The following is a 269,173-nucleotide window of genomic DNA, read 5'->3' as shown; positions in this document are numbered from 1 at the left end:
ACTGCACACCAAGACAACGAGACACAAGAACAGTTTTTCCCAGAATGCCATCACTCTGCTAAACAAATAATTCCCTCAACACTGCCAGACTTTCTACTACTAGTTTTTTCTCATCATTCCTATCACCCATCTCCTCCCACTTAGGACTGTATGACTGTAACTGGGTGCTTGTATCCCTAAGATTTTTATTAATATTGTTTCCTCAATGCTTATTTGATCCCTATGACAATCATTCAGTGTTTTACCTCATGATTCTTCACAAATGTATCTTTTTATGTACACCGAGAGCATCTACACCAAAGACAAATTCCTTGTGTGTCCAATCACACTTGGCCAATAAAAAATTGTATTCTATTTTCTATTCTATTCATTCTATAGTCTATTCTATCCTATTTTCTATTATTCTATCCGATTCTATTCTAATTTCTCTTCCCTCCCGCCTGTGGAGAGGGACGCGCAAGCGCGGCCTGTCGCCCCGCCCTCCGAGCCAAGCCCCTCCCCCTTAAACAATTCACAGCTGGCGGAGGGAACCGGCGGTGCGTCGGGGCCGGAGAGCGGCTGCAGGCGAGCGAGGTGAGGCTGGGGGAGAAGGCGGGGGGCAAGCGAGGCTCGCCGGAGCAGCGTCGGCTGTGGATGGAGGGATGGATGGGGGGCCGCGGAGACTGCGGGCGCCGCCTTGCCAAGCCAGAGCCGTTCCCTGGTTTAAACCTCGCTTAAAAACGAGGACGCTGCTGTGTGTGGTGGGGGGAACCGACTGTATTTGCAGACAGATCAGGGGTGCTGTGCAGGGATCCCTCGGAGATCTCCTCGATCTCCCCCCCCACTCCGCTTTCCTCCTCCTCTTGTTTTTCTCGGGTTTCAATCTCTTGCAACCATTGGGTTTCGTGGCTTCTTCTTTGGAAGTGTCTATGCTGGGCTGGTTTGCAACCGTGGCTTGCAAAAGCAAGGACAGTCGTGGCTTGCAAAAGCACGGGCAATCGTGGCTTGCAAAAGCAAGGACAATCGTGGCTTGCAAAAGCACGGGCAATCGTGGCTTGCAAAAGCAAGGACAATCGTGGCTTGCAAAAGCACGGGCAATCGCGGCTTGCAAAAGCAGGGACAATCGTGGCTTGCAAAAGCACGGGCAATCGTGGCTTGCAAAAGCAGGGAAAATCGTGGCTTGCAAAAAGCACGGGCAATCCTAGCTTGCAGAGCAGCCGCCTTGGCTTTCCCTCGGGCAAAACAGCATGGAGATTGCAAGTTTTTTGCAGGTGTAAACGAACCGAGGTTAAAAGAAAGCAACCGGGATTTGTGGGAGACCACGACTTCTGTCTTTAAAGGAAGATGTAGCCCCCTTTTTTTTTAATCTTGCAGCCTATTGCTCTTTTCTTTGCCCCTTACTGTTTTCATTCGAGTTTCTAGTCCCTTGGGCGAAAGAGGCAGGGCTGATGGGGGTGCTATTTGGCCAGGAGGAAACTAGGTAGGAACCTGTTGGAACTACCCTCCAAGCAGCTTAATTCCAAGGAGTTCCTAGTTGTTGCTTCCCCCCACTCCTCTCCCCCCTTTGATCCAGGGACTAGAAACTTGAATGATTTAAAAGTAAGGAAAAGCCAAGAAATCTTTAAAGCCAGTCTCTGGATTGGAGAAGAATTTTTTTTTTAAAGACCACTTCCTATGCTTGGACTGGAGCGATCCTTTGCACGGATGATAAACTATGGTTTGCAAACTATGGGTGACCAGCTTTTAGCCCTCGCACTAAGCCATAGATGGAAAATCAGAACAGAGCATTTTTGTGAGATCAAATGTGGAGTTCTGCTTCAATTTTAAACTAGGGAGTGGAATCCCCAACTTCCCATTCAATTGTTTATTGTTAACTTGGTTCCTCTTCAAAGTTCATTGCTTTGTAGTTTCATTTCTCTGCCCCTTCCCTAAAATCTCGCCAAGTTCCTAGAACTCATGAGATAAAATATCAAGGATGTAGATAAATGTCTGAGCAGTGTGGGTTGGACTAGATAACCTCTCAAGGTCCCTTCCAACTTGATTGTTTTGTGGTTTTTTCCAGCCGCGGCAACGTGGAAGATGGGTGGACTTCAATTCCCAGAATTCCCCAGCCAGGTGGCTGGGGAATTCTGGGAGTTGAAGTCCATTCCTCTTAAAAATGGCCAAGATTGAGAAATACTGATGCAGATAGATAATTGAGGAAGACCTTCTAAAACAGGGGTCTCCAACCTTGGCAACTTTAAGCCTGACGGACTTCAACCCCCAGAATTCCCCAGCCAGCAAAAGCTGTTCTAAAAGAGCTGTCAATCAAAGGAATAGGGTTTCTCTCGGAGAGACTGTTAGGGAATTCTGTAATGCAAGAGGCTGGACTTGATGACCTTTGAGATCCTCCCAACTCTTGGTTTCTAGGAGAAATTGGAAAGAGTTTTGCCAAAAGAGTGGTGATAGGAAAAAAAAAAAGAATAAACCAGGTATCTGAAGCAGTTGAGAGAGAAAGGAAGGTTCGAAGCTACGAATATAAATATGAATATAATATTCATATTTATGAATATAATATAAATATTTATGAATATAATATAAATATTCATAAATATGAATATAATATAAATATGAAATATAAATACATTTTATTTTCTTTCAAGCTATTCTGCTTTTAAGATGCTTTTAAGACAGATTCCAACAATGGGAAAAAAACACACACCTTCACTGGCTAAAGGGTGTGGCGAGCTGTCCAATCTCTTATAGACATCTCTGTGCAGAAGCTGGACGGTGTTTTGATGGACAGCCAGTCAATTTGATTCCTGTTGACAAGGAGGGTGGATTAAATGGCCTTTTGGAACCCATTCATAGAAACATAGAAGATTGACGGCAGAAAAAGACCTCCTGGTCCATCTAGTCTGCCCTCCTGTATTTTATCTTAGGATGGATCTATGTTTCTCCCAGGCATGTTTAAATTCAGTCACCGTGGATTTACCAACCACGTCTGCTGGAAGTTTGTTCCAAGCATCTACTACTCTTTCAGTAAAATAATATTTTATCATGTTGCTTCTGATCTTTCCCCCAACTAACCTCAGATTGTGTCCCCTTGTTCTTGTGTTCACTTTCCTATTAAAAACACTTCCCTCCTGAACATTATTTAACCCTTTGACATATTTAAATGTTTTGATCATGTCCCCCCTTTTCCTTCTGTCCCCCAAACTATACAGGTTGAGTTCATGAAGTCTTTCCTGATACGTTTGATGCTTAAGACCTTCCACCATTTTTGTAGCCCGTCTTTGGACCCGTTCAGTTTTATCCATATCTTTTTGTAGGTGAGGTCTCCAGAATTTGGCCTGAAGGATTCTGTGTTTTGCAGGCGTGCAACCACTTCTGCATATAGAAAATCGGTTTTTGCATTGTTGAATGGGTCTCGGAGGCAGGCAGCCAGCCGGTGGCGTGAATAAACAGGCCCACAATCTTGAATAAATTGGGGTTGAAATAGGAAATGCTTTCCTCAGCCTGCAGAAAATCCTTGAATTGGGACCAGAATTTCTGTCGCGAAGCAGGGCGATTGTTAAGTGAGATGTGCCTGATTTGACAAGCGTTGGCCATGTTGGTTCATAGAATCACGTCAGCTTTTAAAGTGATTTTGTGCGGTTGTTAAGCGAGCCCGCTTCCCCTATTGACTTCGCTTGGATAAATGAATCATGCAGTCGTTAAGTGAATCCAACATCCACTATTGATTTTGCTTGTCTGGGAAGGTTGCTAATAGAGACCCCAGGTTGCTATAACCATTGTGAATACATGTTACTATAACCATTGTGTATACATCTGACAGTCTCAAAATGGGTGAGCAGTGTGGTCGGGCAGTAGGAAAAGCAAGTAGGATGCTTGGCTGCATAGCTAGAGGTATAACAAGCAGGAAGAGGGAGATTGTGATCCCCTTATATAGAGCGCTGGTGAGACCCCATTTGGAATACTGTGTTCAGTTGTGGAGACCTCACCTACAAAAAGATATTGACAAAATTGAACGGGTCCAAAGACGGGCGACAAGAATGGTGGAAGGTCTTAAGCATAAAACGTATCAGGAAAGACTTCATGAACTCCATCTGTAGAGTCTGGAGGACAGAAGGGAAAGGGGGACATGATCGAAACATTTCAATATGTTACAGGGTTAAATAAGGTCCAGGAGGGAAGTGTTTTTAATAGGAAAGTGAACACAAGGACAAGAAAGATCAAAAGCAACATGAGAAAATATTATTTTACTGAAAGAGTAGTAGATCCTTGGAACAAACTTCCAGCAGACGTGGTTGGTAAATCCACAGGAACTGAATTTAAACATGCCTGGGATAAACATATATCCATTGTAAGATAAAATACAGGAAATAGTATAAGGGCAGACTAGATGGACCACGATGTCTTTTTCTGCTGTCAATCTTCTATGTTTCTATGTTGGTTTCCAAACGCCCAAACTTTGATCACGTGGCTGGGAGGTTGTGGAAGGACTTGTAATAAGTCTCTTTTTTCAGTGCTGCGTAACTTTGAATGGTCGCTAAAGACATGATTGTAAGTTAATATGGGAGCTAAAACTTAATTTTTCTTTAAAAAAAATAATAGAATTCAGCTAAACATATACTGCTCAAAAAAATAAAGGGAACACTCAAAGAACACAATATAACTCCCAAGTAAATCAAACTTCTGTGGAATCAAACTGTCCACTTAGGAAGCAACAGTGATTGACAATTAATTTCACCTGCTGTTGTGCACATTCAATTTTGTACAGAACAAAGTATTCAATGAGAATATTTCATTCATTCAGATCTAGGATGGGTTCTTTGAGTGTTCCCTTTATTTTTTTAAGCAGTGTATTTCTCTTGGTACATCAAACCCGGTGATACTTGGTTGATGGTCCATGTAGGATGTGATGTGAAAAACTGTCATCAGTCCCCTTTTTCAGTCCTGTTGTAACTTTGAATGGTCACTAAATGAATTGTAAGTCGAGGACTATCTCTACTCCTTGGTTTCGCATTAGGTCAGTGAGCTTTTTGCTTCCCTCTGGGGAGAATCACATCCAATTGTCATACAAATGACTTCACAGGTCAGTCTTGCATTTATGGCTATGGTGTTTGATAAATATTTATAGCTTTAGTAATGGAACAGCAGGGAAATTTATTGTTCCAGTGTACGACACAATGTTCAACCTCGTAGTTCCTATTCCTTGCTTATAATCTCACTCAGGACTTTGGCTTGGGAGGAACTGAGCCACAATCTTGAATTACAATTACGCCGCAGCTTGAAATTTTGGAGGGTTGCTCCATTTTGTGACCTTTTTTGCCGCAGTCGTGAAGCGATGAAGTCAGCTGGGGGGATTCTGGGAGTTGAAGTCAGCTGGGGGAATTCTGGGAGTTGAAGTCGACTGGGGGAATTCTGGGAGTTGAAGTCGGCCGGGAGGATTCTGGGCGTTGAAGTCGGATGGGGGAATTCTGGGAGTTGAAGTTGACCGGGAGAATTCTGGGAGTTGAAGTTGACCAGGGGGAATTCTGGGAGTTGAAGTCGGTTGGGGGAATTCTAGAAGTTGAAATTGGCTGGGGGAATTCTGGGAGTTGAAGTCGACCGGGGGAATTCTGGGAGTTGAAGTCGACTGGGGGAATTCTGGGAGTTGAAGTCGACTGGGGGAATTCTGGAAGTTGAAGTCGACCGGGGGAATTCTGGGAGTTGAAGTTGACCAGGGGAATTCTGGGAATTGAAGTCGACCGGGGGAATTCTGGGAGTTGAAGTTGACCAGGGGAATTCTGGGAATTGAAGTCGACTGGGGGAATTCTGGGAGTTGAAGTCGACTGGGGGAATTCTGGAAGTTGAAATTGGCTGGGGGAATTCTGGGAGTTGAAGTCGACCGGGGGAATTCTGGAAGTTGAAGTCGACCGGGGGAATTCTGGGAATTGAAGTCGACCGGGGGAATTCTGGGAATTGAAGTCGACCGGGGGAATTCTGGGAGTTGAAGTCGACCGGGGGAATTCTGGGAGTTGAAGTCAGCTGGGGGAATTCTGGAAGTTGAAGTCGACCAGGGGGGATTTTGGGAGTTGAAGTCAGCTGGGGGGATTCTGGGAGTTATATACCCGAAACATGAGCTGGATATCGGGCAACATTTACAAGGTCACATGGTCTATACTTGGACTGGATTCAAATATGCCAGGTTTCTATCACAATGCTTTGTTGAATAAGCCACAGTTGACTGGATTCCTGCATTGCATAAGCCATAATTCATGCTTCAGAAGCCATAACTGTGAAGGGGGGCTTAGGTTTTGGAACTAAAACAAAGTCAACCCCAGGAGAGTTGAATGTAATGTGTGAACAAACTGCCCTATTCATGCTATAATTCCTCTTGGTTTTAAAAAGTCTCATTTGCAAAAAGCTATGAGGCTGGGGCAGGTGACATCAGTTACAGGTAATCTTCAACCAGCGGTGGGCTACGAGCCAGAACGCTAAATTGCGCTCGCCGCTGCGGCTCATAAGTTCTTGCGGGGCCACCTTCTTGCACCTGTGGAGGCAGCAAAATCACGCACGGAGCCACAGGTGCGCCCATGTTTCAGCATGCGCGGAAGCAAAAATACCTCACCAAAACATGGGCGCGCCTACGGCTCCATGCATGATTTTGCTGCTTCCACAGGTGCAAGAAGGTGGCCCCGCAAGAACTTATGAGCCGCAGCAGCGAGCGGCAATTTAGCATTCTGGCTCATACCCGACCGCTGTCCTCAACTTACAACAGTTCATTTAGTCACCGTCCAAAGTTACAACGGCGCTGAAAAAAGTGACTTATGACCATTTCCCACACTTAAATGAATTGCAGCATCCCCATAGTCATGTGATCAAAATTCAGTAACTTGTATTTATGGCGGTCGCACTGTTCCCAGGTCACGTGATCCTCTTTTGCGAACATTTGACAAGGAAAATCGATAGGGAAGCCAGATTTGCTTAACGAGCATGTGAATTTCTTAACAACTGCATTCAATAAAGGTTGTAAAATGGGACAGGAATTTTAGAATAATAATATTAATAATAATAATAATAATAATAATAGTAGTAGTAGTAGTAGTAATAGTAATAGTAATAATTTATTAGATTTGTATGCCGCCCCTCTCTGAAGACTGAGGGCGGCTCACAGCAACAATAAAACAATAGAGAAACAAATCTAATAATTAAAACTATTTAAATCATAGAAACATAGAAGATTGACAGCAGAAAAAGACCTCCTGGTCCATCTAATCTGCCCTTGTACTATTTCCTGTATTTTATCTTAGAATGGATATATGTTTCTTCCAGGCATGTTTAAATTCAGTTCCTGTGGATTTACCAACCACCTCTGCTGGAAGTTTGTTCCAAGCATCTACTACTCTTTCAGTAAAATAATATTTTCTCCCGTTGCTTCTGATCTTTCTGTCAACTAACTTCAGATTGTGCCCCCTTGTTCTTGTGTTCATTTTCCTATTAAAAACACTTCCCTCCTGAACCTTATTTAACCCTTTCACATATTTAAATGTTTCGACCATGTCCCCCATTTCCCTTCTGTCCTCCAGAGTCCAGACTATACAGATTGAGTTCATTCAGTCTTTATTTTTCATTATTTAGATTTGTATGCCGCCCCTCTCCGCGGACTGATACGTTTTATGCTTAAGACCTTCCACCATTTTTGTAGCCGTCTTTTGGGCTGAATTGTGGTCTTTAGTCAAGGACTAATTTAATTGCCCAGTGATGTTATGACCTGTGACATAACAGGTCTGGCCAAATATTTTGAGAGCCTGCTTTTAATAATTACAATAACAACAACAATAACATAGTTGGAAGGGACCTTGGAGGTCTTCTAGTCCAACCCCCTGCTTAAGCAGGAAACCCTACACTACTTCAGATAAATAATTAGCCAACATCTTCTTTAAAACCTCTTGTGTTTATAAATAAATGAAATCAGCCTGAAAGTACCATCCTTTTTTTCAACCAGGATAATTTTATTTTTGAGCCTGCCTGCAGTGTTTCCTCCTTAAAATTTCTTTTGGCTCAGTTGATTGGTAATAAGGTTCACACATTAGGTTAAAATATGTTGGCTTGATTTGGAGTTGAACCCAGCCATTTCTGGTTTAGGGACTGAGGCTTATACCTTGGTCGGATTCACACCACATTCGTAATCCAGTTGTGCCTAAATAGTTTAACCAACTTCATTGGTTTTAAACGTCATTCATTGAGAGAGGGGGTTAGAATATTTGCAGACTTGAGTCTTTTGACCTGGCTGTTTGGAAATCCAGAAGATGGCTTAATTCAGTAACCAGGTTAAGTGGGTTGTGTGAATGCAGCAGTTATGGGACCAGACTGATGAGTTTTGATATATGGTGGAAATTTCCTGACAATGAGAACAAATTAATCAATGGAACAGCTTCCTCCAGAAGTTGTGGGTGTTTCATTGCTGGAGCTTTTCAAGAAGAATTTGGATGGCTGTCTGTCTGAAATAATACACAGGATCTCCTGTTTCAGGAGAGGGTTGGACTAGATGACCACCAGGATCCCTTCCAAACCTGATATATTCTGTATTTTTTATACAGAGCCGATCTGTGGTTACTGTCAGGGAATTGTACAGCCAATGGAGTCAGATATGCTGACACAAACTTGTAGTTTTATTATAAATAAGTGTATTTTATATTTATATTGGCATCAAACAAGATAATTGGGCACATCACTACATCGTGAGGTAAATCACAGAACAGCACAGAGAGTACATGGAAGAAAAAAGCGGGAAAAAGGGGAACCTCCCCTTTAGACCCCTCAACCAATCATAACATAGATTGCCTCGTACAGTCACCGACCCTTACTCGTCAATCAACTACAACTTGTGTGTTCTGGCCCATTATACATTTTACGGTTTGTTTGTTTATTTTATTTATTTATTTATTGATTGATTGATTATTTGATTTGATTTGATTTGATTTGATTTCTATGCCGCCCCTCTCTGTAGACTCGGGGTAGCTCACAACAGCAATAGAACAATTCGTAACAAATCTAATAATTTAAAAACATTTTTAAAAACCCATTAATCAGACATACATACAAACATACCATACATAAACTGTATAGGCCCGGGGGAGATATCTCAATTCCCCCATGCCTGGTGGCAAAGGTGGGTTTTAAGGAGTTTGCGGAAGGCAAGGAGGGTGGGGGCAGTTCTAATCTCCGGGGGTAGCTGGTTCCATAGAGTCGGGGCCGCCACAGAGAAGGCTCTTCCCCTGGGACCCGCCAAACGACATTGTTTAGTCGATGGGACCCGGGACCCAGAGAAGGCCAACTCTGTGGGACCTAATCGGCCGCTGGTTTCAACTATTAAATATCTTTAAGACTATCTCAGGGACCGCCTTCTGCTGCACGAATCCCAGCGACCAGTTAGGTCCCACAGAGTGGGTCTTCTCCAGGTCCCGTCAACTAAACAATGTTGCTTGGCGGGACCCAGGGGAAGAGCCTTCTCTGTGGCGGCCCCGACCCTCTGGAACCAACTCCCCCCAGAGATTAGAATTGCTCCCACCCTCCTTGCCTTTTGTAACCTGCTTAAAACCCACCTCTGCCACCAGGCATGGGGGAATTGAGATACCCTTTCCCCCTAGGCCTCTACAATTTTATCCATGGTATGTCTGTATGTATGTTTGGTTTTACAATAGGGGTTTTTAACTGTTTATATTGGATTGTCATCTGCTGTTTACTACTGTTGTTAGCCGCCCCGAGTCTATGGAGAGGGGCGGCATACAAATCCAATAAAATAAAATAAAATAAAATTAACAGTTAAATTCAAACCATAGTTAGCCTGATGCACCTATTTTATTATTGGCCTTTTTTCCCCTCAGAAGCATTTTAAAGAATCAGGGAGATCATAAGGACTAGAAGCATTTTTAGCCCGTCTGTTTCCTTGTGCTTGAAAACCGATGACAGAAAAGCTAACAGTGGAGGCTTTGCATTTACCCGGATCTTGCCTGAACCACCTTTGTGTATCAAAGGTATCCACCAAAAGAATTTCTCTAGAACTGGTTTTGATTCATTGTTTTATTATTTGCAAAGCTTTGCGAAGTATCGGGGAGGAACCTCGCTCCTTTTTGGGAGAAGGAGAAGGACATCCGTGTGCCTCACCTTTATCAACGTATTTACAAGCACAGGGAGCCCTTAAAGACCTCCAGAGAGATTCCAGAGAGCCGGGGCCGCCACAGAGAAGGCTCTTCCCCTGGGGCCCACCAAACGGCATTGTTTGGTCGACGGGACCCGGAGAAGGCCAACTCTGTGGGACCTTATCAGCCGCTGGGATTCGTGCGGTATAAGGCGGTTCCGGATATATTCTGGCCCAATGCCATGTAGGGCTTTAAAGGTCATTACCAACACTTTGAATTGTGACCGGAAACCGATCGGCAGCCAGTGCAGGCCACGGAGCCCCACGATGGCTCTCGCGGCCGCATTCTGCACGTTGCAGGTGGAAGACTACCTGTATTACATAATCTGAATTTTATTCTAGCTTCAGTTTTTTCCCCGGCCAAAGTCAATGTTTTATTACATTATAAGATGTAAAATCAATACATTGCAAAATTCAGATTTCTCTCTTATCATCGTGACTCGAGAGATTTTTTTTCCCCTCTGCGGGAACAACATTATTTTCAGTAAAGTGTTTTGATAAGACAGTTGGATTAGAAAGAAGCAAAACGGCCCCATTGCTTGAAAAACCGGTAAAGCGAGAGGGATTTGCAGACAAAACTATTTTATGTTTTTTTTAGCACTTATTTTATTTCTTTTTACAGTGTTGAGTGTCCACCCTAGTCCAAAAGAGACTCTGGGCGTGGTGCATTGAAAAGATGCTAACAAGCGTAGCAAAGATCAACAGGGCCTATTGTAGGTATTGTAGTAGGAGAGTGGTGGCACAGATAGTCCTCACTTTACAATCAGAGTTGGGAACAGAATTTCTATTGCTAAACAGCGCGGTTGTGGTGAATAAAATGCCAGATTTTGCAACCCAGGGGAAGAGCCTTCTCTGTGGCGGCCCCGGCCCTCTGGAATCAACTTTCCCGGGAGATTAGAACTGCCCCCACCCTCCTTGTCTTTCGTAAATTACTCAAGACTCACTTATACCGCCAGGCATGGGGGAGTTGAGACACCTTTCCCCCAGGCTTCTTTATATTTTGTTTCATGTTTGGTATGAATGTGCTGTTTGGTTTTTAAATATATGATAGGGTTTTATATGCTTCTTTTAATATTAGATTTGTTTTGCTATAATATTGTTTTTATTGTTGTGAGCTGCCCCGAGTCTTCAGAGAGGGGCGGCATACAAATCTAATAAATAATAATAATAATCTCTTTTTGCCACAGTTAAGCTGTAAGTGCTGGGAGAATTGGCGCTAGACTTATGGTTGGGGGTCACCACAACATGAGGAACCGTATTAAGGGGTCGCGGCATTAGAAAGGCTGAGAATCACTGAAATAGAGTGAAGAAGCAGCTGCTTGTGGCTTAGAGGTGGAGCTCTTGCCTCACAGTCAGGAGGTTGTGGGTTCGATCCTAGGTAGAGGCAGATGTAAGAGTTTTCGGAGAGGGGCGGCATATAAATCCAATAAAACTTCAAACTTCAAACTCTTGCTTGGGCAAGGGGTTGGACTAGATGACCCTGGGAGGTCCCTTCCAACTCTGTTAATTTGTTAAATGGTCCACGTCTATGTTTTTTGTTAAATTAATATTTTTATTGATTTTTATAATATAAAACACACACACAACATATTACATATAACATTTATTTATTTATTATTTATTTATTTATTAGATTTGTATGCCGCCCCTCTCCGTAGACTCGGGGCAGCTAACAACAGAAAAAAGACATTATGAACAAATCTAATATTAAAAGTAATGTAAAAAACCCCAATTTAAGAAACCAATCATATATACAGACATCCCATGCATACATTTTATAAGCCTAGGGGGAAGGGAATATCTCAATTCCCCCATGTCTGACGACAGAGGTGGGTTTTAAGGAGCTTACAAAAGGCAAGGAGGGTGGGGCAACTCTGATATCTGGGGGGAGTTGGTTCCAGAGGGTCGGGGCCGCCACAGAGAAGGCTCTTCCCCTGGGTACCGCCAAATGACATTGTTTAGTCGACGGGACCCGGAGAAGGCCAACTCTGTGGGACCTAACTGGTCACTGTGATTCGTGCGGCACATGTGCTCAGTGATCCCACCACCAGACAATCAATCATACTCCACCACCAGTTGGGGGTATTTCTTGTATAAATCATATTGTTCATTGTTGCAGGGTGCACATTTTTGGGGTGTGTGTGTGTGTTAGAGAGACATTAAGAAACCCACCGAGAATTAGAAAGGTGGGCCATTGACCACTGACCCAAAAGGAAGTGGAAATATGACAAAGAATTGGATGGTTCCAGAGCAAACATGACTCACCCCTGCAACATCGCCCCGAGTCTTCGGAGAGGGGCGGCATACAAATCTAAGTAATAAATAAATTTTAATTAATGGTACTTTTAAAACTGAACACAGGCATTTAACGATGAATAATGCCTCGATTATAATTACCTATCAGCTTTTGCCAGGGCCTGGAGCCACCTTATTTTTTTTTAAAAAACTCTCTGCATTACTGCAAAGTAGATAATGAGAATCCCCCCCAAAAAAAATTCCATTTAGCTGAGAGGGTCTGCCCAGTTGCTGGCAAGGAGATTAACATACATTTTTCATGTATTATTTAGGCTGTCAATTTAACAAAGCTATGGGGAGTCTGCTTTTATTTTGCCCCTAAGATGTAAATTAACCTGGCAGCGAAGATCATTTCTAGGTGTGAACCATCTTCTAGATATTATTGCAAATACTTTTTATTCAATTCAATTCAATTTATTAGATTTGTATGCCAACCCTCTCCGTAGACTCGGGGCGGCTCACAAACATAATAACACAATATATAACAAATCTAATAATTAAAAGTCATTAAAAACCCCTTATTAAAAAGAAAACATACACACAAACATACCATACATAAACTGTATAGGCCTGGGAGAGATATCTCAGTTCCCCCATGCCTGGCAGCAGAGGTGGGTTTTAAGGAGCTTACGAAAGGCGAGGAGGGTGGGGGAAATTCTAATCTCCAGGGGGAGCTGGTTCCAGAGGGTCGGGGCCGCCACAGAGAAGGCTCTTCCCCTGGATCCCGCCAGAAGACATTGTTTAGTCGACAGGACACGGAGAAAGCCGACTCTGTGGGATCTAACCGGTCACTGGGATTTATTGCTTGTGCAGGGGACAAAATTCTACGTTGCCGCATTGCAAATAAAGCCCAGGAATAATTGCTTCTGTTAACGTTCATCTCTTTGCGTTTAATGCATGCTAGCTACCTTGTTTTAGGTGATGTTTTAGATTTTACAGTGAATTAACATTGCCTTCCAATTCCATTTTTTTCTCTGTTAATAACATTATAGTTACGCATATTACTTTTCGTTGCTTTATCTGTGTTATGTCTTGTTTTATTTCCTCTGTTCCATTGCTTTTTGGGTTGCAATTACAGTGTTCCCTCGATTTTCACGGGTTCGAACTTCGCGGATAGCCTATACCACGTTTTTTCAAAAAATATTAATTAAAAAATACTTCGCGGGGTTTTTTCTATACCATGGTTTTTCTCGCCTGATGACATCATAAATCATCGCCAAACTAATAATTTTTGCAAATAAATAACAAAAACAAAAAAATGTTAATAAATAATTATGTTTATAAATATCAGGATCACTAAGTGTCTTATTCAATGGTGAGTACCAGTAATAATGGTGAGCAAATTGTTGTTGGAAATGGTAATTTAGGGGTTTATAGCGTTAAGGGATGACTTGTGATACTGTCCATAGCCAAAAATGGTGTATTTACTTCTGCATCTCTACTTGGCAGAAATTCGACTTTCGCGGGCGGTCTCGGAACGCATCCCCTGCGAAAATCGAGGGAACACTGTATTGTCATTTTTTTTTGCTGCTCATTAACTGAGATAGTTCTCAACTTACGACCGGCCGCTTAGCAATTCAGCCTAAAGTTTCTGTTGCTAAGCAGGACAATAGTTAAGTGAAGTTGTGCCCAACTTTACAACCCGTATTGCCACAGATGTTAACTCAGTCACTGCAGTTGTTAAATGAAATATGCAATGTTGGCTTGTCAGAAGCCAGCTGGGAAAATTGTAATTGCATGCAGGAAGTCCTTGAGTTATGGCCATAGTGTGGATCAGAATTCCCATTGTGAAGCAAGGTGCTGGGATTTGGTAATTAGGTTAGATTAGCCCTATTACCAGTAAACCTTGATTTATGATCAGAGTTGCGCCCAAATTTCATATTGGTTGACAAGGCAGTAGTTTAGTGAGATTATTTTTTCTTCTTCTTCATATTTTGCAACTTTTTATGCCACAGTGGATAATTCAATCAACCACAGTTCTTTTTAAAAAAAATAATCTTTATTAGATTTTCTAGTAAAATAACAGCAACGTGTAGAATAGAATAACAGAGTTGAAAAGGACCTTGGAGGTCTTCTAGTCCAGTGTTTCCCAACCTTGGCAACTTGAAGATATCTGGACTTCAACTCCCAGAATTCCCCAGCCAGCAAATTTGGACAGGGAGTCATTGCTCACAGTCACTTGTGCCCTCAACACCTCGAGGTTCGATTACTGCAACGCTCTCTACATGGGGCGACCTTTGAAAAGTGTTCGGAAACTTCACATCGTGCAGAACGCGGCCCTGAGAGCCGTCGTGGGGCTTCCAAGATTTACCCATGTTTCTTCAACACTCCGTGGCTTGCATTGGCTGCCGATCAGTTTCCGGTCACAATTCAAAGTGTTGGTCATGACCTTTAAAGCCCTGGCATTGGACCAGATTGCCTCCGGAACCGCCTGCTGCCGCACAAACCCCAGCGACCGATAAGGTCCTACAGAGTTCTCCGGGTCCCGTCGACTAAACAATGTCGTTTGGCAGGCCCCAGGGGAAGAGCCTTCTCTGTGGCGGCCCCGGCCCTCTGGAACCAACTCCCCCCGGAGATTAGAACTGCCCCTACTCTCCCTGTCTTTCGTAAACTACTCAAGACTCACTTATGCCGCCATGCATGGGGGAGTTAAGATATTCCTTCCCCCTAGGCCATTACAAGTTATGCATGGTATGTTTGTATGTATGTTTGGTTTTATAATAAGGGTTTTTAGTTGTTTTATTAATTGGATTGTTACATGCTGTTTCTCCGTACTGAAGGAGTGGGTCCAGCAGTCACATGGGTTGCTCCTGTCCAATCCGGTGGAACTGAGCCTAGTATTAAAAAAGACTGCTGGATCCGCCCCTTCCCCAGAATTCGCTCAGTTCGCATCCTCGGATGTTGTGTGAATGCTCGTTCCTCTCTATAAAACACCTTCCCTTCGATCTCTCTTCAATAGCAAGTAAGATTTTTCCATTACTTAGCTTGCCGGCAGTTTCTTTCTCAGCCCTACAGGGCTTTGAGTTGGGGGAGAAGTTAGCGGCTCAGCCATTCGCGGTTTTTCCCTCCGTGCTGCAGCCGCGGCCGTTTTGTTAATTCCGGCCTTGGAGGTCCTGCCGAGAGCAAGCTTTATTCTTTCGACTAAAAATAATTAAGGGCTATTTACCTCCCGCGGTGTGGGACTTGATTTGTCTCCCGGGCTTAGTCGCTCCTATTGCAAATAACGGAGCAGTTATTTTGGCGCCAAGGCTCTGACGCCCAGTAAGTTGCACTTTCGGTTCTGCCCTAAGGGGTCGGCCATTAGTGCCTACAGCCCGCCGCCTGACCCTGGAGTCGTCGCTGTGAGTTCCCTCGGGCCTATTCTCCACGGAAGTGGCCTCCAACCAGTGTGCCTTGGTTTTTCTTAAAGTTAAGTTAGCGAGGCCTGCCACGCTGCACTTAAGGACATGAACTCTTGGTACCGTCCAGGATTGCCTCTTAAGGCGCAGCAGCTCCTGAGCCTAGGAGCAGGGTCACCTATCCTCTTGGGAATTCCACAAAATAATTCTTCTCCCCCCTATTTTTATTGGCTCAAGCCTTGTCTTCTGTAATTGCTCAGACTATGGCTTCCCTTCCCAAGAGAGGCACTACCAAAGGTTCCTAAGAGGTGAGGCCTACTGGTAATCCTTCTGAGCTTCCCCAGGCCTCTTCCTCCTCTTTCTCAGGCTCTCAACCTTTAGCCAAGCCCACTAGGGCTGAGAAGAGAAGGGACCTAGCCCTACAAAAAACAATGATAAATCAGCCTAACGTTTTAAGGTGCAGGCCCAAGTGCATATCAACCCTACCCCCCCGGAGGCCTCTAACCTGCCTCCCTCTGGGGTACCTGTGCTATCCCTGGATGAGCCAAACCTAAATCCACCCCAATCTAACCTATGGGGTTTTAGGTCCAGAGGAGCCAGTTATTACCGAGGATTTCCCCCAGCAGAACCTGTTCAGGGCCTCAGGGATCCTCAGGCTTTTCCGGCTGATATTTCTTCCTTGCCTCCGGAGTTTCAGTCTATCTTGACTATTCTGACTAACACTATTGATGCTAGACTCTCATCTTTAAATGTACCTCCTCTGTCTCATCCTTCCTCTCGCTCCTCCCGTCCCGTGAGTTTTTCTCCTTCCTACAGAGCCCCAGTCATGGAGGCCTCTGACTCCTCTCAGGAAGAGGATGAGGACGTGGATGCAGAAGAGGATGATGACCCTTTCAACGTCTGTCGGAGGATGAGGAATCTCAGATTAAGATTCCAGCCCCAGCTGCTATTTTCCCTTCGCAGCTTTCAAATCCCTCCTGCTAAAAGCTAGAGTATCTACGGGGCTAGCCGGGCAAGAGAAGCAAGCTACTCCTTCCTCAGACCCTCCAGAGGATAATCCTCCTTACTTCATGGAGGAACAGGAAGACAATGAGGTAATTCCTAGGCCCAAGTTGTTTAAGGATGCCTTGCTTCATCAGTGGGACCCCCCAACCATAGGCTTCACTCCCACTTCCAAGGACAAGAAGCTCCACAAGCTCTCTCCCTCCTATGAGGAACTCCTAACATGTCCCAGGCCAGATGAATCAGTGAAGACGCTCCACTCAACTGCTGCCATGCCTGGCGAGGCAGAGGAGGTCCTCCGGCCAGAGGACAAACGACTTGATCAAATGCTCAAAAGAAGTCTTCTTGCAGACTCATGGGCCATTAAGAGTGCTGCTGCGGCATCCTCCTTTTCCAGAGCTATGCTCTTAGGGCTTCGTCAGCCCCAACTACACCTGCCCCCAGATGACTTACGGGGCCAACAGGATTTCAACAAAATCTTCGCAGCTACCCAATATATAGCAGAGGCTACTCTCCAATCTTCCAGATTTGCAGCCAGGTCAATAGCAGCCTCCACAACGGCCAGAAGGCTTCTATGGCTCCGCCCTTGGCAGGCGGGGGCAAGACAGAAATGGCAGTTAGCTATGAGTCCACGGAAACGTAACCTCCTCTTCGGAGATCTTCTGGAACCTCTCCTTACGGAAAACGCAGACAAGAAATAGGTCTTGGGACCTACCACCAAGAAGGCCCCGAAACCGCAGTCTTTTCGGCGCACCGGGCGTCAGCAGGCTCAAGGCTTCGCTTTTCGCAAGAGCCCAGGTCAGTATTCCCCTCGCTTTCGATCCCAAACTAGAACCTCCAGGGGTAGAGGGTCCCGCTATCACAGAGGATCCTCTTCTACCAGAATTTCCAAAAGAACCAGATGGTAAGTTTCTCACCCGCCTTCGGGCGGTCGCCTTGCCTGGTCCTCTTCCGCCTGACACCGCTCTTGTAGGACCCCTGGGTCATTGACTCAGTGGAAAGGGGCCTAAGGTTAGAGTTTATTTCTTCTCCTCCTAACCGTTTTATTTCTTGTTCCTCTCCCAGTTCCTCTCCATCTCGTATTCGAATGGAGGAGGCTATTTCTCATTGTTGACCATTAGAGCTATTCAATCGGTCCCCTCTCTCCAGAGAGGTTTAGGCTTCTATTCCACCCTCCTTATGGTCCCCAAGACTTCTGGAGGCTGGAGAGCCATCTTGGACCTAAAGAAATTAAACCGCTTCATTAAATTTAGTAAATTCAAAATACACTCCCTATCTTCCTTTTTACCAGCTCTTCATCGAGGAGTCTTTATGGTGTCTCTAGATCTCACTGAGGTCTACCTCCATATTCCCATTGCCAAGGTCCATAGGAGATTTATGCGCTTTGCCTTCAAAGCAGGCATTTTCAGTATAGGGCTATGCCTTTTGGGCTCTCCTCAGCTCCCAGAGTTTTCACTAAACCTTTGGGATCCTTGGCGGCTCATATCCGAGCTTTTCCCTTTCATTTTTTATGTTATTTAAATGACATTTTAATTCATAGTAATTCCAGAGCTGGTGTAGCTGCAGACCTCTCCTCTACCATGTCGGTTCTACAGAACCATGGTTTTTTTCCATAAACCTTAACAAGAGTCATCTTGATCCATCCTGCATCTGGGGCCTATCATTAATTCTGAGATATCCCAGGTTTTCTTCTCCTCTGAGAGAAAACGCAGCTTTTGGATCTCATTGCTCGCATCCTGCCCCAGCAATCTACCTCCATTGCCACCCTATCTTCCCTTTTGGGTTAATGGTGTCATGTATTGGTATTGTCCCCTGGTCCTGTCTTCACGCCAGGGTCCTACAGGGGCTTCTATTACCATTCCAGAGTTCGGGCCACAGTATCTCGAATCGTCGCCTCACCATTCCACCGACGGTTCGCAGATCCCTCAAGTGGTGGACTTCTCCAGCCCTAGTCAAGGGATCTTCCTTCCGGTGCCCCGACCAGTTTGTAGTCACCACAGATGCCAGCCTCTCGGGCTGGGGAGCCCACGCCCAGGGTCTTTTAGCTCAGGGCACTTGGTCACCGGAGGAGGCTTCCAGGCCCACCAATTGGCTAGAATTAAGAGCCGTGTCTCTAGCTCCAAAACAATCCCAGTCTCACACTCCAACCAGCATGTGCTGATTTTCACCGACAATCTAGTCACCAAAAGCTATATTGGCAGACACGGAGACTCTAGATCCAAGGCCCTCATGAGGGAGGCCCTGAAGTTAGGCCTTTGGGCAGAGAAGAATCTCCAGTCGCTTCTAGTCGACCTCATCTCGGGGAGCCTCAACGTCCAAGCGGACTGGCTCTCGCGAGCGACCTTAGATCCAGGCGAGTGGAATCTCCATCAGTCACTATTCCACCAAATCTGCCTCAGGTTCGGCCATCCAGGGTTGGATCTATAGGCGGCCAAAGCCAATGCCCAGATCCCTCGCTTCATCCCCAGGTTCCCGTCTCCGGGAGCAGAGGCAATCAATGCTCTCAGGAGCCCTTGGCCTCCAGATCTATTGTATGCCTTCCCTCCATTTCCAATTCTGCCAGACGTGATCAACAAAATCCTCCTGGAGTCGGCCCGAGTAATTCTGATTGCCCCTCACGGGTCTCGCAGACCATGATTCGCGGACCTCCAACAACGGTCCGTCCAGGACCCCTGGCGACTCCCAGTTCGGAGGATAGGTTGTGACAAGGGGCCTCCTTCCATCCGGACCCAGAGTGGTCCCAACTCATCGCCTGGCTATTATCCGGAGGGACTTAGACCTGCGAGGGTTTGACCCGGACTCAGTGGAAATCATCCTGAAGTCTAGAAGAGGGTCTACCAAGGATCTACGACCATTCTTGGTCCAAATTCCATCAGGGTGTTCGCAGGAGGGTCTTTCTCCCCTGTGTCTTCCCATCCACAGGATAATCACCTTCCTCGGGAAAGGTTTTCCACCAGGGCCTCTCTACCAGCTCCATCCGCCGACTCCTGGCTGTCATTTCTTCCGTCTTGGCGGGGCCTCGCAGGCAGCCCCTCTGCTCCCTCCCAGAAATCCAAGAATTTCTAAGAGGAGTGGCCACCTCAGGCCTTCTAAAATCCACAGATATCCTACCTGGGTCTTGCCACGGGTTCTCTACTCTCTTTCTCAGACACCTTACGAACCCCTGAACTCTGCGTCCCTCAGGTACCTATCCTTTAAGATAGCATTCCTGGTGGCGATTACATCCGCCCGACGCATATCTGAGTTGGCAGCCCTTCTCTCAGACAGGATCTTTGCCAGTTTCACCTGGTCAAGGTGGTTCTGTGCCTGGACCCCACCTTTCTACCAAAGGTTAGTTCCATGTCTCACAGATCTCAGGATATCATATTACCTTCCTTCTGTCTCCAACGAGAGCATCTCCTGGCTACTAGATGGCACACTCTGAATCTCCCTAGAGCGCCAAAGGTTTATATCCAACGCACAAGATCCATCCGGAGGTCTGAAGCACTCTTCATGGTCGACCATTCCAGATCCTTGGGATCCAGAGTGTCTTCTACAGTAATAGGTCGTTGGATCAGAGGGACCATCTCTAAGGCCTACGAGACAGCTTCCCTCTCTATTCCAAGGAATATTACAGCGCATTCCACCAGAAGCGCTGCCACATCTGCCGCCTGGGCGACTCAGGCTCCGTTGGAAGAAGTCTGCAAAGCAGCCACTTAGGCCTCATCAAATTCCTTCATACAGCACTACAAAATCGATTCGTACGCTTCAGCGGACGCTGCCTTCGGCAGTAGAGTACTCCAATCCGTTATCTTTCACGATAGCAATGTACTCCCACCCTAGGGACCTATCTCTTGGGTATGTCCCATGTGACTGCTGGACCCACTCCTTCAGTACGGAGAATAGGCGTTGATTGCTTACCTGAACGCCTCTTCTCGTACGGTGAGTGGGTACAGCAGTCACTTCCCTCCCTATGTGTGGTCTTCTGTACCTTCTATTCTATTTTCTTATAACACATGAGAGTTGAACATTAAAGAGCTTCACTACTGAGCCTAGTCTACGGATTCGCGAATTCTGGGGAAGGGGCGGATCCAGCAGTCTTTTTTAATACTAGGCTCAGTTCCACCGGATTGGACAGGAGCAACCCATGTGACTGCTGTACCCACTCACCGTACGAGAAGAGGCGTTCAGGTAAGCAATCAACGCCTATTTTATTGTTGTTAGCCGCCTCAAGTCTGCAGAGAGGGGCGGCATACAAATCCAATCAATCAATAAATAAGTAAGTAAGTAAGAAGTAAGTAAGTAAGTAAGTAAGTAAGTAAGTAAGTAAGTAAGTAAGTAAGTAAGTAAGTTGCCAAGGTTGGGAAACACTGTTCTAGTCCAACCCCCTGTTTGGGCAGGAAACCCTAGACTACTTCAGAGAAATGGCTACCCCACATCTTCTTAAAAATACAGTACCAGTGTTGGAGCATTCGCAACTTCTGGTGGCAGGCTGTTCCATGGATTAATAGTTCTATCTGTCAGGAAATTTCTCCTTAGTTCCAAGTTGCTTCTCTCCTTGATTAGTTTCCACCCATTGCTTCTTCTCCTGCTTTGGAATATAGGTTGACACTCCCCCCCCACCCTTCCTCTTCTTTGGAGCAGCCCCTCAAATATTGGAAGACGGCTGTCACGTCACCCTTAGTCCTCATTAGATTAGCGACATAGCAGTTTATCTGTTAAAACCTATCTCTTCCGTCTTCTTTTTTCCTCTGTGGTTTTGTCTTGATGCAAGTTGCGATTCCGGTAGGCAGGAGGTCGAGCGAGCGAGAAACGGAGAATTGTTGTTGTTTTTCTTGAAAGGAAAAACATCGGCCAACAATTGAGATTGCTGGACTTGATCCAGGATGGCGAAGAGCCGATTTGAACTCAGTAATTGCTCTTTGTTTAAGCAGGAAACGTTTGCTGATTCCAACTTCCAGAAAAATTGCTCTTAACATCTTCTGATATTGTTTTGTTCCTTTGTACATCAATTAGGATACTGGAAGTAAGCCCCATGGCTGCACGCATACAACAAAATTAATCATGCAGAGGGAGTCCTCGACTTGCGACCGACCGGTGGCTTAGCGAATCAGAATTCAGCCCCAGTTTTTCTGAGGACTCCGGGTGGCTCACAAAATACAATAATAATATGCGTACAAATCTAACAGTTAATAGAATAGAATAGAATTTTTATTGGCCAAGTGTGAATGGACACACAAGGAATTTGTCTTTGGTGCAGATGCTCTTAGTGTACATTAAATAAAATATACATTTGTCAAGAATCATGTGGTATAACACTTAATGATTGTTATAGAGGTCAAATAAGCAATGAAGAAGCAATATTAATAAAAATCTTAGGATACAAGCAACAAATTACAGTCATACAGTCAACATGGGAGGAAATGGGTGAAAGGAATGATGAGAAAAACTAGTAGACTAGAAGTGCAGATTTAGGAGAAAGTCTGACAGTGTTGAGGGAATTATTTGTTTAGCAGAGTGATGACATTTGGGAAAAAACTCTTCTTGTGTCTAGTTGTCTTGGTGTGCAGTGCTCTGTAGCGACGTTTTGAGGGTAGGAGTTGAAACAATTTGTGTCCAGGATGTGAGGGGTCAGTAAATATTTCCCCCACCCTTTTTTTGACTCGTGCAGTCTACAGGTCCTCCATGGAAGGCAGGTTGGCAGCAATTGCTTTTTCTGCAGTTCTGGTTGTCCTCTGAAGTCTGTGTCGGTCCTGTTGGGTTGCAGAACCGAACCAGACAGTGATAGAGGTGCAGATGACAGAGTCAGTGATTCCTCTGTAGAACTGGATCAGCAGCTCCTTGGGCAGTTTGAGCTTGCTGAGCTGGTGCAGAAAGAACATTCTAAACTAAAAACCCCGTATGATTTTATGAAGGTGAAGTTCACTTCTGCCTCATTTTATGACCTCCCTCGCCACTGTTATTAAGTGAATCCCTGCTGCGATTGAGCTAAGCGCACGGTCGTGAAACGCATCTGGCTTCACTGACTTCATTTGTCGGAAGGTCGAAAAAAGGGGAATTGCATGAGCCTGGTGCACTAAAACCGTCATAAATTACATGCCAGTTGCCAAGTGTGTGAATTTTGATCATGTGACCCAGGTGCCACTACCACTGTTATCGGTGTGCTGATTTTTGCCGCAACTCCTAGGAACACTCTTCAGGCTTCCCAAAACCTCTGCGCATCCCATTTTTCACAAAAATGGGTAAAAATCTGAGGTGTTTTTGCTTTCTCCCTGCAATGGGCCCATTTTTGCAAAAAAATGGGGCATGCAAAGGATTTGGGGATCCCTACAGAGTACCCCTGGGAGCTGGGGAGGACAAAAACTTTCTTTTCTTACTTGTATCTTTGAAATCTTGGTGATTATTATTATTATTATTATTATTATTATTATTATTATTATTATTTAGATTTGTATGCCGCCCTTTTCTGATGACTTGGGGTGGCTCACAAAATACAGTACAATAATAATATGCGTACAAATCTAACAGTTAAAATTCTAAACTAAAATCCCCTTATATTTTAAAAAACAATCAATTAACTCAATCACATCCACACATAACATTTCATGGTGTTAATCTCTGCTATTCTGGGTGTTGATTGCTGGTGATCTTTTTGTTTCCTTTTGGGCTTGTCGATCATCTCTTTTGAGTGGTGTGTAAACATTGTATATCTCTATGTGCTTGTTGATGGTTGATTTGTCCAAGTAGTGCCATTCTGAGTTCTTCGGGATTGGGAGGCATAGACATCAAATACATACATACATACATCCTTCCTTCCTTCCTTCCTTCCTTCCTTCCTTCCTTCCTTCCTTCCTTCCTTCCTCCCTCCCTCCCTCCCTCCCTCCCTCCCTCCCTCCCTCCCTTCCTTCCTTCCTGGAATTCTCTAGCGTTAGGATGCTCACAGTTTGAAACCGTGGCAAGGCCTATCCATGTGTTGTGAAATTGAGAAGTTTTTAATCCTGTCTTTTAACTCCTAACCATAGTTTGTGTTCAAGGACAAGTTCTGCTGGTTTTTGCCTGTTTGCCCCACATTGTGGCTGTTGCAATCTTTACACTGTGTGTTGTAGGTGACTCCTGTTTATTTCTTCAGAGGCTACTGGAACATTTGGTTTACTTACAATGTCTGGGAAGGCTTTAATCGTTTTGTGTGCTACGGGTGTTGGCTGTAGCTTTGTTTGCTTTGTGGCTGTGAGAATATCAAATCATCCATGAATGAAAGAACGAAGAAACTATTTGAGGTTTAACAGGAGTGAGGACTTGGCAGTTTAAAAGCTGGCATTGGTCTTTGGAGTTAAAAAAATATTTTATTTTGCCATCTGCCCTCCCAGATGTTTGCTCATTGAAGACTTATCATTTGGAGTCATTGCTGACCGGAGACCAACTTTGGCAGCCAAAATCTTTCTATCTTAAGCCAGTGGTCTCCAAGCTGGGTCCTCCAGCCCTTGTGGACATCTTGAACTTCTGACTTGCTTAGCAAATTTTAAACGAATAACAGAAAAACAGAATTGGAAGGAACCTTGGAGGTCTTCTAATACAGGGATCTCCAACCTTGGCCACTTTAAGATTTGTGGACTTCAACTCCCAGAATTCCTCAGCCAGCCATGAATGATAGAGTTGGAAGAGGCCAGAAGGGTCATCTAAGTCAGGGGTCTCCAACCTTGGCAACTTCAAGACTTGTGGACTTCAACTCCCAGAATTCCCAAGCCAGCTATGAATGATAGAGTTGGAAGAGGCCAGAAGTATCATCTAAGTCAGGTGTTTCCAACCTTGGCCCCTTTATGACTTGTGGACTTCATCTTCCAGAATCCCTCATTCAGCCATGCATGATAGAGTTGGAAGAGGCCAGAAGGATCATCTAAGTCAGGAGTCTCCAACCTTGGTCACTTTAAGACTTGTGGACATCAACTCCCAGAATTCCTCATTCAGCCATGAATGATAAAGTTGGAAGAGGCCAGAAGGGTCATCTAAGTCAGGGGTCTCCAACCTTGGCAACTTTAAGGCTTGTGGACTTCAACTCCCAGAATTCTCCAGCCAGCGCAGTTGACCCGATTTAGATTATCTTTCTGGCCTCTTCCACCTCTATCATTCATGACTGGTTGAAGAATTCTGGGAGTTGAAGTCCACAAGTCTTAAAGAGGCCAAGGTTGGAGACCCCTGTTCTAGTCCAACCCCCTAGTTAAGCAAGAGGCTCTAGACCAGGGTGTTAAACTGGCCGCCTATAGGCCATCTGCATCATGCACAGGCCACGCCCACCCTAACTCCACAAATGGGGCAAAAGTTGCAAAACATGTGACGGAAATGTGATACTGCGGGTTTGATCCCCGTGCCCTAGATCATTTTCAGACTGTTAGATTTGCAAATAAAAGCTTTCTTTGTAGCTGTGGCCATTTTAAAAAATTATGTTGCACTCTTCTTTCTGTTACTTTATCTTGCACTTATTTGTTGTAGTTGGCAATGACTGGGCCCCTAACCTGTTAGAAATTCTGCGTAAAGCCCTCCAGAACAAACTGTACAATCCACGTGTGCTTTCCTTCTGGCAGATAAGCAGAAAACCACATGTGGATAGTGCACTGTTCATTCTGTAGGGCTAAATGCAGAATTTAGGGATAGAGGGAGATTGTGATCCCGCTATATAGAGCGCTGGTGAGACCACATTTGGAATACTGTGTCCAGTTCTGGAGACCTCACCTACAAAAATATATTGATGGAATTGAACGGGTCCAAAGATGGGCTACAAGAATGGTGGAAGGTCTTAAGCATAAAACGTATCAGGAAAGACTTAATGAACTCAATCTGTATAGTCTGGAGGACAGAAGGAAAAGGGGGGACATGATCGAAACATTTAAATATGTTAAAGGGTTAAATAAGGTCCAGGAGGGAAGTGTTTTTAATAGAACAGCGAACACAAGAACAAGGGGACACAATCTGAAGTTAGTTGGGGGAAAGATCAAAAGCAACATGAAAAAATATTATTTTACTGAAAGAGTAGTAGATCCTTGGAACAAACTTCCAGCAGACGTGGTAGATAAATCCACAGGAACTGAATTTAAACATGCCTGGGATAAACATATATCCATTCTAAGATAAAATACAGAAAATAGTATAAGGGCAGACTAGATGGACCATGAGGTCTTTTTCTGCCGTCAATCTTCTATGTTTCTATGTTTCCAACACAGACAAAATTACTATCCAATCTCTTCTTAAAACCTCCAGTGTTAGATTACCCACAACTTCTGGAGGCAAGTCGTTCCACTGATTCATTGTTCTCACTGTCAATAAATTATAATTCTTGTTTGGTGTCCAAATATCATCTTCATTGGATCCATCAGGGTTTGGGTAGGATCTCTTCTTTCTGTTACTGTATCTTGCACTTATTTGCTGTAGTCGGCTATGACTGGGCCCATAACCTGTTAGAAATTCTGCCTAGAGCCCTCCAGAACAAACAGTGCTTTCCTTCTGGCAGTTAAGCAGAAAAGCACATGGGGACAGTGCACTGTTCATGCTGCAGGGCTAAATACAGAACTTTTAACATAGACGAAATGACTGTCCGATCTCTTCTTAAAAGTATTGGAGCACCCACAACTTCTGGAGGCAAGTCGTTCCACTGATTAACTGTTCTCATTGCCATTGGTTATGACCTATAAAGCCCTTCATGGCATCGTACCAGAATATCTCTGGGACCGCCTTCTGCCGCACGAATCCCAGTGACCGATTAGGTCCCACAGAGTTGGCCTTCTCCGGGTCCCGTTGACTAAACAATGTCTTTTGGCGGGACCCAGGGGAAGAGCCTTCTCTGTGGCGGCCCCAATTCTCTGGAACCAGCTCCCCCCCCCACAGAGATTAGAACTGCCCCCACCCTCCTTGCCTTCCATAAACTCCTTAAAACCCACCTTTGCTGCCAGGCATGGGGGAATTGAGATATCTCCCCTGGGCCTATACAATTTATGTATGGTATGTTTGTATGTATGCTTGATTAATAATGGGGTTTTTTAAATGTTTTTTAAATTATTAGATTTGTTATGAATTGTTCTATTGAGCTGCCCCGAGTCTACGGAAAGGGGCGGCATACAAATCTAGTAAGTAAGTAAGTAAGTAAGTAAGTAAGTAAGTAAGTAAGTAAGTAAGAAAGAAAGAAAGAAAGAAAGAAAGAAAGAAAGAAAGAAAGAAAGAAAGAAAGAAAAAAGTAAGTAAGTAAGAAAGAAAGAAAGAAAAAAAAAGAAAGAAAGTAAGTAAGTAAGTAAGAAAGAAAGAAAAAAAGAAAGTAAGTAAGAAAGAAAGAAAGAAAGAAAGAAAAAAGTAAGTAAAAGGAAGAAAGAAAAAAAGAAAGTAAGTAAGTAAGTAAGAAAGAAAGAAAGAAAAAAAGAAAGTAAGTAAGTAAGAAAGAAAGAAAGAAAAAAGAAAAAAAGAAAGTAAGAAAGAAGGAAGGAAGGAAAGAAAGAAAGAAAGAAGAGAATGTAAGTAAGTAAGTAGGTAGGTAGGTAGGTAAGTAATTATAACTCTTGTTTGGTGTCCAAAATCATCTTCACTGGATCCGTCATGGGTTGGGTAGGATCTTCCCCAACCTATTAATCTTCTGGACGTGCTCGGAGTACAACATCCAAGGTTGGATACAGGGTTTTTTGGTCTGTTGCCTTTGTGTCCCCTTGTTGAGTTTTTTGTCTTCTGTCCTTCTAGGGGTGACCGGGAAGAATGTTCTCATCCGTGAAGCCATATGAAAACCAGCGGTACTCAACTTTGAAGAAGGAATGTCAGAGGAGGAAAACTTTGTTTGAAGATCCGCTCTTTCCAGCCAACGATGACTCGCTCTTCTACAAGTCTCGGATTCAGGGGATCCAGTGGAAGCGACCCAAAGTAAGGCCCAAGTGGGAAGACAGGTCCTGGGATTTGTTGGGGTTCTCAAGTGTCGGAGATGGACTTGAAAGTTCTACCCTGCTTGACGGAATTTGAACTGAAACATTTGAACTTGCCATACTTTTTGGAGTATAAGACGCACTTCCACCCCCCCAAAAGAGGGTGGAAACGTTGGTGCGTCTTATACAACAAATACAGCCATTTGGGGCCTGCAAAACTCCACCCTGCATGTTGTGTTTCTGCAAAAATGGGGAGGGCAGAGGATTTGGGGTGCCTGCAAAATGCTCCTGGGGGCAAAAACATGCGAAAAAACAGGCCTGTTTTTCACAAAAGCAGGTACATTTAATATTATTATTATTATTATTATTATTATTATTATTATTATTATTATTATTATTATTAATAATAATAATAATAATAATAATTTATTGGATTTGTATGCCGCCCCTCTCTGTGGACTCGTGGCGGCTAACAATGATAAAAACAGCATGTAATAATCCAATAATAAAACAACTAAAAACCCTTATTATAAAACCAAACATACACACAGACATACCATGCATAACCTGTAATGGCCGAGGGGGAAGGAATATCTCAACTCCTCCATGCCTGGCGGTACAAGTGAGTCTTGAGTAGTTTACAAAAGACAGGGAGGGTGGGGGCAGTTCTAATCTCCGGGGGGAGTTGGTTCCAGAGGGCCGGGGCCGCCACAGAGAAGGCTCTTCCCCTGGGGCCCGCCAAACGACATTATTTAGTCGACGGGACCCGGAGAAGGCCAACTCTGTGGGACCTTATCGGTCGCTGGGATTCGTGCGGTAGCAGGCAGTTCCGGAGGTAATCTGGTCCAATGCCATGTAGGGCTTTAAAGGTCATGACCAACACTTTGAATTGTGACCGGAAACTGATTGGCAGCCAATTATTATTATTATTACTATTACTATTATTAATTAGATTCGTATGCCGCCACCTCTCTGAAGACTCGGAGCGGCTCACAGCAATCACAATAATATACAAATCCAATATTTAAAAAGAAACAAAACATTTTAAAAACCCATCATTAAAAACCATACAACACAGTCATACCATACATAAACTATATGTGCTGAGGGTTGTCTCAGTTACTCCATGCCTGACAACAAAGGTGGGTCTTGAGTAACTTATGAAAGGCAAGGAGGGTGGGGGCTGTTCTAATCTCCGGGGGGGGGGGGGGGTGTTGATTTCTTGCGGAAAACCTGATGCAGCTCAGCCTCACCTAGACTCTAACTCCAGCACCCCCCCAGGTAAATTGAGTTTGAGACCCCTGCTCTAAATCCTTCCCTAAGTGGATAGTTCTATTAAAATTAAAATGTTTCTCTAGCTCTTACTCATCCCTCTTTTTTCAAAATCTCCTTTCCAATAGAATAGAATAGAATAGAATTTTTATTGGCCAAGTGTGATTGGACACACAAGGAATTTGTCTTGGTGCAGATGCTCTCAGCGTACATAAAATAAAATATACATTTGTCAAGAATCATGTGGTACGACGCTTAATGATTGTCATAGGGGTCAAATAAGCAATGAAGAAGCAATATTAATAAAAATCTTAGGATATAAGCAACAAGTTACAGTCATACAGTCAACATGGGAGGAAATGGGTGAAAGGAATGATGAGAAAAACTAGTAGAATAGAAGTGCAGATTTAGTAGAAAGTCTGACAGTGTTGAGGGAATTATTTGTTTAGCAGAGTGATGGCGTTCGGGGAAAAACTGTTCTTGTGTCCAGTTGTCTTTGTGTGCAGTGCTCTGTAGCGATGTTTTGAGGGTGGGAGTTGAAACAATAGGTTTAAATCTTAACTTTCGGTACATGTATTTTAATTCGTGCTACTTCTTTGTTGTAGTTACTAGGACAAGGGGGAATCTCCCAAGGCTTTTAATGCACAGTTTGAACGAGTGCATTTCGGTTTCCAAAATGATGCAATTGTCCATCTGACAAGATAAATGTCATTTCTCCCAGCTGCAACCTCCAGACAAAAATCCATTTGAATTTCAGAGAGAATAACACAGCTCTTGTCTGGTTTTTGTTGGAAGAGATGGTCCTCTGCCAACAGACCGTGGTTTGATGTCAGTTTTAATTTAAAGAGTTAGTTTATTTATTTATTTATTTATTTATTTATTTATTTATTAGATTTGTATGCCGCCCCTCTCCGTAGACTCGGGGCGGCTCACAGCAATAATAAACAATATATAAAAAATCTAATAATTTAAAAGAAACACTAAAAGCCCCATTATTAAAAGCAGACATACGTACAAACATACCATACATAACTGTATAGGCCCGGGGGAGATGTTTCAATTCCCCCATGCCTGACGGCAAAGGTGGGTTTTAAGGAGTTTACGAAAGGCGAGGAGGGTGGGGGAAGTTCTAATCTCTGGGGGGAGCTGGTTCCAGAGGGTCGGGGCCGCCACAGAGAAGGCTCTTCCCCTGGGTCCCGCCAAACGGCATTGTTTAGTCGACGGGACCCGGAGAAGGCCAACTCTGTGGGACTTAATTGGTCGCTGGGATTCGTGCGGCAGAAGGCGGTCCCGGAGATATTCTGGCCCGATGCCATGAAGGGCTTTATAGGTCATAACCAACACTTTGAATTGTGACCGGAAACTGATCGGCAACCAATGCAGACTGCGGAGTGTTGGTGTAACATGGGCATATTTGGGACAGCCCATGATTGCTCTCGCAGCTGCATTCTGCACGATCTGACGTTTCTGGACACTTTTCAAAGGTAGCCCCATGTAGAGAGCATTACAGTAGTCGAACCTCGAGGTGATGAGGGCGTGAGTGACTGTGAGCAGTGAGTCCCGGTCCAGATAGGGCCGCAACTGGTGCACCAGGCGAACCTGGGCAAACGCCCCCCTCGCCACAGCTGAAAGATGGTTCTCTAATGTGAGCTGTGGATCGAGTTGTTGATACATCATTGGTATTTTTCCTATTTGTTTATTGTTCTTGCTATTACCTTGTTTTTAATGTTTTTATATTCTTGTTCTTAACATAGGAAGAAGGGTTGCAGGAACTGGGTTTATGTCTAGTTTGTTGAATAGAAGGACCAGGGGAGACATGATAGCAGCCTTCCAATATCTCAGGGGTTGCCACAAAGAAGAAGGAGTCAAGCTATTCTCCAAAGCACCTGAGGGTAGAACAAGAAGCAATGGGTGGAAACTAATCAAGGAGAGAAGCAACCTAGAACTAAGGAGGAATTTCCCAGGAAATTTGAGAGCAGCAGGAAGGTCTGGCCAATTTCCTGCCATTCCCCCTTTAATCCCGGCCATGTGGGCTGCCAGAGGAGCCTTTCGGTGGTGCTTAAGGAGGCTTTGGTAGTCCAAAGTGAACGAAGCATTTTCCTTTCTCTGGGCGCTTGGAGATGGAATAAACCTCTGCCAGCGCCCAGAGAAAAGAAAAGTTCCCTTCGCTCTGGGCAGCCGAGGAGTCACCACAGAGAGGGAAAGGCGCTGGCTACAAAGCGAGCGAGCAAGAGGAGAGGGAGCCCTTCAGCATGGGAAGGAAGAGGAAGCAGGTAGCCGCAGCAGCAGCAGCTAGAAACATAGAAACATAGAAGTCTGACGGCGGAAAAAGACCTCATGGTCCATCTAGTCTGCCCTTATACTATTTCCTGTGTTTTATCTTAGGATGGATCTATGTTTATCCCAGGCATGTTTACATTCAGTTCCTGTGGATTTATGTACCACGTCTGCTGGAAGTTTGTTTCAAGCATCTACTACTCTTTCAGTGAAATAATATTTTCTCACGTTGCTTTTGATCTTTCCCCCAACTAACTTCAGATTGTGCCCCCTTGTTCTTGTGTTCACTTTCCTATTAAAAACACTAGTGTATGGGAAACAGTTTATGGGAGGCAGCTTCACGCCAGGTGTATGGGAGGCGCATGCTCCTCACCACCTGGGTCCCTCTTTTTTTTTTTTTAGCCTTAAATTTTTGGATTTTTTTGTTTCCCCTCCCCCCACCTTCTTCCTTTGGCAGCAACTCTCCTCCTCCTTTTCTTCTTCCTCCTCCTCCTCTTCCTCCTCCTCCCACCCAAATTCCGAGCTTTTCTTTCTTTCCTAATGGGTTTGCAGGCATTATTTGCTTTTACATGGATTCCTATGGGAAAAATGGCTTCTACTTAAGAACATTTCTACTTAAGAACCTATTCACGGAACGAACTAAGCTCGTAAGTAGAGGTAGCACCGTATTTACTTCTCAACTGCAGTGATTCGTTTAACAAGCGTGGCGAGAAAGGTCGTAAAATGGGACGGAACTTAACCAGCGTCGCCCTTAACAACCGAAATGTTGAGCTAGCTTGTGGTCGCAAGTCGAGGACTACCCGCAGAGGGGGTGGGAACGGGAAGGAGTTCAGAAGGAAGGCTGGAGAGAGATCTGGGGCTTTTGTGCTGCTTCTCCGCGTCCTCATATTCAAATTCCACAAATTCCGCATTAGAGCCCCGTCGCTGGCCGCGATGGTGAGGCACCGCGCGGTTAATGAATGGTGATGGATGCCAGCTGAGAAACTGACTTGGCAGATAAATAGATCCGGAGCGACTTGCCACTGTGGCTCCAGAGGCCTCGCTCCAGATGCTGAACAGATGCTACTGTGTACCAAAACTTTTTTAATATTTTAGATATTGAATGTCTGAGGCCTGAAGCAAGGGTTTCGTTTCCCAGGATGGCTTGGCTTGAAACTCTAGAGAAGGGAAACATTTGTAGGCAGACAGAGAGAGAAAAAGGGAGGGGAGGGAAAGGAAGGGAAGGAGGAAGGAAAGGAATGGAGGAAAGGAGAAGAAAGGAAGCAAGGAAAGGCTCGATGGAGAAAAGTATAGGAAGGAAGGAGTGGATGGGAAGAAGGAAGGGAAGGAAGGAAGAGTGGAGAAAAGGAAGGAAGTAATGGATGGGAAGAAGGAGGGGAAGAGGAAGGAAGGAATGGAGAAAAGGAAGGAAGGAATGGATGGAGAGAAGGACGGGGAAGAAGGAATGGATGGGAAGGGGAGAGGGAGCAAAGGAAGGAAGGGAGGGAAGAAAGGAAAGGAAGGAAGGAGGAAATAAGGAGTGGAAGGAGAGAAGGATAAGAAGGAAAAAAGAAGGGAGGGAGGAAGGGAAGAAAGGAGAAAATAAGAAGTGGATGTAGAGAAGGATAAGAAGAAAAGGGAAGGAGGGAGGGGGGAAGGAAGGAATAAGGAGTGGATGGACAGAAGGATAAGAAAAAAGGGAGGGGAGGGAGGGAGGAAGAAAGGAAGGAGGAAATAAAGAGTGGATGGACAGAAGGATAAGAAAGAAAAGTGGAGGGAAGGCGGGAAGGAAGGAAGGAATCTACTCTTACTGTATTTGTCAAACTGAAAAGTTGAATAGACTTCCAGAATGGGGTGGGACGGACGATGCATCAAAGAGAGAAGGGGAGCAAAGAGGAGCAGGAAATTAAGATCCAATCAGCAAACTGAAAACCATCTCCAACTTTGAGATGCTCCAGCCTTGCTCCAAACAATCTTGACAGCTGCCTTTTCTCCTCCTCTGTGAGTCTCCTTGGCAGATGCTAGGGAGATTTTTTGACCCATGGAAAGCGGCCAGTTGCAGGGGAACCGTTCGAAGCTTGGAAGAGCCCAAAGAAGGAAATTCAAGGCTGAGTGAAAAATAGCCCAGGCGCTTTTGACAATCTGCAAAAGATTGACAAAAATGTTTGACCTTAGAAACATAGAAACATAGAAGTCTGACGGCAGAAAAAGACCTCATGGTCCATCTAGTCTGCCCTTATACTATTTTCTGTATTTTATCTTAGGATGGATCTATGTTTATCCCAGGCAGGTTTAAATTCAGTTACTGTGGATTTACCAACCACGTCTGCTGGAAGTTTGTTCCAAGGATCTACTACTCTTTCAGTAAAATAATATTTTCTCATGTTGCTTTTGATCTTTCTCCCAACTAACTTCAGATTGTGTCCCCTTGTTCTTGTGTTCACTTTCCTATTAAAAACACTTCCCTCCTGGACCTTATTTAACCCTTTGACATATTTCAATGTTTCGATCATGTTCCCCCTTTTCCTTCTGTCCTCCAGACTCGACAGATTGAGTTCATGAAGTCTTTCCTGATACATTTTATGCTTAAGACCTTCCACCATTCTTGTACCCGTCTTTGGACCCGTTCAATTTTGTCAATATCTTTTTGTAGGTGAGGTCTCCAGAACTGAACACAGTATTATTCCAAATGTGGTCTCACCAGCGCTCTATATAAGGGGATCACAATCCCCCTCTTCCTGCTTGTTATACCTCTATTCCTTGTTCCTTTTTTTTCTTAAGACCTTGTTCCTTTTTTTTTCCTTAAGAAGGGAAGCAACGATGCGCAGTAAATAAAATTGCCTTTAAACCACCTTGGATCCTGATTACTTCTCTCATGCACCCATCTGGGCAGCTTTCTTCTCAAAATTAGACCAATGGCTTCCATTTTCCAGCTTAAATAAGGAGTTGTTAGAAGGTCAACTCACTTCCAAGAAGCTCATTCTTCATTTGGTAAACCAGCAGAAATTAAAGGGACTTCCAGGAATTGCACTCTGCCCTTGGAAGCCACCTTATCATCACATTTAATCCGAGAACCACCCCTGTTGTCTAATGGAACAACTTTACTCTTTATTGAATATAATGCAGAACTGCGATCTCCAGGTGCACTTTAGGTCTAGTTGGAACTCAGAAAAAAGGGCTTGGCAACTGCTGGGAAAGGGGGTTGGATTTCTCCAGGGGTTCATTTCTTGCAATCGATTGTCTCTTTGCCGCCTTTGGCTCCAGGTCCAACTGGATTTTCTGCATTCCTGAGTCCGTGAAGCTAAAGCAGTTATCGGAACTGCTGGAGAAGAAGCATTAATATCCAACTCTGCTTTTGTCGTAGTAAGAAATGATTAAAGAATAATAAATATTTTGCTGGGGGCCTTTTTCTAAAATTGCTGGGGAAGCTCCTTATTCTATCTATCTATCTATCTATCTATCTATCTATCTATCTATCTATCTATCTATCTATCTATCTATCATCTATCTATCATCTATCTATCTATCATCTATCAATCTATCTATCTATCTTTCTATCTATCTATCTATCTATCTATCATCTATCTATCTATCTATCTATCTATTATCTATCTATCTATCATCTATCTATCTATCTATCTATCATCTATCAATCTATCTATCTATCTATTATCTATCTATCTTTCTATCTATCTATTTATTATCTATCTATCATCTATCTATCTATCATCTATCAATCTATCTATCTATCATCTATCATCTATCAATCTATCTATCTATCTATTATCTATCTATCTATCTATCTATCTATCTATCTATCTATCATCTATCTATCATCTATCTATCATCTATCAATCTATCTATCTATCATCTATCAATCTATCTATCTATCTATCTATCTATCTATCTATCTATCATCTATCTATCTATCTATCTATCTATCTATCTATTATCTATCTATCTATCTATCTATCTATCATCTATCATCTATCAATCTATCTATCTATCTATTATCTATCTATCTTTCTATCTATCTATTTATTATCTATCAATCTATCATCTATCAATCTATCATCTATCTATCTATCATCTATCTATCTATCTATCATCTATCAATCTATCTATCTATCATCTATCTATCATCTATCAATCTATCATCTATCAATCTATCTATCATCTATCTATCATCTATCTATCTATCTATCTATCTATCTATCTATCTATCTATCTATCTATCTATCTATCTATCTATCTAATCTATCTATCAGATTTATATGCCGTCCCTCTCCGGAGACTCGGAGCGGCTCACAACAACAAAAACAGTAGAAATCCATTAATTAAAACAGTTTAAAACCCTCAATATAAAAACAATCATACATCTCATACAAACCATACATAAACAAAAACAGTCCTGGGGAATCAATTTCCCCATGCCTGACGACAGAGGTGGGTTTTAAGAAGTTTGCGAAAGGCAAGGAGGGTGGGGGCAATCCTAATCTCTGGGGGGGGAGTTGATTCCAGAAGGTCAGGGCTGCCACAGAGAAGGCTCTTCCCCTGGGGCCCGCCAAACGACATTGTTTAGTCGATGGGACCCGGAGAAGGCCAACTCTGTGGGACCTTATCGGTCGCTGGGATTCGTGCGGCAGAAGGCAGTCCCGGAGATATTCTGGTTCGATGCCATGAAGGGCTTCTTGGGAGCTCCTTCCTTGTTTAGCTGGTTTACCTAATCCAGAATGTTCTTCTTGGAAGTGAATGAGATGCTTGGAAGACCATTATTTTACCTGGTCTAACAAATCAAGAGTGAGCTGAATAGAATAGAACAGGACAGAATAGAATAGAATAGAATAGAATAGAATTATGAAATGGAATGGAATAGAAAATAATAGAAAAGAAAAGAGAATAGAATAGGAATAGAATAGAATAGAATAGAACAGAACGAAAAGAGACTTCTTTATTGGCCAAGTGTGGTTGGACACACAAGGAATGTGTATTTGGTGCAGGTGCTCTCAGTGTACATAAAAGAAAAGTGACATTTGTCAAACAACGTAAAAACACTTAATGATTGTCTTGGGATACAAATTAGGAATCAGGAAACAATCAATATTAATAAAACTGTTAAGGGTACAAGCAACAAGTTATAAGTCATACAGTCATAAGTGGGAGGAGATGAGTGATAGGAAAGATGAGAAAAAATTAGTAGTAATAGTAGTTCAGACTTAGTAAATAGTTTGACAGTGCATCCCAGAGTCCTCGGAGAGGGGTGGCATGTAAATCCAATTAATAAATAAAATTATTTGTTTAGCAGAGTGATGGCGTTCGGGGGAAAAACTGTCCTTGTGTCCAGTTGTCTTGGTGTGCAGTACTCTATAGCGACGTTTTGAGGGTCGGAGTTGAAACAGTTTGTGTCCAGGATGCGAGCTGTCAGTAAATATATTACCCGCCCTCTTTTTGACTCGTGCAGTCTACAGGTCCTCAATGGAAGTCAGGTTGGCAGCCATTGTTTTTTTCTGAAGTTCTGATTCTCCTCTGAAGTCTGTGTCGGTCTTGTTGGGTTGCAGAATCGAACCAGACAGTTCTAGAGGTGCAGATGACAGACTCAATGACTCCTCTGTAGAACTGGATCCTTGGGCAGTTTGAGCTTCCTGAGTTGCCGCAGAAAGAACATTCTTTGTGGTGCTTTTTTGAGGACGTTTTTGAGGTGACTGTTCTGTCGGCCTCTCTGGTAGACTCCTCCCAAAAAATCACAGGTACAAATTTCAGACACACAGACGTTTGAAAATTCAAAACAATGTTCTTGATAATGAAAAGTCACTTAAACCAAGCCCTCCTTTGGTATAGCAAAGAGCACTGGTCTCCAAACAAACTGGTAATTTGTACAAGTCCCTTATCAGTTCTGTGATACTTAGCTTGCAGCTGTGAGGCAATTCACAGTCCTTCTTCTTTCACAAAGTGAAACACACTTTGTTCTGGTTAAGTTTCAAAGCGGGGGAAAATCAGCACACAAAAAGTCCAAGTCAGTAAAGCAGGCACGAAACACAACGATCAGATAATCCTCCACAATGGCCAAACCCACAGGCTGCTCTTTATAGCAGCCTCACCAATGACCACAGCCCCACCCAACCACAGGTGGCCTCATTTTCTTTGATAATAATCTCTCAGTTGTTGCTGCCTATGCATCGCTCTCCGCATGCGTGGCTGTATCATTAACTCTTGTTCCGAATCCAAGGAGGAGCCAGATAATTGATCTCCTTCTGAGCTGTCTGCCCCACTCTCCTCCTCCCTGTCACTCATGTCTTCTTGGTCAGAGGAGCCTTCATCATCAGATTCCACGGGGGGGGGGGAAGGCAAAACAGGCCTGCAACATGTGGATGTCTCCCACACATCCACAGTCCTTGGGGCAGGAGCTGGGCCAGAGCTAACCACAACAGGTGACCATTTTAGGTCTTGAGATATGATAGAACATAGAAATTTGAAGGTCTCTACTGTTGATACTTTGTTGTCCAGTATTGTAGGAAAACCCTTTGCTTTAGCTGATCTACCAAATCCAGGATGAGATGCTAGGAAGCCCCTTATTTTACCTGGTCTAACAAATCCAGAATGAGTTTCTTGGAAATCCTTTGTTTCAACCAGTCCACCACATCTAAAACGAGCTGCTTGCAAACTGACAGATTTTAGCAGAGTTACAAAAGCCAGAATTTACAGCTTTAATTCAGTGCTCGAAAAGAAAAGTAATATAAAGTAAAAAAATAAAATATAATACGAAAGAGGAATAGAAGCAGAGAAAATACGAGCTGTCTGGCTTCGTCAAATTAGTTTTCTTCTCTCATTCCAATTTGGGCTGAATTCCAGACAAATCCTCTTATGGAATTGGAAGCTGTTTATGGATTCAGTTCATCACTTTAGGGACCGACAAAGATTTTCCTAATAGAAAACTATTGATAAGGGTGGGGCTTTCAGAAGGAAACACTGCATTTAGTCCTCGCTTTACAGCCATTCATTCAGCGACCGTTCCAAGTTACAACGGCACTGAAGAAAAAAAGCGACTGGCGCTTGGTCCTCACACCTATGACCGTAACAGCATCCCCCCAAGGTCACCTGTTCAAAATTTGGGTTGCTTGGCAACGAGCACGTATTCATTACAGTGTCCTACGATCAGGTGATCACCATTTGTGACTTTCCCAGTCAGTTTCTGTTCTGTCGGGCTCTCTGGTAGACTCCTCCCAAAAATTCACAGGTACAAATTTCAGACACACACACGTTTGAAAATTCAAAACAATGTTCTTTATAATGAAAATTCACTTAAACCAAGCCCTCTTTTGGTATAGCAAAGAGCCCTCGTCTCCAAACAAACTGGTAATTTGCACAAGTCCCTTATCAGTTCTGTGATACTTAGCTTGCAGCTGTGAGTCAATTCACAGTCCTTCTTCTTTCACAAAGTGAAACACACTTTGCTCTGGTTTAGTTTCAAAGCGGGGAAAAATCAGCACACAAAAGGTCAAAGTCAGTAAAGCAGTCACAAAACACAACGATCAGATAATCCTCCACAATGACCAAACCCACAGGCTGCTCTTTATAGCAGCCTCACTAGTGACCACAGCCCCACCCAACCACAGGTGGCCTCATTTTCTTTGATAATAATCTCTCAGTTGTTGCTGCCTATGCATCGCTCTCCGCATGCGTGGCTGTATCATTAACTCTTGTTCTGAATCCAAGGAGGAGCTAGATAATTGATCTCCTTCTGAGCTGTCTGCCCCACTCTCCTCCTCCTCTTCACTCATGTCTCCTTGATCAGAGGAGCCTTCATCAGCAGATTCCACTGGGGGCAAAACAGGCCTGCAGCATGTGGATGTCTCCCCCACATCCACAGTCCTTGGGGCAGGAGCTGGGCCAGAGCTAACCACAACAGTTTCCGACAAGCAAACGGATTGGGTTAATGACGGCATGATTCTCTTAACAAACGTATTGTGAAAAGGTTATAAAATAAGGCACGTTTCACTTAACTAACTTAGTGCCCAATATGTATTTATTTAAAAATTTATATACACCTATGTTGGCTGGTGGGTCCGCGAGGAAGGGCCTTTTCAGTGACTGCTCCGACTCTCTGGAACCGGCTACCTCCTGAGATCCGGACTGCCGTCACCCTCCTTGCCTTTCATAAGCTCCTGAAAACCCACCTATGTCGCCAGGCATGGGGAAATGGATATGCCCCTCAGCTATTATGGTTTATGTATGGTTTGTTTGGGTTGTATGATTGCTTTTTATTATAAGGGTTTTTAAAACTGTTTTTAAACATTGGATTTGTACACTGTATATTGTTTGTTGTGAGCCTCTCCGAGTCTTCGGAGAGGGGTGGCATACAAATCTAATCATCATCATCATTATTATTATTATTATTATTATCATCATCATCATCATCATTATTATCATCATCATCGTTGTTGTTGCTGTTATTATTATTATTATTATTATTATTATTATTATTATTATTATTATTACATTGACAAAATTGAACAGGTCCAAAGACGGGCTACAAGAATGGTGGAAGGTCTTAAGCATAAAATGTATCAGGAAAGACTTCATGAACTCAATCTGTAGAGTCTGGGGGACAGAAGGGAAAAGGGGGACAGGATCGAAACATTTAAATATGTTAAAGGGTCCAGGAGGGAAGTTTTTTTAATAGGAAAGTGAACACAAGAACAAGGGGACACAATCTGAAGTTAGTTGGGGGAAAGATCAAAAGCAACATGAGAAAATATTATTTTACTGAAAGAGTAGTAGATCCTTGGCACAAACTTCCAGCAGACGTGGTTGGTAAATCCACAGGAACTGAATTTAAACATGCCTGGGATAAACTTATATCCATCCTAAGATAAAATACAAAAAATAGTATAAGGGCAGACTAGATGGATCATGAGGTCTTTTTCTGCCGTCAGTCTTCTATGTTTCTATGTTGTTGTTGTTGTTGTTGTTGTTGTTGTTGTTGTTGTTGTTATTATTATTATTATTATTATTATTATTATTATGTCAATACAACTCAGCAAACAAGATCACTATGCTGGATTTCGTATTTCATCACCAGTCGGGCGCTTCCCAAGCACCTAGGACTGCGTGATGTAGCGGCGAATTATGTTTGCCGATCGCAGTAAAGCGGCCTTTTGCAATTGACAGATGGAGATTTTGTCAATTCCAATGGTTTTCAAATGTCCACTGAGATCCTTTGGCACAGAAACAGAGAGGGTGACTCAGAGAAATGAGCTATAAACTCTAGCTCCCTCTTGTGGCAGCCTGCAACACCTGCAGCCAATATATTGCCAATCCAACAGTTATAGACTTAACACCCGTGATAGGGGGACAACTCAACCGTCCCAAGTACATGCCAGTTGGCAAGCATCCAAATCTTGGTCAAATGACCATGAAGATGTTGCAATAGTCATTAAGTGAGAAAAGCAGTCACAAGTCACTTTTTAAAAGAGATGTCATAGCTTCAAACGGCCGCTGAGTGAACTGTCGTAAGTCAAGGACTGCTGGTAGTTTGTGAGCCTGCTTGAGCCAGCCATGTTGTGTTGTTTTCAAACCTCCGGGCTTATCCTGAGGCCCCTGGATGGAAAACATCCAGCCGGTTTTGTAGACTTAACTTGGGCGTAATAAACTTTCCCTTGGTGGTTCTTCCTAGCAAACGCTGCTTATGATTTATGATAAGCTCCACCAGGGAGTGACAGTCACTCCTGTAAGCAAACACGATTGATTGCTTCCAACCGAGTGGAGAGGACCCTGAACAACTCTTTGCATCCTTGCAACTCCCTCTTGAAAAATAACTTGAGGAAAGTACAGGCAGTTATTCATTCATTGTTTGCTGCCCAGGGCACCTAGAACTGTGTTGTTGTTGTTGTTGTTGTTGTTGTTGTTGTTGTTGTTGTTGTTATTATTATTATTATTATTATTATTATTATTATTATGTCAATACAACATAGCAAACGAGATCACTATGCTGGATTTCGTATTTCATCACCAGTCGGGCGCTTCCCAAGCACCTAGGACTGTGTGATTATTATTATTATTATTATTATTATTATTATTATTATTATTATTATTATGTCAATACAACATAGCAAACGAGATCACTATGCTGGATTTCGTATTTCATCACCAGTCGGGCGCTTCCCAAGCACCTAGGACTGTGTGATTATTATTATTATTATTATTATTATTATTATTATTATTATTATTATTATGTCAATACAACATAGCAAACGAGATCACTATGCTGGATTTCGTATTTCATCACCAGTCGGGCGCTTCCCAAGCACCTAGGACTGTGTGATTATTATTATTATTATTATTATTATTATTATTATTATTATTATTATTATTATTATGATGTCAATACAACATAGCAAACGAGATCACTATGCTGGATTTCGTATTTCATCACCAGTCAGGCGCTTCCCAAGCACCTAGGACTGCGTGATGATGATGATGATGATGATGATTAATTAGATTTGTATGCCGCTCCTCTTCGAGGACTCGGAGTATAGTTGACAAAGTAATATATATAGTCAACAAAGTATAATTTACATAGTTACATATTTTTGCTGATAAGTGAAAAGGAAGGGAACCTAGTATAGATCTACACTGTTCAAAAAAAGGGGAACACTTAAACAACAGAATATAACTCCAAGTAAATCAAACTTCTGTGAAATCAAACTGTCCACTTAACGAAGCAACGCTGATTAACAGTCAATTTCACAGGCTGTTGTGCAAATGGAATAGTTGTACAAATGATATGTTCAATGAGAATGTTTCATTCATTCAGATCTAGGATGGGCATGTGGGCAGGCTGGATGGATAGGTATGGATGGATGGATGGTAGGTAGGTAGGTAGGTAGGTAGACAGACAGACAGCTGATAGATAGATAGATAGATAGATAGATAGATAGATAGATAGATAGATAGATAGATAGATAGATAGATAGATAGATGGATGATAGGTAGGTAAGTAGGTAGGTAGGTAGGTAGAGTGATAGATAGATAATAGATAGATGGATGGATAGATAGATAGATAGATAGATAGATAGATAGATAGATAGATAGATAGATAGATAGATAGATGGATGATAGGTAGGTAAGTAGGTAGGTAGGTAGGTAGAGCGATAGATAGATAATAGATAGATAGATAGATAGATAGATAGATAGATAGATAGATAGATAGATCAGGGGGTTGAACCCAACAAGGTTCTAATGTTGTTATTCTGTTGTTCTGGAAGCCATTCAGGAATAAAAGTTACCTGTAGATTAAGCATCAGTCGAGGAAGGCAACTTTGGCTGATCTCAGGAAAAAAAATAGAGAAAAAACACATTTTGTGCCCGTGTGGTTGCCAAGAAAACAATATGGCTATGGAGGACAGAAGAATCAAACAAACTTAATCTTATCTTTATGACCTAAGAACGACTCCTGCAGAATAAACAAATACAGCAAAAGAAAAATCATTTCCTGGACGGGCTTCCCTCTCTCCTGCCCAGCTCCCCTCCAGCCTCAATTTAGGCTTCTGGCAGCACCCGTTCGCCTAGCTGCCCAGCCTGAGCCCTCCACTCTTCCACTCGCAACAGAATACCCTACACCAGTGGTCCCCAACGTTTTTTCCACCAGGGACCAGTTTCAGCAAGACAATTTTTCTATGGCCCAGTGGGGGTGGAAAGGGGCGTGGTTGGGGGCGGGATTAAGCATGGGGGTGCTGGTCCTCCCCGCCCCTCTTTCCCGCCATCGTCCTGTGGCCGGCAGAACCTGCCTCCCAAGCCCTCTTGCCCAGCGGGAGCTAAGCGCTGGAGAGAGGGGGTCAGGCTGGCCCTCCTGCCTCCCCCCAGCCAAAAACGCAAAAGCGCCCCGCGGCAGAAGCCAAAAGAGGCTTGAGCCTCTCGGTCCTTCCCACCCCTCTGTCCCATCCATCGTCCTGTGGCCGGCAGAACCTGCCTCCCGAGGCCTCTTGCCCGGCGGGAGGTGAAGCGCTGGAGGGAGGGGGTGGCGGCATGAGGGCCGGCAGCTGCTGACTCCACGGACCGGTGCAACATGCCCCGCGGCTCGGTACTGGTCCGCGGCCCGGTGGTTGGGGACCCCTGCCCTACACAACTAGACTCACAATCCTAGGTTTAGAAAGCTTAGAACTACGTCGCCTTAAACACGACCTCAGCATAGCCCATAAAATCATCTGCTACAATGTCCTTCCTGTCAACGACCACTTCAGCTTCAACCACAACAGCACAGGAGCACACAACAGATACAAACTTAAAGTGAACCGCTCCAAACTCGACTGCAGGAAATACGAGTTTAGTAGCCGAGTAGTTGATGCATGGAACTGACTACCAGACTCTGTAGTATCATTACCAACTGCCCAAAACTTTACCCTTAAGACTGTCCACTGTTGACCTCTCCTGATTCCTAGGAGGTCAGTAAGGGGCGTGCGTAAGCGCACCAGCGTGCCTTCCGTCCCCTGCCCTTAAGTTTCTTACTAGGATCATCTATATAAACATTGTTATATAGAAACATAGAAGACGGCAGAAAAAGACCTCATGGTCCATCTAATCTGCCCTTATACTATATTCTGTATTATATCTTAGGATGGATCTATGTTTATCCCAGGCATGTTTAAATCCAGTTACTGTGGATTTATCTACCACATCTGCTGGAAATTTGTGCCAAGGATCTACTACTCTTTCAGTAAAATAATATTTTCTCATGTTGCTTTTGATCTTTCCCCCAACTAACTTCAGATTGTGTCCCCTTGTTCTTGTGTTCACTTTCCTATTAAAAACACTTCCCTCCTGGACCTTATTTAACCCTTTAACATATTTAAATGTTTCGATCATGTCCCCCCCCTTTTCCTTCTGTCCTCCAGACTATACAGATTGAGTTCATGAAGTCTTTCCTGATAAGTTTTATGCTTAAGACCTTCCACCATTCTTGTAGCCCGGCTTTGGACCCGTTCAATTTTGTCAATATCTTTTTGTAGGTGAGGTCTCCAGAACTGAACACAGTTATTCCAAATGGGGTCTCACCAACTGTCTATATAGCGGGATCATAATCTCCCTCTTCCTGCTTGTTATACCTCTAGCTATGCAGCCAAGCATCCTACTTGCTTTCCCTACCGCCTGACTGCACTGCTCACCCATTTTGAGACTGTCAGAAATCACTCCCCCTAAATCCTTTTCTTCTGAAGTTTTTGCTAACACAGAACTGCCAATACAATACTCAGATTGAGGATTCCTTTTTCCCAAGTGCATTATTTTACATTTGGAAACATTAAACTGCAGTTTCCATTGCTTTGACCATTTATCTTGGAAAGCTAAATCATTTACCATATTACAGACGCCTCCAGGAATATCAAATACAAATCCAATAAATAAATATCAACCCTATTGCACACTTTAGAGTCATCGGCAAATAGGCAAACCTTCCCTACCAAACCTTCCCCTATGTCACTCACAAACATATTAAAAAGAATAGGACCCAGAACAGACCCTTGTGGCACACTGCTTGTAACCTGTCTCTGCTCAGAATCTTTGTATACTACCTGTTGTGGTTAGCTCTGGCCCAGCTCCTGCCCCAAGGACTGTGGATGTGGGAGAGACATCCACATGCTGCAGGCCTGTTTTGCCCCCGGTGGAATCTGATGATGAAGGCTCCTCTGACCAAGAGGACATGAGTGACAGGGAGGAGGAGAGTGTGGCAGACAGCTCAGAAGGAGATCAATTATCTAGCTCCTCCTTGGATTCGGAACAATAGTTAATGATACAGCCACGCATGCGGAGAGCGATGCATAGGCAACAACAACTGAGAGATTATTATCAAAGAAAATGAGGCCACCTGTGGTTGGGTGGGGCTGTGATCATTAGTGAGGCTGCTATAAAGAGCAGCCTGTGGGTTTGGCCACTGTGGAGGATTATCTGATTGTTGTGTTTCGTGCCTGCTTTGCTGCGTTTGACCTTTTGTGTGCTGATTTTTCCCCGCTTTGAAACTAAACCAGAGCCAAGTGTGTTTCACTTTGTGAAAGAAGAAGGACTGTGAATTGCCTCACAGCTGCAAGCTAAGTATCACAGAACTGATAAGGGACTTGTATAAATTACCAGTTTGTTTGGAGACGAGTGCTCTTTGCTATACCAAAAGAGGGCTTAGGTTAAGTGAATTTTCATTATAAAGAACATTGTTTTGAATTTTCAAACGTGTGTGTGTCTGAAATTTGTACCTGTGAATTTTTGGGAGGAGTCTACCAGAGAGCCCGACAGAACAACTACCAATATGTACTTGTCAAGACAAACAAACTTAAATAAATAATTTCTGGGAGTTGAAGCCCACCGCTCTTAACGTTTGTCGAGGCTGAGAAACAAAAACTGCCCTGGCTTAGTAGGGCTGTCTTTCCTGATTTATGATCCTGGAGGAGATTTGAGCTTGGCAGCCTCACTCGAAAGATTGTACTCTGGTAATGTCTCCTTAATGAAAAACAGATTTTCCTGGCTGAGCCTTCCAAATTGAATTTCTTCGGTCTGTTTTACTCCGACACTCGTTTTACTGGGGGGGCTTTTGGCTCGATGGGAAAACTCTTTTGACAATTTGAATCCCTTCCTTTCCACGAGACTGCTTTATAACTATCTATCTATCTAGTCTGTCTGTCTGTCTTTCTTAAGCATCAAACTTATCAGGAAAGACTTCATGAACTCCATCTCTATAGTCTGGAGCAGTGTTTCCCAACCTTGACAACTTGAAGATATCTGGACTTCAACTCCCAGAATTCCCCAGCCAGGAATTCTGGGAGTTGAAGTCCAGATATCTTCAAGTTGCCAAGGTTGGGAAACACTGGTCTGGAGGACCGAAGGGAAAGGGAGGACGTGATCGAAACATTTAAATATGTTAAAGGGTTAAATAAGGTTCAGGAGGGAAGTGTTTTTCATAGGAAAGTGAACACAAGAAAAAGGTTAGTTGGGGGAAAGATCAGAAGCAACGTGAGAAAATATTATTTGACTGAAAGAGTCGTAGATGCTTGGAACAAATTTCCAGCAGACGTGGTTGGTAAATCCACAGTAACTGAATTTAAACATGCCTGGGATAAACATAGATCCATCCCTGGATAAAATACAGGAAATAGTATAAGGGCTGACTAGATGGACCATGAGGTCTTTTTCTGCCGTCAATCTTCTATGTTTCTATGTTTCTATCCAGGGAAAAAAAAGACTACACATTAACATCTGGCATGGCCTTTAGTATGATTGTGGTGTGAATGAGTAGGGGGTGTGTGTTTCTTGATTAAAATTTGGGGTTATATTGGATTTTTTGCATTGGTTTTTGTAATTTTTATATGTTGTAAACCGTTCTGATAAACAAACAAACAAACAAATACATTTTAAAAATTAATGTCCTTCCTGCCAACGGCCACTTCAGCTTCAACCATAACAACACATGAGCACACAACAACAAACTTAAAGTAAACCTCTCTAACCTCAACTGCAGGAAATACAACTTTAGTAACTGAGTTGTTAATGCATGGAACTCACTACCAGACTGTAGGATCATCACCTAACCTCCAAAACTTTACCCTTAGACTGTCCACTGTTGACCTCTCCTGATTCCTAAGAGGTCAGTAAGGGGCGTGCATAAGTGCACCAGCGTGCCTTCCGTCCCCTGTCCTAATGTTTCTCCCCTACTAGTATCATGTATATAAACATTGTTATATCTTTGTATACTAATATGTACCTGACAAAACAAATAAATAAAATTTTCTCAACATCCTCAAAAATATGTCAAAGGGTTAAATAAGGTTCAGGAGGGAAGTGTTTTTAATAGGAAAGTGAACACAAGAACAAGGGGACACAATCTGAAGTGAGTTGGGGGAAAGATCAAAGGCAACATGAGAAAATATTATTTTACTGAAAGAGTAGTAGATCCTTGGAACAAACTTCCAGCAGACGTGGTTGGTAAATCCACAGTAACTGAATTTAAACATGCCTGGGATAAACATAGATCCATCCTAAGATAAAATAACAAAAAATAGTATAAGGGCAGACTAGATGGACCATGAGGTCTTTTTCCGCTGTCAGTCTTCTATGTTTCTTTTTTTTTAAAAAATATTTTTATTGTTTTTCAAAAAGACAAACAAAGACAAACATTAAACATTTAAGGAGCTACCATTACTCCGCTTGTCGCAGAAGTCTAACTAATACAAAAATATAAAAACCCTAACTGTTATCAGATCAATACAGAAATACCACACCTGTACATTACATTTTTATTAGATTTACCTCTATGTTTTTAATATTAAGCCTATTAATTAAATTTCTTTATCTATAAAATATTGTGTACTTATTCAAAAAAGACAAAATATTAATAACGCAGAAAAAAATAACACTTCTAACTTTATTATGCTATAAACTATTTCACTCTATCTTATAATTCTTCAAGTAGTTATATATTCTTATTTATTTAATTTTTAATACTATTTTAAAAATTCCAGCTGAATAGCAATAATTTGAGATATTCTGCGTTGTCCATTCCCCCCAAAGCAGATGTTCTACTTTCTTGTCATTGCAGTTCATGATTTTCAAAGTGAAGGAACAAAATTGGGTCCTTGTTGTTGTTTTTTCTGCTCTGCAACTTTTCTGGAAAATGATTTATGACCGGACAGAGGTCACTTGATGTGAGACACAGAAGACATTGTTCTCCAGTGCGTCACCAGTCATAGCTAAATTGCAAAAGGGCACTCATTTCTGTTCTGTCCACCCCTTTCATTTCTCTGTATACGGCAGTTGAATTGATGGTTGGAATAAGTCAATGTCTCTTGGCTCAGTTGGTTGTTGGAACAGGACCCGCCATTGACCCAGTTGAGTTGGTTTTTGGACTAGGGACAATGTCTCATTGCCCAGTTGAGTTGGTTGCTGAAATAAGTCAATGTCATTGATCCAGTTGAGTGGGTTGTAGGAACAGGATCCAGCAATGACCCAGTTGGGTTGGTTTTTCGACTAGGGACAATGTCTCTTTGCCCAGTTGAGTTGGAATAAGTCAATGTCATTGATCTAGTTGGGTTGGTTCTTGGAATAGGACCATGACTCTGCCTAGTTGAGTTGGAATAAGTCAATGTCATTGATCTAATTGGGTTGGTTCTTGGAATAGGACCATGACTCTGCCTAGTTGAGTTGGAATAAGTCAATGTCACTGATCTAGTTGGTTTGGTTTTTAGAATAGGACCATGACTCTTTGCCTAGTTGAGTTGGAATAAGTCAATGTCATTGATTTAGTGGGGTTGGTTCTTGGAATAGGACCATGACTCTTTGCCCAGTTGAGTTGGAATAAGTCAATGTAATTGATCCAGTTGAGTTAGTTTTTGGGACAGGACCCACCATTGACTCAGTTGGTTTGTGTCATTGTCTTATTCAAAATTGGTATTTTGAATAAGACAATGTCTCTTGGCCCAGTTGAGTTGGTTCTTGGAACAGGACCCAACATTGATCCAGTTGAGTTGGTTCTTGGAATAAGGACCATGTTTCTTGGTCCAGGTGAGTTCTTGGAATAGGACCCAGCTTTGATCCAGTTGAGTTGTTTGTTGGAACTGAACCACATTCTTGACTCAGTTAAATTGTTTGTGCTAATAAGGCCACAGGCCAAATCTACTTTCCGTGGTTGCCAAAAAGTGATGGTTGCCGTGGTGATAAAATTTGAGGTGAGAGGGCTTTAAGGTTTTCACAAACCAGAACAAAATCTTGTCACAAACTTCTAACTACCCTTATATATATTACCACATGTCTGTTTTCTTCCTATGTATTTGTGTATTGGACAAATGAATAAATAAAATAAAATAAATTGTCTCTCCTGGTTTCCACAATCTTGTTTTGTCTAGACTTTATGGGGGTGGTGGGGGTTTAATATAGCTATCATTGAAGTAGATATGAAATTATTTTGTTAATGGAAAAAAACATGTACTAATTTATATACTTGAGACAAATTATAGTCTAGTGCAGGGGTAGACAAAGTTGGCTCTTCTATGACATGTGGACTTCAACTCCCAGAATGCCTAAGCTAGCAGGATTGGCTCAGGAATTCTGGGAGTTGAAGTCCACAAGTCAAAGAAGAGCCAACTTTGCCTATCTCTGGTCTAGTGTATAATTAATATAATATAATATAATATAATATAATATAATATAATATAATATAATATAATATAATATAATATAATATAATATAATATAATATAATATAATATAATATAATATAATATAATATAATATTATAATACAATACAATATATATTACAATTAATATTTTATTTATCTATCTATCTATCTATCTATCTATCTATCTACCTATTTATTTATTTATTTATTAGATTTGTATGCCGCCCCTCTCTGTAGACTCGGGGCGGCTCGATAATTATACATTATATAATTAATACTGTATAATATAAATACAGTGACTTTAATGCTAATATAATGCTAATATCCGTATATACTGTTATTAATATAATTTTATTTGATTTTCTTCTGGACTTGCTTTTGTGTTTTATTTTTAAAAGTGGAAAATTAATAAAAAAAATATTTGAAAAGAAGAATCTTGTTTTCTCTCTCTCGCTCCCTTGTAGGACATCTGTGAGGACCCCCACCTCTTTGTGGATGGCATCAGCTCCCACGACCTACATCAGGGTCAGGTGGGCAACTGCTGGTTCGTGGCTGCCTGCTCAGCGTTGGCATCCAGAGAGGCCCTGTGGCAGAAGGTGAACACTTTGGAAATTGCAGGGGGTGGGTGGGGGGAGTGATCGTGTTTGCTCCCATGACTGTGTTGATGCAATGTATCAGGGTTATCCAAAAAGTAAGGTTACACGGCACGTAACTCTCGTGGGGAACGTTCACGGGGGATGTTAGTAGTACTATCGTGTAGGGAGAAGCCAGCGGAAGAGAAGGACCAGAGGCAGTGGTCAGCAGATCATCAATTGGCATTGAGGTTTATTTATTTATTTATTAAAAGGTTAGAGATGAACGTCCTCATTCCGTTTCCCTCCAAGTGTGAAGTGTGCGATGTAATAGGGAAATTATTGGGAAGCGCCCGACTGGTGATGAAATACGAAATCCAGCATAGTGATCTCGTTTGCTGTGTTGTACTGACATAATAATAATAATCTATAGATTTGCAAGCAATTTCTCCCCATGGGATGCAATTTTGTATTCCTTTTCCGATTGGGAAACTCATTGGAAAGAAAGATGGATAATTAGTTGTGTTGCATTTTGCAAGTCAGTTGAGGATAATACACAGGAGAGACAAATGTGCTTTTATATTTTACTGAGTTCCCTTTACCTGGAGGAGGAGGGGTTGCCCCCTAGTGGACACCTGGTGAAATTCTACCTCTTCAAAATAGGGTAGCATTTGTAGTTCTAACCCTACTGATAAACAGATAGTCCTTGACTTAGGACCACAATTTATGTTGCTGCGAAAGATGGAGGTTAAGTGAGCTTTGGTCTGTTTTCATGACCTTCCTCGCCACAGTTATTAAGTGAATTATTGCGGTTGTTAAGTGAGTCACACGGTCATGAAGTGAATCCCCATTGATTTTGCTTGTCAGAAGATCACAAAATGAGGCTGTGACTGCCTTAACCTCCATCTTTCGCAGCCGCCCCGAGTCTTCGGAGAGGGGCGGCATACAAATCTAATAAATTATTATTATTATTATTATTATTATTATTATTATTATTATTATTATTATTATTATGTCTGTACAGCACAGCAAACGAGATCACTATGCTGGATTTCGTATTTCATCCCCAGTCGGGCGCTTCCCAAGCACCTAGGACTGCGTGATGTAGTGGCGAATTATGTTTGCCGATCCCAATAAAGCAGCCTTTTGCAATTGACAGATGGAGATTTTGTCAATTCCGATGGTTTTCAAATGTCCGCTGAGATCCTTTGGCCTGCGCCCAGCGTGCCAAGTACCACTGGGGCCACTTTCACGGGCTTATGCCAGAGTCGTTGCAGCTCGATTTTTAGATCTTCGTATTTCACTAATTTCTCTAGCTGCTTCTCCTCAATTCTGCTGTCTCCTGGGATTGCGATGTCGATGATCCATACTTTCTTTTTCTCCACGATCACAATGTCTGGTGTGTTATGCTTCAGAATTCGGTCAGTCTGAAGTCGGAAGTCCCACAGTAGTTTTGCTTGCTCATTTCTACCACTTTTTCGGGCTTATGATCCCACCAGTTCTTTGCCACTGGTAAATGGTAGTTCCGGCACAAGTTCCAGTGGATCATCTGTGCCACAGCATCATCATCATCATCATCATCATCATCATCATCATCATCATTATTATTATTATTATAAATATGAGTCAATTGCCAAGCATCCGAATTTTGATCACGTTAAGGGATGCTGCAGAGGTCATAAGTGTGAAAAATTGTAAGTTTGAACGGTCGGTAAAAGAATGGGTATAAATCAAGGACCCAGATTGTTGGGGGCAGGACTCTGTCAAACCACTTAAAGAGGGCTGGGAAGCACCACAAAGCAGTATATGCAATTAATCCCTGATTTACGACCACAATTGAGTCCGAAATGTTTGTCGTTGAGTGAGACATTCGTTAAGTGAGTTTTGCCCCTGCTTCGCGACTTTCTTGCCACCTTCGTTAAGTGAATACCTGCTTTGACGCTGCCGGTCAGAAGGTTGCAAAAAAAGGGGATCACATGATCTCTGGGAAGTTGCGATCATCATAAATGTGAGTCGGTTGCCGAGCATTTGAATTGTGGTCCTGTGAGAATGGAGATACTGCCACAGTCGTTAAGTGTGAAAAGACGAGTCCCTTTTTTTCAGTGCCATTGTAAGTTTGAACAGTCTCTAGTTTAGATTACGGTAATTATTATTAGAATTGGAAGGGACCTTGCAGGTCATCTAGTTCAACCCCCCACTCAAGTGAAGCGCCCGCTCCAAACTAACTGTTGTAAATTAAGCATTACCTCAGGGGATTACCTCAGGATTACCTCAGGGGCGAAATGCTCCCAGTTTGCTCGTGCTTATTGGTCGTCAAAGAGCCAGTTGTGAAGGGAGCGTGACGTTCCGCCCACCAGCCCGGACACCACCGTTTGGTCCTTTTAACCTCTGCGCATGCACAAATACGAACTGAATAATCAAATTATCACAGATAATCCCCACTCGGTTAAAGACCTTGGTATACTAATAACAAAAGATTTAAGTGCCAAAGCCCCCTGCAACAACATAGCCAAGAAGGCTTCAAGAGTTGTAAACCTAATCCTACGTAGCTTCTGCTCTGACAATCTCACACTACTTATCAGAGCTTACAAAACTTTTGCCAGACCCATCCTCGAATACAGCTCATCTGTTTGGAACCCATATCGTATCTCAGACATTAACACCCTTGAAAATGTCCAGAGATACTTCACCAGAAGAGCCCTTCACTCCTCCACTCGAAACAGAATACCCTACGAGACTAGACTTTCAAACCTGGGCCTAGAAAGTTTAGAACTAAGATGCCTTAAACAAGATCTAAGTATTGCCCACAAGATCATATGCTGCAACATCCTGCCTGTCGGCGACTACTTCAGCTTCAACCACAACAACACAAGAGCACACAACAGATTTAAACTTAATTTTAACCGCTCCAAACCTGACTGTAAAAAATACGACTTCAGTAACCTTCATCATGTATTTTACTATGTGTATATAGATATACAGTATACCCACTAAAACCATCATTGTGTATTGGACTAAATAAATGAATGAATGAATGAATGAATGAATGAATGAATAAATAAATAAATAAATAAATAAATAAAGGAGTAAGAATTAAAGAAACCAAAGAGATATGGAAAAAATGGCATGAATGGATCTGCAATAAAAATTAAATATATCAATATAGAGTATAAGTGTACATTTAGAAATTTAAATATACTAATATTATAGGTTTTACTAATTTACTAATTCCTGAGGTAGCAAGAGAGGGACTTTGCTTTCCTTATTTACAAAACTTTCTACAAGTTTTTCTTCACGGGATCCCGGCTCAAAACGGCCTCAAACCACCGACCGTACGGACAGAATACGGGGATAAGATTTTGGCCACCCACGCGGGGCAGTCGGCCAAGGTCAGCAAGTACTTCCTGGGCGCCAAATCCTGGGCAAAGATGGAGAGGAAGACGTCTGAAACCACCAGGCTGATGATGGTGGCCACCAGCACCCATGTCCCTAGGGAGAGGAGGCAGATTACGGTCTTTTGAAGTCCTGGGTCAGCTTGGCCTGGACCATCTCTTGGAGCAAGGATGGGCCTTCCAGGCTGGAGTCTCCTGCAGCTCCTGCTCTTCTTTCTTTTTTTATTATTATTAACATTACTGATATATCACTGACACCCATTAACATATTATTATACCATGTCGTATCTCCTGATAACATCAGTCACCTAGGCAGATTCTCCCTTTCTCCCTTCCTTATTATTTTACTAATAGTATATAAAATCGTAAACCTATCTTCCTAACTACCTTTCTATAAATATCTTTCTTACTATCCTTATTGCTAATTATTGCTACCTTTTAAATAATAAGATAAGATAGAAAAATGAAGTAAGATATAAATGTATACATTGAATTTTTGTTACAAAGATATATACGTCCAAATACAATACCATGTAATTACTCTTATCCCTTTTTAAATTTATCTACCCCATTCTCCCTTCCCCCATTTACCCTTTTTTAACTAATAAAGTTTTTTTAAAAAAAACAACAACAGTCAACGGCTTACAAAACGGTAAGGGTGAACACATTCATGCGTGTAAATCGCATGAATGTGACCAGAGTTAAATGTTTTTCTTTTGAATCGAAATTAAAGCAATACCCGCTGCTTCCTGAGGTAGCAAGAGAGGGACTTTGCTTTCCTTATTTACAAAACTTTCTACAAGTTTTTCTTCACGGGATCCCGGCTCAAAACGGCCTCAAACCACTCACCCTACGGACAGAATACGGGGATAAGATTTTGGCCACCCACGCGGGACAGTTGGCCAAGGTCAGCAAGTACTTCCTGGGCGCCAAATCCTGGGCAAAGAGGGAGAGCAAGACGTCCCAAACCACCAGGCTGATGATGGTGGCCACCAGCACCCACGTCCCTAGGGAGAGGAGGCAGGTGACTGTCTTTTGAAGGCCTCGGGAGTCCTGGGACAGCTTGGCCTGGACCATCTCTTGGAGCAAGGATGGGCCTTCCAGGCTGGAGTCCGTTTCCAACCGGCTGAACGGAGACTGTTCCAGCTGCCCTTCCAAACCATGGACCTGGTTTTCCAGGGCTTTGCAGATCTCCTCCAGCTCCACCACTGTGTGGGCCTACTTCTCGTCCTCGTAAAGACACTGGAGGGTTTCAATCCTGGCCTCCAGTTTTTTGAAGTATCCCACAATGTGCTCCATGACCTGCTTAATGCACAGCATCTCTCAGTCACGGCTGGCTTTGGACTCCTGGAATTTGACCAGCTGGTTGGAGACCTTCTGAATTTTGGAGCAGAGGACTCGGTTGGTCTCCACCAAGTTTTGGTTCTGGACCTGGACGGCCATCCGGGTCTCTTCCCACTCACGGAGAGTCTCCTGCAGCTCTTGCTCTTCTTTCTTTTTTTATTATTATCAACATTACTGATATATCACTGACACCCATTAACATATTATTATACCATGTCGTATCTCCTGATAACGTCCATCACCTAGGCAGATGCTCCCTTTCTCCCTTCCTTATTATTTTACAAATACTATATAAAATCGTAAACCTATCTTCCTAACTACCTTTCTATAAATATCTTTCCTACTATCCTTATTACTAATTATTACTACCTTTTAAATAATAAGATAAGATAGAAAAATGAAGTAAGATATAAATGTATGCATTTAATTTTTGTAACATAGTAAGTTATATACGTCCAAATACAATACCATGTAATTACTTATACTTTTTTAAATTTATCTACCCCGTTCTCCCTTCCCCCATTTACCCTTTTTTAACTAATAAACCTTATTTATAAAACAACAACAACAACAGTGAACGGCTTACAAAACGGTAAGGGTGAACACATTCATGCATGTAAATCACATGAATGTGACCAGAGTTAAATGTTTTTCTTTTGAATCGAAATTAAAGCAATACCCGCTGCTTCCTGAGGTAGCAAGAGAGGGACTTTGCTTTCCTTATTTACAAAACTTTCTACAAGTTTTACTTCACGGGATCCCGGCTCAAAACGGCCTCAAACCACCCACCCTACGGACAGAATACGGGGATAAGATTTTGGCCACCCACGCGGGACAGTTGGCCAAGGTCAGCAAGTACTTCCTGGGCGCAAAATCCTGGGCAAAGATGGAGAGCAAGACGTCTGAAACCACCAGGCTGATGATGGTGGCCAACAGCACCCACATCCCTAGGGAGAGGACGCAGGTGACGGTCTTTTTAAGGCCTCGGGAGTCCTGGGACAGCTTGGCCTGGACCATCTCTTGGAGCAAGGATGGGCCTTCCAGGCTGTAGTCCGTTTCCAACCGGCTGAACAGAGACTGTTCCAGCTGCTCTTCCAAACCATGGACCTGGTTTTCCAGGGCCTTGCAGATCTCCTCCATCTCCACCACCGTGTGGGTCAGCTCGGCGCACTGCTTCTTCTCATCCTCGTAAAGATGCTGGGTGGTTTCAATCCTGGCCTCCAGCTGTTTGAAGTATCCCACGATTTGCTCCATGACCTGCTTAATGCGCAGCATCCCTTGGTCACGGATGGCTTTGGACTCCTGGAATGTGACCAGCTGGCTGGAGACCTTCTGAATTTTGGAGCATAGGACTCGGTTGGTCTCCGCCAAGTTTTGGTTCTGGAACTGGAGGGCCACCCGGGTCTCTTCCCGCTCGCGGAGTGTCTCCTGCAGCTCCGCCTCTTCTTTCTCCAGGTCCTTCACCATTGTCGTAAAGCACTTGACTTTCTCCTCCAGGCTCTTGTTCTCCTCGTTGATGTGCTTCATCTCCCTGGCGATCTCCTGGTTTTCCAGGTCGAGGCTGGCTGCTTTGTCTCGCAGCTCCCAAACCTCCCTCTTTAACGCCTCCTGGGTCTCCATCAGGTGGGACACTTCGGACTTCTCCATTGCGGGAAGGGGACGACTGGTGCGAAAGGCCGCAAATTTCTCTTGAGTTCAGTCTGCAGGACAAGCGGAGGGAGAGTAAGCTGGGATCAAACCTCACATTAACAGAGGGATAGAATCAAGATCACATGAGGTGCTAATTGAAGTGTTGTACGCCGCCCTGAGTCGCCTCGAGAAGGGCGGCATAAAAATCTAATAAATAAATATAAATGGCCTAACAGGCAAACTGGAAGTTCAAAGAAATAGACTTCCGGTTTGCCCTTTGTGCTGTTTTTCGCACTCCGGAGCCTTCAGGAAGGCTTCATGAATCCCCAGAGCTTGAAAATCAGAACAATGGGCAAACCGGAAGTCAATTTTTCTGAACTTCTTGTTTGTCTGTTGGACTGTTTTTTTACACTCCAAGGCTCCCCTGAAGCCTATGGAGGGTGAAATGGCCTTCCCCAAGGCTGAAAATCAGCATGCGCGTTGGAGCTGAAATAGGGCAACTCATATTTCTTTTTGTTGGATCTTGATCAAGACTAAAAGAAGTTGAACCTCATCACCTTGAAGTTCGACTACTGTGATGCTCTCTACATGGGGCTACCTTTGAAAAGTGTTCGGAAACTTCAGATCATGCAGAATGCGCCGCGAGAGCAATCATGGGCTTTCCCAAATATGCCCATGTCTCATCAACATTCTGCGGCCTGCACTGGCTGCCAATCAGTTTCCAGTCACAATTCAAAGTGTTGGTTATGACCTATAAAGCCCTATATGGCATCAGACCAGAATATCTTCGGGACCGCCTTCTTCCGCACGAATCCCAGCGACTGATTAGGTCCCACAGAGTTAGCCTTCTCCGGGTCCCATTGATAAAACAATGTTGTATGGTGGGACTCAGGGGAGGAGCCTTTTCTGTGGTGGCCCCGGCCATCTGGAATCAACTCCCCCCGGAGATCAGGACTGCCCCCACCCTCCTTGCCTTTCACAAACTACTGAAAACCCAACTATGCCGCCAGGCTTGGGGGACCTAATTGACCCTTAGCTATTTCATTTTATGTATGGTTTGTTTGGATGGTATGAGGCACTTCTATTATTATTATTATTATTATTATTATTATTATTATTATCCGCTGTTAAATAATAATAATAATAATAATTATTATTATTATTATTATTATTATTATCTGCTGTTAAATTATAATAATTATAATAATTATAATTATAATAATAATAATTATTACTGTTATTGTTATTATTATTATTATTATTTAACAGCAGATAATAATAATTATTATAATAATAATAATAATAATAATAATAATAATTATTATTATTATTATTATTATTATTATTATTATTATTATTATTATTATCCATAGATTCGGGGCGGCTAAGTTAAATCAACACATTATTCTGAATTGGGTGAATGGTGTGGTGGATCTAGAGGTGGCGCTCTCGCCTCACATTCAGGAGGCTGTGAGTTCGATCCTAGGTAGAGGTAGATATTTCTCTCCTTGGGCACTCTGAGAATATATCTGCTGTTAAAAAACTCCGCATTGGCAACAGGGAAAAGTGCCCGGCCACTCAGCTTCATTCAGTGGCCCAGACTCCATCCCGCATGGGATTATTGGGGCGCTAAATGCGTCTGAATTGGGTCAAAGCATCATCCAAAGTTCTAGATGAGATGCTTGTTCCTATCACCCATTTCCTCCCACTACAGTATGACTGTAACTTGTTGCTTGTATGCTTAAGATTTTCATTAATATGGATTGTATCCTCATTGTGTATTTGACCCCTATATTGTTTGGTGGGGCCCAGGGGAAGAGCCTTCTCTGTGGTGGCCCCGACCCTCTGGAACCAACTCCCCCCAGAGATTAGAATTGCCCCCACCCTCCTCGCCTTTCGCAAGCTCCTAAAAACCCACCTCTGCCATCAGGCATGGGGGAACTGAGATATTCTTTCCCCCTAAGCCTTTACAATTTATGCATGGTATGTTTGTTTGTATGTATGTATGGTTTTAGAATTAGGGTTTTTTTTAGCTGTTTTAATATTGGATTTATATGATGTTTTTATTCTGTTGTTAGCCGCCCCGAGTCTGCGGAGAGGGGCGGCATACAAATCCAATTAATAATAATAATAATAATAATAATAATAATAATAATAATAATTAGGCAGGACAGGGTGGAACGCAGTTCCACTGGCGGAAATGAAGCTGTGTGCCCAGCTCCAGCTGACCATCCCTCCCTACCATCCTTCTCCTCTTCCTCGGAAAGTGGCAGGGAGACCAGCACCAGCAGGAGTTGCGGAGGGGGGGTCCTTTTCTTCCCCCCTCTTTTCTCAACAGCTGATCAGCACCCATTCCCCTAGCTACCCAGCCTGGGGACAAGCCAGGAAGGAGAGTGCGGGAAATGCGAAGCAAATTGTCACCCCAGAGAGCAATACTGGTGATGTAAGTCGAGGACTTAACAGTTCACTTAAACGATGATGATCGTTCAAGCCACTCCCAACCTTGTTACCTGGCTGGCTAGCCACTCCTATCCAGTTACATGACCATCAAGCCACACCCACAAATATAAGCCACACCCACAGTGAGGCAGTCAAACTTTTGGCTGCCCGTTACTACCTATGACCATCACTAAGTGTTGTACCAAAGACAAATTCCTTGTGTGTCCAATCACTCTTGGCCAATAAAGAATAATATTCTATTCTTGGGAGAGTAGAGGAACCATCCTTTGGTCTACTCACCAAAGGATCCTCAATTGCCAAGAGAAAAACGGTCTCTCACACTAGTCCACCATCAACCACAGCTGAGTCCGAGCCCAACTGTCATCAACGACCTTGCCGCTGATGTCACAATTCACAGAGTCTCCAGCCAATCAGGGCCTTTTATGGGCGTCATCCTTCCTGGAGGCAAGTCATTGGTTCTCCCATGACTTGTGGACTTCAACTGCCAGAATTCCTCAGCCAATCAGGCTAGCTCAGGAATTCTGGCAATTATTATTATTATTATTATTATTATTATTATTATTATTATTATTATTATTATTATTATTTATTGGATTTGTATGCCGCCCCTCTCCGCAGACTCGGGGCAGTTAACAACAATGATAAAAAACAACATGTAACAATCCAATTTAATAAAACAACTAAAAACCCTTATTATTATTTTTTTTTAAAGGAATTCTGGGAGTTGAAGTCCACATGTCATAGAAGAGCCAATTTTTCCTACCCCTGATCTAGGACAAGGGTAGGGAATATGGCCCCTTCGTGATTTGTGGACTTAAACTCCCAGAATTCCTCAGCCAATCATGTTAGTTCAGGAATTCTGGGAGTTGAAGACCACACGTCATAGAAGAGCCAACTTTGCCTACCCCTGCGACTAAGGAAACACACTCTCACACTCCTGGCAATGGAAGGGAGATCTCAGTGCAAGGCGTATTCCCAATCCTGCTGCTACTGGTGCGCATGCGCACGTAGCTTCCCTTCTCCTGCGCGCATGCACATCCCAGCAATTTTTGCTCCTGCGTATGCGCAGAACGTAAAATCTTGCAAGGGGACGTACACACGAGATTTCAGCGATATTTTTTTTTGCTTCTGTGGATGCACAGAAGCAAAAAAAAATCACCAAAATCTCACATGCGCGCCCCCTCGTGAGATTTTGCTTCCCGCGCATGCACCAGAAGCTTAGTTTCCGGCACTGCACATATGTCGCCATCTTGTTTTGGATTTTTCATGAGATTCAGCCACAAGGTGTGGTTATGAGTCCCAGCCACGACATGCAGGAGGAAACAAACCGGCAGTGAACTAAGTTACAACCCACCCCTGGTGTGTGTGTGTGTGTGGGGGGGTGTTCCCCTTAAACTGCAACCCCAAAGAGGGACCCCAACCCATTTATGAGGAGAATATAGCCAATATAGCCAAGAAGGCTTCAAGAGTTGTAAACCTAATCCTACGTAGCTTCTGCTCTGGCAATCTCACACTACTTACCAGAGCTTACAAAACTTTTGCCAGACCCATCCTCGAATACAGCTCATCTGTTTGGAACCCATATCGCATCTCAGACATCAACACCCTTGAAAATGTCCAAAGATACTTCACCAGAAGAGCCCTTCACTCCTCCACTCGAAACAGAATACCCTACGAAAATAGACTAACAATCCTGGGCCTAGAAAGCCTAGAACTAAGACGCCTTAAACAAGATCTAAGTATTGCCCACAAGATCATATGCTGCAACCTCCTGCCTGTCGGCGACTACTTCAGCTTCGACGACAACAACACAAGAGCACAGAACAGATTTAAACTTAATATTAACCGCTCCAAACCTGACTGTAAAAAATACGACTTCAGTAACCGAGTTGTTGAAGCGTGGAACTCATTATTGGACTCCGTAGTGTCATCCCCAAACCCCCAACACTTTACCCTTAGATTATCTACAGTTGACCTATCCAGATTGCTAAGAGGTCAGTAAGGGGTGAATACAAGTGCACTAGAGTGCCTTCCGTCCCCTGTCCTATTGCTCTCCTATATCTCCTGTTCCTTTCTTCTATTCCTATATCTCTTCTTCTATTCTTTCATTGATATGTTTTATTCCTATATCTTATTTTCTATTCTCTCTTAGATATATTTCACTATGAGTATCTCCTCTATAACCTTCATCATGTATTTTACTATGTGTATATAGATATATACCCACTAAAACCCTCATTGTGTATTGGACAAAATAAATAAATAAACTAAACAATGTCGGTTGGCGGGCCCCAGGGGAAGAGCCTTCTCTGTGGCGGCACCGGCTCTCTGGAACCAACTCCCCCCAGAGATTAGAACTGCCCCTACTCTTCCTGCCTTCCGTAAACTCCTTAAAACCCACCTTTGCCGTCAGACATGGGGGAATTGAAACACCTCCCCCGGGCATGTTCAATTTATACATGGTATGCTTGTGTGTGTGTCTGTTAGTATATGGGGCTCTTTTAAATCTTTAAATATTTTAAAGTTATTTGGATTATTTATGATTTGTTCTATCTTGTTGTGAGCCGCCCCGAGTCTTCGGAGAGGAGCAGCATACAAATCTAAATAATAGATAGATAGATAGATAGATAGATAGATAGATAGATAGATAGATAGATAGATAGATAGATAGATAGATAGATAGAGTGCCTTCCGTCCCCTGTCCTATTGATCTCCTATATCTCCTATACCTTCCTTCTATTCCTCTATCTCTTCTTCTATTCTTTCATTGATATGTTCTATTCCTATATCTTCTCTTCTTTCTTAGATATATTTCACTATGAGTATCTCCTCTATAACCATCATGTATTTTACTATGTGTATGTTGATATATACCCACTAAAACCCTCATTGTGTATTGGACAAAATAAATAAATAAATAAAAATAAATAAATAGAGTGCCTTCTGTCCCCTGTCCTATTGCTCTCCTATATCTCCTATACCTTCCTTCTATTCCTCTATCTCTTCTTCTATTCTTTCATTGATATGTTCTATTCCTATATCTTCTCTTCTTTCTTAGATATATTTCACTATGAGTATCTCCTCTATAACCATCATGTATTTTACTATGTGTATGTTGATATATACCCACTAAAACCCTCATTGTGTATTGGACAAAATAAATAAATAAATAATAAATAAATAAATAGATAAATAAATAAATAAATAAATAAAAAAAAAACAAAAAAAAAAAACAAAGCATTAATGGCATGTGCAGAGGGTAAAAGAAACCAAATGGCAGCGGGTAGATGGAACCTCACTCCTCTTTTGTGACTGGCTTTCCGAAGACTGACAGGCCCGAGCAAACTGGGAGCATGCCACCCCTTCTGTACCTGTATTTTATGTCACACACAAACACACATACACACAACATCCTCAAACTTCCCTCATGGCTCCTGGGGGATGTTAATCAAGCCGAGGAGGAAGGCTCACTAGAGTCTTATTATTTGAAATCTTCCTCTTCCTCTCCGGACTCCCAAATGGCTCCAAGCGTTGTTTGCTCAACACTGGGTTTTTTTCCATCGTGGCCTTTTGAGCCGAAAGGAGTTTGAATTTCTCCTCATCGCCCTCAGAGGAAAAGCTTTGCAGAATATTTATGAATGTGGATGCTTGAGGAATGGCAGTCCTCGGCTTACGACCGCTCCTTTTAGTGACTGTTCAAAGGTAGAACGGCGCTGTAAATAAAGGGTTTGATGATCATTTGTCACACTTAGTGACCTTTGTAGCCTCGCCCACAATTACCATCTGGCTTAGGAACAGAAATCTTGGGATCGATGGTGGTCGTAAACTGAGGACTGGCGTATTTGGAGATGCTAGTATTATTCGCCTAAATGGAGAGAGAGTCCGCTGACTTGTTATTATCACTGGACTGGAGGCCATCTTGGTTGTAAATTAGATGTACCTTTTGGTCACTTTAAATTTGTTTCTCTCTTTTATATTAGTTTGAATTTTAATGCTTGCTTTTGAAATTGAATTGAACGCCGTCACTCTGCTAAAGCAATAATTCCCTCACCACTGTCAAACTAAGGCTGCATTACTGTTAGCTTTTCCTTCGTTCCTATCCCCCATCTATCCCCCATCTGTATGTGCATCGTGGGTGAAGGTCAACGCATCGATGGGAAACCGTAAGCAACCCACCCCTGCTTCCAACTCTAGTAATTTAAATCAGTTTTCTTCACTACACTTTAAAAAGAATGTGGAGACTTTAGAAAGAGTGCAGAGAAGAGCGACAAAGATGATTTAGAGGACTGGAGGCTAAAACATACGAAGAACAATTGCAGGAACTGGGCATGGCGAGTTGAATGAAAAGAAGGACCAGGGGAGACAGGATAGCAGTCTTCCAATATCTCAGGGGTTGCCACAAAGAAGAAGGAGTCCAGCTATTCTCCAAAGCACCTGAGGGTAGAACAAGAAGCAACGGGTGGAAACTAAACAAGGAGAGAAGTAACTTAGCGCTAAGGAGAAATTTCCTGACAGTTAGAACAATTAACCCGTGGAACAACTTGCCTCCAGAAGTTGTGAAAGCTCCAACACTGAAAGTTTTTAAGAAGATGTTGGATAACCATCTGTCTGAAGTGGTGCAGGGTTTCCTGCCTAAGCAGAGGGTTGGACTAGAAGACCTCCAAGGTCCCTTCCAACTCTGTTATTCTATTCTATTCTGCTCTGTTCTATAAATAATCAAATTCCAGAGCTTCTAGGCTTCCTAAATATCATGGAAGGTTGACATAATGCCCAACAATTTGGCCACCAACTTGCAGGACCGGCAACATCCAAGGCGTCCAATACAACTTAGAATGCGTTGTTGTGCTGCTACGGCTGCGTTGTAATCCTCCATTCAACGCCATTGCCTGGATCTCCAGAGAACCTCCTAATGAATTAAATTTGGAAGGTGGCACACAAGAGGGATCGTCATCTTTCCATGATCGCATTCTCCATAGGCTGCGTCCATTCATGCCCTCCTTTCATGAGAATATCCAGAATAACAGAGTTGGAAGGGACCTTGTAGGTCATCTAGTCCAGCCCTCTCCCTCTGCCCAAGCACCGTTTCTGATAGATGGCAGTTCAGTCTCGAAAGCCTCCAGCGATGAAGCTCCAACATCTCCTAAACCCAAAAACTTTAATCTCAGACTGTCTACAGTTATTTATTTATTTATTTATTTATTTATTTATTTATTTATTTATTTATTTATTTATTCATTTATTCATTTATTCATTTATTCATTTATTCATTTATTCATTTATTCATTTATTTATTTATTTTGTCCAATGCATAATACACATTGAAGAGAATAGATATGTAATAATAGAAGTAAAGAAAATAATAGAAGAAAAGATATAAAAGTATAGGTGAACATATTTGAAAGGAAGAAAAGATAAAGGAGATAAGGAGAGACAATTGGACAGGGGACGGAAGGCACACTGGTGCACTTATGCACGCCCCTTACTGACCTCTAAGGAACCTGGAGAGGTCAATTGCTGACCTCTCCCCATTTCTAAGAGGTCTCTAAGGGGTGTGCATAAGCACACCATTGTGCCTACCATCTCTGTCCTACTGTCTTATTATCTTTTATCATTACTTTTCATCATTACTTTTTCTAATATGGTTATACAAACTACCATCCTATAATTGTTTGACAAAATATAGAAGTAAATAAAAAGGAATAAAACTGTTTCATGGGTTGATTGTTCTCACTGTCAGAACATTTATTCATTTTTATTTTTCTTTGTTTCGTCAAGTACGTATTGGTGGTATACAAAGATATAGTAATATTTATATTATCATCGGTGAAGCAGTGGAAGTGATGTGCCGGTGCCTGGAGGCTGTTAGGGTCTGGATGGGTTTCAACAGGCTCAAACTCAACCCTGACAAGACAGAGTGGCTGTGGGTTTTGCCTCCCAAGGACAATTCCATCTGTCCGTCCATTACCCTGGGGGGGAGAATTATTGACCCCCTCAAAGAGGGTCCGCAATTTGGGCATCCTCCTCGATCCACAGCTCACATTAGAGAAACATCTTTCATTTGTGGCGAGGGGGGCGTTTGCCCAGGTTCGCCTGGTGCACCAGTTGCGGCCCTATTTGGACAGGGAGTCGTCATTGCTCACAGTCACTCATGCCCTCATCACCTCGAGGTTCAACTACTGCAATGCGTTTTACATGGGGCTACCTTTGAAGAGTGTTCGGAAACTCCAGATCGTGCAGAATGCAGTTGCGAGAGCAATCATGGGCTTCCCTAAGTATGCCCATGTTACACCAACAATCAGCAGTCTGCACTGGCTGCCGATCAGTTTCCAGTCACAATTCAAAGTGTTGGTCATGACCTATAAAGCCCTACATAGCATTGGACCAGAATACCACCGCACTTCTGCCGCACGAATCCCAGCGGCCGATTAGGTCCCACAGAGTTGGCCTTCTCTGGGTCCCGTCGACTAAACAATGTTGGTTGGGGGGAGCCCAGCGGAAGAGCCTTCTCTGTGGCGGCCCCGGCCCTCTAGAATCAACTCCCTCCAGAGATTCGAACAGCCCCCACCCTCCTCGCCTTCCGGAGGAAGAGGTCAGACTAGGTGACTTCCAAAGTCCCTTCCAACTCTGTTATTCTCTGAAACATGTTCTTGCTTGGGAACGGTTGTTAAGCCTGGTTGTTAACGCAGCCTGATTATCAAGAGACTTAGCTCGGGGGATGATCGTTCCATCAATGAAGAACGTGTCCCTCCCTGGGAAATGGAGACGCTTGGAGGAAACCCCCTCGGGCTGCCTGCTTCCCCAGGCCAGGTTGCTTAGCATCGCTGGGGGGACCAGCCAGCGAGCGAAGACGCAGTTTCCTTTCAACAGAAAGACAGGCAGACGTCTCGATCGTTCGTCGAACTGTACAGAAGCTTCCCCGTTAAAAAAAAGAAGGAGAGTTATGGGTTCCGAGGCAGCCGAACTGGAGCTTCATTTGGTCCAAGATGTCCCGCTGACCGAGATGATGAGGATTCGAGTCAAGACCCTCGAGCAGAAGAAAGAGCATCCTCAAGACGGCGAGAAGCTCCTTCAAGCCAACGAGTTTGTCTTCCGGCTGGACTTCTCCCGTCAGCACGGTCTGCGTTTCGCGAGCTGGAATGTCGTCCTGGACCGGCCGGGCAAAGCCACCGTGATCGGCACCTCTCAACACTGGACGCCGGATTTGACCCCTCTCATGAGAAGGCAGCTCTTGGATCCGGTGGGGGTGTTTTGGAAGAAGCCGGAGGCGCCCGATGTGGTCGAGTGCAATGAAGCGGACGCCTTGGAGTTTGGAGAAAGGTTGGTGGAGCTGGCCAAAATCCGGAAAGCCATGTATTTCCTGGTGGCCTTCACCGACGGTCTCGAGCCGGCTGACCTCAAATGCTCCGTGATGTTTAAAATCTGAATCCTTGCTCTCCGCTCTCCTCGGTGGCTTTTTCTTCCTCTCTTCTGAAATATTCTTCTTTTTCCTTTTTGGGCTCTGCAGCTCCATCCGTGACTTTGCGTTTTTGGTGGACCCGATGGGATGTCCTTTTAAAAATGCAGAATTGGACGTTGACCTCCAGCCTGACCTTAAATCGACTCTAAGGGAGGACTTAAACAACAGCACATAAGAACCTAAGAAGAGTCCTGCTGAATCAGGCCAAAGCCCATCGAGTCCAGCATTCTGTGTCCCACAATGGCCCACCAATTGTCCATGGGGATCTTGAGCAGAAAGAGAAGGCAAGACCCTCCCTTTCCCTTGACCCCCAACAAATGGGACCCAAGGGAATCCTGCCTGCCTCAACCAACATAGAGTCAGCACTTGGACATCCGTTTCAATAACCATCTATATGCTTGGCATCCATGAATCTGTCTAATCCTGCCTTGAAGCTATGAAGGCTGACAGCTGTCACAACCTCTTCTGGAAGTGAATTCCATCAACCAAGGACCCTCTGGGTGAAGAAATATTTCCCTTTATTTGTCCTCCCTTTCTTACCTCACTTTCGCACCTCTCCTCTTCTCTCGCTAGGATGGGAAATTGCGGTTAGAAACTTTGAAGACTTTCTCTGGAAGTTTTTAAAAAAAATTAAATAATAATAATTCAACGTACGATAGGCCATCCGTCTCATTTATCGTGTCTCCAAACGAAAACCAAGCTTGCCGGTGCAGAAGGCATCTTTGAAAATTTGGAGTTTTTTCCCACCGCACTCAAGATCTCCAGAAAACGGGGATTTGGCCCATGGATTGTCTCAGAAGTCTACCTAGCAGGGCTCTCTGTGTGTGGAAAAAACAGGCATCATTTGATATTCCTTTAATATGATTTTTTGCAATAATTATTGTATACTTCCCAAAGGGGCAACATTGCCTGAATGCAGATTCCTTATAATTTTAAACCTGTTTTTTCCCCCATTTCTAAGTAAGCCCTAATTTTCATGGAGGCTGAACAAAATATTGATTTTTCTCAATCAAAGGTTCCCCCTGACTTATTTTATGTTTTTTAACACGACCAACCCACAATCAATCAGAGCCTGGTAAGCGTGGAAGTATTAAACAGGTGACCCCTTTCCCCCACTTTTGCAAAATCGGCACAACTTTTTAAAACTGGGAACAAACCGACCAGAGGTAACAGCTTGACTTTCCGACAGATCCGTAGCTAGATTTGGATCTGAACTTCGGGATCTTGGGATCGCTTCTATCTCCTTGCTGTGTTTTCCAAGAAAATAACAAGATTTGCTGCCTCCCAAAAAACCCGAGTGCTTTGCTATTTGGTGAATGAAATTCCTTTACATGAAAAGCAGAGATGTTCTTTTCCATTTTTGTCTGCGCAAATCTGAAGTTTGAAAGAAAGCTTTTAAAACTTTTTCCGCTCGATTGACAGAGGCGGGATGAAAAGCTCAACACAACGTTTTCATTTTTTTGCTCGATTGGAGAAATCTTTTTCGCTCGGAGGCAGCCAAAATTGGCCGGTTTCCTTGAATACAGCATAGAGAATCGGAGTTGGAAGGAAGTTGGAATTCTGGGAGTTGAAGTCCGCCAGGCTTAAAGTTACCAAGGTTGGAGACCCCTGCTCTAGAGAAAAGAAGGGTTAGGGGTGACATGTAATATTTCCGGTATTTGACGGGTTGCCCCATAGAGAAGGGGGTTGAATTTATTTCCCAAAGCCCCTGAAGGTAGGACAAGAAGCTACGGGTGGAAACTAATGAAGGAGAGAAGCAACTTGGAACTAAGGAGGAATTTCTTGGCGGCGAGAACAATTTAACCAGTGGAACAGCTTGCCTCCAGAAGTTATGGGTGGTCTTCATCACTGGAGGTTTATGAGAAGAAATTGGACATTGGTCTGAAATGGTCTCTTGTCTCCTGCTTTTAGCTGGCGGTTGGACTAGAGGACCTCCAAGGTCCTTTCCATCTCTATTCTGATTGATTGATTGATTGATTCATACCTTAGTTCAACCCCCCTATGAGTTCATGTTCCTGTGTTCTTTCGCTCCCTCCCTCCCTCCATCTCTCTCTGTTTTTCTTCATTTCTCTCTGTTTTCCTTCCTTCCTCTCTCCTCCCTCCATCCATCTCTCTCTCTCTCTCTCTTTGGGTTGGATCCCTAGCAGCTTCTCTTCTTCCTTCCTTTCCTCCCTCCTTCTCTGCCTCCACTTCTTCTTTCCTTCTTTTCCTCCCTCTCTCTCTGCTCTTCCTTTCTTTACTTCCTCCCTCCTTCCTCTCTCCCACCCTCCCTCCTGTCCTGTCCTTTCTTTTCTTTCCTTCCTCCTCCCCCCTTCTCTGCCATCTCCTTCCTTTCTTCTTTCCTTACTTCCCTCCTGTCTCTCCTTTCCTTCCTTTCCTTTCCTTCCTCTTTCCCCCTTCTCTGCCATCTCCTTCCTTTCTTTTTTCGTTCCTTCCCTCCTTCCTTCCCTCCTTCCTGTCTCTCCTTTCTTTTCTTCCCTTTCTTTCCCTTCCTTCCTCCTCCCCCCTTCTCTGCCATCTCCTTCCTTTCTTCTTTCCTTCCTTCCCTCCTGTCTCCTTTCCTTTCTTTCCTTTCCTTTCCTTCCTCTTTCCCCCTTCTCTGCCATCTCCTTCCTTTCTTTTTTCGTTCCTTCCCTCCTTCCTGTCTCTCCTTTCTTTTCTTTCATTTCGTTCCTTTCCTTCCTCCTCCCACCTTCTCTGCCATCTCCTTCCTTTCTTATTTCCTTCCTTCCCTCCTTCCTTCCCTCCTGTCTCTCCTTTCCTTTCTTTCCTTTCCTTCCTCTTTCCCCCTTCTCTGCCATCTTGTTCCTTTCTTTTTTCGTTCCTTCCCTCCTTCCTGTCTCTCCTTTCTTTTCTTTCATTTCTTTCCTTTCCTTCCTCCTCCCACCTTCTCTGCCATCTCCTTCCTTTCTTCCCTCCTTCCTTCCCTCCTTCCTTCCCTCCTCTACTTCCTCATGTCTCTTCTTCCTTCCTCTCTCTCCTTCCCTTCTGCCCTCCCTTTCTCTCCTTTCCTCCTCCCTCCTTCCTCCCCCCTTCCCTCCCTCCCTCCCTCTGGTGCATGGGGCTAGACCTAAGATGCTCCTATGCATTCTATTCCCAAAATGAACATTATGAAGATACGAAGCAACGTCTCTCTTAGGAGGAAAACCAAACTTGCAAATGTGGAACGTTTTCAGTGTTGGAGCGGCTGGGAAAGTTTCCCTCTATACACAGGCTGCTGTGGCTTTTTTAGAATACGTTTAGGAATCCAGTATTAAATTGCTGCTTGCAGTGTTTCTCACCTGGGGCAACTTGAAGACGTTTGGGGGGAATTCTGGGAGTTGAAGTCCACACACCTCTTTAAAAGTGGCCCTGGGTTGAGAAACACGGGTTTAGATGCTTTTGAAGAAGCCGTAATAATCAAAATTTTGGTTTCGATTCAAAGACTCGTAGAACTGGGCAGAACCACCTCAAGTAGAGATTATTAAAGCTAAAATAAAAACAAAAGTTTATAAAAACTAAAACTAAAGTTTTCCCAACAGGCGATTTTATTATATTTATTTATTTAGATTTCTATGCCTCCCTTCTCAACCGACTCAGCGCAGCTTACAACATAATAAATTATTATTATTATTATTATTATTATTATTATTATTATTATTATTATTATTTATTAGATTTGTATGCCACCCCTCTCCCTAGACTCGGGGCGGCTCACAGCAATGATAAAAACAATAATATAATGACAAATCTAATAGTTAAACTCTAAAATAACAATATTACATTTAAAAAAGTCTAAAAAACAAGGAACCCCAATATGTAAAAAACATACATACAGTCATATCATACACAGAAAACTACCTAGGCAGGGGGAGGTGTTTCAGTTCCCCCACGCTTGACGACAGAGGTGGGTTTTAAGGAGCTTACGAAAGGCGAGGAGGGTGGGGGCAGTTCTAATCTCTGGAGGGAGCTGATTCCAGAGGGTCGGAGCCGCCACAGAGAAGGCTCTTCCTCTGGGTCCCGCCAAACGACATGGTTTAGTTGACGGGACCCAGAGAAGGCCAACTCTGTGGGACCTAATCGGTCGCTGGGATTCGTGCGGCAGAAGGCGGTCTCGTAGATACCCTGGTCCGGTGCCATGAAGGGCTTTATAGGTGATGACCAACACTTTGAATTGTGACTGGAAACTGATCGGCAACCAATGCAGACTGCGGAGTGTTGGTGTGACATGGGCATTTTTGGGAAAGCCCATGACTGCTCTTGCAGCTGCATTCTGCATGATCTGAAGTTTCCGAACACTCTTCAAAGGTAGCCCCATGTAGAGAGCATTACAGTAGTCGAACCTTAAGGTGATGAGGGCATGAGTGACTGTGAGCAGTGACTCCCGGTCCAAATAAATGCAATACAACCCTATAGAAATCTAATGTTACAAAATCTGAAAATTCCTAAAATCTCATTTTGTAAAGATTTCCTCTTTACAAAATGGATAACTGAAAGGATCCCAAAATTCTTAGTCCTTTTTATTGATTTTTTAAAAAAATGCTTAGATAAATTATAGGGCAGTTTCAGAGTCTTCGGAGAGGGGTGGCATACAAATCTAATAAATTGAATTGAATTCTCCCTAAAATTTTTTACACCGGTTGTGGCAAGCTTTGTTAGTGTGTTCTATCCAATATTCTTTGCATTTCCACGAAAAAAACAGTGCCGTCCCTGACAAGATTAACGATCCTCGATTTACAACCAGAAATTGAGCCCAGCGTGTCGGTCATTAACTGAAACATTTGTTAAGCGAGCTTTGCCCCATTTTACAACTGTTCTTGCGACAGTTGTTAAGCTAATCACCAACGTTCTTAACTTTGTCACATGGTTGTTAAGTGAATCTAACTTCCCGCATGGTCGCAAAAGGGGATCGTGTGACCCTGAGATGCTGTAAACCCATCATAAATAAGAACCAGTTGCCAAACTGGTTGAGTTTTAATCGCATGATTGTGAGGATGCTACAATGGTCATTCGTGCGAAAAACGATCATAAGGTCACGTTTTTCCATCCTGTTGTAACTTCAAACGGTCACTGAATCAACCGTTGTAAGTCGAGGACTGCCTGTAAGTGTGTGGGGCTATGAACGAGGGGGGCTTGACTTCAATTCGCGATGTTGGGTTTTCTGTGTTCACTTTCCTTTGAAAATGTTTTATTGCAACGTTAAAAAAAAGAATCAGATAAAAGAGAAGGAAGGAAAAACTTTTTTAAAAACCCATGGAGACATTTTTGAAAGATAAACTGCAGATGCCTTTCAGATAATATAATTTAGCATACATATTAAAATTATTAGATTTATTACTAAAATAAAACAGAAAACAATTTTCCCAAGAATGAATATATTAATCACCTGCATGTCTCTCTCATATATATGATTGATTGAATGAATGTATGTATGTATGTACGTATGTATATAGAGTGGTACCTCTACTTACGAACTTAACTCGTTCCGTGACCAGGTTCTTAAGTAGAGAAGTTTGTAAGAAGAAGCAATTTTCCCCTTAGGGATCAATGTAAAAGCAAATAATGCGTACGATTGGGGAAACCACAGGGAGGGTGGAGGCCCTGTTTTCTCCCAGGAGATGCCTAGAGAGGCCCCACAGAGGTTTCTCCCTGCCTTTTCCAGCCCTGTTTCCTCCCAGGAGATTCCCAGAGAGGCCCCACAGAGGCTTCTCCCCGCCTTTTCCGGCCCTGTTTCCTCCCAGAGAGGCCCCACAGAGGCTTCTCCCTGTGTATATGTATGCATGTATAAGAAAATATCAAATTAGCCATAAAATTCTGAATTCTTATGCTATATTACAGAATGAATCTAATACCAAAGAGAAACTTTGTGTCATATTTTGATTGATAGAAAAAAATATATAGACTTTTTGATAATTGATAAATTGCAGCTAGCCCTCGACTTATGACCACAATTGAACCCAACTTTCATGTTGCTGAGCAAAACAGTTGTTAAGTGAATTTTGACCCCTTTGACCACCTTTCTTGCCAAAGTCGTAAAGTGAGTCACACGTTTGTTAAGTGAATCTGGCCTCCTTATTCGACTTTGCTTGTCAAAAGGTTGGAAAAGGGGATCACATGACCTCGGGACACTACTACGGTCATAAATACGAGTCGGTTGCCAAGTGTATGAATTTTAAGCACATCATATGAGGATGTTGCAACCGTCGACGATGTGAAAAAGTCACTTTTCCCCCTGCCATGGTAACTTTGAACTGTCCCTAAATCAGTGTTTCCCAAACTTGGCCACTTGAAGATATCTGGACTTCAACTCCCAGAATTCCCCAGCCAGCATTCGCTGGCTGGGGAATTCTGGGAGTTGAAGTCCAAATATCTTCAAGTGGCCAAGGTTGGGAAACACTGCCCTAAATGAACCCTCGCAAGTCAAGGACTACCTTTAAAGTTGTCTTCCGTCCTCACCTTAACGTCCGAACTGAGATTTTTCCCGGTTACAGTCTTAAAACTCTCTCCCTGGGTCATAACAAAGTCACATTCTTCTCTAACGTAAGAGGTTCTTTTCTTCGGGACTGGAATATAAAAATCGGTAATGACTACTTGTACTCTTCAAATGTAGTTTTCGCTTGTACAAAAAGCACTCGGTTAATAAAAACAGGGTGGAAAGACAAATGTTTTCTGATTTCATTGCCGTGTTCGAATGATGGTGTGTTGTGGCCTGTTGACCGCTAGCCAACAGCTGAATCCAGTAAAGGGCAGCCACTCGCGACCCTACTGGAATGCTTGTGAGGGGGGCGGGAGCACCAGTGCCCCCCCTTTTAATTTCCTGCGCATGTGCAGAGTCATGGGCCGAAACCGTCCCACCCTGGAGTCACCAGAAGGAAGAAATCCTGTAGGAAGGAGAACAGTTTTTTGGGGAGACAAAGTGTGTCCCCCCCTTCTCCCGCTATTGTTGTTGTGAGCCGCTCCGAGTCCTCGGAGAGGGGCGGCATACAAATCAAATAATAATAATAGTAATAATAATAATAATAATAATAATAATAATAATAATAATTTATTAGACTTGTATGCCGCCCCTCTCCGAAGACTCGGAGCGGCTCGCAACACATTGCAAAGCACAAATCTAATATTAAAAACAGTTATAAACCCCATTATAAAAACAGTCATACCATCCAATTAAACCATACATAAAATGAAACAGCTAAGAGTCAGTTTTGTCCCCTAAGCCTGGCGGCATAGGTGGGTTTTCAGTAATTTCCTAAAGGCAAGGAGGGTGGGGGCAATCCTAATCTCTGAGGGGAGCTGATTCCAGAGGGTCGGGGCCGCCACAGAGAAGGCTCTTCTCCTGGGTCCTGCCAGACGACATTGTTTTGTCGACGGGACCCGGAGAAGGCCCATTCTGTGGGACATGATCGGTCGCTGGGATTCGTGCGGCAGAAGGCAGTCCCGAATTCCCTACGAAACTAGACTTACAATCCTGGGTCTTGAAAGCTTAGAACTAAGACGCCTTAAACATGATCCAAGTATTGTCCACAAGTTCATATGCTGCAAGGTCCTGCCTATCAAAGACTACTTCAGCTTCAACCACAACAACACAAGAGCACACAACAGATTCAAGCTTAATATTAACCGCTCCAAACTTGACTGTAAAAAATACGACTTTAGTAATAGAGTTGTTGAAGCGTGGAACTCATTACCGGACTCTGTAGTGTCATCTCCTAACCCCCAACATTTTACCCTTAGACTCTCCACAGTTGACCTCTCCAGATTCCTAAGAGGTCAGTAAGGGGCATACATGAGCGCACTAGAGTGCCTTCCGTCCCCTGTCCTATAGTCTCTCCTATATCTCCTCTACTATATCCTCCATAACCTTCATTATCTATTATTGTGTATTGGACAAAATAAATAAATAAACTAAATACCTTATTTCACCAGACGTGAAATACTGAGATTATACAATTTACAACTATGCTGCCTCCAATCTGATCTAAATGTAGTTCATAAAATCATATACCAAAATGTCCTTCCTGTTAGTGACTACTTCACCTTCAACCGCAGCAATATATGAGCACGTAATCTATTCGAACTCAATATAAACCATTCTAAACTGGATTGCAGAAAATACAACTTCAGCAACAGAGGGATCAATGCCTGGGATGCACTACCCAAGTCTGTGCTTTCTTCCCCAAACCCCAAGAACTTCAACCTTAGATTGTCTACAGTTGACCTCTAGCCATTCCAAAGAGGTCTGTAAGGGGTGTGCATAAGCACACCATTGTGCCTACCGTCCCTGTCCTACTCTCCTCTTTTACCATTACTTTTTATTTATTTATTTATTATTATTTAGATTTGTATGCCGCCCCTCTCTGCAGACTCAGGGCGGCTCACAGCAAAACAAAACAATTCGTGACAAATCTAAATTATAATTTAAAATATTTAAAAAAACCCATTTACTAAACAAACATACCTACAAACATACCATGCATAAATTGTATATGCCCGGGGGAGATGTCTCAGTTCCCCCATGCCTGACGACAAAGGTGGGTTTTAAGAAGCTTACGAAAGGCAAGGAGAGTAGGGGCAGTTCTAATCTCTGGGGGGAGCTGGTTCCAGAGAGTCGGGGCCACCACAGAGAAGGCTCTTCCCCTGGGGCCCGCCAACCGACATTGTTTAGTTGACGGGACCCAGAGAAGACCAACTCTGTGGGACCTAATCGGTCGCTGGGATTCGTGCGGCAGAAGGCGGTCTCGGATGGATGGATGGAAGGAAGGAAGGAAGGAAGGATGAATAGAAGGATGGAAGGAAGGAAAGATGGAAGGAAGGATGGGTGGATGGGTGGATGGAAGGAAGGAAGCATAGATGGAAGGAAGGAAGGATGGATGGATGGAAGGATGGATGGATGGATTTATTTATTTATTTATTTATTTATTCATTCATTTATTTATTTATTTATTTAGATTTGTATGCCGCCCCTCTCCGCGAAATAATAATAAAGCATAATAATAATAATAATAATAATAATAATAATAATAATAATAATAATAATAATTTTGGACTACCTGTGTTGTTAAAAGTTCTTTCTCTTATCTGTTCCCTTCCCATCCCACCAGGTAATTCCGGATTGGAAGGAGCAAGAATGGTCCTCGGAGAAGCCACAAAACTATGCCGGGATTTTCCATTTCCAGTTCTGGCGTTTTGGCCGGTGGGTCGACGTGGTGATCGATGACCGCCTGCCGACCCTCCACAACCAACTCATCTACTGCCATTCCAACTCCAAGAACGAGCTCTGGTGCGCCTTGGTGGAAAAAGCCTACGCCAAGTAAGGAGACCCCCCCAAAGATTGCGTACCCTACCAGATTTTCCTGACTTAGGGGGCCCTGCAGATCCTATGTGGGATCTATATGAGAGGGGATCTCTGGGATCGTATCAGGCGGGGGTTGTAACTTACCTCCACTATTGGTGCTGATAAGATAGAAACATAGAAGACTGACGGCAGAAAAAGACCTCATGGTCCATCTAGTCTACCCTTATACTACTTTCTGTATTTTATCTTACAATGGATCTATGTTTATCCCAGGCATGTTTAAATTCAGTTACTGTGGATTTACCAACCACGTCTGCTGGAAGTTTGTTCCAAGGATCTACTACTCTTTCAGTAAAATAATATTTTCTCATGTTGCTTTTGATCTTTCCCCCAACTAACTTCAGATTGTGTCCCCTTGTTCTTGTGTTCACTTTCCTATTAAAAACACTTCCCTCCTGGACCTTATTTAATTCTTTAACATATTTAAATGCTTCGATCATGTCCCCCCTTTTCCTTCTGTCCTCCTTCTGTCATTTTTAAACCAATCAAATTCAAACATTCAATAAACTATTTACATCAGGTTAATGAATATTCAACACATACCATTCCATCTGAAAGCCAAATCATTGAAAAGGTTTACAGATGCATTGAGATGGACGAAATGACGAGAGACTTTAAGGGTATAAAAGTGAATGAATCAGAACGTGAGAAAATATTATTTGACTGAAAGAGTAGTAGATCCTTGGAACAAACTTCCAGCAGACGTGGTTGGTAAATCCCCAGTAACTGAATTTAAACATGCCTGGGATAAACATAGATCCATCCTAGGATAAAATACAGGAAATAGTATAAGGGCAGACTAGATGGACCAGGGGGTCTTTTTCTGCTGTCACTCTTCTATGTATGTTTTTTTTGCTTGGGGGAGGGACACACAATGTCACGGTCATAAGTGTGAGGAGTGGTTGTAAGTACGCGGAACAGTTCTGAATGGAAAATCTCTTTTCTTATTCCACCCATAGACTGTCGGGATGCTACGAAGCTTTAGACGGAGGCAACACGGGCGATGCCTTGGTGGATTTTACCGGGGGGGTCTCGGAACCGATCGACCTGGTCGAAGGAGGCTACGCCAGGGACGAAGCCAAACGGAACCTCCTTTTTGAGAGGGTGTTGAAGGTCCATAACCGCGGAGGCCTCATCAGCTGCTCCATCAAAGTAAGCAGCCTTCTGCCCCAGCTGCAAACCACAAAGAACGCAGCACCCATAAATTCCACCCAAACATTCGTTTGCTAAATAATAATAATAATAATAATAATAATAATTATTATTATTATTTTTAAAAACTAAGATTGAAACCCATTATCTTAAAACCAGTCAATATTACACAATCAAATAATCAATAGTAACAATCATAACCATACATAACTTTTAATGGTCAGAAGGGGGGGTGGCATGTGCTAATTGCCCCATGCCTGGTGACATAGATAGTCTTAAGGGTCTTGCGGAAGGCGAGGAGGGGGGCAGTTCAAATCTCCGGGGGGAGCTGATTCCAGAGGCCTGGGGCCGCCACAGAGAAGGCTCTTCCCCTAGGTCCCGCCAGATGACATTGTCTGGTCGACGGGATCTGGAGAAGGCCAACTCTGTGGGACCTAGTCGGCCGCTGGGATTTGTGCAGCAGAAGGCAGTCCCGTAAGTAATCTGGTCCGATGCCATGTAGGGCTTTATAGGTCTGGCCTAGGCAGGGGTTCCTACTTACGGCCGTTACCGGTATGAGAGTGATTTTCAACCTTTTTTGAGCTGCGGCACATTTTTTACATTTACAAAATCCTGGGGCATACCACCAACCAAAATGACACTCTAAGACAGTACATATTATACATATTGCCCCCCCTCCCTTGTGTCTGTGTGTATACACACTCTTGAACCATTTCCAAAACCAGGTGAGGGCTGGGGGGGGTTTCTCTCTTATTCTTTGGGTGCTTTTTTAAAATCAAGAGTCACTTCTCTCTTTTGTTTCTCTCTCTTTCCTCTCATTCTCTGCCTCAGTCATTTTCTCATTTCTCTTTCTCCCTCTCCTCTCTCTCTTCCTTTCTCTCCCTCTCTCTCTTGCTTTCTTTCTCTCTCACACACAAACTCTCTCTCTTGCTTTCTTTCTCTCTCTTTCTCTCTCCCCCCGCTCTCTCTTGCTTTCTCTCTCTCTCACTTGCTTTCTTTTTCTTTCTCTCTTGCTTTCTTTATCTTTCTTTCTTTCTTTCTCTTTTTTTGTTTCTTTCTCTCTCTCACTCACTCTTTCTCTCTCTCTCTCTCTTTCTCTCTCTCTCCCCTCTTGCGGCACATCTGACCATGTTCCATGGCACACTAGTGTGCCGCGGCACACTGGTTGAAAAACACTGCGGTGTGATACATGCTACAGCTCTACATCGCCAGTAAAGAATTTTGCATGCACAAAATTTTCATTTTATTTGGGTACGAAAGGAAAGGGTGTCTAGTTTTGCTTTTCCTTTAGGTTTATTATGTATTTTTTTCTGTTTAAGCCATTTGTATTAATCCATGCGTTCTCTTTTCAAGGCCGCGTCAGCTGCCGATATGGAAACCCGCCTGGATTGTGGCCTGGTCAAAGGCCACGCCTACGCTGTGACCGACGTCAGGAAAGTCCGCCTTGGCCACGGCTTGCTGGCCTTCTTTAAGTCCGAAAAGCTGGACATGATCCGGTTGAGGAACCCTTGGGGGGAGCGAGAGTGGAACGGCCCCTGGAGCGACACGTAAGTCCGGCTGGGGCGTCATCCGTCCACATGCGCACCAGAGAGGCCTTGTAACCATCTCCGTCTTTTCATGCAGGCCCAAACGCGGGTTGGGGGACATCTGGTTCTTGCTTAATTACAAATTATTATTATTATTATTATTATTATTATTATTATTATTATTATTATTATTATTATTATTATTATGTCAGTACAACACAGCAAGCGAGATCACTATGCTGGATTTCGTATTTCATCACCAGTCGGGAGCTTCCCAAGCACCTAGGACTGTGTGATGTAGTGGCGAATTATGTTTGCCGATCCCAGTAAAGCGGCCTTTTGCAATTGACAGATGGAGATTTTGTCAATTCAGATGGTTTTCAAATGTCCGCTGAGATCCTTTGGCCCTGCGCCCAGCGTGCCAAGTACCACTGGGACCACTTTCACGGGCTTATGCCAGAGTCGTTGCGGCTGGATTTTTAGATCTTTGTATTTCACTAATTTCTCTAGCTGCTTCTCCTCAATTCTTCTGTCCCCTGGGATTGCGATGTCAATGATCCATACTTTCTTTTTCTCCACGATCACAATGTCTGGTGTGTTATGCTTCAGAATTCGGTCAGTCTGAAGTCGGAAGTCCCACAGTAGTTTTGCTTGCTCATTTTCGACCACTTTTTCGGGCTTATGATCCCACAAGTTCTTTGGTAGATGGTAAATGGTAGTTCCGGCACAAGTTCCAGTGGATCATCTGTGCCACAGCATCATGTCTATGCTTGTAGTCAGTCTGTGCGATCTTTTTGCAGTGGGATGGCAAGAAGATCTCACCCAAAAATTACTATTATTATTATTATTATTATTATTATTATTATTATTATTATTATTATTATTATTTATTAGATTTGTATGCCGCCCCTCTCCGTAGACCCGGGGGCGGCTCACAACAATAACAACACAATATATAACAAATCTAATAATTAAAAGACACTAAAAACCCCTTATTAACCCTGCTGTTCTGTTCGGGTCTGTGAGACCCGAAATCAAGGTTTGAGACCCTTTAAAAAATTTTCCCTGCATATCTGAAACTTGAAATTTCATGACTTTTCATCATTTCAGGGGTTCTCTCTATGAGAATTTTTTTTGGGGGGTGGGAGGTTTCTTTCTTGCTGAAAAAAAAACAACTCCCTAATGTTATGTTCCCGGGTCACCCTGACCCGGACCGAAAACTCTTCATTTGCAGTGCTTATGTTTGGTCTTTTTGAAAGCTTTTTTCACTTGGAAAGTAGTCTGAACATTTCTTCACACAATGGAATGAAAATTGAACTGAAAAAATTAATCCTTATTGGTTTATTTTGCCCATAAATGTGCCTCCCCCCCCGTTTTTGTGAAAGTTTTTTCAATTTATGGATAGTTTTGCTTGCAAAATGCAGTCTATTTTACTGGAGTTGGTGTGGGAATGGTACCTTGAACATTTCTGAATATAAGAAAAATATAAAGGAACTGAAAAAAATGATTCTTACTGTTTTTTAACATCAGAAATAAGGCCTCCCCCCCCCCCTGGCTGCTTGCAACAATTTTCACTTTTTATTTTTTTATGCTCCAAATCCGAAATATTCTTTAAAATCTTACGCATTCATTTACTCAATTTAACAATGCTGATCATCAAAAAAATATTTGTGGGGGTGGGGGAAAATTTTTTTTCTTGGCAAAAAAAAAGTCACATTTACTCTGTTCGGGTCATATAGACCCGGATCAAAATGATTTTTTTTAGGTACTTGAATTTGGTCTTTTTGAAAACTTTTTCCACTGGAAAACTAGTTTGAACATTTATGAACATAATGATATGAAAATTGAACTGGAAAAATTGAGACTTATATTTTTATTTTGATCAAAAAGCCCCTCCCCCCATCCTTTTTGAATTTCGTGTCAATTTATATTTTTTAAGGCTACAAATCCCTAAGGAATTTTCCCCCAAAAAGTTTGATATACTAAATTGAACAATCCTGAACATAAGAAAAATATAAATGAACTGAAAAAAATGACTCTTATTGGTTTATTGTTTTATACTCGAGTATAAGCCTACTCGAGTATAAGCCTATTTGAGTATAAGCATGGGGACCCATTTATGAGCAAAATAAACCAATAAGGATCATTTTTTCAGTTTAATTTTCATATCATTATGTTCAGAAAGGTTCAAGCTACCAATCCCCCACCAAAATAGAATAGTAAAATAGAATGCATTTTGCAGGCAAAATTATCAATAAACTCAAAAGTTTTGATATACTAAATTGAACAATCCTAAACATAAGAAAAATAGAAATGAACTGAAAAAAAATGATTCTTATTGGTTTATTTTTGAATATAAGACCATATCATTTTATACTCGAGTATAAGCCTACTCGAGTATAAGCCTATTTGAGTATAAGCATGGGGGCCCATTTATGAGCAAAATAAACCAATAAGGATTAATTTTCTCAGTTCAATTTTCATATCATTGTGTGCAGAAATGTTCAAGCTACCAATCCCACACCAACTTTAGTAAAATAGAATGGATTTTGCAAGCAAAACTATCCATAAATTGAAAAAACTTTCACAAAAACGGGGGGGGAGGCACATTTATGTGCAAAATAAACCAATAAGGATTAATTTTTTCAGTTCAATTTTCATTCCATTGTGTGCAGAAATGTTCAAACATGTTTCCAGGTGAAAAAAGCTTTCAAAAAGACCAAACATAAGCACTGCAAATGAAGAGTTTTCGGTCCGGGTCAGGGTGACCCGGGAACATAACATTAGGAACTTTTTTCGAACAGAACAGCAGGGTTAAAAAGAAAACATACACATGTATAGGCCCGGGGGAGATGTCTCAGTTCGCCCATGCCTGGCCGTAGAGGTGGGTTTTAAGAAGTTTATGAAAGACAAGCAGGGTGGGGGCAATTCTAATCTCCGGGGGGAGCTGGTTCCAGAGAGTCGGGGCTGCCACAGAGAAGGCTCTTCCCCTGAAGCCCGACCAGACAACATTGTTTAGTTGACGGGACCCGGAGAAGGCCAACTCTGTGGGACCTAACCGGTCGCTGGGATTCATGCGGCAGAAGATGGTCTCTGAGATATTCTGGCCTGATGCCATTTATTTTAAAAAAATTATTATCATTTTGTTTATTCATCATTATCTTTTAATCCTTTGCGAAGTGGAGTCTGGGCAGCTGAATGGAGTGGAGTTTGTAGTGGCTGGATGCCTTTCCTGTCTCCATAGAAACATAGAAACATAGAAGTCTGACGGCAGAAAAAGACCTCAAGGTCCATCTAGTCTGCCCTTATACTATTTCCTGTATTTTATCTTACAATGGATATATGTTTATCCCAGGCATGTTTAAATTCAGTTACTGTGGATTTACCAACCATGTCTGCTGGAAGTTTGTTCCAAGGATCTACTACTCTTTCAGTAAAATAATATTTTCTCATGTTGCTTTTGATGTTTCCCCCAACTAACTTCAGATTGTGTCCCCTTGTTCTTGTGTTCACTTTCCTATGAAAAACACTTCCCTCCTGAACCTTATTTAAACCTTTAACATATTTAAATGTTTCGACCATGTCCCCCCTTTTCCTTCTGTCCTCCAGACTCTACAGATGGAGTCCATGAAGTCTTTCCTGATACGTTTTATGCTTAAGACCTTCCACCATTCTTGTAGCCTGTCTTTGGACCCGTTCAATTTTGTCAATATCTTTTTGTAGGTGAGGTCTCCAGAACTGGACACAGTATTATTCCAAATGGGGTCTCACCAGCGCTCTGTACAGCAGGATCACAACCTCCCTCTTCCTGCGTGTTATACCTCTAGCTATGCAGCCAAGTCTCCTACTTGCTTTTCCTACTGCCCGACCACACTGCTCACCCATTTTGAGACTGTCAGAAATCAGAAAACTCCAGTGCGGAGTTTTGTTCAGCAGACACATTCTCTTTTTTTGGCTGTTCCCAAAATGCAGAATTAACTGACACGGCCCCGAAGGTCTTCTGTCTTCTTGCCATCCCACCCAAAAAACTATTTTTCTTTTTTTTTCCCCCAGTTCGGAGGAATGGCAGAAAGTAAGCACCGGTGAACGAGAGAAGCTCGGAATGACCGTGGAGGACGATGGAGAGTTTTGGTGAGCATTTTCTTGGCAAAGGAAATTAAAGGGTGCGGTTTGGTGAATCGATCTTAGCCAGTATAGAAACATAGAAGGTTGACGGCAGAAAAAGACCTCATGGTCCATCTAGTCTGCCCTTATTCTATTTCCTGTATTTTATTTTAGGATTATATCCATCCTAAGATAAAATACAGGAAATAGCATAAGGGCAGACTAGATGGACCATGAGGTCTTTTTCTGCCATTAGACTTCTATGTTTCTATGTTTCTATGATGGATATATGTGTATCCCAGGCATGTTTAAATTTAGCTTAGTTAAATTTAGTATTGCCCACAAGATGATATGCTACAACGTCCTGCCTGTCAAAGACTACTTCAGCTTCAGTCACAACAACACAAGAGCCCACAACAGATACAAGCTTAATATTAACTGCTCCAAACTTGACTGTAAAAAATAGGACTTTAGCAATCGAATTGTCGAAGCATGGAATTCACTACCAGACTCTGTAGTATCATCCCCTAACCCCCAACACTTTACCCTTAGACTATCCACGGTTGACCTCACCAAGTTCCTAAGAGGTCAGTAATGGGCGTACATAAGTGCACCAGAGTGCCTACCATCCCCTGTCCTATTGTCTCTCCTATATCTCCTATATCTTCTCTTCTATATCTTTTCCTGTTATTCTCTCATAGTTATATTTCACTCCTTTATTTTCTCCCCTATTCCCCCTTTAATACATTCTACCTGATTATATCCTCTATTACCCTCATTGTGTATTACTGTGTATTGGACAAAACAAACAAACAAACAAATAAATAAATAAAAATAAACTATTACTGCCTGAGCGCTTTCTATCACTGCCTTTTTTATTTCTATAAATTCTCGTTCCTTTTGACTAATACCTCAATTTCTTTTGTAATTGTCCATTATATATTTAACATCCTAATAATATCCTCTTGCACTTTTTCCCAAAAGTTCTGCACTACCGGGCATTCCCAAAACATATGCATAAACACTCCCTTATCCTCCCTTAGCCTCTGTACAAATAGATGGTGAGACCACACTTGGAGTCCTGCGTACAGTTCTGGTCACCGCACTTCATGAAGGATAGAATGGAACTGGCAAAGGTGCAAAAAAGGGAGAACAAGAATGATCAAGGAAATGGAGCATCTCCCTTATGATACCAGGTTACAATGCCTTGGTCTCTTCAGACTTGAAAGACTGTGTTTAAGGGGTGACTTGATCGAAGGGAATAAAATCATGCATGGGATAGAAAAGGTGGATAGAGAAAATTTTCTCTATCCACCTTTTCTACCCCACGCATGAAAAAATATTTTCTCTATCACACAATATACTAGGACAAGGGGGCCCTCCCTAAAGCTCATAGGTAAGAAAGTGAGGACAAATCAAGGAAAATATTTCTTCATCCAGAGGGTCGTTGGTTTCTAGAATTCAACTCCAGAAGAGGTTGTGACTGCTGTCAGCCTTGATAGCTTCAAGGCAGGATGAGACAGATTCATGGATGCCAAGTGTATTGGTGGTTATTGAAATGGATGTCCATGTGCCACATAACCATGTGCTATGTTGGTTGAGGCAGGCAGGATTCCCTTGAGTACCATTTGTTGGGGGTCAAGGGAAAGGGAGGGTCTTGCCTTCTCTTTCTGCTCAAGATCTCCATGGACAATTGGTGGGCCACTGTGTGACACAGAATGCTGGACTTGATGGGCTTTGGCCTGATTCAGCAGGGCTCTTCTTAGGTTCTTAGGTTCTTATCCCTTTTCTCCTTCCTCTAGGATGGCCTTTGATGACTTCTGCACGTACTTCACCGACATCATCAAATGCCGCCTGATCAACACGTCCTACCTGAGCATCCATAAGACATGGGAAGAAGCCGTCTTGAGGGGCAGCTGGACGCGGCATGAAGACCCGATGAAGAACCGCAGCGGAGGTTGCGTCAACAACCGTGATACTTTCTTCCAAAATCCCCAGGTAGGAAGGTCAAGCGGGAGATCAAGAAAGGCATTGGAGCAATGGTTTCCAACCTTGGCCACTTTTAAGATATGTGGACTTCAACTCCCAGAATTCCTAATTCCTGATTGGGAATTCCGGGAGTTGGAAGCCCATCCATCTTAGTTTGCCAAGGTTGGAAACAGTGTTTTTGTTGATCCACTCAAGAGGTTCACCCAATGAGTCTTCTCCAACCAAGATTCCACAAACTCCTCGTTTCATTCTTCCCCTAGAATGTGATGACATTGTGTACTTTACAAACACACACACACACACATACATGGGAAGGCTACATAGACAGTCCTTGCCTTAAAACTTTTAGTGGTTGTTCAAAGTTAAAATGGCATTGAGAAAAGGTGACTTGAAGATGGGTGGATCTCAACTCAACCTTTTCAACCTATCTTTCAAGTTGTCAAGGTTGAGAATTCTGAAAGTTGAAGTCCTCCCGCCTTCAAGACACCAAAGTTGAAAAGGTTGAGAATTCTGGTAGTTGAAGTCCTCCCATCTTCAAGACACCAAGGTTGAGGTTGAGAATTCTGAGAGTTGAAGTCCTCCCATCTTTAAGACACCAAGATTGAGAAGGTTGAGAATTCTGGGAGTTGAAGTCCACATATCTTAAATTTGCTGAGGTTGGGAAACACTGCATTATTGTGTATTTCTGCGTTCATACACAGAGGTCTCCATTGTAGGTACAACTTTGATTTTGATTATTTCTTATCTATCTTTTGTGGCTTTGTTATCTTGAGTTGCCTTTTTGTGGTGTCGAAATGGTTTGACAGCATACAAAGAAAATATCATAAAATGTTCTACAGGTGGCATATATCACCATCAAGACTAGCCCAAATTTATCCTAAATTAAAACCAAACTGTTGGAGATGCTCAAACACAAACGGAACGTTCTTCCACATGTGGTGGACTTGTCCAAAAATTAAAATAATATGGAATAAAATCAGAAAGTGGATACATGAAATCACTAAAGTTAAGCTGCAACTCAAACCAGAGATCTTCCTACTAGGTATCATAGATATGAGAGTCAAAAAAGAAGAGTACCATTTAATACAACACTTAATTACAGCAACCAGGATCACTATAGCACAAAATTGGAAGAAAGAGGATTTACCAACGGAAAGATATGATTAAAAAAATACTTGATTGTGCAGAATATGACACACTAACCCAAAAACTTAAAAACGATAAACAAATACAAGATAAAGACACATGGAAAAACTTTTATAACTGGGTCAACAATCGAAAAAAGAATAGCTGTACATAATGTTAAAATAAAAAGTAAAAGAAAATATAAAAATAATCCAAATATAGATGAACAATACTGTACTTTATTTATTTGCCGATAAATTATTTTTACCTGTATTATTATTATTATTATTTCTATATATGTATAATTATGCTGATACGAGTGACCGTGAATCTATAACGAGATAAGCTGTAAAAGAAACAGCAGGGGAGGGGGGAGGGAGGGGGATATATGTTGTACTGTCATACAACAGACATCTTACAATTGTACCAGTTCTGGAGACGTCACCTACAAAAAGATATTGACAAAATTGAAGGGGTCCAAAGACGGGCTACAAGAATGGTGGAAGGTCTTAAGCATAAAACTTATCAGGAAAGACTTCATGAACTCCAACTGTAGAGTCTGGAGGACAGAAGGAAAAGGGGGGACATGATCGAAACATTTAAATATGTTAAAGGGTTAAATAAGGTTCAGGAGGGAAGTGTTTTTAATAGGAAAGTGAACACAAGAACAAGGGGACACAATCTGAAGTTAGTTGGGGGAAAGATCAAAAGCAACATGAGAAAATATTATTTTACTGAAAGACTGGTAGATCCTTGGAACAAACTTCCAGCAGACATGGTAGATAAATCCACAGTAACGGAATTTAAACATGCCTGGGATAAACATATATCCATCCTAAGATTAAATACAGGAAATAGTATAAGGGCAGACTAGGTGGACCATGAGGACTTTTTCTGCCGTCAGACTTCTATGTTTCTATGTTTCTACCTACAAATCGACAATACAATGATCTGTTTCTGTGTTTTTAAAATGTATATAATTCAATAAAAAATTATTTTAAAAAAAAACAAACAAAATGGCTTGATTGCAGGTTTTTATTATTGACAATTATAACTGAGGCACACACACACCTTGTAGCGTGAGATTTCGAGCTTTTCTCTCCTTGGTTTGTTGACCTAGCTGACTGGGAAGATCTGATCGTTGTGTGCTTCTCTTTTTTACCTAGTACGTTTTTGATGTGAAGAAAGCAGAGGATGAAGTGTTGATCTGCATCCAGCAAAAGCCCAAACGGACCAGTCAGAAGGAAGGGAAGGGAGAAAACCTCGCCATAGGATTTGACATCTTCAAGGTAAGCTCTGATGACCAACTTCTTACTAGATGTTTGGAGGTGGCCAGAATGGATTGTTCGGGTTCTAACTGGAGACCAGTGTTTCTCAACCACGACCTCTTGCAGATGGATAGACTTCAACTCCCAGAAATCGCCAAGATTGAGAAAGGTTGAGAATTCTGGGAGTAGAAGTCCACTCATCTTCAACTCGCCAGGGTCAAGAAAGGTTGAGGAAGTTGAGAATTCTGGGAGTTAAAACTGTCACATCTTCAGTTCGTCAAAGTTGAAAAAAGTTGAGCATTCCAGGAGTTGAGATCCTCCCATCTTCAAGTCATCAAGATCAAGAAATGTTGAGAAGATGAGAATTCTGGGAGTTGAAATCCTCCCATCTTCAAGGTCAAGAAAGGTTGAGAAGATGAGAATTCTGGGAGTTGAACTCGTCCCATCTTCAAGTTGTTAAGGTTGAGAAAAGTTGAGAATTCTGGGAGTTGAAATTGTCACATCTTCAAATCATCAAAGTTGAAGAAAGTTGAGCATTCTAGGAGTTGAAATCCTTCCATCTTCAGCTCACCAAGGTCAAGAAAGATTGAGAAGGTGAGCATTCTGGGAGTTGAAGTCCTCCCATCTCCAACTTGTCAAAGTTGAAAAATGTTGAGAATTCGGGGAGTTGAAATCGTCCCATCTTCAAGTCATTAAGGTTGAGAATTCTGGGAGTTGAAGTCCTCCCATCTTCAACTTGTTAAAGTTAAAAAAAGTTGAGAATTCTAGCAGTTGAAATCCTCCCATCTTCAACTCACCAAGGTCAAGGAAGGTTGAGAAGGTGAGAATTCTGGGAGTTGAGGTCCTCCCATCTTCAAGTCCTCATAGTTGAGAAACCCAGACATAATCCTTCTCCGATTTTTTTTTTAAATTACACCCAGGTGGAACTCAACCGGACGTACAGAATGCACACCCTACAGACCAAGGCCGCCAGCTCCATCTACATCAACTCTCGTAGTGTCTTCCTGAGGACGGACCTGAAGGAGGGCCGCTATGTCGTCATACCCACCACTTTCGAGGCTGGCCACGTGGCCGAGTTCCTGCTCAGGCAGTTCACAGACGTGCCTTCGGACTTCCAGTAAGGACCAGGGGGCTCCCCTCGGTCTTCCCTTCGAAAGGGGTTGGGTGAGAGCAGATCAGGGGGATGAGGAAAAGGGGCTACTATGCACAGTGTGGAAATCACCTTTGAGATTCACTGCCTCATGATGTTTGCATGATGTTTGCCTACTATCAGGGAGGCTTTGATTTTCAGTTCGTCTTCCCTTCATAGTCTCTTCTTTCCTTCCTTCCTTCCTTCCTTCCTTCCTTTCTCTCGTTCCTTCTTTCCTTCCTTCCCGTTCCCCCTTCTATTTCTTTCCTTCTTCCCTTGCCTTCTTCCCTTTCTATTTCTTTATTTTTCCTTTTCCCTTTCTTTCTTTCCTTCTTTCCCTCCCTCCCTTCTTCTCCCTTTTCCTTCCTTCCTTCCTTCCTTCCTTCCTTCCTTCCTTCCTTCCCCTTTTCCCCTTTCTATTTCTAGGCCTGAACCAGGCCGAACCAGTAGTGTTTGACCCCTGAGCTGGGTCCTTTATTCTAAAGGAGGTTCTTTTCCTGGTCTTTGAAATATCTGATCTCCCTGGTTTTTCATCTTTTTTCTCCAGAGAGCTGACCTTGGATGAACCCCCTCACACCTGCTGGAGTGGAATATGTGGCTATCCCCAATTGGTGACCCAGGTCCACGTCATCTCGGCTTCCGGGCTGAAGAACCAAGGCTCTGAAGAAGGTGCCAGTATTGGCTTCGATCCAACCACAATCAAAGAGAAGGGAAATCAGCAAATAGGGGTCTTCTTCTAAGTCAGTGTTTTTCCATCTTGGTGACGTGAAGAGGGGCGCCCTTCAACTCCCAGAATTCTCAACCTTCTTGACTTGGAGATGAGAGGACTTCAACTCCCAGAATTGGGAGCTGAAGTCCTCTCATATTCAACTCAAGAATGTTGAGAATTCTGGGAATTGAAGTCCTCCCGCCTTCGACTCAAGAAGTTTGAGAATTCCAGAAGTTGAAATCCTCCCATCTTCTACTCAAGAAGGTTGAGAATCCTGGGAGTTGCAGTCCTCCCAATCTTCAAGTCACCAAGGTTGAGAAACACTGTTTTAAGTAGTTGAAACATCTGGTGGAGAAGGAGGACGAGGAGGAGAATTGTTGAGTCCTTGATGCTCTCTGAGATTGGCTGTTTTCTTGCAGACGTTTGATTACCAAACTAGGTTATATCCTCAATGCTAGAAGGGGGTAGGGTTTGCTCTTTGCAAACAAGCTTCTTGTATATAAACAGAGAGAGAGCAGACCCCACTCCCTTATAGCATTGAGGATGTTATCTGCATTTTCTTGCAATATTTCTCATGAAACAACTTACCACTTACTCAGAAAACCACTTAGTCAGAGAGCACCAAGGCCCCCCCAGTTCAATCCCGAGCTACAAATATTCATTCCTATTGATGGAATCTCTCCTTCACCTCTTACGCTCTCATAGTAGTAGTATAAGCCTGGTATAAGCCTGGTCAAAAGGCATCATCTTTCGGCTGTGGCGAGGGGGGCGTTTGCCCAGGTTCGCCTGGTGCACCAGTTGAGGTCCTATTTGGACAAGGAGTCATTGCTCACAGTCACTCATGCCCTCATCACCTCGAGGTTCGATTACTGCAACGCTCTCTACATGGGGCTACCTTTGAAAAGTGTTCAGAAACTCCAGATCGTGCAGAATGCGGCCGTGAGAGCCGTCGTGGGGCTTCCAAGATTCGCCCACGTTTCTCCAACACTCCGTGGCCTGCACTGGCTGCCGATCAGTTTCCGGTCACAATTCAAAGTGTTGGTCATGACCTTTAAAGCCCTACATGGCATTGGACCAGAGTACCTCCGGAACCGCCTGCTACCGCACGAATCCCAGTGACCGATAAGGTCCCACAGAGTTGGCCTTCTCTGGGTCCTGTCGACTAAACAATGTCATTTGGCGGGCCCCAGGAGAAAAGCCTTCTCTGTGGCGGCCCCAGCCCTCTGGAACCAACTCCCCCCGGAGATTAGAACTGCCCCCACCCTTCCTGTCCTTTGTAAACTACTTAAGACTCACTTATACCACCAGGCATGGGGGAGTTGAGACACTTTTCCCCCAGGCTATTTTTTATACTTTGTTTTATGTTTGGTATGAATGTTGCTGTTTGGTTTTTAAGTAATGATAGGGTTTTATATGTTTTTAATATTAGATTTGTTCCACTGTTATATTGTTTTTATTGCTGTTGTGAGCCGCCCCGAGTCTTCGGAGAGGGGCGGCATACAAATCTAATAAATAAACAAACAGACAAACAAAGAAATAAATAATCCAAAGATATTTGGGGGGGGTTGGAAACAGGTCATGCCATGATTGTGTGGCAAATGATCGATTTTTTAAAGAAGGAATTTAAGAATCAAGAAGACTTACTTAAGGGGAACAGGAAACACGGGGTGACAATTTCTTTTGTTTCCTTTGTGGCTCAGGAGTGGATCCCTATGTGATCATAAAGTGTGAAGGGGAGAAAATCCGATCGCCGGTGCTAAAGAACACCCTGACGCCGGAATTTGATGTAAAAGGACTTTTCTACCGGAAGAAACCAAGCCAGCCAGTCATAATTCAGGTAAAGCTGAAAGCGTTGCTTTGGGAAGCGAGATGGATAACAAAATAAAATGGGAATGGAGTAGAGTAGATTAGAATAGTGTAGAGTAGAGTTGAGTATAGTAGAGTAGAGAAAATAGAATAGAATAGAATAGAATAGAATAGAATTCTTTATTGGCCAAGTGTGATTGGACACCCAAGTAATGGTGTACAGTGGTACCTTGTCTTACGAACTTAATTTGTTCCGTGACGAGGTTCGTAAAGTGAAAAGTTCGTAAGATGAAGGAATGTTTCCCATAGAAATCAATGTAAAAGTGAATAATGCATGCAATCCCAAAACTCACCCATTTTTCCTTGCGTCGCTGGGAATCCCCACCTCCGGACTTCCGTTGCCAGCCGAAGCGCCTGTTCTTGCGTTGCTGGGATTCCCCTGAGGCTCCCCTCGCTGGGATTCAAAGCAGCACCGGCAAAAATGAAGGGAATCCCAGCGAGGGGAGCTCCAGGGAAATCCCAGCACCGCAAGAACGGGCGCTTCGGCTGGCAACGGAAGTCCGGAGGCGGGGCATCCCAGCAGCAGCGGCGGCGGCTTGGGTTCGTAAGGTGAAAATAGTTTGGAAGAAGAGGCAAAAAAATCTTAAACACCGGGTTCGTATCTTGAAAGGTTCGTTAGAAGAGGCGTTCGTAAGAGGTAGCACTGTATATGCTCTCAGTGTACATAAAAAGAATAAAATGCATTGTCAAGAATAAAAAAAGATAGAACACAGTGATAGTCAAGGAAACAAATGAAAAGAATATAAATTGAAAGATCCAAGCACCATGGTTATAGTAAGAAGTGGGAAGAGATAGATACTAGTAACGAAAAGAATAACAATAGTAATACAGTGTTCCCTCGATTTTCGCGGGTTCGAACTTCGAGAATAGCCCATACCCCGGTTTTTAAAAAAATATTAATTAAAAAATACTTCGCGGGTTTTTTTCTATACCACGGTTTTTCCCGCCCGATGACGTCATCGCCAAACTAATAATTTTGGCAAATAAATAGCAAAAAAAAAAAAATTGTTAATAAATAATTATGTTTATAAATATCAGGATCACTAAGTGTCTTATTCAATGGTGAGCACCAGTAATAATGGCGAGTAAATGGTTGTTAAGGGAATGGGAAATGGTAATTTAGGGGGTTAAAGCAGAGGTCTCCAACCGCCGGTCCGCAGACCAGGACCGGGCCGTTGGGGTTTTTCAGCCGGTCCGCGGCGCTGCTGACAGCTAGCTCCGCGGCCCTGCGCCTGGTCAGAGCTCGCGTGGAGGCTGCCTCTCTGCTCCTCCCATATTTCGCCCCCCTCCCAGCCTCCTGGCCGCATTCACCTTCCTCCGCCACCTCCAGCATCCAGCTCTTCCTCCGCTTCTCGCTTCTCTACAAAATGACAGCCGAGCGGCGGCCCGGAGGCTGGGAGGGGGGCGGAGCACTTTGAATCCTGGCAGAAGCTGCTGCCCGAGTGCTCTTGGCCGGCGGGATTCAAAGTGCTGGGGTGGGGGGTGTCCCGACAGCCCCCCCACCCCAGTGCTTCGCCTCCCGCTGGGCAAGAGCACTCGGGCAGCAGCTTCTGCTGGATACGGGCGATGGGTGGGAAGCCGGTGGCTGTGGCAGCTGCTGCAAGAGGCTTCCGCGCCGCTCAGTCCCACTCATCGCCCGTATCCAGCAGATAGGCTTTGAGTTTTTGGCTGGGGGGGGAGAAGTAGGACCTTCCTAACTCCCCCCCCAGCCAAAATCACAAAGCCAGGCAGCCCCCAGCCGCCAAAGGAGCCTCCTGATTCTCCCCGCCCTTCTGTCCTGCTCATTGCCCGTGTCTGGCAGAAGCTGCTGCCCGAGTGCTCTTGGCCGGTGGGATTCAAAGTGCTGGGGTGGGGGGGTGTCCCAGTGGGAGGCGAAGCACTGGGGTGGGGGGGCTGTCGGGACACCCCACACCCCAGCACTTTGAATCCCGCCGGCCAAGAGCACTCGGGCAGCAGCTTCTGCCAGATACGGGCAATGAGCGGGACAGAAGGGCGGGGAGAATCAGGAGGCTCCTTTGGCAGCTGGGGGCTGCCTGGCTTTGTGATCTTGGCTGGGGGAGGAGTTAGGAAGGTCCTACTCCCCACCCCCACCCCCACCGGGCCATGGAAAACTGGTCTAGCTTAAAGCCGGTCCCTGGTGCAAAAAAGGTTGGGGACCTCTGGGTTAAAGTGTTAAGGGAGGGCTGTTGTGATAGTGTCCATAGGCAAAAATTGTGTTTTTACTTCCGCATCTCTACTTTGCGGAAATTTGACTTTCGCGGGCGGTCTCGGAACGCATCCCCCGCAAAAATCGAGGGAACACTCTATAGTCTTAGTGAATGGTTTGACAGAATCATTTGTTTAGCAGAGTGATGATGTTCGGGGGAAAAACTGCCCTTGTGTCTAGTTGTCTTGGTGTGCAGTGCTCTGTAGCGACGTTTTGAAGGTCAGAGTTGAAACAGTTTGTGTCCAGGATGCAAGTGGGCTGTAGATTTTCCTGGCCCTCTTTTTGACTCATGCAGTAGGCAGATTAATCGATTAATGGTGTAGTTTACAGATTAATTAATGAGAAATTTCCTGTATAGCGAGAACAATTAACCAGTGGGACTGCCTGCCACCAGAAGTTGTGGGTGCTCTAACACTGGGGGGAAGGGAGGGTTTTAAGAAGAGATTGGACAGCCACCTGTCTGGAATCCGGGTAGGGTTTCTTATTTGGGCTGGACTAGAAGACCTCGAAGGTCCCTTCTTCCCACTCTGTTTATTCTGTTGTTTTCTGGCCTCTCTCTCTCCCCCTCCAGATCTGGGACCACAACCTGATCACAGATGAGTTTCTGGGTCAGGTGGCCTTGGTGGGAGACCCCACCGACCTTCACCCTCTGCACATCCTCCACCTCCAAGACAAAGGCAGCAAACGGGTATCGGATCTTCCCGGCGTTCTCAAGGTGCAGCTGTTGAGTAGCAGCGCTCTCACCAGCATCTGAGAGATGGAGGCGAGGGGGGCGCAGCGGCCTTCGCTCCTCTACACCGTCTCCTTCCCTCGTTCCTCCATGTAGAGTCTCTGCGTGTGCTTGTCGGTGGTCTCCATATACTCTGCATGTCTTCTTCACTTCTGAAATGGGACCAGCCCTTCCTTCAACGTTCGGTCTGGGTGGTTTCCCACCATTTGACACAAAAAAAGGTGCCTTTTTCCCAAGAAATCAAAATGCGATGTTTTGCTGCTCCTCTTCTTCGTCTTTTCTTCTTCTTCTTCTTCTTCTTCTTCTTCCTCTTCTTCTTCTTCTTCTTCTTCTTCTTCTTCTTCTTCTTCTTCTTCTTCTTCTTCCTCTTCCTCTCCTCCTCCTCTTCTTCTTCCTTCCTTTCCTCCTCTTCTTCAATTCTTCTTCCTCCTTCTTCTTCTTCTTCCTCTCCGCCTCCTCTTCTTCCTTCCTTTCCTCCTCTTTTTCAATTCTTCTTCAATTCTTCTTCTCCTCCTCCTCCTCCTCTTCTTCTTCCTCCTCTTCTTCAATTTTTCTTCTTCTTTTTCTTCTCCTCCTCCTCTTCTCCTCTTCTTCTTTCCTTTCCTCCTCTTCTTCAATTCTTCTTCTTTTTTCTTCTTCTTTCTTCTTCCTCTTCTTCCTTCCTTTCCTCCTCTTCTTCACCACCTCCTCCTTTTTCCTCTTCCTCTTTTCCTATTCTTCCTCCTTCTCATCCTCCTTCCCTCCCCCTTTCTTTCTTTCCTTCTTTCTTTCTTTCTTTCTTTTTTCTTTCTTTCTTTCCCTTCCTCCTCCTTCTCCTTTTACTCTTCCCTCTTTTCTTCTTCCTCCTTATTCTCCCTTCCCCCTTTTCCTCTTTCTCTTCCTCCTCCTCTTCCTTCTCAAAACTGGGAGATTATCAGTCATCAGAGTTGGAAATTCGTTCTCCCACCAGAGAAATTTCCAAGCCAAAGCTCTGGGCGAAAACTGGACGTTTACACGGAGGGAGACACACCCCTCCACTGGTCAAAAGTGTGTGGCCAGTTCTGTAAGTCGCATTGCCGCGTTCGCCAAACGGCACATTCTCCACCGATGCCCCGCGGGTGCGGCCGACACCCTTAGAGGACAAAGACAGGGGTCGGACATGGTGCATGATGTCTATGTTGCGTTTTTGTGGCGCTTCTACGGGAATTGCATAATATCTCAGCTTAGCCACGGAAGCCTCTGCAGCTTGGCTTGCATTTCATTAACCATCCCGGTCCTTAAAGTGTCTTCCGCTGTCGTCCTTTGGATTTCACAAACAAGATTTCAACAGGAATCGCTTCCTGGGTTTTTAGAAGAAATTTTTAAAAACAAACAACGAAGTTTGAGTGTTTTCGGAAGCTGAATCCCATCTCCAGTATCCGATAGAACAGTGATGGTGAACCACATTTTTCCTCGGGTGCCGAAAGAGTGTGGGAGGGCGAAAACTGCTTCCCCTGCACCCCGGAGGCCCTCTGGAGGCCGGAAAAGGCCCGTTTTCCAACTTCTGGTGGGCCCAGTAGGCTCGTGTTTCAGCTTCCCCAGGCTCCAAAGGCTTCCCTGGAGACAGAGGAGGGTAAAAACGCCCTCCTACATCGCCCAGGGGCTCCTTGGAAGCCAAAAACGCCCTCCCAGTGCCTCTGTGCGACCCAAAAATCAGCTGTCCGGCACACACATGCACATTGGAGCTGAGCTAGGGCAACGGCAGATACAGGGTGCGTTCCAAAAGTAATGCAATTATTTTTTTGAAAGTAATTTATTGAACAGATTTGCACAAACACTTAAAATTCTTCAAGTCCTCGAAAAACGAAAAACGCGCCTCGCCACAACACACTATGAGTCTGCAGGTTCCTGGCTAAACACCAGGTGCCAATGCTGCCCCCCCCCCCTATAGTCCTGACGTCGCCCCAGCAGACTTCTTGTTGTTCCCACCCCTGAAAGGAACCCGTTTTTTCTCCATAGAAGAGATCCAATCAGCCGTGACGAAGACCTTGCGAGAGGTCCCCGAAGACGCCTTCCAGGACACGTACCGGTCATGGCAGAGTCGCTGGAAAAAATGTGTAGAGGCCCAAGGACAGTACTTTGAAGAATTGTGTTTGTGCAAATCTGTTCAATAAATGATTTTTTTAAAAAATAATTGCATTATATGAGCCGGGGTGGCGCAGCAGGTAGAGTGCTGTACTGCAGGCCACTGAAGCTGACTGTAGATCTGAAGGTCAGTGGTTCAAATCTCATCACCGGCTCAAGGTTGACTCAGCCTTCCATCCTTCCAAGGTGGGTAAAATGAGGACCCGGATTGCGGGGGCAATAGCCTAGCTCTGTTAAAAAAGTGCTATTGCTAACATGTTGTAAGCCGCCCTGAGTCTAAGGGGAAGGGCGGCATAAAAATCGAATAAATATAAAAATAAATAAATAAATAATACTTTGGGAACGCACCCTACATGGCTCCGCGTGCGACCAGTTCACCATCACTGCGATAAAACATTGTTTCTCAAAACTCAGGAACTTGAAGACTTGTGGACTTCAACTCCCAGAATTCCCCAGCCAGCTTGGCTGGCTGGGGAATTCTGGGATTTGAAGTGCATGTGCTTAAAACTACTGAGATTAAGAAACACTGCCCTAGCTTTACAATTCACTCAACAACCAGTGGATCTTTCCAACTTGCCATAAGTTCTTGAAACAGCAGGGAAATACATATACCTAAACAACAGTATTGCAATAAGGAACATTTTCTTGATCGGAAGTCTTCCCCAAACATTGTGGATACTGTTAAATTCGCACACTCCCATTTGTAAATCTTGTGGGTTCATAGTAGGAATAATGAAACAATTTGACTTTTGGCCATATTTTTTTTAAAAAGAGTGTTTTCCATATAAATGTCCAGGTGCCACGGAATATTGAAGTGCCATTAGCTTGTTTTACTTTTTCTCTTGTTTTTTTACTCATATAAAATATGTTTTTTAAAAAAAGACAGAGTTGAATTTTTATCATGGAACAGGCTCAGTCGGTAGCAATCGTCCGAGAGCATTTTTCCCCCTTTCTTTTCCTACAGACGACCCCAAATTCTTTTTATTATTATTATTTTAATTATTAAAAATAAATTTTATTTAAATACACATATTCACACAACACATAAAACAAAACAAAACATTTATTTAATTGGATTTAAAAAGAGAATTGGACGAATGTGTAGCAAATCTCTATAACGGTTGTAACTGTACTTATATTCTATTACATATCACTTTTTAAATACTTGTTATAAACCAGTTTTTTTTTTAAAAGAAACAATAATAATAATTTACATAAGTAATCCAAAGACCCCAAATTCATGCTGTTTCTTCAGAATGTAAATTGAAATGTTTTTTCAATTAACGTTCTGAAGAAACAGCTTCCTTTAAGTCACAAAATGAACTGTCAAGGACTGATTGTATCTTTGGGGCTTCTGCTAATCCGAATTGGGGTAGGGAGCCTTTATTTGTGTTTGACGCAAGCTCCAATTTTGGAGGTTTTGAGGATCAACCGCTAGAAAAATAAGCCTTCACAAGATGGGTCAGCAGTGTAGTCGGGCGGTAGGAAAAGCAAGTAGGAGGCTTGGCTGCATAGCTAGAGGTATAACAAGCAGGAAGAGGGAGATTGTGATCCCCTTATATAGAGCGCTGGTGAGACCACATTTGGAGTACTGTGTTCAGTTCTGGAGACCTCACCTACAAAAAGATATTGACAAAATTGAACGGGTCCAAAGACAGGCGACAAAAATGGTGGAAGGTCTTAAGCATAAAACGTATCAGGAAAGACTTCATGAACTCAATCTGTAGAGTCTGGAGGACAGAAGGAAAAGGGGGGACATGATCGAAACATTTAAATATGTTAAATGGTTAAATAAGGTCCAGGAGGGAAGTGTTTTTAATAGGAAAGTGAACACAAGAACAAGGGGACACAATCTGAAGTTAGTTGGGGGAAAGATCAAAGGCAACATGAGAAAATATTATTTTACTGAAAGTAGTAGATCCTTGGAACAAACTTCCAGCAGACGTGGTTGGTAAATCCACAGTAACTGAATTTAAACATGCCTGGGATAAACATAGATCCATTGTAAGATGGCATGTTTTGAAAGGACTGTGTTTTGCCAGGGACCAAAAGTGTTTTCCTTTGTTCTGTTTTTATAACCATTGAATTATTCTTTATAATAATAATATTTCTCAACGTTAACAACTTTTGGATAGGTGGACTTCAACTCCCAGCATTCCAAGTTAGCATCCTGGCTTGGGAAAGCTGGGAATTGAAGTCCATAGATGTCATCTACTGCAGCATTATGGGAGTTGAAGTCCATACGACATAAATTAAGAATCTCGTCTTTTTTAACGCGTCTCTTTTTGTATCTTTTTTTGTGGGTTTGTCACTCGGTGTGTCTTTTTTGAATGCGTTTTCCTTCCTTGCATTTCTACTCCCTTGAAGGAAAGATAAATTTGGGAACATTTTTACTTTGTGACTCTCCTTGCGATGATCATGTCAAGTAAAACCGAAGATATTTGATTTCTGATTTTGCTGGTTCTATCAGCCCTTTTTATATAAGTTATAAAGTCTTGTGTCACTTGCACTTTATTCAGTGGGTGCTTCGTGAAATATATGAATGCCTATATTTGGGGGAGAATGTCTTGATTATGTGGGATTTAAAAAATATTGGAATAAGCCGGCTATAGGAGATTTGTAATTAAAAGCCAAAACTGAACCAACCTTTGGGCCATTAATTCTTAAATGTTGACTGCTGTTTGTGTATAACCTCCCTTTCAGGAACCTGTGCCCTATTTGTTTTCTCACCTATATTGAAAGTTGTGGTCAAGAATGGGAATGAGATAACGTGTTTGCATGAAAGTTTGGATAGAAATTGTAAAACTTTATTTAAAAATGATAAGAGCGAGACTGGGTCAAACAAAATCAGAGACATACCCAGAGAGTGTGTCTTTCTTTCTTTCTCTTTCTTTCTTTCTTTCTTTCTTTCTTTCCTTCCTTCTTTCTCTCTCTCTCGCTCTCTCTCTCCCTTCCTTCCTTCCTTCCTTTCTTTCTTTCTTATTTGATTGAAATGGGGGAGGAAAGGCATATGACAAAAAACCCAGAAACCTGGTTTTCAAACATCTGCATTTGCACAATAGTGAGTTCAATATGAGCACAGGAGGCTTGGGATTATCTTAAAAATGAAGTAGTGGATTTATATTCAGCACTATTTCATTAAGAATTAAAGATTGTGGTGTCAGTTTAAGAAACCTACCTCCTTTCCTTCCTTCCTTCCTTCCTTCCTTCCTTCCTTCCTTCCTTCCTTCCTCCCTCCCTCCCTCCCTCCCTCCCTCCCCTTCTCCCTCTCCTTCCTTCCTATCTTCCTTCCTTCCTATCTTCCTTCCTTCCTCCCTTCCCTTCTCCCTCTCCTTCCTTCCTTCCTACCTATCTTCCTCCCTTCCTTCCCTTCTCCCTCTCCTTCCTTCCATCCTTCCTTCCTTCCTCTCTTTCCTTCCCTCCCTCCCTCCCATGGTTTAATATTAATTGCAATTAATAATAATTTCCTGCTCGCAACCACTAGGTGGCGGTGACACCACTCCTGGCTTTCAATTTGAAAAAAAAGAAATTTCCTCCTAATCTATTGTTCACTGTACAATGGTCCTTAGCTTACAATCATAATTAAGGCTGCAACAGAGGTGGGATGCTAAGGTGGAACGGTGACATGTGCTAGCAGAATGCAGCGCAATTATGCTACTGCACCTAGGCAGGTATTGAAATTGGCGCGGACATGCATGGGTGCCACGGGCAGGACTAGAACGCACTACTTCCTAGTGATTGGCTCAAAGTCACCCCAAAAACCTTTATGTCTAAAGCAGAACTAGAACTCACCGTCTCCTGGTGATTGGCCCAAACTTGCCCCAACAACTTTTAGGTCTAAAGCAGAACTAGAACTCACCGTCTCCTGGTGATTGGCCCAAACTTGCCCCAACAACTTTTAGGTCTAAAGCAGAACTAGAACTCACCGTCTCCTGGTGATTGGCTCAAAGTCACCCAGCCAGCTTTCACGGCTGCGGTGCGACTTGGACTCAACAGGGTCCCATTTTCTAGTTTGGGTGCCTTCGCCCCTCGTCCCCAAGTGGGGCTCCTTCCTTCCCAAGTTGTCATGTCTTTTCTGGGTTGTCCTCCAAAGTTGCCCTTAAACTCCTCCCCTCCCCCTGAGCAGGATCTGCCTGCTATGAATGGGCGGCTATTGAAGCGAAACAGGTGCTAAATGCCAACGGGGAGCGGAAGGGATCTGGGCAGGATGGAGGAATGGAGAGCAGAGCGATGAGGATGACGAGGGAAGCCTTCTGCCTCCATCTCGGCTCCTGACTTTGGCTTGGCCTTCTTGAACCTCCTTTGAAAAGATCCAAAGGACCCCAGACTCTGAGTACGAGGGGGGGAAAGGACAACTGCAGCTTTTCTTTAAGGTAAGGAGAGGCAAAGGGGGCCGATTCCAGGTGCTTTGAGATCCCTTTGGATCCAGTGGCATTTGCTCAAAAGCCTTTGGGGTTTTCTCACTTCCTAACAGGGTTTTCTTCAGCCCCGATGGATATTTAAAGTTTTTTTTTTGACTGACAGCTGAAGGTGGAAGGGCACTTTTCTTCTTCCTTTCTTCCTTTTTGCCTTCCTGCCTTCTCTTTCTTTTCTCTTTCTTTCTTTCTTTTCTTCCCTCCCTCCCTCTCTCCTTCCCTCCCTTTCCCCCTTCTATTTCTTTTCTTTCCCTTTTCCTTCTTTCTTCCTTTGTTACTTCCCTCCCTTCTTTCCTTTCTATTCCTTTCCTTCCCCCTTTTCCTTCTTTCTTTCCTTCTTTTCTCCCTTCCCTTTACTCCTATTTCTTTCCTTCCCCCTTTTCTTTCTTTCCTTCTTTTCTCCCTTCCCTTTACCCCTTCTATTTCTTTCCTTCCCCCTTTTCCTTCTTTATTTCTTTCCTTCCTCCCTTCCCTTTACTCCTTCTATTTCTTTCCTTCCCCCTTTTCCTTCTTTCTTTCCTTCTTTCCTTTCTATTCCTTTCCTTCATTTCCTCTTCCTTCTTTCTTTCCTTCCTTCCTTCCCTTTACCCCTTCTATTTCTTTCCTTTCCCTTTCCCCTTTTCCTTCTTTCCTTCCTTCTTTCCTTCCTTCCCTTTACCCTTTCTATTTCCTTCCTCCCTTCCCTCCTTCCCTTCCCCTTTCTATTTCTTTCCTTCCTCTTTTCCACTTCTTTCTTTCTTTCTTTCTTTCTTCCTTTCCTTCCTTCCTTCCTTTTTTCCTTCCTTCCTTCTTTCTTTCTTTCCTGGAGGGTGGAAGTGAACAAATATGATTTTCAAAAAGGAAAAAAAAATTTTAATTGAAAGACCGGCAACCTAATTTCAGAGGATCTTGTGGTCATCCTTCCAAGAAAAAAACGCTGCTTCTCTGGATCCCCTGTTACGCTTCATCTGAATTCAAGACCTCCAAATAACACGAATCTCTCGGACGAGAGGGGTTTTTTTTTTATCCTTACCCAATTGCGGGGCCTTTGAATTTGCAGATTTCTTCTTCTTCTTCTTGCATTTGCAAAGTTTTTCGGAATGTGCAGAGAGTGAAGGTGTGGGCTTTGTTTTCAAAGGATACCAGCAACATTTGTGACAAGGATCGACCAGGTCTGGCCTCTTGAGATGGAATAAAGGCGAAACAGGTTCTTTTTGAGTGAGGATCTGTGAGGGGCAGGAATGTTTTGGTGTTTGGGCAAACAATCGGCTGAAAAATATAACGGCATTTATTTTTTCTTTCTTTCTTTCTTTCTTTCTTTCTTTCTTTCTTTCTTTATCTGTCTGTGTTTCTCTCTTCCTCCTTTCCCATCTGCCTTTCTTGGCTTTCTCTCTCTCTCTCTCTTTCTTCCCTGTTTCCTTCCTGCATTCCTTTCTTTTCTCTCATGCTTTCTCTCTCTTCTTTCCTTCTTTCTTTCTCTCTTTCTCTGTCTCTCTCTGTCTCTCTTCCTTCTTTCCCATCTGCCTTTCTTGTCTTTCTCTCTTCTTCTTCCTTTCTTCCCTGTTTCCTTCCTGCCTTCCTTCCCTTTCTTTCCCTTCTTCTCTTTCTTTCTCTGTCTCTCTCTTCTTTTATTCCCATTTGCCTTGTCTTTCTCCTTTCTTTCTTTCTTTCTCTCTCTGTTCCTTCTTTCCTATCTGCCTTTCTTGTCTCTCTCTTTCTTCTTACTTTCTTCCCTCTTTCCTTCCTTCCTGCCTTCCTTCTCTTTTCTTTCTCTTCTTACTTCTCTTTCTTTCTTTCTCTTTCTTTCTCTGTCTCTCTTCTTTCGTTCCCATTTGCCTTGTCTTTCTCTTTTCTTTTTTTCTCTCTCTCTTCCTTCTTTCCTATCTGCATTTCTTGTCTTTTTCTCTCTCTTCTTCCTTTCTTCCCTCTTTCCTTCCTGCCTTCCTTCTCTTTCTTTTCTCTCTCTCTCATTCTTCTCTTTTTCTTTCTTCTCTTTCTTCCTTTTTCTTTCTCTCCTTTCTTCTTTCCTTCCTTTTCTTTTTCTCATTCTTTCTCCTTTCATTTTTTTCATTCTTTCTTTCCTTCTTTCTCTTCCTTCTTTTTCTCTTCTTTCTTTCCTTTCCTTTATTTTTCCTTTGTTCTCCTTTGCTCCCTCCTTCCCTTCCTTTCTCTCTCTTTCTCTCTCTCTCTCATGCCGCCTCTCTCAGCAAGTAACATTTTAGCCCAATATTTATTAGATAAAAAACCAATATATCTTTGGACCAAATGATCTTTCCAGCTGCTGAAAACACGGTTTCCACCTGCAATGATTTGACTGCTGTCATATCAAGCCATAGTTTGCTGTATAATAAGCCACAATTGGCTGCTTACATATACAGTAATAGGCTAAGCCCTGAGACCTAGCCTCTAAATCATGATGTCTATCTTTTATTTAAAATGTTAAGCCCCAAACAAGTAGATTAAGATTTTGTAGAATTCTAGCCGGTGAAATTAGACACAGTTTGTGTCAATGTTGTGGGTCTGCATTGAGCTATAGAGAAAAACATTCTGGTATATTTCCACAAGAAGCTCAAAGCGTCTCGATTTACAACCACATTTGAGCCCAGCGTTTCTGTTGTTAAAACAAGGCAGTTGTTAAGTGAGTTTTACCCCATTTTAGGTGTAGACCTCACCTACAAAAAGAGATGGATAAAATTGAAGGGGTCCAAAGACGGGCTACAAAAGTGGTGGAAGGTCTTAAGCATAAAACGTATCAGGAAAGACTTCATGAACTCAACCTGTATAGTCTGGAGGACAGAAGGGAAAGGGGGGACACGATCGAAACATTTAAATATGTTAAAGGGTTAAATAAGGCTCAGGAGAGAAGTGTTTTAACAGCAGAGTAAACACAAGAACAAGGGGACACAATCTGAAGTTAGTTGGGAGAAAGACCAGAAGCAACGTGAGAAAATATTATTTTACTGAAAGTAGTAGATGCTTGGAACAAACTTCCAGCAGACGTGGTTGGTCAATCCACAGGAACTGAATTGAAACATGCCTGGGATAAACATAGATCCATCCTAAGATAAAATACAGGAAATAGGATAAGGGCAGACTAGATGGACCAGGAGGTCTTTTTCTGCCGTCAGTCTTCTATGTTTCTATGCAAAACTATTAGTAACAGTCGTTCGGTGAATCTGGATTCCCCCTTGATTTTGCATGTCCGACGTTTCACAAAAGGTGGTCACAAAATGACCCTAGGCTACACTGCAACCGTAATAATATGACCCAGTCACCAAGCATCCCAGGTATGTAGAATCCCGTAATCGTGGGAAGTCTACAATGGTCGTAAGTGTGGAAAACAGCCTCAGGTCACTTTTTTTCAGTGCCGAATGGTCACTGAACAAACGGTTGCAAGTTGAGGACTACTTGGAATAAGCCGAGATTCAAGTTGTCGTGCGATCACAACTACTTTTTTACCCCAGGATAGGAATGCACATCGAGTCCATGGGGTCCAGCCCCAACTGAGTATGTTAATCCAAATTACAGCATCTTGGATGGTCGGCAAGTGTTGTATTTCCTCTGTACAAATCGATGGTGAAACCACACTTGGCGTCCTGTGTACAATTCTGGTCACCGTACCTCAAGGAGGATAGAATGGAACTGGGAAAGGTGCAAAAACGGGGCAACAAGTATGATCAAGGAAATGGAGCCCCTCCCTTATGACACCAGATTGCAAGGCCTTGGTCTCTTCAGCCTTGAAAGACGGCGTTGAAGGGGTGACTTGATTGAAGTGTATAAAATCATGCATGGGATAGAAAAGGTGGATAGAGAAAAATTATTTTCTCTATCACACAATACTAGGACGAGGGGGCCCTCCCTAAAGCTCATAGGTAAGAAAGTGAGGACAAATCAAGGGAAATATTTCTTCACCCAGAGGGTCCTTGGTTGATGGAATTCCCTTCCAGAAGAGGTTGTGACAGCTGTCAGCCTGGAGAGCTTCAAGGCAGGATTAGACAGATTCATGGATGCCAAGTGTATCATAGGTGCTTATTGAAACGGATGTCCATGTGCCGCCTCTATGTTGGTTGAGGCAGGCAGGGTTCCCTTGAGTACCATTTGTTGGGGGTCAAGGGAAAGGGAGGGTCTTGCCTTCTCTTTCGGCTCAAGATCCCCATGGACAATTGGGGGCCACTGTGTGCTGGACTCTATGGGATTTTTGGCCTGATTCAGCATGGCTCTTCTTACGTTCTTATGGTCTGGATCGACATGGGATATTAGACGAAGTACTAATACGTACTAATGTTTTGATGTGTTTGGGGAAAACTCAGCTATTGTTTCCCCTGTTGTGGAATAAGCCTTCCTGACAATATAATAGGGTGTGACAGCTAAACACAGTTTTTAAGTCAATATTTTGTCTGACCATTCCAACGAGATTGGGGGTTTGATCTGGCTACAGAAGTGTAAGTTAAAAGAGACGAATTGTCCCCATGAATATCATGCCCTCTGGATGCATTGGGCTTCATTTACCATAAAGCAATGTTTCCCAACCTTGGCAACTTGAAGATATTTGGACTTCAATTCCCAGAATTCCCCAGCCAGAATTCTGGGAGTTGAAGTCCAAATATCTTCAAGTTGCCAAGGTTGGGAAACACTGCCATAAAGGAAATAAGCTGGGGCATTTTTGTAAACTCAACTCAACTGTGTTTTGAGAAAATCTGAGTTGTAGTGCAAAGTTGCATTCTAGAGACCAAGGTTTCTCAATCTTGACAACTTTATTATTATTATTTTTGATTTTTCATTAAACAAACAACACAAACATCATTTAACATTTAAAGGAGTTACAATTGCTCCGCTAGTCATAGAAGTCTAATACACACAAAAAAAGTCTAACTATAGTCAGATCCATACAGAAAAACAATTAATAATATTCTACATCTATATTTCCATTTTAATATTATGATTCATTTAATTAAAATCAGTTCTAATATCAATATAATACTAAACTATAACATTTAATTTTATATTTTCATTTTAATAAAATAATTAAACTAATTCAAGCCAATTAATTAAACACAAAAAACTTATATTTTAAAATTTCTTTGAATACTACAATGCTACATAGTTATATTCTTTAAAATCTATTTCTTTATATCTAATTTAACAATATAATATTATATAGTAAAATATTCAAAATCAGTTACTCATTATATTAAAAAAAATTATCCTTTGAATTTCTTAATATAAAACTATCCTTAAAATTTCCATACATCATTTACAACTTTAAAATAATTCCCAGAATTCCCCAGCCAGCAATGGATCTTAAAGTCGTGAAGACTGAAAAAAATTGCTAGAGAAACTACCTAAAATCACAGAATATAAGGATCTAGAAAGGATCTCAGAGATCATATAGTCCAACCTAGGAATCAGTACAGAAATCTACTGCAAAAAATCCTCCTCCCTTCATGTAAGAAGCCTCAGTTGAGAATATATTGTGTCCGCAGAACAAAATAAGAATAAACCTCACCTAAAAGTGATTTGTGATCGTTTTTCCACACTTAACGACCATCACAATATCCCCATGCTCATGTGATCCCAATTCATACACTTGGTGGCTGATTCCAATTTATGACGGTCACAGCATCCTGGGGTCGCCTGATCCCCTTTTGCGACCGTCCGACAATCAAAAGTCGATGGGGGAAGACAGATTCATTTAACGACCGTGTCACTAACTTAACTGCAGTGATTCGCTTAACAATAGTGGCAAGAAGCCGTAAAATGGGGGCAAAACTCAATTAAACGACGACCTCACTCAGCAAGGCTCAATTGTGGTCGTACGTTGAGGACTATCTCCATTCTTTTTGTGAGAAACACTTTCAAAATAACTTTTTTCCCCTTCTTTACCTCATGACAATAATTTTTACCTCATTTTTCCCCTTCTTTACCTCATGACAATAATTTTTACCACATTTTTTCCCCTTCTTTACCTCATGACAATAATTTTTACCTCATTTTTTTCCCCTTCTTTACCTCATGACAATAATTTTTACCTCATTTTCCCCCCTTCTTTACCTCATGACAATAATTTTTACCTCATTTTTTCCCCTTCTTTACCTCATGACAATAATTTTTACCTCATTTCCCCCCCTTTTTTACCTCACGGCAATTAGGTAAGAGGCATCCTTCGGTTTCATGTCAATTTTTTAATTTCCTCCTCCCCCCTCCACCAATAAGCTTGTGACGGTGAGTTCCAAAGTCCATTGGCAGTGTCTCTTTTCTGCCGCCCTCAAAGAGAATTCACAGGTTCGGAGACCGCTCAGAACACAGAATAACAGAGTTGGATGGGACCCTGCAGGTCTTCTAGTCTACCCCACTGCTCAGACAGGAAAATTCTATAAAATGTCGACCATTTCGACTTTGTCCTGCATTGGCAAAGGCCCCGTCTGGCCTTTTATATTTTATAGCTTGCGATCTGGCCGCAGCCAGGTTGCCATGGAAAGGATTAGTCTAGCATGAATGAACGTGCCATTTATAAAGGCCTTTCAGGAGCCTGACGTGGTTTTGGAGGACTCGGACAAGAAAGAAAAGCAGACTTTGGAGCAGATGAAACAATGCAAACACTTAGCGACATAGCAGCTGCCCACTTCTGCCACCCACAAAAAGGAATTCACAGCCTCGGAAAGAACACTCCGAATGCAGAATAACAGAGTTAGAAGGGACCTTAGAGGTCTTCTAGTCCAACCCGCTGCTCAAACAGGAAATTTTATATTCTGGGGTGGCAAACCTATGGCATGGGTGCTTCAGGTGGCACCAGCGGTGGGCTACGAGCTGGAACGCTAAATTGCACTCACCGCCACGGCTCATAAATTCTTGCAGGACCAGCGCGATTTTGCGGCTGCACCTGTGGAGGTAGCAAAATCGCGCACGGAACCTCAGGTAAAACCTTGCCGAAACACGGGCGCACGTCCTACAAGAACCTATGAGTCGCGGTGGCGAGCGCAATTTAGTGTCCCATCTTATAGCCCACCGCTGGGTGGCACCATAGTGCTTTTTGGTTGACACGCAATTCCAGTTGGAGTCACGGTCTGTCCGGATCTGAGCGATTTTATCTGGTATGCGGTAGGAGACAGTCCTGTAGATAATGTGGTCCTAAGCCATGTAGGACTTTATAGGTAATAACCAACACCTTGAATTGTGACCAGAGACTAATTGGCAGCCGGTATTGTACGCGGAGTGTTGGTGTTATATGGGTGTACGCCCATGACAGCTCCTCCAACTGTATTCTGGACTATCTGCAGTCTCTGAACACTCTTCGAGGGTAGTCCCATGTAGAGTGCGTTTTAATAATCGCAGACGGGAGGTGATGGATTAATGTCACCCTGCCTCCCCTGTGTTGCTCCCAGCACCCTGCCAAATCTGTGCTGTAATATTCCCCATAACCACTAGGGGGCAGCAAGACGCTAGTAAAACACTTGGCTGCCCCCTAGTGTTTTTTTCCCAATTTGTACAGCCCGAATCCAAGAGGCTTTGTGTGCCTTGCTATCCGTTTTTGGTGGCCGAGATATTCTGATACAGAGTTCTCCTACCTTTAAGGCTTGTGGACTTCAACTCCCAGAATTCCTCAGACAGCCATGGGAATTCTGGGAGTTGAAGTCCACAAAGTCTTAAAGTGACCGTGTTTGGAGATCCCCTGCTCTAATGCAGTGCTTTTATACTCATTTAAGGACTCTTGGTAGTTTAACTCTTGAAATGGAGGTCAGGCTTGCCAATCATAAAGCCTGATGTGACCCACAGAGCTTGATATTACAAGCTGCTATTCCCATCAATGCCCTGTGGGGGCAGCAGAGAGCCAGGTGTTGATATATCAATATTTTGCCTCTATGCTGGGGGAAATTGCAAATGCCTTCATTGCATCAGGATCAGAGAACAAATTGCTCATCGGAAGGTCCATAAAAGGGTGGGTGGGTGTCAACTGACCCTGGGACATTGCGGCCGTCATAAACCATGAGCCAGTGGCCAAGCCTCCAAATTTTGATCGTATCATCATAGGGATGCTGCAGCCGTCGTAAGTGTGAAACATGGTCGTCAGTCACTCTCTTCATGACCAAGTCTGAGCACTCACTCATTGAACTGTTGTTAAGTCGACCTAAAGGGGCTTTCTCAGGAGGCAACTGGATTTCCTGGTTACTGAAAAAGTATCTTGGGGACAACCTGAATTGATTGATTTAATTATTTACTTGTTTGATTATTTGATTGTTTAATGATTTGATTGTTTGATTATTTAATTCATTATTTGATTTTAACTATTTATATTTATATGCTACCCATTCCAATACGACTCTGGGCGGTTAACAGTAATTATAAACAGACGACAAAACAATGTCGTCTGACGGGACCCAGGGGAAGAGCCTTCTCTGTGGCGGCCCCGGCCCTCTGGAATCAACTCCCCCCCCAAAAAATTAGGACTGCCCCCACCATCCTTACCTTTTGCAAACCCCTGAAAACACATCTATGTTGCCAGGCATGGGAAAATTGACATATCCCTAGCCGTGATGATTTATGAATGGTTTGTCTGGATTGTATGGTCATTTTATATGGGGTTTTTAAAGTTGTTTTTAAAGTTGGATGTGTAGATGTATTGTTTGTTGTGAGCCGCTCCATGTCCACGGAGAGGGGCGGCATACAAATCTAATAAATTATTATTATTATTATTATTATTATTATTATTATTATTATTATTATTATTATTTCAATACAACACAGCAAACGAGATCACTATGCTGGATTTTGTATTTCATCACCAGTCGGGCGCTTCCCAAGCACCTTGGACTGCATGATGTAGCGGCGAATTATGTTTGCCGATCCCAGTAAAGCGTCCTTTTGCAATTGACCGATGGAGATTTTGTCAATTCCAATGGTTTTCAAATGTCCGCTGAGATCCTTTGGCCCTGCGCCCAGCGTGCCAAGCACCACTGGGACCACTTTCACGGGCTTATGCCAGAGTCGTTGCAGCTGGATTTTCAGATCTTCGTATTTCACTAATTTCTCTAGCTGCTTCTCAATTCTGCTGTCTCCTGGGATTGCGATGTCGATGATCCATACTTTCTTTTTCTCCACAATCAGGATGTCTGGTGTGTTATGCTTCAGAATTCGGTCAGTCTGAAGTCGGAAGTCCCACAGTAGTTTTGCTTGCTCATTTTCGACCACTTTTTCGGGCTTATGATCCCACCAGTTCTTTGCCACTGATAGATGGTAGTTCCGGCACAAGTTCCAGTGGATCATCTGTGCCACAGCATCATGTCTATGCTTGTAGCCAGTCTGTGCGATCTTTTTGCAGCAGCTGAGTATGTGATCAATTGTTTCATCTGTTTCTTTATAATATTATTATTATTATTATTATTATTATTATTAGTAGTAGTAGTAGTAGTAGTAGTAGTACTAAAAGCAATAAAAATATAACAGTGATAAAACAGGAATATTATAAAATGCTTAAAAGCCTAAAAAAAGGAAAAATTCTGGATGACTCAGAATCTCCAGAAACTATTGTAACACCTGTGTTTCGCATGGATGTCCCCCAAACGTGGAAAGGGTGGCCCAGGCCGGTGCTTCCCCTCGTGAAATTATACCTGTGCAAGGTGCAGTATTATCCCCTGTGAGATTCGGATGCAGACAGTCCTAGTAACCAGGGAGACCTTTTGCAAAACCTGTATCGGATTTCCCAGGACTGCAAACAGCTGGATAGATAACCGAGAAGGCCGGGCAATTATCTCGGGGCCTATTGTTTGGAGACATAAATTCAGGGGGTAATGGGGGGGGGGGAGGTTTCTGGTGCCTTGCTTTGACAGAGTAGCCCTATCCACAAGCCTATTAAACATTAAACAAGATGATTGAGGGGACTGGAGGATGAAACGTACAATGAACAGTTGCAGGAGCTGGCCACGGCTAGTTTAATGAAAAGAAGGACCGGAGGAGACATGATAGCGGTCTTCCCATATTTGAGGGGCTGCCACAGAGAGGAAAAGCTATTTTTCAAAGCACCTTAAGGCCAGACAAGGAATAATGGATGGAAAGTGATCAAGGAGAGATTCAACCTAGAAATAATGACTCCAGATCCCCTAGCAGTATTTTCCCCTGAGAAACTTGATGCCTGGTGGACTTCGACTCCCAGAATTCCCCAACCGCCATGACTCCAGATAGTAATATTTTTCCCCTCAGAAATTTGATGCGGGGTGGACTTCTGTCAGTGAGAAGTAGCGACCCATGGAACAGAAGTTCTCTTTAGAACTTGTGGGAGCTTCATCTCTGGAGGTTTTCAAGAAGAGAAAGGACTGCCATTTGTCAGACGTGGTGTACGGTCTCCTGCTTGGGCAGAAGGGGTTGGACTAGATGACCCCTAAGGTGATTTCCAACTCTTTCAATCTGTTTAAGTATTAATTCTGGAGTTTTGTGCACGCAGAGGCTGTAGTTTGCATGAAAATGAAAGAGGCCGCAACTCCCCCATCAATCTATCTATCTATCTATCTATCTATCTATCTATCTATCTATCTATCTATCTATCTATCTATCTATCTATCTACCTACCTTTCTTTCTTTCTTTCAACCTTCCTTCCTTCCTTCCTTCCTTCCTTCCTTCCTATCTACCTACTTATCTCTCTACCTACCTACCTACCTATCTATCTATCTACCTTTCTTTCGACCTTCCTTCCTTCCTACCTACCTACCTACCTCTCTCTCTATCTACCTACCTACCTACCTATATATCTATCTATCTACCTTTCTTTCTTTCTTTCAACCTTCCTTCCTTCCTATCTACCTATCTACCTACCTCTCTACCTACCTATCTATCTATCTATCTATCTATCTATCTATCTACCTTTCTTTCTTTCTTTCGACCTTCCTTCCTTCCTTCCTTCTTTCCTACCTACCTACCTCTCTCTCTATCTACCTACCTAACCTATCTACCTACCTATCTATCTACCTTTCTTTCTTTCTTTCTTTCTATCAACCTTCCTTCCTTCCTTCCTATCTACCTACCTACCTACCTACCTACCTATCTATCTATCTATCTATCTATCTACCTTCCTTTCTTTCGACCTTCCTTCCTTCCTACCTACCTATCTCTCTCTCTATGTACCTACCTACCTACCTACCTATCTATCCTCCAAAGAGAAGAAACAATGGATGGAAACTAATCAAGGAAAGAAACCATCTAAAAAAAAGAAATGTCATAACTCTTAGAACAATTAACCAGTGGAACAACTTGCCTCCAGAAGTTGTGGGCGCTCCATCAATGGAGGCTTCCAAAAATAGACTGGACAACTATTTGACCATGATGGTTTAAGGTCCCCACCAGGAAGCTGGAGTAGAAGACTTATTTTATTTTATTTATTATTTTATTATTCTATTCTATTCCATTCTACTTCTATGCCGCCCAATCCTGAAGGACTTCTGGAGTTCCTTCCAAACCCTATGATTCCACGTTCTATGGCAGCTCCCTTTGTTCCTCCTCCTAAGCTCTTAGTAATAAATGAGTATCTTAAGAGGCCACTCGGTTTGCCTTTGTGAACTAATTGGCAACCGGGCCAGTCACGAGGTTGGAGACCATCCAACCGAGCCCGTGTTTTGCCCACCTGCCAGGGATTTCCAACTGCAGAGAAAGAGGGTGGATTTTCTAAGCAAAACCTTCAGATAATAAAACCTCCCTTGGACGTCAGCGGTTTGAGAAAGGCCGGGCTGGAAAATCAGTACTACCACAAGAGACTGCTGGAATTCTGATTGTATTAAAATTGAACGGGTCCAAAGACAGGCTACAAAAATGGTGGAAGGTCTTAAGCATAAAACTTATCAGGAAAGACTTCATGAACTCCATCTGGAGGACAGAAGGGAAAGGGGGGACACGACCGAGACATTTAAATATGCCTTAAACAAGATCTAAGTATTGCCCACAAGATTATATGTTGCAACGTCCTGCCTGTCAACGACTACTTCAGCTTCAACCACAACAACACAAGAGCACATAACAGATTAAAGCTCAATATTAAGCGCTCCAAACTTGACTGTAAAAAATATGACTTTAGTAATAGAGTTGTTGAAGTGTGGAACTCATTACCGGACTCTGTAGGATCATCCCCTAATCCCCCAACATTTTACCCTTAGACTATCCACGGTTGACCTCTCCATGTTCCTAAGAGGTCAGTAAGGGGCATGCATAAGTGCACTAGACTAGAGTACCTTCCAACTCCTGTCCTATTGTATATATGCCATATATCTTCTCTTATCCCTATATCTTTCTTCTATTCTCTCATCAATTTATTTTATCCTGTATTCTCTCTTCTATTCTTTCTTTAATTCTATTTCCTCGAAGGTGTCTTCTATTACCTTCATTGTGTATTATTGTGTATTGGACTAACTAACTATCTATCTATCTATCTATCTATCTATCTATCTATCATCTATCTATCTATCTATCTATCTATCTATCTATCTATCTATATAAAAGGGTTAAATAAGTTTCAGGAGGGAAGTGTTTTTAATAGGAAAGTGAACACAAGAACAAGGGCACAATCTGAGGTTAGTTGGGAAAAAGACCAGAAGCAACGTGAGAAAATATTATTTGACAGAAAGAGTAGTAGATGCTTGGAACAAACTTCCAGCAGACGTGGTTGGTCAATCCACAGTAACTGAATTTAAACATGCCTGGGCTAAACATATATCCATCCTAAGACAAAATACAGGAAATAGTATCAGGGCAGACTAGATGGACCAGGAGGTCTTTTTCTGCCGTCAATCTTCTACGTTTCTATTACTGTAGGGTGCAGAAATTTTGAAAGGATCCCATCCTTTTTCTCTGAGAGCACAGAGAAGATAAAATTTGAGGAGTGATTCAATCTAGAAATGAGGAGAATCCAACTTTCTTTCAATGACAATCACGATCTCCGGAACATTTTAAATTGATTTAAAACTACTAAAAATTACTAAGCTTTCGTCATTCCCTATTGACTTTGTCAGAGTACAGTGGTACCTCTACTTATGAACTTAATTCGTTCTATGACCAAGTTCTTAAGTAGAAAAGTTTGTAAGAAGAAGCAATTTTTCCCATAGGAATCAATTCTAAATCAATGTGAGTGATTGGGGAAACCACAGGGAGGGTGGAGGCCCTGTTTCCTCCCAGGAGATTCCTAGAGAGGTCCCACGGAGGCTTCTTCCTGCCTTTTCCGGCTCTTTTTCCTCCCGGGAGATTCCTAAAGAGGTCCCACGGAGGCTTCTCCCTGCCTTTTCTGGCCCTGTTTCCTCCCAGGAGATTCCTAGAGAGGCCCCATGGAGGCTTCTCTCTGCCTTTCCGATTACAGTTTCAGAGGCTCGGGTTTGTAAATGGAAAATGGTTCTTGAGAAGAGGCAAAAAAATCTTGAACACCCGATTCTTATCTAGAAAGGTTCGTAAGTAGAGGCGTTCTTAGGTGGAGATTTCCCTATTGAAGATTGTGATGGACATTGCCTCTTCATTTATAGCTATATTTGGAACTTGCGTTTTTAGAATAATTCTTCATATTTATATAAAGAACATTTATATGTTCATTTATAAGTGAACTTTAAATTTATAAAACATATATGTTTTTCTGTTGAGCCTTCCTTTTCATTATCAGCCAAAATATGTTACACACACACACAATTCCTAATGCCTTCCCAGCCTATCCTCTGAATCATGAGGACTAGAAGCATGAGCATTTTAAAAAATATATCAAAAAGCCGAGGTGCCCAGAATATCAATTTCCCAGTCTGGTTTTTCTTTTCTTTCTCTTTTTCCTTTCTTTGTTAAAAAAATAAAAATAAATTGGCCTCCTTCCTAATTCAACTCCTTCCGTACAATGAACAATTCCTCCTGTGCTTCATAATTTCCCCGTTTGAACGTGTTACCACGTAGGAATCATTAGGAGGTACGCGCAGCCCTGGAAAACTCCCAGATCAAGGTTGTTTCATCTATATAATCACCCCTCCCGAGATTATTTTTCATTTAGCATTCCTAACATGAGGACTAGAAGCATGCTCAGTTTTGTTTTTAAATTTAAAATAATAATAATAATAATAATAATAATAATAATAATAATAATAATAACCTGGAGTACTGTGTTCAGTTCTGGTCACCACACTTCAAAAAAGACATTGAAACTCTGGAGAAAGTGCAGAAAAGAGCAAACAGAATGATCAGGGGCCTAGAAACCAAAACTTACGAAGAGAGACTGCGGGAACTGGGCATGGATAGCCTAGAGAAAAGGAGGGCCAGAGCGGACATGATAGCAATCTACAGGTATACGAGGGGTTGCCACAGAGAGGAGGGGATCACTTTATTCTCCAGGGCACCGGAGGGCTGGACGAGGAACAACGGCTGGAAGCTGACCAAGGAGAGATTCAACCTGGAAGTAAGGAAGAACTTCCTGACGGTCAGAACGATCAACCAGTGGAACAACCTACCAGCGGACGTTGTGAACTCCAATACTCTGGACATTTTAAAGAGGAAATTGGACTGCCATTTGGCTGGGATGCTATAGGGTTCCTGCTTAGGCAGGGGGTTGGACTTGATGACCCGCATGGTCCCTTCCAACTCTAACAATAAATGAATGAATGAATGAATAAATAAAAAAATAAAAAAAATAAAAAAAAGGCAACGTGAGAAAATATTATTTTACTGAAAGAGTAGTAGATCCTTGGAACAAACTTCCAGCAGACGTGGTTGGTAAATCCACAGTCACTGAATGTAAACATGCCTGGGATAAACATATATCCATTGTAAGATAAAATACAGGAAATAGTATAAGGGCAGACTAGATAGACCATGTGGTCTTTTTCTGCCGTCAGTCTTCTATTGTTTCTATGTTTCAATAGATAGATAGATAGATAGATAGATAGATAGATGGATGGATGGATGGATGGATGGATGGATGGATGGATGGATGGATGGATGGATAGATAGATAGATAGATAGATAGATAGATAGATAGATAGATAGATAGATAGATAGATAGATAGATAGATAGATAGATAGATAGATTTGTATGCCGCCCCTCTCCGAAAACTCGGGGCAGCTCACAACAATAATAAAAACAATGTTACAGTGGAACAAATCTAATATTAAAAGGGGGAAAACATATAAACCCCCATCATTTAAAAAGAAGTTGTGAGCTTCCAAGGATTTCCCCCTGGTCTGTTTTTTCTTATTCTTTTTTTCCCCCTTTCCTTTGTTCCCAGAAAACAAGACATCCTTATGGGCTTATCCCCTGAAGGATTCTGTCAACTAAAGTCTTACCGTGGAAGCATTAACCTGAATTGCGTGGATTATCTATCTCCGTCTCTAACTAACGGTCCGGTGCCTGTGCCATTTATAGCCATTTACCACCGGAATAGAAGCGTGCGCGTTCCCCAAATAATATCTATATATCTATATATATATATATATCCTGCAACTGCTGCTGTTTGACACCTACAAATTGATTTATCCTGCTGCCTTCTTTCGTCACCCAGGTTTCCTTCTACCGACGGCCGATGCGTTTCTGGAACAATGGTCATCCTACAGCAGGTGAGTGGTTTTACCTGCCGTTTGTTATCCAGGTTAATAATGTTAGAAGTTGAGTGGGTGTTGTGCGTGTGTGAATAGTCTACACCGCTTAGGGAAAGAGGGTTGGCTGAGGTCAAGCCATTTGGACACGGCTCCCATTTCTGGGGGGGGGAGGGGGAAGGAGTGGGGGGGAAGGATGAAAATGTTTACATTTTGTACCCTGACCGGCTTAAGACGTACAATCGGAACACACTGCCCAGATTAAAACAGATTAGTGGAGGCAAAGAGGCCGTTGTGAATCTCTTTGCCGGTCATTTGTGAGCTGGAGAGAAAAGCTGCCAAGGGGCCGATGTGAAATTGTGGGAATTGAATGCACTGCTTTTTAAAAAAAAAATTAAAGAGAAGTTTGATGTGAGCCAAACCCAATATATTTTATTTTATTAGTTTAGTTTTAATTTACTTTACTTTAATTATATCTATTTATCCATCCTATCCTCTCCTATCCTATATCCTATCCTATCCTAGTCCGGCATACAAATCTAAATAATAAATAAATAAATAAATGTATATGCAAATATTTGTGAGAGAAAGCACTGTTGCATCCCGCTGGTTTTTCTCGTGGTATCTTTTCAAAGAGGCTGCACGGTGGTTGGCTTCGTTTCCTAAGAAGGATAAAACTCTAAAGAATTCAGAAAATCAAAAGTGGCTTTTGGGTTTTCTGCTTCCAAAGAAAAGCAGAAAGTTGTCTAGACTTTATTTGACAAGTTGGTTTGAGCATTCTTTTGACTCTGGGGTGATAGAAAGGAAGGAGGGAAGGGAAGGGAAGGAGGGTGGGAGGGAAGGAAGGAAGGAGGGAGGAAGGAAAAGAAAAAAAAGAAAGAAGTAAAGAAGAGAGGAAGGAAGGAAAAGGAAGGAAGGAAAGAAGGAAAGAAAGGGAAGGAATGAGAGGAAGGGAGGGAAGAAGGAAAGGAAGGGAAGGAAGGAAGACAGAGAGGGAGAGAAAGAAAAAAGGAAGGAAAGAAAGAAGGGAGGGAGGGAGGAGGGAAGGAATGAAAAAAAAGGAAGAACAGAAGAGAAAGAAAAAAGAAAGATAAGAAAGAAGGAAGGAAGGAAGGAAAAAGAAAGAAAGAGAAAGAAAGACAGAAAGAAAGAAAGAAGGAAAGAAAGAAAGAAAGAAAGAAAGAAAGAAAGAAAGAAAGAAAGAAAGTAAGTTAGGCCTCCACACACAGGGAATTTGAAAAGTCTGATTAGATGCAGACAAATTTAATTAAATTTAATTCCAAACCAGATCAAGGATTAGTTTGGAATCAGTAGGTGTGTTTGTGTATGTGTGTGTGTGTGTGTGTATGTGTTTGTCATGTATTTTGAGAGCCAGGAAAGCCCACAGAATTGTCTGACTGCCAGCAATTGCTAGTTTGTTTAGGTGGTGGGTGGGTCTATCTTAATGAGTTCAACAAACTGATATACAGTATTGCATTCACACAACTCCCTTAACCTGTGGCATGTCCACCTTGTCCACCAGAGGGGAGCAGAGTCATCTAGCTGTTTGCACGCCCAGATGTGATGGCTCTACTAAACTTGTTCAGTGCCATTTGTGGGTTTTGCTTCTTTGTGGACACGTGTGTGTTGCAGGATTCCGCCACCGGATTAATTTTGGAGCAATTCAGTAGTCGGGTTAACACAGATCCCGGTTGTCAAAGATGCCAACTTTGGATTAGATCAGTGGTTCTCCGCCTGGGGGTTGGGACCAGGGGTGGGCAGCAGGCAGGACGGGGTGGAACGCAGTTCCACCGGTGGAAATGAAGATGCGTGTACAGCTCCATCTGATTGGTGGCTGTCACTTCCTGGATTACTGGTCTCCGCTCGGCTCTCCTTTTTTCCCCCTGCTGCTGCGTCAGCGCTCCTTGCTTTTTTCCTCTTTCCTCCTTCCTGGCCTCGGACGAGCTTCCCTCTCTCCTGCCAGCAGTGACTCCCGGTCCAGGTAGGGCCGCAACTGGTGCACCAGGCGAACCTGGGCAAACGCCCCCCTTGCCACAGCTGAAAGATGGTTCTCTAATGTTAGCTGTGGATCGAGGAGGACGCCCAAGTTGCGGACTCTCTCTTTTCTTACCTAGAAAAGTTCGTAAGTAGAGGCGTTCTTAGGTAGAGGTACCACTGTATATAATTATATAGACGTAGTGTAAGAAATGGAAGAATATGGGCATAGATCTCTATTAAATTATAGTCTGTTGTGGTTAGCTCTGGCCCAGCTCCTGCCCCAAGGACTGTGGATGTGGGGGAGACATCCACATGCCGCAGGCCTGTTTTGCCCCCGGTGGAATCTGATGATGAAGGCTCCTCTGACCAAGAAGACATGAGTGACAGGGAGGAGGAGAGTGGGGCAGACAGCTCAGAAGGAGATCAATTATCTAGCTCCTCCTTGGATTCAGAACAAGAGTTAAGGATACAGCCACGCATGCAGAGAGTGATGCATAGGCAGCAACAACTGAGAGATTATTATCAAAGAAAATGAGGCCACCTGTGGTTGGGTGGGGCTGTGGTCATTAGTGAGGCTGCTATAAAGAGCAGCCTGTGGGTTTGGCCATTGTGGAGGATTATCTGATCCTTGTGTTTCGTGACTGCTTTACTGACTTTGACTTTTTGTGTGCTGATTTTCCCCCGCTTTGAAACTAAACCAGAGCAAAGTGTGTTTCACTTTGTGAAAGAAGAAGGACTGTGAATTGCCTCACAGCTGCAAGCTAAGTATATCAGAACTGATAAGGGACTTGTACAAATTACCAGTTTGTTTGGAGACGAGGGCTCTTTGCTATACAAAAAGAGGGCTTGGTTTAATTGAATTGTCATTATAAAGAACATTGGTTTGAATTTTCAAACGTGTGTGTGTCTGAAATTGTATCTGTGCATTTTTGGGAGGATTCTACCAGAGAGCCCGACAGAACATAGTCCTGTTTTTAAAGTTGAAAAAACTAATAAATAAAACTTTTTTTTAAAAAAAGAAAGAAAACCATCTGGTTGGCACACCGTAACCCAGAAGAACAAGGAGCAACAGTTCTGCATGCCCAGAGAAATAGCTCAGTGTGCCACTTTGGGCACGCGTGCCATAGGTTCACCATCATGGGTATAGGTCTCCTGCTTGATCAAGGGGGTCAGACTAGAAAACCTCCAAGATCCCTTCCAACTTTTGTTATCCTTTGTTGGATTTCTCATTCTGGCCCTTCGGTCACGAGCCTCATAAACCAATTTTTTCAGCAAGCTGTCGACACTTAAACTGTCTCATGTGGCATTTATGGGCTGGCCCCCAAACTCCTGGTAACCGTCATAATAAGAGCGATGCAAAACTCCTCTTCCACCGTCAGCTGAAAACCGATTTGCATATAGATTAAAACACGGTCCGTGGGTCTGCTCTGGATGGGCCCATTTCGCATCTGAATGGTTCCCGCTGTCAAAACCCCTGCCCTCAAATTAAGGAAGGAAGTCGTGCGTGGTCTTCTAGAGGTTGAGATTGGATAAAGAGGAGGCAAACAAGGCTGCACATGGAGATGCAGCTTAGGAACATCTGGAAATGTGTAAATCCATCAGCGGCGCTTTCACACGAGGCCTTTGGGCCAGCACCGTCCAATGGAGCTCAACATTTGGGTCAATTTGGAGATTAAGGACATTGGAGTTTTTAAAAAAGAGATTGCACAACTGTTTGTCTGAAACGTTGTAGGGCAGTTGTCGGTGTGTGCACATTGTCTATCGCATGTATCAACCCAAGAGCAAATACAGCCAAGGATGGTTTCTTTCAAATAGTGGCTTTTATCTACAACAGGAATATAGGAATAGTATACATACACATGCTACAAGCAGTATGTAAACAAACAGCAATTACAGCAGCAGGGAAGAAACTAACAAAAACTCTAGCAGGGCCTCCTCATATTACACAAGTTCTTAAAGGGATAACCACCAAAAACCCTGCTGACTTGTTCCCATTGTTGCATCATTGCATCAGCTGACCAGCTCTTTACCACCTTGACATCAGTGCTTCTCAACTTTGTCAATTTTAAGACGTGGGGATTTTAACCCCCCAGAATACCCCAGCCAGCCATCTAATTGAAGAATAGAATAGAATATAATTCTTTATTGGCCAAGTGTGATTGGACACACAAGGACTTTGTCTTTGGTGCAGATGCTCTCAGTGTACATAAAAGAAAAGATGTACATTTGTCAAGAATCATGTGGTACAACACCTAATGATTCTCATAGGGGTCAAATAAGCCAGTGTTTCCCAACCTGGGCAACTTGAAGATATCTGGACTTCAACTCCCAGAATTCCCCAGCCAGCAGGCTGGGGAATTCTGGGAGTTGAAGTCCAAATATCTTCAAGCTGCCAAGGTTGAGAAACACTAAAATAAGTAATGAAGAAACAATCAATATTAATAAAAATCTTAAGGATACAAGCAACAAGTTACAGTCATACAGCCCTAAATGGGAGGAAATGGGTGATAGGAATGATGAGAAAAAATTAGTAGAAATAGAAGTGAAGACTTAGTAAAAAGTTGACAGTGTTGAGGGAATTATTTGTTTAGTAGAGTGATGGCATTTGGGGGAAAAACTCACCTAGAAAACGATATGGATCAAATCGAATGGGTCCAAAGACGGGCTACAAAAATGGTGGAAGGTCTCAAGCATAAAACGTATCAGGAAAGACTTCATGAACTCAATCTGTAGAGTCTGGAGGACAGAAGGGAAAAGGGGGACATGATCGAAACATTTAAGTATGTTCAAGGGTTAAATAAGATTCAGGAGGGAAGTGTTTTTAATAGGAAAGTGGACACAAGGACAAGGGGACACAATCTGAGGTTAGTTGGGGGGGGGAGATTAGAAGTAATGTGAGGAAACATTATTTTACTGAAAGAGTAGTAGATGCTTGGAACAAATTTCCAGCAGACGTGGTTGGTAAATCCACAGTCACTGAATTTAAACATGCCTGGGATAAACCTAGATCCATCCTAAGATAAAATACAGGAAATAATATAAGGGCAGACTAGATGGACCAGGAGGTCTTTTTCTGCCGTCAAAGTTTTCTATTCAATTTAAGAGTTTTAAAGACTGCACAGCTTCTGAAATTTTATATGGTCTCTTGTTTGAGCAGGGAATTGGATTAGAAAGACCTCCAACTCGTATTCTGATGGCTTGCCTGAATTCCTGGAGACCAGGCCAGCTAGCCAACTAACTTCATTTTCTATCCTTTGGGAATTTAAGATGCTGTTTGCTGGGCACCTTAGCACCGACTTAATTATTTAAAAGTCGGTTGCTATGGCTTCCCAGCCCTGAGATCGGTTGGAGGCTAAAGCAGATGGCTATTGGTGTTCCATTCCCTCTTGTGCATTGGTTAACTTGGCCGCTGAAAGGTATTCAGTTAATTAAAAGCCAAGTGTTGAAAGAAAGATTTGCTGATCTGGCTTAATAATTGGCCCCCAAAAAAACGTCCAGGGGAAGGGAGTCACAGTTGAAAGATGTGAATTTGAAGGAACCCTGCTAAGAAAGAAAGAAAGAAAGAAAGAAAAAAAGAAGGAAGGAAAAGAAACCAAGAAAGGAAAACCCCAGGAAGGTATGAAAGATCTTGCAGACCTGAAAATTGGAATCACACCTGGTTTTTGGCAGTGACCAATCCCAGGAGGAGCTCACGAATGGGTGGTGGGCCACCATAAATTGTTATCCCACCCCTCAAAAGATGCAAACTTTTGTATGAAGCAAAGGGGTCAGGAGTGGAGACACCTAATGGATTAAGGCAGGAGATATCTAGGAGAAGAAGAAGGAGAAGGGGAGGAGGAAGAGGAAGAAGAGGAAGAAAAAGAAGAAGAGGAGGAGGAGGAGGAGGAGGAAGAAGAAGAAGAAGAAGAAGAAGAAGAAGAAGGGAGGAAGGAGGAGGAGGAGGAAGAGGAGGAGGAAGAAGAAGAAGCTGGGAAGGGATTTATGTACACATACACCAGAAAATAGACCGACAACAAACTTCATCGTGCAGACGAAAAAGACCAGGGGTCAGTTGGCCGTCGGGGTGTCACGATAAGCGAAGTTGAAATGCCACCATGTTCCAGTACCACAGTGAGATGGGGGTTCGCGAGAGAGATCAGAAAAAATGGGCACTGATCCGAAACGTCAACCAAGCCTTGAAAGGCCATGCGCTTTTGTCGGTAAGAAAAAGTTTGAGTCTTTGTTCTTCGGGGGGGAAATAAAAATTTGCCCGTCTGTTGCACACTTTATCTGGAAGGGGGTGCTACTTAATTCTCAGTAAGCCTGCAGAAGATTTAGGGGGAAACAAAGGGTGAATTTGTGGGAGCTGGTACTTTTTTTTTTTTCCAACGGAGGATTTTTTTTTTAAGCTAGGCACGATGGCATCTCCTTAGTTTTTGAGCTGGTTGGAAGGATGCCAGAAGTAATTGGAAGTTTTTCATAACATTTAAAAGCATTAGTTGACGTATGAAGAATGAGCTCTGTGTCTTGAAACAGAATGTCTCAAATCTTGAGAGGGGGTGGAGGGAGAGAGAACGACAGACAGAGACAGAAAGGGAGAAAGAGAAAAGGAGAGAGAAAGAAAGAAAGAGAGAGCAAAGTGGAGAGAGAAACAGGAGAGAAAAAGAGAAAGAAATAGAAAGTAAAATGAGAAAGAAAATAGGAGAGACAAACAGAAACAGGGAAAGAGAGAGAAAATAGAAGAGAGAAACAAACGGAAAGAGAGAGGAAGGGAAAGAAAGAAAAAAGAATGGGGAGAAAGAGAGAAAAAGAGAAAAGAAGAGAGAAAGAAAAGGAGAGAGACAGAGAAACAAGGAAAGAGAAAGAAAATAGAAGGGCGAAAGAGAAAATAGGGAAAAAGAAACAGAAGGAAAGAGAAAGGGAAAGAAAGACAAAAGGAGGGAAAGAGAAAAGAGAAGCGAGAACAAAAATGAGAGAAAGAAAATTGAAGGAGAGAAAACAGAAGGAAAGAGAAAGAAAGAGAAAAGAGGGAGAAAGAGAGAGAAAAGGAGAGAGGAAGAGAGAAAAGATAAAGAGAGAAACAGAAGAAGAAAGAGAGAGCGATAGAGAGTGCAATATTTTCATTTTCTCTGGATTGAGACCATCAATTCAACCCTTTTGCAGAATGTTGATTAAAGACTGCCCAGAATCTTCAGGGAGTTGGGTGGTTCTAATTAACATAATAATTAAATTAAAACAAACCAACAAATAAATAAATAAATAGAGACGTGTCAAAAAATGGCTGACCAATTTCACTTGAACATACCTGGCTAACACACACAGGTGAGTGAATGGCATCGGACCGGAATACCTCCGGGACCGTCTTCTGCCGCACGAATCCCAGCGGCCGATTAGGTCCCACAGAGTTGGCCTTCTCCGGGTCCTGTCAACTAAACAATGTTGTCTGGTGGGCCCCAGGGGAAGAGCCTTCTCTGTGGCGGCCCCGGCCCTTTGGAATCAACTCCCCCCAGAGATCAGAACTGCCCCCACTCTCCTTGTCTTTCGCAAACTACTTAAGACCCACCTATATCGCCAGGCATGGGGAAGTTGAGACATCTCCCCCCGGCTTTTTATAGTTTTATGTATGGAATGCGTATGTTGCATGGTTTTTTAAATGAGTGGCTTTTGGATGGTTTTTAATATTAGATTTGTTTACATTGTCACACTGTTTTATTATTGTTGTGAGCCGCCCCGAGTCTTCGGAGAGGGGCGGCATACAAATCTAATATATTATTATTATTATTATTATTATTATTATTATTATTATTATTGATTGATTGATTGATTGGATTTGTATGCCGCCCCTCTCTGTAGACTCGGGGCGGCTAACAACAGTAATAAAAAACATCATATAAATCCAATATTAAAACAACTAAAAAACCCTTATTGTAAAACCAAACATCCCTACAAACAAACATACCATGCATAAATTGTAAAGGCCTAGGGGGAAAGAATATCTCAATTCCCCCATGCCTGACGGCAGAGGTGGGTTTTAAGGAGCTATTATTATTATTATTATTATTATTATTATTATTATTATTATTATTATTATTATTATTCTGTCAAACTACTTTTAACATTTAACATAGTTTTTCCCCCCCTAGCTATGAGCCCACGTCTGTCTTTCTGTACCTGAATTCTTATTATTATTTGTTTTTCCATCTTGCAAATTGGAAGGGTTGACAACAGGCCCGAATTTAGAATCTAGAATAACAGAATTGGAAGGGACCTTGGAGGTTGTCTAGTCCAGCCCCCTGCCTAGGCAGGAAACCCAACACCACCTTACACCAGACAAAACCCTACACCAGACAAAATTGTTTCCTCTGTGACTCCCCTTGAAAAGGATCGTAGTTTCCTCTCCTCTATCTTCTCAAGACTGTAGAAACATGATTCCTTCTTGAAGTATTCAAAGTTACAACGGCAATGAAAAGGCCAAAGCTTTGGAATCGAATATTTTTTCAGAAACGTTGGGGCTCTCCAGCCTGGTGGGGGAGAGAAGCATTACCTCTAGAGCCTATGGCACCCGTGTCACATCAGAGCCTATGGCACCCGTGCCAGCAGCTGATTTTGGGTATCTGCCGGGTGCACACACAGAGGGCAGGGCACATGTAGAAGGCCGCAGGGAGGCCTGCTAGGCCCAAAACTGAGCATGGGAGGCGTGGTGCCCACATGGCCCATTTTTGGCCCCAGGAGGTTGCTAGGCCCAAAACTGGATGTGGTGAGTGTGGTGCCCCCCCAATGGCCCCTTTTTAGTCCCAGAAGTCTGCAATGAGGCCTGCTAGGCCCAAAACTGGATGTGGTGAATGTGGGGCCCCCCAATGGCCCATTTTTGGTCCCAGGAGGCTGCAATGAGGCCTGGCCCCTTTTTAGTCCCAGAAGTCTGCAATGAGGCCTGCTAGGCCCAAAACTGGATGTGGTGAGTGTGGTGCCCCCCCAATGGCCCATTTTTGGTCCCAGGAGGCTGCAATGAGGCCTGGCCCCTTTTTAGTCCCAGAAGTCTGCAATGAGGCCTGCTAGGCCCAAAACTGGATGTGGTGAGTGTGGTGCCCCCCCAATGGCCCATTTTTGGTCCCAGGAGGCTGCAATGAGGCCTGCTAGGCCCAAAACTGGATGTGGTGAGTATGGTGCCCTACAATGCCCCCTTTTTTGTCCCAGAAGGCTGCAATAAGACCTGCTAGGCCCAAAACTGGGTGTGGTGGGTGTGGTGCCCTACAATGCCCCCTTTTTGTCCCAGAAGGCTGCAATAAGACCTGCTAGGCCCAAAACTGGGTGTGGTGGGTGTGGCGCCCTGCAATGGCCCATTTTTTGGTCCCAGGAGGCTGCAGGGAGGCCTGCTAGGCCCAAAACTGGATGTGGTGAATGTGTTAACCCCCAATGCCCCCTTTTTGGTCCCAGAAGGTTGCAGGGAGGCCTGCTAGGCCCAAAACTGGGTGTGGTGGGTGTGGCACCTCCCAATGGCACATTTTTGGTCCCAGAAGGCTGCAATGAAGCCTACTAGGCCCAAAATGGAGCAGGGGGATACCCGCAGTGCATGCACAAGGTTGGGTGTGTGGGAGTCGTGTATGCATGTGAGAGGGGCAGGAGAGCGCGAGAGGATCACACGCCCATGTGTGGAGGAGTTCGGGCAAATCATGTGCACATGCGGGTGGCGGGGCGCACGGGAGAGAGGTCCCGCATGAATTGCATCATTGGTGCCAACACACACATACAAACATGTTTTTGGCATGTGACGAGAAAAACGCTAGCCATCTCTGCTCTACAGGCAGACAGTGTGTTCGTATCATATAAGAAGTCTTCAACTTACGACCTGTTTATATTTCTTCCCAGGGGGATTATGTATGGATGGACTTCCGAACCAGGCGGGAATTCGATGTTCCCATCGGAGCAGTGGTCAAGCTGTGCGATTCGGGACAGATCCAGGTGATCGACGACGAAGGAAATGTAGGTTAAACAAATGTAGCTCTATTCAGTCTGTCTGTCTGTCTATCTATTTATATATGCCGCCCCTCTCTGAAAACTCGGGGCAGCTTTGCAACATATAAAAGAACAATAAAAACTTCCAAAATCCAAATATAATAATAATAATGATGATTATGATGATGATGATGATAATAATGATAATGATAATGATAATTTATTACACTTGTATGCCACCCCTCTCCGAAGACTCGGAGCGGCTTGATTAAACTAACAATCTAAATTAAACTAACAATTTAAACCCCCAATTCCTTAAAAACCAATCACTCTCATTCAAACAGTCAAACATACATTCCATTCATCAGCTGGGGGCTAATATCTAATGGCCCCAGGCCTGTCGGCACAGATGAGTTTTCAGACAAAGAATCTCTGTGGGGAGCTGATTCCAGAGGGCCAGGGCCCCCACAGAGAAGGCTCCTCCCCAAGGCCCTGCCAGATGACATTGTCTGGTTGACGGGACCTGGAGAAGGCCGACTCTGTGGGACCTGACCAGTTGCTGGGACTCATGCAGCACCCATGTTGCCCAGACTCCACCCCGTAAAGGGTTATGGAGTAGTTGACCCAAACTTCATCATTTAAAAAATGATGAAGTTGATGGAAGGCTTGAGTCAAAAAACTAAGGATTTGTAAGTTTTGAAAAAACCCGGATAGCCTATGCGCAACAGTGGAAATCCGATAGAACACCGGAGGAAGCTACGATAATTAAAAAGGTGCTGGAATGTGCAGAGATGGATAGGATGTCCAAAAAATTGGAAGGGAAAGAAGATTCTGAATATTATAAGATATGGGGAAACCTTTATGATTAGCTAGAGAAAAGAACAATGATAAAATAAACAAATTATAAATTTTCAAAAAACAGATTAAATTATAAGTAAAGCAAAGTAATACATCAATAAAAGAATGCTAAGTTATAAGGAAAATTTTCTCTGATTGAACATTTTAAAAGAATGGAGAAACATTTCCCCCCAAAATGTTTGTATGTATATGTTTTGGTTTTGGTTATTGTTTTGTTCTAGTTATTGTTTTGTTTATCTGTTTACTTGTTTGTTTGTTTGTTTTACCATTTATATATTTTTAAAAAATAAAAAATAATTTTTTAAAAATGTTGACGTTGGGTCAGCTATGATCTGGATGACTGAGAAACTCCAGACGTCTGATGAAATGTTCAGCAACTTGTTAGATATTGCCCAGTGTTCATGTCTGCCAAGATCCTTCTGTATCGTGAGCCTATTTTCTGGAATGTTGGCTGTTCCTGTCAGCTGGGGGTCGTCTACAAATTTGATGAGTTCCTCATCTATCTTTTTGTCCAAGTCATTGATGAAGATATTGAAGAGTACTGGGCCTAATCAGAGCCTTGGGCTACTCCACTGCATCCCTCCCTCTGTGTAGATGCAATTCCATTGATAACTGTTTGTCGGAAATGGTAGAGGGTTTCCGGCCTAAGCAGGGAGTTGGACTAGAAGACCTCCCAGGTCCCCTCCAACTTTGTTATTCGATTTGATTCAATTCGATTCTTCATTACTCTATTTTTCATTGTTCCATTCAGTTCTGTTCCATTCTATTCCGTTCCGTTCCATTCCATTCCATTCTATTCTATTCTATTCTATTCTATTCTATTCTTCATTACTCTAATTTTCATTATTCTATTCCATTCCATTCTGTTCTGTATTCAATCCCATCCTATTCTATTCTTGTATTGTATTGTATTGTATTTATTAGATTTGTATGCTGCCCCTCTCCGAAGACTTCTTCATTCCAGTATTCTATTCAATTCGATTTGATTCTTCATTGCTCTATTCTTCATGGTTCTGTTCTATTCTACTCTACTCTATTCTTTATTACTCTATTTTTCATTATTCTATTCCATTCTGTTCTGTTCTGTATTCTATCCCGTCCCATCCTATTCTATTCTCCATTCCAATATTCTATTCTATTCTATACTATACCATACCATACCATACCATACTATACTATACTATACTATTCTATTCATTACTCTATTATTCATGGTTCCGTTCTATTCTACTCTATTCTTTATTACTCTATTTTTCATTATTCTATTCCATTCTGTTCTGTATTCTATCACGTCCCATCCTATTCTATTCTTCATTCCAATATTCTATTCTATTCTATTCTATACTATACTATACTATACTATACTATACTATACTATACTATTCATTACTCTATTATTCATGGTTCCGTTCTATTCTACTCTATTCTTTATTACTGTACTCTATTTTTCATTATTCTATTCCATTCTGTTCTGTATTCTATCACGTCCCATCCTATTCTATTCTTCATTCCAATATTCTATTCTATTCTATTCTATTCTATACTATACTATACTATACTATACTATACTATTCATTACTCTATTATTCATGGTTCCGTTCTATTCTACTCTATTCTTTATTACTGTACTCTATTTTTCATTATTCTATTCCATTCTGTTCTGTTCTGTATTCTATCACGTCCCATCCTATTCTATTCTTCATTCCAATATTCTATTCTATTCTATTCTATACTATACTATACTATTCATTACTCTATTATTCATGGTTCCGTTCTATTCTACTCTATTCTTTATTACTGTACTGTACTCTATTTTTCATTATTCTATTCCATTCTGTTCTGTTCTGTATTCTATCACGTCCCATCCTATTCTATTCTTCATTCCAATATTCTATTCTATTCTATTCTATTCTATACTATACTATACTATATTATTCATTACTCTATTATTCATGGTTCTGTTCTATTCTACTCTATTCTTTATTACAGTGATCTCTCGATTAGCGCGGGGGTTACGTTCCAAGACCTCCCGCGCTAATCGATTTCCGCGTTATAGTGGTGTGGAAGTAAAAAACACCATTTACGCATGCGCGCCATTTTTTTCATGGCCGCACATGCGCAGATGGTGGAGTTTGCGTGTGGGCGGCGGGGAAGACCAAGGGAAGGTTCCTTCAGCCGCCCAACAGCTGATCTGCTCCGCAGCGCGGAAGCAGCGAGGAGCCGAAGATGGGGTAAAGGCGGATCAGGTGTTGGGCGGCTGAAGGAACCTTCCCTTGGTCTTCCCGCCGCCCAGGCAAAGGGGAAACCCCACGATCGCTTGCCGCTTGCCGCTTGCCGTATTGCAGCTTGGAGCCTTGCTTCGCCTCCTTCGCTGCAATACGGCAAGCGGCAAGCGGCAAGCGATCTTGGGGTTTCCCCTTTGCCTGGGCGGTGCTGGGGCCATGCGGAGCCGCTCATCTAGGGGGGCGTGGACCGGCAAGGTGCCCTCCACTCTCTCTCTTTCTCTCCCTGTTACCGGTGTGGTATAAGAGAGAGAAAGAAAGAGAAAGGAGGGCGACTTGCCAGTCCACGCCCCCCTGGATGAGCGGCCCCGCATGGCCCCAGCGCCGGACTCCGCCGTTGCCTCCGCCCTTGTTCGGCTCTGCAGCTGAGAGGCCACGTCCACCCCCTCCTCGGTGTCCCCGGCACCCAGCGTCCCCACGCCGCCTCCACCTCCTGGTAATGCGCCCGACCTCTGCCTCTCTCTTTCTCTCTCATATACCACGCCGGCAACAGGGAGAGAAAGAGAGAGAGAACTAGCGCGGACTTATTTTTTAATTAATATTTTTTGAAAAACCACGTTGCAGCGTTTCGCGCTAATCGAGACCGTGCTAATCGAGGGATCACTGTACTCTATTTTTCATTATTCTATTCCATTCTGTTCTGTTCTGTATTCTATCACGTCCCATCCTATTCTATTCTTCATTCCAATATTCTATTCTATTCTATTCTATTCTATACTATACTATACTATACTATACTATTCATTACTCTATTATTCATGGTTCCGTTCTATTCTACTCTATTCTTTATTACTGTACTCTATTTTTCATTATTCTATTCCATTCTGTTCTGTTCTGTATTCTATCACGTCCCATCCTATTCTATTCTTCATTCCAATATTCTATTCTATTCTATTCTATTCTATACTATACTATACTATACTATTCATTACTCTATTATTCATGGTTCCGTTCTATTCTACTCTATTCTTTATTACTCTATTTTTCATTATTCTATTCCATTCTGTTCTGTTCTGTATTCTATCACGTCCCATCCTATTCTATTCTTCATTCCAATATTCTATTCTATTCTATTCTATACTATACTATACTATACTATTAATTACTCTATTATTCATGGTTCCGTTCTATTCTACTTTATTCTTTATTGCTCTATTTTTCATTATTCTATTCCATTCTGTTCTGTTCTGTATTCTATCACGTCCCATCCTATTCTATTCTTCATTCCAATATTCTATTCTATACTATACTATACTATACTATACTATACTATACTATACTATACTATACTATACTACACTACACTATACTATACTATACTATTCTATTCATTACTCTATTATTCATGGTTCTATTCTACTCTACTCTATTCTTTATTACTCTATTTTTCATTATTCTAGTCCATTTTGTTCTGTTCTGAACTGGACATGGCTAGTTCTGATGAAGAGAAGGTCCAGGGGAGACATGAGAGCAGTCTTCCAATATTTGAGGGGCTGCCACAGAGAGCAGGGGGCCAAGCTATTTTCCAAAGCATCCGAGAAGGTCAGACAAGAAATAATGGATAGAAACTGAACGAGGAGAAATAAGAACTTTTCTGACCGTGAGAACAATCAACCAATGGAACAGAAGTTGCCTTCAGAAGTTGTGGGAGCTTCATCACTGAGGTTTTCAAGAAGAGACTAGACTGTCAATGGTGTAGGGTTTCCTGCTTTGGTGGTGGGCTGGACTACATGATCATCTCTGTTAATCTGTAATTTAGACTTGAACTGCTGGCACTGTGTTTTTTTTCCCTTTCTGTCTTGGAGATGCTTGATTTTTAATTTCTCCCCTCCCCAGGAGCACTGGGTCTCTCCTCAAAATGCCAGTCACATCAAACCGATGCACCCAACTTCCATTCATGGGGTGGAAGACATGATCCGTTTGGGGGATCTGAACGAGGCAGGCATCCTGAGAAATCTTCTCATCCGTTACCGGGAGCGGCTGATTTACGTGAGTGTTTTCTCTTCTCTTCTCTTCTCTTCTCTTCTCTTCTCTTCTCTCCTTTCTTCCATTCCATTCCATTCTTCTTTCTTATTCTATTGCATTCCATTCCATTCTCTCTTCTCTTCTCTTTTCATCTCCTCTCCTCTTCCCTTATCTTCCCTTTCATTTTCTCTCTCCTCTCCTCTTCTCTTCCCTTCCTTTCTTTTCCCTTCCATCTTCCATCTTCTCTTCTCCTCTCCTCTTCCCTTATCTTCCCTTCCATTTTTTCTCCTCTCCTCTCCTCTTATCTTCCTTTCTTTTCCCTTCCATCTTCTCTTCTCTTCTATCTTCTATCTTCTATTCTATCTTCTATCTCCTCTCCTCTCCTTCCTTTCTTTTCCCTTCCATCTTCTCTTCTATCTTCTCTTCTCTTCTCTCTTCTATCTTCTATCTTCTCTTCTATCTTCTATCTTCTATCTCCTCTCCTCTCCTTCTCTTCCTTTCTTTTCCCTTCCATCTTCTCTTCTATCTTCTCTTATCTTCTATCTTCTATCTTCTCTCCTCTCCTTCCCTTCCTTTCTTTTCCCTTCCATCTTCTCTTCTATCTTCTCTTATCTTCTATCTTCTATCTTCTCTCCTCTCCTTCCCTTCCTTTCTTTTCCCTTCCATCTTCTCTTCCCTTCGCTCCCCTCCCCTTCCCTTCCCCTCCTAACCTCTCCTTTCCTCTTCTTTGGAAAAAAAGGTTATTTTAAAACAAAATAACATTTTCCTGCTCCCTCTGCTTTGAAACCTAGACTAACTGTGGCGGAAGGGTAAGTACATCCAGTGCCTTGTTGTCACACTGTCTTTTGCTCGGCTCTTTATTTGATCTTAACATTTTTCCCGATCGCTTCCCTCTGCTTGCTTGGCTTGGAAGGTGGGGTGTCACATTTATGTCAGCCCCCAACCTGGTTGCTCGCTGCATGGTTTTGCAGCTTTGCTAAAAGAAAGAAAGGAAGGAAAAAAGCAAGGACCCCCACCCACCCACCCACCCACCCACCCACCCAAGGAGAATAATTTAGTTTGCTTGGGAAGGTCCAATCCCTCACCATTGCTTTGGGTTTTGGTTAAATGCTTTTATTTGGATGGCGTCCGTATTGTCTCTGCTGCTGAAATGGCTTTGGGCTGACAAAAGCAACGTGCAAATTCTGTCTGGTATCCGTGGGAATTGTGAGGTTGGCTGGGGAATTCTGGGAGTTGAAGTCCAGATAGGACTGTAGGAATAGATAAAGAAGTTAGATCCCTTTTTTGTTATGATTCCAGGCTAAGACATTTTATTACAGAATAATAATTGTTTCATTTAGGAAAGTAAATAAATGAGATTAAATGTTATGACAGCTGTTGCTGATCCCTTGTTAAAATATTTGTTATTAAACTGTCAACAATATAAGTAACTATTTATTTATTATTTAAATTTATTGTTTATTATTTAAATTTATTATTTATTATTTAAATTTATTATTTATTAAAATTTATTATTTATTATTTACATTTATTGTTTATTATTTAAATTTATTATTTATTATTTAAATTTATTGTTTATTATTAAAATTTATTATTTATTATTTAAATTTATCATTAATTATTTAAATTTATTATTCATTATTTAAATTTAGTATTTATTATTTAAATTTAGTATTTATTATTTAAATTTATTATTTATTATTTGAATTTATTATTTATTATTTAAATTTATTATTTATTATTTAAATTTATTATTTATTATTTAAATTTATAAGCCGCCCAACTCCTTCCGGAGTCTGGGTGGTTTACAATAATTTAAAAATAATATAAAACAATTAAAACCCATAAAAATAAAAAACATTCATAGCTTGAGTGGATCCAGATGGTAATTCCTCGCTCAATGGCCACTGTAACAGACGCCAACCATCAAGAATACCAAACCCAGTGGAACTTTGTACTACTATATTAGTCCATTATATTGAAAGGATAAGGGGCGTGCATAAGTGCACCAGCGTGCTGCGTGCCTTCTGTCCCCTCTGTTAATGTCTCTCTTATGTTTCTACTACTAGCTCCATGTATATGAACTCTATTATTCCCAATGATTATTCCTTCCATATTATTCTTTTTTTTAAAAAAAGATTTTTCTGTTTTAAATATTTTTATTGATTTTCAAAAAGACAGACAAGGACATACAACATTAAACATTTAGGAGCTACCATTGCTCCGCTTGCCGTAGAAGTCTAACTAATACAGAAATATAAAAAAACCTAACTGTAGTCAGATCAAAACAGAAATGCCACACATGTAAGTTACATTCTTGTTAAATTCAACTCTATATTTATAATATTAAACTTATTGATTAAATTTCTTTATATTTTAAGATATTCTATACTTATACAAAAGGAAAAGGGAAAAATTATTAGCAATACAATGTTTAATGTTTCCAAATGTAAAATAATGCACTTGGGGAAAAGGAATCTTCAATCTGAGTATTGTATTGGCAGTTCTGTGTTAGCAAAAACTTCAGAAGAAAAGGATTTAGGCGTAGTGATTTCTGACAGTCTCAAAATGGGTGAGCAGTGCAGTCAGACGGTAGGGAAAGCAAGTAGGATGCTTGGCTGCATAGCTAGAGGTATCACAAGCAGGAAGAGGGAGATTATGATCCCGCTATATAGAATGCTGGTGAGACCACATTTGGAATACTGTGTTCAGTTCTGGAGACCTCACCTACAAAAAGATATTGACAAAATTGAAGGGGTCCAAAGACGGGATACAAGAATGGTGGAAGGTCTTAAGCATAAAACGTATCAGGAAAGACTTAATGAACTCAATCTGTATAGTCTGGAGGACAGAAGGAAAAGGGGGGACATGATCGAAACATTTAAATATATTAAAGGGTTAAATAAGGTCCAGGAGGGAAGTGTTTTTAATAGGAAAGTGAACACAAGAACAAGGGGACACAATCTGAAGTTAGTTGGGGGAAAGATCAAAAGCAACATGAGAAAATATTATTTTACTGAAAGAGTAGTAGATCCTTGGAACAAACTTCCAGCAGACGTGGTTGGTAAATCCACAGTAACTGAATTTAAACATGCCTGGGATAAACATATATCCATCCTAAGATAAAATACAGAAAATAGTATAAGGGCAGACTAGATGGACCAGGAGGTCTTTTTCTGCCGTCAGTCTTCTATGTTTCTATGTTTCCACAAAAGAAAAAGAAATGAAAGAATATACACTTCTAAGTTAACCTTCCATATTATTCTTAATGTCTTATCTTCTATTCTTCTAGTGATTTATTTTACTATGATTATATCTGTTGTGTCCATAATGGCTACCTTGTTTCAACTGTAAATAGTTTCTTCCTGTTTAAAGCGCTGTCTGAGCCTGAGTCAGGAAGTCGCTCCTGATTGGCTCAGACGCGGCTGCTCCTTGCTTTGGCGGGAACCGCAAAAGTATAAAAGAAGCGGTTTCTCCCAGGCAAAGCAGATCGGTACTCGCAAAAAAGTCACTTGCCTTGCTGAGCTGTCACTTCTCTCTCTCTGAGCTGAATAAAAGTACCGTTCTGAAATACCTGTGTCTGGAATCACTTCAATATCCTCTAAAACCTACATTATGTATTAGACTAAGTAAGTAAGTAAGTAAGTAAGTAAGTAAGTAAGTAAGTAAGTAAGTAAGTAAGTAAATGTCAAAAATTCCAAATGTAGCCAGAAACCTCTGGTATAACAGCAGCAATAACAATAGCAAAAGCAATAAAGATAATTATTTACGCTGATGTGGTCACCAGATCCACACTCCGAGACCTTGTACAGTTATTCTTTACCCTCTGCCCTTGTGTCTGTGTGTTTGTGTCTGTTTGTTTATTTCTCTTGGTTCTCCAGACCTACACAGGTTCGATCCTGGTGGCCGTCAATCCCTACCAGCTGCTTCCCATTTACTCCCCGGAGCAGATCCGTCTCTACACCAACAAAAAGATCGGGGAGATGCCACCCCACATTTTTGCCATTGCCGACAATTGCTACTTCAACATGCAAAGGAACAACAAGGACCAGTGTTGTATTATAAGGCAAGTGGGGAGATACGGGGGCTGATCAAAGTCTCCAGTTCTTGGCACTGGGGTTCTCAAACAGACTCAAACTCAACCCGGATAAGACGGAGTGGCTGTGGGTTTTGCCTCCCAGGGACAATTCCATCTATCCATCCATCACCCTGGGGGGGGAATTATTGACCCCCTCAAAGAGGGTCTGCAACTTGGGCGTCCTCCTCGATCCACAGCTCACATTAGAGAAACATCTTTCAGCTGTGGCGAGGGGGGCGTTTGCCCACGTTCGCCTGGTGCACCAGTTGTGGCCCTATTTGGACCGGGACTCACTGCTCACAGTCACTCACGCCCTCATCACCTCGAGGCTCGACTACTGTAACGCTCTCTACATGGGGCTACCTTTGAAAAGTGTTCGGAAACTTCAGATCGCGCAGAATGCAGCTGCGAGAGCTATTATGGGCTTTCCTAAATACGCCCATGTCACACCAACACTCCGCAGTCTGCATTGGTTGCCAATCAGTTTCCGGTCACAATTCAAAGTGTTGGTTATGACCTATAAAGCCCTTCATGGCACCGGACCAGAATATCTCCGGGACCGCCTTCTGCCACACGAATCCCAGCGACCAGTTAGGTCCCACAGAGTTGGCCTTCTCCGGGTCCCGTCAACTAAACAATGTCGAGGGAAGAGCCTTCTCTGTGGCGGCCCCCTTTGGAACCAACTCCCCCCAGATATCAGAGTTGCCCCCACCCTCCTTGCCTTTCGTAAGCTCTTTAAAACCCACCTCTGTCGTCAGGCATTGGAAAATTGATACTTTCCCTCCCCCTAGGCTTATAAAATTTATGCATGGTATGCTAGTATGTATGATTGGTTTCTAAATTGGGGTTTTAAATTAACTTAAATATTAGATTTGTTTACATTGTATTATTGCTGTGAGCCGCCCCGAGTCTGCGGAGAGGGGCGGCATACAAATCTGATTAATAAATAAATAATAAATAAAATCCTCCGGGTGTCATGGCCCAAAGAACCAGGAACAGCCCTTAGAGCAAGGTTCTCCAACGTTGACAACTTTCAGACTTATGGACTCTGGGATTTTAAGCCCACAAATCTTAAAATTGCCAAGGTTGGAGCGCCCTGCCTTAGAGCATTTCTGAGCAATCCCTTTTGGCGCCTGGGCAAAAAAAGTTTGCCATCCCTCGTCTGGGGCCTTTCCTGCTTCAGCAATGGGAGCAGGGGGTTGGACTAGATGACCCCCAAGGTCCCTTCCAGGTTACCTCCAGGTTGCCTTGCATTTCCGGGAAGCCTTAAAAACCTGGTTCTGCCAGCAGGCCTAGGGGCGTTGAGCAATAACATCTAGCTCCGCCCTAGTAGGGATGAATGTTGTTATTTATAGGGGTTTTTAAATTGTTTTGCTTTAATTTGCTAAAGTAAGAGTAAAGTAAAGTGTAAAGTAAAGAGTAAAGTAAAGAATAAAGTAAAGTAAAAGTAAAGTAAAGTGTAAAGTAAAGAATAAAGTAAAGTAAAAGTAAAGTAAAGAGTAAAGTAAAGTGAAGTGAAGAGTAAAGTAAAAGTAAAGTAAAGAGTAAAGTAAAAGTAAAGTAAAGTAAAGTGTAAAGTAAAGAATAAAGTAAAGTAAAAGTAAAGAGCAAAGTAAAGAATAAAGTAAAAGTAAAGTAAAGAGTAAAGTAAAGTGAAGTGAAGTGAAGAGTAAAGTTAAAGTAAAGTAAAGAGTAAAGTAAAAGTAAAGTAAAGTAAAGTGTAAAGTAAAGAATAAAGTAAAGTGAAAGTAAAGTAAAGTGTAAAGTAAAGAGTAAAGTAAAGAATAAAGTAAAGTAAAAGTAAAGTAAAGTGTAAAGTAAAGTGTAAAGTAAAGAGTAAAGTAAAGTAAAGTAAAGTAATTAAATTATGTTAACTGTAGTGTTCACTGATCAACTGGGCAAAGTAAAGTCACAAAGCAGGTCAAAGCAAATGTCTCACTTAGCCACCCAAATCTGGGGCTTAATTGTGGTCAAGGATTACCTGGGCTTTTTTTAAAAAAAGAAATTGTTCTCACAGCGGTGAGTCGGGCGCAGGAAAAACTGAAAGCACCAAGCTGATCCTTCAGTTCCTGGCGGCCATCAGCGGTCAGCACTCCTGGATTGAGCAGCAGGTCCTGGAAGCCAACCCCATCTTGGAAGGTGAGACTTTGTCCTTGGCATGTAAAAAGTAATTTTTGGGTTCAAAAGAGGAGTGGGTGATAACGCTATTATCTATCTATCTATCTATCTATCTATCTATCTATCTATCTATCTATCTTTTATTATTTATTTATTTATTACTTGGATTTGTATGCCGCCCCTCTCCGAAGACTCGGGGCGGCTCACAACATGTAAAAGACAAATCATAAGTAATCAACAATTTAAAATTTTAAAGATTTAAAAAACCCCACAAACTAACAGACTCACACACAAGCATACCATATATAAATTCAACGTGCCCAGGGGGGGGGATGTTTCAATTCCCCCATGCCTGACGGCAAAGGTGGGTTTTAAGAAGTTTGCGGAAGGCAGGAAGAGTAGGGGCAGTTCTAATCTCCGGGGGGAGTTGGTTCCAGAGGGCCGGTGCCGCCACAGAGAAGGCTCTTCCCCTGGGGCCCGCCAACCGACATTGCTTAGTTGACGGGACCCGGAGAAGGCCCACTCTGTGGGACCTAATTGGTCGCTGGGATTCGTGCGGCAGGAGGCGGTCTTGGAGATATTCTGGTCCAGTGCCATGAAGGGCCTTATAGGTCATAACCAACACTTTGAATTGTGACCGGAAACTGATCGGCAGCCAGTGCAGACTGCGGAGTGATGGTGAAACATGGGCATACCTGGGTAAGCCCATGACTGCTCTCGCAGCTGCATTCTGCACGATCTGGAGTTTCCGAACACTTTTCAAAGGTAGCCCCATGTAGAGAGCATTACAGTAGCCGAGCCTCGAGGTGATGAGGGCATGAGTGACTGTGAGCAGTGAGTCCCGGTCCAGGTAGGGCCGCAACTGGTGCACCAGGCGAACCTGGGCAAATGTCCCCCTCGCCACAGCTGCGAGATGTTGTTCTAATGTGAGCTGTGGATCGAGGAGGACGCCCAAGTTGCGGACCCTCTCTGAGGGGGTCAATAATTCCCCCCCCCAGGGTAATGGACGGACAGATGGAGTTGTCCTTGGGAGGCAAAACCCACAGCCACTCCGTCTTATCCGGGTTGAGTTTGAGTCTGTTGACACCCATCCAGGCCCCAACAGCCTCCAGGCACCGGCACATCACTTCCACCGCTTCGTTGACTGGGCATGGGGTGGAGATGTAAAGCTGGGTATCATCGGCATATTGATGATACCTCACCCCATGTCCTTGGATGATCTCACCCAGCGGTTTCATGTAGATGTTAAATAGCAGGGGGGAGAGGACCGACCCCTGAGGCACCCCACAAGGGAGAGACCTAGGAGTCGACCTCTGTCCCCCCACTAACACCGACTGCGACCGGCCAGAGAGGTAGGAGGAGAACCACTGAAGAACAGTGCCTCCCACTCCCAACCCCTCCAGCTGGCGCAGAAGGATACCATGGTCGATGGTATCGAAAGCCGCTGAGAGGTCAAGGAGCACCAGGACAGAGGATAAACCCCTGTCCCGGGCCCGCCAGAGATCATCCATCAACGCGACCAAAGCGGTTTCCGTGCTGTAACCGGCCCTGAAACCCGACTGCTGGGGACTTGTATGCTGCCCCTCTGATCTGACTCCAGACCCTTCAAGAAACCGACAAACCAAACAAACTGACATGGGGCCAGTGTGGCTCTGTTTCATTGACCATGCTGGTTAGTTGATATGCAGATGTCTGTAACAGTAACCCATCCATCAGTTGTGGAGTGCAGAGACGAGCCACCAAGAGGATTAGGGGACTGGAGGCTAAAACATATGAAGAACGGTTGCAGGAACTGGGCATGGCTAGTTTAGTGAAAAGAAGGACCAGAGGAGACATGATAGCAGCCTTCCAATATCTCAGGGGTTGCCACAAAGAAAGGGAAGTCAAACTATTCTCCAAAGCACCTTAGGGTAAAACAAGAAGCAATGGGTGGAAACTAAACAAGGAGAGAAGCAACATAGAAATAAGCAGAAATTTCCTGACAGAACAATTAATCCGTGGAACAGCTTGCCTCCAGAAGTTGTGAATGCTCCAAAACACTGGAAGTTTTTAAGAAGATGTTGGATATCCATTTGTCTGAAGCGGTGTAGGGATTCTTGCTTAAGCAGGGTGTTGGACTAGAAGACCTCCAAGGTCCCTTCCAACTCTAAATCTTTGGTTGGTTCAAAACATGGTTGTTTTAATATTTTTATTCTATTCTATTCTAATTTACTCTACTCTACTCTATCCCATCATATCATATCATATCACATTAGAGAACCATCTTTCGGCTGTGGCGAGGGGGGCGTTTGCCCAGGTTCGCCTTGTGCACCAGTTGTGGCCCTATTTGGACCGGGAGTCACTGCTCACAGTCACTCATGCCCTCATCACCTCGAGGCTCGACTACTGTAACGCTCTCTACATGGGGCTACCTTTGAAGAGTGTTAGGAAACTTCAGATCGTGCAGAATGCAGCTGCAAGAGCAATCATGGGCTTCCCTAGGTATGCCCATGTCACACCAACACTCCGCAGTCTGCATTGGTTGCTGATCAGTTTCCGGTCACAATTCAAAGTGTTGGTTATGACCTATAAAGCCCTTCATAGTATCGGATCAGAATATCTCCGGGACTGCCTTCTGCTGCACGAATCCCAGGACCAGTTAGGTCCCACAGAGTGGGCCTTCTCCGGGTCCCGTCGACTAAACAATGTCGTTTGGCGGGTCCCAGGGGAAGAGTCTTCTCTGTGGTGGCCCTGACCCTCTGGAACCAGCTTCCCCCTGAGATTAGAACTACTCCCACCCTCCTTGTCTTTCGTAAACTGCTTAAAACCCACCTCTGCCGTCAGTCATGGGGGAACTGAGACATCTCCCCCGGGCCTATACAATTCATGTATGGTATGTTTGTGTGTATGTCTGCTTTAATAACTTTAAAAAAAAATGTTTTTAAATTATTAGATTTGTCTTGAATTTTCTATTGTTGTTGTGAGCCGCCCCGAGTCTACGGAGAGGGGCGGTATACAAATCTAATAAACAAACAAACAAACAAACAAATAAATAAATAAATAAAATTATATTGTATTGTATTGTATTGTATTGTATTGTAATTATATTGTATTGTATTGTAATTATATTGTATTATATTATATTATATTATATTATAATATTATAATATTATAATATTATAATAATATTATATTATAATATTATAATATTATAATATTATAATATTATAATATTATATTACTGTATATCATATCATATCATATCATATCATATCATATCATATCATATTATATTATATTATATTATATTATATTATATTATATTCTTTCCTATTCCATTACACTCCCTTCCATTCTATTCATTGGATCTTTATTGAAACCAATGTCCCATTTAAACCTGGTTTGCAAGAAAGGGCTTCTTGGTTACAACTATGTCTGTCCGTCTTTTGTTAGCTTTTGGCAACGCGAAGACCATTCGTAACGACAACTCCAGCCGTTTTGGGAAATACATTGACATCCATTTCAACAAGCGAGGAGCGATCGAGGGGGCTAAAATTGAACAGTACCTTTTGGAGAAATCTCGTGTCTGTCGACAGGTAAAGATACCTTACAGCCACACACCCCCACCTTAGGAGTATAGACAGTCCTCGACTTATGACTGTTCATTTAGTGACGGTTCAATTTACAATGGCACTGGGGGGGGGGAAGACCTATGGCCATTTTTCAAACAACTGTTGTGGTATCTCCATGGTATTCTATTCTATCCAAATATGGACGCCTGCCAACTGACTCACAGTTGTGACGGTTGCAATATACAGTGGTCTCTCTACTTAAGAACTTAATTCGTTCTGTGACCAGGTTCTTAAGTAGAAAGGTTTGTAAGAAGAAGCAATTTTTCCCGTAGATATCCATGTAAAAGCAAATAATGCGTGCAAACCCATTAGGAAAGAAATAAAAGCTCAGGATTTGGGGGGGAGGAGGAGGAGGAAGAGGAGGAGGACAGTCGCTGCTGAAGGAAGAAGGGGAGGGGAGGGGAATCAAAAACCTCCAAAACTTTAAGGCTTAAAAAAAAAAAAGACTCTGAGGCAGCGCTGACGTTACGAGGCTTACTCTTAAATAGCCAAAAGGCGTGGCCAAGTGTTCTAGAGATCTATTCATGCAGAGACCTCCTCTTGCTCAGCCACTCCTGCCTTCTAACAGCCCTGTGTACTCTAGCATCAAGAAAAGTCTCTTCCTCTTCTCCTGGGTCACTCATGGGTACCTCTGGAGGTGCAATAGGCTTGGTTGGCTTTCAGCCTCTGACCCCACATCCTCTCCAACCTCCTCGCCTTCATACTTGGGTGCGAAGTACCTTGGCCTGGGATACCAACCAACACCCGTCTCTCGATCCTCGGAACCCATAATCAGCTGCGCAGGATGTGGACAGGCCACAACAAAGGGTTTCCTGCCTGAGCAAGGGGTTGGACTAGAAGACCTCCAAGGTCCCCTCCAACTCTGTTATTCTATGTCCTAAAGTTCCCCATCTCCTGCTCTCTTTTTCCTCAGGCTCAAGACGAGAGAAACTATCACATATTTTACTGCATGCTGAAAGGGATGAGCTCGGAGCAGAAAAAAATGCTGGGACTTAAGAAAGCAACAGATTATAACTATCTTTCCATGGTAAGAGGCTTTGTGTGTGTGTGTGTGTGTGTGTGTATGTATATTCAACCATATTCAAAGCAGCACGAAGCCAATACCTTCAGCCTGATAATGGCAAATGTGATTTCGCCGAATTGTCACAAAGACACTCAAAATATTACACAGGGAAAAACCTGAACTCAGAACAATCTATATATGTATATATGTGTGTGTATATATATAACGTGTGTGTGTGTGTGTGTGTGTGTATAATTTTATATTAATTTTCAAATTCAGCAAAAAAACGTGACATATATCGTGTGTGTGTGTGTGCGTGTGTGTGTTTTTGTATATTTTCACGGGTACAGGTATGACGGTCTTGGTATATTCGGGTTTCTTCCCATGTAGGATTTAGAAATTTCTGGCGACGTTTCGACGAGGTCCCACTCGTCATCTTCAGGCTGGTGTTTCTGTCCTTGTTCTAGGGCGAACACAGCGAGGCCTGAGCTGCCTTCCTTCTATAAATACTGGTGGCTGGGTGTGGTTTGATGGCTCAGCAATTGCCTGCTGTGTAGAAACTTCCTGGTGAGTCAATGGGGTAACATCTGGGGTCCTTGATGTAGCTGAAGTATGCTAATTAGTTAATCAACGCCTAATCAACAACCATTAACTAATCAGCATACCTCAATTACATCAACGACCCCAGATGTTACCCCACTGACTCACCAGGAAGTTTCTACACAGCAGGCAATTGCTGAGCCATCAAACCACACCCAGACACCAGTATTTATAGAAGGAAGGCAGCTCAGGTCTCGCTGTGTTCGCCTTAGAACAAGGACAGAAACACCAGCCTGAAGATGACGAGTGGGACCTCGTCGAAACGTCGCCAGAAATTTCTAAATCCTACACGGGAATGCAATTAAAAAAGAAGAAAAAACTTCCTCCCTTGTCCAGCACATTAAAAAAACAGGGCACGAAATTGACTTTGAAAAAACAAAATTACTTCACAAAACAGAGAATTTATATAGAAGAATTGCTTTGGAAGCCATAGAGATTGAGAGGAGCCCCCTTTGCATAAATAAAAGAGATGACACGTCCCGCCTACCAGAGATTTGGAAACCAGCCTTAAACAAAAAAACACTTCATAAAAATCACCATGTCAATCCTTCTAATAATTATGATTCCACCAACCAATCAGATCACTAAAACATAATCACCCAATCTATTTGCTACATTCAAACCAAATCTCCACCCCCACACTATATACTAGGAAGAAATGACAGTTGCAAACATTCCATTTTACAACAGCACGAAGCTTGAAACTTCAGCCTGATGATGGTGAATGTGATTTCACCGAAACGTCGCATAGACATGCAAGTGAATACTCCAATACTGGTGGTTTTTAAGAAGACGTTGGATAGCCATTTGTCTGAAGTGGTGTAGGGTCTCCTGCCTGAGCAGGGGGTTGGACTAGAAGACCTCCAAGGTCCCTTCCAACTATGTTGTTGTTGTTGTTGTTAATTTCTTCAGTTCCTCAACTATGTTTTGGGCTGAATCCACCTTCTGAGCATGCTAGTACTACTACTGTTGTTGTTTGTTGTATTGTTATCATCATTATCATTATCATTATCATATACTCTATTCCACTCCACTCTTCAACCGATGTCACCTGGCCAGGTGATGAAAGGTCCAGAAGATAAACACTGAGCCCAGAGAACAAACCACCATCCAGAAACCAAGCCACGACCTGCCTGGGGGACCAGAAATGTCAGTCACTGATGTCTTTGCACCCTCTGTCTTGCACTAGGGCAACTGCATTACTTGTGACGGTCGAGATGATAGCAAAGAATACTCCAACATCCGGGCGGCCATGAAAGTCCTGATGTTCACCGACACGGAAAACTGGGAGATCTGCAAACTTTTGGCCTCCATCCTGCATATGGGGAACCTGAGATACGAAGGTAGCATCTCTGTTGATATTATTATTATTATTATTATTATTATTATTATTATTATTATTATTATTATTATTAATTAGATTTGTATGCTGCCCCTCTCCGAAGACTCTGGGCGGCTAACAACAATATAAAAAGACAATGTAAACAAATCTAATATTAAAAAACAATCTAAAAAACCCCAATTTAAAGAACCACTCATACATTATTATTATTATTATTATTATTATTATTATTATTATTATTATTATTATTATTTATTAGATTTGTATGCCGCCCCTTTCCGTGGACTCGGGGCAGCTCACAACACAGTAAAACAATTCATAACAAATCTAATAATATACAATTTAAAATTTAAAATAGTTAAAAAAAACCATTTTTAAGCAGACATACCTACAAACATACCATACATAAATTATATAGGCCTGGGGGAGATATCTCAATTCCCCCATGCCTGACGGCAAAGGTGGGTTTTGAGAAGTTTACGAAAGGCAAGGAGGGTAGGGGCAGTTCTAATCTCTGGGGGGAGCTGGTTCCAGAGAGTCAGGGCCACCACAGAGAAGGCTCTTCTCCTGGGTCCTGCCAAACGACATTGCTTAGTTGACGGGACCTGGAGAAGGCCAACTCTGTGGGACCTAACTGGTCGCTGGGATTCATGCGGCAGAAGGTGGTCCCGGAGATAATTTGGTCCGTTGCCATGAAGGGCTTTATAGGTCATAACCAACACTTTGAATTGTGACCGGAAACTGATCGGCAACCAGTGCAGACTGCGGAGTGTTGGAGTAACATGGGCATATTTGGGGAAGCCCATGATTGCTCTCGCATTCTGCACGATCTGAAGTTTCTGAACACTCTTCAAAGGTAGCCCCATGTAGAGAGCGTTACAGTAGTCGAGCCTCGAGGTGATGAGGGCATGAGTGATTGTGAGCAGTGACTCCCGGTCCAGGTAGGGCCGCAACTGGTGCACCAGGCGAACCTGGGCAAACGCCCCCCTCGCCACATATGAAGTAATAGAGTAGGAATTCCACCATCATTTTATAACATTTCCCACTTTCCAGTTTGTTTTTTTTACTGATACAGGAGAATATTTGTACATCAGGGTTAAAGTGAGGGGTCTTTGAAAATTAAAGATAAGGAATACTCGGAGTTTTATAAAGTTTGGGTGAAATTTTATGAATGGTCTGAAAAAAAACATAGATATTCTTTTGATATTTCAATCTTAATAAAGTATTAATTAAGTTAATATTTAATCTCTTAAATATTAACGTAATACAAAGGGGATAAAAGGAAATGAGAAATATGATTGTTATAACCCGGATGACAAAAATAGACAAGGAGGCAGCATTAGATAAATAAATAACATATTCTGAAAGTTAAATTATAATAGAATGGAAATAGAAATAAAGATTTAAGATTGTGATTACAGGAAGTAAAAATTAAGAAAAGTAGTCTAGTTTGTCGTTTAATATAATTATATAATCATTGGAAATAAATTCTTGGACAAATTGAACTATTGGGGATTTGAAATATAATTCAGGCTATTTTATTAGATAATATAAATATATGGATCAGTATTAAAGGTATATGTGTTGTTTTTCAATGCGGAGAAAAATAAAAATACCTTTCCTTTAAAAAAGAAACGAGGGGTCTTTGGTGGTCTCGGAATTATGTTGTTTTCATTGTAGACATTTCATTACCCAACTAGATAATATCGTCAGTGCTAGAAGGAGTTGTGGAAAGGAGGAGGAGGAGGATTGTGGGGCCCTTGGTTGTTTTCTTTGCAGACATTTTATTAACCAACTAGGAAATATTATCAGTACTGGAAGGGAAGACCACACCTGGAGTCCTGTGTACAGTTCTGGTCACCGCACTTCAAGAAGGATAGAATGGAACTGGAAAAGGTGCAAAAAAGGGCAACAAGAATGATCAAGGAAATGGAGCATCTCCCTTGTGAAACCAGGTTGCAACGCCTTGGTCTCTTCAGCCTTGAAAGACGGCGTTGAAGGGGGGACTTGATCGAAGGGTATAAAATCATGCATGGGATAGAAAAGGTGGATAGAGAAAAATCCTTTTCTTCATCACACAATACTAGGACGAGGGGGCCCTCTCTAAAGCTCAGAGGTGAGAAAGTGAGGACAAATCAAGGGAAATATTTCTTCACCCAGAGTGTCCTTGGTTGATGGGATTCACTTCCAGAAGAGGTCGTGACAGCTGTCAGCCTTGATACCTTCAAGGCAGGATTAGACAGATTCATGGATGCCAAGTGGTGGTTATTGAAACGGATGTCCAAGTGCTGCCTCTATGTTGCTTGAGGTAGGCAGGGTTCCCTTGGGTCCCATTGGTTGGGGGTCAAGGGAAAGGGAGGGTCTTGCCTTCTCTTTCTGCTCAAGATCCCCATGGACAATTGATGGGCCATTGTGGGACACAGAATCCTGGACTCGATGGGCTTTGGCCTGATTCAGCAGGGCTCTTCTTAGGTTCTTATGGAAAGGGGTTGAGGAAAGGAGGAGGGATACTGGGAAGCCTTTGGTGGCCTCTGAAGTTAGTTGTTTTCTTGCAGGTGTTTCATTACCCAACTAGGAGATGCCATTGGTGCTAATAGGGAGTTGGTATTATGGGGGGGGGGAGATGGGGGAGGAAGAGGAGGAGGAAGACTGTGAGGTCCTTGGTCCTTGCTCTCTGAACTTGGTTGTTTTCTTCTAGACCTTTTATTACCCAGCTAGGTAACATAATCAATGCTGTAAGGGAGCGGGGTACATGGGAAAGAGGAGGAGGAAGAAGAAGAGGAAAAGGAGGAGGAGGAAGAAGAGGAAGAAGAAGAGGAGGAAGAAGAGGAGGAGGAGGAAGAGGAAGAAGAAGAACAGGAAGAGGAGGAGGAAGAATAGGAAGAGGAGGAGGAAGAGGAGAAGGAGAAAGAAGAGGAGGAGGAAGAGGAAGAAGAGGAGGAGGAAGAGGAGAAAAAGGAGGAGGAAAAGGAGGAGGAGGAAAACTATTGATTGATTGGATTGATTGGATTGATTGGATTGATTGGATTGGATTGATTGGATTGATTGGATTGATTTTGTATGCCGCCCCTCTCCGTGGACTCCGTGAACTATGGGGACCTTGTTGAGCTTGCTAGTTTTCTTGCAGACATTTAATGACCCAACTAGGTAACATAATCAGGACTAGAAGTGGATTAATCTGTGCAAAGAAGCCTCTTGTGTGTATAAACAGAGACCAGGCCCCACTCCCACTGCTGCCACCAGTGTGTTTCTGCTTCTCTCCTCTGCAGCCCGGAACTACGACAATCTCGACGCTTGTGAGGTTCTCCATTCTGCCTCCTTGATCACGGCTGCCTTGTTGCTGGAGGTGAGCTGGATTCTCTCCCGTCTTTCTCCGGTAGAAGCTGTAGGAAGCTCCCCTTGGAGGAGAGGTAGGGAACAACGGCCCCTTTATGACTCGCGGACTTCAACTCCCAGAATTCCTTAGCCAGCCGTGCCACTTGGCAACCTTAAGACTTGTGGACAGTAGCAGGCTCCTACCGGTACGGATGAGGATGTCGCATGGGTAGTAAAAGTTGAGTTGCATGCACAGATTTGGGTCCCTGGCATGCGCACGCAAGTATCCTAGCAAGATTTTGCTTCTGCGCATGCAGAAGTTCTGTTTTATTGCTATTCTGTTCTGTTCTATTTTATTCTTTCCAGATTCTATTCTATTCTATTCGTTTCTATTCTATTTGTTTTTATTCTATTTGTTTCTATTTTATTTGTTTTTATTCTATTCATTTCTATTCTTTCCAGATTCTATTCTATTGTATTCGTTTATATTCTATTCTATTTGTTTCTATTCTATTCATTTCTATTCTGTTCTATTTGTTTCTATTCTATTTGTTTTATATTCTATTTGTTTCTATTCTGTTCTATTTGTTTCTATTCTATTTGTTTCTATTTTATTCATTTCTATTCTTTCCAGATTCTATTCTATTGTATTCGTTTATATTCTATTCGTTTCTGTTCATTTCTATTCTATTCATTTCTATTCTTTCCAGATTCTATTCTATTCGTTTCTATCGTTTCTATTCGTTTCTATTCTATTTGTTTCTATTCTATTCCATTCCATTCTAATTCTATTATATTCCCTTCCTTTCCTTTCCCTTCCCTTTCATTCTGTTTGTTTCATTTTGTTTTGTTTCATTTAGTTTCCATTCATATTTATTCATTTTCATTCTATTATCTGTTCTATTTTCTATTCTATTGTATTTTCCGTTCTATATTCTACATTCTATTTCCTATTTCCTTTTCTCTTCTCTTCTCTTCTATTCTACTATTTTATTCTATTTTTAATTCTATTTTCTATTCTTTTTTTCTGTTCTGTTTTGTTCCGTTCCATTCTATTCCGCGACATTTCCCCTTTCATGTTTTCTAGGTTGAGCCTCACGATCTGATGAACTGTCTCACTAGCCGGACTATTATTACCAGAGGAGAGACTGTCTCCACCCCTCTCAGCATGGAGCAGGCCATAGATGTCAGAGATGCCTTTGTGAAGGTGAATATTGCATTTCCCTCTGCTCTGTTCCTCCATTTCTTGTTGTTGCCCTCGTCAGAAAAAACTACATGACCCAAGATTCTTAGAGAGAAAAGGATCAGATCTTTAAAATTGGAAACCCTCTCTGGACTTTTTGCATGAAAGTGGATTTATGATGCATGTTTTTTATGATTAGAAAAAAATAATAGATTATAGCAAAATATTTTATTTATTTATTTATTTATTTATTTATTTACTTAATTTACTTATTTACTTACTTACTTACTTATTTACTTATTTACTTATTTACTTATTTACTTACTTACTTACTTACTTATTTTGTTTCTTTGTCCAATATACAATAAGGGTTTTAGTGGGTATATATCTATATACACATAGCAAAATACATGATGAAGGTTATAGAGGAGATACTCATAGTAAAATATATCTATGAAAGAATAGAAAAGAAGGTATAGTAATAGAACATATCAATGAAAGAATAGAAGAAGAGTTATAGGAATAGAAGAAAGGTATTTATTTATTTATTTATTTATTTATTTATTTATTTATTTATTTAGTTAGTTAGTTAGTTAGTTAGTTAGTTAGTTAGTTAGTTAGTTAGTTAGTTAATCCAATACACAATGAGGGTTTTAGTGGGTATATATCTATATACACATAGTAAAATACATGATGAAGGTTATAGAGGAGATATAGTAAAATATATCTAAGAAAGAAGAGAAGATATAGCAATAGAACATATCAATGAAAGAATAGAAGAAGAGATATAGGAATAGCAGAAAGGTATAGGAGATATAGGAGAGCAATAGGACAGGGGACGGAAGGCACTCTAGTGCACTTGTACTCGCCCCTTACTGATCTCTTAGGAATCTGGACAGGTCAACCGTGGATAATCTAAAGGTAAAGTGTTGGGGGTTTGGGGATGACACTATGGAGTACGGTAATGAGTTCCACGCTTCGACAACTCGGTTACTGAAGTCATATTTTTTACAGTCAAGTTTGGAGCGGTTAATATTAAGCTTGAATCCGTTGTGTGCTCTTGTGTTGTTGTGGTTGAAGCTGAAGTAGTCGCCGACAGGCAGGACGTTGCAGCATATAGTCTTGTGGGCAATACTTAGATCTTGTTTAAGGCACCTTAGTGAAAATAATGTTGTCACCGTAAAACATAAGAGCCAAGATAAAGAGGACTAGCTCCCCAGGGGAGGCCAAAATAAATTTTAATGACTGTCTTTCCCTCTTTTTCAATTTCCAGGGCATTTACGGCAGGCTTTTCGTGTGGATCGTGGAGAAGATCAACGCAGCCATTTACCGACCGCCGTCCCACGAAAACAAAAACGTCCGGAGATCCATCGGATTATTGGATATCTTCGGATTTGAAAACTTCACAGTAAACAGGTTGTAGGATGTAGGACCGTGATGGTGAACCTATAGCACGCATTCCACAGGTAGCACGCGGAGCTCTATCGGAGGGCACGCATTCGCGTGCTGACCAGCTGATTTTCAGCCTAGGGAAGGGCCATTTTGCCCTCTGGACTCTTCCCTGAAGCCCTGGAGGCAAAAAGTCACCCAATGGATGAAACAGAAGTCTGGGAAAACACACTTTTGCACTACGGAGGATTCAGGGAAGCTTCCTGAAGTCCCAGAGTGCAAAAAATAGCACAATGAGCAAAACCAGAAGTGCATTTTCCAAACTCCTGGTTTTCTCATTGTGCTGTTTTTTGCACTCTGCTCAGAGAGAGAGAGATGCTGCTGACTCCTTCTTATAGCTAATTGCAACACTGTTCTGCCTGACCGGCCTCAAGCAATGATTAACGGTCCAGAAAAGAAGGTCAGACACACACGTGGATAGTTAGTCAGCAAACTTGTATTAAACAGTAAAGAAAAAAGTCTAAAGCAAATGGTCCTTACTTTCAGGAGTAACACATAGGATTCGTTGAAAATTCAGTCAGCTACAAAGTTCAGTGAAAAGCCAACAAATACAAAAGTCATGGAGCATAAATAGTCCAAGAGTCTCTGAATATTCACAGCACCAAAAGCAGCAGCTTGTCCCAGAGTGTTCAACTCCCACAACGCTGAGTTGCAATCCAAGAGCAGGAACTTCAAAGCAGGAACAAACGACGCCACACAAACCACCCAGATAATCAGCCACAGTTTGCCTTGGCCCCGTTCCCTTTTTATGCTGTTAGCCCTCATTAAGGGAACCACACCCAGCCAGGTGTGCTTAGCCTACTGCTTAAAGCGATACCTTCGTGGTAAGGCCCTACAGTTGCGTAAATTGATGTATTGTCCTGCAGACGAGCTGAGAGAGGATAAACTGTCTGACGAATTGCCAGCCCCTTGCCCTGAACTGTCTGCCAATTCTTCCTGGCTCTCTGCCCCATCTTCCTGACTGTCTGCTGCATCATCCTGGCTGTCAGCCAGGCTTTCACAGTCACTGTGTGCCGTGTCTCCCCCATCTGTGGGGGCAACAGCTGGCCCAGGCCCAAACACAACAAACACCAGACTTCGAGCCAGATGAACTGTGTCCATCTGGGCATGGTCGCCCTGTGTGGCTGTCAGAGGAGTTGGACAGTGAGGAGGAGGGAGAGATTGGGTGTGACCAGTGAAGGGCTACCAAAGATTTTACTACTACACTGTGGGCGTGGCTTATTCAGGATGCCCTGCATTTTCTTTCAACATCTTTCAGCGCAAATTGGGTGCTCTGGGGTGGAGCTCCATTTTCCCTACCCCACTGCGCTCCCCCCTGTCTGGACAGTAGCCCACCTCGCGGGTGTGAGGATTCTGTAGGGGGCTTTGCAACCCTCAGCTGGGGCTTTGCCTGGCTCTGATTAAGAAGAGGAGGTGAGGGATCCGACCTTGATGCAAGGGTCAGAAGGATGCGGGGGAGGCAAGAGCAGTTAGGCAGGCTCAGAAAAAGGACTTGAGCACCGCTGTGCGCAGTCTGTACTCCCAGAGTGTATATAAAGGGAAGGAGTTGGGAGGTTCCCTTTGCAGGAAACCAGCTTCTTATCCTTCGAAGGAAAAGAGCGCGTGAAGAGATTTTTCCTGTTGTTTAAATAAATCTTGCTGAAGTTCTGGACAATTATACAGTTAAACAACCCTGTGAGTAATTCTTGACTTTGAGACCATTTGTTTGGGAATCTATCTTATCAACTCTGCCTCCTGCTTGAACTTTGGCAGTGGAAAGACATTCCTCAGTTCTAATTTGTGCTTGTCAACCAACCTATTTTTAAATAGGTTCTATAATTTTGAAACTTTGTGTCTGGAGGTTGCATGTGACAGCTCTTAAAGCAGAAGTGTTCTAATTCCTTTAACCATACATGGCTGGCTTAGGTTATATGTTAGTATGTCTCGGTGCAGCTAGGCTACGAGATCTTCGACATACGCAGAGCAGAGTTTAAGGTAAGAGTGTGGATGTGTGATACAGCCAGTAACGACCCAGACTTAGTATGCTAAACAAGTATTATTTACATATATACATATTTACAAGCACAAAGCTGAAATAAACAACAGACCGCACATAGCAGCACGAAGCAGAATATACTCCCCCCTCAAGGCAAAGGCAAAAGAATGAATGAGCTCTCCAGCATCATCATCGGGAGAGAGTGCTGGCGCCCTCTTATGGCGAACCAGCCAAAGTCCTTAAAAGTATATTGCATCTATAAAGGTACAAACTACAATTGGTAGTTTACATACATGGCAACCCCAAATACTGGTGAGTACCATGTACTAACATTATACACCGGACCAGATTATCTCCGGGACTGCCTTCTGCCGCACGAATCCCAGCGACCAGTTAGGTCCCACAGAGTGGGTCTTCTCTGGGTCCCGTCAACTAAACAATGTTGCTTGGCGGGACCCAGGGGAAGAGCCTTCTCTGTGGTGGCCCCGGCCCTCTGGAACCAACTCCCCCCAGAAATTAGAATTGCCCCCACCCTCCTTGCCTTTCGTAAGTTACTTAAAACCCACCTTTGCCATCAGGCATGGGGGAATTGAGATACACTTCCTCCTAGGCCTTTACAATTTTATGCATGGTATGTCTGTATGGATGTTTGGTTTTTATATTAATGGAGTTTTTAATCGTTTTTAGTATTGGATTATTATTGTATACTGTTTTATTATTGTTGTTAGCCGCCCCGAGTCTCCGGAGAGGGGCGGCATACAAATCCAATAAATAATAATAATAATATATTGTAAAAACCCAACTAGTTATACACACAGTACTAACAGTACGGAATGACAACGTTGCTTCGGTTATTGTTCTCGTCAATGTCTGTTACAGAGGAGCTCCTGTAGGGTCTTTTTTGACATTTGATGAAGGCCCCCTTGGGGTAGCCGCACGTTCTGAGGGCTTCCTTGATTGGTATAAAAACCGAACAAACGAATCTGTGTTTTCGCTCTTCCAGTTTCGAACAGCTCTGCATTAATTTCGCCAACGAGAACCTGCAGCAATTCTTCGTCCGTCACGTCTTCAAACTGGAGCAGGAAGAGTACAACCTGGAGAACATCAACTGGCAGCACATCGAATTCACGGACAACCAGGACGCTCTCGATATGATCGCCATCAAACCGATGAATTTAATCTCTCTCATCGACGAGGAAAGCAAATTCCCCAAGGTCGGTGTTTGGCCAAATTGGCCAAGTTTTCCGTCTCGGGCATACTGGTAGCGGCAGCTGCTGGTGGTTCAGAGAACCGGTTAGCGGTGGCAGTGCAAGGCTCCGCCCACCTGCCTGGATGCCACCATTTTATTTATTTAACCCTATGCGTATGCGCAAAGCATAGATTTAGACCAGATTATTTATGGGACCACCTTCTACCACATAAATCCCAGTGGCCGGTTAGGTCTCACAGGGTCAGCCATTTAATTTAATTTAATTTAATTTAGTTTAGTTTAGTTTAGTTTAGTTTAGTTTAGTTTAGTTTAGTTTAGTTATTTAATTTAATTTAATTTAATTTAATTTAATTTAATTTTTAATTTTTTAGTCAAACAATTATAGGGTGGTAATTTGTACAAATAAAACATTAGATAAGTAATGATAAAAAGTAACAAAAGAAGACAATAGGATAGGGACAGTAGGCACAGTGGTGCGCTTATGCACGCCCCTTACAAACCTCTTAAAAGGGGGGAGAGGTCAATTGTAGATAGTCTCAGGCTAAAGGTTTTGGGATTAGGAGTAGAAGCCACAGAATCAGGTAGTGCATTCCAGGCATTGATTACTCTGTTGCTGAAGTCGTATTTTTTGCAGTCAAGTTTGTTTGAGGTCCTGTCAACCAGACAATGTCACTTAGCGGGGCCTAGGGGAAGAGCCTCCTCTGTGGGGGGCCCAGCCCTCTGGAATCAGCTCCTCCCAGAGATTCGTACAACTGCCCCCACCCTCTTTGCCTTCCGCAAGAGTCCTAAGACTCACCTATGTCGCCAGGCCTGGGGCAATTAGATCTTGCCCCCTGACCAATAAATGTGATACATGGTGTGATTGGATTGTCTGATTGAGTAACATATAGGGTTTTTAGCTGTAGTTAGATGACCCTTCTGGCCTCTTCCAACTCTATCATTCATGGCCGGCTGAAGAATTCTGGGAGTTGAAGTCCACAAGTCTTAAAGTGGCCAGAGTTGGAGAGCCCTGACTTAGATGACCCTTCTGGCCTCTTCCAACTCTATCATTCATGGCCGGCTGAGGAATTCTGGGAGTTGAAGTCCACAAGTCTTAAACATTGCCAAGTTTGAAGGCTTTTGTTCTGGACCATAGAAACCCTAATTCCCGTTTTTAACTGATGCAGGGAACAGATGCCACCATGCTCCACAAGTTGAATTCTCAACACAAGCTGAACATCAATTACATCCCGCCGAAAAACAACCATGACACTCACTTTGGCATCAACCATTTTGCCGGCGTTGTCTACTATGAAACAAAAGGTAACATTCTAGGGCAGTGATGGCGAAGCTATGGCACGGGTGCGAGAGGTGACCCATGGAGCCACATCTACTGGCACACGAGCCATTGCCCTAGTTCAGCTCCAACATTTATTTATTTTATTTATTTATTTTGTCCAATACACAATAATCCACAATGAAGGTAATAAAGGACACCTTCGAGGAAATAGAATTAGAGAAAGAATAGACGAGAACATATAGGATAAAATAAATCAATGAGAAAATAGAAGAAAGATACAGTATAGGGATAGAAGAGAAGAGATATGGGATATAGGAGAGACAATAGGACAGGGGTCGGAAGGCACTCTGGTGCACTTATACACGCCCCTTACTGACCTCTAAGGAATCTGGAGAGGTCAACAGTGGACAGTCTAAGGGTAAAACGTTGGGGGGTTAGGGGATGACACTATGGAATCCGGTAATGAGTTCCACGCTTCAACAACTCGATTACTAAAGTCGTATTTTTTACAGTCAAGTTTGGAGCAGTTAATATTGAGCTTGAATCTGTTATGTGCTCTTGTGTTGTTGTGGTTGAAGCTGAAGTAGTCGTTGTGTGTGCTAGCCAGCTGATTTTTGTCTCACAGAGAGCTCTGGGAGGGCATTTTTGGCTTCCAGAGAGCCTCCAGGGGGATGGGGGAGGATGTTTTTACCCTCCTCTGACTCCAGGGAAGCTTTTGGAGCCTGGGAAGGGTGAAACACAAGCCTATTGGGCGAACTACAAGTTGGAAAACAGCCTGTTCCTGGCCTTCAGGATGCCTCCAGGGGTCGGGAGAAACTGTTTTTGTCCTGCCCAGACATTGAATTAGGGTTATGGGTTCTCATGCGTGCACTACAGAGCACGCTCACACTCTTTTGGCCCGAGGGGAAAAAAGTTCGCCATCATGGTTCTAGGGTTTGGAACCAAACCTCCATTGGAGCAGGGCTGGGAGAACACTGGCCTAGGGTACCAAGATTTATTTTATTTATTTATTTATTTTGTCCAATACACAATGAGGGTTTTAGTGGGTATATATCAATATACACATAGTAAAATACATGATGAAGGTTATAGAGGAGATACTCATAGTAAAATATATGTAAGAAAGAATAGGAGAGAAGATATAGGAATAAAACATATCAATGAAAGAGTAGAAGAAGAGATATAGGAATAGAAGAAAGGTATAGGAGATATAGGAGAGCAATAGGACAGGGGACGGAAGGAGCTCTAGTGCACTTGTACTCGCCCCTTACTGACCTCTTAGGAATCTGGATAGGTCAACCGTAGATAATCTAAGGGGTAAAGTGTTGGGGGTGTGGGGATGACACTATGGAGTCTGATAATGAGTTCCACACTTCGACAACTCGGTTACTGAAGTCACATCCAACTCAGAATCTGTGACTAACTGAGCTGGTCATGGACCACTCGCAACACCTTCCAGCTGTATTCGGATTGAGATTGATTGATTGACAGATTGATTTCCTGTACAAAAGTTATATTTCTTTCAACTGGTTTCTCTCCCCAGGGTTCCTGGAGAAAAACAGAGACACCCTCCACGGGGATATTATCCAACTGGTCCATTCTTCCAGGAACAAATTCATCAAGCAGATTTTCCAGGCTGATGTAGCCATGGTAAAGTATCCCTAACAGGCAGGGCGGTGGGGGAAGCGGAGGGTAAGTGGGGAGCCAATCTGCTCTTCAGAGAGACAGACCCCCTTGTTGTTCGTGGAACTCGGTCACCGCAAATTTAAGGTATCTTGCTGGATCTAGTCCAGGGGTGTCAAACTTGGTTTCCTGGAGGGCTACATCAGGGTCATGTTTGACCTCGGGGATCGAGGGGTGGACCGGGGGGCATGGCCAGTTCGATGTCACTCATGTCAGGGGTACCTGTGGTGGCCAAATGCTAAGGCAGGACTTCCCCTCAGGCCTTCCCTCACTCTCATTAATATTTCTCTCCTTCCTTCCCTTGTTCCTTCCTTCTTTCCTTCCTTCCTTCCTTCTTTATGCATTCTCCTTCCTTCCTTCTTTCCTTCACGCATTCTCCTTCCTTCCTTCCTTCCTTCCTTCCTTCTTTACGTATTCTCCTTCCTTCCTTCCTTCCTAAAAACATAGAAACATAAAAGATTGACGGCAGAAAAAGACCTCATGGTCCATGTAGTCTGCCTTTATACTATTTCCTGTATTTTATCTTAGGATGGATATATGTTTATCCCAGGCATGTTTAAATTCAGTTACTGTGGATTCACCAACCACGTCTGCTGGAAGTTTGTTCCAAGGATCTACTACTCTTTCAGTAAAATAATATTTTCTCATGTTACTTCTAACCTTCCTTCCTTCCTTCCTTCCTTCCTTCCTTCCTTCCTTCCTTCCTACCTTCCTTCCTTCCCCATTCTCCTTCCTTCCTTCCTTCCTTCCTTCCTTCTTCACCCATTCTCCTTCCTTCCTTCCTTCCTTCCTTCCTTCCTTCCTTCCTTCCTTCCTTCCTTCCTTCCTTCCACCCGCCTGCCTGCCAGTCACCAAGGGGTGATAGAGGGGCCCATACCAGCAAGAACCCATTACTGGAAACCAGTTGGGAACCGTTCCTCCACATGGTCAACTTCTGCCTTGATTTCTATTTAAGTGCCCATCTTTTTCAATCAACGGTGAAAAATCCTAATTCTTCCTGCTTAGTTTTTATTTTCCCCTCTATTCTCTCTCTCTCTCTTGTGTCTTTCTTGGTGGTTTCATTTTCCCTTTCTTCTCCTGTAGTTTCTCTGTGGCTGTCCGTCTTCTACATTTGCCCAGTCGCCAGCCTCCACTTTGAAGGTAACATGAGTTCTACAGATCTTCCCCTGGGGGAGGTTTGGCTTTGCCCACTTTTGCTGGACCATTGCTTTTCCTCCGGTTCTTCTCAAGTAAAGAACTGAGGGTGCTGTTTAGTTGGGTCATCATGAGATGCCTGCAAGAAACCCACTAAGTTCAGACCCCACAGCCGTCCTCCTCCTCCTCCTCTTCTTCCTCTTCCTCCTGTTCCTTCTCCTCTCCTCCTCCTCCTCCTCCTCTTCTTCCTCCTCCTCCTCCTTTTCCCCTTTGTCATCCTCCTCTTCTTCCTCCTCCTCCTCCTTTTCTACCTCCTCCTTCTCCTCCTCTTCTTCCTCCTCCTCTTCCTCCTGTTCCTTTTCCCCTTCCTCCTCCTCCTCTTCTTCCTCCTCCTCCTCCTCTTCCTCCTCTTCCTCCTCCTCCTTTTCCCCTTCATCATCCTCTTCTTCCTCCTCCTTTTCCTCCTCCTCTTCCTCCTCTTCCTCCTGTTCCTTCTCCTCTTCCTCTTCCTCCTCCTTTTCCCCTTCCTCTTCCTCTTCCTCCTCTTCCTCCTCCTCCTCTTCTTCTTTCTCCTCCTCTTCCTCTTCCTCCTCCTCCTTTTCTACCTCCTCCTTCTCCTCCTCCTCTTCTTCCTCCTCTTCTTCCTCCTCTTCCTCCTCTTCCTCCTGTTCCTTCTCCTCTCCTCCTCCTCTTCCTCCTCCTCCTTTTCCCCCTCGTCCTCCTCTTCTTCCTCTTCCTCCTCCTCCTCTTCTTCTTTCTCCTCCTCTTCTTCCTCTTCTTCCTCCTCCTCCTTTTCTACTTCCTCCCCCTCCTCCTCTTCCTCTTTCCATCCTCCTCTTCACAATCATCATCCCTTCAACCTAGTTGGGTACTGAAACGTCTGCAAGAAAAACAACCCAGCTCAAAGACCCCCAAGCACCAAAAGACCCCACACGTCCCCAATTTCTTGACATGTTTTGTGAAATTCTTGGCTATGGATGAAACATGTAAGAGTGATACCCACTGTTGTTGGGGAACTTGGCACCTAGTCCAACAATTTCACAAAACATATCAAGAAATTGGGAACTTGTGGGGTTTTTTGGTGCTTGGGGTCCCTACATTTGGTTGTTTTCTTGCATTCAATGGCCAGGTCGCAATATTTTGTAATTTTCCTGTTGTTGTTGTTGTTTGTTTGTTTATTAATTGGATTTATATGCTGCCCCTCTCCGAAGACTCGAGGTGGCATATAAATCCAAATAACAACAACATAAGTGCACTAGAGTGCCTTCCGTCCCCTGTCCTATTGCTCTCCTACATCTCCTATACCTTTCTTCTATTCCTATATCTCTTCTTCTATTCTTTCATTGATATGTTCTATTACTATACCTTCTCTTCTATTCTTTCTTAGATATATTTTACTATGAGCATCTCCTCTATAACCTTCATCATGTATTTTGCTATGTGTATATCCACTAAAACCCTCATTGTGTATTGGACAAAACCAATCAATCAATCAGTAAAATAAAAAAAAAATAAAACAACGACAATAAAGACCTTGATGCTGTTTCTGAGTGGTCTAACACATGGCAACTCCAAATCTCAACTAGCAAATGCTCTGTCCTACAGATTGGGAAGAAGAATCTGAACTCCAAACACGAACTGAATAATCAAATTATCACAGATAACCCCCACTCGGTTAAAGACCTTGGTATACTAATAACAAAAGATTTAAATGCCAAAGCCCCCTGCAACAACATAGCCAAGAAGGCTTCAAGAGTTGTAAACCTAATCCTACGTAGCTTCTGCTCTGGCAATCTCACACTACTTACCAGAGCTTACAAAACCTTCGCCAGACCCATCCTCGAATACAGCTCATCTGTTTGGAACCCATATCGCATCTCAGACATTAACACCCTTGAAAATGTCCAAAGATGCTTCACCAGAAGAGCCCTTCACTCCTCCACTCGAAATAGAAGACCCTATGAGACTAGACTTTCAATCCTGGGCATAGAAAGTTTAGAACTACGGCGCCTTAAACAAGATCTAAGTATTGCCCACAAGATCATATGCTGCAACGTCCTGCCTGTCAGCGACTACTTCAGCTTCAACCACAACAACACAAGAGCACACAACAGATTTAAACTTAATATTAACCATTCCAAACTTGACTGTAAAAAATATGACTTCAGTAACCGAGTTGTCGAAGCATGGAACTCATTGCCGGACTCCCTAGTGTCATCCCCAAACCCCCAACACTTTACCCTTAGATTATCTACGGTTGACCTCTCCAGATTCCTAAGAGGTCAGTAAGGGGCGAGTGCAAGTGCACTAGAGTGCCTTCCGTCCCCTGTCCTATTGCTCTCCTATATCACCTATTCCTTTCTGCTATTCCTATATCTCTTCTTCTATTCTTTCATTGATATGTTCTATTGCTATACCTTCTTTTCTATTATTTCTTAGATATATTTTACTATGAGTATCTACTCTATAACCTTCATCATGTATTTTACTATGTGTACATAGATATATACCCACTAAACCCCTTATTGTGTATTGGATTAACTAAGTAAGTAAGTAAGTAAGTAAGTAAGTAAGTAAGTAAGTAAGTAAGTAAATAAATAAATAAATAAATAAACAAACAAACAAATAAATAAATAAATAAATACCTTTCTTCTATTCCTATATCTCTTTTTCTATTCTTTCATTGATATGTTCTATTACTATACCTTCTTTTCTATTCTTTCTTAGATATATTTTACTATGAGTATCTCCTCTATAACCTTCATCATGTATTTTACTATGTGTATATAGATATATACCCACTAAACCCCTCATTGTGTATTGGACAAAAGAAATAAATAAATAAAATAATGATGATGATGCTGTGTAATCCTCTTCCATCCTAAAAGGCCCACTTAAATGGTCAAGGTGTCAGAAATATCTTGGGCAACTTCCAGATAAAATAAAATATAAAGAGCCACAGCATAAGTTTTTTTCCTTCAACCGGCAGGCACTTTAAGCCAGTGTTTCCCAACCTTGGCATCTTGAAGAGATCTGGACTTCAACTCCCAGAATTCCCCAGCCAGCATTCGCTGGCTGGGGAATTCTGGGAGTTGAAGTCCAGATCTCTTCAAGTTGCCAAGGTTGGGACACTGCCTTAGACGATGGGAAAACCGGAGCCCAGCGAGGCTGGAGACATTTCCTGTGTTGAGAGCCCTCCCCGCCCGCCCGAGGGGGGAAACGTCCAGCCGCTGCTGCTGTTATCTTTTCATTTCCTGACATTGATCCGTGCCCGATCCCGCTCTTCTCTCCAGGGGGCAGAGACCAGGAAGCGGTCCCCGACGCTGAGCAGCCAGTTCAAGCGCTCGCTGGAGCTCCTGATGCGCACCCTGGGGGTCTGCCAGCCCTTCTTCGTCCGGTGCATCAAGCCCAACGAGTACAAGAGGCCCATGGTGAGGGGGAGAGCGGGGTACAGGGGGGCACTGAGCCGGCTCAGAGGGCTCTTCTGGGAGGGAGGGTCCGAATGAGGCAGGCAAGAGGGTGGGAGCCTTGGCGTTTGCGGTCCTGGAAGTGTACGGTGTGCTGCACTGAAATGTTAGGGGTTTGGTTTTCTTGTGTTTTGGTTTTTCTCCTTTCATTTCGTTCTTTCTTTCCCCCCCTTCTCTCCTCCCCTTTCTTCTTTTCCTTCTTCCTTCTCTCTTCCACCTTTTCCTTTCCGTTCCTTACTTTACTTTCTCCCTCTTTCCTTTCCTTTCCTTTCTCATTTCCTCTGTCCTTTCCTCTCCTCTACCTTCCCCTCTTTTCTCCTCTTTCCTTTCCTCCTTTCCTTTCTTTACCTTACCTTACTTGACTTGACTTGACTTTCTCCCTCTTTCCTTTCCTTACTTTACTTTCTCACCCTTTTCTTTCCTTCCTTTCCTTTCTCCCTCTTTCCTTTCCTTTCTTTCCTTTCTCCCTCTTTCCTTCCCTTTCTTTCCTTTCCTTTCTTTCCTTTCTCCCTCTTTCCTTTCCTTACTTTCCTTTCTCCCTCTTTCCTTTCCTTACTTTCCTTTCTCCCTCTTTCTCCTTTCTCCCTCTTTCCTTTCCTTTCTCATTTCCTCTGTCCTTTCCTCTCCTCTACCTTCCTCTCTCCTCTCCTCTTCTTTTCTCTTTCTTTTCCTCCTTTTCTTCGTATACCTTACCTAACCTGACTTGACTTTCACCCCCTTTCCTTTCCTTTCTTCCTCTCCTCTTCCTCCTTCCCTTTCCTTTCTTCCTCTTCCCTTCCTCCTTTCCTTTCCTTCCTTTTTCCCACTCTTCTCTTTCTTCTAATCTCTCTCTTCACCTTCTCCTATTCTTTCTCTTTACTTTCCTTCCATCCTCCCTGTTTTCCTTTTCTACAAAACAGCCAATGAGATCCATTCCGCTTATTTATTCATTGCACTTACTAATCCATCAGATTTACCTAGCCACCACTGCCCAAACTTCAGAGTAGATTGTAGAACTGGAGTCTGTTATTCAGAACTCATAGAGAGATTTAGCGATGGTGCCTTGAGATATATAGAAACATAGAAACATAGAAGTCTGACGGCAGAAAAAGACCTCATGGTCCATCTAGTCTGCCCTTATACTATTTCCTGTATTTTATCTTACAATGGATATATGTTTATCCCAGGCATGTTTCAATTCAGTTACTGTGGATTTATCTACCACGTCTGCTGGAAGTTTGTTCCAAGGATCTACTACTCTTTCAGTAAAATAATATTTTCTCACGTTGCTTTTGATCTTTCCCCCGACTAACTTCAGATTGTGTCCCCTTGTTTTATGTGTGTTTTCCTGGGAGGGAGGGCCATGTTCCTTTTTAGGAGCAGAATATTTTTTAGCAAACATCTCAAAGATGAGCTGCAAAAAATTCAAATGTCAAAGGAGGCAGCAAAGAGAGATAAGTTTTCTCTGTCTCTTTACTGCCGTCTAAGTGGTTGCCCGTAAATATGCAGATTTGAAATTTGTCATCAGGCGATTTCTTTATTATCGAGCCGGGGAACCAATGTCCCCTTATGACTTGTGAACTTCAACTCTTAGGAATTTTAGGAGTTGAAATCCACGTTATAAAAGTACCAGCTGCTTCTTAATTGCACCTCTGGATTCAGCCCACCAATTCCCCCCACCTACTTTTGATTTTGATTTGATTTTGATTTTATTGGATTTGTATGCCGCCCCTCTCCATAGACTCGGGGCGGCTAACAACAATAGTAAACAGCATATGACAATCCAATTTTAAAACAATTAAAAACCCTTATTGTAAAACCAAACATACATACAGACATACCATGCATAAAATTGTGAAGGCCCAGGGTGAAAGAGTATCTCAATTCCCCCATGCCTGGCGGCAGAGGTGGGTTTTAAGAAGCTTGCGAAAGGCAAGGAGGGTGGGAGCAATTCTAATCTCTGGGGGGAGTTGGTTCCAGAGGGCCGGGGCCGCCACAGAGAAGGCTCTTCCCCTGGGTCCCGCCAAGCGACATTGTTTTGTTGACGGGACCCGGAGAAGACCCACTCTGTGGGACCTAACTGGTCGCTGGGATTCGTGCAGCAGAAGGCGGTCCCTGAGATAGTCTGGTACTTCTTTGTTGGATTGTGTAACATCCATAATTCCCATCTCGCAGAGCCTTTGGCCATGAAATGGGAAAATTGGCTGGGTCAGTAAAAATTAAAGCAAAAACAATTCTTTGGAAAAGTTGAAACTTCTGTGAGCAAGTGCTAAGAAGGGCAGGAAGCAGAGTTTCAGGAAATCAAAATAAAGAGTGGAAAATATCTGTTTCTCACAGAACGGCATTGCATGGAAGGGGGATATATCACTCTGTGTTAATACAGAGGAAACAGGTTTTTAAAATTATCATCATCAACAACATCATCATCATCATCGAAACGTAGAAGATTGATGGCAGAAAAAGACCTCCTGGTCCATCTGGTCTGCCCTTATATTATTTCCTGTATTTTATCTTAGGATGGATCTAGGTTTATCCCAGGCATGTTTCAATTCAGTGACTGAGGATTTACCAACCACATCTGCTGGAAGTTTGTTCCAAGCATCTACTACTCTTTCAGTAAAATACTATTTTCTCATGTTGCTTCTGATCTTTTCCCCAACTAACCTCAGATTGTGCCCCCTTGTTCTTGTGTTCACTTTCCTATTAAAAACACTTCCCTCCTGGACCTTATTTAACCCTTTAACACATTTAAATGTTTCCATCATGTTCTCCCCTTTCCCTTCTGTCCTCCAGACTCTACAGATTGAGTTCATTAAGTCTTTCTTGATACGTTTTATGCTTAAGACTTTCCACCATTTTTGTCGCCCGTCTTTGGACCCGTTCAATTTGATCCATATCTTTTTGTAGGTGAGGTCTCCAGAACTGGACACAGTATTATTCCAAATGTGGTCTCACCAGCGCTCTATACAGCGGGATCACAATCTCCCTCTTCCTGCTTGTTATACCTCTAGCTATGCAGCCAAGCATCCTACTTGCTTTCCCTACTGCCCGACCGCACTGCTCACCCATTTGGAGACTGTCAAAAATCACAACCCCTAAATCCTTCTCTTCTGAAGTTTTTGCTAACACAGAACTGCCCATGCAATACTCCGATTGAGGATTCCTTTTCCCCAAGGTTTAATCTTGAGAAAATTAAATGCCACTTCTTTTTCTCTTTGAAGTTATTTGACCGGGAACTCTGCGTCCGTCAGCTGAGATATTCCGGGATGATGGAAACCATCCGAATCCGCAGGGCTGGCTATCCGATCCGGTACACCTTTGTGGAATTTGTCGACAGATACCGAGTCCTCATGCCGGGGGTAAAACCCGCCTACAAACAGGTAAAGGCGAATAATCACATTGAAACAAAACCACAATTCCTTGTCAGCTGTCGCTATCGGTAGTCCCTGACTTACGACCACAACTGAGCTCAAAATTTCTGTTGCTAAATGAGACAGTTGTTAAATCAGTTTTGCCCCTTTGACTTTTCTTGCCACTGTCGTTTAGCGAAGCACTGCAGTTGTTAAGTGAGTCACTGGGTTGTTGAGTGAATCTGGCTTCCGCATTTTTTTTTAAATTTGCAAATAGAAAAACAATATAATTCAAAAAGAATAATAAACGACTATTACAAACATGTAATTAAGAGGAAGGAAAGAAAGGGTAGGGAGGAGAGAAAAAAAAGGAAAAACCTAGCAAAAGAAAAGAAACGAGAAACGAGAAAGATGGACAGAGAGACAAAAAGAGAGAAAAGAAAATAGAAGAAAAAGGAAAAAGGAAAAAGAAGTAGAAAAAGAAAGGAAAGTGGTTACATAGTACAGTACGCCATTTCCATTTTGTTTGCATTCCTGGTGAATCAAAAAGCAATATATCTCCTTATTGCTTTATCTAATCCATATATCAATTGTATTATATATTGATAACTATAAATAACACAATAAAAATGTAAACAATTGGCTTCCGCATTTTTAATAATACTAATAATAACCAGGTTGTGAAATAAGCCCACTGCAACAATATCGCCAAAAAGGCTTCTAGAGTTGTTAACCTGATCCTACGTAACTTCTGCTCCAGCAATCTCACACTACTCACAAGAGCCTACAGAACTTTTGCCAGACCCATCCTTGAATACAGCCTATCTGTCTGGAACCCATACCACATCTCGGACATCAACACCCTTGAAAACGTCCAAAGATACTTCACCAGAAGAGCCCTTCACGCCTCCACTCGAAACAGAATATCCTACGAAAATAGACTAACAATCCTGGGTCTAGAAAACTTAGAACTACGGTGCCTAAAACATGATTTAAGTATTGCCCACAAGATCATATGCTGCAACGTCCTACCGGTCAATGACTACTTCAGCTTCAACCACAATAACACAAGAGCACGCAACAGATTCAAACTTAATATCAACCGCTCCAAACTTGACTGTAAAAAATATGACTTTAACAATCGAGTTGTCGAAGCGTGGAACTCATTACCGGACTCAGTAGTGTCAACCCCTAACCCCCAACATTTCTCCCTTAGACTCTCCACGATTGACCTCTCCAGGTTCCTTAGAGGTCAGAAGGGGCGTACGTAAGTGCACTAGTGTGCCTTTCGTCCCCTGTCCAATTGTCTTTCCTTTATCTCATATATCATATATATTTTCTTCCTTTCATAGATCTCCTCTATTTTTACATATTATCTTTATATATATTACTTCATGTCTATTCTCTTCCGTATGTATTGTGTATTGGACAAATGAATAAATAAATAAAATAAAAATAAATAAATTTACTTAAGTACCGCCTTGCTTAGCAGTACAAATTCTAGCACCGGTTGAGGTTGTAAATCAAGGACGAGAGCTATGTGCTCATAGATTCATACTGTTGGAAGGTTCCCCCAGGGGTCATCTAGTCAACCCTCCCTGCTTGGTGCAAAGCTTTGAAATCCGTCCACTGGTTTCCTTTTCTTTTTTAGGGAAATCTCCATGGAACATGCCAGCACATCGCTGAAGCCGTGCTGGGCAAAGATGATGATTGGCAGATTGGCAAGACAAAAATCTTCTTAAAGGTATGTTTGGAAGGTTATTTCGAAACCCAATGGAGTTTTCTGGAAGCAGAAGAGGGGAATAAGAGCCCCCGAATAACAGAGTTGGAAGGGACCTTGGGGGTCCTCTAGTCCAACTTCCCTGCTCAGGCGAGAAGCCCTACACCACTCCAGACAAACGCCTGTCCAATCTCTTCTTTAAAGAGCCCCAGTGATGGAACAACCACAACTTCTGGTGGCAAGTAGTTCCACTGGTTAATTGTTCTATTCTGCAAATGAGTCGCAGCTGTGGATTTTGGAGAATGGTGATTTTTTTTAACCGGCATTACAACAATACTGAAAAACGTTTGCCTGTCAGGAGGTCTCAAAAGGCCATTACATGACCCCCCACCCCCTGGAACACCACGACCATCATAAATATGAGTCAGTTGCCAAGCGTCTGATTTTGATGTTCTGTTCTATTCTATTCTAATTCTGTTCTATTCTATTCCATTCCATTCCTTATTCCTTATTCTGTTCCACTCCATTCCTTATTCTGTTCCATCCCATTCAATCCCTTATTCTTTTCCATTCCATTCCTTATTCTGTTCCACTCCATTCAATCCCTTATTCTTTTCCATCCCATTCTTTATTCTGTTCCATTCCATTCCATTCCTTATTCTGTTCTGTTCCGTTTAATTCCTTATCCTATTCAGTTCCATTCTGTTTGTTCCATTCCATTATATTCCATTCTTTATTGTGTTCCATTTGATTCCATTCCTTATTCTGTTCCCTTCCATTCCTTATTCTGTTCCATTCTGCTCCATTCCTTATTCTGCTCCATTCCTTATTCTGCTCCATTCCATTCCTTATTCTGTTCTGTTCCGTTTCATTCCTTATCCTATTCCGTTCCATTCTGTTTGTTCCATTCCATTCTATTCCATTCTTTATTCTGTTCCATTCGATTCCATTCCTTATTCTGTTCCCTTCCATTCCATTCTTTATTACGTTCCGTTCCATTCCTTATTTTATTTTATTATTTTATTTTATTTTATTTATTTTTATTTATTTTTAATTTTTTATTTATTTATTTATTTATTTATTTATTTATTTATTTATATTTGTCATACAAGTATAGAATTATAGTTTGTATTCACATAACAAACTATAAAGAGGTGATAACAAGGATAATAGGACAATAGTGTGCTTATGGACGCCCCTTCCAGACCTCTTAGAAAAGGAGAGAGGTCAACAGTAGATAATTTAAGGCTGAAGATCTTGGGGTTAGGAGAAAAAACAACAGCGTTAGGTAGTGAATTCCAGGCATTGATCACTCGGTTGCTGAAGTCATATTTTCTGCAGTCAAGTTTGGAGCGATTTACATTGAGTTTGTATCTATTACGTGCTCTTGTGTTGCTGTTGTTGAAGGTGAAGTAGTCACTAACAGGAAGAAAGTTATGGTGTATGATCTTATGAACAACAGTTAAATCAGTTCGGAGGCGACGTAGTTGTAGTTCCTTATTCTATTCTGTTCCCTTCCAATTCCTATTTCACAGAATGGAACTTTGCTTCATTTTGAAATCCTTCCTTTACCTTATGTTCAGCTGTGGAAAGTTCTTCCTTTTCCAGAAAGTGTTATCAAGCGTTGTTCAGTTGTGTGAGCAGGAAGTTTGGAAATCTGCGGGCCCGAAAGGTCAACTTAGATAGTTGGCTCACATCCTGAAAAGGGGATTTTATTTTCAGCCATCCCGGAGAAGAATTCTGCCAGGACAAGACAAGGAAAAAATAACTTGAGCCGCCCCGAGTCTACGGAGAGGGGCAGCATACAAATCTAATAAATAATAATAATAATAATAATAATAATAACAACAACAACAACAACAACAACAACAACTTCAAGTACAGGTAGTTACAGAGCACTGCGCACCAAGATAACTAGACACAAGAACAGTTTTCCCCCCGAACGCCATCACTCTGCTAAACAAATAATTCCCTCAACACTGTCAGACTTTCTACTAAATCTGCACTTCTATTCTACTAGTTTTTCTCATCATTCCTTTCACCCATCTCCTCCCACTTAGGACTGTACCACTGTAACTTGTTGCTTGTATCCTAAAATTTTAATTAATATTGATTGTTTCTTCATTGCTTATTTGACCCCTATGACCATCATTAAGCGTTGTACCACATGATTCTTGACAAATGTCTCTTTTTCTTTTACGTACACTAAGAGCATCTGCACCAAAGACAAATTCCTTGTGTGTCCAATCACACTTGGCCAATAAAGAATTCTATTCTATTCTATATTTTCTTTTCTACTCTACTCTACTCTATTCTGCCTTCAACAGTTCATTTAGTGACAGTCTAAAGTTGCAAGGACACTTGAAAAAGTGACTTATGACCATTGTTCACACTTATGACCGTTGCTGTCAAGGTTCCAGGTAGCATCCAAGCTACATTAGAGTCTTAAGTCAAAGTACTCTTCAAAGTTCCAATTTATTTCTGGAGCTGTCCGGGCACCTAATGATCTCCATTTATAATTTTCCCAGCTGGCTTTCCACAAGCCAAATCAATGGAAGAAATCAGATTCATTTAAGGACCTCATGACTCCTTTAACAACTGCAGTAACTCCCTTAAGAGCTGACATAAACGTAAATATGGGGCTCAGTTTTGGCTGTAAGCCGAGGACTGCCTGAAAGGTCTCTTTTACATTCCTCTCTGATTTCGAAATACAGTATACCCTGTTTCCCCAAAAATAAGACGTACCCCAAAAGTAAGGCATGTCAGAGGTTTTGCAGAATTTGCTAATATAAGGCACCCCCCGAAAATAAGGTGTAGTCAATTTTACATACGATACGGTGGAAAAACATACGGTACCATTCAAAGCTGTTCATAGCGGTACCGTAATAATGTGGCGTCCCCTGCTGGCCCCTTCCATCGCTTTGTACCATCCAGTACAGCAGACACAGTCTGCTGCTGTCTCACCGCCATTACAGTCTCCACTACAGTGCGTAGACTGTAGTTCCTCTGGTGGCCGGAAGCTGCAATAGCGGGAGTATACTGTTGTACCATATAAGTGCCGTCGTTTGTGTGTGGAGGTGCCATACTGACAGGTACCGTACTGTAATCAGTGTACCGTACGGTACACTTTCTTTGGGGGTGTCAGCTTTTCTGCCTGTGAATTTGTCTTATTTGAGAAATATAAGGCACCCCCCGAAAATAAGACGTAGCACAACATTTGGAGCAAAAATTAATATAAGACAGTGTCTTATTTTCGGGGAAACACGGTAGAATGATTTTGTGTCTGTGATGACTTCAAGCCATCTTTGCTGCCCTTCAGCTAGGATCTAATCCTAATTAACCCATGGCTATACAGTGTTCCCTCGATTTTCGCGGGGGATGCGTTCCAAGACTGCCCACGAAAGTCGAATTTCCGCGAAGTAGAGATGCGGAAGTAAATACACTATTTTTGGCTATGAACAGTATCACAAGCCTTCCCTTAACACTTTAAACCCCTAAACTCCAATTTCCCATTCCTTTAGCAACCATTTAGATCATTACTGACCATGTTTATTTATTAAAGTTTAAAAAAATATATTTATTAAAGTCGGATGAAAGTTTGGCGATAACATGTGATGTCATTGGGCGGGAAAAACCATGGTATAGGGAAAAAATCCGCAAAGTATTTTTTAATTAATATTTTTGAAAAACCGTAGTATAGACATTTTGCAAAGTTCGAACCCACAGAAATCGAGGGAACACTGTACATATCTTTTTTTCCCCAGGATCACCATGATATGCTGTTAGAAATTGAACGGGACAAAGCCATCACCGACAAGGTTATCCTTATTCAGAAAGTCGTTCGTGGATTTAAAGACAGGTACCTGGGAAGAAGGCTAATATTTCTTGATGTGAAATATAACCTGGGAATTGTTCATTCTGACAGTGGTGGGTAAAGGTTTTCTATTTCCAAGATGTTGGACAACCATTTGTCTCAAGTAGTATAGGGTTTCCTGCCTAAGCAGGGGGTTGGAGTAGAAGACATAGAAACATAGAAGATTGACAGCAGAAACATAGAAGATATTGACAAAATTGAATGAGTCCAAAGACGGGCTACAAGAATGGTGGAAGGTCTTAAGCATAAAACTTATCAGGAAAGACTTCATGAACTCCATCTGTAGAGTCTGGAGGACAGAAGGAAAAGGGGGGACATGATGGAAACATTTAAATATGTTAAAGGGTTCAATAAGGTCCAGGAGGGAAGTGTTTTTAATAGGAAAGTGAACACAAGAACAAGGGGACAAAATCTGAAGTTAGTTGGGGGAAAGATCAAAAGCAACATGAGAAAATATTATTTTACTGAAAGAGCAGTAGATCCTTGGAACAAACTTCCAGCAGACGTGGTTGGTAATTCCACAGGAACTGAATTGAAACATGCCTGGGATAAACATATATCCATCCTAAGATAAAATACAGGAAATAGTATAAGGGCAGACTAGATGGACCATGAGGTCTTTTTCTGCCTTCAGTCTTCTATGTTTCTATGTTTCTATGTTTGTTTCATAAGTCGAGGACTACCTGTATTCGGCCTGCTTGAGGCAGGCGTGGGTGATAACGTCCTTTCAACACGGCAATGGGGAGAAAACAAATTTCTAATTTTGGCCTGAAGTATGTTTGGAGAGGATTTGGGAGTCTGGGAAGGAAGTCAACTTTGTCCTAGTTGAAGTTTGTGATAAGAAACCCTGGATTCCGGAAAACAACAGTCACTAAGAAAAAAAATTCCAGTTTTGTGGAAGGCGGCCGGACAAATCTCTATGTCAGAGGCAAAGGTGGTGGAACCCACCTTTACCACTGGTTCGCATTGCGATGTTTTGCGTGCTCACACTTGGCCGCACGCAGGGGCGGATTCCTATTACTGCCACCACTGGTGTGCTGTGCACGTGTGTCCGAGCATGTACTTGCTTCTGCACATGTGCACAGGGGATGGATGCGCATGAAAGATTTGGATTGGATTTTTTTTTTGCTGCCACGCATGCGCAGTGACCACTACCGGTGTGCCCAGTGATGGCTCTCAAGTGTGACTGTCATTTTTATAATAACTTTTTTTCATGGGGATTCAGTCTTAGAGATAATGTTCGACTTCTTTCTATCGTTTTGTACCTATTTATATTGTATTGACAACTTTTATTTTTATTTATTTATTTATTTTGTCCAATACACAATGAGGGTTTTAGTGGGTATATATCTATATATACATAATAAAATACATGATGAAGGTTATAGAGGAGATACTCATAGTAAAATATATCTAAGAAATAATAGAAAAGAAGATATAGTAACAGAACATATCAATGAAAGAATAGAAGAAGAGATATAGGAATAGAAGAAAGGTATAGGAGATATAGGAGAGCAATAGGACAGGGGACGGAAGGCACTCTAGTGCACTTGTACTCGCCCCTTACTGACCTCTTAGGAATCTGGACAGGTCAACCGTAGATAATCTAAGGGTAAAGTGTTGGGGGTTTGGGGATGACACTATGGAGTCATTCTATTTCGAGTGGAGGAGTGAAGGGCTCTTCTGGTGAAGTATCTTTGGACATTTTCAAGGGTGTTGATGTCTGAGATGCGATATGGGTTCCAAACAGATGAGCTGTATTCAAGGATGGGTCTGGGAAAAGTTTTGCAAGCTCTGGTAAGTAGTGTGAGATTGCCAGAGCAGAAGCTACGTAGGATTAGGTTTACAACTCTTGAAGCCTTCTTGGCTATATTGTTGCAGTGGGCTTTGGCACTTAAATCTTTTGCTATTTGTATCTCATTTAGCCACAGAAATGTGAGGTTTCTTTTGTGGTGGTAAGTCGAGGACTGCCTGGTACTTTACATACCTAATTTGAGGACATGCCAAAATGACCTTTGAAAGGTTGACATTTTTAACTCATTCGAACGACTGTATTTTGGGGGCGAGATTTCATTAATAAGAAACAGCTTCTGTGAATTTTTCTCCGCGATTGCAATGGGATTGCAAAAATTCAAAATTTGCAAGGAGCAAGGAAAGCCAAGTTGGGGGCTGCAGCTGTGAACTTGAAACCTTGTACAATTGCTTTTACAACAATTGTAAAAAAAGAGACCAGCTTTTGATCATGCAAATTGTGGCTATTTTTTAATCACCTTCTTAGAAACATAGAAACATAGAAGTCTGACGGCAGAAAAAGACCTCCTGGTCCATCTAGTCTGCCCTTATACTATTTTCTGTATTTTATCTTAGGATGGATATATGTTTATCCCAGGCATGTTTAAATTCAGTTACTGTGGATTTATCTACCACGTCTGCTGGAAGTTTGTTCCAAGGATCTACTACTCTTTCAGTAAAATAATATTTTCTCACGTTGCTTTTGATCTTTCCCCCAACTAACTTCAGATTGTGTCCCCTTGTTCTTGGGTTCACTTTCCTATTAAAAGCACTTCCCTCCTGGAACTTATTTAACCCTTTAACATATTTAAATGTTTTGATCGTGTCCCCCCTTTTCCTTGTGTCCTCCTTCACTCGAAACAGAATATCCTACGAAAATAGACTAACAATCCTGGGCCTAGAAAGTCTAGAACTACGACGCCTATAACACAATCTGAGTATTGCCCACAAGATCATATGCTGCAATGTCTTACCAGTCAATGGCTACTTCAGCTTCAACCGCAATAACACAAGAGCACGCAATAGATTCAAACTTAATACGTACTGCGCCAAACTTGACTGTAAAAAATATGATTTCAACAACCGAATTATCGAAGCGTGAAACTCATTACCAGACTCAATTGTGTCAACCCCTAACCCTGAACACTTCTCCCTTAGACTCTCCATGATTGACCTCCCCAGGTTCCTAAGAGGCCAGCAAGAGGCGTACATAAGTGCACTGGTGTGCCTTTCGTCCCCTGTCCAATTGTCTTTCCTTTCTTTCACCTATCTTATATATTCTCTTCCTTTCATATATCCTCTCCTCTAAGTTCACTTTCACCCTCTTTTATATTATCACATGTCTATTTTCTTTCTATGTATTTGTGTATGGGACAAATGAATAAATAAAATAAATAAAATAAATAAAATAAATAAAATAAAATAAAATAAATAAAATAAATAAAATAAAATAAATAAAATAAAATAAATAAATAAAATAAATAAAATAAATAAAATAAATAAAATAAATAAAATAAAATACAGATTGAGTTCATTAAGCCTTTCCTGATATGTTTTATGCTTAAGACCTTCCACCATTTCTGTAGCCCATCTTTGGACCCGTTCAATTTGATCCATATCTTTTTGTAGGTGAGGTCTCCAGAACTGAACACAGTATTATTCCAAATGTGGTCTCACCAGCGCTCTATACAGCGGGATCATAATCTCCCTCTTCCTGCTTGCTATACCTCTAGCTATGCAGCCAAGCATCCTACTTGCTTTCCCTACCGCCGTGTTCTTCTGAACTCTTCTGATCCAAAACCAAACAAACTTTGATTCTGCAATTCATGAGTTGACTCTTATTTCTCAAGAACTCTGATGTCAGTGCCTACGTTTTCATTTCCCCGCTTTAAAAGACCAACCACTTATGATTGGATTTTTATTCTTCTCTGAGCTGGGTTGTTTTCCTGCAGACGTTTCCTTCTTGGTATAGGTAACGTCATCCGTTCATTGGGGAGTGAAGTGTTGGTTGCTAAGCAGAAAACAGAGGAGATAAAGATCGTCGCCAAGGACAAACGCATCAAACAATATTGCGATTTTCTTTCCAGATCTCATTTCTTGAAAGTGAGGAATGCAGCGCTCATGATTCAACGGAATTGGAGGGGCCACAATTGTCGACGAAACTACGAGGCTGTAAGTATATTGGAATGTTGACCAATTTGCTCTCCTTGGCTGCCTTCGGCTGTTAACAGATGCTTTTTTACTGCAAACTGGATATAATCTGCATCTGGAGCACTAAGCTATAATCTAACCATCTTGGGTTGCTTCCCCACATTCCATTTTTTGTAATGTGGTGGCTTAGAGCAATGGATTAGAGCAGTGGTCTCCAAACCTGGTAACTTTAAGACTGGTAGACTTCAACTCCCAGAATTCCTCAGCCAAGGAAGGAAGGAAAGGAAGGAAGGAAGGAAGGAAGGAAGGAAGGAAGGAAGGAAGGAAGGAAAATAGGAGAAATTATAGGGCATAAAGATATCCTTTTTTGTATGTGCTTTGAAGTTTTAATGTTTTTTTAATTGTTGTAATGTTTGTTTCTGTTATTATTGTTATATATTATGTTGGATGAGGAATTAGTACCCATATCATGTATATAAACAGTGTTATATCTATGTATACAACCAATATGTACTTGACTAATACATACATATTAAATAAATAAATAAATGAGAAAGAAAGAAAGAAGAAAAAGAAAGGAAGGAAGGAGAGAGGGAGGAATGGAGGGAGAAAAGGAAGGAAAGAAAGGGAGGGAGGGAGGAAGGAGAGAGGGAGGGAGGAATGGAGGGAGAAAAGGAAGGAAAGAAAGGGAGGGAGGGAGAGAGGAAAGAAGGAAGGAAGGAAGGAAGGAAGGAAGAATTCTGGGAGTTGAAGTCCACAAGTCCTAAAATTCCCAAGATTGGAGAGAGCCCTATTCTAAGGAAGCCTCAGGACCAGACCTACAATTACGCTGTCAGCATGGCTGGCAGAGGAATTCTGGGAGTTGAAGTCCACAAATCCTAAAGTTACTAAAATTGATGGCCTCTGCTATGCAATCTTTGCTCTTCCTTCATTGGTCATCTGTGCAGGGATAACCCAGTTTCACATGTTCCCAAATCTGCCTCCCTCTCTTTAGCAATAGCATTTATATAGACTTTTTCAAACTTGGCAACTTTAAGACTGGTGGACTTCAACTCCCAGAATGCAACTGGAAGTTGAAGTCCACCAGTCTTAAAGTTGCCAAGTTTGGGGACCCCTACATTTAGACTGCATTTAGACTTCTCACTGCTTTCAGCCCTCTCTAAGCGGTTTACAGAGAGTCAGCCTCTTGCCCCCAACAATCTGGGTCTTCATTTTACCCCCCTCGGAAGGACGGAAGGCTGAGTCAACCTTGAGCCTACTGAGATTCGATCTGCCAAACTGCTGGCAGCCGGTGATCAGCAGAAGTAGCTTGCAGGACTGCGCCACTGTTTATCTTAACATTCCCGATTCCAGATGAAAATCGGCTTCCTGAGGCTCCAAGCACTTTACCGTTCCCGCAAACTCCACCGGCAGTACCACATGGCTCGACAGCGCATCATCGAATTCCAGGCCCGGTGTCGGGGCTACCTGGTGCGCCGCGCTTTCCGCCATCGCCTTTGGGCGGTCTACACCATCCAGGCCTATGGACGTGGGATGATTGCCCGGCGGCTCTATAAACGGCTGAAGGGAGAGGTAAGACTCGCACGCAGAACCCTCAAAGGTCCAATGAGATCAAAGGGCACATATATTATTGTGAGCCTCCCCAAGTTCTCAGAGAAGGGCAGCATACAAATCTAATAAAATAAATAAATAAATAAATAAATAAATAAATAAATAATAATAATAATAATAATAATGTTTGTTTATTTGTTTGTTTGTTTGTTTATTTATTTATTTATTTATTTTGTCCAATACACAATGAAGGTTTTAGTGGGTATATATATCTATATACACATAGTAAAATACATGATGGAGGTTATAGAGGAGATAGTCATAGTAAAATATATCTATGAAATAATAGAAAAGAAGGTATAGGAATAGAATATATCAATGAAAGAATAGAAGAAGAGATATAGGAATAGCAGAAAGGTATAGGAGAAATAGGAGAGCAATAGGACAGGGGACGGAAGGCACTCTAGTGCACTTGTACTCGCCCCTTACTGACCTCTTAGGAATCTGGATAGGTCAACCGTGGATAATCTAAGGGTAAAGTGTTGGGGGTTTGGGGATCACACTATGGAGTCCAGTAATAAGTTCCACGCTTCGACAACTGAAATCATATTTTTTACAGTCAAGTTTGGAGCGGTTAATATTAAGTTTAAATCTGTTGTGTGCTCTTGTGTTGTTGTGGTTGAAGCTGAAGTAGTCGCCGAGAAGCAGGACGTTGCAGCATATGATCTTTTGGGCAAGACTTAGATCTTGTTGTTGTTGTCTGCATGTCACCACAATCACAAAATCACATCTTTTCAGAGTGGCGTTGGTTGATAATAGGATTGTTGCTTTATTATCTTATTTATCTCATATACCTTTATCTCACATATTTCTTCCTTTCATATATCTTCTCCCCTATTTTTATATAAGACTCGGGGCGGCTCACAACAACAACAATACAATGCACAGAGTACAAATCCAATATAAGTTAAAAACGAAATTTAAAACCCATAGACATTAAAAACAATCATTACTGCACAATCACACCATTCTCCTGTATTACAGTCAGGAAAAAAAGGTGGTGCGGGGGGGAAGAGATACTTATTCCCCCCCATAACTGGCGACATAGATAGGTCTTCAACGTCTTGCGGAAGGCGGGAAGAGTAGGGGCAATTCGAATCTCCGGGGGGAGTTGATTCCAGAGGGCTGGGGCCGCCACAGAGAAGGCTCTTCCCCTGGGTCCCGCCAGACGGCGTTGTTTAGTCAACGGGACCCGGAGAAGGTCAACTCTGTGGGACCTGATTGGCTGCTAGATAATAAAAGATTGATTGATTGATTGGATTTGTATGCCGCCCCTCTCCAGAGACTCGGGGCGGCTAACAACAATGATAAAAAACAACATGTAACAATCCAATTTAATAAAACAACTAAAAACCCTTATTATAAAAACCAAACATACACACAAAGATATCATACATAACTTGTAATGGCCTGGGGGAAGGAATATCCTAACTCCCCCATGCCTGGCGGTATAAGTGAGTCTTGAGTAGTTTATGAAAGACAGGGAGGGTGGAGGCAGTTCTAATCACCGAGGAGAGTTGGTTCCAGAGGGCCGGGGCTGCCACAGAGAAGGCTCTTCCCCTGGGGCCCGCCAAACGACATGAGAGGCTGGTTTGGTGAAATAAATCCATGCATTGCCTAGTGCTAATATTGCGTTTCTTCCTGTAGTATTATCGACGTCTGGAAGCAGAAAAACTACGTCTGCTGGAAGAGGAACGGCTGAGGAAGGAAATGAGTGCGAAGAAAGCCAAGGAGGAAGCGGAAAAGAAACATCAGGTAGGTTCATAGACTCTTGAGGTTGGTAGGGGCCTTGGAGGTCACAGAACCATAGATTCCTAGAGTTGGAAGGGACCTTGGAGGTCATAGAACCATAGATTTCTAAGGATGGAAGAGGCCTTGGAGGTCATAGAGTTATAGATTAAGAATAGAGAAACAACGAAGGGGGGCGGTAATCATCGCCACAGCTGGCGACAGAGGTGAGTCTTCAGTAATTTATGGAAGGCGCGGAGGGTGGGGGCAGTTTGAATCTCTGGAAGGAGTTGATTCCAGAGGGCCGGGGCCGCCACAGAGAAGGCTCTTCCCCTGCGCCCCGCCAACCGACATTGTTTAGTCGACGGGACCAAGAGAAGGCCAACTCTGTGGGACCCAATCGGCCGCTGGGATTCGTGTGGCAGAAGGCGGTCTCGTAGGTAAATCTAATAAATTATTATTAATTATTATTATTATTATTATTATTATTCTGTGAAATCTTTGCTTGCTGTCGTTCTTCGTAGGTGCGCCTCGCCCAACTGGCTCAGGAAGACGCGGAAAGGGAGATCAAAGAGAAAGAGGAAGCTCGTCGGAAGAAGGAACTCTTGCAGAGGATGGAGAAGGCGCGGAACGAACCCGTGAACGATTCGGACATGGTGGACAAAATGTTTGGATTCCTGGGAACGACGGCCTCATTGCCGGGACAGGAAGGACAGGCCCCTGCCGGCTTTGAGGTAAACAAGTCTGAGGGATGAGGGAGACGTCGGGAAAGGACAGATAATCCTCGACTTATGACCAGTAGTGGGTTGCTACTGCTACAGCGGACTGCGCACCAGTAGCGGCTGCCAGATCGCGCGATTTGCGTGTGACTGCTCCGGTGCCGCCATCTTTTTTTCTTCAATTTCTCATAGTTTTTGCTTCGTGCGCATGGACAGAAGCAAAATTTTGTGATAAACGTGTGCGCAATTTTGGTGACAATTTACTTCTGCGCATGCGTGGGCGTCCCCAGTGTGTTTTTGCTTCTGCGCATGAGCAGGAAGCAAAAGTGCACTGAAATCTCGTGAGTTGATGCATGTGCAAGATTTCAGTGATTATTTACTTCTGCTCATGTGTGCACGTCCCACCAGTGTGTTTTTGGTTCTGCACATGTGCAGGAAGCAAAAACACACTGAAATCTCATGAGGGGATTCATGTGCAAGATTTTGGTGATTATTTACTTCTGCACATGTGTACATGTCCCATCAGTGTGTTTTTGCTTCTCTGCATGTGCAGGAAGCGAAAACGCACCGAAATCTCATGAGGGAGACACGAGTGTGAGATTTTGGTGATTTTATGCTTCTGTGCATGCGCAGAAGCAAAAAACACATGTGCACGCAAGACAACTGAAGCTATACGCGCAGTGCACAGGTAGCAACAGTAATAGCAACCCACCCCTGTTTATAACTGTTCTGTCGGTCTCTCTGGCAGAATCCTCCCAAAAATTCACAGGTACAAATTTCAGACACACACATGTTTGAAAATTCAAAACAATGTTCTTTATACCGAAAATTCACTTAAACCAAGCCCTCTTTTGGGATAGCCAAGAGCACTGGTCTCCAAATAAACTGGTAATTTGTACAAGTCCCTTATCAGTTCTGAGATACTTAGCTTGCAGCTGTAAGGCAATTCACAGTCCTTCTTCTTTCACAAAGTGACACACACTTTGCCCTGGTTTAGTTTCAAAGCGGGGAAAAATCAGCACACAAAAGGTCAAAGTCAGTAAAGCAGTCACGAAACACAACGATCAGATAATCCTCCACAATGGCCAAACCCACAGGCTGCTCTTTATAGCAGCCTCACTAATGACCACAGCCCCACCCAACCACAGGTGGCCTCATTTTCTTTGATAATAATCTCTCAGTTGTTGCTGCCTATGCATCGCTCTCCGCATGCGTGACTGTATCATTAACTCTTGTTCTGAATCCAAGGAGGAGCTAGATAATTGATCTCCTTCTGAGCTGTCTGCCACACTCTCCTCCTCCCTGTCACTCATGTCTTCTTGGTCAGAGGAGCCTTCATCATCAGATTCCACCAGGGCAAAACAGGCCTGTAGCATGTGGATGTCTCCCCCACATCCACAGTCCTTGGGGCAGGAGCTGGGCCAGAGCTAACCACAACAATAACCATTCATTTATTGGCCATTCAATGTTACAACAGTTCTGTAAATTTGTGACTTGTGACTACTTTTCACACTTACCAAAATTCAGATGCAAAACAGATAAATTGTTCTCTGCAGGATCTGGAAAAAGTTGGAAGGGTGTTGGAAGAAGACGACTTAGATACATCTCTCCCTCTGCCGGAGGAAGAAGAAGAGGACTTATCGGAGTATAAATTTGCAAAATTTGCGGCCACCTACTTCCAGGGCACAACCACACACACGTATATTCGCCGGCCTCTGAAACAACCTCTGTTGTACCACGAGGATGAAGGAGACCAGCTGGTGAGTTTCTTTGGGCAGCTTGGGAGGGAATGAAGGTTGTGGAGATCTCTAGCTTCTCACCAGAGGTTCTCCACTTACGACCAATTTTTTCTTTAAAAAATAACATTTGGAATACTGTGTTCAGTTCTGGAGACCTCACCTACAAAAAGATATTGACAAAATTGAACGGGTCCAAAGACGGGCTACAAGAATGGTGGAAGGTCTTAAGCATAAAACGTATCAGGAAAGACTTCATGAACTCCATCTGTAGAGTCTGGAGGACAGAAGGAAAAGGGGGGACATGATCGAAACATTTAAATATATTAAAGGGTTAAATAAGGTCCAGGAGGGAAGTGTTTTTAATAGGAAAGTGAACACAAGAACAAGGGGACACAATCTGAACTTAGTTGGGGGAAAGATCAAAAGCAACGTGAGAAAATATTATTTTACTGAAAGAGTAGTAGATGCTTGGAACAAACTTCCAGCAGACGTGGTAGATAAATCCACAGTAACTGAATTTAAACATGCCTGGGATAAACATATATCCATCCTAAGATAAAATACAGAAAATAGTATAAGGGCAGACTAGATGGACCAGGAGGTCTTTTTCTGCCGTCAGACTTCTATGTTTCTATGTTTCTATCTTTATTAGGGGTTTTTTTTCATTAAAAAGACAACAATCAAAATAAAAATAAGCAAAAAAAAATGCAAAAAAGTATTCCTTTCCCCCCCAAACATACCCCAGGCAGCCCTCGCGGTGTGGATCACCATTCTTCGCTTTATGGGGGACCTTCCTGAGCCAAAATACCACACCGCCATGAGCGACGGCAGTGAAAAAATCCCGGTCATGACCAAAATTTACGAGACGCTGGGGAAGAAGTCCTACAAGAAGGAACTCCAGGCCCTTCAAAGCGAAGGAGAAGTAAGTGAGAAGCTGCCGAGATTTGTTTGGGCAGTTTGAGCGTCCTGAGCTGGCGCAGAAAGAACATTCTTCGTGGTGCTTTTTTGATGATGTTTTTGATGTTAGGTGACCATTTTAGGTCTTGAGAGATGATAGAACCTAGAAATTTGAAGGTCTCTACTGTTGATACTGTGAGAGGTGGGTGGAAGGGTTTCTCCTAAAGTCTACCACCATTTCTACGGTTTTGAGTGTGTTCAGTTCTAGATCTAGGGGCATGGGGTGAGGTATCATAAGTTCGCAGATGATACCCAGTTATACATCTCCACCCCATGTCCAGTCAACGAAGCAGTGGAAGTGATGTGCCGGTGCCTGGAGGCTGTTGGGGCCTGGATGGGTGTCAACAGACTCAAACTCAACCCAGATAAGATGGAGTGGCTGTGGGTTCTGCCTCCCAAGGACAATTCCATCTGTCCGTCCATAACCCTGGGGGGGGGGGGGGAATTATTGACCCCCTCAGAGAGGGTCCGCAACTTGGGCGTTCTCCTCGATCCACAGCTCACATTAGAGAAACATCTTTCAGCTGTGGCGAGCGGGGCATTTGCCCAGGTTCACCTGGTGCACCAGTTGCGGCCCTACCTGGACCGGGACTCACTGCTCACAGTCACTCATGCCCTCATCACCTCGAGGTTCGACTACTGTAACGCTCTCTACATGGGGCTACCTTTGAAAAGTGTTCGGAAACTTCAGATTGTGCAGAATGCAGCTGCGAGAGCTATCATGGCTTCCCTAAGTATGCCTATGTTACACTAACACTCCGCAGTCTGCATTGGTTGCCGATCAATTTCCGGTCACAATTCAAAGTGTTGGTTATGGCCTATAAAGCCCTTCATGGCATCGGACCAGAATATCTCCGGGACCGCCTTCTGCCGCACAAATCCCAGCGACCGGTTAGGTCCCACAGAGTTGGCCTTCTCCGGGTCCCGTCGACTAAGCAATGTCGTTTGGCGGGACCCAGGAGAAGAGCCTTCTCTGTGGTGGCCCCGACCCTCTGGAACCAGCTCCCCCCAGATATCAGAGTTGCCCCCACCCTCCTTGCCTTTCGCAAGCTCCTTAAAACCCACCTCTGTCGTCAGGCATGGGGGAATTGAGATTTCCCTTCCCCCTAGGCTTATAGAATGTATACATGGTATGCTTGTATGTATGAGTGGTTCTTTAAATTGGGGTTTTTTAGATTGTCTTTTAATATTAGATTTGTTTTCATTGTCTTCTTATATTGTTGTTAGCCGCCCCAAGTCTTCGGAGAGGGGCGGCATACAAATCTAATAAATACAAATACAAGATTGTTCTGGTCACCCCACAAGGTAATTTGTAGATGGGTAATTTGTGTATCCTAGTCCAAAATCTTTTTGTATCAGGGCACAACCATTTGTGCATCCTAGATTACACGTTTTAAAGTGGCCAAGATTTAGTACATTGATGCAAAGTATGATTATTCCTGACACTACTTCACTATTTCTTTGAAAGAGTGCACATCTGGATAGCCACAAGAAGAGCAGCGTGCGGCAGAAATTGGTCTCCTTGACCCTCAAGAAAAAATCAAAGCTAACGGAAGAGGTGAGTCACTCGCCTCAAGCCATTGTCCAGCCTTTTGATCACGGTCTGAGTGGAGAAACTCAGCTTTTCGCCGGTTCCGTCACCTTGACCCATTTCACAAATTGTACCTGTGCCTGTTGCTTCGTCAGGTGACCAAGCGCCTTCACGATGGTGAGTCCACCGTCCAGGGGAACAGCATGTTGGAGGACCGGCCGACGTCCAATTTGGAGAAACTACATTTCATTATTGGGAACGGCATCCTGAGGCCAACTTTAAGGTTAGAAATTAGGAAGAAAAAAGGAAAAAATGCTCCAGATGTGTGCATTGAGGAAGTATACCCCAAATATCTGAAGCCCATAAGAGGTCAAAAAAGGCAAGATGGTGACACAACCATGGAATCAATGTCCAGTAGTGAACAGTGAAAGCAAGTGGACTTTCAATCAAGACACAATGGTGACCATCACAACTCTCTTTGAATCTACCCTGTGGACACCATTGGCCTTTCTTTTTTACCCGAGTGGGTTTGGAGAAACTTCCAAGATTTGGAGAACTCCAAAATTTCCAAACTCCTGAATTTGGAGATTCCAAGATTTGGAGATTCCAAGATCTGGAAAATTTCCAAAATTTGGAGAACTTTCCAAGAGTTCCAAACTCCTAAATTTGGAGATTCCAAAATTTAAGTTTCCAAGATTTGGAGAACTCTCCAAAATTTCCAAACTCCTGAATTTGGAGATTCCAAGATTTGAAGATTCCAAGATCTGGAGAATTTCCAAAATTTGGAGAACTTTCCAAGAGTTCCAAACTCCTGAATTTGGAGATTCCAAGATTTGGAGATTCCAAGATCTGGAAAATTTCCAAAATTTGGAGAACTTTCCAAGAGTTCCAAACTCCTGAATTTGGAGATTCCAAGATTTGGAGATTCCAAGATCTGGAGAATTTCCAAAATTTGGAGAACTTTCCAAGAGTTCCAAACTCCTGAATTTGGAGATTCCAAGATTTGGAGATTCCAAGATCTGGAGAATTTCCAAAATTTGGAGAACTTTCCAAGAGTTCCAAACTCCTGAATTTAGAGATTCCAAGATTTAAAGTTTCCAAGATTTGGAGAACTCTCCCAAATTTCCAAACTCCTGAATTTGGAGATTCCAAGATTTGGAGATTCCAAGATCTGGAGAATTTCCAAAATTTGGAGAACTTTCCAAGAGTTCCAAACTCCTAAATTTGGAGATCCCAAGATTTGAAGTTTCCAAGATTTGGAGAACTTTTCCAAAATTGGGAGAACTTTCCAAGATTTCCAGTCTCCTGGAATTGGAGATTTGAAGATTTGGAGACACCAAGAGTTTTCAAATGGATTTGATTAGCGGGTGAAGTTTATTTATTCATTTGTTTGTTTGTCAAACATGTACAAGATAACAAGTATAAACATAAACATGAACAAAGGAAATAAATACAAATATATGGGAACAGTAGGACAGGGCCGGTAGGCCCGCTGGTTTGCTTATGCACCCCATTTTACGGCCCTCTTAACAATGGGGTGAGGTCCACAGTAGACAGTTTAAGATTGAAGCTATGAGGGTTTGAGGCTGTAACAGCAGAGTCGGGTAGAGCATTCCAGGCGTCAATGTTTATTTATTTATTTTATTTATCTTATTTTGTCCAATACACAATGAGGGTTTTAGTGGGTATATATCTATACTGTATACACATAGTAAAATACATGATGAAGGTTATAGAGGAGATACTCATAGTAAAATATATCTATGAAAGAATAGAAAAGAAGGTATAGGAATAAAACATATCAATGAAAGAATAGAAGAAGAAATATAGGAATAGAAGAAAGGTATAGGAGATTTGCCTTTTGTAAACAACTTAAAACCCACCTCTGCCGCCAGGCATGGGGGAATTGAGATCCTCTTTCCCCCTAGGCCTTTACAATTCTATGCATGGTATGTATGTATGTATGTTTGGTTTTTATATTAATTGATTTTTAATCATCAATACCAAATTACTATTGTACACTGTTTTATTGTCGCTGTTAGCCGCCCCGAGTCTCTGGAGAGGGGCGGCATACAAATCCAATAAATAAATAAATAAATAAATAAATATAGGAGAGCAATAGGACAGGGGACGGAAGGCACTCTAGTGCACTTGTACTCGCTCCTTACTGACCTCTTAGGAATCTGGATAGGTCAACCGTAGATAATTTAAGGGTAAAGTGTTGGGGGTTTGGGGATGACACTACGGAGTCCAGTAATGAGTTCCACGTTTCGACAACTAAGTTACTGAAGTCATATTTTTTACAGTCAAGTTTGGAGCGGTTAATATTAAGTTTAAATCTGTTGTGTGCTCTTGTGTTGTTGTGGTTGAAGCTGAAGTAGTCGCCAACAGGCAGGACGTTGCAGCATATGATCTTGTGGGCAATACTTAGATCTTGTTGTTGTTGTTGAAGTCGTATTTTCTGCAATCGGGTTTGAAGCAGTTTACCCCAAGTTTGTATCGATTGTTTTCCCCTGTGTTATTGGGATTGAAACTGATGAAGGGAGGATCGGTGGATCACATTATTATTATTATTATTTTCCTTCTTGTGGCAGGGATGAAATCTACTGCCAAATCTGCAAACAGCTGACCCAAAATCCTTCCAAAAACAGCCACGCCAGAGGGTGGATCCTGGTGTCATTATGTGTGGGCTGCTTTGCCCCCTCCGAGAAATTTGTCAAGGTAAGTCAAGGATGGGGTCACCATCTTGGTCTAGGTGGCGGCAATTTATTTTATTTTATTATTTTATTTTATTTTATTTATTTGTTTTGTCAAGTATGTATTGGTGGTATACAGAGATATAATAATATTTATATACATGATACTAGTAAAAGAGAAATATAGAAACATAGAAACATAGAAGTCTGACGGCAGAAAAAGACCTCATGGTCCATCTAGTCTGCCCTTATACTATTTTCTGTATTTTATCTTAGGATGGATATATGTTTATCCCAGGCATGTTTCAATTCAGTTACTGTGGATTTACCAACCACGTCTGCTGGAAGTTTGTTCCAAGGATCTACTACTCTTTCAGTCAAATAATATTTTCTCGTGTTGCTTTTGATCTTTCCCCCAACTAACTTCAGATTGTGCCCCCTTGTTCTTGTGTTCACTTTCCTATTAAAAACACTTCCCTCCCGGACCTTATTTAACCCTTAACATATTTAAATGTTTTGATCCTGTCCCCCCTTTTCCTTCTGTCCTCCAGACTATACAGATTGAGTTCATGAAATCTTTCCTGATACGTTTTATGCTTAAGACCTTCCACCATTCTTGTAGCCCGTCTTTGGACCCGTTCAGTTTTTTCAATATCTTTTTGTAGGTGAGGTCTCCAGAACTGGACACAGTATTATTCCAAATGTGGTCTCAACAGCATTCTATATAGCGGGATCATAATCTCCCTCTTCCTGCTTGTTATACCTCTAGCTATGCAACCAAGCTTTCCCTACCGCCTGACTGCACTGTTCACCCATTTTGAGACTTTCAGAAATCACATCTCATATACATGAGATGGGTACTATAAGAGGGAAACATTAAGACAGGGGATGGAAGGCACACTGGTGCACTTATGCACGCCCCTTGCTGACCTCTTAGGAATTGGGAGAGGTCAACAGTGGACAGTCTAAGGGTAAAGTTTTGAAGTCCGATAGTGAGTTCTGGGCGTTAACTCCTCGGTTGCTGAAGTCGTATTTCCTGCAGTCAAGTTTGGAGCGGTTTCCTTTGACTTTGTATCTGTTGTGTGCTCGTGTATTGTTGTGGTTGAAGCTGAAGTCGTCGTTGACAGGAAGAACATTGTTATGTTTCGGTCGTGTGAAAGGCGATGTAGTTCTAAGCTTTCTAAACCTAGGACTTCAAGTCTGGTTGCGTAAGGCAGTGTTTCCCAACCTTGGTAACTTGAAGATATTTGGACTTCAACTCCCATGCTGGCTGGGGAATTCTGGGAGTTGAAGTCCAAATATCTTCAAGTTGCTAAGATTGGGAAACACTGGCGTAAGGTATTCTGTTGCAAGTAGAGGAGTGGAATGTACATTCCTGGATGTAATTGAGTATTTTAAGGTACAGTTTTATCAGCATTAGATAAATAAACAGGTTGTTATCCTAATAAGATGTTTAAAGTATACCCTATTCTATTTATTTCATAACTGACAATGTATAACTCCATCTATTTTCTTGATCCTGATTCTATTTCCTGCTGGGTTCCCCCCCCCCCCCTTTCCTTTTTATTATTTAATGTTGCTGGTCAGTAAGCAAATAAATCAATACATTGGAGAAAAAAATTCCTGGATGTACATTGAGTGAAGAAGTAGGCTAAATCACGGACCAAAATTATTGATTTTGTTTTTTCAAAATAGAAACATAGAAGACTGACGGCAGAAAAAGACCTCCTGTTCCATCTAGTCTGCCCTTATACTATTTCCCCCCTTTCCCTTCTGTCCTCCAGACTACACAGATTGAGTTCATGAAGTCTTTCCTGATCAGTTTTATGCTTAAGACCTTCCACCATTCTTGTCACCCGTCTTTGGACCCGTTCAATTTTGTCAATATCTTTTTGTAGGTGAGGTCTCCAGAACTGAACACAGTCTTATTCCAAATGGGGTCTCACCAGCGCTGCATACAGCGGGATCACAATCTCCCTCTTCCTGCTTTTTATACCTCAAGCTATGCAGCCAAGCATCCTACTTGCTTTTCCTACTGCCCGACCACACTGCTCACCCATTTTGAGACTGTCAGAAATCACGACCCCTCAATCCTTCTCTTCTGACGTTTTTGCTAACACAGAACTGCCAATGCAATACTCAGATTGAGGATTCCTTTTCCCCAAGTGCATTATTTTACATTTGGAAACATTAAACTGCAGTTTCCATTGCTTTGACCATTTGTCTAGTAAAGTTAAATCATTTACCATATTACAGACGCCTCCAGGAATATCAACCCTATTGCACACTTTAGAGTCATCGGCAAATAGGCAAACCTTCCCTACCAAACCTTCCCCTATGTCACTCAGAAACATATTAAAAAGAATCGGACCCAGAACAGACCCTTGTGGCACACCGTAACAGTTACGGCTAATTGTTGTTTGTGTGTTGGCTTTGTGTCTCCACAACAGTATTTAAGGAACTTCATTATCGGGGGTCCCCCGGGGTACGGCCCTTATTGTGAAGAGAGGCTCAGAAGGACGTTTGTCAACGGGACCAGGACGCAACCCCCGAGCTGGCTAGAGCTTCAGGTAGCCCTTTGGAAGGCTTGCAGTGGGCACACTCACAAAATGGAGGCCATGGGCAATTTGAAAATACCCATGGGCAATTTGAAAATACCCAATGTTTTCGCTGCTTTCTTTTCTACAGGTAGTCCTCGACATATGACCCAAAAATTCTGTTGTGAGACATTTGTTAACTGAGTTTTGCCCCATTTTAAAGCTTTTCTGACCCCAGTTGTTAAATGAGTCAGTTGATAAGTTACTAACCCTGTTGTTAAGTGAATTTGGATTTCCCCATGGACTTTGGTGGTCAGAAGTTCACAAAATGGACACTGCAACCGTCATAAAAATGAATCGGCTGCCAAGCCTCTGAAATTTGATCTCGTGACTACGGGGAACGTTGAAACGAAAAATGGGCAATATGTCACTTTTTTCAGTGCCGTTGTAACTTGGAACGGTCACTAAACGAACAATTGTAAGTCAAGGACTTTGACTGGGTCAAAAACTTGAAGAAAATGCCAGTTTCAGTCAAAAACATCACAAATTGCCTTGAAATGTCGTCAGACAGCTGCAAATAGCCGTAAATGCAAGCTGGTCATGTGGCCACCCACTGGAAGTCCAAATCCATGCGTAACTTTTTTTGGAGTTGGTCGTAACTTTGAATACTCGCTAAGCGGCCAGTTGTAAGTCGAGGACTACTCGTAACGGAAAGCTGCATCACAGCTTCAGATTGCAATTGTTGTGCGTTGTTGACTTGCCTTCCTCTTCCAGGCGACCAAATCCAAGAAGCCGATAATGCTCCCGGTCACATTTATGGACGGCACCACCAAGACCTTGTTAACCGACTCGGCCACTACGGCTAAGGAGCTTTGCAGTTCTTTGGCCGACAAGATAAGCTTGAAGGACCATTTTGGCTTCTCCCTTTACATCGCGCTCTTTGACAAGGTAAGAATCCGCGGTGGGAGAGAAGACCACAAGGTGTAGCTGGGGAGACTCCGGGAGTGGAAGTCCAAACGTTTTAAGCTTGACAAGGTTAGGAAATCCTGATTTAACATTTTCACCCATCTGGCTTTCATGCCTAAGGTGGGACGGGAACTCACTGTCTCCTGGTGATTGGCCCAAAATCACCCAGTTGGCTTTCATGCCTAAGGTGGGACTAGAACTCACCATCTCCTGCTGATTGGCCCAAAATCACTTAGTTGGTTTTCATGCCTAAGGCGGGACTAGAACTTTCCGTCTCCTGGTGATTGGCCTAAAATCACCCAGTTGTTTTTTATGATTAAGATGGGACTATAACTCACTGTCTCCTGGTAATTGGCCCAAAATCACCCAGTTGGCTTTCATGCCTAAGGTGGGACTAGAACTCACTATGTCCTGGTGATTGGCCCAAAAACACCCAGGTTTTTTTTTTATGATTAAGATGGGACTGGAACTCACTGTCTCCTGGTGATTGGCCTAAAATCACCCAGTTGGCTTTCATGCCAAAGGCGGGACTAGAACTCACCATCTCCTGGTTATTGGCCCAAAATCACCCAGTTGACTTTCATGTCTAAGGCGGGACTAGAACTCATTGTCTCCTGGTGATTGGCCCAAAGTCACCCAGTTGGTTTTCATGCCAAAGGCGGGACTAGAACTCACCATCTCCTTGTGATTGGCCAAAAATCACCCAGTTGACTTTCATGTCTAAGGCGGGAGTAGAACTCATTGTCTCCTGGTGGTTGGCCCAAAATCAGCCAGTTGGTTTTCATGACTAAGGCGGGACTAGAACTCACCATCTCCTGGCGATTGGCCCAAAGTCCCCCGCCTGACTTTCTCTTCCTCTCTTCTTTGCCAGGTCTCGTCCCTCGGAAGCGGCAGTGACCACGTCATGGATGCCATCTCGCAGTGCGAGCAGTTTGCCAAAGAGCAGGGCGCCCAGGAACGCAATGCCCCTTGGCGACTTTTCTTCAGGAAGGAAATCTTCACCCCCTGGCACAATCCCACCGACGACTACGTCGCCACCAGCCTCATTTACCAGCAGATTGTTCGAGGGGTGAAGTTTGGGGAGTACCGGTGCGATAAGGTAAACCGGCATTCGAAGTCCTTGCCACGTCCAAATTCAGGGCAAGTTGAAATCTTAGATAAAACAAATGAGACCCTAGATTGGGGATGGATTACTTTATGTTTTTTTTCAAGAATAGAATAGAATAGAATTCTTTATTGGCCAAGTGTGATTGGACGCACAAGGACTTTGTCTTTGGTGCAGATGCTCTCAGTGTACATAAAAGAAAAGATACACTTGTCAAGAATCCAGAGATACAAAACTTAATGATTGTCATAGGGTACAAATAAGCAATCAGAACACAATCAATATTAATATAAACCATAAGGATAGAAGCAACAAGTTACAGGCATACAGTCATAGGTAGGAGGAGATGGATGATAGGAACGATGAGAAAAAATAGTAGTAATAGTGTTCTGGTACAAGTTCAACTTTTCCCAGTCAGATAACTCAGCACAACGAGGTATCCCAGATCATTTTATTGCAGGAATTCTCACAATAACTCACAGTTATGATGCGATTCTTCTGCAGTATAATCTTTCCCATTGTGCAGGTAAAAAGAGGTTGAATTGACCCAGGCTCTAGGTGGAGCATCTACATGCTGGCTGACTTAGTGAAAGAGTGAAGACAAAGACCCTCTGGAATGTTCTCTCCAATTACCCCTCATCCCGAGTCAGAGCCAATAGAAATACACAAATGTGGTCACATGTAAAACTGCATTACCCAGAGTGCAATTTCACTACATTTCCCCTAATGCAATATCTTAAAGAGACATGCACAAATAGTAATACAGCCTTAGTGAATAGTTTGACAGTGTGACGAATGGTTGTAGGTTTAGGGTCGCCTCTCTTCCCTTAGCAGGCGTCTATCTCTTTTCCGAGCGGTTCTTCTCTTATGTCTTTGCAGGAGGAGGACATGGCTGAGTTAGCTTCCCAGCAATACTACGTGGATTATGGATCCGAAATGGTCTTGGAGCGTCTCCTGAACCTGATTCCCTCCTACATTCCCGACCGAGAGATCACGCCTTCCAAAACGGTTGAGAAGTGGGCTCAGTTCATCATCGCTGCCCACAAGAAGGTAAATAAATAAACCAGGATGGAGCTGAGAGAATGCAGGATAGGTCCTGTCAAACGTCATAGAAGAACGAGCTGCAGCGGATAAGACACCAGGCTAGACAGCAAGACGCCGTGAGTTCTAGTTCTGCCGTAGGTGTGAAATCCAGCTGGCCAACTTTGGGCCAATCACCAAAGAGGCAGTGGTTGTAGTCCTGCCTTAGATACAAAGCCTGCTGCATGACTTTAGCCAATCACCAGGAGATGGTGAGTTCTAGTCCCGCTTTAAGCATGGAAAGCTGCTGCATGACTTGGGCCAATCACCAGGAGACGGTGAGTTCTAGTCCTGCTGTAGGCATGAAAACTATTTGGGTGACTTTGGGGCAATCATAAGGCGAGTATGAGTTCTAGTCCCGCCTTAGGCGAGAAAGAAAAGAAGGCCTAGGGGAAACATGATAGCAGTGTTCCAATATCTCGGAGGCTACCACAAAGAAGGAGGAGTCAACCTATTCTCCAAAGCACCTGAGAGTAGAACAAGAAGCAATGGGTGGAAACTAAACAAGGAGAGAAGCAACCTGGAATTAAGGAGAATTTTCTTATGGTGAGGGCAATTAACCAGTGGAACAGCTTACCTCCAGAAGTTGTCAATGTTCTGTTATTCTTTCAGTCTGTGTCAAGAGGTTCCCAAGACTATATTTTTTTTTTGTCTTCCAGGGAATTTATACTCAGAAGAGGATGGATCCTAAAAGAGTTAAGGAAGAAGTGGTGGACTTTGCTCGTTTCAAGTGGCCTTTGCTGTTCTCCAGGTTCTACGAAGCATTTAAGTTTTCAGGTATGCCTAAAGTTTCCCATTGCTTGAAGACAACAGGTTCCCAAACACTGGTGCACAACCAGTAGCGGTCACTCATGCAATTAAGTTGCCAACTTTTCCTTACCCCAAGGGCTCTTATGCAGGAGTTTGGGAGGCCCCAGGCTCCTGCTCCAATCACAAAATGCTGCAAGATTTCGTCTCCTGGATATTTGCCCCATACATTTTTCAATCCGGCAAACATTTTCTATTAGGTCCCACAGAGTCGGCCTTCTCCGGGTCCCGTCGACTAAAGAATGTCGTCTGGCAGGACCCAGGGGAAGAGTCTTCTCTGTGGCGGCCCCGGCCCTCTGGAACCAACTCCCTCCAGAGATTAGGACTGCCCCCACCCTCCTCGCCTTTTGTAAGTTATTAAAAACTCATCTTGGCCGACAGGCATGGGGAAATGAACACACACACACACACACAAACACACACACACACACCAGTTATCAAGGTTGGTGCATGGTTTTGTTTGATTGGATTGTGTGATTATTTTATTATAAGGGTTTTTAATTTTATTTTTTTTAAATTGGATTTGTACACTTTTTATGTTGTTGTGAACCACCCCGAGTCTTCGGAGAGGGGCAGCATACAAATCTAATAAATTATTATTGTTGTTGTTGTTATTATTATTATTATTATTATTATTATTATTAATAATAATAATAATAATTAGATTTGTATGCCGCCCCTCTCCAAGGACACATACTCTTTTGGCCCGTGAACCAAAAAATGTTTGCCATCACTGTGCCTAGTCCCTCTTTTCATTAAACTAGACATACCTAGAAACATAGAAGACAGACGGCTGAAAAAGACCTCATGGTCCATCTAGTCTGTCCTGAACCTAATTTGGTTCAGAACACAGCTGGAAGGGGCCTTGGAAGATCTTTCTGGCCCAACCAGCTGCTGAAGGAGGATGCCCAAGGTGTCCTTGGAGTGGGGTGGCATATAGAGTAAATCCAATCCACCCACCCATCCATCCATCTATCCATCTATACATCCATCCATCCACCCATCTATACATCCATCCATCCATACATACATACATACATACATACATACATACCACTTCAGACCAATGATTGTGCAATCTCTTCTTAAAAACCTCCAATATTGGAGCACCCACAACTTCAGGTGGCAAGCTGTTCCACTGGTCAATTGCCCTCACTGTTAGGGAGTTTCTCCTTAGTTCCAAGTTGCTTCTCTACTTGATTAGTTTCCATGCATTGTTTCTTGTCCTGCCTTTGGGTTGCTCGGGGTGACGTTTGGGGCAAGATGACCGCACCTCCCTTTCCTTCAGGTTTTTCTGCATTTTTGTTTAAACCCTAGGTCCCAGCCTTCCACAAAACGAACTGATTGTAGCCGTGAACTGGACCGGGGTGTATTTTGTCGATGAACAAGAACAGGTCCTCCTGGAATTTTCCTTCCCAGAGATCACCGCTGTCTCCAGCAATAGGTAAGACCTTAAAAAAACACACACAACAACCCAGGAGATAACCCATAATAGAACATTGAATAGAATTCTTTATTGGCCAAGTGTGATTGGACACACAAGGAATTTGTCTTTGGTGCAGATGCTCTCAGTGTATATAAAGAAAATATATATTTGTTAAGAATCGTGAGGTACAACACTTAATGATGGTCATAGGGGTCAAATAAGCAACCAGGAAACAATATTAATAAAAATCTTAAGGATACAGACAACAAGTGACAGTCATACAGTCATAAGTGGGAGGACATAAAACTACATAGGCTAGGGGGAGATGTCTCAGTTCCCCCATGCCTGACGGCAGAGGTGGGTTTTAAGAAGTTTACAAAAGGCAAGGAGGGTGGGGGCAATCCTAATCTCTGGGGGGAGCTGGTTCCAGAGGGTCGGGGCCACCACAGAGAAGGCTTTTCCCTTGGGTCCCGCCAGCCGACACTGTTTAGTCGATGGGACCTGGAGAAGGCCAACTCTGTGGGACCTAACCGGCCGCTGGGATTTGTGTGGCAGAAGGCGGTTTCGCAGATACCCTGGTCCGGTGCCATGAAGGGCTTTATAGGTCATAACCAACACTTTGAATTGTGACCGGAAACTGATTGGCAACCAATGCAGACTGCGGAGTGTTGGAGTACATGGGCATACCTGGGGAAGCCCATGATTGCTCTCACAGCTGCATTCTGCACGATCTGAAGTTTCCAAACACTCTTATCTAATGTTTAATTTGTACAATAATTGTTGGACAAAATAAATAAATAAATACATAGTTCCTTCATCAGTGGCAGGATTCCTTCTGTAATAGCCACGTTGCCTTTGCTCCAAGGAAGATGTTTTTTTGCCAAAAGGGCTGAGAAGACGTCTAGCGTTAAAACGTTTGGTCTGATCCGCAGGCTGAATTCTTTCCTTTTGGGTCCGTCTGTCTTTTCCGCAGCGGAGGGAAACTCCAAGGACAGAGTTTCACGCTGGCGACCATCAAAGGCGACGAGTACACGTTCACGTCCAACAACGCAGAGGACATCCGGGACCTGGTGGTCACCTTCTTGGAAGGGCTGAGAAGGAGGTCGAAATACGTGGTCACGCTGCAAGACAATCCAAACCCAGGTAAGGCGAGGAGTCAAAGGGAAGGAAGGATTAGAGGGAGGAAATTGAGGGAGTTAATTCCTTAAGTGAAAAAGCTTTCCTTTTCTTTTTTTCTCCTTCCTTCCTCCCTCCCTCCCTCCCTCCTATCCTTTTTCTTTCCTTTTTACCTTCCCTTTTCCTCCTATCTAACTTCCCCTTTCATTCTCTCGCCCATTTTCCTTCCTTCCTTCCTTCCTTCCTTCCTTCCTTCTTTCCTTCCTTCCTTCCTTCCTTCCTTTCTCTCTCCCTCCCTCCCTCCCTCCTATCCTTTTTCCCTTCCTCTTTCCTCCTATCTTCTTACTTCCCCTTTCATTCTCTCGCCCATTTTCCTTCCTTCCTTCCTTCTTTCCTTCCTTCCTTCCTTCCTTCCTTCCTTCCTTCCTTCCTTCTTTCCTTCCTTTCTCTCTCCCTCCCTCCCTCCTATCCTTTTTCCCTTCCTCTTTCCTCCTATCTTCTTACTTCCCCTTTCATTCTCTTGCCCATTTTCCTTCCTTCCTTCTTTCCTTCCTTCCTTCCTTCCTGCTTTCCTTCCTTCCTACCTTCCTCCTATCCTTTTTCTTTCTTTTTTCCCTTCCCCCTTTCTCCTATCTTTTTTCCTTCCCCTTTCAAGCTATTGCTCTTTTTCTTTCCTTCCTCCCTCCCTCCTTCCTATCCTTTTTCTTCCCTTTTTCTCTTCCCCTTTTCTCCTATCTTCTTACTTCCATTTTTATTCTCTTGCCATTTTTCCTTCTTTCCTTTCTCCCTTCCTCCTATCCTTTTTCTCTTTTTCCCTTCCCCCTTTATCCTATATTTTTCTTCCCCCTTCACCCTATTGCTCTTTTTTCCTTCCTTCCTCCTCCCTCCCTCCCTCCCATAAATATATACATATATTTTCTTTCTTTCTTTCTTTCTTTCTTTCTTTCTTTCCTCCCTCCCTCCCTCCCTCCCTTCCATCCATCAGTCTTAAAGTTGCCATAATTGGAGAGCCCTGGTCTAGTTCATCCTTGGCCTTGAATGAAAGCGTCATTGGTCTGGAGCCCACATCATCATGGCAATCACGATAGTCTTCTCTATATCAATCCAGATCTTTCTCTTGTCCTACATACCGACATCTTCCAATTCTGTCTCCCTCCAGCTGGCGATGATTCCGGTTTCCTCAGTTTCCTCAAAGGGGATTTGCTGATTCTGGACCAGGATACGGGAGAAAACGTGATGAATTCTGGCTGGGCCAACGGAGTCAATGAACGGACCAAGCAGAAGGGAGACTTCCCAACTGATTTGGTCTACGTCTTGCCCACTATGACCACGCCTCCTCCGGACATCGTGGTAAACCACCTGGCACACGTGTGAACAGAAAAAATAGGTGTTTTCTGGGGGAAGTCCTCTAGAATTACTTGGTTGAGCTGGGAAGCCATCACAATTGAATGAATGAATGAATTAATTAATTAATGAATGAATGAATGAGATGGGTGGGTAGATGGATAGATGTGTTGGTTGGTTGGTTGGTAGGTAGGTAGGTTGGTTGGTTGGTTCATTGGTTGATTGGTAGGTTGGTTGGTAGGTTGGTAGGTAGGTTGGTAGGTTGGTTGGTTGGTTGATTGGTAGTTGGTTGGTTGGTTGGTTGGTTGGTTGGTTAGTAGGTTGGTTGGTTGGTTGGTTGGTTGGTTGGTTGGTTGGTTGGTTGGTTGGTTGATTGGTTGGATGGACGGATGTGTTGAATGGATGGGTGGTGAGTGGGGTGATGGATGGATGGATGGATGGATGGATGGATGGATGTAGTTGATGGATAGATGCAAGGTTGCTGAAACTGGATGCAAAGAGGTAAGTCAATAACTATAGATGTCTGTAGAATTTTCAAATAATTAGACATATTTTTTTAAAGGCTGTTTTATTATTGTTCTAGACAACTTAACAACATGAAGAAGCTTTGTAAAATGAATGCTTGATTTGAAGAGGTCCAGTGTTATTGTATCTTCTTTTAAATAGCATCAGTTTTAAAGATCTGAAAAAGTATAATCTCAAATGTAACAGTCTCCCTTTTAGTATGAAGATAAGGCAGCTGAGTTAAACCCTGACTTAGTCATGTTTAGAGTAGATCCATTTAAATAATTGGGAGGAGTTAGTGTGCCTACATTTAAGAAAACTTTCTGGCATTAATATACTGCCGCCATGTACATTTCTCCAATTCTTTGCTATTTCTATGGGTCAGGCAGACATGCACAGAAACACACAACGAACAGTGTATATCATCTATGCTGTTTGCTGCAAGGAGGCAAATTGCAGGGAGGCAGAGGCAGACTGTTTTTCTCCTTGTTTTCCACCCCCAAAACTAAGATGCGTTTTATACTTCGAAAAATACGGTAATTTTGGGGAGGATGTTAGAGAAAGGGGACTTCATCTTATTCATTTTCGGTCAATTTTTATTTGCAATAACTAACTGGGATCTTCTCTGCCCCCACCCCCAGGCTTTGGTTACCATGACTCCGAATCAGAGGCAAGAAGTTGTAAGGACATCCCAGCTGGTGATGAGTGACAGCGAAGAGAGAATCAAGCCCTACACGCTGGAAGAATTCTCTTATGATTATTTTAGGTAAAATTGCCAAAATTGAGCTTCATTGATTGGATTGGATTGGATTGGATTTGTATGCCGTCCCTCTCCGTAGACTCGGGGCAGCTAACAACAGTAGTAAACAGCATATGACAATCCAATATAAACAGTTAAAAACCCCTATTGTAAAACCAAACATACATACAGACATACCATGCATAAAAGGTGTAAAGAATTTGGTGAGTTCACAGCACACAGCAAGAGTTAATTATTCGGCTCACAAATCTAATAACTTAAATTATAACCCCTAAACTAGACTATACAATCATACGCACATACACACCAAACGAATCATAGTTCGGCTGTGACTAGATATTAATTCTCATGGCAAAGGTAGGTCTTCAAGGTCCTCTCCTGTGGGCACGCCAACCTCCACTGCTTAGTCGACAGGACCCGGAGAAGGCCAACCCTACGGGATCTAATTGGTCTTTGGGAGGTATGCGGTAGGAGACGGCCCTAAGCCATGTAGGGATTTATAGGTGATAACCAACACCTTGAATTGTGAACGGAGACCAATTGGCAGCCAGTGCAGTGCGCGGGGCATAGGTGTTTTGTGGCTGTACCTAGGTACACCCACAACAGCTCGCATGGTTGTGTTCTGGACTAACTGCAGTCTCCGAGCACTCTTCAAGGGTAGCCCCATGAAGAGTTCATTGCTTGTTCTCAGGTGTTTTGGAGAATAGCTTGACTCACTCTTCTTAATGGCAACCCCTGAGATACTGGATTTAGATCTTGCCCCCCTGACCAATAAATGTGATGCATGGTGTGATTGGATTGTTTGATGGATTAATACATTGGGTTTTTAGCTGAAGTTTTTTAATGTATTAGATTTGTCTTGTATGCTTTGTTTTTATATTTATTCTGTGAGCTGCCCCAGGTTTTCAGAGAAGGGTCTGTAATATGGTAAATGATTTAGCTTTACTAGATAAATGTTCAAAGCAATGGAAACTGCAGTTTAATGTTTCCAAATGTAAAATAATGCACTTGGGGAAAAGGAATCCTCAATCTGAGTATTGCATTGGCAGTTCTGTGTTAGCAAAAGCTTCAGAAGAGAAGGATTTAGGGGTAGTGATTTCTGACAGTCTCAAAATGGGTGAGCAGTGTGGTCGGGCGGTAGGGAAAGCAAGTAGGATGCTTGGCTGCATAGCTAGAGGTATTACAAGCAGGAAGAGGGAGATTATGATCCCGCTATATAGAGACCACATTTGGAATACTGTGTTCAGTTCTGGAGACCTCACCTACAAAAAGATATTGACAAAATTGAACGCGTCCAAAGACGGGCTACAAGAATGGTGGAAGGTCTTAAGCATAAAACGTATCAGGAAAGACTGAATGAACTCAATCTGTAGAGTCTGGAGGACAGAAGGAAAAGGGGGGACGTGATCGAAACATTTAAATATGTTAAAGGGTTAAATAAGGTTCAGGAGGGAAGTGTTTTTAATAGGAAAGTGAACACAAGAACAAGGGGACACAATCTGAAGTTAGTTGGGGGAAAGATCAAAAGCAACGTGAGAAAATATTATTTTACTGAAAGAGTAGTAGATCCTTGGAACAAACTTCCAGCAGACGTGGTAGATAAATCCACAGTCACTGAATTTAAACATGCCTGGGATAAACATATATCCATTGTAAGATAAAATACAGGAAATAGTATAAGGGCAGACTGGATGGACCATGAGGTCTTTTTCTGCCGTCAGACTTCTATGTTTCTATATACTTTTGTCAGCCAATCAGATTATGCATATTCACCGTGATTAAGCAGTTTTACACGGTTGAAGTCATTGCATTTCTTCTCTCTCTGCAATTTGGAATATTGCATCAAGGAGGCCCCTAACCTGACAGAAGTCTGTGTTTTTCCTTGCCAGGCCTCCACCCAAACACACCCTGAGCCGAGTGATGATCACCAAAAACCGTGGGAAAGACAAGCTGTGGTCCTACACCAGGGAGCCCATCAAGCAGCCCTTGCTGAAGAAGGTGCTGAGCAGTGAAGACCTATCTCAAGAAGCCTGCATGGCTTTCATTGATATCTTTCTGGGTTGGGGGTCAAGAGTTTTTCCCATACGTGAAGCATCTTATGGGGTCTGATGCTGGTCTCCTTGGAATCTAAGCGGTGGCTGGATGGATCTAGCCCAGGACTTGTTCTCCTAGAGCAGGGGCCTCCAACTTTGGCAACTCTAAGCTTGTGGACTTCAAGTTTATTTTTATGAATGCGATTTATAAGCATTAGTAAATAAGAAAGAAGTCCCAGAATTCCCCAGCCAGCAAAGTCCACAAGTCTTAAAGTTGCCAAGGTTGGAGACACAGAAGGCTACCAAACTGCCCAAGGAAGCCCACTCATCTCCCAGTAGAGGGCCTTCAGAGGAAGCCTCGTCACCAACAAATGACCAAATGAGAGAGGAAGGGAGGGAAGGAAGGAAATGACAGAATGACGAGGGAAAGAAGGAAGGAAATGACAAGAAATTACAGGAAATGACAGTATGATGAGGGAGAGAGCGAGGAAGGAAGGGAGGGAGGAAATGACAATGAGGGAAGGAAGGAAGGAAATGACAGAACAGGAAAGAAGGAAGGAAATGAAAAAATGAGGGAAGGAAGGAAATGACAGAGGAAGGAAGGAAGGAAATGAAAAAATGAGGGAAGGAAGGAAATGACAGAGGAAGGAAGGAAGGAAGGAAATGAAAAAAAGGGAGGGAGGGAAGGAAGGAAATGACAAGAAATGACAGGAAATGAGGGAATAATGAGGGAGAGAGTGAGAAAGGGAGGGAGGGAGGAAATTACAATGAAGGAGGGAAGTAAGTAAGTAAGGAAATGATAGAACAGGAAGGAAGGAAATGACAGAATGAGGGAGGGAGGGAGGAAGGAAATGACCAAAAGGGAGGGAAGAAGGAATCCTTATCTTTACTTACATATCCTTAACCTGGACACCCATCCTGAAGTACATGGGCGATTATCCCTCCAAAAGGACCCGCTCAGTCAATGAGCTAACAGATCAGATCTTTGAAGGGGCTTTGAAAGCCGAAGCGCTCCGAGACGAGATTTACTCGCAGGTCCTGAAGCAGCTGACCGACAACCATGTGAAGTAAGTGCTTTTGCCTTCTCTCCCTGCTGGGTTGCCTTGCCCTACCTTCGCCAACTCTTTCTCTACAATAAGTGGCACCGCCGTACGCTGAATTTTGATCATGTGACCACAAGGATGCTACAACAGCCATAAGTTGAAATAATAATAATAATAATAACAACAACAACAGTAATAATATTAATTTATTAGATTTGTATGCCTCCCCTCTCTGAGGACTCAGGGCAGCTATATAACGCTGTTTTCAGTACCGTTGTAACTTCAAACGTCACTAAACGAACTGTTATATCTCAAGGACTACCTGTATATCCTAAAGATCGAGATCATTAAGAGCCTAGCTTGCTTTGAAGGAGTCTGTTACCTTTTTCAGAATATTATAGTGTACTTTGTATTCTGCTATGTTCCATCATAGGCCCAGTGCTCTTGAATATTTTCATTTATTTATTTATTTTTTATTTTATTTTATTTATTCATTTGTCCAATACACAAATACATAGGAAGAAAAATAGACATGTGATAATATAAAAGAGGGTGAAAGTGAACTTAGAGGAGAGGATATCTGAAAGGAAGAGAATATATAAGAATAGAATAGAATAGAATTTTTTATTGGCCAAGTGTGATTGGACACACAAGGAATTTGTCTTGGTGCATATGCTCTCAACGTACATAAAATAAAATATACATTTGTCAAGAATCATGTGGTACAACACTTAATGATTGTCATAGGGGTCAAATAAGCAATGAAGAAGCAATATATAAGATAGGTGAAAGAAAGGAAAGACAATTGGACAGGGGACGAAAGGCACACCAGTGCACTTATGGACGCCCCTTACTGGCCTCTTAGGAACCTGGAGAGGTCAATCGTGGAGAGTCTAAGGGGTTTAGGGGTTGACACAATTGAGTCCGGTAATGAGTTCCACGCTTCAATAACTCGATTGTTGAAATCATATTTTTTACAGTCAAGTTTGGCACGGTTCGTATTAAGTCTGAATCTGTTGCGTGCTCTTGTGTTGTTGCGGTTGAAGCTGAAGTAGTCATTGACCAGTAGGACGTTGCAGCATATGATCTTGTGGGCAATCCTCAAATCGTGTTTAAGTCATAAACGACTTAGATAAGGGAATAGAAGGGGAACTTACCAAATTTGTTTTTTTTTTAAATAATCTTTATTAAATTTCTACATATAAAAACAGTCAAAACAAACAAAACACACAAAGAAAGAAAGAGAAATGAGGGGGGGGGGGGGAATGAGAAAAACATATCTTCAGGTTGCCAAGGTTAGGAAACACTGACCTAGAACATAAGAACCTAAGAAGAGCCATGTTAAATCAGGCCAAAGCCCATCGAGTCCAGCATTCTGTATCCCACAGTGGCCCACCAATTGTCCATGGGGATTTTGAGTAGAAAGAGAAGGCAAGACCCTCCCTTTCCCTTGACCCCCAACAAATGGTACTCAAGGGAATCCTGCCTGCCTCAACCGACATAGAAGCGGCACATGGACATCCCTTTCCATAACCACCTATGATACACTTGGCATCCATGAATCTGTCTAATCCTGCCTTGAAGCTCTCCAGGCTGACAGCTGTCACGGCCTCTTCAGGAAGTGAATTCCATAAACCAGTGACCCTCTGGGTGAAGAAATATTTCCCTTGATTTGTCCTCACTTTCTTACCTATGAGCTTTACGGAGGGCCCCCTCGTCCTGGTATTGTGGGACAGAGAAAATAATTTTTCTCTATCCACCTTTTCTATCCCATGCAGGATTTTATACACTTCAATCAAGTCAACCCTTAAACACCATCTTTCAAGGCCGAAGAGACCAAGGTGTTGCAACCTGGTTTCATAAGGGAGGGGCTCCATTCCCTTGATCATTCTTGTTCTCCCTTTTTTGCACCTTTCCCAGTTCCATCCTATCTACCTACAAAGTCCCTTCCAACTCTGTTAATCTATACCTGTATTTCTTGCGGAAAAGGTACAGCGAAGAAAAGGGCTGGGAATTGCTCTGGCTGTGCACGGGCCTCTTCGCGCCTAGTAACGTCCTGCTCCTTCACGTCCAGAGGTTCATCCAGTCTCGGAAGTATCACCCGCTCGCCAGCGACTGCTTGCAGAGGCTGCAGAAAGCTCTGAGGTTCGTGCGCTATAGCTGAAAAATCCACCTTTGGGGAATGACAAATTGGGCAGGAAGCCGCTATCCGACCAAGAATGGGAGAACCAATTCACTGAGCCGAGAAGTAATGAGAGACAGTTGGGGCTTCAAGCTAGGCACCAGCTGGAGTTCTAGTTCCATTTTAGCCATGAAAGGCGGCTGGTTTGGGCCCTTTGGGCCAGTCACCGGGAAACAGGGAGTTCTAGTCCTACCATAGGCACCAAAGCCAGCTTGAATAACTTTGGGCCAATTGCTAGGCGATGGTGAATTCTAGTTCCCCCTTAGGTAGAAAAACTGGTTGGGTGTCTTTGGAGCAATCACCAGGACCTGGAGAATTCTAGTCCCAGTTTAGGATTAAAAGCCAGCTGGATGAGTTTGGGCCAGTCACCGGGTGACTGTGAATTCTAGCCCTGCCTTAGGCATAAAAGCTGGCTAGGTAACTTTGGGCCAATTGCTAGGAGATGGTGAATTCTAGTTCCACTTTAGGCATGAAAGCTGGTTCGTTGGCTTTGGTCCAATCACCAGGAGACTGCGAGTTCTAGTTCTGCCTTAGCCATGAAAGCCTGCTGGGTAAGTTTGGCCCAATCATTAGGGGACTGTGAATTCTAGTCCTGATTTAGGCATAAAAATCAGCTGGGTAACTTTGGTCCAATCACTAGGAGATAGTGAATTCTAGTTCCACTTAAGCACGAAAGCTGGTTGGGTGTCTTTGGACCAATCACCAGGAGACTGTGAGTTCTAGTCCCACCCTAAGTGACTCTTTTTAGCACAGCACAAGACAACAACATTACAACCTCAACTTTTTACTTCTGCACATTAGTACATAACTAGTTGTTTCTACAAAGGATCCGTCTAATTGGAAAAAAACAAAGTCAACTTTTCATATATTTTTTTTCATAACCCGAAGCGATATCCCAATTTAAAAAAAAAGATAAATATATTCTCCTCTTGGACTACAACCATCCATTTAACTTCCAGCGTTGTCTCTCCTAGGAACGGGTCCCGAAAATACCCTCCCCATTTGGTGGAAGTGGAGGCCATTCAGCATAAAACCACACAGATTTTTCATAAAGTCTATTTCCCGGACGACACGGATGAGGTAACAGCAAAAACTCCGGGCTGGATCGCTTAGAAAAGTCCATCCTGGCTCCCTTTCGGTTCAGGAAATACAGGTTGTCTTGTTTTACGACCGCAACAGAGCCCAATCAAAATCCCCCATCCCCGGGAGGCCCTCTGGAAACCAGAAATGGCCTGTTTCTCAACTTCTGCCTCATGTATCCCAGCGGCCAGTTAGGTCCCACAGAGTCGGACTTCCCCAGGTCCCGTCGGCCAGACAATGTCGACTGGCGGGGTCTAGGGGAAGAGCCTTCTCTGTGGTGGCCCCGTCCCTCTGGAACGAACTCCCTCCAGAGATGTGAAGCGCCCCCACCTTCCTGGTTTTTTGCAAAGCGTTAAAAGCCTACCTTTGCCGGCAGGCATGGGGGCCGTGAGTAATGAGATTGTCTCTGGCCAATATGAGACGTGATTGGATTGGATGAGTGTATGCGAATGTGCGTGGGGATTTTAAATGTGTTTAGAATTTTTTTATTTTTAGAGATATTAGATTTCTTGTATACTGTTGTATTAATGTTGTCCGCCACCCTGAGTCTCTCCGAAAAGGGCGGCATAGAAATCTAAATGAATGAATGAATGAATGAATGAATGAATGAATGAATGAATGAATGAATGAATGAATGAATGGTGGAAGGTCTTAAGCATAAAACGTATCAGGAAAGACTTCATGAACTCAATCTGTATAGTCTGGAGGACAGAAGGAAAAGGGGGGACATGATCGAAACATTTAAATATGTTAAAGGGTTCAATAAGGTTCAGGACGGAAGTGTTTTTCATAGGAAAGTGAATACAAGAACAAGGGGGCACAAACTGAAGTTAGTTGGGGGAAAGATCAAAAGCAATATGAGAAAATATTATTTTACTGAAAGAGTTGTAGATCCTTGGAACAAACTTCCAGCAGACGTGGTTGGTAAATCCGCAGTAATTGAATTTAAACATGCCTGGGAGAAACATAGATCCATTGTAAGATAAAATACAGGAAATAGTATAAGGACCATGAGGTCTTTTTCTGCCGTCAGTCTGAACGAACGAACGAACGAACGAACGAACGAACGAACGAACGAACGAACGAGTGAGTGAGTGAGTGAGTGAATGAATGAATAAGCCACTTTCGGAGGCAGGCTTTCATGTTTCCTGCTATCAGGGTTAATAAACTATCATGATTTAAATAGTTTGGCCAAATGGCTTCTAACCTCTCCCAGCTGGGCCCATCCAACCGGTTGATTTGTATTTAATTGAGTAAACCATGTTTAAACCCTAGTTTAAACCCAAGAGGTGAAACTCGGCTTGTGTGAAACCAGGTTGCTTCTTCTCCTTTCTCATCTCGCCAGGCATTTGAAGTGGAGTCTGGCACCAAAGCCAAGGATTTCTGCCACAGCATTTCCAAACGGCTGCACTTGAAATCGTCCGAGGGATTCAGCCTTTTTATTAAGATATCGGACAAGGTGAGTCTTACAACTCATTGCTTTTGTTCAGAGTTATATCCTGTATAAATGGATATAATGTCTATCCATTTTTACAGGATACAAAAGCCCAGTCCGTTAATACTGGAACCCTAAAACGCACGAAGAACGGTTGCAGGAATTGGGTATGTCTAGTTTCATTTAATTTAATATATTTGATTCGTGCCACAAGGGTCTGTTCTGGGTCCTATTCTTTTTCATATGTTTGTGAGTGACATAGGGGAAGGTTTGGTAGGGAAGGTTTGCCTATTTGCCGATGACTCTAAAGTGTGCAATAGGGTTGATATTCCTGGAGGGGTCTGTAGTATGGTAAATGATTTAGCTTTACCAGATAAATGGTCAAAGCAATGGAAACTGCAGTTGGATGTTTCCAAATGTAAAATAATGCACTTGGGGAAAAGGAATCCTCAGTCTGAGTATTGTATTGGCAGTTCTGTGTTAGCAAAAACTTCAGGAGAGAAGGATTTAGGGGTAGTGATTTCTGACAGTCTCAAAATGGATGAGCAGTGTGGTCGGGCTGCAGGAAAAGCAAGTAGGATGCTTGGCTGCATAGCTAGAGGTATAACAAGCAGGAAGAGGGAGATTGTGATCCCCTTATATAGAGCGCTGGTGAGACCCCATTTGGAATACTGTGTTCAGTTCTGGAGACCTCACCTACAAAAAGATATTGACAAAATTGAACGGGTCCAAAGACGGGCTACAAGAATGGTGGAAGGTCTTAAGCATAAAACGTATCAGGAAAGACTTCATGGACTCAATCTGTATAGTCTTGAGGACAGAAGGAAAAGGGGGGACATGATCAAAACATTTAAATATGTGAAAGGGTTAAATAAGGTTCAGGAGGGAAGTGTTTTTAATAGGAAAGTGAACACAAGAACAAGGGGACACAATCTGAAGTTAGTTGGGGGAAAGATCAAAAGCAACGTGAGGAAATATTATTTCACTGAAAGAGTAGTAGATCCTTGGAACAAACTTCCAGCAGATGTGGTTGGTAAATCCACAGTCACTGAATTTAAACATGCCTGGGATAAACATATATCCATCCTAAGATAAAACACAGGAAATAGTATAAGGGCAGACTAGATGGACCATGAGGTCTTTTTCTGCCGTCAGTCTTCTATGTTTCTATGTTTCTATGAGCTGCCAGACACCTGAAGGAAAGACAAGAAGCAATGGGTGGAAATTAATCAAGGAGAGAAGCAATTTGGAACGAAGGAGAAAATTATTGACCATTAACTGGTGGAACAGCTTGCCACCAGAAGTTATGGGTGCTTCATCACTGGAGGTTTTCAAGAAGAGATTGGCCAACCATTTATCTGAAATGTTAGAGGATTTCCTGGTTGAGCAGGGGATTGCACTAGAAGACCTCCAAAGTATCTTCCAACTATGTTATTTCTGTGATTTTGTTACTATTTGGATGGGAGACCACTAGGAGACCCCCCCCACACACACTATTGAATAGCCAAAAATGAACCTAGAGGTAGATGGTAGCATATCTGATCAAGAATATTAGATGGCTACATCGGGACTCCCCAAACGTGAGTTAAATTCAGGAAAACATTTTCAAGCAGGAAAAAAAACCTTTTAAAAATGATTGTACAGATTGACACAAATAACAGCGTGACAAAGTAGCAACAATGGTGGTTTGGAACAGTGTTTCCCAACCTGGGCAACTTGAAGATATTTGGACTTCAACTCCCAGAATTCCCCAGCCAGCGAATGCTGGCTGGGGAATTCTGGGAGTTTAAGTCCAGATATCTTCAAATTGCCAAGGTTGGGAAACACTGGTTTGGAAGATCTGCAGGAAATATTTATGGAGATTCTCATTCATCCCGTTCATGGTTGTCCCAAAGGTGCTTTTTCAAAAGACAACTGGATTTTCTTTATTTTTCCTCAAAGATCTTTCACTTCTCACCCAAGGAGCTTCCCCAGTTCTGACTGAATGTTGGAGAATGGAAGGCTTTATGTTTCTTGCAGTCATCTGGCCCTTAGCACTCTCTCTGAGAGTCGTAGACTCGATGTGGACTCTCAGAGACAGTAGTAACGACCGGATGACGGCAAGGAAGATAAATCCTTCCATTCTCCACCATTCAGCCAGAACTGAAAAAGCTTCTTCTAGGATAGTGATGGTGGACCTATGACATGAGTGCCACAGGTGACACCCAGAGCCGTATCTGCTGGCATGCGAGCTGTTGCCCTAGCTCAGCTCCAATGTGCATGTGTGTGCTGGCTAGCTGGTTTTTGGTTCACACAGAGGCTCTGGGAGGGCGGTTTTGGCTTCCAGAGAGCCTCCAGGGGATGGAGAGGGTGTTTTTACCCTCCGATGTCTCCAGGGAAGCCTTTGAAGCCTGGGGAGGGCAAAACACGAGCCTACGGGGCCCACCAGAAGTTGGGGAACAGGCCGTTTCCAGCCTCCAGGGGGCCTCCACTGTTTTCATCCTCCCCAGGCATTGAATTTTAGGTGTGGGCACTCACGCACGCCCATGCTCTTTCGGCACCCGAGGAAAAAAAAAGTTCACCATCACTGTTGTAGGAGATGCAAAATTTCATAAAAATGTTCAATATCATATACTCATGTCAAAAAGCTAAAGTACAATGGTCCCTCTACTTAAGAACTTAATTCGTTCCGTGACCAGGTTCTTAAATAGAAACGTTTGTAAGTAGAAGCAATTTTTCCCATAGGAATCAATGTAAAAGCAAATAATGCGTGCAAAACCATTAGGAAAGAAATAAAAGCTCTTCGAAAATTAATAAAAATATTTTTATTTTTTTTTAAAAGGAAAGAAATAAAAGCTCGGAATTTGGGTGGGAAGAAGAGGAGGAGGACAGTGGCTGCCCAGAGCGAAGGGAGCGTTTCTTTTCTCTGGGCGCTGGCAGAGGTTTATTCCCTCTCCAAGCACCCAGATAAAGGAAAACGCTCCGTTTGCTCTGGGCTGCCAAAGCCTCCTTAAGCACCACCGAAAGGCTCCTCTGGCAACCCAGAAAAGCCCGAGATGGCCGGAATTAAAGGGGAAATGGCAGGAAACTGGCCTTTGTGCCGCTCTCAAATTTCTTGGGAAATTTTTCCAGGCTCGGGTTCTTAAGTAGAAAATGGTTCTTAAGAAGAGACAAAAAAAGTATTGAACACCCGGTTCTTATCTAGAAAAGTTCTTAAGTAGAGGCATTCTTAGGTAGAGGTACCACTGTAATTATTAACGACGAGGTAACAGAGAGTTTTCAAATTCGAAAAGGAACGAGGCAGGGCTGTCTGCTTTCACCACTATTATTCATACTATCACTGGAAGTTTTATTAAGAATAATTAGAGCAGATAAACAAAACAAAGCAGTGAAGGGTTGCCAGCTCCTGCCGCTTCCCGCGGAGCTCCGTGACCCCCAGTGCGCGCCCACGTGAGATTTTGCTTCTGTGCATGCGCAGGACGCAAAATCACGTGAGAGGACGGGTGTGAGATTTCCACGCATGCGCAGAAGCAAAAAACCTCCCTGAAATCTTGCTCGTGTTTCTTTGTGAGATTTTGCTTCTGTGCATGCACAGAAATAAAATCTTGCTCGGGCGTGTGCATTGTTGCGCATGCAGCTCCATTTCCCCTAGCAGAGCTACATCAGGGCCCGTATTGGTAGGAACCCGAAATTGAATTACAGTAGTACCTCTAGATACGAGCTGCTCCACATGTGAGTATTCCAAGATACGAGCCACGAGGGGAGAGAAATTTCTTTTCGAGACCCGAGCTGAAATTCGGGATACGAGCCGAGCGTCCACTAGGTGGCGCAAGAATCCTTGCTTCTGGTTATCTCGGAGGGGAAAAACAAAGTCTAAAGCCATTTGTTCCAGATACGAGTTGTTCGACATACAAGCTCCCTTCTGGAACGAATTAAACTCGTATCTAGAGGTACTACTGTATAGGTATGGAAATAAAGGGAGAAACTTATAAGATTCAAGCATTGGCAGATGATTTGGTATTTATAATTGAGGAACCATTAAAATCGGGGAATAGGCAAATGGCGGTATGGGTGGACTATGGAAAATTGGATTTAAAATTAGCAATGAAAATGATAGTTAAAAATACGACCAGATTGCAGGAATTAGGATTAATAGAAAAATTGGGAATACAAACGGCAAAGAAAATGAAATATTTAGGGATACTCTTATTTATTTGGTTGGATTTCTATGCTGCTCTTCTCCGCAGACTCAGGGCAGCTTACAACAATAAAAATACAATACAATATGACGAGTGAAACCATCATATTAGCATCAAGGTTTGCCCTGTTGAAAAAAGGTAATTATGATAAATTAACCGAACAAATTAAAACAGACGGATGGTCAAATCTGCAGCTCTCCTTTATGGGAAGAATAGCGCTAATTCAGATGAAGATTTTACCTAAATTGTTATTTCTATTTCAATCCATACCAATAAAATTAGAGAAGAGGGATTTTTTTTTTCAAAATCTGAACAAAATTACATTAAAGTTCGTATGGTTAAAAGGGTCCAGATTTGAGAGAGACCGCTTGCCTTTTTCCAGGTCATCAGTGTCCCCGAAGGAGATTTCTTCTTTGACTTCGTCAGGCATCTGACCGACTGGATCAAGAAAGCAAGACCAGCGAAGGATGGTAAATCTTGCTTGACTTCAATATACAGTATAAATCTTTACTTCCTCATAGTTCCCTCTAGTGGCCAACTTTCAGAATTACATCTTGTCATGTTTTTTTTTAAGTGAATTGAAAACGATAGCAATTTTTTCCACCAGAAGGATTCTTATAAATAATATCTGGAATCTTATCTGAAAACCCTCTGAACCCCATTGTCTATTTGTAAATTTGTTTAAACTTGTTCAAAATGTGTGGACTTCAACTCCCCAAATTCCCCAGCCAACCTATGCACATTAGCAGGTGGCTTTCTGCAGCACCCCCTGCAGTCAGGAGTGTGAATTGCACCCCCAACCTCTAATTGTAGATCAGTGCTTCTAAACTTTGGTGTGTTAAGATGCATGAACTTCAACTCCCAGAATTCCTCAGCCAGCAAATGCTGGCTAGGGAATTCTGGGAGTTGAAGTCCACTTATCTTAAACATGCCAAGGTTGATAAACACTGCCTTAAATTAACCATGGGTTGCCACCAGAGGTGAGTTCCTCCCAGTTCGGACTGATTCGCCCAAACCGGTATTGACCTGCTGGTGAGGCCACGATGATATCAATGAACTGGATTGGTCAATGCCGGTCGGTGGGCACCGCCATCTTTTTTTCTTTTATTTTTTTTCTACATTTTACCAATTGGTTTTTAAATATGATGATGATGATGATAATAATATTAATAATAATATTAATAATAATAATAATAATAATAATAATAATAATTTATTGGATTTGTATGCCGCCCCTCTCCGCAGACTCGGGGCGGCTAACAATAATAAACACAACATGTGCAATCCAATAATAAAAAACAACTTAAAAACCCCTATTATAAAACGAAACATACACACACACAAACATACCATGCATAACTTGTAATGGCCTAGGGGGAAGAGCTATCTCAACTCCCCCATGCCTGGCAGTATAAATGAGTCTTGAGTAGTTTACAAAAGACAGGGAGGGTGGGGGCAGTTCTAATCTCTGGGGGGAGTTGGTTCCAGAGGGCCGGGGCTGCCACAGAGAAGGCTCTTCCCCTGGGGGCCGCCAAACGACATTGTTTAATTGATGGGACCCGGAGAAGGCCAACTCTGTGGGACCTTATCGGTCGCTGGGATTCGTGTGGTAGCAGGCGGTTCCGGAGGTAATCTGGTCCATTGCCATGTAGGGCTTTAAAGGTCATGACCAACACTTTGAATTGTGACCGGAAACTGATCGGCAACCAATGCAGACTGTGGAGTGTTGGAGTAACATGGGCATATTTAGAGAAGCCCATGATTGCTCTCGCAGCTGCATTCTGCACGATCTGAAGTTTACAAACACTTTTCAAAGGTTGCCCCATGTAGAGAGCGTTGCAGTAATCGAACCTTGAGGTGATGAGGGCATGAGTGACTGTGAGCAGTGACTCCCTGTCCAAATAGGGCCGCAACTGGTGCACCAGGCGAACCTGGGCAAACGCCCCCCTGGTCACAGCTGAAAGATGATGTTCCAATGTCAGCTGTGGATCGAGGAGGGTTTTATATGCTTCTTTTTTAATATTAGATTTGTTTCGCTATAATATTGTTTTTTTATTATTATTGTTGTGAGCTGCCCCGAGTCTTCAGAGAGGGGCGGCATACAAATCTAATAAATTATTATTATTATTATTATTATTATTATTATTATTATTATTATTATTATAAATAATTATTTTATCTTCCGTGCATGCACAGAAAGCGAGTTTTCTGCAGCATGTATGTGCTACCATTTTGTTATTGGCTTTTAAAAAAAAATGTGTGGGGTTTTTTCACGGCTTGGGCGGAAATGAACCGGCAGGGAGGTAAGTTGGAACCCACCCCCTGGTCGTCACACAATGTGCAACCGGTTTTGGACATTGTGCTGCATTTGCTCTGCAGGGCTTGTGCCTTCTCTCACGTACCAGGTGTTTTTTATGAAGAAGCTTTGGACCAACACCATGCCTGGGAAGGATTCAATGGCGGACTCTATTTTCCATTATTATCAGGTATGTCACATATTTTGCAGGGTTCCCCAAACTTTTTACACAGGGGGCCAGGTCACTGTTGGAGGGCCGGACTATAAAAAAACCCTATGAACAAATCCCTATGCACACTGTACATACCTTATTTTAAAGTAAGAAACAAAATGGGAACATACTATTTAGAGGGGGGGGGGGAAAGAAGTCTGAAATTCATATATGTTTATGTTTTGTTTTTAATTTTCCTTTGTTAACATCTGATTGGCTATACAAGGTTTTCTTGGCTCATGGAAAAATGTATAAAGAAAGAAGGAAGCACTTTGGCATAATGGTTAATAAGTTAGAAATATAATTGGTGTACTTTTTTGAGGAGGGAATTTAATTAAAAGAAAATGAATGTAACTGGATGACAAAATTAGGAAAAAAAAACTTTTGCAACTTTTTTGATGATTGATATTAGTTACTAACAAAATACCGCATTTTATTCATGGAAAATTAGATGTGCTCCTGTCACTCACTCGCAGGCCGGATAAATGGCCTCAGTGGGCCCCATGTGGCCCGCGGGCCATAGTTTGGGGACCGCTGTTTAAAGGGTTCATCAATGGAAGAATCTAAGCCAGGTTACGGTGGACAAGCCTTTTTCCATCTTTACACTAGTAGTAGGTTCCTACCGGTACAGTTGACACCATCGTACTGGTAGTGAAAATGGAGCTCCGTGCATAGTTCTGTGTCTCCGGCGCACGAGCGCATGTGTCCGAGCAAGAGTTTGCTTCTGCACACCCCAATCAGTGAACTGCCAAACAAGCTAACAGTAAAGAACAAGTCAAGAAAGGAGAATATTTTTAGCTAATGGTTGGAGTCCTTGGTCCTTGTTTCTCTCGGAGTTTGGCTGTTATTCTTGCAGATGTTTCATCACCCCGTTATGGAAAATCATCAGTGCTAGAGGAGAGTGGGGTGTGCTCTCTGTTTGTAAACCAGCAGCTTGGTCGGAGAGAGGAAACACTACTCTCTACTGGCACTGATGGTGCTGTCTAGTTGGGTCGTGAGATGTCTGCAGGAAAAGCACCAAGCTCAGAGAATATCAAGGGCCACGCAGTTCTCTTCCTCCTCCCCTTCCTCCTCTTCCTCCTCCATCTCCTCTTCCTGTTCCTCCCCCTCTTTTTCCTCCTTCTCCTACCCCCCTTTCTCATCTTCCTCCTCCTTGTCCTCCTCTTCTTCCTCCTCTTCCTCCTCCTCCTCCCATTCCTCCTCTTCTTCCTCCTTCTCTTCTTCCTCTTCCTCCTTTTTTTCCTCCTCCTCCTTCTCCTCCTCCTCCCCTTTCTCATCTTCCTCCTCCTTCTCCTCCTCTTCTTCCTCCTCTTCCTCCTTCTCCCCTTCCTCCTCTTCCTCTTCCTTCTCTTCTTCCTCCTTCTCTTCTTCCTCCTCCTCCGCCTACTCTTCTTCCTCCTTCCTCCTCCTACTCTTCTTCCTCCTCCTTCTCCTCTTCTTCCTCTTCCTCCCCTTCCTCCTCTTCCTCCTCTTCCTCCTCCTCCTCTTCCTCCTTCCTCCTCCCTCCTCCTCCTCTTCTTCCTCCTCTTCCTTCTGCTTCCTCTTCTTCCTCCTCCTCCACCTCTTCCTTCTCCTCCTCCTCTTCCTCCTCTCTGCAAATTCTGCTCCCTTCTAGCACTGATGAATTTACCTAGTTTGGTCATTAAATGCCTGCAAGAAAACAATGAAGTTCAGAGGGCAGCACCTCCAAAACCCCTCTCACTAAAGCTGAAAGAGCAGGCTGCTTGTATAGCAACCAAAGACACCCCACCCCTTCCCTGTAGCATTGATAACATTCCCTAGTTGGCTCACGAGACGTCTCCAAGAAAAGGCTCAGGTTCAGAGGCCACCCAGGACCCCCTGTTTCCTTCATCCGCTTTCGAGATGATTCAGAAAGTCGTCTCACCACTATCTGACCTTCCTTCGTGCCACAGGAGTTGCCCAAATATCTCCGGGGCTACCACAAATGCACCCGGGAGGAAGTCCTGCAGCTTGGAGCCCTGATCTATCGGGTGAAATTTGAAGACGATAAATCCTGTTTTCCTAATATTCCGAAACTTCTCAAGGAGTTGGTGCCTGAACCTCTTATCCGACAGCTGTCGCCGGATGACTGGAAGAGAGTAAGTTTGCTCCAAGAATTGTCTGCCTCCATCTTTCTCTCTCTCTCTCTCTGTCTCTCTCTCTCTGTCTCTCTCTCTCTGTCTCTCTCTCTCTGTCTCTCTCTCTCTCTGTCTCTGTCTCTCTGTCTCTCTCTGTCTCTCTCTCTGTCTCTCTCTCTCTGTCTCTCTCTCTGTCTCTCTCTCTGTCTCTCTCTGTCTCTGTCTCTCTCTCTGTCTCTCTCTGTCTGTCTCTCTCTCTCTGTCTCTCTCTGTCTGTCTCTCTCTGTCTCTCTCTGTCTCTCTCTGTCTCTCTGTCTCTGTCCCTCTCTCTCTCTCTCCCTGCAAATAGTCCTTGACTTACTGTTCTGCCTCCAGTTACGAACGCATCAAACCCACGGTATCAAAACACAAACTTAACTTGAGCCATGAACCACTGCTAATAACTGGCTTAGCAGTGGAGACACACACACAAATCCAAAAGCAGTCCTTTCTTGCAAAAGGTCAGCTGCTAATTAATCTTCATTAGTTCAGCAAAGTCTTATCTCAGAGCAATGCAGTTAGTTCTCGCTATCTCACATAGTGTCCAAAGGCTTGGCAAAATGCCCAGGAATAGTGATGGGCGAAGCAAACCCGCACAATTCGGGCCCGTACCGAATTTTGCTGTGTTCGGTATGCCGAACACGAACACAAATTTTTTTGAAACTTTGGGCAAAGTTTGGAGTTGCGTTCGGCGTTCGGAGCTCTCCGCTGGTTGTGTGAACTTCATGCCTCGTCCCAGGTTATCACAGATTGTGATGCTCGACTCTGCTCTTTTTTTGCAGTCCATCGTGGCCTATTTCAATAAACACGCAGGCAAAACGAGGGAAGAGGCGAAGCTGGCTTTCCTCAAGATTATATTCCGGTGGCCCACGTTTGGGTCGGCTTTCTTCGAAGTGAAGGTGAGGAGGCGACCGACCTCGGTTGCACTTAAGAAGTGAGGAAGGAGCCATAAGTGGTATCGTACATCTGCTCAACCTGCGGACTTCTATCAGAATGTTAAGGGCAACTGTTGGGGGAAAGATCAGAAGCAATGTGAGAAAATATTATTTTAGTGAACAAGGGGACACAATCTGAAGTTAGTTGGGGTAAAGATCAAAAAAGAATAGTAGATCCTTGGAATAGTAGATCCTTGGAACAAACTTCCAGCAGACGTGGTTAGTAAATCCACAGTAACTGAATTTAAACATGCCTGGGATAAACATAGATCCATCCTAAGATAAAATACAGGAAATGGTATAAGGGCAGACTAGATAGACCATGAGGCCTTTTTCTGCCATCAGACTTCTATGAATATAGAAAATAGAACAGAATAGAATAGAATCAAATATAGAATATAGAATAGAATGGAAGTGAATATAGAAAATAGAATAGAATATAGAATAGAATGGAATAGAACATAGAACATAGAATATAAAATATAGAATAGAATATAATTCTTTATTGGCCAAGAGTAATTGGACACACAAGGAATTTGTCTTTGGTGCAGATGCTCTCAATGTACATAAAAGAAAAAGATACATTTGTCAAGAATCATGAGATAAAAACACTTAATGATTGTCATAGGGGTCAAATAAGCAATCAATGAGGAAACAATCAATATTAATAAAAATCTTAGGGATACAAGCAATAAGTTACAGTCATGCAGTCCTAAGTGGGAGGAAAAGGGTGATGGGAATGATGAGAAAAAACTAATAGAAATAGAAGTGCAGATTTAGTTTAAAGTCTGACAGTGTTGAGGGAATTATTTGTTTAGCAGAGTGATGGCATTCGGGGAAAAACTGTCCTTGTGTCTAGTTGTCTTGGTGTGCAGGGCTCTGTAGCGACATTTTGAGGGTAGGAGTCAAAACAATTTGTGTCCAGGATGCGAGGGGTCCGTCAATATCCGCTCATCCGCCAATCCGCCCCTGGTCATGACTATGGTCTAACAAAAATCTATTCCTGATCCGTATGGAGGGCTGGGGGATCTTCCGTAAAGCTGTGCCGTAGCCGAACCGCGCTGGCTAGCTGGCATGTCATCTTCTCAGCCAACTGACACACTTCCACCTTCCTTTCTCAACAGCAAACCACGGACCCAAATTATCCAGAACTGCTCCTGGTTGCCATCAACAAACACGGCGTCAGCCTCATTGACCGGAAAAGCAAGGTGGGTCCCTGAAGTGGGAACGCTATTTTCTTTTTTTCTATTTCTATTTGGCTTTTCTTCTTTGTTTTTTACTAAACAAATAATTCCCTTACTAAGTCTGCGCTACTACAGTGTTCCCTCGATTTTCGCGGGGGATGCGTTCCGAGACCACCCGCGAAAGCTGAATTTCCGCGAAGTAGAGATGCAGAAGTAAATACACCATTTTTGGCTATGGACAGTATCACAAGCCTTCCCTTAACACTTTAAACCCCTAAATTACCATTTCCCATTCCCTTAGCAACCATTTACTCACCATTATTACTGGTACTCACCATTGAATAAGACACTTAGTAATCCTAATATTTATAAACATAATTATTTATTAACAATAATTATTTTTTTTGTTATTCGTTTGCAAAAATTATTAGTTTGGCGATGACGTGGTATCGAAAATAACCTGCGAAGTATTTTTTAATTAATATTTTTTGAAAAGGCTTCAGTGAGGCCTGTCCACAGGCATGGGGAGGCAGCACAGGGGGTTGTGCGCAAGCGCGGGGGAAGGGCATTGCATTATGGGTGTAGACCCACGCTCGCGTGCGCACCCTTTTGGCACCCGAGTCAGAAAAGGTTCACCATCACTGTTCTATATTCTGTATTCTGTTCCATTCCGACGAGATTGCCTTCTGCTGCACGAATCCCAGCGGCCGATCAGGTCCCACAGAGCTGGCCTTCTCCGGGTCCCGTCGACTAAACAATGTTGTTTGGCGGAACCCAGGTGAAGAGCCTTCTCTGTGGTGGCCCTGGCCCTCTGGAATCAACTCCCTCCGGAGATTTGAACTGCCCCCACCCTCCTCGACTTCCACAAGACTCTGAAGACTTACCTATGTCGCTAGGCATGGGGTAATTGATATAGCCCCTTTGGCTAGTAAGATTTATGTATGGTTATGATTGGGGAGTGTTGACTTTTTTTAAATTGATGGTGGGTTTTTTAACTATAGTTTTAATTATTGGATTTGTACCATATTGTTTATTGTGTTGTGAGCCGCTCTGAGTCTTCAGAGAGGGGTGGCATACAAATCTAATTAATAATAATGATAATGATAATGATTATTATTATTTATTAGATTTGTATGCTGCCCCTCTCCGCAGACTCGGGGGAACGCACAGCAACAATAGAAACAATATATTACAAATCTAATAATTAAAAAATCATTAAAAAACTGCATATTAAAAAACAAAACATACACACAAGCATACCATGCATAACTTGTATAGGCCTGGGGGGAATGGAATATCTCAATTCCCCCATGCCTGACGACAGAGGTGGGTTTTAAGGAGCTTGTGAAAGGCAAGGAGGGTGGGGGCAATTCTAATCTCTGGGGGGGAGCTGGTTCCAGAGAGTCGGGGCCGCCACAGAGAAGGCTCTTCCCCTGGGTCCCGCCAAGTGGCATTGTTTAGTCGACGAGACCCGGAGAAGGCCAACTCTGTGGGACCTGATCGGCCGCTGGGATTCGTGTGGCAGAAGACGGTCCCGGATATTATTATTATTATTATTATTATTATTATTATTATTATTATTATTATTCCATTCCTGAAAGGCGCCTAATCCCTTGTCCGTGTCTCTAGGACATCCTCATCACCCATCCCTTCACCAAGATCTCCAACTGGAGCAGCGGCAACACCTATTTCCACATCACCATCGGCAATTTGGTGCGAGGAAGCAAGTTGCTCTGTGAGACGTCACTGGTAAGGAGGAAACGTGGCTGGGACGTGTGTGGGGGGGAATCAGATGAGAAGCAGTGAGAGAAATGGCGGGAGAACTAGGGAGATTGCGATAGTTGTCGCAAAAGTGATTTTTCCAAAGGCGACTGGATTTCAGGGGCGGGCTGCTCCCGGGACAGGGGGAGACACCGTTCCGGTAGCAGAAATAGAGCTGCATGTGCAGCTCCAGCTGAGCGGTGGTTGGGTGCATGCGCCCGGCACAAGATTTGCTTCCGACATGTGCACAATGTTACATGAGGATGCGCGAGGATGTGAGATTTTGGCGCTTTTCGGCTATTTTTTCCTTCCGCGCATGCGCAGGGCACATAAAACTGGTTCAAATCGCCAAAATCTCATGGTCACACGCATTCTCGCATAAGATTTCACTTCCTGTGCATGCGCAGGAAGTAAATCTCGTGTTGGGTGCATGCACCCGACCCCCACCCATGCTTCCACGACCACTGCCCATGCCCCCCGCCTGCTCGGAGGCGTCCCGGTAAACAAAGGTAAGTGTTGCCCCTCACTTCCGGACTTCCTTTCTTTTTGCTTGAAGACCTTTCACTTCTCATCCAAGAAGCTTCTTCAGTTCTGAAAAGCGAACACTCGAACACGTATAGCTAGCCCTCGACTTACAGTTATATGTTTAGGATTTATCTTCCTGGTCATTTGCATCCTTTTTTAGAGCCGTTGAGGCTTATCTGTCTGCAATCCTTCCATTCCCCACCATCCAGTCAGAGCTGAAGAAGCCGCTTGGAGGAGAAGCGAAACGTCTTCAAAGAAAAAAGGAAGTACAGTGGGTGAATCGAACCTATTCCCCCCCCCCTTCTTCTCCTCTTTTGCGCCAGGGTTACAAGATGGACGACCTGCTGACCTCTTACATCAGCCAGATGCTGACCGCCATGAGTAAGCAGAGGGGCGCAAAAGGGAGCAAGTGAACTGAGACCACCCGTTGGCCGCCCCTCTGCCAACTGAGGGCCGTGGGCTACCCTTGCAGCTGGGGCAAAACTTTCGCAACTCACGTGTGGAAAATGAGCAGGACACCTCCTGAAAACCTGTCGGATTCTGAGGACTCCGAGCAAATGTCCACTTCGAGCGAGGATGACTACTTGTGAGAGGAAAAAAACAACCACCTTTCTTTCTTTCCCACCAGCACTGATTGATATTATTATTATTATTTTTCCTCTCAGCTTGTGGAATATCCACCTCTGCTTCTCTTTCGGTTGTGGTTACAGATTGACAAAGGAAAAAAAATCTGCTTTTTTTTAGGGCACGTGGAGAGGACTTCCCTTTAGGATCTTTTTGCAAACGGGCCTTGAGAAAGCCATTAAGGAAGCCAGAACTGTACTAGAAATGGGATAATTCCATTTTTAAAAATATATTCTGGAATTGGTTGGTTGGTTGGTTTGTTTCCTGAGGGAAACCCGAGGGAAATTTCCTGAGGGAAACCCAAAGGAAATTTCCTGAGGGAACTTTCTTGAGGGAAATTTCTTGAGGGAACTTTCTTGAGGGAAATTTCTTGAGGGAAATTTCTTGAGGGAAATTTCTTGAGGGAAATCAAGTAATTTTTTAAAGAGTGGGTTTGGTTTTTTGGGTTGCTGGTTTTTTTTTTTTTTAGAAAGCGTTGGGAAGACAGAAAAAAGGATGTTTTGCACCAAAAAGAAAGAAACAAGGAAAAAAGTGGTTGGACAAACAGAGAGAAGAGACTTTCAATGTGCAATAACTGAACTGAGGACTTGGTTTGCATCTCCAACCAAACGAAAAGAGGGTTGGACTAGAAGACGTTCCAAGGTCCCTTCCAACTCTGCTATTTTGTTCTTTTCTGTCATATTTATCGCGGCAAGGGGTCCATACAAAGTTGACCTGAATTGAGACCCCCCTATGAGTCAAATTTCTGATAGTTCTGCCTCCTTTGTTTGAAAAAATTAAGTTTAAAAAAGAAACACCCTGTTTCTGAGGGTTGGAGAGTGAAGGAATTTTCAGGACACTGTCTCGGGAAACTTGAACTGAGGAATGATGCTGAAAACACGTTGCTAAAAAAATTATAATAATTTCTCTGTTCCAGGCTCAATATAGGATTGAGCTGACAAATTTTTCCAGGTTGAATATTAAAATCAGAATGCCGTTTACTCCTTTTTGAAGTCGGTATTTCGTACTTCAGGAGGAATGCTACTGAATTCTTTCAATTTTGAACGTGCAATAAAGAAAGAAAGAAATTTGTCCGATTTGAATTTCTTGATATGTACCTGGTGAGTTTTAGGAAGACCGGAGGGACGAGACAGAAACATGATCGTAAGGGGGCACCCGGTTAGGTTCTCCTTATAATTTATCCACAAATGTTGACGTAGAATGGAGAGATTTGAATGTTGACTTAGAAGAGCACAACTTAAAAGAAGGTTTTAAAAAGAAATATGTTAGAGATCTTCAAACCTGGCAACTTTAACACTTGTGGAGATATAGATAGATAGATAGATAGATAGATAGATAGATAGATAGATAGATAGATAGATAGATAGATAGATAGATGATAAAGAGAGAGAGAGAGAGATAGAGATAGATAGATAGGTATATAGAGTCTTCGGAGAGGGGCGGCATACAAATCTAAGTAATAAATAAATAAATAAATATAGATAGATAGATAGGTATACAGTGGTACCTCGACATTTGAGTCTAATTCTTTCCAGACCCAAGCTCGTATGTCGATCAACTCGCATCTCGAACGAATGCCTTTAGATTTTGTTTTTCGCGCCGAGATAACTGGAAGCAAGGAATTCTTGCGCCACCTAGTGGAAGCTCAGCTCATATCCAGAATTTGAGCTCAGGTGTCGAACTGAAATTTTGCTTGCGTCTCGGCTCGTAACTTGGAATACTCGCATGTGGAGCAGCTCGTATCTAGAGGTACTACTGTATAGATAGATAGGTATATATATATTGATGAAAAATTCAGTTTGATTCTGGTACAGGTAGTCTTCACATTATAAATATTTGTTTAATCACAGTTTGAAGTTAAAATGACACTGTACAAAGTGATTTATTTAAGAAAGAAGGAAAGAAAGAAAACAAAAGGATTTCCCCCATATTTTCTGTTTCAAGAAAACACAAAAATTAAAAAGAATTGTCCAGTCTCATTACGTGGTGTGTTAGCTTCACATTAATTTCTCTGGAAGGACGAGCAGCCTGGGCCGGAATCTCCCATCTGAATGGCGCCGTGATTCTCTACGCAAGAGATGAGTCTCCATCATTCCTTCACCACCGGCATCTTCGGCAATTCTGAAAATACGCAAGGATGTGAGAGTCCTTCGTGCGGACACCAATCCAGGCCGCTGAGGACAAAGAAAGCTTCATCCAAACTTAGATGAATTATGTAGAATCGTATCTCTTCTGCCTTCTTAAGCAGAAGGTTGGACTACCCTGTTTTTTATTATTATTTTATTTTTATTTATTAGATTTGTATGCCACCCGTCTCCGAGGACTCGGAGCGGCTAACAACAAGAAGCAGTACAAATCCAATAGTACTTAAAACAATTTAAAACCCTTAATATAAAAACAATCACACATCTCATACAGACCATATATAAAGCGGAAAACGGCCCAGGGGAATCAATTCCCCCATGCCTGATGACAGAGGGGTCGGGGCCGCCACAGAGAAGGCTCTTCCCCTGGATCCTGCCAGACGACGTTTTTTCGTTGACGGGACCCGGAGAAGGCCAATTCTGTGGGACTTAACCGGTCGCTGGGATTCGTGCGGCAGAAGGCGGTCCCGGAGATATTCTGGTCTCAAAAATAAGTCACCCCCAAAAGTAAGACCTAGGAGAGGTTTCGTAGAATTGCCTAATATAAGGCATTCCCCGAAAGTAAGACGTAGGAGAGGTTTCGTTTCTCAGCATTCCCGAACAGAACATATATTACACTGCTGTCCATAAATTGCATCCCCAAACGCTGCATCAATCAGATGTAAAACACATCCAACAACACATCCAGCATGCGGCTGCGTGTTTGGATGTGTTTTTGCTGCAGCAGGATACAGGATACAATTCATTGGGGAAAAAAATAAGACATCTTTGGGAGCAAAAATTAATATAAGATGCTGTCTTATTTTCGGGGAAACGGGGTGCTAGAAGACCTCCAAGGTCCCTTGCTTAGTTATTCCGTTTCCCCCCCCCCCATCTTATCTACAGGGGGTGGACAAAAGAATGGAAACACTTGACTTTTTGGCCTCATAGAAACATAAAAGTCTGGCGGCAGAAAAAGACCTCATGGTCCATCTAGTCTGCCCTTATACTATTTTCTGTATTTTATCTTAGGATGGATATATGTTTATCCCAGGCATGTTTAAATTCAGTTACTGTGGATTTATCTACCACGTCTGCTGGAAGTTTATTCCAAGGATCTACTACTCTTTCAGTCAAATAATATTTTCTCACGTTGCTTTTGATCTTTCCCCCAACTAACTTCAGATTGTGCCCCCTTGTTCTTGTGTTCACTTTCCTATTAAAAACACTTCCCTTCTGGACCTTATTTAACCCTTTAACATATTTAAATGTTTCGATCATGTCCCCCCTTTTCCTTCTGTCCTCCAGACTCTACAGTTGGAGTTCATTAAGTCTTTCCTGATACGTTTTATGCTTAAGACCTTCCACCATTCTTGTAGCCGGTCTTTGGACCCGTTGAATTTTGTCAATATCTTTTTGTAGGAGAGGTCTCCAGAACTGAACACAGTCTTCCGAATGTGGTCTCACCAGCTCTCTATACAGCGGGATCACAATCTCCCTCTTCCTGCTTGTTATACCTCTAGCTATGCATCCTACTTGGTTTCCCTACTGCCTGACTGCGCTCATAATGTTTGAACATGTTCAAATCAATCAAAACTTGACATATTTTAATGTTGTTTTATAAATTCTGTTATTTGATATGTTTTTTTAAACTACCTTTTTTTTTTAACAGAAATTTAAGGAAATTGGTTATAACCTTTTAGAAATGGCAGACCTCTCAGACTTTCAAAGAGGCCAAATTGGTGGTGCTCGAATGGCAGGCGCTAGTGTAACAGAAAGTGCCTGAATGTTTGGCGTTTCAAGAGGTCATGTCTCCAAAGTCATGACTGCTTTTGAAAGAGAAGGGAAAACGTCCTCAGCCAAACACAGGTCTGGTCGAGAGTCGAAGTTGTCCGAGAGAGACCGTCGGACTCTAAAGCGAATGGTTAGAGCGGATCGCAAGGCCACAGCTCCTAAAATCACTGCAGAGCTCAATGGACACCTACAGAACCCAGTTTCCATAAAAACTGTTCGAAGGGAGCTTCACAAATCTGGATTCCACGGAAGAGCTGCAAGGGGTTTCCATTTGTTTGTCCACCCCCATGTCTCAGCAAGGTGACTTTTCAAAGTTGGCCTAGGCTAGTATGAGTCACATTTCTGATAGATTTACTTCCTTTTTTGAAGAAATCATCTGGGAATTAAATGGAAGGAATTTTCGTCAAACTTTAATTGATGAATGAAAAAAAAGATATTTGTTTGTTCCAGGTTCAAATCTAGAATTGAGCTGACAAATTATTCTAGGCCAGTGATGGCAAACCTTTTTTTTGGTTCAGGTGCCAATACCCAATACAGCAACACACAAAGCCGATGCCTTACCATTGTGTGGAAGTTCCCACATTTTCAGGTGCAATTCTGTTTCCGTGGCTAGGGCCTAAAGGAATGTTTAAAAAGAGATTATGTGTGTACTGTACGTATGTATTTATTTACTTAAATTTATATGACGCCCAATTCCCAAAGGGCTCTGGGCTGCTTAGAAGCGGAATAAAATATTAAAAAATCCAAAACATTAAAACAATTTAAAACCTATATATATCATTCCATGGCCGGATCTTGTCGATTACAGACGCGAGATCAGCGACCCCAGGCCTACATTAGATAAAAATCTACTTTGAGCTCTTGATGGACAATTCTATTGTGCGCCTAATGTAGAAGTCCCAGAAAAAGAAACATAGAAGACTGACGGCAGAAAAAGACCTCATGGTCCATCTAGTCTGCCCTTATACTATTTTCTGTATTTTATCTTAGGATGGATATATGTTTATCCTAGGCATGTTTAAATTCAGTTACTGTGGATTTATCAACCACGTCTGCTGGAAGTTTGTTCCAAGGATCTACTACTCTTTCAGTAAATAATATTTTCTCATGTTGCCTTTGATCTTTCCTCCAACTAACTTCAGATTGTGTCCCCTTGTTCTTGTGTTCACTTTCCTATTAAAAACACTTCCCTCCTGGACCTTAATTAACCCTTTAACATATTTAAATGTGTCGATCATGTCCCCCCTTTTCCTTCTGTCCTCCAGACTATACAGATGGAGTTCATGAAGTCTTTCCTGATACGTTTTATGCTTAAGACCTTCCACCATTCTTGTAGCCCGTCTTTGGACCCGTTCAATTTTGTTAATATCTTTTTGTAGGTGAGGTCTCCAGAACTGAACACAGTACAGTGATCCCTCGATTATCGCGAGGGTTCCGTTCCAAGACCCCTCGCGATAATCGATTTTTCGCGATGTAGGGTTGCGAAAGTAAAAACACCATCTGCGCATGCGCGCCCTTTTTTTTCATGGCCGCGCATGCGCAGATGGTGGAGTTTGCGTGGGCGGCGGGGAAGACCCAGGGAAGGTTCCTTCGGCCGCCCAGCAGCTGATCTGCTCGGCAGCGCAGCAGCAGCGAGCAGACGAAGATCGGGGTTTCCCCGCCGCCCACGCAAAGGGGAAACCCCGATTCCGCTCCTCGCTGCTGCCGCTGCTGAGCAGATCAGCTGCTGGGCGGCCGAAGGAACTTTCCCTGGGTCTTCCTCGCTGATGCCCCCGCTCGCCCGCCCGCCGCCCGCCAGCAAGAGGGGGAGAGATAGAGAAAGAGAGAGAAGGAAAGAAAGAGATGAGAGAGGGAGGAAGAGAGTGTGAGAGAGGAAGAAGCAAGAGAGAGAAAGAGAGAGAGAAAGAAAGATGAGAAAGGAAGGAAGAGAGTGACGTCATCGGGTGGGAAAAATCGCGATATAGCGTTTCGCGAAGAACGAGATCGCGAAAATCGAGGGATCACTGTATTCCAAATGGGGTCTCACCAGCACTCTAGAACAGTTCCAGAATTGGGTATGTCTAGTCTAGTGAAGAGAAGGACCAAGGGAGACATGATAGCAGTCTTCCAATATCTCAGGGGTTGCCACAAAGAAGAGGGAGTCAAACTATTCTCCAAAGCACCTGAAGGCAGGACAAGAAGTGTTATGGTTCAAAAAGAAGCAACAAATAGGAACTAATCCAGGAGAGAAGAAACCCGTGTTAAATAGGGTGAATGGAAAGTGCAGACAGAAATGGCTTCCAAACAGCAGCTCTTTATTTGGCAATTGTTTACAATCCAGCAAAGGCTCTGTCTGAAGGCAGCCATTTTATAGGGAGCTCCCAGACAGTCTAGCCAATCAGCAGTCAGTACTGTATTTTTCCCTCCAGAATGGAGGACTTGATTGGAACTTATGGGCTTCCGTCTGAGAATGTAACAACTGAGGAGAAATCATCGGTGGAACAACTTGTCTCCAGAAGTTGTAACTGCTCCAACACTTAATATTTTTAACAAAAAACTGGACAGCCACTTGTCAGGAATGGCATAGCAGTGGGTTGAAGTAGAAGACCCCCAAAATCCCTTCTGACTCGGTTACTCTGTTAGCAATTTCAGGAACAGAATACAGCTAGTCTAACGAAAAAATACAGACTGACATGATAACATCTTCCCATATTTGTGGGGCTGCCACAAAGAAGAGGTGATTGACCTATTCTCCAAAGCATCTGAGGGCAGGACAAGAAGCAACAGATGGAAACTAATCAAGGAGAGAAGCAACCGAGAACTAAGGAGAAATTTCCTGACAGAACAATTAACCAGGAGAACAGCTTGCCTCAAGAAGTTCTGGATGTTCCACCACTTGGGAATGCTCTAAGGCAGCGATGGCAAACCTTTTTTCCCTCAGGTGCTGAAAGAGCATGTGCTTGCGCTATCGCGCATGCTTGAGTATCACACCCATAATTCAATGCGTGGGGAGGCCAAAAACAGCTTCCCCCATTCCCTGGAGGCCCTCTGGAGGCTGGAAATGGCCTCTTTCCCAACTTCTGGTGGACTCAGTAGGCTTGTGTTTCGCCCTCCCCAGGCTCCTGGAGGTTTCAAGGCTTCCCTGGAGGCAGGGAAGGGTAAAAATGCCCTCCCCTTCCCCCCAGAGGCTCTCTGGAACCCAAAAATGCCCTCCCAGAGCCTTTGTGTGAGCCAAAAATCAGCTGGCTGGCACACACATGGATGTTGGAGCTGAGCTAGGGCAACGACTCACATGCCAGCAGATATGGCTCCACGTGCCACCTGTAGCACCTGTGCCATAGGTTCGCCATCACTGGTGTAAGGTCTCCTGACTGAGCAGGGGGTAGGAAGACCTCCAAAGTCCCTTCCAACTCTGTTATTCAGATTAAATTCTTGGAACCTCCAATTGAAAGGATCAAAACCTGGAGATGGGAACGTCTGTTACGGGAGAACGTCTAACGGGGACCTCAGGCCAAGGGTCTTCCTGTGGTTGACCGCGGAGAGAAGACACCCCCAAAGAAGGAAAGACTCACCGCTTGGCACTTCATCCAAATCATGCTTCCAAGCTGCCTGTTGCAACTTCTTTTTCCTTTTCCACCTGGAAAGAAATATTTGCACCATTCAACACACCTGCCCAGCTTTTTTTACTGCAAGTTGGCTGAGGGACTTGCATCGCATGGGTAGTACTTAAACAAAGATGTAAGAAACCAAGATGGCACTGAGAGAACCGATTCGGGGTATGGCAGGCCTGGGTTGCTGCCAGTTCCAATGACCCAGGCTGCCAAGTTACTACTGGTTCTATAGAACTGGTCCGAACTGTTTGATTGATTGATTGATTGATTTGATTTGATTTGATTTGATTTGTATGCCGCCCCTCTCCGTAGACTCCGGGCGGCTCACAACAACAATAATAAAACAGCATATGACAAATCTAATATTTAAAATAACTAAAAACCCTTATTAAAAATCAGACATACCATGCATAAATTGTATAGGCCTGGGGGGAAAGGAATATCTCAATTCCCCCATGCCTGATGACAGAGGTGGGTTTTAAGGAGCGTACGAAAGGTGAGGAGGGTGGGGGCGATTATGATCTCTGGGGGGAGCTGGTTTCAGAGGGTCAGGGCCGCCACAGAGAAGGCTCTTCCCCTGGGTCCCGCCAGACGACATTATTTAGTCGATGGGACCCGGAGAAGGCCAACTCTGTGGGACCTTACTGGTCGCTGGGATCCGTGCGGCAGAAGGCGGTCCCAGAGATAATCTGGTCCGGTGCCATGAAGGGCTTTATAGGTCATAACCAACACTTTGAATTGTGACCGGAAACTGATCGGCAACCAATGCAGACTGCGGAGTGTTGGTGTGACATGGGCATATTTAGGGAAGCCCATGATTGTTCTCGCAGCTGCATTCTGCACAATCTGAAGTTTCCGAACACTTTTCAAAGGTAGCCCCATGTAGAGAGCGTTACAGTAGTCGAACCTTAAGGTGATGAGGGCATGAATGACTGTGAGCAGTGACTCCCGGTCCAAGTAGGGCCGCAACTGGTGCACCAGGCGAACCTAGGCAAACACCCCCCTCGCCACAGCGTTAATGCTGCCCCTGACTCCCAACTCTCCTCCTCCTCCTCTGATTCAGCCATTGGAGGGGCCGGCGGCCGACAGGCCACAATAGGAGGGCAACGGAACAAATATTACAAAAAGCTGAGGGGGAAGACCCTGCCCTGTCCAAATTTTAACCAGGCGCCATCTTGGCACCTTGACTCAGCCGCCCTGAGTCTGTGAGGAGAAGGGCGGCCTACAAATCAAAGAAAGAAAGAAAGAAAGAAGGAAAGGAAGGAAAGGAAGGAAAGAAGGAAGGAAGGAAGGAAAGGAAGGAAAGAAAGGAAGGAAGGAAGGAAGGGAAGGAAGGAAAGGAAGGAAGGAACGAAAGGAAGGAAGAAAGGAAGGGAAGGAAAGAAAGGAAGGAAAGAAAGGAAGGAAAGAAAGGAAGGAAGGAAGGAAGAAAAGGAAGGAAAGAAAGAAAGGAAGGAAAGGAAGGAAGGAAGGAAAGGAAGGAAGGAAGGAAGGAAAGAGAAAGGAAGTTAGGAAAGGAAGGAAAGAAAGAAAAGGAAGGAAGGAAAGGAAGGAAGGGAAGGAAGAAAGAAAGAAAGAAAGAAAGAAAGAAAGAAAGAAAGAAAAATTTACCAATGAGCGAGGAAGACGAGAGGTATGAAGATCAGGGCCAGTACGTCTGTGGTGATCCAGATGGCTCTGTATTTCTGTGGTGTCTGTAAGAGAAGAGCAAACAAAAATCAGTTGAAACGGAGTCGATACACCCAGTCCTCGACTTACGACCACAATGGAGCCCAACGTTTATGTTTAGCAACAGTTCAAACTAACAATGGCAACGAAAAAAGTGACTTATGACTTTTTTCAGACTATTTCACCATCTTACGGATACTTTGTGAGGTTGGGTGTGAAACCTCCCCACCCAGGAACCTGGTTTGTTTGGTAGATTTTCAGACAGTCCTTAGAATGATTCATTTAGTGACCACTCAAAATTACGATGACACTGAAAAGAAGTGACTTGTGACTGTTATTCACACTTGTGAGTTGTGACCATTTCAGTATCCCTGTGGTCACACGATCGAAATTCAGACGCTTGGCTACCAACTCATATTTATGATGGTTTTAATGTCCTGGGGTCATGCAATGCCCTTTTGCAAACTTCTGACCAGCAAAGTCAATAAGGAAATCCAATTCACTTCACCAACTGTGTTACTAACTTAACAACTGCAGTGATTCGCTGATCTGTGACAAGAAATGTCACAAAACCAACAAATGCTGTACCCTCCACATTGGCAAAAAGAACCCAAACCGCACATACGAACTGAATAAACAATCTCTCGCTCCTAACCCACATTCTGTAAAAGACCTTGGAATACTAATATCGAATGACCTAAGTGCTAAAGCCCACTGCAACAATATCGCCAAAAAAGCCTCTAGATTTGTTAACCTGATCCTACGCAGCTTCTGCTCCGGCAATCTCACTCTACTCACAAGAGCCTACAAAACTTTTGCCGGACCCATCCTAGACTATTGCTCATCTGTCTGGAACCCATACCACATCTCAGACATCAACACCCTTGAAAATGTCCAAAGATATTTCACCAGAAGAGCCCTTCACTCCTCCACTCGAAACAGATTACCCTACGAAAATAGACTAACAATCCTAGGCCTAGAAAGCCTAGGACTACGACGCCTAAAACACGATCTGAGCATTGCCCATATGCTGCAATGTCCTACCAGTCAATGACTACTTCAGCTTCAACCGCAACAACACAAGAGCACGCAACAGATTCAAACTTAATACGAACCGCTCCAAACTTGACTGTAAAAAATATGATTTTAACAATCGAGTTATCGAAGCGTGGAACTCATTGCCGGACTCAATTGTGTCAACCCCTAGTCCCCAACACTTCTCCCTTAGACTCTCCACGATTGACCAATCCAGGTTCCTAAGAGGCCAGTAAGGGGCGTACATAAGTGCACTGGTGTGCCTTTCGTCCCCTGTCCAATTGTCTTTCCTTTCTTTCACCTATCTTATATATTCTCTTCCTTTCATATATCCTCTCCTCTAAGTTCACTTTCACCCTCTTTTATATTATCACGTCTATTTTTCTTCCTATGTATTTGTGTATTGGACAAATGAATAAATAAAATAAAAAATAAATAAATAAAATAAGTAAAATGGGACAAAACTCGCTTAACATCCGTCTCACGTAGCCACATAAATTTTGGGCTCGACTGGCTCAACTATACATTCTCTATAGCCGATTAAATATGACTTAATGGTCTAAATTACTCATTATTAAAGATAGTTAATTTAACAGAGAATAGGAAAAAAATATAAGAAAAAAAAAGAAAAAAACCCAAGTGATATTCTTAATTATATACACGTATCTTTATCTCCTTTATACAATAGACTTTTACACCAGGTAAGTTTCTTTTACATAGTTAAGAATGTAAGGTTTATTTGGCACGTTTGTTTTATTTTCAAGCCAATGATTAAAAAAAGATCTCAGCAATTGTAAAATTGAGATTCATCATTGTTTCTTAATTCCAATGTTAATTTAACCGTTTCTGCACAGTGTCTAATTTTCTCCAATACTGTATTAGCTCTTCCTGTGGTATTTCTTCACTTTTCCACATTTGAGCGAAAGCTATTCTAGCTGCGGTTGTGATATGGATTATCAAATATATATGATTTTTATTTAGGTGTTGCCGTAAAATTCCTAAAAGAAAACATTCTGGGGTTTTATCTAACTTAACATGTAAAATTTCATCAAGCCAATTTCCTATTCTTTTCCAGTAAATGTGAGATTTTTCGCATTCCCACCATAAGTGGAATCATGTATTACCATCTCCAGGCCTTTAATAGAAACAAAGAAACATAGAAGTCTGACGGCAGAAAAAGACCTCATGGTCCATCTAGTCTGCCCTTATACTATTTCCTGTATTTTATCTTACAATGGATATATGTTTATCCCAGGCATGTTTAAATTCAGTTACTGTGGATTTACCAACCATGTCTGCTGGAAGTTTGTTCCAAGGATCTACTACTCTTTCAGTCAAATAATATTTTCTCACGTTGCTTTTGATCTTTTCCCCAACTAACCTCAAAATGTGTCCCCTTGTTCTTGTGTTCACTTTCCTATTAAAAACACTTCCCTCCTGAACCTTATTTAACCCTTTAACATATTTAAATGTTTCGATCATGTCCCCCCTTTTCCTTCTGTCCTCCAGACTATACAGATCGAGTTCATGAAGTCTTTCCTGATACGTTTTATGCTTAAGACCTTCCACCATTCTTGTAGCCCGTCTTTGGACCCGTTCAATTTTGTCAATATCTTTTTGTAGGTGAGGTCTCCAGAACTGGACACAGTATTATTCCAAATGGGGTCTCACCAGCACTCTATATAAAGGGATCACAATCTCCCTCTTCCTGCTTGTTATACCTCTAGCTATGCAGCCAAGCATCCTACTTGCTTTTCCTACTGCCCGACCTTACTGCTCACCCATTTGGAGACTGTCAGAAATCACGACCCCTCAATCCTTCTCTTCTGAAGTTTTGCTAACACAGAACTGCCAATGCAATACTCAGATTGAGGATTCCTTTTCCCCAAGTGCATTATTTTACATTTGGAAACATTAAACTGCAGTTTCCATTGCTTTGACCATTTGTCTAGTAAAGTTAAATCATTACAGACGTCTCCAGGAATATCAACCCTATTGCACACTTTAGAGTCATCGGCAAATAGGCAAACCTTCCCTACCAAACCTTCCCCTATGTCATTCACAAACATATTAAAAAGAATAGGACCCAGAACAGACCCTTGTGGCACACCGCTTGTAACCTGTCTCTGCTCAGAAGAGCAACTAATCACCTTAGTTGCTCTTCTCTGCACTCATAACTTCTGGTAGCAAGTGGTTCCACTTGCTACCAGAAGTTACCAACGTCCTTCCAGTCAACGACTACTTCAGCTTCAACCGCAACAACACAAGAGCACACAACAGATTCAAACTTAATATTAACCGCTCCAAACTTGACTGTAAAAAATATGACTTTAACAATCAAGTTGTCGAAGCGTGGAACTCATTACCGGACTCAATAGTGTCTACTCCCAACCCCCAACACTTCTCCCTTAGACTCTCCACGATTGACCTCTCCAGGTTCCTAAGAGGCCAGAAAGGGGCGTATATAAGTGCACTGATGTGCCTATCGTCCCCTGTCCAATTGTCTTTCCTTATCTCATATGTCATATATATTCTCTCCTTATCTATATCTATATATCTATATCTATATCTATATATATTCTCTCCTTATCTCTTATATCATATATATTCTCTCCCTCCCATCTACTTCTCTTCTTTTTACTTTCTATCGTCATATATATTACTTAATGTCTATTCTCTTCCATATGTATTGTATATTGGACAAAGAATAAATAATAATAAAATAATTCATTGTTCTAACTATCAGGAAATTCCTCCTTGGTTCTAGGTTGCTTCTCTCCTTGAGTAGTTTCCATGCACTGGAGCACATTTGCACAGGATCAAAAATATTTCCTCAACTTACCAAGATGAAGAACGGTTTGGTAACGTTGCCCAGAATCTGCACAGCATCGGTGGTGACCGATTCAGCTCCGTAGCACCAGGCCAAAGAATAAAGCCACGGCTCGCTGACCACCCAAAGGTTGGTGGTGATGTTGGCTTTTGCATATTTCCTTTTAAAAAAGAAAAACATCACCAGATGCTCTTTCAAGAAGAGATTGGAGTGCCATTTGTCAGAAATGGTGTAAGGTCTCCCACTTGACAAAGGGGTTGGACTAGATGACCTTCAAGGTCCCTTCCAACTCTGTTCATTTGCTAAAGGGGACTTATAACAACCCCTCTCCGAAGACTTGGGGCGGCTCACAACAATAATAAAAACAATATTCCAGCGAAAACAAATCTAATATTAAAAAGCACATAAAACCCTATCATATTTAAAAAAGCAAACAACATATACATACCAAAACATAAATATAAAAAAGCCTGGGGGAAAGGTGTCTCAACTCCCCCATGCCTGGCTGCCGATAGGTTTCCGGTCACAATTCAAAGTGTTGGTAATGACCTTTAAAGCCCTACATGGCATTGGGCCAGAATACATCCGGAACCGCCTTCTACCGCACGAATCCCAGCAGCCGATAAGGTCCCACAGAGTTGGCCTTATCCGGGTCCCGTCGACCAAACAATGTCATTTGGCGGGCCCCAGGGGAAGAGCCTTCTCTGTGGCGGCCCCAACCCTCTGGAATCAACTCCCCCCAGCGATTAGAACGGCCCCCACCCTCCTTGTCTTTCGCAAATTACTCAAGACCCACCTTTGTCGCCAGGCATGGGGGAGTTAGGATATTCCTTCCCCTAGGCCATTACAAGTTATGTATGGTATGTTTGTGTGTATGTTTGGTTTTTATAATAAGGGTTTTTAGTTGTTTTATTAAATTGGATTTTTACATGTTGTTTTTTATCATTGTTGTTAGCCGCCCCGAGTCTGCGGAGAGGGGCGGCATACAAATCCAATAAATAATAATAAATAATAAAATAATAGATGGGTCTTAAGTAATTTACGAAAGACAAGGAGGGTGGGGGCAATTCTAATCTCCGGGGGGAGTTGATTCCAGAGGGCTGGGGCTGCCACAGAGAAGGCTCTTCCCCTGGGGCCCACCAAACAATATTGTTTGGTCGACGGGACCCAAAGAAGGCCAACTCTGTGGGACCTTATCGGTTGCTGGGATTCGTGCGGTAGCAGGCGGTTCCGGAGGTACTCTGGTCCAATGCCATGCTCTAAAGGTTTTCCTGGGAAATCATGCACCCTTTTTTTCTCCTTGAACAGAAAGGGAGGCGAGATCTTTACCGAATATCGACTGTAGCCAACCGTCGGTAGTCCAGATTGAGTTTTCTAATCTTCTGCTTTCGGAGGTATTCGATACTGTGGGCGGCGGATGAAATATGTTGGAATCCTGGAGCCTTATACTGAACGTAGCCCCGGTTTCGACTGTCCAACCAGAGGATCTGTGTTTCACAAAATAGCAGCGTTTGAGGGGAAGAAAGAAGGGAGGGAGGGAGGGAGGGGAGAGTAGAGGAGGAAAAGATGGAGAAGGCGAAGAAGGAGACCAAAGGAGGAGGAGAAAGAAGACAAGGAGAGAAAGGAGGAGAAGGAAAAAAAGGTGAAGGATGAAAGAAAGAGGAAGGAGGGGGAGGGAGGCAGGAGGAAGAGGAGGAGGAGGAAAAAAAGAAGAAGAGGAAGAGGAGGAGGAGATGATGAAGAAGAAGAGGAGGAGGAGGAGAAAAAAGAAGAGGACACGGAGGAGGAAGAAAAGAAAAAGAGGAAGAGGAAGAAGAAGAGGAGGAGGAGGAGGAGGAGATAGGAAAGTGAACACAAGAACAAGGGGACACAATCTGAAGTTAGTTGGGGGAAAGATCAAAAGCAACATGAGAAAATATTATTTTACTGAAAGAGTAGTAGATCCTTGGAACTAACTTCCAGCAGACGTGGTTGGTAAATCCACAGGAACTGAATTTAAACATGCCTGGGATAAACATATATCCACCCTAAGATAAAATACAGAAAATAGTATAAGGGCAGACTAGATGGACCATGAGGTCTTTTTCTGCCGTCAGACTTCTATGTTTCTATGTTTCTATGAGATGATGAAGAAGAAGAGGAGGAGGAGAAAAAGAAGAGGAGGTGGAGAAGAACTACTACTACTACTACTACCACTACTACTACCACTACTATCAAACCAAGAACTTCCCTCTTAGCCATAGAAGTCTACTCCTAGCCCAATCTTTCCCACAGAGTTACCAATGTATAGATTCATTCATTCATTCATTCATTCATTCATTCATTTGTCAGGTACGTATTGGTGATATACATAGATATAACATAGTTTATATGCGTAAGATGGGTACTGATGAGAGGGAACATTAGGACAGGGACGGTAGGCACGCCACCTACATATTCAGGAAAGACCCCTTCCCCAAGTTGCCTTGAACTTAGCATCCTATGAGCTGAGGTGGCGCAGTGGGTAGAGTGCAGTACTGCAGGCCACTAAATCTAAATCTACAGGTCAGCAGTTCAAATCTCACCACCGGCTCAAGGTTGACTCAGCTTTTCATCCTTCCGAGGTGGGTCAAATGAGGGCCCGGATTGTGGGGGCAATAGGCTGGCTCTGTTAAAAAGGTGCTGTTGCTAACATGTTGTAAGCCGCCCTGAGTCTAAGGAGAAGGGTGGCATAAAAGAATCGAAGAAAGAAAGAAAGAAGGAAGGAAAGAAGGAAAGAAAGAAAAGAAAGAAGGAAGGAAGGAAAGAAAGAAAGAAGGAAAGAAAGAAAAGAAAGAAAGAAGGAAAGAAAGAAAAGAAAGAAAGAAGGAAAGAAAGAAAGAAAAGAAAAAAGAAAGAAAAGAAAGCAAGGAAAGAAAGAAAGAAAGCAATCACTCAATCAATCCTCAGGAGGAGTCAGAAAAGAGAAGGTGGCACCTCCGACTCCATCCCTTTCCACTGGCCTCTTGGAGCACAAGGTTGTGGCGGCCATTTTGATTTTCTTCACTCCTCCACCCACTTCCTGTAGATCCCTGTGTGTCCCAAAATGGCGGTGGGGATGAAAGAACCAGAGAAAGGGTGGTGTGATGATCTCAGGATCAGCAAAGTTTAGAGAAGACAAATCCGTCTGGTGGTAGGGAACCCGAAGAAGAAGAGCTCCCATACCTACCAACTGGGGTTTAATCTTGGATTCTTCCGTGAGCACTTGTAAAGTTCTGGTGATCCAGCTGTTCCGGTATGGATGAAACCTCGGAGGGCGATACAGGTCAAAGATGACCAGTTTGTTGGCCTTCGCTGCAAGGATCAGAAGTTCACTCAGCGTGAAAATGGTCTGGTTCTTGGCCAGTTCCTCCTCTTCAGTGGACAAAGGGGGCATGTGGTAGAAGGGCTTGTTCTAGGTGGAAAGGGGGAAAAAATAGCAAGCAGGCAGCATTAGATCTTTAATAAATACAGTGGTACGTCCACTTACGGACTTAATTCATTCCGTGACCAGGTCCTTAAGTAGAAAAGTTTGTAAGAAGAAGCAATTTTCCCCATAGGAATCAATGTAAAAGTAAATAAGGTGTGCAATTGGGGAAACCACAGGGAGGGTGGAGGCCCTGTTTCCTCCCAGGAGATTCCTAGAGAGGCCCCATGTAGGCTTCCCCCCACCTTTTCCGGACCTATTTCCTCCCAGGAGATTCCTAGAGAGGCCCCACATAGGCTTCTCCCCGCCTTTTTCCGGCCCTGCTTCCTCCCAGGAGATTCTTAAAGAGGCTCCGCGGAGGCTTCTTCCTGCCTTTTCCAGTTAATGTTTCTTGAGAAGAGGCAAAAAAATCTTGAACACCTGGTTCTTATCTAGAAAACTTTGTAAGTAGAGATATTCTTAGGTAGAGATACCCCTGTAAATGAAACCAAAAGCATATTCCAAAGTTGCTTTTTCAGGAGGCAACTGGACTTCATTTATTTGTTTGTTTGTTTCTTTATTTGTTTGTTTTGTCAAGTACGTATTGGTGGTATACAGAGATATAATATTTATATACATGATACTAGTAAAAGAGAAACATTAGGACAGGGCACAGAAGGCATGCTGGTGCACTTATGCACGCCCCTTACTGACCTCTTAGGAATCCGGAGAGGTCAACGGTGGAGAGTCTAAGGGTAAAGTTTTGGGGGTTAGGGGATGACACTAGAGAGTCTGGTAGTGAGTTCCATGCATCAACTACTCGGTTATTAAAGTCGTATTTCCTACAGTTGAGTTTAGAGCGGTTTACTTTAAGTTTGTATCTGATGTGTGCTCGTGTGTTGTTGTTGAAGCTGAAGTAGTCGTTGACAGGGAGGATGTTATAGCAGATGATTTTATGGGCTATGCTTGGTTCGTGTTGAAAGCAACGTAGTTATAACCTTTCTTGTTTTTTTCTTTGAAGACGTTTTGCTTCTAATCCAAGAAGCTTCTTCAGCTTTGACTGGATGGTATTTAGATGTATATCTACGTATCTGTATCTGTATCTGTATCTATCTATCTTCATATGTAGGTATGTATGTATGTATCTATCTATCTATCTATCTATCTATCTGAAAAGTCAGGACTCCGGTAGTTTAAATCAAACTGGTTTATTCATAACAAGGTGAATCACGAGCTCTGGAACAGTAGAACTTCCGAATGAGGGCAACGGCTAACCCGTTCCCCTTTTATACTCTTTAAAACGGCGGGCTTTCTTATAACTGACAACCATTTAACTTTCGCGGCTATTTTCTGAATAGCCGCGTCTTAACCAATCACAGATTTTCTGCGATTATTTTTAAACAAACACAACACCCCTCCCTCTTTGGCTGAGACCACGATTACGTGTTAATCCACGTCACATAGTCCTGCAAGCGGATTGGTGGCTTTACAGATCTCTGGGACCTGCGCAGTTCATTTTGCTGGGAGCTGCTTGCCTGGACGGCCGGCTCCGTTGCTCCGCTAAGGCTAGTCTCTGACGGGCCTGGTTGCGATGATGCGTTTTGATCTTCGCCGGCCGCCAGGGGCAACAAGCAGCCATCGCTGGAGTCTTGAGTTGGTTCTGGTAAGTCCTCTATTGGTTTGTCTACAGTAGGCAAAATGTCGGGGTTAGTCTTAATTCTTTTGCGTAGTTGGTCGACATGCCGATGCCAACTGCGCCCATCTGTTAATATTACGATGTATGTTTTAAAACCTGTTTTATCTAATACCGTTCCTTCTTTCCATTTGTCGTTCGAATCATAGTCTTTAGCATAAATTAAATCTCCAATGTTAAACTGTCTCTCGCTTTGTACTTTTATTTCTTTTTGGTCATTCTGGTAATTTGGGTGAATTCTGTCTAATTTAGAACGAAGGTTTCTGCCCATTAAAAGTTCTGCCGGGCTTTTGTTTGTGGACGCTGATGGCGTAATATGCTGAATGGTTAAAAATTCATCGATTTGTTGTTGCCAATCTCCTAATGGTGCTTTGTTTAATGCTTCTTTTGTGGTTCTAACCATTCGTTCTGCTTGCCCATTAGCTTGGGGAAAATGAGGTGGAGTGAGCACATGTTTTATGCCCTGGTCTGCAAGAAATAGTTCCATTTGACGGGCTGTTAACTGAGGCCCGTTGTCAGATACCAAAGTGTCTGGAATACCATGTGTGGCAAACATTTTCCGTAATGCTTTTATAGTTGCACTAGTAGTTGTGGATGCCATGAGTTCAATTTCCAGCCACTTGGAGTATGCATCCACAACCAGTAAAAAGGATTGGCCCCTGATTGGTCCTGCAAAGTCAATATGTATTCTGGACCAGGGCCCTCTTGCTGTTGGCCACTCTGATGGTGTGACTTTTGGTGGGTTGGGTCTTGTTCTCTGGCAGGGTACACAACCACCCACCCATGACTCTATGTCCTTATCCAACCCTGGCCACCATAAATGACTTCTGGCAATAGTTTTCATTTTGACTATTCCTGGGTGACCTATATGCAATAACTGCAATGCTTGCTTTTGTAAGGATTTTGGAATAACAACCCTGTCTCCCCATAATATACAATCTTTTAACGCGTTTAATTCAAACTGTCTATTCTTAAAGGGTTGAAATTGATTTGGTTGTTGTTCAATTGGCCATCCCTTTAATATCCATTGTTTAATATATTTTAAAATTGGATCTACTTGTGTCTGATTGGCTATTTCTGTCGCTGTTAATAGAGTTTGTTTACTAGTTTCAATTAATAAAACGCTTGAGGCAGGGGCTGGATCACTGACTAATTCTGTTTGGGGGCACCTGCTTAATGCATCAGCATTTCCTATCTCTTTCCCCCCCCTGTGGATTAATGTATAATTATAAGCGGCTAAAAAAATAGTCCAACGAGTCATGCGAGGGGAAAGAAAGGCGGGAGTCTGCTTGTTTCCCGCCAAAATACCTAAAAGCGGTTTATGGTCGGTAATTAAGGTAAAGGGGCGACCACAAAGATAATAATGAAATCGTTTAACTCCAGCGACAAGGGCTAGCGCCTCCTTGTCGAGTTGGGAGTAATTCCTTTCAGCTGACGAAAGAGTTTTAGAATAATAGGCTATTGGGGCTTCTGTGCCGTCTGGGAAGTTATGGCTGAGGACGGCTCCTATGCCGAACGGTGAAGCGTCGCAGGTTAGGGATAAGGGCATAGCTACATTATATTGTACTAAGACACTGTTGGAGGAAAGTAAATTTTTTACTGCTGTAAAAGCGGCTTGTTCTTTTGGTCCCCACGTCCAGGCAGAGTCTTTCTTTAGGAGGTTATGGAGCGGTTCTGCCACCGTCGCTTTCTGTTTAAGAAAGACGGAATAAAAGTTAAGGAGTCCTAGGAATGCTTGTAAGTCTGTCCTATCTGAGGGGGTGGGAGCATTTCTTATAGCATCAACTTTGTCGTTTGTGGGGTGAATTCCAAAACGATCTATTGTAAAACCCAAGAATTCAACTTTGGGAACGGCCCAGGAACATTTGTCTGCTTTTAAATGGAGTCCTGTTTCTTTAAATTTAGTTAAAACGCGCCTGATTCTGTCCCATAATTCAGATTTGGATGTGGCTGATATTAATACGTCGTCGAAATATGGGACGACCCCAGGAATATTATTTAAGATGCGTTCCATCAAACCCTGAAAGATGCCTGGGGCGGTAGAGACTCCAAACTGGAGGCGGGTGCATTTAAAGGCACCTCTATGTGTTACAATTGTCTGGGCCTCAGAGGTGTCTTGATCTACGGGAAGCTGTTGATATGCCTGCGCCAGGTCCAACTTCGCGAAGATGGACCCATTTCCTAAGGTGTGCAAGAGTTGTTGCACGACTGGGATTGGATAGGCATTATGCTGTAGGGCTTTATTAATTGTGGCTTTATAGTCTGCGCAAATTCTAATAGAGCCATCCGGTTTAACGGGCGTTACAATAGGAGTTTCCCATTTAGCATGATCAGTGGGAATTAAGATGCCCTGAGCTATTAATTTGTCCAATTGTTCATCCACTTTAGGCAGAAGTGGAATGGGAATTCTGCGGGGCTTTAATCGGATGGGCGAAATGTTTGGGTCCAGATTAAATGAGATGGGGCTGCCTGTATATTTACCCAGAGTGCTAGAAAAAACTTCGGGAAATTCTTTCAATAAATCATTTGAGTCAAAAGAGTCACATACATTGTTAACCCCTACAATTTCAATGCCTAAAGGTTGTAACCATGTAAGTCCCAGTAATGTGTGTTTGGGACCGTCAACCACTAAAAGAGGTAAAAACCCTTGAAATTTTTTAAACGCAATAGGAACATTTAAACATCCTAATACTGGAATTGAATGGCCCTGAAAATCACTCAAACCCGGTTCCCAAGGTTTCAAGTCAGTTTGTTTAACACGAGGTAAATATAATTTAAGTTTTTCCCAAGGCATTATGGAATGTCTGGAACCGGTGTCTAATTCCATTTGACAGGGGTGGCCGTTGAGGAAAAGAGAAACAAATAGCTTGTTTTCCGCAGCGGGGAAATTGCAGTTTACAGAAGAAGGGGAGTTACCTCGTTGGTTTGGAGAGTGCGAGTTGTCAGCCGGGCGGGAAACGTTGTGTGAAAACGGCGGTCGTCGATTCCTCGGTGAAAAATAGGGTCGTTGGTTTTGCTGAGTTGCTGGAGTTGGGTTGGCGGCGCGGCAGACTTCAGCGATGTGGCCGCGGCGCTGGCAACGGCGGCAATAGGCGTCCTTGAAATGGCAGCGAAAGCGAGGATGGTTTCCGTTGCAGCCGGCACATCTGTCTGCACGGGGTGCGTCTTTGGCGTCATGGTCGGAAGCTCTTCGGATTTGGAGGCAGGTGTCGTCTGGAGAAGCGGCTTCCGAGTGTTTTTCATCGGGAGAGCAGGCTTGCCAAGGTGATTCATCGGGGATGTGATGAACGGTTGAGGTTGCGCGTTTAATTTCGGCAACAGATGTTTCAGATACCTCGGAGGCTTTTGCTGCCTTAAGAATGTCTTGGAGAGAGGCATCCTCATCAACTAAATATTTCTTCTGAAGCGTGATATTGGTTAGACCGAAAATAAGGCGGTCAATCAACTGTTCTTCTGGATCCTTGTATTTGCACTTTGGAAGGAGTGCGCGTAGCCGAGTTATAAAATCGTTGGTAGATTCTCCGTCCGTTTGCCGCATTTGGGCGAACTGATGGCGGTATACGCGGACAGGAGTCGTCGGCTGGTAATGAGCGGCAAGTTTTGCTTGTAGAGTTGACCATGCGATGGTTTCCAGGGTATCTGGGTCAACGAGTGTAGAGGCTAGGCTGTAGACTTCTGTGCCGCAATACGCGAGGAATATAGCTTTCTTCCTATCGTCATCGGCGTCATGTAGGTTGCTCGCTTTCAGGAAAAATGTGAATTTGGACATGTAAGAGGTCCAAGCTTCCGTCTCGGAGTTGAACACAGGCGGCGGTGGAGCCATGGCCGAGTTCATGGCTGCGTTAGCGGGAGTTCGACCTCCTCGTCGCCACTGAAAAGTCAGGACTCCGGTAGTTTAAATCAAACTGGTTTATTCATAACAAGGTGAATCACGAGCTCTGGAACAGTAGAACTTCCGAATGAGGGCAACGGCTAACCCGTTCCCCTTTTATACTCTTTAAAACGGCAGGCTTTCTTATAACTGACAACCATTTAACTTTCGCGGCTATTTTCTGAATAGCCGCGTCTTAACCAATCACAGATTTTCTGCGATTATTTTTAAACAAACACAACACTATCTATCTATCTATCTATCTAACTATCTATGTATCTATCTTCATATCTATCTTCATATCTATCTATCTTCTATTTATCTATTTTCATATCTATCTATCTATCTATCTATCTATCTATCTATCTAACTATCTATGTATCTATCTTCATATCTATCTATCTTCTATTTATCTATTTTCATATCTATCTACCTACCTACCTATCATCTATCATATCTGTCTGTCTGTCTATCTATCTACCTACCTACCAACCAACCAACCAACCAACCAACCAACCTACCTACCTACCTACCTACCTACCTACCTACCATCTATATCTATCATCTATCAAATCTATTATCTATCTATTATCTCTCTATCTCTCTATCATCAATCTATCATCTATCTATCATCTATATCTATTATCCATCCATCCATCCCCCCTCTCTTTATCTATCTAGCTACAGAGAGAGAGAGAGAGAGAGAGAGAGAGAGAGAGAGAGAGAGCTGAAAAAGCTGAGTCTCCCCACAAAGTTGATTTCCCGATCAGGTTCACCTTCTCTCGGGTTGACATCAGTCCTGCGAGTTTTTCCATCCCATCCTTCCCTCTCCCTCCAAGGATCCAGTCCCCTGGGATCCATTCCAGAGTTCCAATCCATCCTCCTTCCACAACAACCCTACCTTGAAAAACCACTTCCCCGCGTTCAGCCGCTCCAAGGTCTCCCAGGTGAAGAAAGCGGGGTCTTCGTTCCTCAAATAAGGAAAGCGGTTATCAATGTCAGTGGTCCTTTTTAAGGTGTGGTCATGCATAAGGAAGGGCACGCCATCATAGCTGTCACAAAAGAGAAGCAAGGTCAGGGGGCATTGGCCTTCCACAGGTTTTATCAGAGCTGCACTTTTGGAAACTAACCAGCCCAACCAGCTAACCAGCCCAATTAGCTAGCCACAGACCAATAGATATGGAGTTGAAGTCTTCAATGAAACACACCAGCAGTAGGAAGTCTTAGAAAAATATACAGTAGTACCTCTAGATACGAGTTGCTGCACATGCGAGTATCTATCTATTCCAAGTTACGAGCCACGAATCAAGCGAAATTTCTGTTCGACACCCGAGCTCAAATTCGGGATACGAGCTGAGCTTCCACTAGGTGGCGCAAGAATCCTTGCTTCTGATTATCTCGGCGCGAAAAACAAAGTCTAAAGGCATTCGTTCGAGATGCGAGTTGATCGACTTACGAGCTCAAGTCTGGAACGAATTAAACTCGTATGTCGAGGTACCACTGTATTTACTTCTTGTTTACACCACTAACTGTATTCTACTTTACTATACAAACATCACACTAGTATCTCACTACAACTATCACAGTTACAATAACTCATAGGAACCAACAGATCAATGCAGCAACTCCAAAGCAGACTTCACACAGAGCAGGGTCCAGAGATCAGAGAGAGAGAGAGAGCAGAGAGCTCTTGCATATTTAAATACTTATCACCTAATGAGGTTGCTGCATGCTTAATTGCCTCAGAATGACTCAGCATTCTCTATGTAGGCCTGCCTTCTTCATTGGGATATTGGCTCCGTATATTGCTAAATCCTGACAGGTTTGTGCCACGTCTATCCAGGTGGTCAAAATCCAGATACCAGGGCACATTTCATTTGCATGCTCCTGGGGGCTGTGAGAAAGCAACCTCCCTCCCGTTTTTGTGAAAAAATACTAATAATAATTAATAATAATTTTGTATGCCGCCCCTCTCTGGAGACTCGGAGTGGCTCACAACAATAATAAACAGTACAAATCCAATACTTTAGAAACAATTAAAAACCCTTGTTATTAAAATAGTCACACAACCCAATCAAACCATACATAAACCGTAATAGCTAGGGGGTATATCAATTTCCCTATGATTGGCGACATAGGTGGGTTTTCAACAACAAGCGAAAGGCGAGGAAGGTGGGGGCAGTTCTAATCTCTGGGCGGAGTTGATTCCAGAGGGGCAGGGCCGCCACAGAGAAGGCTCTTCCCCTGGGTCCCGCCAGACGGCATTGCTTAGTCAACGGGACCCGGAGAAGGCCAATTCTAATCGGCCGCTGGGATTCATGCGGCAGAAGGCGGTCCTGTCTGGCCATTTTTTACAAAAATCGGTGTTCTTGCATTCCCCCAGCCCCCAGGAGCTCTCTGCAGGCTTCCCAAGTCTTCTGCGTTCCACATTTTTTGCAAAAACGGGTGAAAAATGCACCAAATTTTTCAAAAAGCAGGGCACAGAGAGGGTTTGGGAAGCTTGCAGCGTGCTCCTGGGGGGCTGGGGAGGACAAAAACTTTTTTTCCTTATGTGCCTCTTTGAAATCTTGCTGCATCTTATACACCGGTGTGTTTTACAGTGTGGATAAGTCTTTTTTTTCCTAGTCGTAACTTTGAATAGTCACTAAAAGAACGGATGTAAGTCAAGGACTATCGGTTAAAAAAGTCAATCAAAAAAGACAGTTTGTTTGTGGGTGGCAAGATTTCAAACGGCTGACTTTGGGACCACCCAGCCAACCTCAAAAAGTTAAGATTGAAGGGTTTTTTTCCCCCTTAAGGAAATGTTTCCGTTTCAAGGACTGTGGCTAAAGACATAAACCATGATTGATCAACCCAACATTCTTACCTAATGGTGACATCCGTCTCCAAACCAATAGCGCCGTGATCGATGGTTCTGACAAAGGACATCTCGGTATTCTCAGGAGCCAGCTAGGATTAAAAATAAAACATTCAGAATTTGGAAAGAATCGGTGACTTTGGGCCTAAGTTAGCACGTGTATTTCACCGTAACTACATTAAGCTGTTTTTAAAATTACACGTAGTTCTTGACTTACGACCATAACAGAGCCTGAAATTTCTGTTGCTATGGGAGACAGTTAATAAGTGGGTTTCGTCCCATTTATTGACCTTTCTTGCCACAGCTGTTAACTACTACTGCTGCTACTCTGTGTGCATGTGTGTGTGTAACATACTTTTGCTGAGTTGAAAATGAAGGGAGACTAGTATAGATCTATTTTGAGGTTGTTTCCTCTCATCAGCTAGACATACCCTCACTGGGATTTGATCCTGCAGCCTCTAGGCAGAGAATTAACCTCTAGGCCACAGGATCTCATCCTTTCGACTTTGTATATATATAATTAATTCTGTTTTTAATGCTTAATTTTACTGATTATATTATAGGCTGCCCAGAAGGCCCCCTCTGGGGAAGCCAGATGGTTTAAAAGTATGGAAAATAATTAAAATATTAATTTCTGTGCTTAATGATGGCCTCCATCCTCAACTAGGTGAAGTTCCAAACTTATTATTTTGTTGTGGGACTCTGTTGGTCTCCTAATTCAGCTTGCCTGGGTCTCCGAACTAGTCCACTTTAAGACTTGTGGACTTCAACTCCCAGAATTCCTCCCCTTTAAGATTTGTGGATTAACTCCCAGAATTCCTCCCCTTTAAGACTTATGGGCTTCAACTCCCAGAATTCCTCCCCTTTAAGATTTGTGGATCAACTCTCAGAATTTCTCCAATTTAAGACTTGTGAACTTCAACTCCCAGAATTCCTCCCCTTTAATACTTGTGGACTTCAACTCCCAAAATTCCTCCCCTTTAAGACTTGTGGGCTTCAACTCCCAGAATTCTGGGAGCTGAAGTCCACACGTCTTTAAGAGGCCATGTTTGGAGACCCCTGCCCAACTGTGTCCTTCATTCATACATGGACCAAAACATACAAATCCTGCCCACACATCCAAGGGCTCGGTCAATATTGAAGTTCTAGCTTCAACACATCTTGAAGGAACTTACTTACTACTTACTTGAGGGAACTTACTACTTCAACAAATCTTGAGGTGGCTTTGAAACATAGAAACATAGAAGACTGACGGCAGAAAAAGACCTCATGGTCCATCTAGTCTGCCCTTATACTATTTCCTGTATTTTATCTTACAATGGATATATGTTTATCCCAGGCATGTTTAAATTCAGTTACTGTGGATTTACCAACCACGTCTGCTGGAAGTTTGTTCCAAGGATCTACTACTCTTTCAGTCAAATAATATTTTCTCACGTTGCTTTTGATCTTTCCCCCAACTAACTTCAGATTGTGTCCCCTTGTTCTTGTGTTCACTTTCCTATTAAAAACACTTCCCTCCTGAACCTTATTTAACCCTTGAACATATTTAAATGTTTCCATCATGTCCCCACTTTTCCTTCTGTCCTCCAGACTCTACAGATTGAGTTCATGAAGTCTTTCCTGATACGTTTTATGCTTAAGACCTTCCACCATTCTTGTAGCCCGTCTTTGGACCCGTTCAATTTTGTCAATATCTTTTTGTAGGTGAGGTCTCCAGAACTGAACACAGTATTCCAAATGGGGTCTCACCAGCGCTCTATACAACGGAATCATAATCTCCCTCTTCCTGCTTGTTATACCTCTAGCTATGCAGCCAAGCATCCTACTTGCTTTTCCTACCGCCCGACCACACTGCTCACTACCCCTAAATCCTTCTCTTCTGAAGTTTTTGCTAACACAGAGCTGCCCATACAATACTCAGATTGAGGATTCCTTTTCCCCAAGTGCATTATTTTATGTTTGAAAGCCCTTCTTTTGGCTATGGGAGTTACTCCTGGTTCCACCTACCATGGGTGCCCCTCTGTGACCGATCAGGGCCGGCTTGGGACCCAAGGTCTCCTTCTCCCGGATGCAGGGGGAGTACATGCCCAGGGGGACAAAGATAAGGCAGCTAAGGACAAACAGGTAAGGAGTGAGAATCAACGCCTGTAGGACTGAAGGAGAGAAAAGGCATCAGGTTGCTGTTTCAGACCATGAACTGTAACAATAACAGATCCTAGTGATATTTAGAAATGGGACCTCTCCACATACTAACAGAGCTGGAAGGGACCTTGGAGGTCATCTAGTCCAACCCCCTGCTTAGGCAAGAAACCTTACACCACTTCAAATGGTTATCCAACATTTTCTTTACAACTTCCAGGGTTGGAGCATCCACAACTTCTGGTGGCAGGCTGTTCCACGGATTAATTGTCCTAACTGTCAGGAATTTTCTCCTTAGTTCTAAGTTGCTTCTAGGCCCCGACCCTCTGGAACCAGGTCCCCCCTGAGATTAGGATGGCCCTTGACTTTCGTAAACTTCTTAAAACCCACCTCTGCCGTCAGGCATGGGGGAACTGAGACATCTACCCCGGGCCTATGCAGTTTAAACATGGTATGTTTGTGTGTATGTTTACTTTTAATAATGGGGTTTTTAGTGTTTTTTAAATTATTAGATTTGTTCTTACATTGTCTTTATTATTGCTGCGAGTCTACGGAGAGGGGCGGCATACAAATCAAATCAATCAATCGATCGATCAATCAATCAATCAATCAATCAAATAGATAGATAGATAGATAGATAGATAAATAAATAAATAGATAGATAAATAAATAAATTCTGTTTAATGATAGCTTAATGTATTTGTAACCTATAATGTATATATGATATGTAAGATGCTCCGAGTCTATGGAGAGGGGTGGCATATAAGTCCAATCAATCAATCAATCAATCAATCAATCAATCAATCAATCAATAAGACAAAGACAGGCTTGTAATATTATTATTGCCTTGGGAGATATTGATTGATTTGAATTTGAATGACTGGACTGTTTAACCTGACTGTGCTATTTCCCAAAGTAAACAGTAATTGAACTTTGATGTATCTGTTTTGTCTGATTGAATAATTATTCATATCTCCCGGATGGCAGATCTCTGCTCTTGGAAACTTGGCCTTCTGCTACTAACAGGCACCAAGAGAACAGGAGCCTCACGTTTTAGGAATCGGCTTGAAGGGCTGAGGAAGGAGGTCCACTTCCGATGTGGAAGACTCTTACGTGGGGCCTGAGTGGTTATTAGCTGGAGATACACTACCTTTATCACGTACCCGGAAGAAATGCAGAGAGACGGGCCAAGCCAAGAGCACCATGGTGAATATGGCAAGCACGTGAAGGAAAGGAGCTGTCACCTGTTAGGAGGAGGAGGAGGAAGAAGAAGAAGAAGAAGAAGAAGAAGAAGAAGAAGAAGAAGAAGAAGAAGAAGAAGAAGAAGAGCAGCAGCAGCAGCAGCAGGAGGAAGAAGAAGAAGAAATAGAAGAAGAAGAAGAAGAAGAAGAAGAAGAAGAAGAAGAAGAAGAAGAAGAACGACAACAACAACAACAACAGGAGGAGGAGGAGGAGCAGGAAGAAGAAGTAGAAGAGGAAGAGGAAGAAGAAGAAGAAGAGAAGGAGGAGGAGGAGGAGATAAAGGAGAAGGAGGAGAATGTGGAGGAAGAAGAGTAGTAGTAGTTGGAGATGGAGGAGGAGGAGGAGGAGGAGAATGTGGAGGAAGAAGAGGAGGAGAAAGTGAAGGAAGAAGAAGATAAAGAGGAGAAAGAGATAGAGGAAGAGGAGATGGGGAGAGGAGGAGAAAGAGATGGAGGAGGACGAAGAGGAGATGGAGGAGGAGGAAGAGAAGAAGATGATGGAGGAAGAAGGAGGAGGAGATGGAGATGAACAGTAAGAAGAAGAGATGGAAAGAAGATGGAGGAGGAAAAGGTGGATTATTATTGTTGTTGTTATTATTGTTGTTGTTGTTGTTATTGTTGTTGTTATTATTATTATTATTATTATTATTATTATTATTATTATTATCTCTTCTTACCTGAAATGACAAGTAGAACGTGTGCCACTGACGGGTCCAAAATATTGTGATCATTGCTAACCCCGTGAAGGAGAGGACCAGGGTGAAAACAGCCACGCGCTAAAGAAATCAAGGAGATTATTTATTGATTTAAGCGGCATTGTTCAGGCAATTTCAGCAAAACCCTGAGAGTTTTAGATCAATTGTTTTCAAGGCCACCTGAAGTCCTTCGAAGAAAACCCCCACCACTTTGGGTGTGAAATTTACTTTGGGACAGGGGTGGAATCCGAATGTTTTTACTACTGGTTCTGTGGGCATGGCTTTCTGTTTTTTAAAATTCTGTGCATGTGCAGAAGCTGGGTTTTCCAGCGCTGTGCATGCATCACCATCTTGTTTTCAGCTTTTATTGCCACTGCGCATGTGCCCATGATGCGCAACCACCGATAACACAACTACTCTCCAAAAAGACCTGGACTCTGTTTCTGATTGGTCTAACACATGGCAACTCCAAATCTCAACCAGCAAATGCTCTGTCCTACACATCAGCAAAAAGAATCAGAACTCCAAATACAAACTGAATAATCAAATTATCACAGATAATTCAGTTAAGGACCTCGGAGTACTAATTACAAAAGACCTAAGTGCCAAAGCCCACTGCAACAACATCGCCAAGAAGGCTTCAAGAGTAGTTAATCTAATCCTACGTAGCTTCTGCTCTGGAAATCTCACACTACTTACTTACCAGAGCTTACAAAACCTTTGCCAGACCCATCCTAGAATACATCTCATCTGTTTGGAACCCATACCACATCTCAGACATTAACACCCTCGAAAATGTCCAGAGATACTTCACCAGAAGAGCCCTTCACTCCTCCACTTGAAACAGAATACCCTACGAGACTAGACTTTCAATCCTGGGCCTAGAAAGCTTAGAACTAAGACGCCTTAAACATGATCTAAGTATTGCCCACAAGATCATATGCTGCAATGTCCTGCCTGTCAATGACTACTTCAGCTTCAACCACAACAACACAAGAGCACGTAACAGATTCAAGCTCAATATTAACCGCTCCAAACTTGACTGTAAAAAATACAACTTTAGTAATAGAGTTGTTGAAGCGTGGAACTCATTACCGGACTCCGTACTATCATCCAACATTTTACCCTTAGACTGTCCACGGTTGACCTCTCCAGATTCCTAAGAGGTCAGTAAGGGGCGTGCATAACTGCACTATAGTGCCTTCCGTCCCCTGTCCTATTGTCTCTCCTATATCCCATATATCTTCTCCTCTATCCCTATATCTTTCCTCTATTCTCTCATTGATTATTTTATCCTATACCCTCTCTTCTATTCTTTCTCTAATTCTATTTCCTCGAAGGCGTCCTCTGTTACCTTCATTGTGGATTATTGTGTATTGGACAAAATAAATAAATAAATAAATTTAACACGATTTGAGTATTGCCCACAAGATTATATGCTGCAACGTCCTACCGGTCAATGACTACTTCAGCTTCAACCGCAATAACACAAGAGCACGCAACAGATTCAAACTTAATACGAACCGCTCCAAACTTGACTGTAAAAAATATGATTACAACAATCGAGTTATCGAAGCGTGGAACTCATTACCGGACTCAATTGTGTCAACCCCTAACCCCCAACATTTCTCCCTTAGACTCTCCACGATTGACCTCTCCAGGTTCCTAAGAGGCCAGTAAGGGGCGTACATAAGTGCACTGGTGTGCCCTTCGTCCCCTGTCCAATTGTCTTTCCTTTCTTTCATCTAATATATTCTCTTCCTTTCATATATCCTGTCCTCTAAGTTCACTTTCACCCTCATTTATATTATCACATGTCTATTTTTCTTCCTATATATTTGTGTATTGGACAAATGAATAAATGAAAATGTGGGAGGAAGTGAACCAGCAGTGAGGTGTGTTACAACCCACCCCTGGGTACTGTCTCATGTCTGGAATGGCACCTGTACATTTTGGTTGTTCTCAGCTAGGTGTATAAGCTTCCTCTTTTTCCCCCCTGCATTGAATTTCATTTCTCAGGGCTGGTTTTCCCAAAACTGGAAGGAGATTGGCAATTTGGAAGGAAGTCAAATGAATGTTACCTTATGAAACCAATGCAGTTCCAACTCTTGACTTTCGAACAGGAGTAAAATTGCAATAAACTGTAAAATAAGGGCACATGCTTAATGGTAGCCAGCTGCTCATATAGGAAGAAGAAATTTATGTATTACTAAATTTAATAAATTAAAGACGGGCTACAAAACAGTGGAATGTCTTAAGCATAAAACTTATAGAAAAATAGAAACAGAAGATTTACGGTAGAAAAAGACCTCCTGGTCCATCTAGTCCAGTGTTTCCCAACCTTGGCAACTTGAAGATACAGTATTTGGACTTCAACTCCCAGAATTCCCCAGCCAGCGAATGCTGGCTGGGGAATTCTGGGAGTTGAAGTCCAAATATCTTCAAGTTGCCAAGGTTGGGAAACACTGATGTAGTCTTCCCTTATACTATTTCCTGTATTTTATTTTAGGATGGATATACAGTATGTTTATCCCAGGCATCTTTAAATTCAGTGACTGTAGATTTACCAACCATGTCTGCTGGAAGTTTTTTCCAAGCATCTACTACTCTTATCAGGAAAGACTTCATGAACCCAATCTGTATAGCCTGGAGGACAGAAGGGATAGGGGGGACATGATCGAACCCAAGTACAAGGGGGCACAATCTGAGGTTGGTTGGGGGAAAGATCAAAAGCAACATGAGAAAATATGATTTTTTGAAAGAGCAGTAGACACTTGGAACAAACTTCTAGCAGACATGATCGGTAAATCCACAATAACTGAATTTAAACATGCCTGGGATAAACATAGATCCATCCTAAGACAAGAAAACAGGAAATAGTATAGGGGCAGACTAGATGGACCATGAGGTCTTTTTCTGCCGTCAATCTTCTATGTTTCTATGTTTCTATTAATGTTAATATTAATTATTAATATGATTAATAAATAAACAAATATATGTGTTGGTTTTTCCATAGCAATTCTCAGCTTCATAACTCAGTGTGATATAAGAATCATTCAACTAAAGATTTCAGAAGTTTATACTGTGTGTTGGCAGATATAAATTCCATTGCTAGCAGATACAGGTGCCACGTTTCCCCAAAAATAAGACCCTGTCTTATATTTTTTGGAACCCTGAAATGAGCGCTTGGCCTTAGTGCACGCACTCAAAAGCCCAATTGTGCTTATTACCAGGGGAGATCTTATTTTGGGGAAAAGGTGGTCATTTGGCCCCTGAGCTTTAGTCTTCCCACCTGAGATATTTCACACAATCGCACAACTACGCCTTCAAATTCAAGTTCAGGGCCGACATATCCACATCATCGTCTTTTGGGAAAAGTCTTTTTTAGCCGAAAAAAAAGCTGGACTTACGATTAAGAAGAAAACATAGGAGAAGACGAAGACCGACAAAAACAGCAGGAAGGTCGACCAGTGAAACCAGTAACCCAAATTGATGAAGCTGTACCTAAAAGGACAACAAAGGAATGGGAGATGTTTAAATAATAACAACATAATTTAAAAAACACTAAAAACCCCATTATTAAAAGCAAACATACACACAAACGTACCATGCATAAACTGTATAGGCCCGGGGGAGATGTCTCAATTCCCCCGTGCCTGATGGCAGAAGTGGGTTTTAAGGAGTTTGCGAAAGGCAAGGAGGGTGAAAACGGATGTCCAAGTGCCGCCTCTATGTTGGTTGAGGCAGGCAGGGTTCCCTTGAGTCCCATTTGTTAGGTGTCCGGGGAAAGGGAGGGGTTTGCCTTCTCTTTCTGCTCAAGGTCCCCATGGACAATTGGTGGGACACAGAATGCTGGACTCAATGGGCTTTGGCCTGATTCTGCATGGCTCTTTTTAGGTTCTTATGTTCTTACGTTCTGGTGGTAAGCTGTTCCACTGGTTAATTTTTCTCAATGTCGTGAAATTTCTCCTGAATGGCCCAGCTTTCCCCCACATTGACTTTACTGGTCAGAAGGTCATAAAAGGAGATCATGTGATCTTGGGAGATAAGCATAATGGTCATAAGTATGAACCAGTTTGCCGAACATCTGGTTTTTGATCATGGGAACAGGGGGATGTTGCAAATGTCGTCACTGTGATAAACAGTCATGGGTCACTTTTTTCTTTGCCGTTGTACGTTGTGAACAGTCAGTGAGGGAACTGTTGTAAGTCGAGGGCTACCTGTAGTAGCAAGGAGAGCCTTTGGACACTTACCAATCAAAGCCGTTGAAGTCGTTCCTGGATTCTCCCCACATGTACAGAAAGACAAAGGAAAAGCTGAAAGTCATAACCAAGAAGGAAAAATACAAGCATTCTTCCTAGAAGTAAAAAAAAAAAGGATGTTTAGATTAACAGAGTTGGAAGAGACCCTTCAGGTCATCTACTACTCCAACACCACGAACCCCAAACAGGTGGCCTATATCATTTTGACAGGCATACAAATTGGGAGGAACTGTTAGCACAGGGTACTCACCAGTATTTGGGGTTGCCATGTATGTAAACTACCAGTTGTGGTAGTTCGTTTATTTATTTATTTAACAATAATAATAATAATAATAATAATAATAATAATAATAATAATAATAATTATTATTATTATTATTATTATTATTATTAGATTTGTATGCCGCCCCTCTCCGAAGACTCGGGGCGGCTCACAACAGTAATAAGAAACAGTGTAACAATGGGACAAAGCTAATAATAAAAAACATATAAAAACCCCAACAATTAAAAACCATGCAGCACATACATACCAAACATGAAATATAAAAAGCCTGGGGGAAATGTCTTAGTTCCCCCACGCCTGGCGATACAGGTGGGTCTTGAGTAACTTGCGAAAGACAAGGAGGGTGGGGACCGTTCTAATCTCTGGGGGGAGTTGGTTCCAGAGGGCCGGGGCCACCACAGAGAAGGCTCTTCCTCTGGGGCCTGCCAAACGACATTGATGGGTCGACGGGACCCGGAGAAGGCCAACTCTGTGTTTGTTTGTTTGTTTGTTTGTTTGTTTGTTTTATTCATTCATTCATTCATTTATTAGATTTGTATGCTGCCCCTCTCCGAAGACTTTGTACCTTTATAGATGCAATATACCTTTAAGGATTTGGCTGGTTCGCCATAAAAGTTTTCCAGTGTTGCTCCCATTTCAACCTACCTTCATATAAAAAGAAGATGAAAACCAATTAAAATGCCCATTTATAGCCCTAAGCAGAAGGGAATAAAATCAAAAGCTCAACTTAATGGACCATTCTCAGTGGAAAGAGTGTTATCCATCCAGCTGTCTGTTAAATCTAACTGTCCATTAAATCCATCTGTCTGTTAAATCCAGCTGTCCACTAAATCCAGCTGTCTGTTAAATCTAACTGACCATTAAATGCAGCTGTCTGTTAAATGCAGCTGTCTGTTAAATCCAGCTGTCCATTAAATCCAGCTGTCCGTTAAATCCAGCTGTCTGTTAAGGAGAGAGGAAAATATCATTGTACCTTATTGCAACACCAGAGTCCTGGTTTAATCTTTTCATGCTTCTGGTCTCGCCACTGGCAGGCATATAAACCAGACAGGCAAGAAACAAAGTTTTCGTATTTACAGATTTTGATCAAACGTTTCTTCCCCTTTCTGAATTTCCGCAGTTTGGATTTCTTGACATGAGTCGGCTGGTTCTCCATTTGCAGAACGTCCATCTGTGCAGCCTGGAAGATTAATTCAAACAAAGAAAGTTGGAGAGTGTTCTGCCTGACTGCCTCAGGCAATGCGTAACAGTCCAAGGAAATCAAACCCACACGTGCTCTGCTAATCAGCAAACTTGTATTAAATAAACAAAAAAGGGTTACTCAAAACAGTTCTTAGAGTCCGAAAACAATGAGAGTGCAAGACTTACTTCAGCCGCATACAAAAACACAGGAAAAAACAAACAAAGACAACCTGGAATGAGCAAAGACGTTTCAGGAGTCCTTTTGAATCTTTGGAGCAAACAGCAAGTCCCAAAGGTTTCACCTCCCACATGTCTGAAAAAGCTGGGTTGAAAACTCCAACGGCACAGAACAGAAACTTCAGAGCAGGAACCACAAAATAACACATATAAACAGCCACAGTTTGCCTTGGCCTTTGTTCCCTTTTATCCCTTTAGCCCTCATTAAGGGAACCACACCCAGCCCAGGTGCTCCTATAATGACTTGTAATATTCCTTAAAGCGATCCCTTCTTTGCATAGCTCTTCGGCTATGCAGATCAATATATTGATCTGCAGAAGAACCCAGGGACGAAAGACTGTCTGAGGGACTGCAGGCCAAATCCCCTGGGCTGTCTGCTGAATCCTGTGTCCCAGTGGCCTCGTCCTCCTGGCTGTCTGCCACATCTTCCTGGCTGTCTGCCACATCTTCCTGGCTGTCTGCCACATCTTCCTGGCTGTCAGCCAGGCTTTCGCATTCACTTTGTGCCGCGTCTCTCCCGTCTGTGGGAGCAACGGCTGGCCCAGGCCCAAACACAACAGAGAGGAATGGAGAAAAGATACGGAGCACATCCGCTAATTCAGGGGTCTCCAAATTTAGAATAGAACAGAATTCTTTATTGGCCAATGTGATTGGACACACAAGCAATTTGTCTTGGTGCAGATGGTCTCAGTGTACATAAAAGAAAAATATACATTTGTCAAGAATTATGTGGTACAACACTTAATGATTGTCATAGGGGTCAAATAAGCAATGAAGAAACAATATTAATAAAAATCTTAGGATACAAGCAACAAGTTACAGTCATACAGTCCTAAGTGGGAGGAAAAGGGTGATAGGAATGATGAGAAAAACTAGTAGAAATAGAAGTGCAGATTTAGTAAAAAGTCTGACAGTGTTGAGGGAATTATTTGTTTAGTAGACTAAGTAGAGTGATGGCATTCGGTATACCCAGAGAGAATAAACATTCCTGTTCTCTTTGTCCAAACATCTCGTGTGAACTTTTTCATAAAATTTCAGCATATAGGGTTCATATGTGGAGATTGAAAATCCTCTTTGCAAAGGTTCTGAATGTTTGTCAAATTCAGGGATTTTCGCTCCAGCTCTAAGCCAACTCTGGTATAACGGGTAACAATCCAGGGACACATGTTCAAATTTGAATAAAACAAGAACGCACGCAAACAAAAATGAAAACAACCAACAAAGCGAATTGAAATAATAAAATGATGGAATGGAAAATAAACGACAGGGGTCTCGTTTCAACTGGAGACACATCCAACGAAAAATAAAACCAGATTGTGAAATGAAATAATGAAAGGAAAAAAACGGCAGAAATGTTAAAAAGAAGTTAAATTTGTCTCGTTGCAATTAAAGACACAGGCAAAGGAAAATAAGAAGAGACAATGAAACAATGAAATGAAAGAAACCAAAAAGAAATAAAATGGCTTTGGGAGTTCCAAACAATAATTTGCCTTAAAAAATATTTTTCATAGAAACAGAACCCGGAGATTTTAAAAACCAGAATAAAAACATTTTATTTTGTAAAGATACCTTTGAAAATCAGCTTCTGGTTTTGCCTTCCTGCAAAGTCAGGTCCTCCCTCTTCTGCCCAGCTTATCTGCTTGCCAGAAATTCCAGTTTTCTCTTTCCACAAACTTTCTGGATTGTCTTAACTGTCATGGAACTTTTCAAGGACCAATATTCTTTCAATGGCTGCTGTTTGTTGCTGTTAATTTCCAAGTCAAATCTCAAATGTCCTTCTCCAGTAATCCCAGGCTTTCCTGCCTACATGAAACAATGCAGCTGGTTCTTAATTTACCACTGTTTGTAGGAAGGCCTCTGAAGAACGATACATTTTTGGGAAGTATTAAGAGGCAGAATATTATACTTTCCCAAAGGAAAAATTGAGGAACCTGTTTTTGGAGGCAAAAAGCAGCCCCGGTCTTTCTTAATAGCCCACAGCAGATGCCGACACTTCAGGAGATAAAGAACTTATTGAAAGAGGCAGCCAACTATCTAGATGGCTCCATTCATAAGCAAAGCAAACACTGCAGAAATCCACTCAAGACAGGATATTTTGAGAAAATGCCTCGCAGCAGAGTTTGACAGCTACCAAAAACAGAGTGATAGGATTAGAATAAGCAGCTGCTCACCCAAGATCCAACACAGGACAAAAACCATTAAGCCGCAATAGGAAATTCCCAACATATTATTATTAGTAGTAGTAGTAGTAGTATTAGTATTATTAGTATTATTAGCATTATTAGTATTATTAGTATTATTAGCATTATATTATTAGTATTATTAGTATTAGTATTATGTCAGTACAACACAGCAAACAAGATCACTATGCTGGATTTCGTATTTCATCACCAGTCGGGCGCTTCCTAAGCACCTAGGACTGCGTGATGTAGCGGCGAATTATGTTTGCCGATCCCAGTAAAGATTTTGTCAATTCCGATGGGTTTCAAATGTCCACTGAGATTATTATTATTATTATTTATTAGATTATTTATGCCGCCCCTCTCCTTTGGCACTGCGCCCAGCGTGCCAAGTACCACTGGGACCACTTTCACGGGCTTATGGCAGAATTGTTGCAGCTCGATTTTTAGATCTTCGTATTTCTCTCATTTCTCTAGCTGCTTCTCCTCAATTCTGCTGTCTCCTGGGATTGCGATGTCGATGATCCCTACTTTCTTTTTCACAATGTGTTATGCTTCAGAATTCGGTCAATCTGAAGTCGGAAGTCCCACAGTAGTTAATAATAATAATAATCATCATCATCATCATCATCATCATCATCATCATCATTATTATTATTATTATTATTATTATTATTATTATTATTATATTTGTATGCTGCCCTTCTCCGAAGACTCAGGGCATCTCACAGAAACACAAATCCCATATAGCACAAATCCCAAACTTCAAAATTACAGAAATTACAGATTACAGATCCATCCACCTGTTCAGCCATTTGGTCAGCTGCCTCAGAGAACCACAGGTGGTTGTTCTGCTTCATCAATTAATCCTCTTTCCAGTCACTCTCCAAGTTATTTGAGATGGGGTGGTGCAGTGGTTAGAGTGCAGCACTGCAGGCTACTGCAGCTAACTGCTAGCTGTAGTTCAGCAGTTAGAATCTCACCACTGACTCAAGGTGGACTCAGCCTTCCATCCTTCCGAGGTGGGTAAAACGAGGACCCAGATTGTTGAGGGCAAAAGGCTGATTCTGTAAACCACTTAGAGAGAGGGCTGTGAAAGCACTATGAAGTGGTATGTAAGTCTAAATGCTATTGCTATTGCTACCGTGTTTCCCCGAAAGTAAGACAGTGTCTTACTTTCTTTTTACCCCCAAAAGCCCCACTACGTCTTACTTTCGGGGTATGTCTTACATTGGAAAAAAATTGAAAGGGTTGCGTTCCCGAAGGCATCTCCCCAGAGTCCATAAGGGCAGCCGCGGGACAGGAGCCTCGTGAGCCCTTTTCCAAGTTCAACCTCAGGGCTCCAAGCGGCGTGCACGCGTGGAGCCACAGACGCATGTCGGGGAAGCGTGTGTCTGGAGGGGAGGAGCCGCTCTGCGCAGTTGGGCAGCCCCACCTGCCTGCCGGAAAGGAGGCGGGCGAAGGAGGGCGCAGCTCCGGCCGCTCGCCTCGGAGCTGGTCGGCCTCGCTGGCCGCTTGCAGTCGAGCCTCGGCAGGACTCGGTTGCTGGGACGAGCGCCTTCGCTGCAAGCCGCCGCCCGCTCGGCTCGCTTTGGACCAGCACCGTCCTTCGCTTTGCCAAGCCGGGGAAGAGGCGGTGGCGCCGCGGTGAGGCGAAGGCAAGGGGCGCGCGGGGAGCTTGGAAGCGACGTCATCGGGCTCCCCCCCCGGCAATACCCCCATGTTTCCCCGAAAGTAAGACATGTCTTACTTTCGGGGTACGGCTTATATTAGCTGAGCCCCCTGAAACTCCCGATACGTCTTACAATCGGGGGTGTCTTACTATCGGGGAAACAGGGTATTTCCAGCACCTTTCTCCAAAAGCGGTATTTATTTTATTTATTTTGTCCAATACACAATGAGAGTTTTAGTGGGTATATATATATAACTGAAGGGATTGGATACTGTAGCCTAGAGCAGTGTTTTTCAACCGGTGTGCCGCAGCACACTAGTGTGGCGCGAGACATGGTCAGGTGTGCCGCGAGGCGGCTCGGGCCCCCCCCCCCCCCGATCGAAAGGCCAGCGTGGAGAAAGATTTTTTTTGGCCGGACCGACTGTCGTCGCTGGGAACGAGGGGAGAACGAGGGGAGAGGAACTGAAAGCGAGGTCTGCGAGGGGAGGGGAGCTGAGGAGGATGTCGGGGCGATGCCGAGGCTGTATTGGGAGCGTTTGGAGCGTTTGGAGCTGTGGAATGAACGTTTGGCGGTCCTGCAGTGCTGTTTGGCAAAGGGAGTTGCGAAAATATCACTTGGACTGCAGCGACACCAACAGAAAGTGTAGACCAGCGACTGGCGAGAGCCGGGGGTCCTGGGCGGAGCCAAGGAGCCGGAGGCAGAATCGGGTAACATCAAGAGGAGACGACTTATCCAGGACTGGGACATTCCCCTACCCCAACCCCCCTCTTTTTTGCCTTTTTTCGGGGACATAGAACATACTATTAATCCAGAACTTAGGAACTGAGAACTGATATGACTTTGCTGCTAACCAAATTCCTATATTCCCATATTCTCTATATATACACTTTATACACTACTGATTAGATTGGATTCATTTTAATCAACTAAATTACTACATTATTATCCATATTTTATATATTTTATATTTTTATGTGTATCTATTACCTTTATTAGTATTTTAATTTTTAGTTTTTTAACTATAAATTGATTTATATTTTAACTAAATTATTGGGGGGGGGCTTAATGATGGACAACTGGGGAGGGTGTAGTATGTATGGAGTGAATGAATGGTGTGGATGGGATGGATGGGATGGATGGGGTTACAATATGGGCGAAATGAATGGGAAGGATGCAAGTAACATACTTGGCCCACCTGGCGCTGAAGAGGCTGGAGGGGGAGGGGCACCTATCTCTGGGGGGACAGAGGGTCAGAACATCCCGGTGTTGCTGGGGAGAGGCAGATATGGCGGGGGCCACAGAGTTAGCCGTTCCAGGGGAACGAGGGATCGTTGCGTAATAACGATCCCTTGTTCTGGCTCTGTGAGCTCAACCTTGGGTACTGGTGATGAGTGTAACTCTGGCCCTGGGCTCAGGTTGCTGCTGCTTAATGCCAGGTCGGTGGTAAATAAAGCTCTCCTCATCCGGGATCTAAGCCTGGATGAGGAGGCCGACCTGGCATGTATTACTGAAACCTGGCTGGGCCCAGAGGGAGGAGTTCCTCTCTCTGAAATTTGCCCAGCTGGGTTTCAGATATGGCATCAACCTCGATCCCAGGGAAGGGGGGGAGGAGTGGCTATTATAGCCAGGGAGAGCCTTTGCCTACATGGACTCATTGCTCCAGAGATTGCGGGTTGCGAATCTCTCTTGATGAAGTTGGACTTAGGGGTTCAGGTGGGCTTGTTTCTCACATACCTGCCTCCCAGCTACGTGTCAAAAGCCCTGCCTGTGCTGCTCGAGGAGGTAGCCGGGTTGGCGGTGGAGTTCCCCAGACTTATTGTCTTGGGGGACTTCAACCTGCCGTCAGTCGGCGAAGCCTCTGGACTGGCACAGGAGTTCATGGCCACCATGGCAGCCATGGACCTGACTCAAGTAATACAGGGTCCAACTCATGAGGGAGGGCACGCACCTGACATGGTATTCCTCTCTGAGCAATTGAGCAATGGTCTGAGACTAAGGGGCTTAGAAATACTGCCTTTGTCATGGTCAGACCATTTTCTACTACGGCTTGACTTCCTGGCTCCAATCCTTCCTCGCAGGGAGGCGGAACCAATTAAGATGTTCTGTCCCAGACGCCTGATGGACCCAGAGGGCTTTCAGACGGCGCTTGGGGTTATTCCAGATGCACTCGTCCACAGTTCGGCGGAGTCTCTTGCGGAAGCCTGGAACAAGGCTGCAGCGGAGGCTCTTGATTGGATTGCGCCTTTGCGACCTCTCCGTGGCGCTAGACCCCGTAGAGCTCCATGGTTTAACGAGGAGCTCCGGGAGTTGAAACGCCAGAAGAGATGTCTAGAGAAGCGATGGAGGAAGAGTAAGTCTGAATCCGATCGAACACTTGTAAGAGCTTTTATTAAGACTTACAAAGTGACGCTCAAGGCGGCAAGATGCACGTATCATGCCGCCTTGATTGCATCAGCGGAATCCCGCCCGGCCGCTCTGTTTAGGGTGACCCGCTCCCTTCTTAACCAGGGGGGAGTTGGGGAGCCCTTGCAGAGTAGTGCCGAGGATTTTAACACGTTTTTCGCTGATAAAATCGCTCAGATCCGGGCGGACCTCGACTCCAATTGGAAAACAGAGTCGGCTGACAACAAGTCAGTCGAGGTGACTGGGGCCCGTACTTGTCCACCTGTCTGGGAAGAGTTTGATCTGGTGACACTTCATGAAGTGGACAAGGCCATTGGAGCTGTAAGTTCCGCCACCTGTTTACTGGATCCGTGTCCCTCCTGGCTGGTCTCGGCCAGCAGGGAGGTGACACGGAGCTGGGTCCAGGAGATTTTCAACGCTTCCTTGGGGAGGGGATTCTTTCCATCATCCTATAAAGAGGTGCTTGTGCGCCCCCTCCTCAAGAAGCCTTCCCTGGACCCAGCCGTACTTAATAACTACCGGCCAGTCTCCAACCTTCCCTTTATGGGGAAGGTTGTCGAGAAGGTGGTGGCATTCCAGCTCCAACGGTCCTTGGAAGAAGCCGATTATCTAGGTTCCCAGCAGTCGGGTTTCAGGCCCGGTTACAGCACGGAAACTGCTTTGGTCTCGTTGATGGATGATCTCTGGTGGGCCCGGGACAGGGGTTTATCCTCTGTCCTGGTGCTTCTTGACCTCTCAGTGGCTTTCGATACCATCGACCATGGTATCCTTCTGCACCGGCTGGAGGGGTTGCGGGTGGGAGGCACTGTTCTCCAGTGGTTCTCCTCCTACCTCTCCTGTCAGTTGCAGTCGGTGTTAGTGGGGGGCCAGAGGTCGACTCCGAGGTCTCTCCCTTGTGGGGTGCCCCAGGGGTCAGTCCTCTCCCCCCTGCTATTTAATATCTACATGAAACCGCTGGGTGAGATCATCCAAGGGCATGGGGTGAGGTATAATCAGTACGCTGATGATACCCAGCTTTACATCTCCACCCCATGTCCAGTCAACGAAGCGGTGGAAGTGATGTGCTGGTGTCTGGAGGCTGTTGGGGCCTGGATGGGTGTCAACAGACTCCAACTCAACCCGGATAAGACGGAGTGGCTCTGGGTTTTGCCTCCCAAGGACAATCCCATCTGTCCGTCCATCACCCTGGGGGGGGAATTATTGATCCCCTCGGAGAGGGTCCACAACTTGGGTGTCCTCCTCGATCCACAGCTCACATTAGAGAACCATCTTTCAGCTGTGGTGAGGGGGGTGTTTGCCCAGGTTCGCCTGGTGCACCAGTTGCGGCCCTATCTGGACCGGGACTCATTACTCACAGTCACTCATGCCCTCATCACCTCAAGGTTCGACTACTGTAATGCTCTCTACATGGGGCTACCTTTGAAACGTGTTCGGAAACTTCAGATCGTGCAGAATGCAGCTGCGAGAGCAGTCATGGGCTTACCTAGGTATGCCCATGTTTCACCAACACTCCGCAGTCTGCATTGGTTGCCAATCAACTTCCGGTCACAATTCAAAGTGTTGGTTATGACCTTTAAAGCCCTTCATGGCACTGGACCAGAATATCTCCGAGACCGCCTGCTGCCGCACGAATCCCAGCGACCGATTAGGTCCCACAGAGTGGGCCTTCTCCGGGTCCCGTCAACTAAACAATGTCGGTTGGCGGGCCCCAGGGGAAGAGCCTTCTCTGTGGCGGCCCCGGCCCTCTGGAATCAACTCCCCCCAGAGATTAGAACTGCCCCTACTCTTCTTGCCTTTCGTAAGCTCCTTAAGACCCACCTCTGTCGTCAGGCATGGGGGAACTGAGACATCTCCCCCGGGCATATACAATTTATGAATGGTATGTTTGTATGTATGTATGTGTGTTTAGAAAATGGGGTCTTTTAAATATTTTTAAACAGTAATTTAGATTTGTTGTAAATTGTTTTTTCACTTTGTTGTGAGCCGCCCCGAGTCTGCGGAGAGGGGCGGCATACAAATCTAAATAATAAATAAATAAATAAATAAATAAATAAATAATAAACTTTATTTTTAAAAAAACAACAACAGTCAACGGCTTTCAAAACGGTAAGGGTGAACACATTCATGCATGTGAATCGCATGTATGTGACCAGAGTTAAATGTTTTTCTTTTGAATCGAAATTAAAGCAATACCCGCTGCTTCCTGAGGTAGCAAGAGAGGGACTTTGCTTTCCTTATTTACAAAACTTTCTACAAGTTTTTATTCACGGGATCCCGGCTCAAAACGGCCTCAAACCACTCAACCTACGGACAGAATACGGGGATAAGATTTTGGTCACCCACGCGGGACGGTTGGCCAAGGTCATCAAGTACTTCCTGGGCGCCAAATCCTGGGCAAAGATGGAGAGCAAGACGTCCGAAACCACCAGGCTGATGATGGTGGCCAACAGCACCCACATTCCTAGGGAGAGGAGGCAGGTGACGGTCTTCTTAAGGCCTCGGGAGTCCTGGGACAGCTTGGCCTGGACCATCTCTTGGAGCAAGGATGGGCCTTCCAGGCTGGAGTCCGTTTCCAACTGGCTGAACGGAGACTGTTCCAGCTGCTCTTCCAAAGCATGGACCTGGTTTTCCAGGGCTATGCAGATCTCCTCCAGCTCCACCACTGTGTGGGTCAGCTCGGCGCACTGCTTCTTCTCGTCCTCGTGAAGATGCTGGGTGGTTTCAATCCTGGCCTCCAGCTGTTTGAAGTATCCCACGATTTGCTCCATGACCTGCCTAATGCACAGCATCCCTTGGTCACGGATGGCTTTGGACTCCTGGAATGTGACCAGCTTGCTGGAGACCTTCTGAATTCTGGAGCAGAGGACTCGGTTGGTCTCTGCCAAGTTTTGGTTCTGGACCTGGAGGGCCACCCGGGTCTCTTCCCGCTTGCGGAGCATCTCCTGCAGCTCCTGCTCTTCTTTCTCCAGGTCCTTCACCATGGTCTTAAAACAGGTGACTTTCTCCTCCAGGCTCTTGTTCTCCTCATTCATGTGCTTCATCTCCCTGGCGATCTCCTGGTTTTCCAGGTCGAGGCTGGCTGCTTTGTCTTGCAGCTCCCACAGCTCCCTCTTTAACGCCTCCTGGGTCTCCATCAGGTGGGACATTTCAGACTTCTCCATTGCAGGAAGGGGACTGGGGCGAAAGGCCGCAAATTCCTGTTGAGTTCACAGCTGCGGGACAAGCGGAGGGAGAGTAAGCCGGGATCAAACCTCACATTAACAGAGGGATAGAATCAAGATCACATGAGGTGGTAATTGAAGTGTTGTACGCCGCCCTGAGTCGCCTCGAGAAGGGCGGCATAAAAATCTAATAAATAAATAAAAATGGCCTAACAGGCAAACCGGAAGTTAAAAGAAATGGACTTCCGGTTTGCCCTTTGTGCTGTTTTTCGCACTCCGGAGCCTTCAGGAAGGCTTCATGAAGCCCCAGAGCTTGAAAATCAGCACAATGGGCAAACCGGAAGTCCATTTTTCTGAACTTCTTGTTTGTCTGTTGGACTGTTTTTTTGCACTCCAAGGCTCCCCTGAAGCCTACGGAGGGTGAAATGGCCTTCCCCAAGGCTGAAAATCAGCATGCGCGTTGGAGCTGAAATAGGGCAACACATTATATTTCTTTTTGTTGGATCTTGATCAAGACTAAAAGAAGTTGAACCTCATCACCTTGAAGTTCGACTACTGTAATACTCTCTACATGGGGCTACCTTTGAAAAGTGTTCGGAAACTTCAGATCATGCAGAATGCGCCGCAAGAGCAATCATGGGCTTTCCCAAATATGCCCATGTCTCATCAACATTCTGCGGCCTGCACTGGCTGCCAATCAGTTTCCAGTCACAATTCAAAGTGTTGGTTATGACCTATAAAGCCCTATATGGCATCAGACCAGAATATCTTCGGGACCGCCTTTTGCCACACGAATCCCAGCGACCGATTAGGTCCCACAGAGTTGGCCTTCTCCGGGTCCCGTTGATAAAACAATGTTGTATGGTGGGACTCAAGGGAGGAGCCTTTTCTGTGGTGGCCCCGGCCATCTGGAATCAACTCCCCCCAGAGATCAGGACTGCCCCCACCCTCCTTGCCTTTCGCAAACTACTGAAAACCCACCTCTGCCACCAGGCTTGGGGGACCTAATTGATCCTTAGCTATTTCATTTTATGTATGGTTTGTTTGGATGGTATGACTGTTTTTATAATGGGTTTTTATAATTGTTTTTAATATTAGATTTTTGCTTTGTATTTTGTTGTGAGGCACTCCTATTATTATTATTATTATTAATTATTATTATTATTATTATTATAATTATTATTAATAATAATAATAATAGGAGTGCCTCACAACAAAATACAAAGTACAAATCTAATATTTATAAAAACCCATTATAAAAACAGTTGTTACTATTATTATTATTATTGTTGTTGTTGTTATTATTATTATTATTATTATTATTATTATTATTATTATTATTATTATTATTATCCATAGACTCGGGGCGGCTAAGTTAAATCAACACATTATTCTGAATTGGGTGAATGGTGTGGTGGGTCTAGAGGTGGTGCTCTCGCCGCACATTCAGGAGGCTGTGAGTTCGATCCTAGGTAGAGGCAGATATTTCTCTCCTGGGGCACTCTGAGAATATATCTGCTGTTAAAAAACTCCGCATTGGCAACAGGGAAAAGTGCCCGACCAATCAGCTTCATTCAGTGGCCCAGACTCCACCCCACAAGGGATTGGGGCACTAAATGTGTCTGAATTGGGTCAAAGCATCATCCAAAGTTCTAGATGAGATGCTTGTTCCTATCACCCATTTCCTCCCACTACAGTATGACTGTAACTTGTTGCTTGTATGCTTAAGATTTTCATTAATATGGATTGTATCCTCATTGTGTATTTGACCCCTATATCGTTTGGCGGGGCCCAGGGAAAGAGCCTTCTCTGTGGTGGCCCTGACCCTCTGGAACCAACTCCGCCCGGAGATTAGAATTGCCCCCACCCTCCTCGCCTTTCGCAAGCTCCTAAAAACCCACCTCTGCAGTCAGGCATGGGGGAACTGAGATATTCTTTCCACCTAAGCCTTTACAATTCATGCATGGTATGTTTGTTTGTATGTATGTTTGGTTTTAGAATTAGGGTTTTTTTTAGCTGTTTTGTATTGGATTTACATGCTGTTTTTATTCTGTTGTTAGTTGCCCCGAGTCTGCAGAGAGGGGCGGCATACAAATCCAATAAATAATAATAATAATTAGGCAGGACAGGGTGGAACGCAGTTCCACTGGCGGAAATGAAGCTGTGTGCCCAGCTCCAGCTGACCATCCCTCCCTACCATCCTTCTCCTCTTCCTCGGAAAGTGGCAGGGAGACCAGCACCAGCAGGAGTTGCGGAGGGGGGGTCCTTTTCTTCCCCCCTCTTTTCTCAACAGCTGATCAGCACTTAACAGTTCACTTAAACGATGATGATCGTTCAAGCCACTCCCAACCTTGTTACCTGGCTGGCTAGCCACTCCTATCCAGTTACATGACCATCAAGCCACACCCACAAATATAAGCCACACCCACAGTGAGGCAGTCAAAATTTTGGCTGCCCGTTACTACCTATGACCATCATTAAGTGTTGTACCACAAAGCTATGTTTTCTTTTATGTCCACTGAGAGCATCTGCACCAAAGACAAATTCCTTGTGTGTCCAGTCACTCTTGGCCAATAAAGAATAATATTCTATTCTTGGGAGAGTAGAGGAACCATCCTTTGGTCTACTCACCGAAGGATCCTCAATTGCCAAGAGAAAAACGGTCTCTCACACGTAGTCCACCATCAACCACAGCTGAGTCCGAGCCCAACTGTCATCAACGACCTTGCCGCTGATGTCACAATTCACAGAGTCTCCAGCCAATCAGGGCCTTTTATGGGCGTCATCCTTCCTGGAGGCAAGTCATTGGTTCTCCCATGACTTGTGGACTTCAACTGCCAGAATTCCTCAGCCAATCAGGCTAGCTCAGGAATTCTGGGAGTTGAAATCAACATGTCATAGAAGAGCCAATTTTTCCTACCCCTGAACAGTGTTCCCTCTAATTTTTTTTGGGGGTGGGCAGAAAAGTATAGTGTCTGAGTGGCAGTCCCTTTGGGACTGGGCGGCACAGAAATAATAAATAAATAAATAAATAAATAAATAAACAAACAAATAAATAAATAAAAAACCCACCCTGTTTTGCCTCAGAGAATTTCAAAATAAAATACTGTACTGTGTGTCTATAACAGTGAGCTCATAATAGGGCAACTCTATCAATATCAAAATGCCACTTAAATAGTTGAGCTAGTTTCAAACTAGATTTTGATTTTCTTTCTCTCTTCCTTACTCCCATTCTTTTTCTTTTTCTTTTCCCTCCTCTCTTTTTTCTATCTGTTTCTCTCTCTTCCTCTCTTCCTCTCTCTCTCCTTCCCTCTCACTCTTTCCCTCTCGGCTTCTGGGCTGGTTTGGAAAACTCTGAGTTGATGATGATTTTTAAGTGAGCCATGGCTCAATGCTCAGCTTATAGGGAACTATGCCCCTGAACTAGGACAAAGGTAGGGAATATGGCACCTTCGTGATTTGTGGACTTCAACTCCCAGAATTCCTGAGCCAATCATGCTAGCTCAGGAATTCTGGGAGTTGAAGTCCACCTACCCCTGCGACTAAGGAAACACACTCTCACACTCCTGGCAATGGAAGGGAGATCTCAGTGCAAGGAAGAGGCATATTCCCAATCCTGCTGCTACTGGTGCGCATGCGCGCGTAGCTTCCCTTCTCTTTCGCTCATGCACATCCCAGCAATTTTTGCTTCTGCGCATACGGAGGAAGCAAAACCTTGCAAGGGGAAGTACACACAAGATTTCAGCGATTTTTTTTTTTGCTTCCACGAATGCACACATTTTTAAAAAACACCGAAATCTCACATGCGCGCCCCCTCGTGAGATTTGCTTCCCGCGCATGCACCAGAAGCTTAGTTTACGGCACTGCACATACGTCGCCATCTTGTTTTGGGCTTTTCTTTTGGGGGGGGGGTTATTTTTCAACATACACACTCAGCCACTAGTTTCAGCCACAAAGTGTGGTTATGAGTCACAGCCACGACATGCAGGTGGAAGCAAACCGGCAGTGAACTAAGTTACAACCCACCCCTGGTGTGTGCGTGGGGGGGGGTCCCCTGAAACTGCAACCCCAAAGAGGGACCCCAACCCATTTCTGAGGAGAATATAGCCAATATAGCCAAGAAGGCTTCAAGAGTTGTAAACCTAATCCTACGTAGCTTCTGCTCTGGCAATCTCACACTACTTACCAGAGCTTACAAAACTTTCGCCGGACCCATCCTCGAATACAGCTCATCTGTTTGGAACCCATATCGCATCTCAGACATCAACACCCTTGAAAATGTCCAGAGATACTTCACCAGAAGAGCCCTTCACTCCTCTACCTGTAACAGAAGACCCTACGAGACTAGACTTTCAATCCTGGACCTAGAAAGTTTAGAACTAAGACGCCTTAAACAAGATCTAAGTATTGCCCACAAGATCATATGCTGCAATGTCCTGCCTGCCGGCGACTACTTCAGCTTCAACTACAACAACACAACAGCACACGGCAGATTTAAACTTAATTTTAACCGCTCCAAACTTGACTGTAAAAAATACGACTTCAGTAACCGAGTTGTTGAAGCGTGGAACTCATTACTGGACTCCGTAGTGTCATCCCCAAACCCCCAACACTTTACCCTTAGATTATCTACGGTTGACCTATCCAGATTGCTAAGAGGTCAGTAAGGGGCGAGTACAAGTGCACTAGAGTGCCTTCCGTCCCCTGTCTTATTGCTCTCCTATATCTCCTATACCTTTCTTCTATTCCTCTATCTCTTCTTCTATTCTTTCATTGATATGTTCTATTCCTATATCTTCTCTTCTCTTCTTTCTTAGATATATTTTACTATATCTCCTCTATAACCGTCATCTTGTATTTTACTATGTGTATATATATACCCACTAAAACCCTCATTGTGTATTGGACAAAATACATATAAATAAATAAATAAATAAACAAACAAACAAACAAATAAATAAATAAATAAATAGAGTGCCTTCCGTCCCCTGTCCTATTGCTCTCCTATATCTCCTCTACCTTTCTTCTATTCCTATATCTCTTCTTCTATTCTTTCATTGATATGTTCTATTACTATACCTTCTTTTCTATTCCTTCTTAGATATATTTCACTATCTCCTCTATAACCTTCATCATGTATTTTACTATGTGTATATAGATATATACCCACTAAAACCCTCATTGTGTATTGGACAAAATAAATAAAAAATAAACACCCGCTCCCGCCCTCCCAGAGGAGAAGGGTGGACACAGCTCCAAACACAATTGGCCTCCTCTTTATTATTGCTTTTCCTTGGAGCTGACTTCTCGGGGCGTCTCGCCTTCCTTCTTTTTCACCGTTTTTCTGGGGGCGGTAGAAGAGGTTTTCTTCGGGCGCGCCTGGAGGCCTTTGTCCGAGACGTTTTGGTCCTCAAACAGAGCCACTTCCTGAGAGAGCTTCCTCAACTCCTTGTTGAGTTGGTTGTTGGAATCGATCAAAGCGAACTTCAGGACTTCCAGTTGGTTGAGCTTCTGGTAGGCCTCTTCGGCCCGTTCGCGCATCGCTGTGACTTTGCCTTGCATCTCTTCCATGGCGATCTTGAAACTTTCGACCGTGTCCTGCAAACTCTGGCTCATGGTCGGGATTTGGTCTGGGCTCCGCCTTGGGACTCGCTCTTAAAATCTTTTGCTAGGGATTGTCTTATCTTCTTCTGGAGAGTTCCTAATGGCTGTGGACAGACGAATTATAGATGCTGCCGACAAGCTGCACGTAAACACAAAGAAGATACTGACACACATCCACACATGCACATTGTCAATATGCGTGCAGCTATGTTGGCTTAAAATACACATAAACAAGGAATGTGTGTTTATGTGTTATATATAAATATATTTAATATACATAATATTAATATTAATATATTAATAAATATTTAATGTATATAAATATATTAAATATTTATATAAATATATGTATATAAATACATTAAACATATTTAAATATTTAATAAATATTTAAATATATTAATAAGGGGACACAATCTGAAGTTAGTTGGGGGAAAGATCAAAAGCAACATGAGACAATATTATTTGACTGAAAGAGTAGTAGATCCTTGGAACAAACTTCCAGCAGACGTGGTAGATAAATCCACAGTAACTGAATTTAAACATGCCTGGGATAAACATAGATCCATCCTAAGATAAAATACAGAAAATAGTATAAGGGCAGACTAGATGGACCATGACGTCTTTTTCTGCCGTCAGACTTCTATGTTTCTATGTTTCTATGTTAATAATATATTTAATGACTACTTCAGCTTCAACCACATCAACACAAGAGCACATAACAGATTCAAGCTCAATATTAAGCGCTCCAAACTTGACTGTAAAAAATACGACTTTAGTAATAGAGTTGTGGAACTCATTACCGGACTCTATAATATCATCCACTAACCCCCAACACTTTACCCTTAGACTATCCACGATTGACCTCTGCAGATTCCTAAGAGGTCAGTAAGGAGCGTGCATAAGTGCACTAGAGTGCCTTCCGTCCCGTCCTATAGTCTCTCCTATATCTTCTGTTCTATCCTTATATCTTTCTTCTATTCTCTCATTGATTTATTTTATCCTATTCTCTCTTCTATTCTTTCTCTAATTCCATCTCCTTGAAGGCATCCTCTGTTACCTTTATTGTGTATTATTGTGTAGGGAATGAATGTATTATTTTATTTATTCTATTTAATTGGATTTGTATGCCGCCCCTCCCCGAGGACTCGGGTCGGCTCATAGCATATACAGAAAAACAAGAATAATAGCAATCCAATTAATACATTAAAAACAATCTTTAAAAATTCTAATTAAAAAGAAAAAAGCATTAACATAATTCATTCAACAATCAAACTAAAGCATTCATTGGTCGGGGGGGAATGAATGAATGAATGAATGAATGAATGAATGAATGAATGAATGAATGCTTGAATGAAACATAGAAACATAGAAGACTGACGGCAGAAAAAGACCTCCTGGTCCATCTAGTCTGCCCTTATACTATTTCCTGTATTTTATCTTACAATGGATATATGTTTATCCCAGGCATGTTTAAATTCAGTTACTGTGGATTTACCAACCATGTCTGCTGGAAGTTTGTTCCAATGAATGAATGAATGAATGAATGAATGAACGAACGAACGAACGAACGAACGAACTAACTAACTAACTAACTAACTAACTAACTAACTAACAAACAAACAGACAAACAAATAAATAAATAAATGTCTTTAAGAGAGGGATCATAGTTGGCCATAAGACTGAGCCAACGCAATTCCTGTTTGGAGGGAGGTTTTTTTTACTGATAGTTACTGTATGTCTAAAGTTGTGTGTGGATGTTAACTGGTTTGTATTGGATATTGAGATTATATTTGTGATTAGAAGTGTAAAGAGATTTTTCTACCTTGTTGCTGTATATAATATATTTTTGTACTGGTTTATGTGTCTGAACAGTCCATTCCTATTACCACTCAGACCTAACGCTGTTTTTGAGTTGTTTTGTGGATATATTCTTCCCTAAACAATCTATCACGCGCACAGCGGCCTGCAATCTACCACTATGAAGCTACACTATGCTCTTGGCACCTCTGTATCTGCAGCTGGTTAAGTCTGAGAGCTGTGGAAGCTACTCAGGTGACTTTAGATAAGGCACTTGTCTTCACCCCAAAGCACTTCTGAACTGCTGCTGTTGAGTTCATCGACTTCCCTGGCTAACATACAGGTAGTCCTTGAGGACGGCCATTCACTTAGAATGGAACAACAGAGTTGGAAGGGATCTTGGAGGTCTTCTAGTCCAACCCCCTGCTTGGGCAGGAAACCCTACACCACTTCAGATGCTTCTCCAACATCATCTACAAAGCCCTACATGGCCTAGGACCAGAATATCTTTGCGACCGTCTTTTGTCTCATAATAATAATAATAA

The 269,173-nt window shown here is 43.0% G+C and overlaps 5 protein-coding genes across 14 annotated transcripts; 3 read left to right on the top strand and 2 right to left on the bottom strand.

The window, feature by feature from the left end:
• The first annotated feature begins 494 nt into the window (after window positions 1-494).
• Window positions 495-115,329, top strand: CAPN5 (calpain 5). 5 transcript variants are annotated; one of them, XR_011558920.1, is made up of 15 exons: window positions 495-573; window positions 27,475-27,651; window positions 49,793-49,924; window positions 75,262-75,470; window positions 76,475-76,667; window positions 78,021-78,214; window positions 82,247-82,324; window positions 84,100-84,295; window positions 86,578-86,700; window positions 87,600-87,796; window positions 88,356-88,477; window positions 90,218-90,354; window positions 93,161-93,304; window positions 93,416-93,540; window positions 115,312-115,329. XR_011558920.1 is itself a non-coding variant. In XM_070749488.1 (14 exons), the coding sequence occupies exons 2-14, from the start codon at window positions 27,490-27,492 to the stop codon at window positions 93,473-93,475; spliced, it is 1,947 nt and encodes a 648-aa protein (XP_070605589.1). In that variant the 5' UTR covers window positions 495-573; window positions 27,475-27,489; the 3' UTR covers window positions 93,476-98,067. The 5 variants fall into 5 exon arrangements, 3 of the variants coding, with proteins under 3 accessions (XP_070605589.1, XP_070605591.1, XP_070605590.1); XR_011558919.1 differs by lacking the exon at window positions 115,312-115,329 and adding an exon at window positions 95,297-98,067; XM_070749488.1 differs by lacking the exon at window positions 115,312-115,329 and having other exon boundaries at window positions 93,416-98,067.
• On the top strand, window positions 65,641-66,148 carry OMP (olfactory marker protein). The gene has a single exon (XM_070751617.1). The coding sequence runs from the start codon at window positions 65,666-65,668 to the stop codon at window positions 66,146-66,148; it is 483 nt and encodes a 160-aa protein (XP_070607718.1). The 5' UTR covers window positions 65,641-65,665.
• A 5,424-nt stretch (window positions 115,330-120,753) lies between the features above and the next one.
• MYO7A (myosin VIIA) lies at window positions 120,754-217,972 on the top strand. 6 transcript variants are annotated; one of them, XM_070749482.1, is made up of 50 exons: window positions 120,760-121,521; window positions 125,168-125,281; window positions 130,231-130,383; window positions 134,241-134,425; window positions 136,455-136,576; window positions 139,988-140,130; window positions 141,080-141,193; window positions 142,959-143,112; window positions 146,381-146,457; window positions 147,514-147,633; window positions 148,883-149,025; window positions 152,037-152,247; window positions 153,410-153,545; window positions 155,066-155,172; window positions 156,289-156,345; window positions 159,633-159,770; window positions 163,007-163,165; window positions 164,787-164,879; window positions 168,620-168,714; window positions 172,608-172,692; window positions 174,025-174,243; window positions 175,930-176,037; window positions 176,535-176,744; window positions 178,286-178,489; window positions 179,214-179,390; window positions 180,894-180,983; window positions 181,112-181,239; window positions 183,551-183,677; window positions 186,103-186,222; window positions 186,964-187,137; window positions 188,027-188,254; window positions 189,140-189,310; window positions 190,000-190,117; window positions 191,465-191,591; window positions 192,547-192,716; window positions 193,849-194,039; window positions 195,179-195,303; window positions 197,187-197,344; window positions 198,244-198,397; window positions 200,363-200,518; window positions 201,530-201,635; window positions 202,981-203,094; window positions 203,172-203,237; window positions 207,631-207,718; window positions 209,628-209,734; window positions 211,669-211,854; window positions 212,655-212,771; window positions 213,932-214,015; window positions 215,621-215,740; window positions 216,601-217,972. In XM_070749482.1, the coding sequence occupies exons 1-50, from the start codon at window positions 121,417-121,419 to the stop codon at window positions 216,688-216,690; spliced, it is 6,744 nt and encodes a 2,247-aa protein (XP_070605583.1). In that variant the 5' UTR covers window positions 120,760-121,416; the 3' UTR covers window positions 216,691-217,972. The 6 variants fall into 6 exon arrangements, with proteins under 6 accessions (XP_070605588.1, XP_070605583.1, XP_070605584.1 ...); XM_070749483.1 differs by lacking the exon at window positions 156,289-156,345; XM_070749484.1 differs by lacking the exon at window positions 203,172-203,237.
• LOC139167086 (glycerophosphodiester phosphodiesterase domain-containing protein 4-like) lies at window positions 217,962-251,559 on the bottom strand. The gene is made up of 16 exons (XM_070751514.1): window positions 251,362-251,559; window positions 250,097-250,200; window positions 249,254-249,347; window positions 247,925-247,984; window positions 245,826-245,924; window positions 245,058-245,151; window positions 243,776-243,921; window positions 241,775-241,857; window positions 239,810-239,960; window positions 233,129-233,353; window positions 231,271-231,428; window positions 229,954-230,101; window positions 226,020-226,102; window positions 224,370-224,434; window positions 221,380-221,434; window positions 217,962-219,022 (listed from the first exon to the last, which is right to left on the bottom strand). Coding segments are annotated over exons 1-16 (1,764 nt in total). The 3' UTR covers window positions 217,962-219,021.
• Window positions 251,560-260,112: 8,553 nt separating this feature from the next.
• On the bottom strand, window positions 260,113-263,908 carry LOC139167190 (transmembrane and coiled-coil domain-containing protein 5B-like). Its single transcript, XM_070751616.1, has 2 exons — window positions 263,856-263,908; window positions 260,113-261,275 (listed from the first exon to the last, which is right to left on the bottom strand). The coding sequence occupies exon 2, from the start codon at window positions 261,222-261,224 to the stop codon at window positions 260,343-260,345; it is 882 nt and encodes a 293-aa protein (XP_070607717.1). The 5' UTR covers window positions 261,225-261,275; window positions 263,856-263,908; the 3' UTR covers window positions 260,113-260,342.
• Between the last annotated feature and the right edge of the window lie 5,265 nt (window positions 263,909-269,173).

This window comes from Erythrolamprus reginae, chromosome 4, assembly GCF_031021105.1.
Source record: "Erythrolamprus reginae isolate rEryReg1 chromosome 4, rEryReg1.hap1, whole genome shotgun sequence".
In the NCBI taxonomy this organism is placed as follows: domain Eukaryota; kingdom Metazoa; phylum Chordata; class Lepidosauria; order Squamata; family Dipsadidae; genus Erythrolamprus; species Erythrolamprus reginae.
This window is presented reverse-complemented; position numbering and strand designations above follow the sequence as displayed.

What these genes read in the sequence shown, in the direction of transcription:
- CAPN5 (XM_070749488.1), top strand. Translation starts at nt 27,490, where the DNA reads ATGTTCTCATCCGTGAAGCCATATGAAAACCAGCGGTACTCAACTTTG. An exon ending in CTTTCTTCCAAAATCCCCAG is followed by an intron (nt 84,296 to 86,577) that starts GTAGGAAGGTCA and finishes TTTTTTACCTAG; the next exon opens with TACGTTTTTGATGTGAAGAA. An exon ending in ATCTTCCCGGCGTTCTCAAG is followed by an intron (nt 93,305 to 93,415) that starts GTGCAGCTGTTG and finishes TCCTCCATGTAG; the next exon opens with AGTCTCTGCGTGTGCTTGTC.
- OMP (XM_070751617.1), top strand. Translation starts at nt 65,666, where the DNA reads ATGGGTTCCGAGGCAGCCGAACTGGAGCTTCATTTGGTCCAAGATGTC.
- MYO7A (XM_070749482.1), top strand. Translation starts at nt 121,417, where the DNA reads ATGTTCCAGTACCACAGTGAGATGGGGGTTCGCGAGAGAGATCAGAAA. An exon ending in GGGGAACCTGAGATACGAAG is followed by an intron (nt 143,113 to 146,380) that starts GTAGCATCTCTG and finishes TCTCCTCTGCAG; the next exon opens with CCCGGAACTACGACAATCTC. An exon ending in TGTCTACTATGAAACAAAAG is followed by an intron (nt 153,546 to 155,065) that starts GTAACATTCTAG and finishes TTCTCTCCCCAG; the next exon opens with GGTTCCTGGAGAAAAACAGA.
- LOC139167086 (XM_070751514.1), bottom strand. Translation starts at nt 251,559, where the DNA reads ATGGACGTTCTGCAAATGGAGAACCAGCCGACTCATGTCAAGAAATCC. An exon ending in CCAAGATTAAACCCCAGTTG is followed by an intron (nt 231,429 to 233,128) that starts GTAGGTATGGGA and finishes TGTGAAACACAG; the next exon opens with ATCCTCTGGTTGGACAGTCG. An exon ending in TTGGCTACAGTCGATATTCG is followed by an intron (nt 230,102 to 231,270) that starts GTAAAGATCTCG and finishes CTTTTTTAAAAG; the next exon opens with GAAATATGCAAAAGCCAACA.
- LOC139167190 (XM_070751616.1), bottom strand. Translation starts at nt 261,224, where the DNA reads ATGGAGAAGTCTGAAATGTCCCACCTGATGGAGACCCAGGAGGCGTTA.